Genomic DNA, 288,358 nt, shown 5'->3' with positions numbered 1-288,358 from the left:
CTGCTTTAAAACAAAAATCAATGTTTTCCAGAAGTGCTTCAGTTGACAAGAGGAGAATGATGTCTCTCCAAAGTGGATTCAGCCTTTCAGCAGATGGTGTTCAGTTAAAACAGAGCAGAAAGGACAACACATGTAACGGTCTTTACATTATTGCTATTCGTCTTACGGAACATTGGTCCCATCTAAAAGGGAAGAGTCAGGTTTTACACTAAAGGCTTAATACCTCACATTAAACTAGGATAAATTACACTGCCTGCCAAGCAGCCACAGACAAAAAGAGTTTGATCAATGGCTATCACCACACAAACCCAAAAGGGCATGTTGGCAAACTGCTGCCCTTGTTTGGGAAGGAGAGCAGTGGGGATGGCAGCTTCTCCAAACTCACTCCTATCAGAAGCTAAGTATAAAACACACCGAGGCTATGGGAAATGATCCTGATGCTTTTGGGCTTCAGATCAACCAAGTGAGAATGAATTATGGAGGAGCTGCTGGACCATGACTTCAGTTAAACAGGGCCAGGTGAATGCTCCCAGGCTGTTGTGGTGACTCCTCACCTGCAAAAACCTCTGCCAGAGAGTAAAGAGAAGACTGGTCTGCTTCCACAGACACGTCATAGAATCATGGCATGGTTTGGGTTGGAAGGGATCTTAAAGCTCATCCAGTTCCAACCCCTGCTACGGGCAGGGACACCTTCCCCTAGAGCAGCTTGCTCCAAGCCCTGTCCAATCTGGCTTTGAACACTGCCAGAGATGTGGCACAAGGAGGGAATCCCTGTTGCTGTATAGATACCCTCATAGCCTACCCTAGCACTCAAGACAGCAAGTACACCTTACTTCATTATGCTATTTAGAAACGAAATGACAATGTTCATGCAGCCTAAACCAGTGCAACACTTGTCATTTGTGGCATTTCAACACAATGGACTTATTGCCAGGCACTGAGCTGTATGGTAGCGAGCTGGAGCCCAGCATCCCTGACACCAGTGTGCAGCACCATAGGTGGGAGAAATCCATGCAAAACAGCCCATTCCTCTATGCCAGAGCTGCTGTGGGTGAGAGGGAAGAATTTGCTAGGATGGTCCAGGGGAGTGAAGGGTAATTCAAAAGCAGAAAGATTAAACAGCTTGTTTGTGACTTGACAACTCAGTAGAGCAATCAGACCAGCATCAACCCATTATTCTATTCTGCAGCAACATCTGCTTGTGACAAGAAGATGTATGTTGCAAGCTATGATGAGCAGTGTTTGCATCATCCTTGCCAAATTAAAAATATAAGACAGAGAGCAAAGAAAGCTGTCCCTGATGAGAATAAATCCCTTAAATATGGCTATTTCAAGGCCTGCATTCTCCCATCGCCACCCAGCGTTCTGGAATAGATGTCATGGTGCACCAAAGAAGGGTTTGCTTGAGACCAACAGTCACCAGCATGTCTTGTATGTGACCACAATGCTGAGGAATGGGAGGTACTGCAGGCAAAAGAGTTCACATAGTTTTGCAGGGAAGGCTAACAAATAAGAGCTGGGCACATCCTTGTCATGAAGCAGGCAGGACCTTAAATTGCATTTGTCCTCAGTGTATATATATGCTTTTTAGGTCCAAAGAAAACAACCAATATATATGCTTGTCAGCAGTTTTAAGGCTAGAAGACTTGAGAATAACTAAACCAGATTATACAGGCTAGATACTACTAATTGGTGTAAATGTCCAAATTCAGATCTTTCTTCACCTGAATAACTTGCCTAACAGTTAGTAAGGAGTCAAAAGCATTGTAAGGTTTGCTCCTCCCAAACGTTGCTTTAACAGTGGTTGAAAAACACCCATTTAAGCTGTTGCTGGCAAACATATTTTCTCCAGATGCTCTGCTTATTTTCTGAATAGGCTCTTAAAAACAAACAGAAAGGGCTATATTTTAAGGATGAATAAATAAGCCATTATTACTCTCATACAGTGTTCTTATATCCCACTGATGAGGGTAAAAGCCCAGTAATTTCCATGGAGGAGGAAGAAAACTAATAATACACTTTTCAGCACTTACCATGAACATCATTTTTATTGTAGTGATGGAGAAAAGCAGATTTCAGAGCACATAATGGAAGGCAATTTCAAAATCTGTTGAAAAAAGGCTGATGTACACAGATATTTGTAAGCACTTCCTCAGTAGCATCAAGTCACTCCACTCAAAAGAGCAGATCCCCCTTCCCTAGCAGATCCAGTTCCCTAGATCGTCTTCACTGTATGTCACATAGTTGCTCTAAGGCCAGTAAGCTTTCTACTGGGGGTAGAGTTGTAAGTGTAGAGTGTCTTATCTGTCCTAAGTTCACAAGTACATTCAAGTAATGACTGTTGGAATCATCTCCGCATGAAACCACATGAAGATATTCCCATTTGCTTTCAGATTTAACCAGGGATATTCTAAGACTGGCCCTGTTGCCACTGAGGAAGAAAATACACGGACTAACACTGCAGTTCAGATGCTACAAAGCTGAGCACTGAGAGCAGGAGTAATGTATCTGCAGGAAGAGCTGGAGGTCAGGAGCAACAAAAACTAGTTCTAACCCACCCGTTCCTCCCACGATTGCATCTTTCATGGAAGGTCCTGTGGAATGAGGAAGAAAACAACAGAGAAAAACAGGTGCCAAGAAAACAAAGACATATGGGCAATTTCTTACTTTTCAAGCATTCTACCACACATCAGACCTAAAAAGCATTCCTCACCCCCACTGCAGCTCTTCCTAGCAATGCAGTCACAAGTCTTACCTTCCTAAAGATGAACTGTGCAGCACAGATGCAGCTTGAACCCACAGCACCCTCCCAAACAGGGGTCTCGGTGCAACAGGCTGGTTGTCCTGTCCCTCCTTTGGAGCAGACTGAAGGTAGCCAAGTTCTGTGTAAACTCCTACAGTAAACACAACTGCTCATTGCAGGCTTGGTAGATTATAGATTGGTGAAATGGCAGAGACAGCAACAGAAGCAATAGTTATGGAAAAATGTCAGGGGAAACAAATCTTAAAGGCTAGAGAAAAAGTGGGTATTTTTGGGTGGTTTTTAATCTGAAATTTATCTATGAACATGCACAACTCAAAAATGAAGCCACTCTTGAACCAATTTCACATTTTCTCACCCAGGAATTTCTCTTACAGCTATATCAGTGATAGCTGCAAATGTTCACAGAATGAAAATCACGCAGCTTTAATCAAATTCCTATGCATGGGTACTCACCAAGGGACAATCCAAAGCAGGTGGAAAGTACAGAGTCTGCCTTTGATGGATCTCTTCAAATAAGGACAGCAGATATACATCCCTCACTGCAATAGGGATTGCTCCCTGCAGACAGAAACAGGGCTCACTGTGGACAACAAGATCCAATTGCTGCCAGCTCTAGGGTTTTGCAGCTACTGGCAGGACAAGGATGGCTCCCTTGTAGACAGGAAATGGGGCTGGGACACTGCAGAAAAGACCTGGGGCTGCTGGCTTTATGTGGAGAGGAGGGGAATTCACTCAGCAACACTGAGCCTCCCTCTCCAGTTATCATTCCCTCATTCCCCCTGTCTCACCAGGCCAGGGATATGTCCCTGGGACAGTGGAGTAACTTATGGCTCCTCCTGGTATCCACCATATCCAGGGACAGACAAAAGCACAGGAGCAGTGTCAGACCACATGGTGAAGCCCTCCCCAGGCATGCCCAGCTACTGGCATTTGGGAACCAGATCGTCCTGAGTTTATGACCGTGGCCATGGAGGTATGTGGACAGAGGAGGCAAAAGGGATTAGAGATGGAATGAGATAAAACTGAGATAGATTGAGCAATAAAAGAAAAGAAGGGAAAAGGAAAACTTTGAAGAGGAAAACAGATGAAAGAGCAAAATCAAGAGTGCCCAAACTGAAGGGAGAGGGGAAGAAATATGAGGATGAGTGAAAACACAGACTCTGGAAAAGCCTAGAGCATCACAAAAGGAGACAGTAGGTCAGAGAGAGAGCAGACATGGGAAAGTCATGGTTTTATTCAAGTTTTACTGAAACTTTGGTTTTCTACAATGACCTTGACTGCTGGTTTGGTCACAGCAGCAAAACAAAAACAAAACAGGAAATTCCACAGTTGTCTGATTCAAAAATATACAGAAGAAAAGGGAAATGACAAAAACTGGAATAATTTTGGCAGAAATTCAAGTGGAAAAACTGAGGCCAGTTGACATTTTCATTTTTAGAAACAATGATTTTCCTTTAAAATTCTCTTTGGGAGGTTTTTCTTCTTGGTCCTTTATGTTAATTGTTGGCAGAACAGCTTGCATTTACATGCTTGATCAAACGCTAGGGCTTTCTATCACTTAAACCAGTTGTTAATACTGTAATAGTAGTTGTGTTTCAGTATTTGGTAACTTAAGACTTCAAAATCTCAGTGAACTCCATCCACACTGAATGCATGACAGCATCTGTCAGCCTGAATTAATTTAGAACCAGGCAACACCGACTTCAAGTTTATGCACAGGGCACGGTGCACACTCAGGCAAACAGCACAGAACGTGCTTTCAGCTATATTTGGATGTACAGGCACATAAAACACAATAACATTACAATATTTTTCTTCCCCTTCATCTAAATCAAAGACAAAAGTCAACAAGATCATGCCTGAGGTTTTGCAAAAAGAAAATCCAGGGAAGTAAATGTTCTGAGGGTCTCAACATCAATCATACTTTGTCTTTAATGAATGTATATCAGAAAATACGTGTCCTTATGCATGCATGTAGACACTCTTTGTGCATATAACACCTAGTCCAAAGCTATTCAAAGAAGGAAACAGCATCATTATAAATACCAAACGTTTCAAATCTGAACTAGAATGTTATATCTCACAACTGCTAGGATCATCTTGTATATATGCAGCTATCTCAGCAATTGAATGGTGGGATCATGCTGACTGTAATGTACTAGCAAATGCACTGAAAAGCATCAAAGGAAAAGTAATTACCTCTTACTAATGAGGCCTCCTCCCATCACCAGCTGCTGATGTTTCCTTGAGGATGGGGCAGGTGGAAGCACAATTTGATTGCATAACATTCCAGGCTGCATTTTTTTGTGCACTAAGAGCACCTACTGACTTCAAACAGGAACAACAGGACCTAAACCAGCATAAAACACAGAGCACGGAGGAATCAATGCCTGGGCAAAACGGTGTTGCTGATTTAAACATAACAAATAATATTACTGCATACTACTTGATGACTGGCAAGAGAGAAAATAAGACTGAGAAAGCATCTTGTATTCTTCCTTATGTGTCATCTCCTCAGCTCTTTAAGCACAATAACCCTGAAGAGAAAGAACTATGGATGTGCTCATGTGCACACATCTGTCTTAACACTGCCACCATAGGGTTGGCTTTACATGAGTCAAAAATGTTAGGTGTGAGTTTAACAAGAGATACATTTCATGAGTACTGTTTTAAGCTTGCATGATGATCAGCCTGGCACACTGTGACCCCAGCACTAGGGAATTGTGCCTTTTGTATTCTTGCCAATGATATGCAACAGAAAAACTGATTCTCTGTACATAAAATAGAGAAGAAGTAAAAAGACCTAAAATACAGCAAAATAACACAATCCTGTCTACAACTAAAAGATGAGATGCAGTCAAAGCAGCAAAAAAGTAGAAATCTAAACCTTTCTACTTGAGCAAGCAATCATGCCTGTACTTTTCACCTGCCAGCTCCAGCTGTGCACAGCAATTAAACACACTGTACTCACAGGCTGGCCCTATTGTCTTGTGAGATTTTTGTTTAGGCTGTGGGAGATGGCTGCATTTAAAAGTAATAATAAAAGAGGACTTTGTGTTATCAGAACTCATGCCAAGCAACTATAAAGAATTTTGATGGCTCTTTCATTTCACATGGGGCTTTAATCTGCAACAACTACCTTCTTCCAGCATGTGTGCGTTCCCTCTTTGTGACTGACAGTGAATGGAAAAGCCAGGATAACTGATACTGGCTACAAGCCACTTTGATATGACCTTTTCACTTCACTATTTAAAGCCCTGGCCACTCCTGAGGTTTAAGCCTCCGTTCCTCACTTGGACTGAATGTTTATGGATCTCTGAGGTCTCTTTCCAATGGATCTGGGATTTTTTTCTACAATGGATTGACTCATTTATTTCTCCTGCCTTGATTCCCTAGGCAATATCATCACATCTGTAGCTGACTCCAGCACACACATTAATGAGAGCAACAAAAACAGTGAGAGCTACAGTTTCTGCTTGTGCATTTCTTTCACTTCACAACCTGTGAATCAGTTATAGTGAAACACATCTGGAACAGAATTCACACACTCCAAATAACACAGGATTCCTTGCAAGAATATTCTTATAGGAAGCCCCTATTTGTGTCCATCTCGAGGTTATTTATATTTTACTGAGACAACTCAGAGCCCACTAAAACAAAGCAAATATTCAAGAATCGCTTGTACCTTACTGCTGGGCACCAGTTTCAGTTTATGACTGATTTGTGACTTTTATCCCTCTTATCCAAATGCTCTGAGATACCCTTGGCTTCTGAGAGAGCTGGAAACCACAGGATTACTTCGAAGATGGCAGTGATTCTTCCAAATCCAGACTGAAAACAAAGCTCTTGGATCCAACCCCAAAAAGTTCACATAGCAGTAGTTTGTACCAATTTCTGCAAAGACAAATTCCACGTAAGCAATATCACAGCAAAACTAAAGTTGATGGGTTTATATCTTCCTAACAGACCTCCCTAAAGTATTCACACCCTTCCAACCAGTGCTACCACTGAAAATCACTGCTGGGGAAAAAACCCTGTGTAAATTAAGTATTAGAAAAGAACTTAATCAATATGAGTCTATGACCAAACCAAAACCTTCCCTTGGAGCTGTGATGGATCATTCTAGAGCAGTACTTTCTGCCTGGATATGTTCAGCTATATGATCTGGTTTGCAAGGAAATGGATCTTTTCCAAATGGCTGCACTGAATATAATTTTCCATGGGGCTTTACCAGACTGCAATTACTGACATTGCTGCTGCAAGAAAAGAAGGGGAAAGTGTTAGTTTGTAAGATGTGCTAAGCCATTACCACAGTTGCCTTTTTGCAAAGGCACAGATCTTCAGTCAACAGCAAGATAGCTGAAGTTTTGCTAACAACTAAAGTTCAACAACAAGGTAGATTAAAGATTAAAATATAAAGCAGAATATTTCTTCCTATATAAAAGCTCTGTAACCTCAGTAGATACCTATTTCTACTAGAAGATCCCAGCAACGAGCAGAGGGTAATGGGGTATGTAGAAAGCCAGAGGGATCAGATTAGGATAAGATTATTTAGTTCTCCAGTTTTAGAAGCAACTGGTGCTTCAGCTGAAACAGTCTCCAGCAGAATAATGGTGAAAGCTGAACTTCATTAATGGCAGTAGTCACACTACAATGGGGGTGAAAAGGGACTGTTCACAGCTACCCCAGCGTTGCTACTTGATTGTCTCAATCTTGACTCTTGATGAAATAGTTGCTCTATAACAGACCAGCAGTTCTTTAGTGAGGCACTCAGCTTCCCTGAAGAGCTGAAATAGTACAAACCTTTAAGAGGTTTCTGAAAGCTCAGATGTGGCTCTCAGTGGAATTTGTACTTCGGAATCACTGAGGGACCTTAACAAACTTCCCTAGGAACGACAGGGGAATTTTTTCCTCTCTTACTGGCTCGGTGTGATTTTTAGTAGGAAAAGTGTTCTAATCACAGGTCAGGATTGCAGATTCAAACTGCTCAGTGTGACATCACCCAACTTTACAGCAGCTGTTCCAACCTGAAACCTTTGTAGTCATTCAAATCTGTTTGAACTACAGTCCACTGGAGGTGACAGCTTTGCACAAAGGCTTTATTATAACGTAGTAATACAATTAAGCCTTAAAGCCCAGATCCTTTAAAGTGTTTCAGATGGACAGGCTGTCTGTCTGTACAAACATCTGTCACAGGAGCCTCCAACCCTGCATGTTCTTAGTGACTTGATAAAGCTCACAGGAGCCTAATTTTGAATTGTAGCAAAGAGACACTGAGGATGTTTTACATGCAACAAAGCATTAATGGGCAAATTTCTGAGCTGATTCAAACCTGAATCTTGGAATTTCTCTAAATTCCTGTCTTCTGATGGTTTGCTGTTGTTACCATGCGACAAGCAGAGCAAGTATCCAAAAGTCCCCCCTCAACAAAACACCAGGAAGTCTTCATTACCTTTAATCAGCTATTCTTGCCCTCACCTTTCTGTTGACTTACACAGTTGTGTCTATGACACTGGCTGGCTTACTGATTCAGCTGCAACATAAGCCCTCCTTAAGAGAAGTACTTTCCAGGGGACTCCGTCTAAGGGGTGGTCCAAGTTACTGTACAGCTGCACATTAATCAGTATCACTGCAAGTGAAGGAAAGAGAATGCATAATCAGAGAAGAGAATCAGTCTGAGATCAGTGTCCGTTGACCATAAAAATCACACCCCCAAATTAATGATAGTGCTAAATGGGCTATTCTGTAGGTAGTTCTCTGGCTGTGAAAGGCCTCATCTTATCATAGAAACATAGAATGGTTTGGTTTGGAAAGAACTTGAAAGATCATAAAGTTTCAACCCCCTGCCAAGGGCAGGGACACCTTTCCCAAGACCAGGTTGCTCCAAGCCCTGTCCAACCTGGCCTTGAACACTGCCAGGGATGGGGCATTTACCATTTCCTTGGGCAAGCAAGATTGTTCTCAGCCACCAAGTTTATTCTAGTGTTAGAAGAGTTAGAAGGCTAAAAATGCTTCATGAATTATTAATACTGCCCATTTCTGTCCAGATGCATTACTGTTTACAGATATTGTCGCTATAAAAGGACAAGATGTATTCCTTAATGCACCATTTCCTATCACTTACTCCGTCAATGATCCACATGAAAGGAGCAAGATAGATTCAATTAACACATACCTCGGGGGTGTCTGCTGAAACAGAACACTTACAGAGTAACCCATTTAATCTAATGTGGCTTTAGAGGCTGAATAATTGAACCTACATTTATTTGTGTTTGTGTTATTATAATTACAGGCCTAGAAAACCAGAGATTTTATGTCAGCAGACTAATAATTAAATACTTGGTCAGATTCCTTTATTGCTTCAAATCAGCTTCTCTCTAACTCCCTCCAAGAGTCAACAAATCTATCAGTTCTAATTCACTCATTTTCAATCAATCCCCTGAAGTTCCCCCTCATTTCCTTCATAAAAGCTCACGTTCACTTTCCTGTCCCATTCTCTGATACCCCCCATCCTTCTCTCTCCCATTTCTACACTATAATTCTATGACAAATGCCAGGTACATGGTTTGGGATAACATAAAAGCAATTAAATCACCAAATTCCAGGAACTGCAGCTTTAATGTGAACTCTTAATATGGTTAGCCTAATAATAACAAAAACCCCTCCCAAAACCTGGTAATATTTACAAAGACTTATTGTCTCTGGTCACACTACGATTCATCAAAGCATTGCAATTAATCGTCTTGATGGATATGAATATGGCAAATGTGCATCTGTCAGACACACCCACGTACAGGGAAAGGAAATGTCTGCAGTGTTTTCTTCACTTCTATAAGCAATCTTTCCTTACAAGTGTTTAACTTCTTTGCCTTATAATGTCAGATACCACAGTAGTGTAGCAGCAAGCGAATTCACACTGTATATCAGAGCTTTCAGTCTTTCTCGGCATCAATAAGGTTTATTGCTGACATATACAGGAAACCTAAAATGTCACAACCTAAAAGAGCTGTGAAAGATTTAAATTAACTAAACATGGTCTGTACAGTGAATAAAGTTACCTCCCAATTCTAGACATAACACTGGAAGATTTCAGGTTTGCATTTATCACAGACAAATGTCATTCTTTTCTGCCAAGGATTGATTTTGATGCTCAGAAGCAAAAAGTGCTGCTGACTAAATGCAGGGAGTATCCCTGCATGGCACCTTCAATGAATTTGAGAGCTCCTCCATGATCTAAATAGCAGTTTTCTTGTCAATCTTGCTAAAAGGAGTAGGACTAGAGAGCGATACTTGAATTGCAAACATATTATGTGCTTTCTCCTCATGATTCTAAAGACCAGGGAAAGAAAACAATGAACTACTGAGCTGAAATTGAGAGGAAGTTCTAAGAGCCTCACACACTTCAGCTAAACGTCGGCTAAGGAGTGAGAAAGTCGCTGGTATAAAGCACTTGAATCCATCTGCTCTTTTCTCTCAGCAGGGGTTGTTTTATGTGGCACAGAGAAGAGACTTGGATGTGGGAAAACATTGTATTCTAAATAGTAAGTACTTCTGAAACCTGCAGTGTCTTTCTGTGCCTAAATGCATCTCAAAATGTGACCACTGAATGGCAGTTTTAATTGGGTCTTCAACAAAATAAAACAGGAGAAAGAAAGGAAGATAGATAGATAGGTAGGTAGATAGATAGATAGATAGATATACTTAAGTGATATGAAATCCAGTTATACACAGATATTTAAAGGTTTAAGCTCAGAACACCACCACAGGCATGTCCCACAATGCTCTTTGCCCAAGGGGATCAGCCTGACTATGTGGGAGACTTGGTGTGGGACGGTGACCACAGCATCTCCAACAACTGCTCTGCAGGCTTCTCAGGTGCCAGGGCACCCATACAGGAGCCTGAACTGGAATGCAGGCAAGAGAACTGGTGCTCTTCCATGAATTAAAGTGGTGCTTGTTCAGTCCCCAGTCTGCACTGGCTTCATAGAGAAACAAGGGTGCTCAGCACCTGAGCAAGGAACTCTATAAGGCCTCAATCTGTGAATGATCATTAAAACAAATATCCTTACGTGTGCAATCTCTGCAACACCAGCAGAACTTGCTGTGTGTTTATGTTCCTTTAACTGCTGTTTGACTAAAAGATACGAGGAGTGGGAAATCCTGACAAATTTATATCCAGTTCTGGTCACAATAAAACGTGCTGGTGTTGGAAACAACACTCTGCCTCTGAGCACGTTCTCAAGAGCAATGCTCTGTATGTAATGATTACAGATATGCAACACTGGGTGTGCCTGTTCATACAACATTTTGATTTGTCCTTGACTGTCTGGGAAACAACACTCTAGTATTCAATGCCCTTAGTCATTTCAGAGTGATGTATCTGTTACCACGAGAAAAATGAAGCCAAAAACTACGACTAGCAAAGACCTGGAGTGAACCAACAATTCATGTTATGAAATATGTTTATGAACTACATGTGCTCCAGCTCTCCATGTGAAAGTAAACTTCTCATGAGGCTTGCAGGCCAACTCTTAAAATCACAGAAAAGGTACATAAACCATCAGGCAGTTAATGCAGTCTTATATATGTATAAAGGGCACCTCACACCATCAGCATATTTTTCCCTCCACTGAACTTTATTCTCTTCTATCCTTTTGCTTGCTCTTTGAAAGGAGCTAAAGCAGAAGGATTTAGAGTTGACATGCCACAAATTCACTTGTTCTTTCACCATAGACTTGTCTATAAGTGCAGAGCTAGCAACAGACTGCATCTATTTTGACAAAAATAATCATAGACTCATAGAACCAACTAGGTTGGAAAAGACCTTTAAGATCATCCAGTCCAACGCTTAATGTTGCTTTTCCTACGTTTATAATAACCCAATTGCAAGAGAAGGCTCAAAACCCAGTAACTCCAGCCTACAAAATGGACACTGGAAATTCTGTAATTATGTCCTTACCATGAATGTACTTTCCTTATGCCATCACCATTCCTGTGGGAATCAGTAATCTTCATTGCAACACCCCATTTTCAGGTCCAAAACCCCCTCTACACTCATTCCCCTCACAGCATGAAAAGCAGGGTAACAGCTTCCAGAATTGCCCTTATTGGCAGCAGAAGGATTTGTGAGGGGCCCAGGAGTTAAGATTTAGATGAACTGTGTTGGTTGGTGACATCTGAAAATACTTGTTTCTTAGCCTGGCTGAGATGCAAGCAATTGTGTCAGAACCATGCTGCTCTGAGTCAAGCAAAAGAGCAAAGTAAATATATAGTAGGATAATATGAACAAGCAGCAACATTTAAAGCTGGGTGGCATAAGCACTACAGCACTATCACAGTAGTTATTACCCATTTACATTCTCAATGCTGTTCAAGGCTCTAACTTTATAGCAGATAATCTACCAGAGAAGGAAGATCCAAGCAGCTGATGACACCAAGTACATCTATTCCACAAGAAATACACGGAATGACACAATTGCCTCAAAACCCACTTCACTTGCTAGGTCACAACATTATTTTGATGTTCAAGCAGCAGACAACCCCCTAACCTACTTTTAAAGTATCTAATGGAGCGTGTGTTCCAGTTCTACAGGGAGCAGAAGAGAATGGAAATCAGAGATCTGCTTTACCTAAGAGAATGCACGAGGTCAAAGGTAACACACAGCAAGAGGTAAAAATAAGGCCACGCATCTTGCATGCTCCAAGGGCATTTATATAGCCATAGCTCCAGCCATGTGTACATCTGCAGCTCACACTGAGCAACAGAATGCTTCTTGTGTTTCTTACTACTGTAGAAAAGGTGCTGCTCAAATACTTTTTGAACCCAGGAGATCCTCAGGACTCTGATTCCATTTCCCAGTCCTATCCCAATGCCAGCACTAAGAGCAGTGAGCACAACATCCTCACACCCATCGCTCAGCAAAACCAAACCTTCTCACAGGATTTGGAGCCTTGAGGGCTAAGGGGAAGATGTTGAAGATGTTATTGAGCTCTGCTTCGCTCTGTGTTAACCAACAGGCCCCAACCTCCCAGCCATTTTCACTGAAGGCTGAATTCAGCAGCATGTAATCATTATTTAAGGTTTAACACCACCCTAGGTCTCATGTAAGCATATTTCAACTTGGTCAGTACTTTCCACCACAAATCTGACAGGATTTTGCCTCATGCTAAAAAAGAAATCCTTTTCCCAAATACCCTGTTCTTGCCTTGAAAACTTGACAATGTGTGCAATAAAGGGAAATGGGGTAGGCACACCCATACCACTTGACAAGAAATGCGCACACACAAAGTTTGTCTGGATCTTGTGGAATTGTTTCCCACTGCATGGAGTGGTACCACTATTGTATCCCACTCCCCTGAGCAGAGGGTTCTCATCTCTCATAGGTGAGAAAATAAGATGGGACAGTTCTGGTCATAAAAAGGACATGGAATTGTTAGAACAAGTCCAGAGGAGACCACGAAGATGATCAGGGGCTGTATGAAGACAGGCTGAGAAAGTTGGGGCTGTTCAGCCTGGAGAAGAGAAGGCTGCGTGGAGACCTCATAGCAGCCTTCCAGTATCTGAAGGGGACTACAGAGACGCTGGGGAGGGACTGTTCATTAGGGACTGTAGTGATAGGACAGGGGTAACAGGTTCAAACCTAAACAGCAGAGGTTTAGATTGAATATAAGGAAGAAATTCTTTACTGTGAGGGTGGTGAGGCACTGGAATAGGTTGCCCAGGGAGGTTGTGAATGCCCCAACCCTGGCAGTGTTCAAGGCCAGGCTGGACAGTGCCTTGGGTGATATGGTTTAGTGTGAGGTGTCCCTGGCCATGGTAGGGGGCTTGGAACTGGATGATCTTAAGGTCCTTTCCAACCCTTACTATTCTATGATTCTATGATAATTACTCACAAGTTTCAGTCATCATGGTTCAGGTGCCTCACCTTCAGTAACACCACTCAAATAGCCTCCATTGTGGTCTATTGTCCAGATAAAGAAATTGAGAGACAAGATAAGTTAATCAAACAACACAATGTGAAGAAGTACTCTCATAAGTCATCAACTACAAATTGTACTATCCTCCACATCATCAGGATTAAGTTAATGTAGTTTTGATCCTTCCCCTGCTACAAGTATCATGTTTGTGTTGCAGAGGGATCTGAATTAAAATGTCTGCCACTTATCCAAGGTATGAAACCAAATCCTTTCTTAATTATATTACTTGAAATCTTTAAAGCAAACCCATCTTTTCTAGAGAAAATAAACATCACTAGGACACCAAGCCTTCCTCTTCACTAGCACAGGTAAGTTTATGCAGTGAGCTGAGACTGATCTGCAGAGTCTTGCATAATTCCCTCATCATTCAGGACAGTCCATAAAGAGAGAGGATGAGACACTTCCCAAGAAAAACATTCTTATTGCTCTTTGGGAAGGATGTGAAATATCGCATGTTTATCCAAATAAATGAAGCCTCCAAGCCTTTAGAAAGAGATTCCTTGCTAGTGAAGTATTAATAATGCTGAAACAGAGGATCAAATAGCTGCCCAAATAACCATATCAATGCATTCGTTTACTTAACTAACACTGCACAAAAGTCTGAATCAACACACCATGAGGCAAGAACAGGACATAAATTTCTTCTGTGTGGGTAATATAAAACACTGCCTCAGTTCTAATCAGGTTATCATGTGAAAAGGAAAAGCTTTACAAGCAAGTTACACATCAGTTTAATCTGGACTCCTCTTTCAGGGTTAGATTAGGATTTCATTCCAGAAGCAAAGGCAAGATCCTGACAATCCCAGAAGACCAAAAACTGAGCACTAACAGTTTCAAGTTGGAAACATGATTTCTTCATGTATTTGGATGGAAAAGGTGGATCACAATGTGATCATCAGAAACCGTCAGATGATTTTAGGCCAAGAATAATAATTAGTTCCAAGGGAATTCTTTTCCTTATTCCAGAGGGAAAATGCATCAAATGACAATAACAGGGTAGAGCTTGGACTTCTCTGCCTGCCATCAGATAGATCACAGCTGTAACTACAAGGAAAGTCACCTTGAAGTGTAATGCAACTCCCAGACCATCAAGGTCCAGAAGAAATCCATTTACAGCTAAGAACTATATAAATATCACACGCAAGAGAATGCCAGGACAGTAATGTGAGAAGGTGAGAAAGGAAAATGGCCTATTGAGAGAAGGGAAGTGAGGAAATACAGCTTAGGGATTCTTTGGTTAGAACAAAAAGAAGTCAGGAATGCAGCCTGATGTGGAGCACTGTACTTTGAGATGTTCCTCAGAGGGCCAGGGAGGAGACTGAGCATTCCCTGGAATAAAAGAGGGAAGAAAATTATTGCTTTTGGCACTTCATGATTTCAAATGGAAACCAGCTCTAATATAGAAGGTATAGTAAATTTAGTCTTAAACAAGGGACTTGGCAGACAAAATTATAAGTGGTGGTATAAATGAGAACAAAAGCTTTTCTCAAATAACTAGACATTTAGCTGGATAATCCCATAGGATTCCTGCAATCCCAGATAACATCTTGCCTGGCCCATATCAGAGTATCCTTCAAGCTTTATTTGTACCCTCCAAACCTTATTTATAACCTTCTTAAAAGTGCTAAACAGCCACTGCAGCTGCGACAGGTTTCTGGGACCTTCATCCGTGCTCTGTTCTGAAAGAACCTCACCTGGCACTCATGAGAAAGGGGAGAACAAGAACAGGGAAAAGGGGGAAAATATAGGATATTCTGAGAGAACACTGCATTAGCTCCTACAGTACCTCAAGACTGATTACTGGTGACTTTTGCCTACTGCCAGAAGTGGATGCAAACCTAGATGTCAGCTGAGAACTGGATGTGTACAGCAATCCCCCAAACTATAGTATGCAAAAAAGCATCCTCCAAAGTCAAGGTAGAGCAGTGTTAGCAATTACCATATGGGGGAGCACCTCTTTTAATAGAGCTCATCTCCTAAGCCACTTCTAAACCTGTGTGCAGGCATTTGAGGTTCTTCAGTGCTCCTGAGCCAACATCTCTGGTTCATGCAGTGGTAAAGTGACATAAGGTAGACAAGCAGCTTCATTTAGCATGCTAGAAGAAACCAAAGCAAAGTGACTGGCTGATTTTGTACCAACTACCAGCAAGTGTTTCTCTATCTGCAAGCCACAGAAACACATGTACTCATATGGTAAATATATAATAACAGACAACTGATAAGACCTCTTCCATGCTAGGAAGGGTAGCAAAATTCTTTATGAGATCTTATAAAAATGCAGATAGCATTTATTAATAAAATTAATCTCTGACTACACAGACTTTACTCATACTCTCACATATCCACAAGCACCAGCTTTCCTTTATCAGAATGTTTTATGGCTCTAGTTCAGTTCCCCATCTTCTTGGCACCTTATCTTTAGGTCAGTTCCTCCTCTCCATTTGAATGAAATCACACATCTGGTATTCCATAGCCATTAACATACCTTCCCTTTTAACCCTTGTTCTCCTGTTTTCCTTGGAGCCACCACAAATACTTTTTTCTTCCCCATGCACACATTTTTAATTAAAAAAAGATAACATTTACATATTAAGTTCCAGAAGCAGTTCTAGTATTAGAGCTATAAGAAATTGTAGCTACAAACAATAAGAAATGGATAGATACCAAATCCACCAAATACATTCTTAAAGCAGTATTGGCAATGTGATCACAAAAAGCACCAAACTGCTTCCCGTTGAACAAAAATCTTATCTACTAAACTCATGTGGCCTTTGGAACAATTCTGGACACGTAACATTGTGCATAGAAAAGAAGCATCAATAGTGCCTACCAAGGCTGACCCCAGGTTTATAAAGTCTTCTAATGAGCACCAATTGGACAAAACAAGAGATCCTCAGTTTCTTACTGGGGGAAAAAAAGTCAGGTTTGCTCAAAGAAGGCACTTCTGCACATAAATTATTTGAGCAAAGCCATATATATACACAGTGTGTTGTATCTGCATAACAGTGTTTAATGCATTTGCTCAGTCCAGAACTTTGTTTTGGTGGAAAGAACTGGAAACTAATTCTCTGTGAGGAATAAATCCATAACAACACTTCAATCATCAGCAGATCCAGGACACACAAGGTGTACACAACAGCCCAACACTTTGTCCCAGTAAGGATACCTGACATGCAGATTTGACACAACAGGCATGTTTATTGATTATAGTCTCTCATATGACAGTCTCTCTGCTATTTATGTACAATTAGCATCATGTTTCATTCTGAGCTGTAACTACTTTGGATTGAATTTACTTGGATCTGACTACATGCAAATACACTTGTTACGGTCACATCCCTTGGTATGAGAGGTTTTTCTCTTTTCAAAGTGATGGGATGCATTTTCAATGTGAGTATAAAAATGCTGCAATAATTGTGCTTTTAATCCACTGCTTTCAAAATATACACATTATTAATCTCCAACTCAAAACCACTTCAGGCAAGGACACAGACAATGAGCTCAGATTCAGGCTGTCCAGCTTTTCAGTCACAAAATGAGATGAAGTTAATACTTCACAGTGTTAATTTGCACCTGCCTTATGGCCAGCTCAGGAGAACTCTGCCAAAAGCATGAGTAATCTCAACAGAAGATGACATGGGTGGGTCAGCCAGCTCTGTTAAAATGCAGGCACCAGATTCCCTGACTATGAAAGCATTTGCTCAAGAGGATGTTGTGTTACTCTGAGAATGCCTGAGAGCTGCAGAACACTAACCCTATGCTGAAAAGAGAGGGGCAGTGAAGCTCCATAGGTAACCACTTGGATTTCTTCACAATTCCAAGGACAACATTTTGTGGTGTCCTCTAACAATAAATAATACAAAACCTTAATCCTGTGTGACTGCAGCCAGTTTTAGGTTCATCAAAAGGTGGCATGCAATACAAACATCCAACTCCATAGATGTATGGGTATCAAATACTACAATTAACAGAAAGGCTTCAGCTGGCACTGACAGTTAAAGGAGACAGAAGCCTAAAGGAAATCCAGGCTTTGCTACTTCCCAGACCCATCATAGTGCCATGCAGAGCTAACCAAGCTACTGTCTCTTCCTTTGTGTTGGGTTTATCTATGCAGAGCATGTCCAATCTTGCTCTATCTCCTTCACTGCCCTGCTGTCACCACAGTGCTGAGTTTGAGGGCATTTAGAACATTATGGGAGACACTGTGACATAATAGGCTCAGCAGACAATCGTATTGTAATATAATACTACGTTAGTATGCTAGCAGTATAGTGTACCAATATTATTAGAGGAAGCACAAAGATTATGAAACAACTTTCAATTTCAGGGTCTTTCATATTGCTGTGATAAAATCCTTAAAGCACTAAGGAGACGTAGGTAGGGAAGAAGATAAACCTGAAACGTGATCACACAGGAAGACATCTGCATTGGTTTACAAGGCTCCTGGCTCCAAGTACACATATACTAAATGTTTAAAAACAATTGGAGTGAAGTACTCATTTTTGACTCAAATGAAATCACAGTTATCAGCTCCTGATACAGTAATATGTAAGAAAATACAAAGTGTGGGTTATCCTCAGGTGGAGATCCAGTTTAAAAGGCTGGAAGTCTTCCATCCAAATACATACAGTTTTTTACCTTCAGACAATCTGTTACCCTATGCAAGACTTCTGACTATGAAGATAACTGACTATGGAGATAAATTCAACACAGTCTTTACAGTTTTCAGCTGAGACTGATGGTGAATCCCTTCCACGTCTCCCAAGTAGGTCACAGAGCACTCCTAATCAGCACCAGTGTGTTATATTTTTTCACCTGTGGCCATTTATAGGCCTGGAATGGGTTTTAAGTAAAACCCATAGCCAAAACAGTGTTGTAAAGTGAACTGCAGTAGCAATGTTACTACTAGAGATAACCTTATGCCATCCCAAGGAAAGCTAAACAAACAAACCCCTGCGAGTCATTACCGCTCTGCCAGGCTCACACTAAACAACCTCATGTACACAGATAGTATCCAAGTTACTCCGAGAGCAGCCTGTGCTAATATTGGCAACTGAAGCCCCATTGAAACAGTCATGACACAGGTCACAAATCGTGTCTGGCAGCATACAGAGCCTGCTCAGAACCAGGGAAGTCACACTCACTAGTACGCTGCTTGTTTCTTGTGTTGTCTTGAAGGTATCTGGCACTGTTTAAGCTTTAACAAACAGACTTTACTTTCAAACATTCTCAGAGCTTGTCCAAGGTTCTAAAGAGCACCAAAAGATCATTCTCCCATCTACCTTTATTAATGGGAGCTGTGCACTCAGCTAAGCAGCGTGTTTCAGTATCACCTCTAAGTGCTCTATGCTGCAAGTCTGACATACCTTTCTATGTAAGCTTGTACTACGGTAGATTTGTGGTGATGCTGCCAAGGGCAGCCCAGAACTGAGAAGCAGGTTTTCAAATCCAACAATAATTGGCATGTAAGGCTCACAAAAGAGAAGGATGGAGAAGGAGATTCTTCTCATTGTGTTTTAGCCATCTGGTTGCTGGACATAGTTATCTTTCCACATGATGTAAGTCTAGGAGAGAATGGGCTTCCCCACACAGCAAGGAAGCTTCTGGAAGGTGTTAAATGGCATCATTTGTGCCTGGAATTTTTTGCCCTGTGGGTTTCTCAGATAGCACACTTCCCTGCATGTACTGAGGCTTCACAATGAAGTGTTAAATGTTCTCTGTACTTCAGCCTTCATGGAAAAGTGTATGATTAGATATTTACCTAAGTAAATGGGGACAGAAACTGAGTTCAGAATACTTTAATCTGTTTCACTGATATGGGAACTCATGACAAGCAATCAGAATGCATTCAAATGGTCAGAAACAAGACTAGGAAGTAAGTTTCAGCTCTTTTTCCACTTGATCAGCTGGTAGTCACCCACAGACTTTACCACTGTGGTATTCTATGGAGCAGTTCAAGAGGAAGAGGAATCACAGATAGCACAGATCATGAATATATAAGTCTGGAGTTGGATTGATGTCTAAAAGTTCTCTTGCTCCCTTTACCACAAAGCTGGGTAGCCATTTAAATTAGCCTGAACTGGTCTGTCTAAAGCTGTGTGTCTGTGTAAACAGCAGATTAGAAGCATTGTATAAAGGCATTGAAGTAATGCTTGAAATGGGGCAGTTATTGCATAAGGTTGTCATTAGTGAGTCAAGTAATTCTTTCCTAGACTCAGTGGTAACACACTGCTTCTCACAAAGTGGGGTGTAAAACAGTAGCAAGTGCTAAATGCTACTTTTCAATAGCTTGCAAGACATTTGTGGAGTATATTCCCAAAGCTTGTCTATATGGTTTAATTTAATGTCTGCTATCAGCCTACTCTGCTCAGTACTGTAAATCACATCTGGTGTTGTATTTTGAATTGTCTCTGCTGCATCAGAGTTTAGTCATCAGTGATGTACTTTACCCAGACTTAAACCATAGTGGTTGCCCTGTACCTTAAAATCACCTTGAGCTGACAAAGTGCCCTGTCTGGCACTTTGGATTGCTCCAACTCTATTATTTTTTACTAAGAGAGTTTCTACAAAGATGAAGGTATTTAAAACCACCATAAAATATGTCAATATTATTGGGTGTATGTAAGCACAGCAGCCACACCACTTTCAGGTTCATGAAACAATAGATTACTGCTGGTTTAGGGCTCCTAGGGCTCCCAAGATCAGCAAGTTCCTGATCCCTTCCATGTCTTATCACTGCCTCTGTAAATTACCAGAGATTCATCACTTGGAGAACAGATTGGGGTGGGTGGGTTAAGCCTGAGTATTTGCTAAAGAACCATATGGATCATTACAAGGTGTGCAAAGAGGAAAAGCTACATTTATCAGGAATTAAATTAACATACCTCGCAGGAAGGTCTTTGGTATTGACTATGGCAAAGGCTCCATTTTGTGAATGCTTTGAAAGTGTTTCTGAAGAAGCCAAATGATAGAATAAGAAAAAGGACAGATAAATGTAACCCTTTACTACTAAGCCATCTAAATAAAGAGCTCAGTCTACACCATCAGGTCATTCTCCACTGGAAATTACCTTCCAGGCTGATTTTCAGCAGGCACAGATGCATAGATGGTATAGCAGTATAGATATAGTAGGAGATGTCTGGCATCTGTGCACCCCACACAGCAGTTACACCTCTGAGCTACATGACATTTTCAACTAGAGGAAGAGAGGCAGGGAACCAGAAGAAAGCCCAAAGCTTGCTTCTATCAGACCCCTTCAAGATGCTGATTGAAAGTCATTTTCTGTGTCTGACCCTTAGTTCCTCACACCCTCAAAATGGGAGTAAGGACATTGTATTCATCAAAGCACACACATTTCCTGACAGAAAAATATGCTTGTCATAGGGTAAGACCTGTTAGAATGAGAGTTCAGCCTTAAGGCACTACTGAAATATAGGCAACAGTCAGTTTACAGCAAGGAGAGCCCCATCCTTTCCAAATAGCCAGCCCCTAAACCTGCTGTATGATCCACAGCTCCAGCTCCAACTGTAACATGCATTTCACAGGGTTTTCTTTCTATACTTCCTTGTCATTTTGGAGGTTCCCACTGGTTAATGCAACTCCCTTTGGAGCACATTGGTTCAGAACACATTGGGGAATTATTACTTCAGGCTGGTCAAACAATTCAGTGATTTGTTTACAGAAAATCTGTGCTAAATAGCTGGCCTGTTGTCATGACCCTTCACCCACATCTTTCCATAGTGCTTACCAGGATGTCATGCAGGAATAAATTCAGCAGCATTGAACGGGTGCCTCCTAAGAGCAGTTAGTGTAAGGGGAAAGAGGAATTCCATATCATGTATAGTAAGTGAAGCTGTTTGACAAACAGCCCTTGCTTGTGGATGAATGAGTGGTTTATGCTAGCATTCACCACTGATTACCACTCCATGGGCTTATGAAACACAAATAGCTACAAGCAAACATCCTTGCATAACTGCCTATGTATGCTCCAATACAATACATCATAAAGGAATAAAGACTGAAGCCAGTTCTTAACAAAGCCCATTCCTGCTTCTGTAGATCACTTTTCTCATTGTGCTATCATTTGTCTGCAGAATTATTGTGCTTAAAATCATGACAGTTTTCAGCGAACAAATCCTGGTAAACCACAAATGTTTGCAGATTCTGACACTATAAGGAGCAGATTTAGATCGGGGTGATTAAAGCAAATTTCCTTTACTAAAAGGATCTGATAGATAACCCCAAACTCTCCTCCTCTCCTCAAATAAATACAGCCTCTTGCAACCACAGTCTTTCCTACACTGAATCTCTTCAGCAGGTATCACATTTCCGAAGGAGCGGAGCGGTTCTTGCAGGAGAAGGGATCTGCAGCCCAGCTAAAGGGCTGTAAATTTCCATTGCCCAGCCTGCTCCTCATTGTGTGCCACAGGCTGGCCTGACCTTTCCACAGTGCAGCCCCTGTCTTTGTGCCGTGTTCATGTGCATTCCAGCAGCCCTCGGTGCTCCCAGCGCACGGTTACAAGCGGAGGACAAGGAGGAGGAAAGCCAACGAGACAAAAAGTGAAAGAATTCCAACAGGAGATGAAATCTGGGAGGGGTTTTGCTGCACAGCTCCTGATGCAAATAAATGAGACCCTGATCCAGCTTCCCGTGAAATTTGTGCTGCAGTTACTATAAAACAAGGAGAATCGAGCTCTTTGCCAGTTATTTTGTCTTAATCACAGCACATGCTGAGCACATGCATCTTTGGAGCCAAATCTCTTCCCTTAACTGGCACACGTGGATCTATGATTGAGTTTGCAAATTAGGGCCCCAAATAGAGAGCCATGTGCTGAAGGGAGCAGAAATGTCTTAGATCCACAAATCTGTTTCTTAATAACCCCCTATGTTTTAAGACAACTTCAGAAGGAAGGATACACACACTTGTCCCTAAGGACACACACACTTGTCCCTAAGGATACACACACTTGTCCCTTTCCTACCACCAAACCTTTGCTTTTAATATGTGGAAAATCCAGCTCCTAGTCCCTGTCCTGTCAGACCCCCAGGGAGGGCAGGCAGTATCTGCCTGGCTGTGTTATCAGCCCCCCCCCATAAGCAGAGGGGAGCAGAAGAGAGGCAGAGCCATGGGAACAGCAGGGCTGCATGCACTGTTCAGACCATGCAGTGTGCTTTGCTCTGAAGTCCAGACTAGGAGATTTGGATGCCTGCTTTCAACAATGCTCACTCTTTTATCACCCTTTACCTTTCCTTCTCTTCCCTTCTAACATAAGCCTTCATCAAAGGGCTGGACCATGTGCTAAGCTCCTTCTAGCTCCCTGATCAAGGTTATAAGTTGTAGGAGCAGCAAGCAGCCTGTCTCTGAGTTTGCTGGGCTTTAAAATACAGCCATCTGCTCCCTGTTGTCCTGGAACATACCAGGCATGTGAAGGACCTGGCTGTAAAAGCAGTACCAGAAGCCATATGAGGTCAAAGGAGGAGCTTGGAATCCCTTTTTTGGACTGCTGGTAAGAGCAGGGCTGCACAGTCACTACAGAAGGTGGTCAGACACAAAAAGCAAGTTTCATGCAGTGTGCTGGGGAAGCTTCCCTCCCAATGTGCACAGTCACAGAGAAGACATGAGACTGAGAAGGGTTTGATGCAAGATTCGGGGAGGTTGTCCCTGGCTTGTTAGACCCTAGAGACTCAGCTATTGTAATGCTTAGGTTTAATGACAGTAGAAATATAACACATTTTATTGCCTTACCACATCCAGTGCTCTGCCTCCGCTGTGCTTTCAGATACAAAACACAATCCCAAGAGATTAACTCCATTTGATTTCAGTACAGCAGTGAATATTTTACTCACAGGGAACAGCACAAGACTTCTTGGAATCCAAGGTTCTAATGTCCCTTCTCTGGTCAGCAGAACTTCCTTAGGATGAACAGCATCTACTGAAACCCAGATAGAGTTATGTCCATGGTGGAATCATTGCTTCCAGAACAACTTTCCTACTTATTAGTGATCCACAGCAATTAATGGACTCTCCCAAAACAAAGCATTCCCATAAAGCCCAGAACTACTCTCTGCCTTTGAGTGCTCTCACCAATGCAAAACCAGGAGCACCTCCATCTGTTTGATTCCCTTTCTGAAATCTGTTACAGTATTTGGTAGTTGAGCATTATGCTGCACCACTATGTGAGTTTGGAGCATAGCTCCCTTTTCTCTGTTTTACCAATCCTCAGAGGCCATATAGCCTCAGGAGGTCTGCACTCACAGCTGATGCTGTTCTAAGGGCATATTTTTCCACTGACACTGATTTCTATGATTAATTCTGAGATTAATTCTTAGATTCTATGATTAATTCTTACACCAGTATTATCCAATGACCTCTCCTCCGAAAGAGCATTTAACTTGTCTTTTAACATTGTCACTAAATGATAGAAGGTATTAAGATTCACTGTAACTGGCTCTTCATAGCCTTCTGCAGTATCCTAGCTGGCCCTCATCATGCTAGTCACCTTCATAGAACCACAGAACGGTTTGGGTTGGAAAGGGCCTTAAGATCATCCAGTTCTAACCCCCTGCCATAGGCAGGGACACCTCACACTAAACCATGGCACCCAAGGCTCTGTCCAACCTGGCCTTGAACACTGCCAGGAATGGAGCATTTACCACTTCTTTGGGCGGCCTGTGCCAGTGCCTCACCACCCTCACAGTAAAGTACTTCTCCCTTATACCTAACTTGTACTTCCCCTGTTTAAATTTGAGCCCATCACCCCTTGTCCTATCACTACAGTCCCTGATGAAAAGTCCCTCTCTAGCATCCTTGAGCATCATGATCCCCAGCATCATTGGATGTCCCCCCCCAATACAAAATAAGCTGTGTGCTGACGTATCTGGGTCAGGAATTGGTGGTTGTTGCTTCTTTTCTTGTCTCAACAAAAAGAAAGCCTTCTATGTGTCAGGAATCCTTCTGCAGATGTTTTTACAGCAGTAGCAGACCTGGGGACCCTGCTGCTGGGATTAATGAGAACCTGCCAGTTCCTGTATCAAAGGCAGCCTGTCTACAGACAGGTACCACTTTTATATCCCTTTGCTAAAAAAGGAAGACCCATCACTGAAACAATAAAGTAAAAAATGCCATCAGAAAACAAGGACTTGAGGGTAGGGTTAAATGTGAACATAAAAGCAATACAAAAGCAATACATTTACTAACACATAGTCTTGAAATGGATGGACTTGCTAGAACCATCCTACCTATAGTTATTTAGTTTTCAGACAGTGCAACTCAGTGGTGCCTGGACTGGAAGGAGCCCAGGCCCTACGCAAAGATTTTAGCAGCTGGCCCTGTCAGCAGGCTACATAGCAGCTTATTTCATCCCTTGTGAGCCACTTTGTACCTCTGAAATTATATGTGGGGGTTCTGTTTGGGTTCTGTTGGATAGTTACTCTTTCTGAGAATACAAAACTTAGCAAAGCTTCCAAGATATGCCCACCCAGAAGGAAGGATCAGAAGAAGGTACCTAGCAGAAGATAAACTCTGTCTCTTCATTCCTGGAACTCCTGCAAGATGGTCTAAGGATATGTCCTGCTTTAATTCCTGGCTTATTTAATACTACCAAAACCACTATCAAGCCACCTAAGTTGGGGGCACATGCAGTAAGAGCCCATACAGTAAGGAATTAAAGCATTTCACTCAGAAGGAAAGTTGGTCCATGCTGTATTAAATATATGTACTTACCAATATATGTACACGTAGAGTATGTAAGCTGTGGGGGACTTTTGCCAGTTATATCATAGAATCATAGAATAGAATCATAGGTTAGGGTTGGAAAGGACCTTAAGATCATCCAGTTCCAACCCCCTGCCATGAGCAGAGACACCTCACACTAAACCATGGCACCCAAGGCTCTGTCCAACCAAGCCTTGAACACTGCCAGGGATGGAGCATTCACAACCTCCCTGGGCAACCCATTCCAGTACCTCAGCACCCTCACAATAAAGAATTTCTTCCTTAGATCCAATCTAAACTTCCTCTGTTTAAGTTTGAACCCGTTACCCCTTGTCCTATCACTACAGTCCCTAATGAAGAGTCCCTCTCCAGCATCCCTGTAGGCCCCCTTCAGATACTGGAAGGCTGCTATGAGGTCTCCACGCAGCCTTCTCTTCCATGACAGCAAGACTGAAATGTACAGAAAATACTTTTGTAATTTAGGAAGAAGAAACAGAATAACTAGTGAAAAAGCAGTCTCCATCTGACATGAATTCACTGGAAACTAGGTAAAGAATGGTTCCTGTTAAATTAAGGGTCTTGCAACGAATAGGTGCATGTGTACTGTGCAGGTATGCGTAAATCCACAGAATTAGACTGAGCTGCACGTCCTTTGAAACTCAGGCCAGCAACACCCTTGTGTTAATATGTTGAAAACCACTACTTGCAAATAATTGTGATTTTCTTGTATCTACAAGAGAAGGTCTGTATAAACCTGCACATTTTGGATCATCTACAACTGTTTTCTCCCACTTTGCTGCATTAAGCCAAGAACTCCTGAACTAAAACGTTAATAGTTAAAGCATCTTGATTTTTCCTCTGCTCCAGTATAACTGCAGAGATTGCAGACAAAGCATGTTTAGTATGTTAAAGAAGGTGAAAGTTTGCTTCAAAAAGTGGGTTTGAACTTGCCCAGCTAAAAAGCACGTTCTCTTCCAGCAATACAAAGTAGGTTAGATGAAGATTTCTGCCCCAAACTGCTGTCTGTAATACTTCCCAGTGTAGTGAATCTAACCCAAATTTATAGCCTTTTATGTATTATAAAAAGGAGAAGAGTATTAAGAAAAGCCATTAAAGAGGGGATAAGGAGGAAGGTAGGGATTAGGAGTTTCTTGATAGAAGTGAGATGTGTCAGAGTCCTACTGGAAATACAGTGTCAGCCCTGATACTGCTTGGAGTTGGGGACATGGAGCTGCAGCATTCTTGCCTCTCTCAGGCTCTTAGATACAATTTGGTATCTTCTCTCCTAACATATCTAATATCCTTACTAGCAAATTCCAGTGGACTTTGAAGGGAAAATAGACAAAGAAAAATTAAGAAGAGTTGTACACAGAAATGAGAATGTTAGAACGCAACTGATTTGAAACATGTTACAGGGGCAATTATACACTTGAATGAGTCATTGCTCTGATTATAGTAGCTATAATGTCACAACAATTACCTGTTTTGTTTTCCCCCCATGAAAATTCACGTTAACTGTGCACTTGCTGTAGTTCATTTTCCCAGGCAGAGCAATCTGTCACAAACAAGGAGAGATGACTCTTTTGGGCATCTACCTGCAAGAAGGCAAAAATGGAAAAGCTGAATATTGTAATACCTTTCTCCATCATGGCATTCAATCTGCATTTTCCATGCTTAGATAAAATCCTGCCCTGCTGAAATCAATACTATTTTTCCTTAAATTGCTATTTATGCTTTAAAGTGCAATCTAACATCAGCTAATTTTCTGTGTAATTTTTGTATCTCTGTTTGTAGTAGGTAATGTGCTTCTGTTAATACATAGATATGCATTTAGGTAATCCCATATTAACTAGAACTTAAAGGATTTGAATCTTCTACCCCTCCAACTTTTCAAATTAGTGCAGTTAGAGCAACTATAATTTGTACCCAGACCAGCTGTGAAATATAATATTAGCTGGTTACACAGTATTTTTTAATCAACAAAGCTAAAAGCTCTTTGCAAGTGAGGTAAATACATATCTTATGGACAGGGTAAACTGAAGCAATGTGAAGGGAAGTGAAGCAGACCCAGAGCTTCCACATTTCCAGGCTACACTCCATCTGAATGTGAGTCTTTGCTCATGTAAGCAAGTGAATATCTGGACCCCTGAACATGATACTGAAGCATATAATTATCTGATCTGTAGAGTTTGGGGGTTTACTTACCACTAATACATTCTTGGATTGACTCCCTTTGTACAGAACCATAACCAGAGGGACACTGGGGCATCTGTGGATCCCCTGTTTATGCCCTTGAGAAATAAACAAGTAAAAACCAACTATGAAAGGAACAAAGCTCATTGCAGAGTGATATTTATAACCAAAATGCACACAAGAAGTATTACTCAGAGTGATAACCCTGATGATACTGAAACAAGTAAGAATTGAATGTGGCATCTGAGCTTTATAAAAATCACAGGAAACACAATAGCCTATTATTAGGCTGTAGGATACAAAGAGGTTTCAGCTAAAAGGCCTTATGTAACACTGCACTGTGCTATAGCGAAGGTCTCCCCATCCTGACAGGCTTAGCACTGACATAAACATCAGAGAAAATCCATAAGGGAGAATGTGGGGGTTTTAAATACTCTATTACAAATAAAAGTGAGAATGGAATATATTGTAATTATGAATTAGTATAGAAAGGTCTGACTTCCTCTAACATGTCTAGGCAAACCATGTTCATATGCACAGCACAGTCCGCTCCACACCAGCAACTTTGGCCATTGAATTCTGTTAGAATACAACTGATCCACCTGTAAGAAACGTTTCCAGTCTCTATAAGAATTGGGATAAAGAAGCTGCAGGGCATGGTTGGGAAGGCAGCAGTGGGATAAGGATGCGTGTACTAATTCAAGCTTTCCATTATCATGTTTACTGCTATTTAGCACTTAATACAGAGAAGACATAACAATAAAATATGGGCTATTTATGATGAGTTTCCTTCTGTTATCACACAGTACCTACACTTTAAAGTCACAAGTCAGGCTCTGAACTGCAATGCAGATCCTATCCAGACCAGTAGATGGCACAAACCATTTATTTCACTATATTCATCACAATATTTATTGTAATGTCACAGAATCAGAGAATCACCTATTCTCTTCACATAGTGTTGGCATACATCCCTCTAACCTAAAAGCAGTCAATCCTAAAACACTGTCATTTTTAAATGAATTAATAGTGAGTTCTAAAACACACGTTAAAATAATATGTAGCATTGAAAAAATCTATTATATACATGCCAACAGCAAATAATCCTATGATAAAGTTAGGAAATACATATATTCAACATTTTGTTTTAAGCTTCTTGTATACTTGTGGCAACTGGTTACAAATACCAGGTAGAAGTTGTTCAACACTGTAAAATTGAATCCAATGTGAAAAAGGCCCACAGTGTTAGATGCAAGCTATAAACATGCTGGTGAAACTTAACTTTGCCAGGTACATCTATGACAGTGAAATGCCAGGAAACACAATTACAGCAGCTGTGGAAATATCTTGTGCCTTAGAAAGTAACAGAAGGTAGAAGTACCACAAGTCAGGTTAGACTCACAAGGGAGAAAGTAACACTTTATTTTAGAGCAAGATTTAAAAGAAAGAGAAAACAATAAAACCTTTAAGGCAAGTTTGACAAGGAAGAACCCAAGAGCTCTAAATATTTGCCTAAAGCAAAAAAACCAAATAGCTTACAACCAATCTTTCAATAGCACCTATGGAACACACATCCTTTCAGTGCCGAGTCAAAGAGACATACCCAGCATACAAGAGAATCAATAGGTTTTAAATGCCAAAAATGCCTAAATATTTGCAACTGAATCAGTTCATCTACAGGCATACTTCAGAGCATACTTGTGTAAATCATTTATGACAGAGACAGTTGTGGGTTATCAGGTTCTACAGAGCATCTTTCCAAACAACCAGAAACATAGGCACTAAATACAGATAAACTGGGTTCATTATTTCAAGAATACACACTCCTGAAACCTGGCAGTTGTTTGCTTTGCTATTACAAAGCTGTCGGAAAACCTTAGTTCTTGGAGAGAAAAGAGAACAGAGGAAGTGAATGACACTGAAATACAGCACTCGGGAAATCTCTCTTGTGCTCTTGCAAAGCCTGATGGTGCTCTTGTACAATTCTGACAGAGTTCTTGGAATACTACTGAAAGAAAGAACTGAGCTATCCAACTCCATTTCTTCAGTTCCAAAGATAACCTATAGCTACATAATTATAGGATTTAAATAGGCTTAATTTTAGATTTTCAAAGAAATATTATGACATCATGTCACTTTATAGGGCAAACCACTTCTTTTTATAGCTGTTACTCACCGCAGAAGCACATATTAAAAGTTGAGCAATCACAGGGTAAATTATGCTCGTATCTGCTGGTCAAATTACAGCTTACTAACATGAGAAAAATGGTAAATAACGCAAGGATAAACAGTTTCATTATTTTAATAGCAAGTAATTTACAGATAATTATGAAAAATAAAGCAGCAGCCAGGTCTAATGGGCTGGGATACAGAAGCAGGAATGTTTTCCTGCACTAAGTCATGAACTCCTGAACTAAAATGTTCAAAGTAAGAGCATCTTGGTTATTCCTCTAATCCAGAACAACTGCAGGCAAAGCCTCAGGTAGTGCTTGACTCTCCCAGCCCTCAGGTGACCTGCTGATCATGCAGATCAGTTCAAGAGGTTGATCTGAAAGGAAAACTGATTTGGTTTCTACTGTCATGTGCTGGCTAGATCCACTGCATGGGGAGAACAGGGAATATGCAGCCAGCAGTGGAAGTGCTTTTCCACCCAAACCCTAGTTATAGCAGATTAGGTGTAAAGTCCAACTAAGGGCTCTGATTAAAAAGTGGGGCAATTTAGTCTGGGACATTTCACAAGAGAATATTTTGAAGGAAATACTTACAATTTTACAGAGAAAACTACAAATAGCAAGTATTTGTTCACTGCTGCAAAGAAACAGATCAGCATAACTGAAGGACTTAATGAAATTTAGTTCCATGTTTCAAAAGCTATAGTATGACAACACCATTTTGTAGGGTTAATATCTTAGGTTTATCACAGGAACGGATAGCTGGGCTGTTTGCTTTAATTCCTGAACAGCATAGGCAGCCACAAAGTATTTCCAGGTTGAAGTGGAGAGCAGTAATATGGTCAACAGTCATAAGAGACGATTTCCCACTTGTCACTCCCAACCATCATGCTCTAAATTCACTGATCTCAGCTTACCTGGCAGTACATATTTGACCCTCATGACCACAACTACTCCTGTTGCATTAGCCTGAACACATGACGGGGTGTTTCTGCCTGCTGCAGGAAGACATGCTATGTTCAGCATAGCAAAATGTTGGTAATAATACATTTGGTCTGGGAGAGTGAACTTGAATAAAGCCCTGCTTAGCATCATGAGTCTGTTCTGGTTTGACTCAGTTCTAGGTGCACTAAAACCAGCTTTATTGTTCTGTGAAGCCATGGTTCATTCAAATCACCCTCTCAAAGCAGGCTGCAGGCAAGTACATGTTGCTCAACAGTGCCTTTTGGAAGTCATACACCTTCAAACTGACTGATCTGATCTCATGCCAAGTAATGGTCCTCAGTGAAGATGTGTCAGAGGATTTGGTTTACCTGTTGGTATAGCATTTGAGAGCCAGCATCTCTTGCTCAGCTGATTTCTGAAAATACAGAAGAAAAGAACAGGACACTGTATTTCTCTGCAACTTGAGCTTGATGCTCCATTGTCAAAGACTAGACTACACGTGGTGGTAGCAAATAGCACAGATACATTGTTTGTACACAAAGCTTTTTACGTCCCTGTCTTCTGCACATCTCCACCTTCTCATTGCACATCATAAAACTCAACCAAGGTGGCACAGACTCATTGAAATGTAACTGCTCCTCCTCTGAAGAGCTGCTTTGCTGAGGAAGGCAATTTGAAGGCAGCCTTCACAATTCTAATCATCCCACAAAGGGCTGAGGGAATCAGAGGTATCAGGAAGTTAATGGGCAGCTGAGGCAGAAGCATCTATTCCAGGACATAGGAATTCATCCTGTGTCTCCACCTAACTCATGCAGTTTCTCTAACACATTCTGCTGAGGTGAGCTGCACTGGTGTGTACCTGCTACTGGAGTTGTTTATAGTAACTTACCTCACTTTGATTTAAACGGATTAGTGAATGATCATAGAAAAAGCTTAGTTGGCAGCTCTGAAAAAAGTAGTACCAGGGATTAGCAGTGTCTTTAAGTGACATGTAACAGTCCTGATAGGGCTGCATGGTGGAAACAGACCACAGTCACTGTACTTGCCCTCTAGATAAATTTGTTTCCTGCTGAGTGAACTGTCAGTGTTCTACTCTACAGAAGCAGAAGTTACCTGGTGTTGAGGATCTGCTTCTCACAAGGTATCCCGTCAGTGGTGATCTCCTGACATTGACAGAAAGCAGAGTATAAAAAAGGACAAACTGGGTATCTTTAGGAGCCAACCCAAAGGAAAGCAGTAGCATGGGACATTTCTCCAGCAACTGCACTAAGAGAGTATCTTTGTATCTCATAAAGGATGACTATATAAACACAGAAATGAACTGATGCTGGACAACCTTGTCACACTACTGAGAGGAAATCCTGGCCCGAAAGCAGCTGGTGGAAAACCATCTTTGAGCTCTGGTAGCACAAATGTGAACTCAGGTGTGACAGTAGATCTCATTCTATTAGGATCAGATTACTTTTTGGCTAATCCCATCTCCCCACAACTTCGGAGACAAGAAGATTCAGTGGATTTCTCCTTAAATTACACACATAGGATATAGTAATGCCTTTGCTAAGCCTACCCTGTGATGATAAGCTCACATGTACAGGACAGGATTGGAATTTCATGGGACATGAATTTTACCCTTACACGGTTGACAAGAGTACTGAACTGTAAAATGTAAGCAAACTTAACATTAGTGTACAAGCACTCAACTTTTACTTCAAAGAGCAATTTGTAATTTCACATTGGTAGTAATCTGAGGGTAGACTTGTAGTAGGTGAACCTCTGTAAACCAGAAATTCTGGTGGTTTTTAACCACAGAGGCAAATGGGAAAAGATTTGTTCAAAGTTCAAATCCCATCATCTCTAAAGAAGAGGGAAAGGGATGGATCAGAAACAGACCAAGAAGTTTAACTCAGCAGGAGACAGGAGGATCTACAAGTGAAATTGCGCTTTAACAATGAGTATTGCTAAAATGGAAAGCACAACGTACTGGTTGACAAAAAGAATAATGATGGTTACAGTTAAAAGTGTTTCAGAAACAAGATAGAGCTGAACAGTAAAATACCCTTGTTACTGGGTATTTCCTTATATACCTGGCTGACCATTCCCCTCCAGGCTATAGAAACCCATACAGGAACATTTGGTGGAAAGTTTTCTTCCAGTACAAGTAATATAATACTGTACTTTCAAAACATCACTAAAAATGTCTGTATTAACAAAGGGAGCATGAAGTGCATTACAAAGATAAGGTAGTGAAATAGGCAGCACTGTGACAGAAACAGGAGGCATTTTGAGTTTGCAGACTGGTCAGCAGCAAGTTTCAAGGACTTTCCAAGGTGCTACATTTTATTTTCTGAAGGGACAAAAGACACAGCATTTATACTTGTTCAGCCTGGAGAAGAGAAGGCTGCGTGAAGACCTCAGAGCAGCCTTCCAGTATCTGAAGGGGGGCTATAGGGATGCTGGGGAGGGACTCTTCATTAGGGACTGTAGTGATAGGACAAGGGGTAACGGGTTCAAACTTAAACAGGGGAAGTTTCGATTGGATATAAGGAAGAAATTCTTTACTGTGAGGGTGGTGAGGCACTGGAATGGGTTGCCTGGGGAAGTTGTGAATGCTCCATCCCTGGCAGTGTTCAAGGCCAGGCTGGATGAAGCCTTGGGTGACATGGTTTAGTGTGAGGTGTCCCTGCCCATGGCAGGGGGGTTGGAACTAGATGATCTTAAGGTCCTTTCCAACCAAAACCATTCTATGATTCTATGATAGTTGCTGAAATTAGGTTCTTTGGGTCAGAGACTACTATTCAAAGGGTTTTTCTGTAGTCAAGGAGGGGAAACAAATGCCATACTTCAGTATTTTAGCAGCTCTTGCCACAGAGACAATTTATTGTCTCAGAACAATGAGCATAAATACAAAATGAAATTAACTCTATTGATAAATGCTGGATACAATCTCCAGGGAGGAAAAAAACCCCAACCCAAACCCAGAACAAAAACTACTCCTTTGGGCCTTGTCAGCCTCTCTGAACTATGCTGATTTTAGTAATAGGACAAAAGGTAATGGGCTCAAACTTAGGGGAAATTCAGGTTAGATGTAAGGAGTTCTTTACTGTGTGTTGAGGCACTGGAACAGGTTGCCCAAAGTGGTAAATGATCCATCCCTGATGGTGTTCAAGGCCAGGCTGGACAGAGCCTTGTGTGACATGGTCCAGTGTGAGACATCCCTGCCCATGGCAGGGGGATTGGAACTGGATGATCTTAAGGTCCTTTCCAACCCTAACTGTTCTATGATTCTATTACTCTATGAATGCCTTCCAAGGCTGCCACCTCACCTGTTGTGACAGTGATCTTCTAGCCAACATGTTTGACTTCACAGTTTCAGGTCAAAGGTAGTTCCTCTGCAAACATGGGGAACCCAGCATCCACAGACTTCTCAACTCTCACTTTGTGTGAATGTTGTGAGACTTCTTCCCTACATTATTTTCAGACTGGGTAATTTTTGGGGGGATAGCATCATCTTTGGCTGTGTGGGGGTGCACTGTGCCTTGAACTACTAAAACTGATGGTACCTTCTTAGTGAAAACTTGTAATTTAAGTAGTATAGCTCAGAGGTAGAAACACTTTTTTCCTCCCCTCTTGTGGGTAGCTAATGCAGAGGTACAATTAACCTCAATTAATAGGAAGGGTAAACCTTACACAAAGAATATGCTGTTCAGGTGTTCTTAATGAGAGCAGCACTTGGCACTGTTTAATCTGTCTGTAACAGGGAGCTCTACTGAGGTGAAAATTAAAGTGGCTAAAGCTTAATCCAAGAGGAAAGTAGGGTTTTTTTTCCCCCATGTAAAATGCAACTCTTCTAATAGAAGTTACCTAGAAAAGTGAAAAGTCTATTTGAACTCTGAGTGCATCAACAGGCCCGAATTGCCCTGAACAGCCTCATCTGAGACCTCCATCCACACACACTGTGCTCTGACCCATTTAAACTCAGGTGGAAGACCTTAGTCCTTTTCTGAGCTGTGTAGGTAGGTCTGTGCATGGTCTTGTCCCTGCTCGCCCCAGCTGGAGTGGACTTCCCTAACTCCTGACCTCCAGCTTGTCTCATCACACGTTTGTGTCCTTTCTGATGCAGTCATCACATTTCTGATGATCACTGGGCTGCACCCAGACTCTGTCAGTGTCACCAATCTCATCCAGCTACCGGGAAGCTGATGTTCTGCAAATGTTACCTTAGAATGATCAGGATCTTTTCCACTGCTCTCACTCTGCCTTCCTCCTATTAAAATAAGAAATATGTGAAGTACCAACTTTCACTCTACCTACATTTCCCTAAAGAGAATCATTTCACTAAGATAAAAAAAGAGGGAGAAATGACCAAATCTGTACAGAACTGTCCCCCTTACAGTTTCTACTGTATTAAGATTTACATTTTCAAGTAATGAAATTTCCCTCACATGAATCCCTTGAGATACATTTTATATTCCAGACACAAGAACTATTTCCTATTGGCTTTCTCAATGCTGGCACAGTTCTAGTAACCTCTTGTGGACTACACAAAAAACCAGCATTCTCTGCATTGCATTTGTATCAATTCTCTAGCACATACACCAGCAATATTTACCTATACAATTTAATCTTTATGCCACCAATCCAGGCTGCTAAACATTTCCATCTACTAATGAGTTTTTAAATAATGGTGTTGCCCAAAGAGTATGTTGGACAATGCATTGAGAAAATAAAAACACTTCCCTAAAGTCAAAGAATTTTAGCTTTGACTTCTGAATTTTGTTTTTTTTTTTTAACTCTAAACCTCCCTGTGTATCCGAAATGACTTTATTTGTATTTGTATGTAAGTTGGTTTTTCAGCTGTAGCCTTTTGAGGGGAGTTATAGTACATTACATTTCAAAGATAAAACTAGCACAGTATGAAGGAGGAAGGGCAAACATCACTACCTGCTCAGATGGCTGTTGACCTGGGAATGTCCTCATGTGATCTAAACAGGCAGGTACAGCAGAAGATCTGAGTAAGAGTTTGGGTAGAGTAAGAGTTTGGGTAAAGTAAGAGCTTGAGTGAAGTAAAAAGCTTCAAAACCAAGAGAATACATTTAATTGTCTTATTCCCCCTTAGTTTTTTGTATTCCAGACTTAAGGATTTATACAGTTTAAGCCATTATAAACCTGCACTGCTGAAAGACAATTCTGTCACCCCCTTCTTCCCACTTAATCATAGCTACATGCCCATCTCTACTGGAAGAAATGCTTTCTATAGCCTCAGTGATCCATATCCAGGGTAAAACTAATCACTTTTGTCAGGTTAGATTTCAATGCTGGCTGAGAGCGTATGTGAAACTATGGCCTCATTAATCAGTGAATTTTCTCTAATTACCAGAAGTCACAAGGGATGACCCTGCTACTGTAACATTTCCCAGCTTCCATTCCCAAACCTGATGGGTTGTGTTCTCCCCTTTCATCGAGCTTGTGACCCAAATACCAGCACACATGAACAAATTCCTGTCACCCTTGAGACCCAGTTTGTACCTGCAATGGTCCCTGGCTCACAAATTACTGATATAATGCATAGCATTAAGTTCTTAAAAGAAATCTCTCACCTGATTCTGCAGACTTTGCCTCACATGCACCTTGTTCCGTCCAGTGTCAGGAGGTAGAGGAAGATGTAGTGTCAGGCTGGGATGATTCAAACAAATCCTTCCTCCAGGCCCAGCTTGTAAAGCTGTTCCCTGATCCCCACCACAGGCAATGCAGCGTCAGCCAAGGAGATGTCTTTGTTTGCCACTTTGAAAAGCTGTTCCATTCAGGATTTCAGAAATTGGAATCCTTTCATTCCAGCTAAACTAGACAGCTTGGCTTGTGTTTCTGTGACAAACTATTAATCGCTCCCATAGAGGACAAGCATACATGTTGGAGAGAAGAAAAGCTTTGCTTCTGGACTACTTCTGAAATAACACACGGCTTTTACAAGCTCTTATCACCACCCCAGCAGAGCAGGACTAACAATAGCACATTTTCTTCTAGAACAATTTATTGTATCCCCCTTTTTTTGTGCTTTCCAAAAAGCAACTAAACTATTCTAAAAGGTTATAGATTATAACACTTATTTAAAGTAGATGAAATGTTTTAGTCTTCCTATTATCTATTTTCATGAGAAAATCTCCACTCTTTCCCCTGAGTTCCCCTTTTGTGAGCAGTCTAGACTACCATAATAGATTTGACTATTATTTTTATGACATAACTCTGAAAACCAGACTCTCATAGAATTTGGTTGTTGGAAAACTTCTGCTCTGAATAAGATAGGACAATGTGTGGCTTTAAAAAAAAACATCATGAATTCCTCTATTGTTGGTTTGCTTTCAGAGTTGATTTCTCAGTCTAGAAAAGCTAAAACCATTAAATGTATTTCAGGTTGTGCCAAATACAGCAGTATTCATAGGAACATTTCCTTTTCCTAAGCTTCCTCCTGTGCATAAGGAAGTAGTGGAACTCCTCATACAAGTAAAAATAGAATTTGGCCATAATTCACTATGCATAGAATCATAGAATGGTTTGGGTTGGAAAGGGACTTAAGATCATCCAGTTCCAACCCCTCTGCCATGGCAGGGATGCCTCACATTAGACCATGTCACTCAAAGCTCTGTCCAACCTGACCTTGAGCACTTCCAGGGATGGGGCAGCCTGTTCCAGTGTCTCACCACCCTCACAGTAAAGAACTTCTTCCTTATATCTAACCTGAACTTCCCCCGTTTCAGTTTGAACCCATTACCCCTTGTCCTATCACTCCAGTGAAGAGTCCCTCCCCAGCATCCTTGTAGGCCCCTTTCCAATACTGGAAGGTGCTCTGAGGTCTCCACACAGCTTTTCCTATTCAGGCTGAACAGTCTATTCCAAATGATAGTAAGGTGATCATCCCAAACCAAGAAGAAATACAATCCATAGTCACCAGTTCACCAAGCTCTATGTTCTGCTGGTCAGAAACTGCTAAAAATTCTGAAGCAAAAGTACTTTTTTCATTCTTTCTCACTATTTACTCCTACAAGCAGGACACATTCCCTACTGCTCTGAGCAATGAGGTGTAATAAGTATTTGGAAAGAAATTTGTTAATGTCATGGCCATGGTACTACTACAGTATTTACTGAAGGGCTCCTCACTGTGCCTCTGAACTAGCCAGGACAGACAGGCTTACACGACACACTACAGTTCTGTATTAAAAATCAGGTTGCTTTAGATGTGGTTTCTGCTGAGTACCTTTATATTAAACTATTTTGGGTGTTGTTTTGACCTCGTCCATAATTCAACCTTCTGGACTACTTCTTGGTACCTTATTAGGATAAAAAACTTGTTAGTGGTAAGTGTTAAATGGAACGGAGACTGCTGCTAATGAATTATTGACCACACTTGAGTAATCTATTGAGGATCGCATGCAGGATAACCTTCTCCCCTTAAGGTTTATTAATCTATTACAAATATTAACATTACATGCTAATTATTTTCATGTGGGGAAACATTAAACTGGGATGTACATCTCTGCTGGAAGAGGAAGTAGCATGTCTATTTAACCATGGGTTTTATGGAGTATTTTACCAAACTCATAGAACCTCTTTACCAAAAAAAATCACTAAAAACCCATTATTCTGCAATAACCACAACCTTGTTCAGCTGAAACATTGCACTTAAAACAATTGTCCAACTCCCTGCAACCTTAAAACCAGCAATTTTAAACAAAGCAAAACACTTAGCAGATGAAAAGTGCAATTTTATTTCATGTACAGTGCCCTAGAAATCCTTCTCCAGTTTTGTAGGTTGTATGCTGACATGCAACTTGGAACTGAGATTCAGAACCGAAAGTCCTTTTCCACCTACAATCTAGGACATATTAGATAGATTTGGGTTTACGGCTAATTGCTATTAGGTGACACTTAGCTGAATCACTGTATTTCCTTCTTATAGCTCCAGTTGCAAAGGCCAGTATTTTATTTTTTAAGGCAGGACTAAGAGGTTTGGCTTTATCAAAACTATAAAAAGGCTTCTCAGAAATGACCTGTACGACAGATGGGTCAGAAAAAGCTGCCTTCATATAAAATCCTGGAAGGGGAAAAGGCATCAAACTAGAGACCCTGTGAATACACTGATGATCCAACCAAGTTTGCAATGAGGTTAAAACAGTTAAAGGCACACCAGGTTTGCATCTGTACAACACTGTCACACTGCGATAATCCAGGCTTTCATTGTGTCCCAGACAGTTCACTGGAACACTTACAGCAGAACACATGCTTCTCATTACCAATTTTCTCTGCACAGGCAGTTTTTAAGACCTGCATTTCCCAAATTAGTGAAATCTAATTCCAGGGTAAGAAAACACATCCAGGCATCTTTCCTGCAGTCCCATAAGGAAAGAGGGAATTATAAACAGCCTGTCCATCAAGGTGTATGCATTGGCCATCTATAGCTGCTAGCACCTTCTTGCACATGTCACATTTTGGGAAGTAACTGGAGTTATTTTGGCAATGGCTGCTTACAGGGAGAAATTAAACTCTCCCTGTTAACTTCTGACATTGAAGGTGTCACTGACATCCCCCTTGGAAGTGTAGTGACCTCTGTCACAAAAGGGATGTGTGGCGGTTTCTGTTACAGTACTATTAACCAGTCGTAGCATGAAGTTCACACAGTGTCTCCTTCTCTTTAATTCATTCTTTGGAGGACTTGAACTCTTCTTGTCCACAAACCACCCTAAACCAATAGCAAGCTTCTGCTTTTCAAAGGTTCTGAAAGGTTCTATCTTTTCCTTCTTGTAGATCTGTACCTGGTCCTGAGCTATCATCACTGATGATGGAGGAGTCTCATCTATCACATAACTGTGCACTAACAGCCTCTAACCTACTGCTTATTTAGAGCAGGGAATTCCCAAGAGTTTCAGCCCCACAACACTTCCATTTGCTTTGGGATAGGATGATTTTGCTCTATGTTCTTTTTAGTGTGGGCTGACAAGTTCCTCATTCTATCCTGCCTACAAAATAAATTGCTTCTTGGTACCCTGGACACAGAGGAACACAGCTTGCAGGGATATTCCCTTAAACTAAAGCTGTCCAGAGGATACTCACAAGGGAAAAAGGATTCTAAGGATAGAAATTCTGCTTCTTTTTTAGCCCTAATTCTCTCTTCAGAGTAGAAAATGCCAGCCACAAAGGAGTGTGACCAAAGACCGAGTTTAGTCACAGGTATGACAGAAAAAAGGCATTTAAAATACGTAGCATTTAAAAAATATAGCTTGCCAAAGGCTGAACATTAATTTATGGTGAACCAAAAAAGACAGAGGAGTGAAAAGACAGTAAAGCTTACAACAGAAATAACATCTCTAAATCAAGGAGTTGACTGTGAAAACTTGGAAGAACACAAAAATCAAGAGCTTTAATGAACTGGACCAAATTGCTTACACATTAATCATTTACAGCAGATAGAATCCGGAAGCTACAAGCTTGTCCTTAAAAAAACTTGGGGAGGACATTAGAGCTTTTACGTCAGCACAGAATGCTATTTGCCTAAAACCAAAGGCTGCAGTTTCCTACAAACTGCTTCATAATATCACCTCTCCAAGAAAAGCCTAAATAGTAATTGAGTGTCTACTCCTTTCCTTTTCCAACATAAAACCCTTTTAGTTTATTGATTTCCAAGATGAGCAAGTGAAAGAAATTTGTTTTGGAATTAGTTCTCTGTTCATCACTTGGGGAATACATTTTTATTGCACAGGCTGTTCAACATAGAACTAGGAAAGTGTCCTGACATAAGGATAGCCAAGTTGTATGTATGACAGCATGAAAGGTAAAACCAATGCATTTAAAACATGTGGAACTGCCTAGGGGCAGTTTAGAATTTAGGCTTGGCTGTAATACTGTCACTGCACTGAGATAAATCAAAGATACACACCAGTCTCACTTGGAGGTAGAACCTGTATTTTATCCTGGTATCAGTCATATTAATACCCTTGCATTCATATTCTGTAATCCACAAGCCCAGTTACAGAAGGATGCAAGAGACTGACTCTTGTTCCAAAAGGGGTGTTACTGTTATCTCTGGATATAAAGTGGTGGGGTTTTTTCAGATATTCCTCTCTGTTGGCAGTTTAAATCAGATTAATGACTGAAAGACACATATGGTGAACCTGAAACAGAGATAACTGGAAAGATTAGCCTAAGGAGATAAAAAGTCAGCATTATTAACATTTAAAACAAAAATAAAGCCTTTAAAGTTTCCAAGCAAAGTTGTTATATACCCACTGAAATAAAAAAGGACATAGAGCTTCACCCATCTTGTAAATACCAAGAATTTACTGAAGACACAGCAATGATCTTCGTTCTATCTATTCTTAAGTTGCAATCTGAATTTATTTTACTTGTTTGAGAGAAAAGATTGTCTCAAAAGTTAAATCTATGACATAAGAGCAGGTAATACCCAAATCAATATGTTAACACAAATATTAGTGGCTCCATTTAGAAAGTGGACTTCAAGAACAGGCAATTGCCAGAGGCAACTGTAAAATCTAACATTGTGAAAAGTTTATTGGGTAGGATCAAGTCTATGTTGATACACTGAGAGCACCAAATACTATGGACTATTTTGTCTCAGATTTCCAAACCACCTTTACAACTCTATTCTTATTTTACAATACAAACCCTGCTTCCCCACCTTTTTGTAATCCTTAAGGCACTTTCAAAGTTGCAATACGTTAGAGAAAAAAAAAAAGCGGAAGAAATGGTATCAAAAGCAGATAAGCCACCCACCCTTCCACTTCTAGAACTAGTGGATGTTTTGAAGCTTACCAGATCTGGTTTAACAGAAGGGTGACACCTTTGGGTTCACCTCCTTACAAGATCTTATTACCATGGTGTTATATTAGTCACTGTGTTAGCAGAACAGCTCTGTTCTAGGGCTTACACCTCAGACTTCATACCAGTTTCCTAAAATGGGTCACAGCTGCAGATACTGGAAGCATTCATCCAGCTTATGTTAAAATTTGGGTAAGGTCTATTTAGTTTAATAGTTCTTTAAGAACTTAATTTAGTTAAGGAATTATTTCTTAAGTTACTATTACTACATATAAACATTTCTTTCACATTACATACAGTATCTCACTGTTTTCACTTGGGTATTTACAAACTGGGTTCCATTTGAAAGTAATTTACTGCAAAGCTTGCAGTAAAAATTTTGTAAACTCACATATCTGAAGGATGTGGCTGGGGGAAGGAGGAAAGTTTCTTATCTTTCCCTTTGCCTTCTGACCACATTTGGGCATCAGCACTATCCACATGAATATGGCAAGCAAGATTTGGCTAGCAAAACGAATCCATTATCAGTGAAACAACCACAAAGATTACATTTTAAAGAGTGCAGAGGGAGAATTTCTCCCTTGTAATATACAGTCATTTTTCCCAGTGTTTTCTTTGGTTCCGTCTTAGAATCTATTTTGAATGGATTAGTACATATGGTAGAGAGTTATTTTACAATTTTAAGTTAGTCTGTAAGTGGTCTCAAAATTACTTAAAGATGGCCACTACCGTGCTGCTGCTGTGATGCCCACAGATACTCTATTGTCCTTTCCTTTGTCCTGTCACTGAGCAAAGGCCTATTTAATTTCATCTCCATTTTCTCCCTCAGCTATTACTATTTTCCAAGTTTTCCCTCGTACTGAACTTCTCATTTTTTCCCAAGGACACATCAGTTTATATTTTCCCTCTCCACTCAGTTACATTCAATTTCCTGTTTCCAGGATTTTTAGATTCTGTTCTATTATTTCTTTCTACTCAGTGTTTGTAACATCTAACTTAAGATCATCTGCAAACGCCTTTAATATACTTATTACAGCCTCTCTGATCTGGGACATTCATCAAAACAGATGAATTGCTTTCTTCTCTGCAAGAAGAAATTAAAGTAAATACAAAATAAGTTCAAGCCAAACTTAAACAGTACCAGCAGAGTTGAACAGAAGTCATACATTAGAAGCTCTCTCAAAAGAAAAAACCCCATAAAACAATTAAGAACAGCAGCAGATGCTCAACGAGAAGAGGGACGCTTAGGCAGGATTTGTTCTGCCATTTCTAGGATGTCATGAAGTAAGAGTGTAAGGACAGAACAAGTTCTCTACATTCCTTTCATTAGCCAAACATATCTCCTGGTCCTATCATGTCAATAATCCTAGAACTAAGCTGGACAGCTGCATGGGAAAGTGGGAACTGCAAGGCTTCTTTCCCTGCTTCCAGGAGAAAGCTTTTGCAATGGACACTGCATGGTAACATAAAAACTCTGCAGTCATTACGCACACCCCCACAAATGAATAGTCTGGGGAAAGGACCTTTACTGAAGAATGAGGTAGAAGCTGAAGTCCTTTACAATGAGACTCGGGACATTAACAGATTGTTTCAGATTGTGTTGCCCAGGCATCCTTGGAAATTTACAGCTGGCAATTTCCTCTGAATGCCTCATTCCTTTCACTTCAGCTGCACTCAACATCTGCCTTCTCTTTTCCTTTGCCTTATTTTCCTTAGCTGTACTTTTCTCCCTTCCTTAGTCTGTTTACTAGTCCTAGTTTATGCAGCAAAGAAATTATGACACTAACTTGATGCTCTTATTCATGACTCCTATTTTCTGAACATCAGCTTTCCTATGTGCACACCACCTAGTGCTAGTACACAGTCCAAGGAAATAAGATTCTGTTTCTGAAAAGCCTCAGAAGACTAAATTAGCTGTAGCTAAAGATGGTCTTCTGCTAAACTGCCAAAGTAAATCTACAGAAGAGTATTCAAACAAATAAACGGCTTTCAGTGGTAAAAATATTCTTTGCATAAAAGATAAAAGGAAGGAAATGTGAGTGCTACACAGCTCTCTAGTTTCATAGTGCTAGTAAGCACTATGCCCAGCCACATAATCTTTATTTTGTGACAGGCTCAGACAACAGTGGCCCATCCCATCACCCATGAACAGCATGTGCAGGGATTAGACAAGCATTCAAAATATATCAGCTACCACAAATTGTAGGGCCCTTGTGAAGAACAAGCAGACTACAAAAGCTTATTTACTTAATTCTGCCCATATGCTTCCCACATTCCCCCTTGGGTTTGTGGCTTTCATGGAAAGCAAAGATTTCCTCAGAAAAGGTAGCAAATAGCTTCTTGAAGTCTCTAAAGTGGTTGTATGATATTGCACAGGATTATTTCCACACACCTCAATTTCCCGTTTGCAAAGGAAAACTAAAGCTAAATATTCTTATTAATTCTCAACTTCAGTATATGTTACGCATTTTCTCCTCTGCCTTGGGAGCAGCATCAGCAATAGAGGCTGATACTCATATATAATATTCATACACACCTGCAAAAACTCATCTCAGAGCACCCAAATTTCAGAAACACTAAAGTAACAAAGGTTTGAATCAATGTAAAAGATCAGTGTATTAGAGCTGTCAGCACTTCTCCAGTATGACTCCATGATACAATATGTAGTAGCAGGGAAGTAGTAGGGTACAAGACAGCTGATCATTTCAGCATCTATTTCCTAGGCCACAAAACATTCCTTATTTAGACTAAAATCAGTGACGTATGTCAAATGAAGAAAACTGTGATTTGATCACATCAGGAGTTAAACCATTGAAAGAGACCAGAAGTAAACAATAATTTAACTTACAAAATTATTAGTGAAGAATGTCATACATCCAAGTTTCTTCAAACTACTCAAGTTGTAAGGTACCTTAGGACATCTCTTGGCCAGCTTCTTACTCAGGGTAGGATCCACACTAAATTCACACCAAGATGTTCAGGGCTTTGTTGGGTCTAATTATCTTCACAGTGATAAATAGCCTCCTCATCTCCAGTAGGAGAGAGTCCTTCAATTTACACCTTTAACTCTTGTTGTCCTTACCATGCTCTCCATAATGCTCACTATAGGTACTGGGGCTGCTGGTAGGTCTCCCTTCACTCTTCTCCAGGCTGAAGCAGCCCAGCTCCCTCAGTCTCTCCTCCACCTTGGTGGCCAGCCTCATACAGAGTTTTCAATACCTTTCCTGTATTGAAGGACCCAAAACCAGGCACAGTGCTCCAGATGCAGCTACTGAGTGCCAAATAGAGAGGAATACTCACTTCACTTGATCTACTGGTTATGCTCCTTTTGATACAGCCTAGTATGCAGTTAGCTTTTATCACTACCAGGGCACACTGCTGACCTGAAACCCAAGCAAAATTTTCCTACTGATTTCAGCAAGGCCTAAATACCAGACTGAACATCTAATAAAGGAGCCAACAGACAGGGAGCTGCGGTAACAAAACAGCAAGCATAAGCTTACAACAACTACCGATAGCATGTGTGTCATTAAAGTTGAGCTCCAGATATACTCACCCCACTAAACTAGCTGCTTTTTGCATGACAGCCTTCAGCTTCTGAACCAGTCTTTACCTAATTCCTTACAGAGAAGAGATCAGAAACATTCTGCCTTCTCAGACTACAGCATGTTCAGCCACAGCTTGCATAAAGATAGGAGGGCCATTTCTAAAAGAGGTTAAAATGTTATATGAGATAAGCAGAGTCAGTGATACTGCTTCCCACTATAGGAGAGCTAGGAACCATCTCCCTCCTCAAGCACAGGATTTAGCTAGCACACTTGAAAAATAAGCCCTGTTGTGTTGGTTACTATTGCAGTTTATTACAAACACATTTCACTCTGGGGCATTATCCACACCTGATGACCATATGAAAAGCTGCATCTATTCTTTTGCCTCACAGAAGTAGTTAACATTCAGTTTAATAAACCAATGTCAAGGATTTTAACTCCTTTCTCATGCACAAAACAAAAAAAACCCACAACCCCCCCCCAAAAGCAAAAGAAGAGAACAAACAGAAGTGAACACTCAGCTCAAGATGAAGGAGTTAAAAAAGAATCTGACTTTTTGGTCTCTTACATTGGTTTGTTTTGAACACCAGGGCTAGCTAGAACATCAAAACACACAGACACACTGTTTATTCTAAGTGCTAGAGTTACAGCACTGTTTTTAACCCATCAGCAGCTTGCTGTTTCTATCCAATCTATTTGAACCACTTACAAATGCAACCCCACCAACCACAATGCTACCTTCAATTATATTACACTGCAAAACCTCCAGATTTGTTAATTCTTACAAAAGAGCGAGATAAACAAGGCACAAAAAGCACTTTGTTCCCATCGTGACAGAAATGTTACAGGATGCAGTTACTTTTATGCATGATAAAAAAGTGAGTGTTCATATTCCAGTTCTTCAAATCCTTAAATGCTGCAAAACTTATCCCAAGAGATTTGATTTATGCAGCCCTCTGCTGCAACTGTTTTGAGACAATTGTGGCTCGTAAGGAGAAAAGTCTCAAAGTTACAGTTTCCATTTATGAAAAGCAGAATAACTCATAGCTTGTGAACTTACAGACTACAGAGGCATTACACAAACATGGGTCACAGCTTCTACAAACACCTTCTTGAACTGAGGCAAGCCCAGATGATACACAGCTCTCACTCACACCTCCTCCTGCCCTCACCTCTCCAGCTGACCTGTGACTATATCAGTGGCACTGCTCTGTCCCCAGCAATATATCACACAGGACCTAAATTTGGTATCAGATGGTCTTGCATCTCCTCAGCTTCTGCTGAAACATACGTGTGTGTTTGGATAGCAGTGTTGTTTCCCTGGCCATCCCAGAATCATATGTAACGAAGCCACATAATGCAAATCCACAAAATGAAGTTTGAGGAATTGGAATCCCCACAACAGTTCTGGAACTTGTAAGGCAGCAGAAAACCATAGTTATCAGAATAGTGTAAGTACATGTAATTATAGCTTATGTATCAAAGTATGTTCTGATTTGCATATTATGAGAAATCTTTTAGGGATCACTACAGAAGCCTAATGCTAAATTGTTACATTTCACAGAAGGAATGAATTAAAAAAAATATGGAAAAAAAATACAGGTTTTGACGATAATCCAGCAGTTTCACAGCTGAACCCACACGGTCTGTAAAGCAGAAAACTAAGAGAAAGACTGCAGAAACACACAACTAAGTTTCTTTTCTGTGATTTAGCAGCAACAGCACAGTCCCTGACTGCTGAAAACCTTCCTGCTAGGATACAAACCTCACACCAATGGTAATTTAGCAGTGACCTTCATTTACATCAGTTGAGATTTTCTGCATGATCGTGCTTCATGTCCTACAGTACAGGCATTAGTGAAGGCAACTACACTGAGCCTAAGTTTCCTATGTAAAAGGAGCCTGGTGTTTCCAGGCTAAACTTTGATTTATTGATTTAGTTCTGACAAGCTTTCTCTGTGATGACTCTCTACCAGTGAGGAAATGCCCGTTCAAATAAGAAACACATCACACCACTGCTCTATATCTAGTATTAATTCTGTAAACTGTCCTCCTTTTTTGGACTGTGATCTCAAAAGCAGCCTCAGCTAAAGAAACAAATGCACTGGGGAAAAATAACCTTCTGAGAGGGGATCCTTCTTCAGTTCAGTTCTGAACTACTACACATACTTTGCCACATCATACATTCACATAGTATTTTCAAGCTCATTTAACACAACAGAGCAAGCTCCCAGCACAGTAAATATACAGTTATTGATGGATTCTTGGTTAAAAGAGTTAACTCCCACTTAAATCTTAAACTTCTTCATAGAAGCTATTGATTTTTAAAGAAGCATGAAGCTTTATTTAAAAGTCAATTTTAAGGTATTTCCAGCAGGTAGTCAAATGTTATATACCTAGCTATCATCTATAATGCAATGAAAATTAAATGAAAATCATGTAAATTGTAGAGAATCAATTGCTAGGATAAGGTTAACAACATTCTCTGATAGAACTTCTAATATTGATGTAGAAGAACTTGAGGAAAAAGCTTTATGAAGCTGGTGCTGTAATTATCCTTCAGTTTATGAAAACAAATGCTGAAATGTCTTTGCTAACACATACACTTTATAGGATATTAAAAAAGTAAAAGAAAATAAGATTAAGACAACTTGAACAATAATCATACTAATGTTACTGGACACTTTATGTTAGCATTCATAGCTTATAGAAAGATCCCAAAGCCCTTTCCGAGATTACTTTTCTCTCTCTGAAATGGGGTCTCACAGGTGCTCCAGCCTGCCCATTACCATCCCAAGCATGTATGGCAGAGTATTTCTTTCTATAATCACTCCATTCAGTTCTGCTAGAGATTTTTAAGCCTCGAGAACTTATCCAAGCAGGTTTGACCAAAAGCTTCTTAGAGCAGTCAGATGAAAAACAAACAGTAATTGAGAGGCTTATATTTCACATGCCAGGCACTCAGACAACTACCAGGGCAAACCACTTAAAACCATAATGGATAAAGAAATTAAACATGTTGATATAGGAGCACCACTTAATTTTTTCCATTTTCCAATTAATTTTTGTAACTTCTATTTTAAATAACTCACTAATCAGGAATCAAAGGGTTTGTTTTTGTTAAGCCAGCCTGTTAATTTCTATGAGGAATGTTTTATTCTGCAGGTTGCTATAGTTCACAGTGTAACAAAGTGTGGCAAACAAGATCAATACAAACTTGAACTTCTCTATATGCCGCTGAATAGTCTGGAGTGGTCTATAGGACTACTAGAGGCAATTTAAACCTTTTCCAAGAGATCAATACTAGTAATTCCAGATCTTTGCTGTGCTTCCATTTCATGCCTCCCAAAAAAACCCCAAAACAACCACTAACTCACAACCCCAAACAACCTATCCCCAAATACCTGCCAGAGCAAAACCAAAGGATTTTCCCAGTTTCTCAAATACAACTCCGTGGTTAGTTTTTACAGCCCAGAACAGAGATTAGGACAATGCAAAAAGGCTTTGTGAGCAAAAGTCAGCATTCTGAAAGGATACACTACTTTGTGAAGACTCAAGCTAAACACATACACAAGAAAGCACTATAATTTTTTCCTTTTAAATTGTGCAAAAGGGTTTAAGAACAAGCTTCCATCTTACATACCTGGGCATAGCCCACCCTGCCATGAAGCAAAATTCCTTTGGATACCACCAAGAGGACATGGCATTCTACAGATCAAAAGTATCACTTCTGTAATGAGATTCACTGACCATGTACTGTTGTCCCAAAACCATAATCAAAGGGGAAGTTTTGCTTCAGACTAGGGAATGAAAACTGTTCCTAGAAGGATATTTAAGTACTTTATAATATCATCATTGAATGGCTTGGGTTGAAAGAGACCTTAAAGATCATCTAGTATCCTCCTCATAGAAATCAGCTTAAAGTTTTCTACAGCTGTAGTTTTTCTTTACTTAAATAAGAAGATATGGTTTTGAAGAAATGCAGACATAGGTACTGAGTACCTTCACTGCATAAGGGTTTTCCGTATGGAAGTTGGCATGAACATTCTTCTCCTTCAGGTAGCAACGAGACCTGCAACTATAGCCTGCTGAGTTTGTGGACCACTGGAAAGCCAGTCTCTGCCCTGAGATCACCCCTGTTCACATCTGGCAGATGACCATTCCTCCTCAAACATTTCAAGATTTCTCTTATTGTTGCCCAAAACAACAATAAAGAAATCTCTCAACACATAATTTTAAGTGTTAAGAAGAGAGTTCCTTTATCTCAGCACTGGGGACACAGGGGATTGCTCCTCCAGTCGTGTCCTCCGAGCTCACCAAGAGACTGCATAAATACAATGCAGTTTAAACATACATATTTATTCTTTTTCCTGAAAAGTTATACGTAGTAAGAGATTTCTGTGACCTCACTATCACAGAGTCCTTCATCCCTGTGCTGGCACATGAGTGACCTCTGGTTCTCTTTAAAGGTCTCCAAGACCCTTGGTGGTCATTCTCCTGCTGTCCGCTGGTTCACCTTTCTTTGTTCTCTGTCTTGATTCCTTGCCAGAGGTCACAAGCTGCTCAATCCTCAAGAATGAGCCCGTTTGAACTGGGTTTTCTATATATTTTGGTTGCCCTGGCTCATAGTTTTCACAATTCTCGGGATTTTCAGTTCCTGTTATCTTGGCTTGCTATTGTTTGTCTGCAGCTGCACTGAGTTACATATAAGCTAAACCCAAGCATATAGCTAATGGCTCATAACACTTCCATTCTGAAAATAAAAAGCCAACAACTAAACAAGCCCCAAGCAACTGCCTCCCCAAAAACCCATCAGAACAAGTCTGAGTTTTCTCAGTTTCTCAAAGACAACTGCCTGCTTAGCTTTTCCAGGTTTAGAACAGAGATTAGGGCAATGTAAAAAAGCCTTTGCGAGCAAACCTCAGCATTTCTGAAAGGACAGGCTTCTTTGTGAAGTCTAAACAAGAAAGCACTATTTTTTCCCCTTTTAAACTGCGCAGAAGGGCTTAAGCATAAGCTTCTCCCCTATACACCTTGGCATTGCATAGGTGAACCTCACTCTGCAAGGTTCCTTTGGATATCACCAAGAGGACATGGCATTCTAAAGATGAAAAATATCACTTCTATAACCAGTTTCACTGACAGTGTTCTGCTGTCCCAATATCAAAACTAAAGAGGAAGTTTTGCTTCAGATTAGGGGATGAAAACTGCAAAGCTTTTTCCTAGAATTTAAATACTTTATAACATCATCATAGAATGGTTTCAGTTGGAATGGACCTTAAAAATAATCCAGTATCCTCCTCATAAAAATTACTTTCATAAATAAGTTTTCTACAGTTATAATTTTTTAAAATGAGGGGATGAGATTTTGAAGAAATGCATACACAAGTACAGAGTACCTTCACTGCATAAGGGTTTTTCCATATGGAAGTTGGCAAGCACATTCTTCCACGCTTTCAGGTAGCAACAAGATGGGCAGCCATAGCCTGTTGAGTTTGTGTCACCACTGAAAAGCCAGTCTCTGTCCTGAGATCACCCTTGTTCACATTTGGCAGACGGGCATTCCTCCTCACACAGTTCATGGTTTCTCTCATAGGCAGGCAAGCCAACCTGAACCACACGTTGGCAGGCAGCTGTGAGAGCCTGAGGAACACAGCTGCTGCGGCAAGCTGGGTATCCCATGAATACAGGCAACACAGAGGATGGGGCACACACCACCCTTCCAACCCATGCAGGCCTTGGTGGAGGGAACAGGACTGCCTGAGTAAGGGGTAAGCCAGCACCTATCCCTCACTGATGCCCCTCCTGCTCACACAGCCCAATCTACAGCCAAGGATTTAACCACCCACTAGCCTCAGGACACCAAAGCAGTGCCCATCCATGGGCTCATCACCCACTTCACTGCTTGCCCCAGCTCTAGAGAACCAAGGAATCAGCTGGTTTGGAAAAGACCTTTAAAATGAAGTTCAATCTCTACCCCAGCACTGCCAAGGCCACCCCTAACCCATGGCAATGAGGCCTCATGTCCATGAGTGAAATTCATGGTGAATTGCATGGTGAAATTCAGGTGCCTGCAGCCCTGCCCTGGGCAGCCTGTTCCAATGCCTGAGCACCCTCTGGGGCAGGAATTGTTCCTCAGCTCCATCTAAACCTGCCCTGGTGCAGCTTGAGGCCGGTTCCTCTTGTCCCATCCCTTGTTCCTTGGGAGCAGAGCCCAGCCCCTCCTGGCTCCATCCTCCTGTCAGGCACATGTAGGAAGCTGTCAGGTCCCCCCTGAGCCTTCTCTTCTCCAGACTGAACCCCCCAGGTCCCTCAGCCCTTCCCCATCACACTTGTACTCCAGGCCCTCAATGTCTCTCTTGTAGCGAGGAGCCCAGAACTGAACACAGGTTTCAAGGCACCACCTCACCAGTGCCCAGTGCAGGGGAACAATCACTTCTGTAGTCCTTTTAATATAAAGATATTAAAGAATACTGACCCCAGTACTGAACCATGAGGAAGACCACTATCAACCACCTCAAAGTGACATCATTCACCATGGCATTTTGGGCTGTGCCACGCAGCCAGCCTGCAACCCAGCAAAGAATACCCCTCCTCAGGCGACGGGACCCGTGAGGTAACGCAGGGCCCGCCATCACCACACGGCCCTCTGCAGTCACAGCTCTCCCCCATACCCTTGCGCTCCCACAGACACCGCACCTCAGGGACACCCGGACCCCATCCCAGCTGAGGTAACGCCATTCTCGCCCTCACGACCTGCCCCACACCCCTCAGGAATGAGCCCCCAGCTCCCAACGGCCACCGCCGCCCCTCCCCCCGACACGCGCGCGCTCTGCCTCTCTCCCCTCAACAGCCCCAAAAGCCGCGCTCAGCCACGCGCGTCACGCCGAGCCGCCAGCCAATCAGAGCGCGGCGACACCTGCGCCCGCCGTTCGCCACCCGGAGGCGCGTCCGCCTCTTGAGTGACAGCTCATCTCAGCCAATCAGCGAGCAGAGCCACGCCCACCGCCCCCCCCTCTGCGCACAAAACGCTGCTGGAGAGGGGGCGGATCCCCTCGCTCTTCCCCCCCCCCCGCGGCCGCTCGCTCCCTCCGCCCCTCCGAGGACAGCAGGTGATTGACAGCCCCTCCAGCCAATGAGCGTGGAGGCCGCTTGCGCGGCGGCACGGCTCGGGACCAATGGGAGCGCCCGCTGGGCGGAGGCCCGAGGTTTCCAAACGCTCCGCGGCGCCATGGGCTGAAAACTAAACCGAGATGGAATCTCCCAGTCTGAACCGGTTTGAGCCGGTTCCGAGCCTGTGGCATTAGGAGGGGGAGACGCGCCGCGCTCAGTCCCTGCTACCACCGCCGCCTCCGCCGCTGTGCGTGTGACCTGCTCGTAGGGGGGGGAGCCGCCGGCGCAGCTGAGGGGGCAAAGTTTAGTGCGAGCCCGGGGGGGGGTGGGCATGGGGCTGAACTGAGCGCTCCGCCGGGCCTCGGGGACAGGCGGCAGCCGCAGCAGCACCGACAGACCCGGGCCCGGGCCTGGGCAGGCAGCGACGAGGGAGGCAGCGCCAGGGCCCCGCAGGCCGCTCCTGAGGCAGCCAGGGCCGCCGGGAAGGTAGAAGTTCCCTCCGCCCTACCAGCGGCCTCCGAAGGCCGACCCCCCTTCCCCTCCCCAGTTCCCCCCCGCTCTCCTCCCCCTTCCCCGAGCAAGAGGAGGGGAACGCGGCCCGTCTGTCGGGAGCGCGGGCGGCCGAGCGCCGGAGCTGAGCGGAAGGCGCTGAGAGGAGCGCCCGCCCGGGGGCCGCGGGCTTGTGCTGGGCGCTTAGTGCAGTGAGGCCGGGGCACGCTTCTTGCAGGGGTAGTGTGGGGAGGAGTGGCGCTCCTCGTCCATAGCCGGCAGGGAGGAGGGTGCGCTCGTCTTCCCCCCCACACCCCTTCGGTGGTTCTTTTTTTGGAGGGGGGGAAGGGTTATTTTTGGTTATTTTTAGTGGTTTTTTTTTTTATTTTCGAATTATTTTTTTTGGCGTGTGGTTAGAAACTTCCCTCACCCACCCCTACTTTTTGAAGGAAGAGGCTGTAAGAAACACCTAGGTAAGTCCGCGCTCAGGCTGCAGGGAATGGGAATGGGGGGGTTCACCGCGGCGAGGAACGTTGTGGGGGGCAATGGGGGGAGCGCTCGGGATGAAGTGCGGGGCAGCGGGAGGGTTACGGCCGCATGTGTGTGTGTATGAAGGACACGAAGTGAAAGGAGAGAACCCTCTGAGGGGGCCGGGGGGGGGTGCGTGTGTGTGTGCTTAAAATGGGGTTTGGGGTCTGAGCATCCTCGGCCTGGCCGAGCGGAGCGCTGATGCTGCGGGGAAGGCGGCAGCGGGGCCGCACGGCGGGGGTATCTGCCCGTCGTTAGGACGGGGATGGAGCGGGCTGGGGTGGGGGGGTTGGGCTCGGGTGCGGGCACGGAGCGGGGACATAATCTGTAAATTATTAGGAGTGGAAGTTTCCAGAAATATTTTTGTGTGTCTGTGCAGCAGTATTGAAACGTCCGCCTGGATCACGTGGGGGGCCCTGTATAGAGCGCAGGGCTGGAGCGGAGGGAGGGAGAGGAGGAGAGGGAAGGGAGGGAGGGAGGGGCCGCGCCGCCGCCGGCCCGCCGCGCTCCGCAGGGCCCCGGCCCGCCCGCTCCGTGCTCCGCCGCACCGGGGCCTGCTTCCCCGCATCCCCTCCGTGGGCCGGGCAGCGGCGCGGCCCTGCGGCCGGAGCAGGGGAAGGCCTCGGCGCTGGGGTGAGGAGGGGATTGCGGGCGCGGCCGTGCCCGAGAATGAATGCTCGGAGGTGTGGGGAGGATGTCGGTGGAGCGGTGTGATTGCATCTCGTACGTTCACGTGTGTGTGAAGTGGGGAGGGGAGGGATCGTCTCGTTGCGGGTGCGTTTGAAGTGTGATGCGGATGCGGTGTGCTCCCCTCCATGCGGTGCAGCTGGAGGAATTCGCAAGTGATGCAACTAATTCGTTGGAAGAGGGTCTTGGGGCGGTAATTCACTTGCGTTCAGTAGAGGAACTGCATGCTGAGGAATGGGGCTGAGTGACTCTCCCAGGCTATCTTTTTTTGGGGTTGTTTGCTTTTAATCGCTGTCCTCATTGAGCTTTAAGGTTGAAGGTGCTCCGAGTGTTCACTGTGAACTCAATGTTTCTCACTGCTTAAATGTATGCTGCTGTTTCCGTGCACGACATGCTTAAATGAGTACATCAAATATATCATAATCTAACTGTTGTGTTAAAGGTCCGGGGTCATTGGAAGTTGGGATAACTATGTAAACAGTACTGCAAATGCAGTTCTTTTGACCTTCGGTAGATGTCAGATTCTTGCTATGTTGTAGTTCAGATATTCAACTTTTCGTTTCTATTTCCCCAACAATATCGAAGAATTGATTAGTGATGGTTCTTAGAGCCGAGGTTTAAACCTGTTCTGGAGTTCAGGCATGATGGGGAACGAAGTATAGGAGGGTGGTCAATCAAAGATCAGCAGTTTCATGTGGGTGCAGTGTGATGAGTAGGAAATAGAGTTGATTGCAGTTGGTATTGACCACAAAGCCGCCATTTCTGTATTTCAGTTTGCCAGTAGGTAGGTCATTTTGAAGATAATGCTGGGAGTGGCAGAGGGCCCTATTCAAAACATTTCCTTTCTGCTTCCATGTGGTTAATAACTTCTCTGCGTCACGTGGCTCCTCGTTTGTGCTCTTAGGGCCTGAAAACCACCCAGAGAGGCTTAAATCAGGAATGAATGGCCCTACCTGAGGAACGTCCGCTTTAAGAGGCTTGTAGTTTGAAAAGCGCTTTCCCCGCTCCCGGCAGAGCCCAGATGTGAACAAAAAGGGGCGTGTCTGGTGGGAGAATTAACTGCGCTGAGCTTCAGAGCTTATTCATGGGTGCAGCTCCCTTCTCGTAGTGCTGCTTACTGCCCCTCTGCCAGATGAGATGTGGTTTCAAGTGGCCTCTTAAGTTAAAAGAATTAAATAGGTCTTCCCTGCTGCTTTGTTTTGGTTCTTGCTTCTATACTTAACACTGGATTCCGTAAACTTCAGGGGCTGTGGGGAAAGGACAGAAGTGGAGTGTTAGGTGTGATTTATTTATTCTACTTGATGTTTATTTCCTTCTGTCCTCCCAGGTAGATGGCTGACTGGATGTTGAGATGGAGCTCTCAAAATGATTACGTTAGTGTAGTAATACTGAGTGGTTTACTTCCAAATACAATTAAAACAATTGGGTTTTGAAGTTAATATCTTTCTTTATAGAAGTAGATGAAGTTCCTTGACACTGCTTGCTTGCAAATAAGCATTTATAACCAAAAGATTTTCCTTGTCCTTATGCTTCTGTAGGATTTTCACTTAATTACTAATTACTTGGGTTGAGGCACAGGTTTGTCTTGCTTTTAACTTTTGAACATGACTTAAACATGCAAGGCATAAAAAGAATTCTTATTTGCACATGAGGTTATTTAGTAAGAGCAAATCTGACTTCTAGCTTACTCTGAAGGGGTTGGCTGGGTGTATAAGGGTGTTTCTGGAAGTTTCATATGGTATCTCCCTGAATATGCACATACACCTGAAAAAGTTACAGTAGAGCTCTTGCAGTGTCCAGACGTCTGGATAATTCTCAAGTGAAGCTTTATGGAAGATTCTGAAGAGTGGGGTGAATGGCAGAGAGCTGCTGTAGAGAGGAGGGTAGGAATCTGTGTTAACGATTGCCAGTGACTGTGAGAAGGCAGCAATAAACTTGATCGCATGCTTCCAGCATGGGGTGGGGTGTGTGTGGCTTGGAAAGGGTAGAGTATAATTCAACCATCCACAATTCTGTGGCTTCTGGCTAATTTTCTGGCTTTTCACAATTGCCCTGTACCACTTTCCAGTGGGAAAGCATCCTAGATGCACACCCACAGTCACACACACACCCCACCTGACTTCCTTTGCATAATATCGAGGCCGTAGTATCTAGGACAAAGAGTTAATGCATGCGTGGCTGGGTTTATGGGGCCTGAAAGCTCCAGTAGAATTCCATTTCAGTTTCAAGTGGTCTAACGTGGTACGTGGAGTAACCTGCTGATTTCACAGTCCTCTTACTTCATTCTCTCAAAGTGCCTTCAAACAGTCAACTGCCTTAGTTTCAGTGCTGATTTTTTACTTGTATATAGTTTTTGTTTCCCCCCAAGTATTTGAAAAGCATCCTCTGGCCAATTTCTTCCTGTGTATGTAGGTCATATTCACTTACTTCCATAACCAATTGTTGAAAAGCTCTCCAGAATTCATCTTCTAAATGTGCATGTTGGGCTTGGAAACTAAACATCTGAGATTTCCATTATGGGTCTTGGTTGTAATGATACTAGGTGTTTATGCCAGCAAACTTGGTGGCTTATGTGCATTTAGGGGCTGGTAGGGGTTTGTAGTTGCTTTGAAATCAGTTTTAGCTTGCCCATAATGCAGCTGGTAGACTAACTAGTGTGTCTTATGTGCTATACCTGCTGAAGACCCTGAGAATTTGGCAGTCCTGGAGTAGTGCTTGGATCTGTCTTGATGATCTTAATGGGCTTTTCCAACATAGTTGATTCTGTGAATTTAGTTGGGGCAATGATGGGTGAACTCTTCAGAAAGACTTTGTCCTACTCCTCACTCAGCAATTGAAGGAGTGTTTTGTTTAGTGCTGTCCAGTACTGCTAGCAAAGCTCGCCTCATTCAAATGAGATGCTGAAGTTGAAGCACTTGTTTTGTAACTACATAGAATAATAATTTCTTACTGTTTTTTTGTTTATTTTGCAGTAATCTATGCCAGCAATTATGACAATGTTAGCAGACCATGCAGCTCGCCAGCTGCTGGATTTTAACCAGAAACTGGATATCAACCTCTTGGACAATGTGGTGAACTGCTTGTACCATGGAGAAGGCGCGCAGGTAATGTGGGCTTAGAGCCTATGTTTCTTGACTGTGGTTCACCTTACAGAAAATCAGTTGAGCAAAATGAATTCAATAAAAAACAGTAATATCAATGAATTTACTCTGCTAGTGACTGGAATCTCACTGGTAATTGACATGCCCCGATGTTAAAACATTGGAATGACACTTGGAACAATGTTAGTTTAGCCTGTGTTCATTTCGAGCATGCCTCATGCTGTTGAAAGGTGTTGCCAAGTAAAGTTTTGTAAGGGCACTAATGCTTGCAGCTTGCCTTATCTGACTTAGTCCTTGAGGAAGGTCTGAATTACCTGGAGTTTATTATTATGAGTGGGATTGTGAAGCCATAAATTGAATGTTGGTTTGCTGAAGGATTGTCTTTAAAAAAATGTTAATGACATTATTACTGTATTTGTACTTGGAATTATTGAACCAGAAAACCATGAAAATCAACCATGTCACATGCAATTTAAGAGAAGAGTTTGTTCTTTCTTGTGTCTTCTCCCACCCCCATTATTGTTTGTCTGATGGTTCTTGCACTCTTTCTTTGACCTTAAAACAGATTGTGAAGTCTAAGTTCGAGCTGGGAGAATGTGCATTTGTGGGCTTGCATATATTGTCTTGAAAGTGAATCTTGTATTGCTTTAATGTATTTCTTGAACTACTTCGGAAATAAGACATAAATGTTGAAAGCAAGCACTGCCACAAGGGTGTTGGCAGAGGTCCTGTTCTGGCAAAAGTTAATTGTTTGTGCTTAACAAATTGGGAGTTTCAGTGTCGGGCATCTCTTCCTAAGATATTCTTGCACAACAATAAGTGAATTAAAATGAGACAAAGTAGCTGATGCTTTTCTATTCCTTCCAGCTGTTAGAATAAACAGTAATATACTTGCTTGTACTTGTTTTGTGTGTGTGTTAAAAGAAAAGAAGCTTTTGTAAGACTTAATGTGAATTCCTATGGGTTTTTAAAAATACTTTGCTGTTTCTTGAAGTATTTGCATTTTGAGTGTCCTGAATTCAAACAGTTACTAGCTGTAAGTAGATGATTGCAAGGTCCTTTCCAACCCTAACTATGTCATGATTCTGTGACAGAAAACTGCCTGTAGCTTTTGCCTTCAGAGTATGAACTTTGAGTTCTGTGATATGCTTGTGTGCTGTGCTGCCTTACAGAGTAGGTGGTGCTTAAAGTATTGTCTGGTTTGAATGGAGTTTAAAAAGTTGGGAAGGTTTATGAGGAGATTAACACTAAGTGCAATGATCGAATTGCCATTGTTCTGGTGTTGTGAGAAGTTTCTTCACTTGAAACAGCTGGGCTTAGTCTCTGGTGTTCAGAAGACTAATGTAATAAGCAAAAATTCAAGAGGTGGCACTTAACTGGCAAAAGTGAATCAGGAGAGAAACCTCTTTTAAGTGCATGTGTTGCTTCAGTTAGAGTTTGGTTTCCTATTGTAGTACGTTTTCAAAGGTGGAGACATTTCAGTGAGTCTGAGCTCTTACCTCTTGTAAGGAGTTCAGAAGTCACTGCTTCTCTGTGGAGCCTGTCAATTCAAATCATGTCTTAAAGGGTGACAGGAATAAGAGAAGCTTAGGAAACATAAGTATGAAAATTGGGAGTTTCACAGTAGTTTGACTGGAATAGATGAGTGTGTGCTGGGGTAAGAAAGGTTTAGAATGCGGCCTGGATGGCCCATGCTGAACTTGCTTTCTGATTCACCTGTCTCTTCCTTCTGCTTAATTCTTATCTCTGCTTGCAAAAGCCTTTATCTGCTGATATCTGTTAGGCAAGAAAGCAGCTCTTTTCTGTCCTAACTTCTCATTGTTTTTTTTTTTTTTTCCCTGTTCTTTGGCCTTTTTTTTTGGTATAGGATTCTGGAAAGATTAAATATCCCCAACCCCACCCCAGTGCACCAAATTTGAGACAACTCATAGGTATTTACCTGGGCTCATCCCAGGTTCTTAATTCTACTGGTCTGTTAGATCTTCACATGTCCAGAAGGATTATTTGTTATTCGATACCCTTTTTTGGTAGCAACAAAACAGTGAAGCTTCGATTTTGATTCAGCATTACTGTTTGGTTTATACAGGTTTTAAGAAACTACAGAAATCGATGTCCAGAAAAGGGGTTAGTGGTTATGAGAGCAAACTCTTCAGTGCTTGGGAGAGGAATATTGAGCTGTATGTGTGTTGTTGGTGTTGAAACTTGATCCTGTGATATGTCAGCAGTATTGGAAGCACTAAGGAGGCCACTATAAAAACACACCCAGGCTGAACCTGGAAGTAATAGTTACTCTTTCCCCTTTATTTTATTGTAAAGCTCTGATGTCATAGTGTGAGAATATGGTTGCACTGCTTTTGGACTTAAAAGGAATGTTTGTGTGGTACTTCTCCATGTCAAATCTACAGGTGTTTCCTTTCTGGTCAGTGTCAGGCAGGGAACTTTAGGCCCAATTGCATAAAGTAGGGATGCCAGTGTTGTACAGGTATTTCAGACGTCCTTGAGCCTTACTGTTGTAGCTTTTAATTTTTATCTGGTAAATCCCATGCCCAATTTGTGTGTCTTTCATGATAAATACATAGATTTGGGGTCTTGATGGGGTTTCTTTCTTACTGAGGAACATTATTTTCTTACATCAGTTGGTGATTAGCCTGAGTATGTTCTTGTAGCAAACTAGAAATCTGCACAGCTGTAGTAATTTCTGTTAAAGTTAATCCTAAAGTGAAGCTTTAACTGCTTTGTAATGACATTGAATTGGCTCTCCAGTGAAAGAATGAGTTAAGTTTTGATGACTGTGATGTGAAATGTTCATCTTGTTGGTAAGACAGTGTCTGATGGTGGAGATGATGCAATTTGCAGCAAGATTTGTCAGCACACTGCATTTTTGAAAATAGCTGTCATTTGGCTCCTTAAAAAAATGCTTATGGGCACGCAGGCTTTTGAAAGGATAGCTAAAATGAATTCAGCTATTTCAGCGTGTAACTGCTTCAGATGAGGTTGTGCAAGTTACTGAAACTATAGTATCTAGCACAAGAATTGGTAAGGTCAGTCCCAAGGAAGAACAAACCCTTAGCCTGACCAGCTTTCTTCCTCCTCCCCCCAGCCAGTTTTTGTTACTGTTTTGTAAGCTGTTAGGTACACCAAGGGATTCCTCAAAAGTAGGGATTGAAGATCTCTAATGCTCTGCTCCCTGGCTCTTCAAAAGAAAATCAACAACTTCACAGCATGATACAGTACTCCTTAAAGCTGGCACTTCCTATGAATGCCTGCAATAGAACTAGAAAGATTGGGTGCCCTTGAGTACAATTATACCTGGATGACTTTCTTGAAAGGTAGAAAACCTCATTCTCTGTTTTCCCTGTAATGTGTGTTGTTCTCGCATGTTCACTGCTGCTCTTGATGAACTGTACAGTATGGGAAGAGTGGAAGTAAGTAAAACACTGTTGCATCAATGCATTTTTGGAGTTCGGTTGTTAACACTTCAGCTGTCACACAGAAGGAGGCTTAAGGGACTTGTTGCGCCTGATTGAGTTCTGTAACTCTTGGATAAGTGGTTTAAAGATGTGTTATATATTAATGTCATCACTGAGAGTATGTAATTTCTTAAGTAATGTAATGCTAATGCTTTTTTTTTTATTAAACTTGATTTTAGCAAAGAATGGCACAGGAAGTCTTGACTCATTTAAAAGAACATCCTGATGCGTGGACAAGAGTTGATACTATTTTGGAGTTCTCTCAGAACATGAATACCAAAGTAAGCAAATCAACTTTTATTTATTTGGATTTCCTCTTTCTTCCACTCATAAACTTTGAGGAAGGTATCTCATTTTTAGCCATAGACTCTCTTGATTCAAGCCACATTTTTCTTATTGTCTTGTTTCCAAAGCTGGCTTTAAACAAGAACTGTAAATGTACAAAAGGAGGACAAACCTCCTTTTATATTGGCAAGAGTTTTTCTCCCTTTTTTTATAAAAAAGGAAGAGCTAAATTGGAAATAAAGGCTTTTTTTCAAGGCACATACAAGCATAATGCCAGTTCCAAAGATTGGTGTGTGTCTGTATACATCTGAGTAATGAAAAGTCTCCTAGAGCCACATTTTGTCCTTGGATAAGTGCTTGTCTGCTCTTGATCGTCATGAGAGCCATATGCACGTAACCGAGGAGAGAATTTGTCCCTAGGCATATACAAGACAAAATAGACACCTTTTTAGGCCAAGATTTTGAGCAATCAATGAAAGTTAAACACCCCAAACTCTTTGTAGTAGGAGATTAGTCTTTACTAATGTGCAGAACACATTTACTTTGTACTGCTGGTTTAAATCCATCTATTGTGGTAGAGACTAAAAGGGGCAGCGTTCAGGTGTGTTTTTCTACAACTTTGAATGCTATACCAAAGACTTTGGAAGTTTGAAGCAAAAAGTTGATGGGAATGTGTTTTCACTGTCTTTTATTATCTCAGATAACTGACATGCATGTTTTTCTGCTTGATACACACTGTGTTCGAACAGAAAATAATCGTGTTTGGCTGGTTTCTGAAATCAGGGCTGTACATGAAGCAGTTCCATTCTCTGAAGTTCAGGGGAAAAGAGTTTAAAGAACTTCCTCAAAGTGCTAACCTTTAAGTAACAGTGTTTGCCTGTTTGCTTGCCTGGTAAACTTTGCTTTTTATACTGACAGACATTACTAATGTTTAAGTTGATTTATCAACAGTATTTTTAAAAACTCAAAATTTGTCTTGTGAAAAATGAGATGATTAAAGGAACAGAAAGAAAGCAACAGGTAAAGAATTCTTCAATTTACATAAATTGCAAATGATTTGGTGCTAAATTTATGCACTATGACATTTGGCTTTTATGCAATCATATTTTTTCTTTAATTAAAGCTGTTAACACTACCTGATATTAATCATAATGTTCCATTATGTTGATTGCTTGTAATAGGAAGAAAAGGGGTGTCTTCCTGTGCAACTGACACAGCTAGGCTTTGACGGCAGGCCTCCACAAGGTCTACCCTTTTGATTCCCTTTAACTGAATTCTGTTCATCAATTGTTTTTGTTTCTTGGGAGGTGGGAGGGAAAGGGATTCGGTGCATAGAATAAGTAATAAGGGTACCACAGACATTTCTACCGTAGGGATCATTTCATGCCTTTTTTTCAGTCTTTGTTGTTACCTGTCCCTCATCTACATAACTGGGTAGTGAATTTTTATTAGTTAGAACTAAGCAAACCAAGAACAAATGAACTGTGAAAGGTTGGTTTTATGAGCAGTTGATTGTGTTTGTTTTGTCTTCTATTGGAGGAGTTGATTTTATATACTTCCAACAGTTCAAACAGCAAAACTTCTAACTGGTGTCAGTGACTTCTTTCTGGACTTAGTGTATCACTTAGTGATTATCAGGGATATAAGGAAAAACCAGAATCATCAAATCAAGGGGAGCTAAAAAACCAAGATGAAAACCCCAGAAGGCCCATTGCGGAGTGTTCAGGCAGGCTGAAGAAGCCTTCAAGCATGGTATGGCAAGGATGTGTAGGTGAAGACTGCATACAGTGATTTAATTTCTGCTGCAGTTTAATTTCATATGCAAATGTTAGGAAAAATGAATAGTAGTGAGGAAGAGAGGAACAAGGCAGTAGCAGAGAGCAGAATTGAAGTCACATCTGTACAACGGAATGAAATCTAGACAGCATGAACCTCTTCATAGTTTTAGGTGTGTGAATCTGAGTTAGGTATTTGGGCAGGTAATGTGGAATAAGTGTGGCAAATTGCTAGAAGTGTCTGGCCTTTCCTTTGACTTGGAGGAAGTCCTAAGCAGGAAACAGAAAAAGACCAAAGGTGAGGTCTGTCCTTAGTTTAGGTCAGGATTTTCATTCAGGTGGTAGTTGGTATTCCAGTGCTTTTGTAAAGTGGAAGTACACTTGCCGTTCTGGTCCTAGAAGGCTAAATAAGTTGACTGGTAGAGAAAAGTCTGGAAGCAAAACATCTGTGGTTAGCTATTACCTGAAAGGGGAAGTGATGCAGGTGCCTGTAGAAGCTAGACATTTAACTGGTGTTTAGATCTGCTTCAGGACTGTCTGATACCAATGTGTATATTTTCAACATTGTTGGAAGCTTTTGTAAGGATGTCTTGTGAGCCTGGATCAGTTGCAGATGGTGTCTGTGAATCTGTATCAGTGTCTGAAATCACTTCCCGTGAAGCGAAGCATTTTACCGAAGAATGTCTCCATACATTTCTTTCTATGAACATCCCTTGATTTCATTTAGGTTTTTATGTTAAGTAATTAAGTAAATTCACAGGTTTAAAATCTGGTTGATAAACTGTTGCTGCTGACTGTGCAGAAGAAAAATACCATTACTTGTCTGTTAATGCATACCTTTTTCTGGTACCCAAGAGTTTCGGAAGATGACAGAACGCAAATGCAGGGTATATACGTGAAGCTTGTAGAAACCTGGTCGGATGGAAAAGCAAAGGGATGTAGGTTATGTTAAGATGAGAACAGCAAAAGTGGGTTTTAATACAATGTAGTTTGGGACAGTTGACATTGTTTTTTAATGAAACTGAAGTGTTTATGATCCCTTTGGTTGAAATGCTCATGATCCTACTTTGTATAACAACTAACCGTTTTAAAGAGGAACTCTTATTCTCAGCCAAACTTTGAACTGTGAAAACTTGAGTTTTACCTTTCAGGTATTGATGTGATGATGATTTTTTTTCTTTCTAATCCACTGCAGATAAAATAACAACAAACCTCCTCGTCCCCTTTTCTCTCCTGTCTATTCATGCTAATGGGGTTTTACATATTAAAGTTCTTCCATCATAGTACCACAAACTTCTTTCCCTGTTACTGTGAGTTGGCAGTAGGGACAAATGGGCAGAGGGACTGTGTGTGGCCTTACCGATTACTTTGCAACCTAATGTTTTCGGGTAAGAACATAGGAAGGAATTCCTGAAAGGTAAAAGGATTTCCAAGAGTTTATTCACATTTCTATTATTCTTTGACTGAGCACAAAAGTTCATCTTTAAACAGTAGAAATAGCTGCCATATTGGGGTGGGTATTGAAATTAAATAAACCTTGTGGGTTGTCTTGCTGTTCCTAAAGTAACAGTCCAGGGAAGTTTGGGAAGTCCTTCTTTAGGAAGTGCCAGTGTCAGGACATATGATGCTAAGACAAGACCTTTTTTTTTCAGCTCTTAGAAGAACGATAGGAAGCTTGAGACCATCCAAGCTGCTAAATATTTTAGGAGCCTGGTTGTGTTAATACTTGAACATACGAGCAGTCATTTATGATAGAAATTCGTATCTGGCTGCTACTTCTCCAGATAGCCAAAATTGTCTGCCAGAATGAGGGCTTTTCATTAGTGTTATTCCCCCCCCCTCCCCTCCTGGTGTGAGCATGATCAAACAGCAGGACTTAGAGTAGTGAAGAATAAAGCAAGAAAAGAAAAATGCATGAAACCTCAGTAAATGGGTGAATAGCCTTATATATATTTAATAAATTTGTTAGATAAATAATCTCGAAGTCTTAGATGTTAAGTGTGAATGTCTGATTGAATGAGAGTCCTGAAAGTTAGTTAGTCCTACAGTAATGTACTCACATTTTGTTCTTCTCCAATTTCAGTATTATGGACTGCAAATCTTGGAAAATGTGATAAAAACAAGATGGAAGATTCTACCAAGGAACCAGTGTGAAGGTAGGGAGGGATTTTTGTCTTGTCTTTGTGTATTAACTGAGATTTAGACTGTCGGCCTCCAGTGAAGTCATTTTTAGCTTCAAATCCAATTAGGATAGTAACTTTTTGTCATGTAGTAAGACCATCTGTGCTTTTCTGGATGATGCAACCATAGCTTTCCTTTTTGTGACTGTGGTCCAGGTGGGGTGGTGAGCACCTGAAACTCTGAAGGTAAAAGGTGTGACTGACTGTTTTGCAACATCATTGCTTGGGTGTTGTACTGACTTACCTGAAGAGTTGTAACCATAGGCAGCTTCTGGCTTTGAGGTGGAGATTTTGGCTCTCTGTAGTTGGCACAGGAGTGTACACAGCCCCACCAGTATCCTGTCATGTTTCTGGTAGGCTACATGGTCCATCTGGTAGCATGTGTAGATTTATGCAACTTGGAGATTGTAAACTGTTGTGATTCTTTTAAGACAGAAACATAAGTAAATGCAGTCTTACCTACTAATGGCAATTCTTCTAGGCAGTGAAATACTACAAAGTCTGCTTTAATTCATGTAAGTGTGTGTGCAGCCACATTACTGTAATTGGCAGCACAGTGTAGGGAAAATCCCCAGTCTTTTCATTGCAGAGTCTGGAAGTCTTAACATAAATCCTGTACTTTCTAATGTATTTCTGTTTCTTCCCCTCTCCCAGCTTGCAATGTCTGCAGAGATTTAGATGTTACCTATAGTAAATGTAGGTACCTCGATGGTACAGCATTAGTGCTTGTTCATGTAGCTTTCTGTCACTTAGAATTCAAAATATTAAGTACAACTACTTGCAATTTTTGACATTGAATGTTGTTTCATACTTGACTTTAAAGGCTGGTCTTGGAACTCATTAAAGTTAATGCAGTTTGAGTTACGCTGTGAGTTTGCATTAAAAGTGTTTAGATATGTTTTCCATTGTTACTCAGTGCTGTGGTTCTGAAACTGTATTGATTAGAATGTAAGTGTTCATGGAAAAAAGTGTGTTGAGGGAGACTTCCACATTTCTGTGGTCATTGTCACCTTCCCTCCCCCATCCCTTCCAACTATACCGTGACAGATTAAGTAGAGCTCTTTCTGAAAGTGAAAGTAAGGTTTCACATTCATTTTGCTCTTGCAAACACACTTGTAGGTTTCTAGGAAGCGGGTTCAACTGAGGCTCAGGCACAGCTATGTCCTTCCAAGAAATCAAGGGAGTGCCCTGAAGTTCAGTTTTCTGTGTGCCTTTAGGGTGTCTCACCTTGTATCTTGTTATCTGAGTGCTCAGTTTCAGTATTTGGAAGTTGCTCTCCTAATGTTTTTGGCTGTGGCAGCAGAGCAGGAAGAAAGTAAAGAGTCCGTAGTTATTCAGGTTACTACTGCCCACTGGTGAAGGGAGATGTAGAACAGGAGATGCATCAAGTTAGGCTTACTTGATAGTTTGGGACTGAACCAAATACAGTGCCAAATACAGGATGTAACTCAAGTAATTCTAAGTCTTAAAAAAACACACTCTAAATATGTGGAATAGATGGGAAACCATGGTGGTAGGGTGAAGTGGTTGGCTGTGTTTTGGATCATGCTACCTCATTTAGTCTCAAGATGAATTGTGGAATTGATATATTTGAGTTGGTGCTTTAGATTTGTTACTTTGCTGTTTGCAGGCATGAGAGCACTGTTTGGTTCCTGTCACTTGAGAAGACACAGTATCTGCAGCTCAGTACATTTGGCAATGCAAGATAAAGTTATTGTCAGTAGCTATGCAGTCAGTTTTAAGTATTCTTATGATTTTTTTCCCTGACTTTTCTACTTTTTCTGAAGATTTTGGGGAGGGGGAGTCCTTTATCCTAATGAGTAAGAAGGAAGTTCTTGACTGTGAGGGTGGTGAGGCACTGGAACAGGCTGTCCAAAGAAGGGGTTAAAGCTCCATCCCTTGTGGTATTCAGGGCCAGGTTGGACAGAGCCTTGGGTGATATGGTTTAGTGTGAGGTGTCCCTGCCCATACCAGGGGGTTGGAAGTGGGTAATCTTAAGTTCCTTTCCAACCCATACCATTCTGTGATTATATAATGTGTGTCTTTGGTTCAACCTTATTTTTCCCTTTCACAGAGATAAACTGATACTTGTGAAATGACTTTGTATTTTAGGGGAACTGGGTTAGTTGGCTTTTATTTGTCTGGTTTCTCGTGTACATCAGTAGAAGAGGAACTAAACATATTTAGCTACCTTGGTATCTTGACCTCAGTGGTTTAGGAGGGAGAATCAATGTTTCCTCTCTAATCCAGTTTCATTTGGTCTGTAGTGGTAGTTGGTGTTCTATTTTTTTGGTTGATGGTGCTGGCTGGTACAAAAGAACTGCTCCAGAACTCAATCAGGTGCTTTGATTACCTGGGAGATAAGAAAACTGGCTAAATTGAGGGGGTTTTTCATCCTGGCTCCAGTTGTTCCTTTAGTTGACAGGATTTTCCAGTTTCAAGTAACTAGTAAAATATGGGTGCAGGAAACAAACTCAGTTAACAAAGCAGTGCTTAGTGACAGTTCCTGCAGGTTATAAATCAGTTAATTTTATCTTATATCTTACTTTATAAGACTTAACATGTTTCATTTGATTTGTGTAGTAAATACAGCTGACAGGTCTTATGTTTGATTAAGATGAAGCTAAATCCATTTATGAGGCAATACTGTTCTCCCTTTGTGGCAATAGCAGCGCTTAAGAGTTGACTTGAAGAGAAGCCTGAATTGAGCTGTCACTGAATGGAAAAGTTGTATTTCTCCCAGAATTTTCAGGGAGGTTGTTTCCAAAACTGTTGTTAATTATAGAGCCTGAACTGTAACCTTTTAATGTGTGTCTTTTCCTAGCTGTACCTCCAGTTGTACATCAGAATGACTTGTTGGGTCTTGAGGTTAGCCGGGGCTTTGTTACTGCTGCAGTCAGTAAACCTGGGAGGTTTTAGCTTCTAAATTCCAAATGCAAGTAGGAGAATGTGTTCTTTAGCCTTGAAATGCCATTCTTAGGTTTGCTCTTACTTTAAAATAGCTTTTAGTTGAACTCTTCTGGCCATGGTACCTTTTGACTTGTAGTCATGGTGTAAGCCCAGCTGATAACTCGGCACCTTGCTCACTTACCCTGGGTGGGATGAAGAGGAGAATGGAAAGAATGTAAATCCCATAGGTTGAGATGAGAACAGTCCAATAACTTAAGTATAATACAAAACACCTACTACTGATGATAATAATGATCAGGGAGATAACAAGGGGAGAGAATATAAAACTGAAAGGGAAAGGAAAAAACCCCAATAAACGTAAGCAATGCATAATACAATTGCACACCGCTGACTGATACCCAGCCCAACCTGAGCAGTGATTTGGGCTTTCTGGATAACTTCCCTCCCCCATCGGTATACTGGGCATGATGTGCTGTGGTATGGAATACCCCTTTGGCTAATTTGGGTCAGGTGTCTGTCTCTGCTTCCTCCCATATTCTCATGTTTTTCCTTTCTGGCAGAGCATGAGAGACAAAGTCCTTGATCAGGGTAAGCATTACTTAGCAATAACTAAACCATTGGTGTGTTATCAGCACTATCCTCAAAGTAAAGCCAAGACGGTACTGCACCAGCTACTAGGAAGCAGAAAAATGACTATTACAGCTGAACCCAGGACACTCGTAGAAAGTGTTTCGGTTCTTCAGGTGTCATTGATTTTGCATTGATTTTGAAGGCTGAGAATTGCAAGCACATTTGGAGAGCTTGTCTGTGTCCTCTCATAGTTCTAAAGTGGGAATTTGGCAAAACAATGGATTTACTTCTCAAAAATACTTAGTGATGAGTCTGCTTTTTCTTGTTTTTGGAGTTTGTATTTTGAACCAGTGGGTTATCTAGACAGGAGTGGTGTTTATGGACATAGAACTGATAAAATTAGGTTAAATCTGGTGCCTGGCCTGCATGTTCAGCTTTGAGACGTGTTTAGTCATAGACCATAGCAATTGTTCTTCATAACGCATTTAGTCCCCAAGAGAATGTTTTGGATTGCTTACACATATACAAATGGTTTAATGTGGTTTTCATTCAAACCTTACTGAGGCTGCTTTAGTGAAAGGTGGGTGGCATATCTCAGAACATCTCATTGTGAATTTGGCTTATTTCTAGAGTATTGTACTACCATTGTCAAGCAAGTTTGTAGTTTATAGAGGTGATAACTAAATTGCTTTAAACTCTGATATTCTTTGGAGGTGATTGTTTAATAATACTTACAAAGGATGTAATTTGATTAAAGTGCTATGGTCTTGGAAGGATTCTCTCTTACAGTGTGAAAACCTGGCTAAAAATAAGGACTTCTTGGTCTTCAGTTCAGTGATACATGTCATTAATCCTTCAATGGGTAATGAAATTCAGTTCCTGTGAACAGAGTGAGCCTGTCTGGAGTGTTTCGAGCTGGAATGGATAAGCATTTCTTCATTAGGAACCCTGAATTGCTTGTACAACTTCCTTCAAAGTGAAGTGTTCAGAGAGATGCAGTTTAGTGGCTCACAGGAAGGCTCTGGAGTTGAGTGTAAAGCGCTTGATGCAATTTAAGCTGTTGTGAAGAGTATGGAATGATGAGATATTTTAATGGAAATTTCTGGCTTGCTTTAGGAAGAGATGGATTTTGATTCTGTGCAATGAAAGGGGAATGAATTCCAGTATCTGAAGGGGGGCTATAGGCATGCTGGGGAGGGACTCTTCATTAGGGACTGTAGTGATAGGACAAGGGTTAATGGGCTTAAACTTAAACAGGGGAAGTTCAGATTGGATATAAAGAAGAAATTCTTTACTGTTAGGGTGCTGAGGCACTGGATTGGGTTGCCTAGGGAAGTTGTGAATGCTCCATCCCTGGCAGTGTTCAAGGCCAGGTTGGACAGAGCCTTAGGTGACATGGTTTAGTGTGAGGTGTCCCTGTCCATGGCAGGGGGTTGGAACTGGATGATCTTAAGGTCCTTTCTAACTCAAACTATTACGTGAACTGCATGGCACTTACGTGTGTAAGACAAGCTCTGTGCTCTTTATAAGGATTTTCATTATACATCCTATTCTATTGAAAAAGGAAACACATAATGGACTGGGGTTCACTAATGGGGACAGATGGTTTGTAGGACAACATGGGAAAGCGCTTTTTCTTAAGACTAAAAATAAGATGACATTTTGGGCCTACTTAAACAGTTCAGTATAAGTGTGCATGCATCCAACCCTCCCTGGAGGGGACAACTCAGCTTTAGGGGTTGACATCCTAATTTTGGTTGCAAACCGATGGTAATTGGCTGTTACATTATCTGCATGCTTTATGTATGTATGCCTCTTGTTCTTTGATGTAAGCAGAGAAGTTCTTAATTTTAGTGCATTAGAGTAAACTTGCATCTGCAGCCCCAGCTAGAGTAGCTTTCAACACTTGCTGGATGCTTGTGCTCTAACTGCATAAAGAAATGTGCTTGTTTGTCGTAAGTGCAGGAACTGCTTTTGTCTCCTTACTGATTGTGCATTCATGTTAACATGCTGCGTTTGGTCATGATAGGAGCTCAAGTTAAACAGTTGATGGGATGTACTTGCTTCTAAAAGCATGTTCAGAGATTAAACTCCAGGGTATTTCACACTGTTCAAGTTTAGACTGCAGAATTTACCAGTTTTGCATGATGGGATGTTCCTCAGTGTCCCAGTTCAGCTCTAGCTATTGCATAGCTTGGGTCACTTGTGTAGACACTTTCCCTTTGGAGAGTGTTTCAGTGTTGCTTATGTTTGCCTCTGTAGTCGAGCAACTTTCACAGAAGGACTACAATATCTAATGTTTATCCAGATAAGTGATGCTTGTCCAGGCCTTCCAACAGTGATAATGGCCACCATTTCTGATAATTGGAACATATTCTGATGTTGCAGCTAGGCTGATCTACTGCTAAACTGCTGTGGATAAGAGTGTTCCTCACCTGAGTGCTTTGTGATGTCTTGGAGCTAGTACTGGTGCATCTCTTGCCCTTGGAATTGGTTCAGGGAGCTGAGCTGGCAGGAGATCACTGTAAAACAGTTTTAAAGTGACTGACTTTTATGGTAACTGTTTTTCTGCTAGTTCAGACTGAACAAGTTCCTGAGCAGGTACTGGGACTGTCAGTGCTGTCTCAATGGAAAATGGGATCTGCTTCCCTTTGGTCACAGGTTGTCATGAGATCAGTGTAGTTGTAATGTTGGCAGGTCCTTGAAGGATGCTGCATGTCCCTGGTGGTGGTGTTGGGTTTTTCTTCTGTTCCATTAGAAGGTTTGCCTCTTCCCATTTGTCTCAGGGAAGGCTCTGAGCCTGGCAGTTGTGCTCTTGCATCTTCAAGACTTGCTCAGCTGCTCCTGGGGTTGAAGGAGGAGACCTGGGCAGTGGTTGTGTCGCTTGTGCATACCATGTGCTGCCTCCTTAAAATAACCTTTCCTTTCAGTTCTTAAAACACTGATTTTAGTAAATCCAATGGACTACAGCCCTTGAACAGCCTCTTGGATGTGTTCTGTGCAAAACTGATGTTTGTTCTACTGGGAATTCTTTCCTATGGCGTAAAATCACAGAATGAGTAGGGTTGGAAGGGGCTTCTGGAGATCATGTAGTTCACCCCCCACCAAAGCAGGGCCACCAGGAGGGAGCTGTTAAATATTAAAACCCCCATGATTCTTCAGTTGTTTCAGGTAGAAAATGCTATTTAAGGCAAAAAAGGTATTGAGAACTGGAGAGCTGCTGCTTTTCTGTGCTTAAGAATATGGCTTTTTTTCACTAAATGGAAGACCTTCAATGCCTGCAGTTTGCGTGTGTGGAAGGGAGCAAACTTCTTAGGTCGTCTTTTGACAATTGTTTTATTAGTAATTAAGTTCTATTATTATTATGTTCCCCGCCCCCCAATGGAGAAGCTTTGGAGCAGAGCAACTCGTTTTATCTGTAAGATTGCTGATAGCACAACATTGAAGTTGTAACCCAACTACATAGTACTACTGATGCAGCAGGATGGAAAATATGTAGCTTTGGAGTCTAATAAGAACAAGAGCCACTTTCTAATTCCATTTGGAAATGCAGAGTTGCAACAGTAGGCTTCCCTTAGTGGTTTGGCAGACGGTTACAATAGTTGAGTTTCTGGCACTGCAAACCTATTTCCATACTATTTTGGGGGCTTTCATGTTTCATTTGTGAATGACTGTAATGCTTCAGCAAGAGTGTGGGTTTTTTTAGCTTTAAAATAGTAGGCCAGGCCTGTGATGTCAGACTAATGCTAATGCTTGGTAAGAGCTCTTACCCAGTGACTGCCAGTGATATTTACTTTGTTAATGACCATTCTTCTGGAGCAGTGGGTATTGATCCCATTTGATAATGATGAATAGCTTTATTTATGAGAACTGCCTGTTGAGCAGCCCCTGTATCTAATAGCTCAAAGTCTGGACCTGTTTTTTCCAGGTTTCATGAGAATGCAGTTATCAAACTGTTAATTTTGTTGTTTAGGCTTGAAAGGAAAAAAAACCCCAAGACTAATTCTGGTAAAGACTTAGAAATGTCTTAAAATACAGAATAGTGGCTATGGGAAAACAAAAGCCTTCAACCTAAGGCATCCTCCTCAGTGAATTGACAACTTGCTCTAAGCCATCAACGTATGTTTCTGTCTGCATGAGTCAGGTGATTGTCTTTGTTGAAGAACTGATTGAAACCAGGTTTTGGGTTCCTGGATTTGAATAGCAAAACATTCACCTATTGTAACACTTCCCTGTGACAAGAAAACACTTGCCTTGTTAGAAGAGTTTAATCCCCACTGTGCTCAAGTTGATCATCCAGTCACAGCTTTAAGTAGAGCTATTAGTTATGTTCACTAATTCATCACTCCAGATCCTCTGTGCATGCCTCTTCTTGGAGTCAGATGGCTTTGTACAGCATGGCTTTAGATAGGGATATTGTGTTGAAAAGTCACTTGGAAAGCCATTGTTTGCTTGTCTTTAGTGAGTGGTGAGGAAGGAGCTGAGGATTAGATGGCAAAACAAAACTTGAAGTAGTGCAGCTTGCTACAGTGTTTTGATACGGGTTTTTTTTGGGGGGTGTTTTCTCCCTGTGGTGGAGCTGAAAACTCTAAAGTCCTTTAAAAACATTTGTGGCAGAAGCAGAACAGTTGATTTAAATACAGTGTGTGCCCCCAGTTAACACATTGTCACTTGAAGCAAAACCGAAATCAATAAACCAGAATGAGAGCTTTGTAATCCACAGCATCCACGTGTGCTGTAGAAGCACAATAGTTCAAATCCAAGTGCATTGTGCTGTATTGGTGAGTGAAGTTTCAGTTTCATTCTTGTAAGGTGATGCAAGGAGAACTTCCCTAAGCTCAGGCACAGTGTTTCACTTTGAAATGCTGTGTTTAAAATAGATCACATGGAGCATCTCTGGACATTCATATGCAGTCAAGGTGATGTTATCAAAGCTTCCTGTGCCGTTCTGGCTAACTTGGCGTTAAAACTGGAGTCACGCTTACAAAGCTCTGTTTAATCTTGGAGTTCCCTTTCTGTTTCTATCAATGGACTCCAGTTTGTATTTTGTCTTGCCCTTGTAAACCCTTGGCTGAGGCACTGAGAGTATCTGCAAGTTGGAGTTGTTAGGTATGGTCTGAAAACACATGATGGGTAGAAACATGTTTCTCTGAGGGAGCTCTACAGGAGCATTCGTAAGTACATATTGCAGCATACTGCAGGGTCTGGGCAGTGCTGAATTCCATCTTCAGCCTAATACAGTATTGTGCAGTCTGACCAATGCAACGTTCCTCGATTTCTTGCAGCCTTTAGGAAGCTGATATATTTATCTATTGCAAATTACTACAAGTACCCTCTTACCTGTAGTCTGTTTTCCTTTTGTTTCACTGAAATAGCTTCTCCTTAAAGCCATTTTGTCCATTTGAAATGATACTCTTGCAGAATAGACACAGGTGGATTTTTCCATCTAGCACTAAAGTCAAGAGGGATGCTCCCTAAGAAATGCATGTATGTTCTTTGCCAGTGTTTCTTTTTAAAACCATGTGAACAATCTGAGTTCACAAATACTCATGACTGTATTCATGATGTGTGGCAGAGCTGACAGTAAATTCCTAACTCTTCTGCAGGCATTAAAAAATACGTTGTTGGCCTAATTATCAAGACCTCATCCGACCCAACATGTGTAGAAGTAAGTGAGTTCTCTTCAGGGGAGGAAGAGGGAGGGGAATGTTATGCACAACCTGACTTGTCTCTTCTCTTCTCCAGAAAGAGAAAGTGTATATTGGGAAATTGAATATGATTCTTGTTCAGGTAAGGTTGAGCTCATAAAGTTCTAAATATTGTTACAGTCTTTGGTTTTGCATGTGGATCTAACATAAGGATGCTTCACTTTACAGATACTGAAACAGGAATGGCCAAAGCACTGGCCAACTTTTATAAGCGATATTGTGGGAGCAAGCAGGACTAGTGAAAGCCTTTGTCAGAACAATATGGTGATCCTTAAGCTATTGAGTGAAGAAGTGTTTGATTTCTCCAGTGGCCAGATTACTCAAGTGAAAGCGAAGCATTTGAAAGACAGGCAAGTATCTATATTTACATCTTAATAAGTAGGGCAGACTTTGTGCTTGCTGCTAAATAGTTGCTCTCACTTTCAAGTGCACACCTACAGCTGTCTGATTTGATTTAGGAGGCTGAGTGGGTTACTGATTCTTCTTTAAGCAGTACTGTCAGGTAATAACAAACTTCCTTTGTACACACGTTTCTACCTCATTGCAAGTAGTATCTGTTGACTGATGGTTCCTACCCTTCTAGGTTCAGCATTGCTTATATTTCCAAGCTAGAATTTGCAGGCCCAGGCTTTAAAGTCTTCAGGATCTGTTCTGTGAGCACAGATACAGTGATTAAAGCAGATACTGTGGAATGTGGGAATGCTTACTTGTTTTTATCTTTTGCAGCATGTGCAATGAATTCTCTCAGATATTTCAGCTGTGTCAGTTTGTAATGGTAAGTCTTGTTTCTTTAATGCTCTTGGTGAAGGTTCCCCCATCATGCCTGACAGTGGTATAAACATTAAGGTTCCTTTGCAGGAGAACTCCCAAAATGCTCCTTTAGTTCAAGCAACTTTGGAGACTTTGTTACGATTTCTGAACTGGATTCCTCTGGGATATATATTTGAGACCAAGTTAATCAGCACACTAATATACAAGGTACTCACGCTAGAACTGACAACCCTTGAATTCAAATAGCAGCTGGAAATAAGCTTAGCATGTAACACTTACAATGCCTTGTTCTTCTCTCATCAGTTCTTAAATGTCCCCATGTTTCGAAACGTCTCTTTGAAGTGCCTCACAGAGATTGCAGGTGTCAGTGTAAGCCAGTATGAAGAACAGTTTGTAACGCTTTTCACACTGACCATGATGCAGTTAAAACAGGTAATGCTTTTTGTAACCTGCCTCCTGGCTCTTTCGTTTGACAGAATCCATTTCTGTAGAACCTAGTTGGGTTTATGCGTTTATGTTCATCGCAGAGGTCTTGATAGGACAAATATTGTTCTTCAGTGGTATTTATGGCTTGGTGAGAAGGTGTTAAGTGTATTTTTCTGCTTCTAGATCACAACTATATTTCTGTTGCATTTATCTGATTAATTTAAGAGGCATTTTGAGCACTAAGGCTGTGTCTGGTGGGCAGAGTTGAGAGAGGTACAACAAAATGTGCACTGTGAGACTTGAAAGACCTGAACTGACCTGACTTCTACAAGTTTCTATTTCATGTTTGAAATGGATAGATGTGTTTGTCATACAAAGCCCTGCTTTATATAAGTTGATGATTACCCTCTGAGCAGTTCAGATTCAGGTACATGGGTTTGTCTCTTTCCTCATTGTATTTGCATCTTTGTGACAGTTGAAGAAGGTTTGGTGGTTCTGGGGCTGGTTCTTCTCTGTTTGCAATGTTACAACAGGCATGCTGCTTTTAATGCTCTCTTTCTCCCCCAGCTTAAGTGGAGCTAAAGGGTTTGTATTTATAGTTAGGTTTAACCTGGCCTAAATTAGGGTGTTTTGCATGTTTTCCAACATACAAGGTTTTAGGATGACTGTTGTGTGCGGATTTGATGCAAACTGTTGCATTTATTGCAAATATTTGACTCTTAATTTTGTAAAATGAAGGTGGAGAACAGTCAAAACCACACAAAACCTGGCAGCAGCAAAAGTGTTGAACTTTTCTCTCTGTTCTGTAGCTTAATAGTGTTAACAATAGTGTAGTTCACTATTTTATAACAGTGTTGAACCTGTTTCATGTGTATGATGATAGAATTTAAAAGCCAATGCATCTCTTAAGAGATGCCAGAGATCTTTACAAGTATACTGAAATACATATTCCAGTGTCCTTCAGAGCCTTCCCTGCTCATTTCTAAATGTTAAGGAGGAGGCATTTCATGTTATTCTAACATTATGATGATGTAATGTTTTGAAACTTAGTGTTACTGGGGCAGGTAACAAAGACATTTTTGGAACATCTTTGCCCAAAGCCAGTTGGAAATGTCTCTGGTAGAGTAAATAGTCTCCTTGTTTACAGCTGCTGTTCCAAGGGGTGGATAAAGGTTTAGTTCATTGGAACTTCTTGTGTCTGTTTGCATTTTCTGCTTGCTGTCCCTCTTGGGATGAAATGAAGGAGCTGTAAGACTTCAGTAAAGCTCTGTAAAGAGGGGCTCCCATGAAAAGCAGAAGAGCTCTCTTGTAAAAAAACCCCAACGTATTTGCTAAAATATAGCAGTTCTACATCTTTATTTAAAGGAAGATCCTTGCTTAATGCTCATTCTTTTTATTAGATGCTTCCTTTAAATACCAATATCCGACTTGCGTACTCGAATGGAAAAGATGATGAACAGAACTTCATCCAGAATCTCAGCTTGTTTCTCTGCACGTTCCTCAAAGAACATGGCCAACTTATAGAGAAAAGATTAAATCTGAGGGAGACATTAATGGAGGTACGTTGCTCAGTTTATCTGCTTGAAAGGTGTACAAGTGTGTCCTTGGACTCAAAGGGTGTGATACGAACACGATCTCTAGATTGCTGTACTTAAAGGCGGGGGGGAGAAATCCCACTTTCTTCTTAGTTAGTAAATCACATGAATACAAAAAGCCTTTCAGGTTTGCTCCCTAATGTGCTTCAGTGGCTTTCTATTTTCAGTGATCCTGTAAGTCTGAAGATGTACATCTGTCCCTCCTCCCTCTTCTTATTTGTTCCTCCTTGAAAGTGTTAATACTGCTTTAAAATAAATCCATATATTTTTCCCATGGGTTTTGGCATTCTTTGTTTGATGTTTAACTCTCCTGGAGAAGGTGTTGCTATGACTTCAATCAGTCTATGGAGCAGCTCAGTTACCTTTTTGTGTTACACACACACTGTGGTTCAGTGCTTCCGCCCTGGTGTAGCCTGTTGCCTCATTTCCTGAAGATTAACTGAAAGGCTTTGAATGTCATCCTCAAGGATGATGCTCTGTTTCGATGTAGTAAAAGCTGTGTGTAATGGCAGAGCTCTACCAAGCCACTCCGTGTGCTTTGTTTTGTAGTATTACTGGCCTTGGAGGAGGACCTGCTGGCCTCAATTATCAGCTGTTACAGCTGAGAACAAGATCTACAGTTGTCTTTCTTTGCTTGTTCCCTTCTTTTCTTGGAGACTGCTGCATACTTTGCCATTTTGACACTAAAATACACCTTCCCTGTCAAAACCACTGGGATCTGTGGAAATTCAGCTAGGAATAAAGGGTGGAAAGGCTTAAATTCTAGGTGACTATTAAACACTGAAGGTACTACATTATATGGCAGTGGGGCTGGATCTCAGAATCAGGGGGTTTCAGCTGTTCTGTTAATCTTTGGGAAATTAAGCTAATCCCTCTCCCACTGCTGAGCTCCAGGGGGATGAAATTGGCCCCACAACCCCTTGAAGCACCGTTTCCTGCGCCCAGAACCAAGTCACCAAGCCATGTGCAGGTATGGAGGTGATAGGGTGAGGAGCTGCCCTGAAACAGAGACAGAAGAACAATACCACAGTTCAGACCTGGAGACCAGGGTCCACTGGGAGGGGAAGTACATCCTGCAGTTAGATAGTTGTTCTGTAGCATGTCCATCTCAATTCTAGTCTGGTTTCCAGGTAGTGATCTCAATATGTTTATTCTAGAGGTCTTCTACAAAAAGAAGTGTATTAATATAACTTGGTTGCAAATATCAAACTGCAGCTCATGTAGAAGATGGACTAAACTTTACTGATTTAAAAAGGAACAACTGTCAACAGTTCCCAGATAATTCCTGAACTTGCAAAGAGTAAGCTTCAAAATAGCTGTGGATTGGGGGAGTGCAGCAAAAGTTTCTGCTTATGTGGAGGCTTTATTAGGAAGAGCTGTGTAAAAGGCTGAAGCTGTTTCGTGTCCTTTGTCACTGTGCGTAAGCTGGAGTGCAGTTGATAGGTATGGGCCTCTTTTGTCCAGCAGAGCTATGTTACATTCTGCTTTGAAACAGACATGTACAAAACTCAGTTCTGGATGTTTTTGTCTTGCATAGGATGATGAAATGCTTGACAGAGTTCTTAGGCTGGCCTAAAGTGGTGAATTTCACTTCTGTAAGTTCCAGTGTGACAGAACCTAATTACACAACTACGTTAAAGCTCCATGTCATTCTGATGCATTCATTCCTGCACTTCGGATGTAGCAGATCTGAAATTTATCCATGGATTCATTGGAGGTGTTTAGACAAGAGGAAGCTGCATAAGTTGTTTCCAGTGAAATTACCAAGAAAAAACGATGCGTCTGAGACTAACATGTGGTTGTTCTGAAGCCCTCGTTTGACACTATAGATAGAGATGCTGAATCAATGGGGTCTTTACCATCTCAAATGCTCTGAGTTGCTGTAGTACCTATGCAATGAAAGTGTCTTCAGATTTCATTGTTTTGGGCTGTTCACTGGTGGCTGTTGCTTTGATATCTTTCACCAGGGGACTGAAAAATAAGCTAGGCAAAGAGCTCTGTAGCTCTTAATGGTTGGTACCTCAGTGTGTCAGAATTGCATCAGTGGCCTTCCCTCCTCAGCCTGATGTGGCTGTTACCAGCGAAGAGGTTGAGTGTTCTGATAGATGACTTCTGTAGAAAGCAAAGCATCAGTATGGCTTTGGCTGAGTTCTTCAGGGTATAAGGATCCAGACCAAAGTAGCAGTCTTTGACAGTAGCAGTCATTGCAACTAGCTGTTGAAGGCTTTGAGGCTCTAAACCAAAATGCCTTGCAGAAGCTCCAGATGCTGCAGGTCTGATAGTTTACAGACAAGCTGGTTTGGCTTTGCCACTTCTAAAGACATCTTTAGGCTACTTTAGATTTAGAATTGATACACATCTGGAAAATAACAGTAATTGACAGGGTGCTTTGGGTTTGAATTGCTCTGCAGGTCAGAAGTGATCTGTAATGTCATAGAATCAACTAGGTTGGAAAAGACCTTTAAGTTCATCAGGTCCAGCCATTACCACAGGACTGCCAAGACCACAACTGAACCATATCACTGAAGGGCAGCATAGAGAACGAGAAGCATAACAATTGCTAACTTTCATGTTAATTTGGCACTTTATCAGTATTGGGATAACTGAACTTGAAGCAATGTGTTTCAGCTGCTGAAGTTACTAACCAGATGTTTCAACCACACTTTTCCAGGCCCTTCATTATATGTTGTTGGTATCAGAAGTTGAAGAAACTGAAATCTTCAAGATCTGTCTGGAGTATTGGAACCATTTAGCTGCTGAGCTCTACAGGGAAAGCCCCTTCTCAACATCCGCTTCTCCATTGCTTTCGGGAACTCAGCACTTTGATGTTCCTCCAAGGAGACAGCTTTATTTACCTGTATTGTCCAAGGTAATCCAGGCTTAAGGAACTGGAAAGAGTTAGGGTACTGTTCCTGCACTGGAGACTTTGCTTCATGTACAGAGTGAAGCAAGAAAACTTCTTGCTTTGAGTAACTGGTAATTGGTTCAACTCTCTTCACTTCATGTGCAAAAATAAATGAAGACGACACCAGTCAGTATTAATGTGGTGGTTTAGTAAGATAACTGTTACAAAAGATGTAATTTAAAAGAAAACCCCATATTAAACTGTTTATTTAAGCATATAAAGGTTGGAATGTTAGAGGGGAAAAAGTGTATGTGTGGAAAAAGTCTTCAAAAGGATTCCATATGTGCTGTTTTGAAGCTGTAGAAAGCATGTTTGATGGGTTGGTTTTCTTTGTCTACTCAGCTTGTTCATGAGCAGAGTGAAATTAGAAGGCTCTGTTCTTAACAGCTTTTCAGCTGTCTCTTGAGTCTTACTGGGAGCTCATCTCATGAGGTGCTGTGTATCAGGCTGCTGACCAGAGTGGTCTGACAATGTCTGTGGAGCTCTGGGTGTGTTTTCATGTCAGATTTGATTCCATTTTACCTTTCCTTTGCACCGCACAGGTCCGATTGCTAATGGTGAGCCGCATGGCTAAGCCTGAAGAAGTCCTAGTTGTGGAAAACGATCAGGGGGAAGTAGTACGAGAATTCATGAAGGATACAGATTCCATAAACTTGTATAAAAACATGAGAGAAACATTGGGTAAGTTTCCTGGCTGGTGTTCCTGGGCTCCAGGTCTGTGTAGATGCATGTTGCAGAATGCTAGCTTAGGGTCTGATTTACTGGGTGTGTAGAAAGTGTATCTGTGAGGAGCAGTACACAGACTTGAAAGAGGGGTTTGAAGTTCTGTTTCAAGCATGTAGTATTGTATAACTTGGTTAAGTAGTGATGTGCCTTGCTTTTACCCTTTAAATCGCCTTTTGGTAGTTCCTTATGAGGGTGTTTCAGGTCCAATGGAACTTCAAAAAGCTGTTAAAGCAGAAGGATTCTTCTGCAGTGGACTTGCTGGTTATTACTGTAGTTGCCTGGTGCAGACCAAGTGCACCTCAGCAAAAATGGTTTCTCCTTCAGTAGGTCTTGTGAATGCTTCAACTTCTTTTTAATGCTTTTTTAAACACAACACAAAATTCCAGCCTGAACTAAAGCTTCCAGGGTCTTTTCCAGAGTTAGTGCTGAGGTCTTGTAATGACCTTGCTTGACAGTGCAAAAGCTGCAGTTAATTATAGCTCCTGTAGGAATGAAAAATGGGAAGCTGTGAGCACACTGAAGAACACCAGAACCACTATTTTTATAGCATTTAATATAGCAAGCATGTTTTATATTTAGTGTGTGTATACTAGTGTGCTGCTATGTTTAGGAGTCTCATGTTCAGCTGTGACTGATCTTTGCATTCACAGCCCCTATGTATTGTAGTGATAAGTGAGGGAGTCATGTATTTAGGACATCAAGTCTTCAGTACTAAATATTCTTCTATCAAGTGCATGTGCTTTAAGGGAGAGCACTGGGTGTTAGGAAGAGGTTTCTGAACTAGGAGCTGAGGGGAGGCTGTGTGATGTAGAGTGTTTGTGGAAACTTACTTGAGATGTAGGTACAGCCAGCTTGAAGGAATTGGTCTCATACCTTTTCATATGGAACAGAAAGAATTGTTTTATAAACTGTTTAATTTACTGTATTAAAATCATTATGTCCTGAGCCTTAGTCCTATTTGCAGATATGGGATGATTTACATGGAAGTGCAGATTTAGTTGGTGTCTGGTTTCTGGTGTTAACTATTGCTTATAGTGTATTACCTTTAAGACTCATTTAAAAGCAAGAATATGGTAGAAGCTGTATCTGAATCTGAAGCTATATCTGAATCTGGCCTTAAACTGCTTTTGACTTGCTGGAATTTCAGTTATGATATTAGAGACACTAATCCTGCTAGTGGCTGATGCAAGTGTGTGCGTTGGGATACTTGAACCTTCCCATCTAGACTTGTTCAGGAGCACCACCTCCATTGCAGTGGTGGTTATTGCAACCAGGAGACTTACAGGCACTGAAATAAGGAGTGAAAGAAAATTGATTGACTTGCACATGGCCCCTGTAGGCAGCCAATCCTGTATTCCCTGTAGACCATCACTGTGTATGCCTTTGGTTAATAATTCAGCCTACCAGCCAAATGAGTTAAGTTGCTAAGTGAGACATGCATTGCTTTAGACTCTACACATCACTTGCATATGGTGCTTTGCTGTGATCTCTTGGAACAAAAGTAAGTTCTTAATAAAACTTTCTGTCTTTAAAATACAGTTTTAACCAATTTGTAACTGCTTTTTAGCTCATTGGGTCGTGAGTTCAGGCAAGAAGCATTGCCCTTGCCTAACAATCCGGTTGTCTTAAAACAAGCATAACTCTGCATATGGAGTTGTGATCCAGGTTGAAGCTTTAAAACGTGCGTGTTCGACCTTGCTGTCTTACAGTTTACCTTACACATCTGGATTATGCAGACACAGAACGAATTATGACTGAAAAGCTTCACAATCAAGTGAACGGAACAGAATGGTCGTGGAAGAATTTGAACACCCTCTGTTGGGCTATAGGCTCCATCAGTGGTGCAATGCATGAAGAAGATGAAAAGAGATTCCTTGTTACAGTAATTAAGGTATCGTGGTGCAAAATGAACAGCTTTGTCACACATGATGGTCTATACTTGAGAAGCTAAGGTTACACAAACACTGCTCTGTGATCTTGGCAAGATACCTTGTGTGGCCAGCGAGTTGAGGAGAGTTAACTAGTGGGAAATCTTACATCCTGATGAATTCATTGGCCATGAACGAGGAATTATTTTAAGTGGTCTTTTTGCAGTGAAAATTTTGGGGGATAAAATGGAGTTGATGGGGAAATGTTTTTCTTGGAGGATACAGAAATGATGAAACAAAGGAAAATAACCCACATTTTTGAACTAGCCTGCACCCTCGTACTTGGTTTCCTTATATTCATGATCAAACTAAGTTTTGGGTAAATATGTGCATGGAAAGGGTGCAGGAACAAAACAGTTTTATAAGAGGAATGGCCCTTACTTGAAGTCATCCAAATTCATACAGAAGACTTTAACTTCTGTTTGACGCGGAGTCCGTATTGATACCAACTGCGCTATTCTGTACTCTGAGGCTGTGGAAGTCCCCTTTGCAGAAATCCTTAGTTCTGTTTTAATATGGAGATTCCATAGCTGAATCCATTCTGAGGTGTTCCTGGTTTGGCTGAAACTTCACCCCACTCTTAATCCATTCTTTATTTGGACTTTGACCTTGATTGTGGCAACCCCTTTCCTTTAATATAACTTCTTGTGGGATTTTATGCTTGTAGTGCTTTGAATTGAACTGGACAAATCTGGGAGAGGAACCTAAGGATGTGCTTTGTTGTAGGATCTCCTGGGACTCTGTGAACAAAAGCGAGGAAAAGACAACAAAGCCATTATTGCATCCAACATAATGTACATAGTAGGTCAATACCCACGGTTTCTGAGAGCTCACTGGAAGTTCCTGAAGACAGTAGTCAACAAGCTGTTTGAGTTCATGCATGGTAAGTAGCTGGGTTTAATTAAAGAGTAATAGTAAATGCCTCTACATGGGCATGTATAGGGGGGAAATACAAAGTACAAAGCAGTAACTCCCTTGTTTTAATCCAGAAACCCACGATGGTGTCCAGGACATGGCTTGTGATACCTTCATCAAAATAGCCCAAAAATGCCGCCGGCATTTTGTTCAGGTTCAGGTGGGAGAGGTGATGCCATTTATTGATGAAATCTTGAACAATATTAACACAATCATCTGTGACCTTCAGCCACAGCAGGTATGTTTCATTCAGCTTTGTGGGTCGTTCTAAACACCAATCAGAGTTACTTCATATTGAAATGTAGTAATGATTTTCAAGGCTTGAATTGTATGCATTAGGTTTTTGTCAGTGCCACTGTTCTGGTATAAATAGCATTATGAGATTGCATCACTGAGATCTCAGTTGGAAAGCTTGAAAGGAGAATTGGAGTGTGTTTAGCTTGAATTTTGATTTCTGGAATGTTGTATCAAAGAAATGAAATGGTGTATCTCATGGTCCTACTTCAGGAAAGAACAAGAGAGCAATACCTATGACACCTATAGCTATTTTGGGCAACAGTCCCATAAGTGCCTGTGTCTGGGAAGGGCACATCTCATGGCGTGAGACTGTAGTGCACAATGTGGCATGCACATAGATGTCACAGTAGTGTACTTTGGGCAGAGTGGATCTGGCATCTGGAAGAAGGTACTTAAAGGAGTGATGTAATCCGGTCCACAGTATAAACATGTCTGGGAATACTTAAGTGGGATATGTCTGAGCTTCCTCACTTCAGGATATGATGGCAAAATGAAGTACTCTGGAATGTACATTGTGGCATTTGAAGGGACGGGGGTGGAGGTTTGGCTTATGCATGATGGAAGTAAGGAAAGAATGGAGAAGGATCTTAGAAAGTCAAGAAGGGGAAAAACGTATTTAGACAGTGAAACCCACTGTCAGCCTTCACTCTATCTTCAGGTAAAGTTTTCTTGCTCATTTTTAACCTTCCTGTTTGATTTCCTGTTGTTCCAATCAGGTGCATACATTCTATGAAGCAGTAGGATACATGATTGGGGCACAGACAGACCAGACTGTGCAGGAGCATCTGATAGAAAAGTACATGTTGCTGCCTAATCAAGTATGGGACAGCATAATCCAACAGGCAACAAAAGTAAGCTCATTAATTTGAAGTGTATTCTGTGTTCTCTTACCCTGGGTTTATTTTTCACATGGCATGACATGAAGTGTATGTGATGGATATAATAGTGATAGTAGTGATTGCCATGACAGTAAAGGTGTTATTTTGAGAGGGGAGACTTAAATGATCTCAGAGCAGCCTTCCAGTATCTGAAGAGGGCCCACAGGGATGCTGGGGAGGGACTTTTCATTAGGGACTGTAGTGACAGGACAAGGGGTAATGGATTCAAACTTAAGCAGCAGAGGTTTAGATTGGATCTAAGGAAGACATTCTTTACTGTGAGGGTGGTGAGGTACTGGAATGAGTTGCCCAGGGAGGTTGTGAATGCTCCATCCCTGGCAGTGTTCAAAGCCAGGTTGGATGAAGCCTTAGGTGCCATGGTTTAGTGTGAGGTGTCCCTGCCCATGGCAGGGGGGTAGGAACTGGATGATCTTAAGGTCCTTTCCAACCCAAACCATTCTATGACAAAACAAATACTGGTTTTAATCTGATTTAAAGGACAATTCTCTGGTACTGTTCAGTAGCTTTTTCCCAAGGCTCCTTATTATCTGGCTTAGGGGTGGGTTTTCTAAATAGCAGGGAAGTTAAAATGTTAAGAACAGAGTTCACTCTTCCTCCTTGCTCTTCCATTGTTCTCTGAAAGTACGTCTTTAGTTCTTTTAATTTCCATTTCTCTCAGTCTTTTCTCAGCATATTAAAAGACCAGCAGTCCTGTACTGCACAAGAGAACACTCCGTTGGGACTTAATCAGATCCCAAACCTTAAGAAAGCTTAAATTCCATTTCTTACTCTGGCCTCCCTCTTAAATCAGGAGCATATCCCCTTTCCTTTGGTCTGCTGCTGCCTCTTTCCACCTGCTTTATCCTGCCTTTTTGACTAGAGTAGTGCACGTACCACTGCAGCAGAAATACTTCTGCAGAAGAGCAGAATTAAGTGAACTGAAGCTTTGTTATGACTGAAGTAGTGGCAAGTGCCATTGAAATCAGCAGTTATATATAGTCTGTAAACTACAGTGATGTGGTCTTTAATGCAGTGTGTAAGGTAAATGCCTTAAACTTGGACTTTTATGTTGAAAGCTAAGGACAGTTTTACTCTCTAAACAACACGGACTTTGTGTTTCTACCAGAATGTTGATATTCTCAAGGATCCTGAAACAGTGAAGCAGCTCGGTAGCATCCTGAAAACCAACGTCAGAGCGTGTAAAGCAGTTGGCCACCCCTTTGTGATTCAGCTTGGGAGAATTTATTTAGATATGCTGAATGTGTACAAGTGCCTAAGTGAAAATATTTCTGCAGCTATTCAGGCTAATGGTAAGAAATCCCATATTTTTCCTGAAAGTGGGGGCTAGCTGGATGTGACAGAGGGCTCAGGATGTTCCAGTCGGGCTGATGTTGCTGTGTTCATTTAATGTTACTGTGTTTGCTGTGTTGTTTGGGCAAATGGACAGGGTTAGATTGGGGTTTTTGTTAAGCAGATCTTCTGTTGCAATAAAGAACTGATCTTAGAAAGGAGAAGCACCTGTAAATGAGAGCTCAGGAAAGATGCAAACCACCGGAGATGCTTAGAATTAATAGGCGCCTTGTGGAGAGAGTTGTAGCATGTGTTCTTTTAGCTTACTCTGATTTTGACTATTAAAAGACTATCTTTAAATAGAATCACATTCAAAAGATGCTGGCAGAGTTTTGGTACGATACTGTGCTATGAAGTAGCTTTATTACAGCAGTGTAACTGTAGTGAGGATGCCTGAAAGTCACAATAAACCAGGCTTGCAGAAGGAATCATCAGTTGCCCAGCCTGTTATTACTGGATAAATAAAGGCCTGTGCTATCTCTATGCAGTGTGCTTCTGTAGTAGTTCATTACAAGACTAAATTAATTGGTTGCTGAGTTGTTCAGTGGTCAGTTTTCTTGCCAGTGCAGACAGTGATAGTGGGAGATGTAGGTGTTCAGTAACACGTGGTAACTGAGCAGCTGGGTTACCGTGAGGTGGTTTCTCAGAACTCTGAATAAAGCTGGATGAGAAATCAGCACCTTCTGGTTCTGCAGTTCTGATGGTCAGGATTTGTCCCTGTTGGAAGCAGGGAAGATTAGGGAGCAGTTGCTAGGGCAGAAGTCCTGATGTGCTCCTTGTGATTGGTGCCTTGGAGTCTGTTTTTACAACTGGCTCTGCCTTGCCAGAGATGACTCTGATGCCAGCAAGTGATCCTACCCTTTTCCTGGCTGCAGGTTTTCCTGTGCATGTACTGTAATGGTTGCATGGCTATACAGTTAATTAAATTGGGGTTTGCTGATGAGACTACATTGATTTTGGGGTAAGAAACTGAACTATGGATAAGGATTCTTAAAGATAAGTGCAGACTTTACATACAAAGGCATGGAAAGATTCATTCTCAGATGAAATCAGGAACTTTATTGTTCTCCTCCCCATCACTTGATGAGAACCAGATGTAAGCTCAGTCCATGTGGTTCAGTGGGTATGTGTTGGTTTCCCTTACTTGAAAAGAAGGTTGCAGCTTTGGTTTTGAGCCCTGTAGCAGGGTACTGTCAGTAGTGGTTTTGTAATGCTAAATGGCAATGTGGACCCATGGAGTTGCAGTGGGGAGGTATTTTATTTGCTCAATACATATAAGAAGCCTTCAACAGTCATTAAGATACAAAAATGAAGCATTCTCTGTTTTGTAATATCATTCTAAGTTAATCTTTTTGTTACACCTTACCTGATAACTGAAGCTTCACAACTTTTTCAGGTGAAATGGTAACAAAGCAGCCCTTGATTAGAAGTATGAGGACTGTGAAAAGGGAAACTTTAAAACTCATTTCTGGCTGGGTGAGCAGGTCCAATGATCCTCAGATGGTAAGTAGGTTCATTCTATACCAAAAACTCCTAAGACAGAATTGGGAACAGCTCTGGGTTTTGCTCTGTGGTTGACTGAATCAGCAGGTCACAAGAAATTGCTTCAGGATGTCTGTAAGATACAAAGGAGAAAGTACAATCACACAGAAGTAAGCCTGGGCAGTTAGTTTTACCTTAGAGAATCAAGGAGGAGTAAGGAAACCCCATTGGAAGTCTGGGTGGATACAAAGGGGAGTTTATGGAAGTGTATTTCAACTTTGTTGGGAACAGTATCACTTGTAACTAAACAGTGACCTTTGCAATAAGCTATATATGCTGGTGACTGTTCAGTAGCAGCACTGTTATAACCATGGCTTCCTCTTTCAATCAGGTAGCTGAAAACTTTGTCCCTCCCTTGTTGGATGCAGTTCTCATTGACTACCAGAGAAATGTTCCAGCTGCTAGAGAACCTGAAGTACTCAGTACTATGGCCATCATTGTCAACAAGCTGGGTGGACACATTACTGCTGAAATACCTCAGATATTTGATGCTGTTTTTGAGTGCACATTAAATATGATCAACAAGGTAAGCATCTCCCTAGGAACTGAAGGGAAATGGGGTGTTAGGAAAGCATCAGTCTTGGCTTGTTGGTACATCTCTTGTCTGTGTTGCTACATCAGTAAGGGAAAGATACCCTCTTCTTGCAGTGCAGGGGGGCAGGCTGTGGTAAAGGTAGAGTTTTTAGAGAGCTTTCATCTTACTTAAGTGGCAGGGTCCTGCCTGGTTTCATTGAATATCATTTCCACGTGTGGAAATATTATATCCACGTGATCTTGTAGATCATCTCCCTGTTCTTTTGGCAGTCCCAGAGTGCATTTGTGGCACCTGAAGTGGTCTCTGACCGAACCATGATACTTGTTCTGATGTCTGTCCAGTGAGATGTTTTAATCTCTTTACCTTAAATTTCTCTATGTAAGGAGTGATCTTTCTGTTCTGGGAACTTGGAATGTTGTGCTTCTGGAAGCAGAAATGTACTTGAGTCCAATACCAGTGTAGGACTAACTGCTAAAATTCATAAATACTTAAAATGTATGGATACAAGCACTGATCAGTCATGTTGAGTATTTCCTCACTAATGCAGTTCTTATGCAATATGTATTTGCATAATACCTGAGTGCTGCTAGCTGAACTAGTGCTGCTTTGCAATAGGGTGTAACCATAACTTGTATCCCTGTAGCAACATAGGTGTTGGGACCATCTGAGGACAGAGTAGTACTGAAGGCTGTGCACTGACACAGTAGGGCTCAGTCTGTGGTGTGTAGCTCTGGATGGTCTTAAGCTTTGGTTGGGAAAACTGGGAGGAAAAGCTCACTGAGAAATGTTATCTTTGCTTTGTGTAAGGCTGTTTTACACCTAGATCTAAATGCTGTTCTGTGCCAGTTAATTGATGTGCTCTGCTTAACACAGGGGCTGATGATGGACCTTTAGGAAATGTAACTTCATCTCTCCCTCCTCCTTCTAGGACTTTGAAGAGTATCCTGAACATAGAACAAACTTCTTCCTGCTACTCCAGGCTGTAAATTCTCATTGCTTCCCAGCGTTCCTGGCCATTCCACCTGCACAGTTCAAACTCGTTCTGGATTCTATCATTTGGGCTTTCAAACACACAATGAGAAATGTTGCAGATACAGGTAAATGGAAGGGTTTAATCTGCAGTATTGATAGAATGGTGGTTTCATGCATCTTGTTCTGTAGTCAAACTGAGGATTCCAATCACATGAATCTGTACTGCCTTTGCAGTAGAATAACACTCCTGTCTCAGCCTCAAGCTGTCAGCCAGGTACACACTAATAGGCTGAAATGCTTGGATGCCCTTTCACTCTCATGTGTTAAGAACACACCTTTATGGTTTCAACTTTCTATTCCGTGTGAGGGTTGGCACTTCTCTTAAATGGCTGAAGTGATGCAACAGCTCTGACTGGTGTTCCAGCTCCTCTGTAGTGCTGCCTGTGGGGTTTGACTTAGTACCTCCCTAAGACAGTTAAGTAACCACTGGAAAGCTCAGCAAAGTGGATGATTGGGGTAGGGGTTGAACTCAGGAGCCTGGGAGTAAAGAAGGAGAAACATCTTAGGTTAAGAAGGTGGCTTAGTCTTCCTTTGGACAAGAGCAAGCTTTGAAACATGGGGTGAAATTTCATGGAGTAGCTGAGTGTATCCCTTCATTTAACAGGTTTGAGTAATTAAAAAGCCTTTCAGAGTGACACTTATCAAGGGAAACTATAGGGGAGGCTGTTTAAAAGTCCTAAATTCTAGAAACATTGTGCTTACTGTCTTGACTATTGGATAAAATACTTGCTGTGACACCACTTGGTTTTTCGCCAGCTGCCTTGTATCAGTGTTTGGAAGGGATGGGGATAAAACCAACCCTTTTCAGTTGCATTTCACCCAGTAATTGAAGCTTTCATGTAATTCTAAATGTTAAAACATCTCCCTTTATTAGAAAACGCTTCTTCTAGTGGAGGGTTTCTCTCACCTTCACTAGTACCACTGAAGTGATGCAATTGGGTCATTATGCTTCTGTCATCAAATAATGCAGAGAAAATCATTGTGCTGTGTGTGGCCCTCTGGGGGCTACTGGAGGAAGTGCCTGAAACAGTCCTTATATAGTGCTTGTCTATTCTAGGCCTGTCAGTTTCTTGGGATATTTGAATTGCTTTGGAAAGACAGAGATACACACAGATGTTTTAGTGTTATTCCCTTAGTAACTTGGGGGGTTTTAATGTGTACTTTGCAGGTCTTCAGATACTTTATACTCTACTACAGAACGTTGCACAAGAGGAGACAGCTGCCCAGAGTTTCTACCAGACATACTTCTGTGATATCCTGCAGCACATCTTCTCAGTTGTAACAGACACCTCACACACTGCTGGTAAGAATGCACACATGTGAGCTGGTTGATGAAAACAATCCTTTTTGTACACCAGAATGCTGTTACACATTTGTTGATGAGTAATAACAACGTATGTATAACTTTGATCTGTTCAGGTTTGACAATGCATGCATCAATCCTTGCATACATGTTCAACTTAGTAGAAGAGGGAAAGATAAGTACTCCATTAAACCCTGGGAATCCAGTGAACAACCAAATGTTTATTCAGGAGTATGTTGCTAACCTTCTCAAATCTGCGTTTCCACACCTGCAAGAGTAAGTCTGTCACCATTCTTTAGAACATTCAGGTGGGTTCTTACAGCTGGATGTACTAACTGGTGTGTTTCCTGTTAGTGCCCAGGTGAAGCTGTTTGTAACAGGGCTCTTCAGTTTAAACCAGGATATTCCTGCCTTCAAGGAACACCTAAGGGATTTCCTTGTCCAAATCAAGGTATGTTTGCTTCAAGAGTGAAATGGATGGTATGGGGCCTTGGGGCATGGTTTAGTGGGAGGTGTTCCTGGCCATGGCAGGGGGTTGGAACTGGATGATCTGAAGGTCCTTTCCAACCCAAACCATTCTATGATTGTTGGAAAGTACTTGGGCAATGTTTCTTACTCAGTGTTTCTTTATGAGATAAAAGTTATTTTGCAGCTGTTAAAAAATTCAGTGGGAACTCCTGTCAAATGGCTTGCATGACTCTGGATCATGGGATCTATCTCAGTGTGATTTAATATATAAACTGGGATTAAATGCTATCACTTGTGCTTTACACAGTGCACACAATTTGTATGTCGAAAATGGCTGCAAAACTTACTCTAATGGGAAATAAAGTTGATTTTAACCAGATCTTGTTTCAGTCCTGCTTGGGATTGGGATGTGCTGTGAAACTTCCTGAAGTGATGCTATGCCTTTATTAAAGATGGTAGAATTCAGGAAGTTTGTAGGAAAAGAGCTTGTTTGTTAGTTTTGAGACTGTAATCACCAGGTATTTAAGGCCAGGCTGGACAGAGCCTTGGGTGATGCGGTCTAGTGTGAGGTATCCCTGCCCATGGCGGGGGGGTTGGAACTGGGTGATCTTAAGGTCCTTTCCAACCCAAACCATTCCGTGATTCTATTTCAGCATTGTTAATGACACTGCTTTAATAGTGATGTGCTCCAAAGACTAGGTTACTATAGCACCCTGTTCTGTGGTGCACAGTGAACATCCTACAGTGTGTTCCACTCCTTTGTGTTAATTCTGACATTAGGAACAGAAAGCAAACCAAGACAACAGTCTAGCAGGGAACGCAAAGGGAGGATGTTTTCTGTGTCATTTTGGAAGCTCATTACTCTGCCTTAAAGCACTTGCCAATAAACTAATGATTCTATATGGATCCCACAGGAATTTGCAGGTGAAGACACATCAGACTTATTCTTGGAGGAACGAGAAACAGCCCTTCGGCAGGCTCAAGAGGAGAAGCATAAACTTCAGATGTCTGTACCTGGCATCCTTAATCCACATGAAATTCCCGAGGAGATGTGCGATTAAAAACAAACAAAATAAAACAAGTTTTGCAGTTTTCTTTCTGTACAGCTACTTTGTTGTGATAGAAGAAAACAGCACTTGGATATTTGTTGACCAAAATGATGCCAATTTGTAAATTAAAATGTCACCTAGTGGCCCTTTTTCTTATGTGTTTTTTGTATAAGAAATTTTCTGTGAAATATCCTTCCATTGTTTAAGCTTTTGTTTGGTCATCTTTCTTTAGATTTGCATGAAGTTGAAAATTAAGGCATTTTCAAAGTACTTACTTCATGCCCATTTTGTGGCTAAGGGGAAAAATAGGCAAAAAACATAACTTGTAAAAGACTCTATTGCAAAATCCTACCATTTTCCTGGAAGAGTATCGATTTTTAATTCGGGATCATTTTCTTTCTAGCCTGTCCTGCAGCCTAGGAGGAAAGGGAATGAGTAAAAATGGTTTGACTTCCTTGTTAAGCAGAGGATTCTAGCGCTGCCTTTGTTCGGAGCAGTTAGCAGCTTTTTGGACTGAGTGGTAAGGCTAGGCTACATGTATTTGCAAGTTGTATGGCAAGTTTGCAGCAAGATCATGTGCATATCATCATCCCATTGTAAAGCAACTTGGAAAGAGTATGGGAACACAGTACAGTTAGTTATTTTTACACAGTTCTTTTGTTTTTGTGTGTGTGCTGTCGCTTTGTCGACAACAGCTTTTTGTTTTCCTCAATGAGGAGTGTTGCTCATTTGTGAGCCTTCATTAACTCGAAGTGAAATGGTTAAAATATTTATCCTGTTAGAATAGGCTGCATCTTTTTAACAACTCATAAAATAAAAAAAAACAACCAAACCTCTGGCTTTTGAGATGACTTATACTAATTTACATTGTTTACCATGCTGTAGTGCTTAAAGAACACTACTTAAAAGCAAAATAAACTTGGTTTACATTTATTTTTCTTTCTTCGGCTTATTCTTTTCTTGGATGAAAATGCTGTGATCATACTTCAGCTTTGTATCCTGAGGGAAAAGTTCCTTGAGGGCTTAGCTAACTGTTGCTTCTGGCTTGCCTCATCTCAAGGATTGTACTTGAAGTTAACCTCAAGTTGGGTTCCATTTGGAAGTACAGTAGCTGTTCTTACCTCCACAAACACCCCATACTATAAATGCCAGGAATAAGGTACTCTTGCGCTCTCTCCACAAGGACTCTTTGCAATTGATTCCAAAGAGGTATTGCACTGTAACTTGACTAAACAATTGATACTTGTATGTGTTAATAACACATGTCGATGAGATCTACAGTTATTTTTCTATCTAAAAGTTTTGTAGTTAGACGATTTTCACAGATATATGAAGTATGGATACAAAAAGCAGTATGAACACTATGTGCAGTCTTCAGCTTCCCTGTCTTTGTTACGTGTTGTATCTGTTTACTAGCAGTTGTTGTTAAGCTCTCCCTAAGTTTATCTGTTTATTTGGCCTCCAACTCTAAGATTGTCACTACAATGCGAGGTAGAGCCATTCACACAGAGCTGTAAAACAAGGTTGGACAGCTGTGGAGGTGGTGTGTGTAAGCTTGGATACTGTAGTTAACTTTGTGATGTGTATTCTGTTTGAGGTAGAAGTGCATGAGTTAGCAATGTTAGCGTAGAGTTTAGCTGTGACCAGGATGTTCCTGGTCTCAAGCCCCTTTCTGTTACTGAACATCTCTCCAGTTGTTTTACTTGGCTGGCACTAAGAAAGCACAGCTGCCCCTGTGTGAGGATCAGTTGGCAATACTGATGTTGTGAGCTGGCAGTTGCTACTCCTTGGAGAGAAGGTTCCTCAAACCCTTTAACACTAGGACTTAGAGCCTACCAAAAGTGTTAATTTGATAGGTACAGAGCTCGTTCCTTTCTCTCCTTAAATCTTGTGATTTAAACTCGTTCTTGTCTTCCTGTCCTGTCCATGTATGGCTCTGTTCTGTGTGAGGACGAGAGCTTCTTTAATAGGCAGCTTGATGTATCTGAAACACTGTTGAAGGGTGCATCTGGGATGGACATTAAATGGCTTGTGAGCAGGCTGAGGTGCAGCATTATAGACCTGCAGAGTATGAAAAGCTGGGTGGAGAAGTAAGAAGGTCTTACTGAAATAGAAACAAAATATTACTGATAGTGTGCCATTGGAATAATCACATCCCATGAGTCACAGAAGTAATACTGAATTGGTTCTGACACACAGTGGCATTAACAGTGCATTTGGTTGTGAACAAAAATGCTCATATGCTTTTATGCTTGTTTACTTCTTTGGGTTAAGATTCAGGTTATTCTGAGGGCTCATGGTCTGGTTGGTTACCGAAGAGTTAAATCTCACCTAAAACAACAAATCCAGAATGTATTTTTTAAAGTTGATGCAGAGAAGAGTTGTTCCCTTATTTTGCTGACTTTTGGATTATCTAGTACCACTTGAATCTTAGTTCTTGCTTCCCTTTTAGAGCTAAAATCTTACCTGTGGTCTTGTTATCTTAAAAATTGGTGCCTTTCACTGAGCTCTGCAGATGCTGTAAGACTACAGCTTATGCAGAGCTCTGGATACTACTGAAGATATGTGACGTGTGTGTGTGCATACTTCTAGTGCAGTTACCCTGAATGTGGACAATACAATGTACATTAAGAAAGTTTTAGTTCTAATGCACACTTTGTAAATGAAAATACACAGATAAAAAGCATGAACCATCATATAAGCATCTACCTAACTTGTACTTACATGTGTAAACCAATGTTTGTGCTATTTCTATACAGATTTTCCACCCCCCTCCCTGTCAGTTCCATGTACTCCAGGTGCATTCATAACTTACAGATATTAAGGGTGTTTTCTGTGTTTACATGAATTGATTGCCTGTTAGCTGATGAAGACACCCCAAGTACTTGTTCCAGGCTACCATGATGTGTTTGCTACTGTAACCGAAGCAGATGATTTTCCAAAGCATTTTAGGATAGTTTGGTTTTTCCTTTTTTTTAAACTAGAACAGTTTGGTGTGTGTTAATCTGGTTTAAGTGAACTATTTTCCAATAAAGCTAATATTTATGCAAAAAAAGCTTTAGAAATGCTCATCTCTCAAGGAAGCTTTAAGAGTTCTGATAGTCTTTAGCACTGGCAATAAGACTTCAGCTGTGGGTTTCTTAATGGGATAAAAGATGAGGAAAGATGCTGGAAATAATGCATTAAAATGTAGAGGCATTGACTGAAGTGAGGAACTGGTATTTTGCTGGAAGGTATGTGGAGTTTTCCCCTTTTTCCCTCTTAGTAGCTTTGTCTCCAAACGTTATGGAGCAAAATGGAAATGTTAGAGATGGCTTTCTAGAAACCATATTGGTGCCAAATACTAGTAAAAGAATTGTACCTTTCCCCTTGGCTGCCCTTCTTGAATTGCACCTCTGAATTGCATTTCTTGAGACTGAATGTATCTTTAGGCTTCCAGATCTAGCAGATCTTTGCTTCATTGTCCAAAGTTGATTCCTTTGGGAAAGGGTTGTTCCAGTTGAGGTTCATTTTTCAGGTAAGATTTCACATAGAATGCACCTCAAAGCAGAGGAAGTCACTGATTTCCTGCACACACACACGTGTCTTGTGTGCTGCTATTGATCTTGGTGCACATTGCTCACTACCTGCAAGTGCTTGTTTGTGCTGTAAGTGGGTACAAGAAAACAGCCGAGAAAGGATGGGGTTGAGGAGGAATGTTTTGGGCCTGAAGAGTAGGGTTGGGAATGACAGAATTCAGATGAAAACAAGGCACTTATATTGTCACTTTTATTTACCCTTTGTAAGTTAGAAGTTAAACAGCACTTTTCCCTTGGCAGTGCAGTGGGTAGTCTTTTCCAAGTCCCCCATTAAAGTACATCAAGGGGCCTGGGTTTTATTGTGAACACCTTTTCAATCTTGGGTCTTTTTCCGAGTCTTGAAGTCTGCAGTGTGTCATGGAGTCTGTAACTTTAGACTCATGAAGAATTGGCCAATTTAGGTTGGAGGATGGGAGGAGGACTTAAAATGGTTTGCTGTGACTGCTTAAGTGTGTGTATGCTGCAGAGAGCTGCCTGCAGCCTGCTTATTGCCACTGCTGGTTATTTGACATGTATACTGGTAATCGGGTAGTCATGACCAGAATTCTCTTGTGGCATCTCTTCAGCATTAGATGTAGCTTGAGGGCGTTTGCATCAACCTTCAGAACTGGTTTTAGGAACTTCTCAGATCTTTGCAATTAGCTTGTGAATTGGCCATTAGCTCTCCTTAGAGCTTTTACCTATGAGCAGTTTGCTCTCAAGGTTAATGTGACACTTGCCATCAGGAAAAGGACATTGTAAACACAGGCTTTACCAGTAGGAAGTCCAAAAGAGGTCCAAGTGTGCAACAAAAAAAGCTGTCTGCCCTCTTTGGTAAGGTGGTTCAGTGGCTGGTGGAACTTGCTCATGCTCAGACATGTAGCTGTTGCCTTGCTTTCAAATCAGAGTGATAAGATGACCAGTCACCTGCCAATTATAGATAGAAGTAATCAAAATGAAAATTGAAACAAACTGAGGGATATTATCCCAAAATGAGGTTGAGAATGTGGCTATAATCCACAGGCTCTCATCTGAAAACAGGAATGGTTAGACCAGTAGCACTGAATCTCAAGGTAGTACAGCCAGCTCTGCACCAGTCCTTTACTTCAAGTACTATGGAAGTGCTCAAAGAAAAAACCTTCCAACTGAATTGCTACCCAAGATTACAGTTTAAGAAGCAGGCTGTGGGATGCAGTCTGAAATGGCTCCAAAACTGGAGCTTGTCCTGCTTACTGGGCCGTACAGTGTGATTCATAAATAAGGTTCATAAGAATGCAGATTACTCTCCTACCAAAAAGCTGAGTTAGCTGATTTAGGAACAGACTGTTCAATGTAGTTTGATGGTATATTGAGCATTATCTATTATTACATGACATTTCTGGCCTAATAAACAGGGCTATGAATTATATTGAGTGTATTCTCTAATGAGGTAAGTCACAGTAACTGTGTCTTCACAGGGTGCTGTGATACCAAAGTCTAGTTAGAAGTGACCCTGCTTAAAAAGGTTAAAATGCTGTTAGGGCAATGAAAGCGAAGTGCTGGGACTTGGAATGTGCACATTTAAACTGATTCTGTTGCACTTCAGCCAAGTTTTGTTGGTAACTTTACAAAGACTGCCTTCCTTTAGTTAAATGAAGGATTTCCTAGGCAATGGATTCCAACCATTTCCAGCATCATTCCAGACCAGCAGTCACAAACAGAACTGGACTGGCTGGAATTGACCTTTTTGACACTATTCTCTGTATAGCAGATACTAATTCCTTACTTTCCAGCTGCCTCAGCTCCCACCTCGTAGCATCTGCTGATATCACTGGTAGTTTGCCTTTCATTGTAAATCATGGCAGCAATCCATTTGGCTGTGGTTGTGACAGGAAGGGGAACTTACAGCAGAGCAACAGCAAGTTCAAACAGAAGGTAATTCAGTCATCCCATGTCAGACAAAGCTGTGGTTAAAGCAGTTGATGTGACTAATGTACAAAATGTTTCGGTTAAGTCTTTCACATTCCACAATTCTGAAGTCAAATGACAAAGTATTTATGTTCACATAGAAAATGAAGGCTTCAAAATACAACATATGAAGCAGGCTAGGAAAGGATGAATGAAGTATGTCAATGAACAGGGGCAGTGACAGGTCTTGCTACCTCAACCCCTAATCAACGTGAGGGTTATTCTGGTTTTGTCTTTGAGTAATGGTTAATTCCATCTTTACATTAAAGAAAACTAGGATAACAGCATCAGTTCAGTGCTGGGACACAGTGGGATACTGATTTTGCAAAGTATTCTCTGACTCCACTCCTAAATTTGGATTTAGGATTTTAGTTTTGCTCAGGTCTTGCATCTATCCCATCTATCTAACTGTGCTGGCAGTTTACCAGAGCAAATATTTCCAGATGAGGAGCATCCGTGCTCATGGAAGGAAAGGGCCTCCTAGGGATCAAACAACCTTGCGAGGATGGCATGAGGAGAGAATAAAGGTCAAGAGAAGAAAGCACGAGGCTGGTGCTCACTGCAACCAGGCCAGGTGTAGCTCCTCTATTCTGCTTGGAAGCCAACATCTAATTTAAACAAATTCAATTTCACCTCTATTAAGAAAAATAATAAATTCCTGTGTGCAGTAAAAATAATTTGGCAGCATTCCCGTGTGCACACAAGGAGTGACTCAAGGTCACCCATACTATTCTGTTGGATTCATTGAACTTGGCATGTGACACCATGCTTCAAAGGGTCCCTTCCTTGTGCTGACTGGGGTGTTTGTGTGGAGCTGCAATCACATCAAAGAGCTGATTTGTCAGAGAAAGTATCTTTTAAGGTGTTTTGGCAGTTAATTTTGGTTCTATTCTAAAGCAAACTGTAAGGTCTATAAAGAAGGAAAAGGGGAAAGTGCAAATTCAAATTATGCAGATTATAGAATTATGATTCTATCAAAAAATGTCTTCTTCCAGAGGCAGACAGCTCATATCATATAGCAAATGATTCCATGCTAGCAGGAATACCTGGGTAATATGATGTTAAAGCTTAAGGAAGCAAATAAGCATGACTTCTTGGAGATACAGGGTTTATGTTATCTTGGTATGACAAAGTTAAGGCGCTTTCTAATCTCCTTGTACAGCTCTGGCTTCCAACTTCAGTAACTTGGATTCTGATAATGGTCAGAAGTAAAGGAAATGCAGGCTGAAATGACTCAGAGAACAGCGAGTGGCATATTGCAAAGACAAGTCATGAGAGCTGTGAAAAACCTGACATACAGAAAGATCATTGATCCTGGACACACCAAAGACAGCACAATGCCAAATGAAATGTAACTACATACAGATAACACAGACACCTCTGATCCACCTTTGACAGATCTTGAGCCTTGAAAGAAATGCTGTAGAAAAGTGGTACCTTAATTAAGGCAGTGTTCAAGACCAGGTTGGATGAAGCCTTGGGTGATATGGTTTAGTGTGAGGTGTCCCTGCCCATGGCAGGGGGGTTGGAACTGGATGATCTTAAGGTCCTTTTCAACCCAAACTGTTCTATGATTCTATGAACAGAATGTGGTAACTGAAATACTCTGAATTGCTCTGTTATTTTTTCCATTACACAAGTTTTGGAGCTATCTGGAGGAGATCACACTACCCCAAAAGGCCTTACAGGATCAGATGCATCTGCATCATTTTAATAACCAAACCAGCACACCAGTGTAGGTTAATAACAAGCTAGTTAGTGGTGGTTAGACTTCTGTCTTTCCACAGGAAATGCATTGTTCAGGTAAGGCTCTGTCAGGAATTGAAACCTCTTTAGGCTGTAGAACAAGAAAGCTCAGTAAAATGTCTTGGGGAGATTTTGAGTTTATTTATATAAAATCATAGAATCACAGAATGGTTTGGGTTAGGTAGGACCTTAAGATCATCCAGTTCCAACCCCCTGCCATGGGCAGGGACACCTCACACTAAACCATATCACCCAAGGCTCTGTCCAACCTGGCCTTGAACACTGCTAGGGATGGAGCATTCACAACCTCTCTGGGCAACCCATTCCACTGCCTCAGCACCCTCACAGTAAAGAACTTCTGCCTTAGACCCAATCTAAACTTCCCCTGTTTCAGTTTGAACCCATTAGCCCTCATCCTATCACTACAGTCCCTAATGAATAGTCCCTCCCCAGCATCCCTATAGGCCCCCTTCAGATACTGGAAGGCTGCTATGAGGTCTCCATGCAGCTTCTCTTCTCCAGGCTGAACAGCCCCAACTTTCTCAGCCTGTCTTCATACAGGAGCTGCTCCAGTCCCTGATCATCCTCGTGGCCTCCTCTGGACTTGTTCCAACAGTTCCATGTCCTTTTTATGTTGAGGACACCAGAACTGCACACAATGCTCCAGGTGAGGTCTCACAGGAGCAGAGTAGACAAGCAGTCCCCTTGTGCCTCTTGTATTGATACCCTTTGTTATGCGCAGGAGTCCTATTGGAAACATCCTTGCATTAGCATATGATGTGAATTAAGGTGCTAGATAAGGAATTTGTGTTTCATGGGGACTCTCAGAGTGGTTCTGCATTAGTTTAATTCAGTAAATGGAAATTTCAGCAGGGACTATTCACAGAATCCCAGAATCCCAAGGGTTGGAAGGGACCTCAAAAGATCATCTAGTCCAACCCCCCTGCAAGAGCAGGGTAACCTAGAGTACATCACACAGGAACTTGTCCAGGCGGGCCTTGAATATCTCCAACGGAGGAGACTCCACAACCTCCCTGGGCAACCTGTTCCAGTGCTCTGTCACTCTTACAGTAAAGAAGTTCTTCCTGATGTTAACGTGGAACCTCCTATGCTCCAGTTTACACCCATTGCCCCTTGTCCTATCACTGGATATTTTGGAATACCTGTTCTTATGGCTAACCCTACCTTTGGAAAGTATTCCAAAGCCAAGCAGTGACGAGAGGCCTGGGTGAAAGATCCTTCCACTATGTTCCTGCCTTGCACAGTAGTTGTTGTAGCTGAGACTGGGCCTGTTGTTTACAGTAACTTGCCTCTTGTTTCTAAACAGCAGTGGGGTTCGGTGCCTTGGGGATCGTTAGGAGGAGAGCGTTCTGTGCACTACAACCACCACCACCAGCACTGGGATCAGCCTGTGTAAACGTGCCCATGGGATTAAGGAAACAAACTGCATTTCCACCATTTATACCTCTTCCTTTTAAATCAACCACTGAGCGGCTCAAAACGGGTTTGTTTTTCCTCTCCCTAGTTTGGCAGTTTTGATGTATTTTACTTTCTACCAAACTGTACAGCATCTGCATTGCGGCTATTAATAGATTTGTTTCCTTGAGCCTATAGACAAGGCGGTGAAGCGGAGATATTGAGGGTAACACACTAACTCACCGCTTGGTGGTACTACAGAAACAGAAACCACTCCACAGCGCTAGGGAAGTGCCAAGATCCATCATGTGATTCCTATTCCCAATCCCATGTACCTGGGAAAGGGAACAAGTTATCGTGCAAGTGGAACAGACGGCAGGAAGGTGAGGGGTTTGTATGGAAAACCGCCCTTCGCCTGCAAACTTATCTTGCACGGGTGTAAAATCTCGTTCAATGGGACCAAGGCGGAGTTAACCGGTTGTCATCCGCGTAAATTATGTAACCGAAAGTTAATTTTAAGTAAGACTCTGTCTTTTCATGACAATACGTTATTTCCAGCCCTTCACATGCTGTAGTTGCCATTATACATTTATTATGGAGAATAAATCACTCTCCAAGTGGGGCGGGGGGAAGAAAAGCGAAATCGAAAACTTATGAGGTAAAAATGATGCAATTTTTTGCATAAAACGCTACCGTAGTACTTTAAAAGTGTTATCGGGATGCCGGGATGGGAGCTGCCCTCAGCCGGCCTGGCCTCTCCTCAGCCGCGAAGGAGATGGCTCCGACTCCTCTGTCCTGCGCCGCCGGCCAAGCGCTCCCTTCGGGCAGCAGGTCCGAGGCTCCGCTCTCTTCCCCATCGGGAGAGGCCGCTCCTCCATCCCTGTCACGGCTGCGGGGGAGCGGCCTCGGAGAGGAGAATTCCCCCTCACGGGAGGCGGGCGGAGGGCAGGGAACCAGCGCCTCCCGCCCGCCCAGCCCGGGTGCGCGCCCAGCCTCAACGGCCGCCGCCCGCCGCCATTTTACCCTGCCGGCCCCGGCTGCCGGCCCGCCCCTTTCCTCCTCCTCCTCCTCCTCCTCCTCCCCGCTCGGAGCCCGCCGCTCGGCCCCGGGGTGGGATAGGCGGAGCGACAAGAGAAGGGAGGAGGAGGGACTCGGCCACCTTCGCCTGCCGCCTGGTCGGAAACTGCCGAGCCGAGCCCGAGCGCCCGGTCCCCCCTCCTCCTCCTTCCCCCTCAGCAAAATGGCGGCGCGTGGAGTCACTGGGAGCCAGTGAGTGACTCGGCTTCTCCTCCCCGCCGCTACCGCCGCCGCCACAGCCTCATTTGCATTGATCAGCCGCCCCATCCCCCCCTTCCCCCGGATCCCACACCGGTCCCTGCCTCTTCCCCCCCCCTTCCCTTCTCTTCCTATTCCTTCCCGCCCCCTCCTTCCCCTCCCCCCCCCCCCCCCCACCCCCCCGGCTGACCCCCGCCCCGGCCCCCATCAATCATCAATCAGCAGCACCGAGTGGATCAATCAATGGTCGGGAGGAGGCGGCGGCGGCGGCTGCTGCTGTTAATGAACAATGTGTGAGAGCTGCGCCGAGCTGCTGGAGGTGTTAAATGAGAGTAAGTGCGGCCGCCCTCCCCCGCTACCCTCCCCCCCAGCACTCCTCGCCCCGGGCCGGGACCCCACGTACCCTCCTCTACACGGGCTGGGTTATAACCCCGCTCCATCTCCTTCCTCATCCTTCCCTTCCCTGCTCGGGCCTCCTGGGCGCGGGGTTACCTCTCTCCCTCTCTGCGGGGTGGCCATAGAGGGAGAGCCTGCTCTGCGGCTTCCTCCTTCTCCTCCTCTCCACACCGGGGCCGGGCGACTTGCGGCCTGGGGCGGGTGCGCTGAGGGGCTGTCCCCGCCGGGCCTTTCCCGATCCCCCCCCTTCCTTCCTTCCTCCCTCCGCCACCTTTCCCTCTTTCCCGCCTGCCCCCCGGGTGTCTGCGTGTGGGGCCGGGCGGGGACGTGACCCTGCCGGCGGCATGAGGAGCCCGCTCCTCGCTCCCCATCCCCGGCAAGCCGCGGCGGGGCCTAGCTGGCTCCTCGCTCGGCTTGAGGAGGTGCCGGGAGCCGCTCCGGTGGCTGCGGAGCAGCTGGAGGCCGGGCCTGGGCTGGGTCCCTTTTAAGCAGCAGACAAGGCGGCTCTGAGTGATCCTGCCTCCCCCCTCCCCCTCGCCTGTCCGCCGGGTGGTGTGGACGGGGAGGGGGGAATGGGGGACGCGGTGGGGATGGTTTTCGGGTACCTCTTTCTCCGAAGAGGCTGCTTGGCTGTGAGGGAGCCGGCGCCTGAAGGAGCCTGGCTCGGCTTTGCGAGGGCCGGGCTGCCGGAGGGGGGGAGGTGGAGGGAGAAGGAGCTCCCGGGTGCTTCGCTTCGGGGGTGGTCTCTTGCTTCCTTCCGAAGTTTGCTCTTTACGAGCATTAGCAGACAGGCCGGGAAGGCCGGAGGGTTGGTAGGGCAGGTATTGCCCCCGGTGCGGCTGAAACCGGTCTTCATTTTGGGCACGGGATCCTCTTTACCCTTCTGCAGTAGGCCTCGTGTGGAACCTGCTCCCAGTTCCCCGCGGCAGGCAAGGGACCGTCCCGGCCTTTCCGAGGCTCGTCTCTGTGCCCTGCTTCATGAACAAAGACTAAAACCCCGCATTTGTGAAGATGCTACAGAAGGAATTTAACGAGCTGAAGTTGTGATTAGCGGGAAGTTTGGTTATCTCGAATCTGAGCCATTTTTCCTGGTTGCACACTGCGGTCTGCGTAGAGGCAAATAATCTTCCAGTAAAGTGGAGCACAGAATACTTCCTAGAACAGGATTTGGGGAGAGTTTTCTTTTCCTTAACTCTTATGAGGCCTAGTTACATGTGGTCGTTGCTTGTTCCTAAAATACATCAGTGGATACTATGGTAGTCCAATGTTGGTCTCTTTCTTGTTAGGGAAATACGATACTCAGTGATGGCCGGTGTGTTATATGAAAAGCAAAAATGTATGTGTAGAACTAACTTTCAGGAGAGCCAAGAGGCTGGAGGAACTCAAACTAAAAGGTTAAAGAGATCTGTTGGGTTCAAAATGTTTGCCAAGTTTGAGTAAGCTTGTCATTCCAGCATCTTGTTTTGAACAATCCTTGTGATGTTTACTTAATTTGCATCTTGTTTCTTATCTTTCTCAACTGGAGGGGTGGGGAATGTGTTGGTATTAGAGGCTGAATGCTTATTTAAACAGTAGGTTCAAAATGAGACTAAACTGTCAGTGATGCATTGATGACAACTGCTGTTTGAAGAGAGAACTTTGGTTTCGATGGATGGGTAAATAAGCATTGCCCAGATGTGATCAAGAATATTGGTATGATCAAATAGGGAAAAAAAGTTGTAATGTTAAATATGGTATTTCAGAAAATCTCTGTAATTCCAGTATGGGCTTATTTTTAGAACCATTTTAAAATAGTTGGGATTTAGGCTGCTAGATATTCCCCTACAGATAAAGTAATATCTTAAATCACTTTAACTGTTTCCTTTTTAAATCTGTAACTAGGGTATGGATAACTTAATGGTTCTGTATAATTTAAGGTATAAACCTGCTACTTATGTTTGGGAAATCTGGCTTTGAAGTCAAATTTATTAGGGAAATTATGCACCACTATTGCTATATACTTATCTGATCAGCTACTGTCAGGTTTGGCTTTCCATGCAGAGAAGCAGGCACATAAATAAACATAACTACTTGGCGTGTGTGTTTGGAGATGAAGGTATATATGATGGTGCACTGTGTGCCACCTACCTCCTCACTGCATGAGAACGAGTTGCAAGGGAGATACGCTTCCTTTTCTGACTTGAAGTTGTGTTCTTTGCATTTCTGAAGCAGTCATTAAGAGTAATGCACAAAAATAATGTCAAGCTTTGGGTTTTGAAATGCTGCAGCAAAAATGAAAACTGGTAGTAAAGAATGAGGTCATGCCCAGAATGTGTGAGCCAGAGACTGCCAGCAGCTTCCTTTGCTGCCCGCCGAGCATTTGGGATCGCCTCTTCACTGGGACTACTGAGACAGCATTTTGAAAGAGGTCCAGGAAACATAATCTAGATTGTTTTAGAGATTTCTTCCTAAACCAAACATTTTTAGATATAACACATACTGCCCTTTGTCTTCATTTACCCTAATGTTTACCAAATAGTTATTTGGTACCAGTTGTAGGACAGGTCATGTGCAAAGTGAATCGACTAACAGCTCTTGATGGATTGTTTTGAAAAGGACACATGGGAAGCTCCAGTTTTCTTCAGCAGAAGATACTGATTTATGGATGACAGAAAGATGGGATTTAACAATTCTGCAAGCAGCCAGGCATATTTTTATTATAAGCATATTAGTCCCACTATAAACTGGTACAGTATTAATCCACACCTCAGAACAGCATGCAGAGCTGGAGCTTTTGTCTAGCAGTGACCTTTGGGTAGGCCCAGGGTTAGGTCTTGCTAAAGCTCAGTACAAGACTCCAGGTCCTTAGGCCTTGTTTTGTAACAGGTAGTCAGAGTCAGCGGATCTGCTTCTGTAGCACTCCCAAGAGCCATCTGAGATCTGTGGGATTGGAAACGTGTAGCTTGAAGGACTTAGGTTTTGGTCATGTGTATGCACATATATATATTTAACACAAAACTTCATTGCTGTGCTTAAGCATGAGAAGGGGGCAATGTTTTATGAACAAAAGCAGCAGTGTTGGTTTTGTTGGTTTTTTTTATTGTTTAGTTTGGGTTCCCTCCCCTTTTTTCCTCTTGCAGCATATTTATTTTCAGCATTTAATCTAAGTATGAAACCCAGTGAACTCCCTGATCTTGAGGTTATTTCCTGAGTAGTAGTAGTAGTTTCAAGTTATGGTTTGATCCAGGAACTCAGTAAAACACAAGTTCCTCAATGAAATGCCCAGGCTACAAAGTAGTTTCTTGCATTTCAAGACAATCTCTTGTCCACTCAGAGTAAACAATCTTAATTTCTCATTGAGTGCTGGAAGTATGTTGGCATCACTTACATCTTCCTAGGCAGGGCTTTACTAGGAATAAAGCCTGTAAAACCTGTGGTCTCAAGTGATCTTCCACAACATAAACCTTTTTAGTAGCCTTAAACAGAAAGAAAAAAGAAAAGAAGACACAATAGTTTACTATTTAAGATAAGGGCACTTGATTCACAAAAGACTGTAGAACAGATTCTCATGTCATGAATTATAGGGGCTTGCTTAAATGTACACAGTTTTTGCAGGCAAAAATGTGTGGAGAACATAATGTGCTTTCATGTTAATTTACAGCATTCCATATCCCAGAATGAACCCTGCTATCGACACACTGCACATTCCTTGGTTTCTCTGGATGCCAGCTCTTGTCTGTCTAGGAGGGATTATATTGAGTTTCATTTGTTCTTTAGTAGTATTTACATTACTGTGCTGTCCAGGGGCCCTGATCAGGATACTTCTGTTTTGGTAGGCACTGCACAGGCACCCAGATAGTCTTAACCCTAAAGTAAGCCAGAAAATACAGAAGTATAACCTCAAACAGGGATTTTGCTGCCTCAAGTCTTTCACACCACAGTTTTGCAGATTGCTCTGTCACACCCAAAGCCAGGGTAGTAGTTTGGACTACCTGTAGAACATTTACACAGGCTTTGCTTGAAAGTGTAGAGTATGTGATGCTCCATGATAAGTGTTTGAGTGCAAGATCATTGTCCTGTACCTGGGAGTGCTGCCTCTTAGTTTGAAGTGGAAATCTCATCCTCAGGATGGGCCCAAGTCAGCTGGACTTGTAGTCCTGGCTGTGATGTGTCCCAGTGAGCCCTACTGGGCTTGGTTACCTACAAGCCTTCCCTTTGGGATTGCAGCTGGTGCTGATGTATGTTGACATAGAACTCCATAGACGATTTTGGTTTAGGTTTGTTTTGTTCTTGGTGTTTAGTTTGGTTTTTATAAAAGTAAGGGAAAAAAAAGTGCACCATGGAAAAATGAGGTTTCATTATACAGTGGCTATTGTGGGTTTAGGTAGCTTTGGTAGGCCAGGGTTATTCCTGGCTCTTGGTTTCTGGGAACTAAGGTTTTCTTCCCAGCATTCTGCTTTGCTTTCTTCACTGATCGCCTTTTTAGCCCATTTTTTTCCTAGCAGCTCTGAAACTTTATGAAATCAGCTCACATTGATGAATAGAGTCTCCCAGGTATCATTCTATTACACAAGCTTGCAGGCCATTTTTCTTGTTTTCTGTTAAGCTTTTAGTAAAATATACAGTAAAACCCAAACCAAAACTGACACAGTTTAGTCAAGCACAGGAGATGGATGTACACTAATATTTGTTGGTTTGTGTCTGTTACCACCGTCAGCTGGCCTGCAGACCCACTCTCAGTATGATCAGGTCCATAAAACACTTGAGATTCAAGAGTGTTTTACTGTTTATATAGCTTCAGGATAGCCCTGTATTTGGATGCTGGAGATGCTGGACTCTTGTCATGTAGTTCTGGCATTTAGGAAGTATGAAAAGTAGATGTGGAGGTTGAGTGAGGCAGTGCTTACCTTGAGGTAGGTTAGAAATTGAAGTATTCCTGAACATTGCAGCATTTGTTTTGCTCTTTGGGGCTTGGAGAAGATGAATATTTTATGCTGTGAATATTCATGTATAATTTTAGATACTGAGTATATGTTATAGTAAGATTATTACAAATACTGCATAATTAATATCACTTGGTCTCCAACAGCTGCTGTCACTTGTTCAGTGGTTGCCTGTAAGCTTCAGTATTGATTTTTTGGCTATCCCTAGTGTTTTGTGCAGATCTAGGGTTTCACTTGACTGATGATTCCTCTTGTGCAAAACCATAAAGCAGTTGTCTGTTTCATGGCTTTTTCTTTTTTCTCTTTTTTAAGAGATTCATGTTTTCACTTGCATCATATTTCCATGTCCAGAATCTCTGCAGAGACTATTATACAACTTTATTACACTAGCCTAAATCTTTACTGTCTCCTGTGGAAGAAAAGAAGCTCAGATACTTATAAAGATTCAGTAATTGTTTCATGCTTACTTTTGTCTTTGCCTCTTTCTAAGGGGATGATCAGCCAGACTTAAAGGAAAATTAAAATAACTTTACCTTTATAGTAATAGCCAAATTACAGCTATCATGGACTGTGGTGAAGGGCTACTCCAAATGAATCCCAGTAACCAGAGGAAAAATATGGAACTTATATCCTTTCTAATTGTGAACTTTCTAAAGCAAAAGGGAAGATGACACTAAGATGAAGTTCCTTTAACTTGTGTGTAATTGCAAAGCAGTGAAGGAAAAAGTCTGTGACTTTAATAGCTAAAAGGCTTCTATTTTTAGAAAGATATTTCAGCTTTTGTTCTGTGCAACGATTTTGGTTCATGTTATTTGATGTGATCAGAAATGATTTTGTCCTGAAACTTTTCCTGTTCAGGCTGCTTGAGACCGGGTCTTTCTCAGTGCTCAAGCCACTTGATCACTGATGCTGAAGATGAGGTTACATAAACCCCATTCTGCTGAGTTTCCCTGTGAGTTATGCACTGTTGACATGTATTTTCTGAGGTCTTTCTCTTTGTGTTTAGGGAAATCTTCAGTTGGATAAGTACTTGTTACATTGTCTTTAAGGCTTAAGAAAGCCATAGAAACAAATATCCTTACATTCCTTACCAAAGTGTACCTGCCCATGGCAGGGGGGTTGGAACTAGATGATCTTAAGGTCCTTTCCAACTCAAACCATTGTGATTCTATGTAATATTAAGGGAATTATTTATAGTAAAGCTTCTAAGGTTTTATGCTGCAGATGCTCTCAGCTTTCCTCATAATGGGCCTGCGCAAGCTCTCTGGCTATATTCCTACTTAGTTATATGAGTAATTTCGAGGAAAAGAAAGAAAGAAAGAAAAGATCCTTTGCTTTATTAATTATTGTTTTTGAAGGTATTTGACTAGTGTAGAACTTAAAGTCATCTTGCTTCCTGTGTGGGAAAACTTCTGTTAGATACATTCTTTACCATGCCATTTGGCACTGCATGGCTTTTACTCTAAGGGTCGTTTTCAAGTTACAGAGCTCCCGAGCAATTCCTGAGACATGCGCTGGCTGATGTGGTTTAGTCTATCCTGGATGTTGTCAGTGTCAATTCTTGGGGGAAAGTCACTGTTAAAATTGGCCTTAGATGCTAAAGTGATGTGGGGGAATTGGCAGTAATTGGGCTGGGAATTCTGAGCTGTGGTTGGAGGGGCAGTACCTTGGAGAGCAGACGCTGGGCCTGTTCCCCTCTGCCTGCCTGGGAGGCGATGCTTTGGCTTCTGGAGGACCAGCAGTTGTGTATTCCGTGGAGGGACTTATGTGGCTTCAGGGGATTATAAGATTCACCCTTTCTTTTCATTTGTAGAATTCATTTTTCCTTATTTTTCTCCCGTGTTAAACAGAAAAACCTATTTCTTCATTGTTAATACTGACTTTTTACTTTGTGGCTATTAATTCCTTGCTGCTTCGATTTCTCTGTGTCACTGCAGTTTGTGTCTGCCTTCCTGTGTTCTAGTAACACTGAGTCAGAAAAGCAGATCTTGCTTCCTGGACTCATGTTCTGTGGACAAGTGATGAGCAGTCTGCAATTTGGTGTTTTAGAGATTGGAAGGAGAATGCAGTGTTTACTTCTTGGTTCCTTTAATTTCTTGTATTCCTTCTTTCAGTATTTAGTTTCATCTAAATATCTGACAATCATACTCTATCCTGTACCCCATCTTTCTTGCAACTCTTCTGTTAGCTTTCAAAGATGTTATTTTTCTGTGCTCATAATCTTTTCCATTTCTCAGCTTCTGTTCTGCTTACCCATATGCTCTTTCTGCATTTCCCTCTCTCTTTCATCCTGCTTAATTCTTAGGTGTTGATGTATGTATAATCCTGCATCTTCATCTTACTGTTTTCTTTAACAGGCTTCCATAATAGATTTTTTCTTTTCCATTCCAGTATTCTCTGTAGGACTGTTCTGGTCTGATTCAGAAAACATGAGATGTTGCCTGTGGATGATGGCAGTGCTACACTGGGGCATCCTGGTGCTTCCAACAAGTCCTGTAAAGGCTCCCACCGTACAGAAGAGAGTTTCTTACGGAGAAAAAGGCTGTCTGTATAGAGTGGGGTTTATGATGTACTTTTAATTTCTAAAATCCCTTTTTTAAATGTAGCTCATCTGTTAGTTTTTCTAGCTCAGGTGGCCAGTAAGGCAGGAGTTTTGCAAGCTAAGCTCTGCATTTGTAGTCATCAGGATGCTGGGACAACATGAAAAATAATCCTGCCGTCTTCAGGAGCAAATGGTTGTGATGATTACTCAATGCTACAGTTAAGCATAGTTGTGGCCTTTTAATTTCTGTTGTTTAAGCACATGTTGGGGTAATTCCTATTTTTCATTTTCTGTAGCAAATCAGCAGTTTCTTGAATCTAATGTGTGAAAAGGTGAGAAGCCATTCTTAACTTCTTTTCTTGTATGGGAATCGATTTGTAGTCTGAATGCTAACCCTGGCTGTGCAACTGCAAGGATCTCTGTGGTTTTCCCAACACTTGGTAAAAATACTCAGCTTATTTGTATTTTTCCAAAGTTTTACCATTGGAATTTTCCAGATCTGGCATGTATGGTAAAGGTGGACTTCTTGAGGAAATCTGGTGCAAGTGCTTTACAGCTGTATGCGTATGTATAGAACTCCTCAGGGAGGTTTAGTGCTGGAGCAACTGGTTGAAGAAGTTGAAACTTGTCAGAAAATCTCTTGTGGAAAAAGCACCTGTGGATGTTGACCTTTATTTAGTGAATATGTAGAAGGTCTGTAAATGAGACTTCAAAACTACACAACAATTGAGGCACAGTTTCCAGACCAGCATCCATCATCAATCATTGGTTCCCATCTAGGAAGTGAGTGGCAAAGCTTTTTGTTGCTGTTTTCACACTAGATTGAAGAAGACTCAGATTTATTGCACCATTTGATTCATTGACTTCTACTTGAGAACTTTTAATCTGTGTAATTGTATACAGAAACTAGGAAAAGTTGAGGATGAAAACTAAAGGAAGGCAAGGCATTGTGGTCATTTAATATGTTAGTCAAAAGACTTACTGTATACATTGTTCTTCAGGACTGTATAGATCCCTGAATAGCTGTGAATGTGCTACTTCCATACCTGCTGTGCTATTGAGCAGGCAGGGATATTTCTTGTAGCTCCTTTTTGGCAGGTTCATGAAGAATAACTGGAGCTTTCTGCAAGCCTTGTCAAAAATTGTCTGGTGTGGTTTTTTATGTCCAGCTACAGAAGTGCATCAATTCTAATTTCTGACTTGTGTAAAACCAGTGCCCTCAAAACACAAAGTGTTTCTCTCCACTTAACAAGAGTTGACGTCCCATTTTTAAACTGCAGGTGGATTTTTCTGAAGAAGGTAGTTTTCCATTAGCCTCCTACATGTTCCTCTGTAAGAAACCATAGGTACAAGACATGTACAAATGGTGTGGTATTAATGTGTGTGTTAAATGCTGTGTTGTGCAACATTCATTGTCTCCATTGCACTTCTTAACTCATTCTGGGGGATTTGGTAACTTTTAATGAGAACTTAATTTCATTATCAAGAAGGGGTCAGTTGCTGTGTATTAGTCACCGATACGTAACTATTAAATTCTTCATCATTTAAGTTGCAATACAACCCCCTTTGTTTTTACCACTAGGGAGTTTTGGTGAAGTGTATGTGAACTGAAACCCCCATGTTTTTCAGAATCCCCTTGTGCTGGGGGTCTGCTTGTTGCAAGTCTTGTGATCAGTTTTCATTCTGAACTCTGGACATCGACAAAACCAATACTGCTTTCACTTGTGTACTCCTTCTGTTTGGAGAACCTGTGAACAGTGCTGGAAATGGACAGTGGCATCTTTGTAAGGGAGGACAACTCCAGAAAAGCTGTAAAAGCACTAGAATACCACAATATACTGGGGAATTTGGGAAATGGGCTATCTGTGAAGGGCTTACATATAGCACAGCTTATTCCACCTTTTTCAGTCACCTAGTATTTTGACAGGAGGTGTATGGTGGAATTACGTCCTTGGCTTATGTCATCAGTTGATACAAGAGTCTGAACAGCTTTTATTTTCCTTCTTGAAACCAGTGTAGGATAACACTGTGGAGTGTGAGCTCAAGAGCCTATGAAAGTAAGTTGTTTTCCTTGGTTTGAGGATGGTCAGTGCAGTAGATTGTTTGCTGCATTGGCCAGTTGCTGACTTCTTTCACAGTTAAGAATATGCTATTGGTAGTTAACTTATGGTTGAAGTAGTTGTATTTTCTTTCTTTTCTGACCTGCTTTTTTTTTTCTTAATCTTTAAAATTAAACTTTTCCCACAAAGTATTTCAAGTGTTAACTCTCAATATTTGATCTGCATATGTAATATTTAAAGTCATACAGTCTGATCAAGTTGATCAGATCTGAGATCAGTTTTAACCACAATCTTGGAAACTTGCTAAGTCTTAACAGTGCTAGTCTCAATCTTTCCAAAGTGAGTTGGCTTTGTGCATTGTGTTTAGCCATAGTAACAGCTCCTTACCCATGTGTCCTTGCTGATAAGAGACTAACAAAACAAGAATTACATCTGTAAATACGTTTTTTGGGGGGGGATGGGGGATGCTTGTTATGAAACTTCACTGCATCTTGGAGATACTTGTGTATATAGGCCATAGGCTTTGCTTTCAGCAAGCTCTTTTTTGTTTTAGTATCCAAGCTTTCAGGAAGAGAGAAGTCAATCTATAATTATGCTTTAGCCAATAACTAACTACACTGTTTCAGTGGATCAGTAAATACAGATTGTCTAGCAAAAGTTGAATGCAATACTGAAGCCTCCGTTTGAAAACTGAGCGACAATGCAGCTTTCCTGCTTGCCTATCCTTAATGTTCTTCCTGTTTTATTCTCCCTTTTCAATGACAGTTGCTTGTGTCTCTGATGGAAATAAATAGTACTTGAGCATTCAGATGCTCAGCAGGCTCCTCTTGGAGCTGCCTGAAGCTCCATTTAGTATAATGACCCACTGCCCATTTATCTGCCTTATCTCCTTGCTTGAGCAGGCTTACATATATACTTTGTAAGAAATAAATGAATCATATATGCCTGTCACAGATTTTTGTCCTTAAAACCTGGAGCACAGTCATTAGGTACTGTTGTACATCTACTGGTAATCTGTTGCTTCTTACTGGCTGTGGTGTCTCAGTCCTGGGCCTTTTTCTTTCTGGTAGTGGGGGGAAAGCTGCTGTTGTTTTCTGTAACTGATTCACAGTGTGCCAAGTGGTGCAGCTGAACTCATTTGCAAGGTTCCCTTTTGAAAATAGAATTCTTCCTGGAGTACCTAGTTTAATTTTTGTGTTCCTTGCTACTTTTAATTAAGAGAAAGCCTCTTTTTAGCTTTTGGAACCTCGTTCATGCAGTTAAATCTTTGCTCTGCTTTTGAAATAGTTTGGTAAACTTTGAGGTTTATGTTCTCACCTTAAAGTAGTTTTTTAAAAGTTCAGAGCTGGAGTATTTAGAGAACAAGGATTCAAACCCAGAGTTACTCAAGTAGTGATGTTGTTGGTTTTGAAGTTAATATGTTATTTAAAGGAAAGAATGTAAAACAGGCTGAGGAAGTTGGGGCTGTTCAGCAGGGAGAAGAGAAACTGTGTGGAGACCTCAGAGCAGCTTCAGTATCTGAAGGAGGCCTACAAGGATGCTGGAGAGGGACTCTTCATCACAGACCACAGCGATAGGTCAAGGGGTGCTGGGTTGAAACTGAAACGGGAAGTTCAGGTTAGGCATGAGGAAGAAGTTCTCTACTATGCGGGTGGTGAGGCAGTGGCACAGGTTGCCCAGAGACATGGTAAATGCTTCATCCCTGGCGGTGTTCAAGGCCAGGTTGGACAGAGCCTTGGGTGCCGTGGTTTAGTGTGAGGTGTCCCTGCCCATGGCAGGAGGTTGGAACTGGGTGATCTTGAAGTCCTTTTCAACCCAAACCATTCTGTGGTTCTATTTTAAACAGAAGTCAAGCAATCCTCTATCAGAGCAGGAGTTTTGGCATTGACGGTCTCAGCCCTAGCTTTGAAATGTACCTTGGATGGGTTAGTGATAACGCTTGGAAATTTAGGTTTTATGCAGTGCTTGTCCAATCCTGACTTGATTCCTTAAGAAACTTGTGGTGGCCGTTGTCAAAATATTATGATGGGCAGCCTGACTCTCCACATGGAGTGCAAGTTTTGGAGCTGTCAAGCAGACGTCACTGTATGGAAATACTACTTAAATTGAGCCGATTTATTGTCTTTTTATTGAAAGAGGAACTATAACAAGTTTAATATAAAGGTGAAAACGCAGCCTTCCCAGAATTGTAATGTCTTATCTCGGAGTCAAAGACAATTTACAATACCGAGTTAAAACAGGACTCTGAAATAAAACTAGTACTTTTTTGGGGTTTTAACTCCAATGAGTGGCACAAATGCTTTGAAATTGCTTTATAGGATTTTTCCTTAGTAATATATAACTTGCGTTTCCCTGGTGAGGGAAAGCTGCAGGAGCTTTGTTGCTGAAAATCCCAAGATAACAGAAGCATTAGGAGGTACAGTACAAAGATACCACAGATCTTGTCAAAGACACCTTCCATCTGACATGGTTACCAGTGACCCAGAGCTGATAGACCCCACCAGAGCCAGGCTTGCTGTACCTGTAGGCTGCTCTTCCCCTTGCTCAGGCTTCCATGGAAATGCAGCAGCCTAAACACTGTGCTGGTTTTGAGCAGCCTCTGTGCATTCCTGCTGTGCAGTGCTGGGGGCAATGAGCTCTTTCAGAAGCTGAGGGATGGAAAGGACAACACTGAGACTTCTGGTGAGTTGTCTTGGACCAGCAAAGCCAGAACGATATGCAGTTTAGTCCATCTTATTCCAACCATATACTCCACAGGCTCATCTTACCCCATTTCCTCTAATGTTTGATCAAAAAAGCCATATCCATGTTACACAGTATTTAGCTGATGAAGCTCATTCTGCTCCTGAAATATTTGATGAGTGGTCTTATGCCACTCAGTATCTGTGCCCCTCTGTGCTGGATGTGATACTGCTTGTTCTTCCACCGCTGGCATAACCCAGCCTGAGTGGTGTATTTAACATTCCCATCTAGTCCAGACCAAATTTCTGCTGCTGAGTAGTAGTGCATAGACATGGAGTGTTTGCAGGCTTTGAACTGTGGATAACTGTGTGAACAGTGTTGAGTTTACACAGCAGAGTAACTTTGCTTTGCTTTGTCTGAAAGCTGCAGTGCTGCTTCTGGACCCAGGCTGGTTAATGAAGCAGCACAGTTGTGTTTTGTGTTTGAGATGGTGTATCTAAGAGTTTAGTTCGATTATAACTCATCTGGATAGTTCTGGGTAGAACCAGCTCTACTGTTCTGCATAAATTATCAGCTGGTAACAGATTTGACTGCATTTAAATAATGTGAACTGTTCTCCTTGGAAGCAGTTGCTGTGGCATGTTCTATTTGGGAAGGTGAAAGGCATAAGATCTTAATATTATTAAAGACAACTCCTGACTGAGATAGATATCTATGGCCATTCCAAAGGTGGCATTTTAATGCTAAGCAATCAGTGACCTAATGCTGGAAACTTTAGGATGGCTTCACTTTTGGAAGGTGACAATTCTTATATTTCATACAGCTCTTCAGAGTCAGCTTCTGCTGTTCTGCTTCAGATTGCATTAACATATTATGGCAAATAGGTGTTTGCTTGGGAAATGAGAGAGATAGAATGGAAAGGGAAATGTGGAGATTCAAATAGAAAACTTGGTGGTGTTTGCAGGGAAACAGGGAGGTAGTTGAAGGTAGCACTTACCTAAGATCAGCAGATTTGCCCTGTTCAGGTGAAGTTGTACCTTCAAAGTGCTGTCTAGCTGATGAGCATACCAAAACTTGTGCTACTCCTACCTGTGTAACTATGCTATGCATTGGAAAACTGAATTAAAACTCTTCAGGCTGTTATGATCTGGTGGTGGCTATGAGGAATTAGGCAGGTGCTGAATAACCAGCAGGTGACTAGTTTGGGGGATAGTTAGAGGACTAGTTGGAACTCCTTTTTCTGTACGCTTCTGAATAGCTCCTGTATTGCCATTCGTAAGAACATAGTAGTGTTTGGATGTGCAAATCTGTCAGATTTGTTGAAATTGCTTTGATATTCAGAAGTTCAAGTGTCTGATAGAGGCCAGTAATATGTTCACAGTTTGTTTTTCTAAGGAAATGAGACTTTAAGAGGGTTTCTAATTCCTGTCTGTAAGTTTTTATGTTGTCTTTCTAACATTTGTTTTGTAATCTCTGTATACTTTGTTGTAATCAAAAGCTTGCAGGAAAGCAATGAATTTACCAAGTTGGAATATTTATAGGTACAAAACATCTAGAGTTTCATTTAGACTTCACATGAATTCAGGTGTGTTGTGGGCTGGAAGCAGGTATAGTTATCCATAGTGCTGTGCTGTACTGGTATGGTGAGGGTGGGCATTGACAACTCAGTATTGTAAAGACAGCATGAAGGTGCCCCAGAAGCATCTTACAATAGGATTATTGAATTTTAATACTATATTATTTTGGGTTACAGACTTGATTTTCCTTCATTAACCTGACATTAGAACAATGTGTCTAACACTGAAGAATTAACTTGCTTTTTTATTTGACAGTACATTCTGCCACAGCGTTTCAGCACTCTTTGATTATGTGGGTCCAGTCAGTATTCTGGGGTGCTTTTGTTTTATGGAGATTGAAGAGTGAAGACTGTGTTTTTCCTCACTAAAAAGTTATAGGGAAGCTTGGACAGTTAACTGTCACCATTGAACTTCAAGTTGACACTGTCCTTTTAGATCCTTGTCAAAGAAGGTTTTGTAAAGGCTTGGAAGAGCTCTGGAGAATCAATCTGAGGCAGTCATGAATTCTGTATAATAAAACAGTAATTCTAATAAATGGAAGTAGAAGGGAATGGGAGATGCTAAACTGTGGCTGTCATCCCACTTATTGATCATAAGCAAAAAAAACCCTCCCTACAAATAGCAGAAAACATCTCAATGCATAAAAAATATTAACTTACTGGTTCTCTATATGAACAGTGGTACATATACAGAAGATGGTGTATATATTTCTTTCAAGATCAGTATTATTGTCCCTAATACTGTTTCTTTCAGCATATGGCTCTTGTCTCGAGTATTTAGTCAGGGTCAGGAAACAATTCCTGAGCAGAATGGCCATTTTGACAGTGATCTAGTCTTTCCCATGAGAAGCTGATACCAGATGAGGTTTGGGGGGAGGAGGGGGAGGAGAGGAAGCATACTCTGTACCTTGTTACGCTTTGGAATATACAGCAATTAGTTAAATCTATTAAAGTTATCTATTGTTGAGTTTTTAGCTATATTATGTTTCTGAAAGGAGAGAAAATATGCTTTGGAAAATGATTTTTTACTTGTAATTTTGTACTTAGTGTGATAAGTGACCTTTGGATATAAGATATTCCCCACAAGTCTAGCATGATAGTTGTCCTTGAGGTCTAATTACAGTCTGTTCCTGTAGCTCTGAAGTTCTTGCTAAAAATGCACTTATGACCTGAGCTTCATTTGTTCACAGTTGAAATGATATTACCCCTTCTGTGCAGTTGATTTGTATTTTGTGTCTTTCTTGGGTTAGTAGCTGAGTTAATAGTTGGGGGTTTTTCTTAGCTTGGGAGATCGTGTTGGTTCTAGTACTATAATAAACTTCTAGTAAATCACCCTTTTGTGGAACATAAGGTAAATTGCCCAACTTTTCATTTAAAGCAAGCCAAGTAAAATGGGAGAGTAAGGAAATTACTCTCTTTATCCCAAAATGTTTAAATCTTCACTTGGACCATTGTGTGTTTTGGCTTCTTGTCAGCTGCTTGAATAAACAATTGCATTTTGAGTCTGTCTTTTTTAAATAGCATCTGAAAACTTACACACCAGAAGATGTTACCAATCAAGTAATAAAGAATTATAACTTGGGGTTTTAAGCAGCTCAGCTCTTTCTATATGGTGTGACTGTGTCCAGACAGATCTCTAAACCATCTTCTTGTAAAGATTTACAGGGATGCTGGAGAGGGATTGTTCATTAGGGACTGTAGTGATAGGACAAGGGGTGATAGGTTGAAACTTAAACAGCAGAGGTTTAGATTGGATATAAGGAAGAAATTCTTTACTGTTAGGGTGGTGAGGCACTGGAATGGGCTGCCCAGGGAAGTTGTGAATGCTCCATCCCTGGCGGTGTTCAAGGCCAGGTTGGATGAAGCCTTGGGTGACATGGTTTAGTGTGAGATGTCCCTGCCCATGGCAGGGGGGTTGGAACTGGATGATCTTAAGGTCCTTTCCAACCCTAACTATTCTGTGATTTTATTTGGTGAGATAAGACATTGCTAATATGCAGAAAGGCCGCATTTCCTATCTTGTGTATTTGTAGAATATATTTAACTGGAATTTATATACATACTGTCTGTCTTCCTGATGGTCTGTGTCTTGGATGTGTCTGTTTAAGGCCTTCAACATTTCTTTTTTCCCATACTCTGATAGTAACCATATCTTTACTTTCTTTGCATATAGATGAGCAGCATTAGGGTGAAGTTACTCCGAATAGGGTGGAGCAGTTTTACATCTGTAGTGACTATAAAGGTGTCTGTAGTGACTTCTCTCAGCTTCACACTTTCCTTCCCAGCCCTTACATAGCTCCCACCCTGAGTATTCAGTGGCTTACAAAGCCAACTAAAATGGGAATGGCTGTTGGTTAGATTCCTACGTTGGGTTTGCTCAGTTCCCAGTCTGGCTCGTGGGGTTCCTGCAGGAGCAGTAATGGTTATTGAAATACATGGCTACAGATGTTGTTAGTAGTGTCAGCTTAAAGTGGGTTATGTTGATTTTGAAACTGGATCTAGCGCAGGATGAAGGTGTTTGTGTGCATGGAAAGTAAGGGGAAAAGAAGGATTGGAGAAGGTCTAAGGGGCTTTAACAGAGAAGACAAATTTGTTAGAACAGATTTAAGGAAGAAAAGGGTTGAGCCCAGAGAGCTCAGGTATGAGTTATGGAAGGCATCACTAGTTATGAGTGCCTGGAGAAAGAAGCAGCTGCTGGAGACAGGGTGAAGGAGCTGAGCCTGGTTTTGGAGTACCCCTGCTGAGAGAGAGCTCATGGAATGTCTGGCTGAAAGCTCTGTAGCACTTACTGTCAATTCTTACTGATTAGAGCACTTGGGTGATGCTTGGATGTGCTTCAGATGCTCTCAGAGCACCTACGTGTGCCTTAGCACACCGTGGGAATAGCTGCCTTAGGTATGAAACTGGGGATAGTCAGATCCATTGCTAGAAGGAGTCTTGTCACAGGAAAAGTTACTGGAAGTTTGGCATGGTGGTTATTGTCAGGTTAGAAACACTGGAAGGGTGAGAGTTTGGGGAGCAACAGGTTAATAAGGAGGATCTAAGGCATGCAGGGTGCTCAAATATGAGGAAGAATAAAAGCACCTGCTTTATTTATGTGTGAATGAGTCTGTTTTAACTACTGACCCATTCAAGTTAGAAGAAAACTACTTTGAAGGGAGAGAGACATCATCAATATCAATTGGAAGTGAAATCCTATGCAGCAAGGGAGTCCTTACAAAACTGACTGATATCAACAAATTCACAGGAGTGATGTGTTTGTTTCTATCACTTTTCTCTCTGTACTTAATTAAATAATAGGCTTCATAACCAATTGTTGGTGTACTTCAAAGAGCTGTGTCCCTAAAGAGAGATGCTGTAAATCAAGAGTATCCACAAAGTTGGTATTCTGAATAAGACAAGTATGCAAAAGCCTAAGATTTAAATTCTGGTTGGGAGGACATAAATTAGCTGAGCTGAAAAATACCCTTTCTGCTAAGGAGCAAAAGAGAGCTTCAACTGAGGTTCAATAGGAGAGTCATTGCCAGATGTATCAGTACCCATCTTAGAGTGGCACAGACTTCTGCAGCCTCTGTCATCGCTCCTGTTTTGTGCTCCCTGAGTATATCAGGAATAACAACAGTATTATTTCTTACAGAAGACGAGAGGGAAATCATGTATGTAGTCACTGTATTAATTCAAATGATTAGTGAATAAGACCAGTTGAAGCTGCTCTACATGTGAGATGTGGAGTGTATAAACAGGAACATAACAGGTTTCTCCAATGAGTGCATATACCTCCTGATTTTTCTGACCTGAGGCATTAACTTCAGTATTTCCATAACTTCTCCCTTCTGTACACTTTATGTGGAATTGCAGCTTTTGAAGTACCAGTTTACTTTGAATTCTTCAGATTTTCTTATCCTCATAGAGGGAAATTTGGGATCACTTCAAGCTATTGCAGTGAAAAGGGTGCTCTGGATGTTGAGTTACTGTCCTACTTGTTGTGTGTGTGTTTTGAGTAGGGTGATGTGGGGATGAAAGAAATTTCATGAAGATCCTGCAAGTTAGAATTAGGTTTGCTACTAAATGACTGTCAGTGGTGGTTGTGAAGAGTTTGAAACAATGCTCACAACATGCACAAAATGAAGGTTTTCTGAACCTTTTATGCTGGACAATTCTGTTTTTAGATACTATCTAGAGCTGAGGATCTGTCTCTTTGTGGTGAGCTTGACCTGAATTGTTTGACAGTTGTTGGTTTCTTCAGGGCTGTGCTTTGGCCTTAAGAGAGTCAAGTGCCATGGTAATTGGTGTCATTTAAATTAAAAAGTATTATCAAGTGATACCTACCGTCTAGTCTGCTTGTCACTTGTGGACTGTGCCAGTGTTAGGTGGGGAACTTCAGAGCCTTCCAGGAGTGAGACAGCAAAGCAATGTTTAAAGTTCAGTGATATCTTACTGAGAGACTGCTTTTTGTGTGTGTTTGTATTTGTATGTGTGCATATATATGAAAATCTGTATGTATGTGCATATGTAATGTCCTTATTTCAAAGAAGTCATAAGTATTTGTTTTCTGGGATTATCCTCTGAAGTGATATTCCTCTGAGCTTCGCTTTGTGATCTGGGCCAGTAGAATTCCCATTAGCTTTAGCTTCTGGAAACCTGCATTGCTAGATGCTGGAGAGGGACTCTTCTTCAGGGCCTGTAGCAATAGCACAAGGGGTGATGGGTTCAAACTAGAACAGGGGAAGTTCAGGTTACATGTAAGGAAGAAATTCTTTACTGTGAGGATGCTGAGGCACTGGAACAGGCTGCCCAGAGAAGTAGTAAATGCTCCATCCCTGGCAGTGTTCAAAGCCAGGTTGCACAGAGCCTTGAGCGACATGGTCTAGTGTGAGGTGTCCCTGCCCATGGCAAGCGGTTGGAACTGGATGATCTTAAGGTCCTTTCCAGCCCAAACCATTCTGATTGTATGATAACATAGTGCTTTACAAGGCTGGGGCTGGAAAAGAGGTTAAGTTTTGGATTCTGACAAGCTTGCTTCTGTTGGAGAACCTTTGCCACAAAACTTGCTTGGGAAGTGGATTTGTGAGCATGTAATACTTGAAATTTCATGTGAAATACAGAAGTGATTCCTTATTTTTGTTATAAATGAAATGGTCAAAAGGAATGCTGACATTCTCCATTTGAGTAGCAATTAAATAATTGGAGAAGCGTATGGAAATTTAGAACAGAGAGGAAATGAGAATTGTGCATTGAGAGGAATGTGGCCAATAGACAAAATCCAGTGCCCTAATATATAACCAGCTGATGTGTAAGTGGAGATGTGGACTGTTACATATAGTTGTGTTATTACAGTGCATAAGCATTTTTTAGATGGAAGTGGGACATTTGATAACACCTCATTGAAATAGTTGGGTTTTGAATTCAGTACATGACTGTTCTAGTTTCTGGCTGTAATAAATGTGGTAAGCATTTATCACATTGCCAATTAGTTATGGTTAAATGTCAGTATAAATGTGTGCCTATGTAAAAGTAACAAGCCTCAGTATAGCTGGTCTGATATAACTCATGGTCATCTCAAAATGCAGATTTCTAATAAGAACAGCAATTGCATGAGGTTTTCCTGAGACTAATACATTCATGGTTTTGTTTTCTTTAGTATCAGACATTGAAGGTGCTGATGGGTTGCAGCTCAGAAAGGAACATGCCCTCAAGATATTTGCTTACATCAATTCCTGGACGCAAAGGTAATTTTGGATGGAGATTGAGTGTTAATAATGCTGGATCTCAAGAGTAGTTTTCCAGTCTTAAAAAGTAGAGTGAATTAGAACGGGCAGGTTACTAACGTTGTAGGTAAGTGATATTTAGAGAGTAAAGGGCATTTTACTACTTACAAAATTAAACATTTTAGTGCATTTTGGGCAAGGTGTATTTTGAATCTGATTGGCATTCTGATGCTGTAATAGTTGTGTAGCAGTAAATACAGCTATACTGCAAAGATAAATGTGTTGCTGCTTTAACGTGAAATTCCCTGAGCAGCTTCTGTGGAAGCAGTGTAGGGTAAGTAGAATTTAACAGAAGAGCACTCTGAATGGGGCCATCATGTTATATTTTGCTCTGTCTGGATGCTCTGAGTCAGGATGATGAATGATTGCAGCCCATAGCTACTAAACTGATAACGAAAACCCTTTGCACATGGTTCTTTTAAATCAACTTTGTTATTCTTTCTAATCTATTTACTGTTGTTGTTGTTGGTTTGCTTTTAAAGGAGCTATATCAGCTCTTCTGCTTACCTCACAGCCACGTATTTTTTTCCAGCACAAGGAATTGTATGAATATTACTTTTTATAAAGGATCTACAGTAAGGATGTTTGGAATTCAGTGTTCAGCAGTGGTCACAAGACCAAACTGGATTGTAAGAAATACTGCGAAAAGCATAGAGAATAAGTTGGGAAGTATTATTCTGGTATTTAGAAGACACCCAAAAATAAAAAGGTCACATTTTGGGTACCTGCAGAAGGAGAATCCTCTTTTTTTCATCCTGCTCATAGAAGGCACTTGGAGCAAATTCATCATCTTGTGCAATATGCTTTTAGACACAGAGAAGGAATTTTACATCAAAATAAAGAGCAGCAACATGGTCATTTTCCAGGTCATCATCTGCCAAGAGTTTTGTTGTGTTCGAGAGCTATAGCATGACAAATGCAACCTGAGGAAAAACTGAAGACTGGATAACATTTAACTCTTTGTCTTCTGATTTCTTTTTACCTTTGATATGTATGGTCTCATACTATTGAAGAGTATGGAAACCAGTCCTTAACATAGTCAAAGCAAAGAGGCCACAAAGAGTTTTGCTTTACATTTCAACGTCATGTTCTGTTTCTACTCGGCCAAATTCTTCTCTGCATTTGAGAGTTGTGCTTGTTGGTTTGTGTTTGGAGCCCTCCTTAAGAACTACTTTTTATTACCTGTCCTTCAGATTGCTGCTTTCCTTCAGAGGAGCAGTTGGTAACTCAGTCTGAAGAATACCTTTTGATTTGTAGCACACTCACAAATCACAGTAGATAGAATTGTAGCACACACATCCATAGATCATCAGTTTTTGGTGGAGTTCTTATTCCTGTGAACACGTTCAGATATGTGAAAACCTAAAGGTTGTGCACAAACCTCTATCTTGGAAAAAAAACTAAGTGCCTTTGTCCAAAAGGGAATTTTCCACTATTGGTTGGCATTCAGATACAGATACATAAGAAGCAGTCACCAGACTGTTTTCATTATTATTGAGAATAATTTGTTGCAATCAAGTGGGGGTAGTAAGTTTGCAGGCTTAAATGACGGACCTGTTGTACATAGCTTTCCTCAAAGGTAAATGCTTGAGCATACACTTGGTTTTGCTGCAGTTCCTGTTGTCATTTGTTACTATGAAAATACATTTACAAGTAAATTGCAAGGATATTTTTAACATGGGTGAAAGCAGAATCCACTTACATACCATTAAAAGGTTTTTTATTTCCTTCCTGCATAGGTGGAACAAAACATTTTAGATGCTTCCTTCACTGTTATCTGTGTTGGAATTAGGGAATATCTTTGTGTCTAACCCACTGAAAAGAGATTCCTGTATTCAGAGCATACCTGCTTTAAGAGCTGTAGCTCAAGGTTATGTTTGTATTCTATTGAGAGAGGCAGCACCCTCTACCTGCCATAGTTCTGAGCCCTTTGTCTTTTTCTTACAAATTATAATGTATTAAGCTCAGTTTCTAAATTAAATGCTGTGCTTTGCAGAACAACTTTTTTAATCACTTCTTGGTGGCTTCTTGCCCTATGTCTTACCTGCTGTTTCTGTCAGAAATGATAGGTGTAATTTTTTATATTACTTTAGTATCTGAGAACTCTCATCATGACCTGGAGTCCCTTGTTCTCCATCTCACAGGAGAAAGATCTCTACTGGAAGGAGACCAGTTTATGTAGCAGTTACATCATTAAGGAAAGTTTGGGTGACAAAGAGCTGAGCCCATCTCAGAGTTTCTATTGCAAGCATGTGGCCTTTCATGTTAGTCTTCATTGAAGCACCCTTGCTTATTGACTGCTTTCTTCTCTACATTCTTCAGGATTTAGAGCCTTTGAGGGGAATACCTTCCACCTTTTGCTCATAATAAGGCAGATGCTTGTTTGTATGCAAGAAACAAACGTTCCTGGACAGTAGGTTGCGGGGCGTCTACCTTGGGGGGTTTATGTACCCAAGATCAATTTGACATATATTTGCCCACAACTAAAGCTATATCACAGAGTTCCCTAACTTGATGATTATTATATTGATAAATACAGGTTTTTCCCCTTGTTCTTTTCATTTGAAGTGTGTCAGTAAATACTCAGGAGAATAATCTCCAAGTCTACAAAGTGAAGAAAGTCACAAAGATACTTCATACTGCTTTTTCCCACATGAGTAAAGGGTGCCAATGTGCATGATGCTTCTATCCAAATGCAGATAAATGAGCTGAAATACTCAAAATAACTTTGCAGCCCTGTTGACTTAAAAATCACCATAATGTGTTCTTACAGGGTGACCAGCAGGTGAGGTGTTTATTGCAGTGAGTATCACTAGAGATAACCAGACAAGAAACAATTCAGACACATAGGGAGGAACATTGCTGCTGTAGTAGTAGAGCGACCTTGCTCCTTAGATTTATTTTGTATGTTTTACTCCCAGTGGCAGCTGCTAAACTATAACAGGAACTTTATAGTTTTGGTAAGCATTTGGAAGTAATGAAACGTTCACAGGGTTTGAGCAAGGCTTTGTGACTCCCACTTGCTGCTGAGTAGAGCCTGTTTCATTTGAATTGCCTTACTTTTATAGGTCTGTCAAACATTTTGTTGTTAAAAGCATTTTAATGTGAAGAGTTCTTTTGGCCGGTTACTTGTTCTGCTGTTTAGCTGCTTCAGGAGTCTTTATTTCTGTTTTTTTTCTGTTCTCTTGCAGACAATGTCTGTGCTGTTTCAAGGAGTATAAACATTTGGAGATCTTTAACCAAGTAGTCTGTGCGCTTATTAACTTAGTGATTGCCCAAGTTCAAGCTCTGCGGGACCAGCTCTGTAAACATTGCACTATTAATCTCGATTCAACATGGCAAGATCAGAGTAATCACGCTGATGAGCCCCTGAATGTAGAAAGAGAGTCTCATGAAGAAGAAAATGGAGAACGGCAGAAATCTATAGAGAAAAAATTAGATGCTGCAAGAACTTGTATCCTGACAGAGGAGGAGTCTGCAAAGAGCACTGATGCTTTTAGCTTATGGAGCACTGATGAGAAGGAAAAGTTGTTGCTGTGTGTGGCAAAAATCTTTCAGATTCAGTTTCCTCTGTACACTGCTTATAAGCATAATACTCATCCCACAATAGAGGTATATCTTCTCTTTATCTGTATATTGGGTTGTTTTGTTCTCTTTACTGAGTAGACTGTGTGTGTTTGGTGATAGCTGCTTTTACACAGGAGGGGCAAATTCAGCTCTCCTGTTGACTGCAGTAGAACTTTTCAGAGTAACTTGTTAAATGACACATACTCTTACGCTTTCTTTAAAATATGCTTAATTGTTATAGGTAATATATTGATAAGTGTTGGATGGAACTGTACACTGAATTATTGTACTGTTTAAATAACAGGAAGGCAAAAAGGGGACTGTAGCGAAGCCTTTCTTCCAGAAGGTAACCCATTAATAGTTTACTAATTTCTTTTCATTACAGTTTGTGGTGCTAGAGAAGCAAAGCTTCATAAACTAAACTTCGTGCAAGACCAAACTTACTTGTTGGAAATGCTGTTTAATTGACTGGAATAACTGAGCTCTACACAAGTAGCTTTGTTCTCTGGTGCTCATTTTCCTCTGTGGTATTTGTTATGGCTACCACTCACATTTTCCATCTTTTCTTCTGAAAAGAAGAAAAACACCAAACAAAGAAAAAGCTCAAAAATCCTTCTATGTTTAATTCAGTTTCTGAAATGAAATACGATGGTGTTAGCATTTCCTAATTGAAACAGTGCAGTTCTTTGAAAGGTTGGACTTTGATCCAACTTGTGGTAGTCTAATAACAAATAAACAGTTCTTGCACAGTATTTGTATGCAAAGAAGATGTGTATATAGCCATTAAAAAAAGCTTCTATCCAACGAACTTTTGAGCAAGTCAGAGTGGAGAGTTAAGCTATGGTTAACTCAGTTTTTATTTTGCAAGTCTGGGGAGTTCTGTTGGAGCTATGCGTGGTTAAGTTTGCTTTTTAAGCTTAAGTCCAAAACCAGAAGTCACCAAGTCGTATATAGTTTTTGGTTATGTATGCTAGGCTTGTCACAAGATATAATCAGTTCTTGAATCCTGCCATACCTGACAATAAATCTAGTTAAAACCCGTAACACGGGGGGGCTTTGGGTGGCCTGGGTTTTGGTTTCTGGTTTTATCCTAGAATATAGTCTCATATAATGGTTTGGGTTGAAGGGACCTTAAAGCTCATTCAGTTCCAACCCCTGCCATGGGCAGAGACACCTTCCACTGGAGCAGCTGCTCCAAGCCCCTGTGTCCAACCTGGCCTTGAACACTGCCAGGGATGGGGCAGCCACAGCTTCTCTGGGCACCCTTTGCCAGCGCCTCAGCACCCTCACAATAAAGAACTTCCTTATCCCAAAATACATGTTAACAGAGATTGTCTTACAAATATACATGTATAGAAGGCAAAGTCCGGATTCGTGGATTTCATGTTTCCCATTGTTCATTCTGGCCTGCCTTTTAAACTTCCACCAGACATAAATAAATCGGTAGTTCAGCCTCTGCAAATAGGAACTGGGGAGGGTAGATCCATCTTGTCAGTTAAGTAGTCATTGATTTATGTCTTTTAAGTGCTTTATCTTTTGTGCTCCCATGGGACGCCTACTGAAACGAGCTTCATAGGAATATGCAATGAACAATTCTGGAGCAGCTTTTCTATGTATAGGCACATTTGCTTCTTTTAAATGACAATTTCGTATATTTTCTTTTTTTTCCCTTCTCTTTCAATTTCACATCCAAATGATAAAAGAAGATCTCAGAGTGCCTGGTGGGATTTCTCTTTTTCACTTGATGTGCAGCCATAAAGTGATTTGGACACAGATGTGCTGCAGATTGCTGTACTCTGACTGGCTATCACTCTAGACATACTAGTCTGTCTAATTTGAATTATTGAATACATTCATTAGCTATCCTAAAAACATCATTTAAAGGAAGCTGAGATGGAAAAATACTTTGCTGAGGTAACAGAGAAGAGGGAAAAGTTCTTTTACCTTTCTGCTAGACTTTTTGTGTTGCCGGGTATGGATTGCAGAGGTATCTGCCAGATTTGTGGTGTATCTCTTCCCTTTTTTGTTTGGGGGGGCATTTTTTATTTGTATTTAAAAGATCTGAATGTCCATCATTTTTCTCACAAACTGAGATTTTCTGAATCTAGGACACACCAGGATTCTGTTATTCTAAAGCAGTAACATCAGCTGTTTTAATGTCAAAACTTTCTGCTACCATGAGTAACTCATTTACTGAGGTTTAGAATTCAATTTTGTCTTTCAGTCTAGAGCACATCTTAGTTAAATTGAAGCAGTTATTAGTCCCAGTAATGGGAGCACTTTTTGGTTTAGTTCAGGCTGGAACTCAGTCCTCAAGGGATCATAAAAGAAAAATCCGTGGTTTAAGTGTCTCTATACTTGTAAGCTCAACAGATTCCTGAACAGACCAAAACTGGCAAGAATTCATTAGGAGAAGCTGGTGTAGCTCTTCCCCCTCTAAGCATTTCTTTTGCCCTGGAAAAAGGGACATTTTCTGATGCAAAACAAACTCCGATCCCCAGTCTCTGAGTCTTCAGAAATTCCAGATTATTGGGATGAATTTGTGCAATTCCGTTGAGTCATGACATCCAGTAAGGTTTTACTTTGCCTAGAAATGACCAGTTAGGCTTTCACAGGGTATTACTACCTCCTGGTAAGGATTAGCAGTCAATATTGCTGTTAGCCTTTGCTCTGTAGACACCTCCAAGTTCTTTGTCGTTAAGGACAGCAGACAAGGCTTGAAGTCTAATCCTCTTCTCAGGTGCTTGTCAAAGCCATTTTACACTTGACCATCTAGTGGAGAAGAAAAACACTGGTGTGGAAGTAAGAGGTTTTCCCTAGTTTATGAGTTCATGAAGTTGGATGAAAATGAACAACAAACCAATGTTTGGTAGTCAAAGGGTGTCTGACTGTATATGATCCTATACATTCTTTCCTTAATGTAGATGAGAGTTATTTCTGTCCCTTAGAACACTTCTAAAGTCAGAGTGTGAAGACCATGGAAGCCTGATTGGTAGCTGGAAGGATTGTGGACTCAATAACAGAAGCTGCCTTGAACAAGTAGCCTTGCAGAGGGCAGAAGTTAAGCAGAAACATGCTGTATATGAGGACAGTGAAACTAGATGTGGAAGTAACTTGAACGTACTGACTAGTGTATAGTCTTGACCTGTGGAGCATGAACATGAGTCTATATAGACTTAAAGTTTGTCTCAGTGTTGCTTAAACTGATGAGAAGCCTAATGAAGAATGTCTTTCTGCTAAGTTTGGATTTCTGAATCATCACAATTAGTTGCAGCCAGCAACAGTTCACCTCACTTCAGGACATAAATACTGAAACAATCTGTAAAGATAACATCTTGAAACACACCATTTGCTTCTGTTGAAATCTACCACTAGTTTTGGTGCTGGGAGAGGCCTTTGTGTCTATTTTTCATCCCAAATAATTAACTAAAAATACTCTTATAGCAAGATTGTTGTTGTACCTCAGCTAGTACATTTTATCATGGAATCATGGCATGGTTTGGGTTGGAAGGGGACCTTAAAGCTCACCCAGTTCCACACTCCTGCCACAGGTAGGGGCACCTTCCACTAGAGCAGTTTACTCCAAGCCCTGTTCAACCTGGCCTTGAACACTGCCAGGGATGGGGCAGCCACAGCTTCTCTGGGCACCCTGTGCCTCAGCACCTTCACAGGGAAGAGCTTCTTCCTTATATCTAACCTGAATTTCTCCTCTGTCAGCTCAAAGCTATTCCCCCTTGTCCTGTTTCTTTATGCTGTTGTAAAAAGCCCCTCTCCACATTTATAGGCCCCCTTTACGTGTTGGAAGGCTACTTCCAGGTGTCCTGATGCAATGGTGTTTTTTAATGCCATATTAGATTCCTTTGAGGGATTTGCATAATTTCTTATAAACTTGATCTTAAGGAACTCTCAGTCTCTTTTCTGTTTCACAGCTGCAAGACCAAAACTCACGATTCCAAACTCAGTCTCTGAATTACCACACTTCTGGTGTGCTTCCCAGGACTCATGTAACAGCCCTTTGTGAGGTTTTGATTTCTGGATGCTAAGAGCTATAGTTCACTTGACAACAAATCTCTATTTTATTTAAGCAAACTAATAAAATTTCTCACATTATTCCTGCCTAAGTTTTCATGAGCAGAGTTCTCAACACCTTTTCTTGCTACTTGAAAACATACCACCTACTGGCTTCAAAGCTGGTTTAAAAATAACAGAGTATCACGAGTTCAGGCATGACTTAGAGTTCAGCAGAAGATAAAAAAGAGAAGAAATGCTTAGCTAGAATATGAGCACATTGAATAATTCAAACTTGTATCACACTTAATCCATCCAAAATTGCTTGCCTCCAGCATCCCCTGGTACAGTTTTAAGCAGCTTACTCCTACATAGCTATTTGAAATATAGTCAAGAAACTTCATTTGAAAAATGAACTTTACATTAAACTTACATTTGATGTGTGAATATGAAACCTGGGTGTTTGGCATGGAGGGCTGGGAAGGAGAAGAATGTGTGGTGTAACTTCCTGCAAGTAGCCATGGCAATGTTGTGGTTTTACAGTCACACTTAATGGTACCTTCAGTGCCCTTCTGCCCTCAGTCCATGTGCAAGATACACACAAATATGTGTTAAAAGCACAGTAAAGAAAATTCCTGCTTTATACTGCCCAGCGAGTGGATGTTATAAGCACTAAAAAAAGCTATTTTTCCAAACCCTTTCAGTTTAGTACTTCTAGAAAATAGATTTCTTGTTCCAGCAAATAGCTAGCAGATTGATAGGGTGATACAATTCCTTCCCCCTCTTCAGTTAGCTTAATTCTGTATGAGGTATGACATTTATTTCTTATGATGTGTTTTGTTATAAGTGAAAGAATATAGTAGTGAAAGTAAAGAGTTTTAATATTCTAATGGGAATTAATAGTTTGACAGTTACCCCCTTAATACATTAAAAGTGGGGCTGTAGAACATCCTACACTTAATCTAAATGCAGCTGTTTGGATAGATGTCTCATCTTTGGCAAGAATTGCATTAAAAGTACCTAGGTTGGGTCTGTTCTGTAATTCTCAGGCCGGTGTGCAGCCAGACTATCCCCTTGCAGTATTCCTGTTGAAGAAATTGGTGATCTGAAGCAGAGGGGTGGGATTGAGGAATAATTGTTCATCCAGCCACTGAAATCTACTGCTGAGACACTATTTTAAGTGTATATTTGTGTGCTTATAAATATGTCTTATCAAAGGTAAAATGGTGAACTGGAAAAGTATGTTTAGCAGTGTGAAAATGGAGCAAAGCTTCAGCCTCTGTCTTCCTCTAAATTAGGATTTGGTTTTCCTGATAGTTCACTATAACATTTGTTAAAGGTCAGTTGTTTTTATTCTAGAAACACGGGTTTATTGCTTCAGTTAATTTTATTCTTTTTCTTTTTAAACAGGATATTTCTGCTCAAGAAAGCAATATATTAGGGGCGTTCTGTGATATGAACGTAAGTTGTCTATTTCTAAGTAGGTTCACATTCCCTAGACACTTCTGTAGCCACATTCACTCCTCCTCATGGATTTGTGTTATACTAATGTAGCTTTTGAACTTCCTCTGTGTCTGATCTGGTATTAATTGTTGAAATTCTTCCTTCTTTTTTTTCCCTGTTTCTAGGATGTAGAAGTACCATTGCACTTGCTTCGTTATGTTTGTCTGTTTTGTGGCAAAAATGGCCTTTCCCTCATGAAGGATTGTTTTGAATATGGAACCCCGGAGACACTGCCATTTCTTATAGCACATGCATTTATTACAGTGGTATCTAATGTAAGTATTGTCTTTAAATTGGTTAACCTTAAACAACAACAAGTAAAATGACTGATGTCTGCCAGAATTCTGTAGGACCAGGGAGGAAGAAAACCACTGGATTTTCCTTGTTAAGAGAGTGAAGTTTGCTGGACCACCGAGCACTTTGTCAGCTAAACCCTGTATATCTCCTATACTTAGATAGGAAGATTATAACAGCCCCAGAAAATACTTACAATAATGTTGTTAGAGGTTATTTCTGTCCCTGAAATTATGTCTTGGAAATGTTTTAAGCTTTCTCAGGCTATATTAACTTCTTACCTGTTTTCTGTGTGGCACAAAGGAAGAGCCTATGGATTTCTTCTGTTTTCTGTGATTTTATATTGTTATGCATGTTTGCAGCACAGAGGTAACTATCTTTTATTTTCACTTGGCTTTAGAATACATGTCCTTCATCACTTCTGCACTTTGAAATACTGGTGATCTTGGACTAGCAGAACTGTGAATTGATTTTGTTGGAGATTTGAAGGAGATTGGTGCTACAGATAAAAACCAGTCTCTGAAGGACATATGAAGACTTAGTGTAGTGTGAGAATGGGAAGTCGTGACCTGTCTTGTAGGTGTTGCATATGGCCAAAAAGGAGAACAACAATTTGTTACACCTTGTAGGAAGTGAGTTGAGGAAAATTTTGATGTTGATTACAATTTTAAGTACTTAAAATCAGATTCTTCCTTCCACACATCTTCCCTCCTCCCTTGTTCTAAATAAGCATTGTAATATGTTTGCATGGAGGGAACCAGTGACTGAACTAAAGCTACTGCTGGTGTTGTGTATCACTCACTCCTGATCCTTGTAGCATAATGGTACTTATCTTGTAGGTCAGAGAACAAATGAGTAAGGCCATGGGATGCTCCTTCCTGTAAGCTTGCACAGGAGCACTGTTGCAGGACCTCTGCATGTTAAAAAGCAGAGCTGTGTACCTTCTGGCTCTTTCTGTATGATGTGATGAGCTTTCAAGTGATGATCTGATAAGCTCTTCATCTCTAGCTGTTGTCACTGCAACACAGAGTCTTCATCAAACCATCTGCTGAAAATGTATAGTCTTGTAGGTTATTCTGGTTTAGGCTTTAGTCATGGAATCAAATGTTTTTGCATGCTGGATTTTTGGTTTACTTGTTTTGTGAGGATGGACAGAACTGTTCTGAACAATGAGTGGCAGCTCCCTGTCACACCAGCAGTTGTTTTCAACAAGCATTCTGACTGCAAATCCCATTTCTCAGCTATCCCATAGGTATCCCAAATCTTAGATATCCCATACTGTACATGGTTATAAACCTCATCTGCTTTTTTTCTTTGTCTCTTTTTCAAGTCTTTATTTTTCTCTACATAGATTACTTTCTTTATTCACAGTGATGTGTTCTAACCCAGAATACTTCTCAGCAAAGTTTCTCCTTCCATATAATTACTTAGCAACTTTGCATTTATCTTTTGTTCTAGTAGGTAATACATTTAGCTGTCTCTTGCAGCTATTTGAGATGAATGCAGTGCTTAATCCTGCCAGATAAAATTAAATTCAACCCAAGCCATAGCCAGTAGAAATCCTGTTTCTTCAGCCTCTTCCAGCATTAGATCTTTTACCCTTCAACTAGAATCTTTCTTTTGAGCTCTGCCTGGCTTTGCTGGCAAATCCATGTGAGTGAGAGGAAAACTGGTTTAAAAAGATTCCCATCTTTAGGTTTTTCCTGTCAGTTCACTACAGAATAAGGAAATGTTTTATGTGTAATGTGCTTTATTCAGCCATTTCCTACATTTTGATGTCACTCAGTAAACTTGCTAGCACTGCTTCTGGCATTCAGATGCAACAGGTTCATTAATTCCAAATGAGGCAGCTAATTTTTTTTTACTAAATACGTTTTACCTTACTGATATTAAAAAAGACAGAGTTTGCTCTCTCTCTATAATGGTGCATAAGCTTCTGATGTTGATGTAATATTTCTCTTTCCCCGTTTCTTTTCATATCATCTCATTCATACAACTTAGGTGAATATAAATAATGAATAAATGTTTTTTATTGCCTGTGAAGTGATACACGAGACTCCATTAAAACAAAGCCCTGTGTTTTTTTGTAGAGAAATATATTGGTGATCACAGTAAGAGCTCTGCAAACCTATCTTGGGTTTATCCCAATGCGTTTGACTTGATGAGGTTTCTAGATAGTGTGAGATTTAGGGATGACCCTGTCAGGAACAGCTCAGTGAACAGCTCTGCAGTGTCAACTCTTAACTAGTTCACAGTGTGTTGAGGCAGAACCATAGTGTATAGTAACTCTTAAGTACATTTTCACAGTTATACTAACTCTTGGGAATGGCAGTTAAGTAGCCATTATTGTAATGAATCCTAGAAATATCCGTGCTGGAATGTCAAGACTGTGAAATGAATGATTTGTTTAACCACTATCTTCAATGTTCCAAAAATGTTTTCAGAAAGGTTTTAGTGTGGCTGAACCTATCAATTTCTCATTCAAAAGTTAAGCTTACTAATAAGCTCCAGGAAATAGAACAGGTGAACAAGCTGGAAATAGTTAATTGTAAGTCAAAGAAATCATTTTCTATTAACCAGTAACATTCAACTTCAGTGGTGTGGAAAGCATCTGCTCTGTTTCTTCCACAAAGGAAGGTGAATATCTCATTAAGTGCACTCTACAGGTGTGTGTAAGAGAAGACCATTACCACAAAGCAGTGAAGCCTGTGGGGAGCTCAGCCACTTGTATGTGATTGCTGGTGTCTTCTTTGTATAGAGGACATTACAATTATTGAAAAGGTGTTTCCTTGAACTTTCATTTGAGTAAATGTCTTTGTCAGACAAACTTAACGTTTGTAGTAATAAAGCCAAAAAATATAATACAATGCAATTTACTTCACACAAGGAGCATGTGAAGTTGGCACACGCTTGTTTTTCTCCAGCTCAAGGCTCTGCAAGATGCTTTCTTAGCAGCCTGTATGGTGGCAGGACTGCCTGTTCCTTGTTAGGGTATCTTTGCTGTATTTTTTAGTTACATACTTGGATCCTTCTTTCTTCCCCTATTTCTTATTCTGCAATATTTACTCAGGCTAATTACCTCTTGTTGTTGGTCTTCTTAAAAGCAGATGCAGAGAAATCAGTGACCTACAGCTTGTTCTGTAGAGAATTTAAACCTCACTGGAAACCTGTCATTACTTCATTCCATCCCATTTCGGTTTTGTGGGTGCTGTGGAGGAATAACCGCCCTCTCAGCGGAGATGAATGAATTGAAATAATGCTGATGGTTTCCAGAATGTTGGTTTCATTTTACTGTATGAGGCTTCAAAACATAAGTCAGAAGTAAAACCTGTTGAGAGATGCACTCCCTTGTAGAAATTAAATACCTATGATAAAGAGCAAACCATACAAAACCCCAACAGCTCTGAAGATTGAGACCAGAACAGATGCAGGAAATACTTTGTCTTAAGAGCAGGGAGAGGCAAAAAGAAAGCATGTGAAAGGTGTGGATTTTTAATGTAATACTAATTATGTTATTTTAATGTGTTTTTATATGCTATTTTATGTCATTTTATTTAAATAGTTCAGTGTATTTATATTTAGGTTCATGGTGAAAATTACATTTTCATGTCTAACGTGTGAAATTATCCATTAATTCAATTCAGAGGATGAAGGTTGTATTATTAAATACAAGGGTACAGGTGAACAAAATGCCTTTAGAAGTTTGAATTAATACAAAATGAAAAATTACTATGAACCATGAAAGCTATACAAAAAAGATTATAAACCCATTTCCTCCTTTTATTTCACAGAGAAATGTATTTGCTTTTGTGCTTCATACTGTGTAGGAAAAAGAGCACATCGTGTCAAAAATCAAATTGTGTAAATACAATGGTATCTTTGTCATCCTTGCAGTTCATTGTCAAAATGTTACTTAATTCCTCTTTCTAGAAGCATCTTCGAGTTGCACCTTCTCTCTTTGGGGTGTTAGCACTTTTTTTCTTCTCGACACTGCCAATTGGATCAGAAGCTTACTCCAAATGCGTTCTGTTTTGCAATGTGAAGATTTGGCTGGTTTCTTTTCAAAGTATTGAAATTGAGTGAGAATTCAGTCCTTGGCCAGGATTTATTGCATCAGTTGCAGAGATTAAGCCATCCTTTTAAGAATAAACACAGAGATGTAAATTACCGTGACCGCTTTGAGTGACTGAGGGCGTTAGGTAGTCACCCGACTTGTGTGCACATGATTAAACTTACGTGGGTAGTAGTAACAGCTGCTAATGTTTCATCCACACTAGATCCCTTACCTGGCAAGTAGTTGTCTTTCTGTAACAGGTTTAACAGGCTCAGCATTCCTTTTTGAAATGCAGATGGAACTTGTAACTGCCTAAGTAGTTTGGTTGGTTGTCTTTTCCTCACAGCAGTGCTAAATAGCTGGTTCAGGGGGTTTTTTTGTCTGCATACATTTTCTGCTTCCATACAGTTCTGCAAAGGTGGTTAAAGGCAGACTGGTAAATATGAGAATGCAAATGTGGTAGTGAAAATAGTGTGCTTAACCACTGGTTATAAAACATTATTTTATAGGATATAGAAGGACTAAGAAGCAAAACAACACGAGTCAAATAATTTTACTTGATTTAGGAGAGATGTGCAAGGAACAGAAAGAGTGGAATCATTTTCTTGTAGGCTTTAAAAGCAAAAGGAAAAAGAAACCCCATGAGGCTGAGTAGCAGCTTTTTCTCCTGAAGAAACTACAGAAGATATGAAAATGAGACATCTGGGCAGTATGATTCTATTTCTACAAAGTTTCTGTTTTCCAATTGACTAGAAGGAAAGACATAACTCCTGTTGATAAGTCACCAAAGCATTTCTCAGACAGCAGTTTTGAAAGTTAAGAAGTGGAAAGAATTGAGATTGATTGAGAAACAACAACAAAGCCTTTTTTAAAGTGGGGTTGCACATGCAAATGTACCATTCTCATTAAATGTCATTAATGAATTTTTAATCTATTTATGTTTTTGCATTATAGATCAGAATATGGCTACACATCCCTGCTGTCATGCAGCACATTATACCCTTTAGGACTTACGTTATCAGGTAAATTTTTCTTTTTAAGAATTTTTCTTGTGGAACTGTTTGACAGCACCTATGAATAATTTTAGCTGATACACTTTTAATTGTTCAAGTTGTTGCTCCGACTGTACCGTGTCAACAAGGAGAGCGAAGGTAATGTGTAGATGTAGTTTGGGCAGCTCCTTACATCTATCTGATTTCAGTATCAATCAGATCAATCTTGTTAATGGCATTTTCAGTGTGACATCCAGCCCCATCCTGACATGTTGGGTCAGGTTCAATTGTATATGGTTTCACTTACTGCAGTATCTTCATAAAACTTTGCATTACATTCACAATGGGACAATGTAAGTAGAAGGGCAATATGTAGTCACTGAGATTTCATATACTGAGTTTTAACACTTCTTCACATTTTGATGTTCTGTATTTCCAGCTGGCAGGAACTGAAGTGTGATTAAAAGTCTATTCGCACTTTTATGTATCTAAATATATCCAGTCCCAAAGATCTTTATATCAAGCTGCCTATCATGAAAAATACTTTAAAATGAAAGTATTTGTAAAGATATTTCATTATATGAGCTATGTATTTTTATTGAATTTCTCAGGACAGTAGAAGAAATCCAGTGATTTCTGCTGATGAAATGATCTTGTGTATGTGTATCTGCCTGGAGGTGGAGGGATGTGGTCACACCTAATTCCCCTTCTGGTGGCCCCATGTTAAACATCTGGTGCACACAACCTAAAAGGCCACTGCTCTTGCATGGGCTCACAGCTCCTCCAAAGCTGTGGATTTCCTGTAACTGTAATGTTAGAAATGTGCTTTTATATTGGTTGTAGCTGACTTCCGTAATAGCAGTAAATGTGTCTTTATTGTCTTAACTATACCCTTATAAAATCAGACTTTAAACAAAAGTAATTACACTGGCAACAAAGAAGTGCATGGAACAAAGAGGCTCAAGAACTGTGTCTCATATTATAAAATGCTATGGTTTTAATTGTAAAGAATCTTGATTGTAAAAATTTAAGTACTGGTTTGGCTGTCAGTCTGTCTTGCTATATATGGTCTCTACTAAATGTTACCAGCAGAGAGTATTCTTTCATTAAAACATATCACTCTTGAGTTACAGGCCAGCCAAGTGCACTCTTTTAATGCTGATGTGTTATCTTTGAAATCTTATAAAGGTAATTATTAATCATGGAGCAGCCCAGGAAAGACAGGCAGAGGATCTTCAGGTTCTTGTCTCTGTACATATTCTGTTAATGATTGTTCCTGTACCTGGGAATTTGGGTCATGAGCCTTACCTGTCTCTTGCAGTGTATGGAAATTAAAGAGCATTGAAGGATCAACAATTAGAGATAGGCTGATAAGAAGAGGCTTGAGTGAGACAGAACAACACAACCTGCAGTCTTTGCTGTTAATCCTCACTTGCTTGTCAAACTCTAATTCTTGTCAAACTCTAATTCTTAAAGCATTTTCTATTGTATAACTGTAGATGTGATTACAGTCACTGGAATGAATAGATATTTTTTCCTGTGTTCTCTTCGTCTCTTCCTCTTTACCCATAGAATATTTGCATCTGATTTGAAATGCAATTTGTCAGCAGCTTGATGCCTGTTCTTAGCATTTACAATACATTCATGTCAGTCTGAACAGTAATATTGCTACAGGGTACATCTATGGAAAATGCTAGCAGTTCAGAGAAGGAAGGGAATGTTCTCCCAGTTTCCATTTTTTCCAACTGGATCCTGATGGGAGATCTGGGTTTTCTCAGCATCATGAAATCCAAAGCTTTTTTATGAAGATGCACATAGAGAATGAGACATGAAGCTTGCAGGCCATATAACAAAAATCATCTCTAGTGCTGTACCTATATATGGGACAGAAGATAACACAGATGCCTTTGGTGAAAGATGACTTCCTTGATGTATGCAGCTCACCCCATGTGGTTGTCAAGCTTACAGATCTTGTCTTAGCAGCTTGGGTCTCTAGGTCTCCATCTGCTTTTTACTTTAGTAAAAAGAAAAAGGCAAACATGATCCTGGGCACACAGCACAGCACCTTTGAGACAAATCCTGCCATTGCTTCTGCTGCTTGGGGAAGGTTTAATTCTAGAATGAGCTCTCGGTGCACTGTTAGTCCAAATTGCTGCTCGTGTAGATGCCTTGCGAGAACTGATCAGCATAAGCAGAGAAAGAGAGCACCTGACTGACATCTTAGCAGCATCTTTTGTCAGATGAGGTCATCCTTTATGTTCCTGTTCTGTGGTTATTTTTACTAGGAGCGGATAAAATGAAGAGCAGAGTGTGTATTTGGGTAGAGGAGCCCACTGCTGGAATTTGCAAAGATTATGGACACAATCCTGCCATTATTGCAGCTGCTAAGAAAAGTAGCAATAAGAAAAGACCAATACATGATATTTTCTGCTGGGGGAATGGAGCATTAGCATTCAGATCTTGCCTCTGAAGGGCCTATGTTTTTAAGCAGTTTAGGAAAGGAATAAAGGACCTGAATTAAAAATTGCCCCTTTTAATAAAGAAACAAAGTGGGTTTGACCCTTCTCAAGCTTTTATTGATCCTCAAATCTTAGAATTCTGCATTTCAAATTGCAACATTCTCATAGAAAAAAAGAATAGACTGATTGACAAGGTGACTCAAGAAAATAAGTCCTAACTTCCTGCAGTTATAAATGAGGGCAAGTTGTTGATGGTGCCTCTCAGTAAAGAGACATCGGTTCCATCTGACTTCTACCTCAGGATCTGAGATGAGCGATGCTCTGCATGGTTCCACGTACTGAATGCCTCAAGAGAGCAGTAGCTATAAACAGCAGTGTTTTGAGGGCAGTTTTTCTGCAGTGGCAGGACTGTTGATTGAAAGTGTCATGGGTAGTTCTGTCCTTTAGAAAGAAGAAGACTAGCAATGAAGCCCAGTTTTATGAGAAGAGATAAAATTGTATGTCTGATATTGTAAGTGCCTCTATAAACCATCGATAGTGCTGGATAGGATGAAGGAAAAGACCTAAAATTCTTCTTTCTTTGACAGCACAGATGGTATCACCTACTTAATGTTCCTGTGGTAAAATCCCATAGCCGTGTAGCATCAGCACTGACCAGTATCATAGTTCTGACCCTTTCTTCTCCCATCCCTTTTTCCTTTCTCCTGCTTCCAAATGAAGCTTGAGAGATTTTTCAGGAAGGATTCATGTCTCTGCCCCAGTTAGTGCTACTCCAGCACATGGAGAGGAAATTGCAGTGGCACTCACTCCTATGTTAGCCATGTAGTCTCAGCATAGGGCACGACCATAGCACTGGTATATGCAGAGGAAGTGGAAACTCCAGACTGTTAATCCATGATACTTCCTGTGGGATACAGAGATAGAGAACACGGCTTGAAGAATTCAAATTACTCTTCTGCTTAAAAATACTTTTCTTAAGAATTTGGGATTTATGGGAGTGCCCAAGACCACTCCTTGCTACTAAATATTGTGAAAAACACTTGTAATAAGCCTTGAAGTTTTCAATGGCAAGAAATACTGAACTCCTTCAAAAACCCGAACATTTATGCTGTAGATACAGTTAGGAGACAATGGCCAAGAGCTTAAGTGAATTCTTCCTATCACTGAGGAGCTCTGACTCATTCTGCTAGATATCCCTTTCTGCAGCTGTGCTCCAGAGGAGTCATATTAAGGGGAAAATGATTATTTCACACTCGAGTAGCTGAAGTCTTGGAGCATAAGGTGTGATTGTGAGCATTACATTAATGTGGAACTGCATGTTTAAAAGTGAACTCTCTCCCCAAATACAGCAACTTAAATAGCTTCAGTAGACTAAAACTGAGTTTTAAAGAAGATACTATGTATGTGTTGGTTAAATGTGGATAATATATACTCACTGATTATTCCAAGTGTGCCAAGCTGGCAGGACATGTTCTGTACAGATATAGGCTATCCTTTAAATATATTATAAAAAGAGGTATGTCTCTTTCCAAGAGTCTCATTTAGGCAAAAATTGTTCATTCATTCTTTAAAAACTTTGATGCTCATCAGAATCAAAAAGATAAAAATTTAGGTATAAAAAAATAATGCAGGACAGAATGGAAGCTATTATTAAGCCATTATATGAGTCAGTCACATTCACATTTATATACTATATACAGTTCTGATCGTTCCATGTCACAGAGGTAGTAACAGAACTACGTAGGTTGATAGTATGTTAACACAATACATTGATAGGAGGAGGGACATAGTCTAGGACTCTCTTCTTTTTGACAGGGAGATGGCTGTTACAGGAGTGAAGGCAATAAATATGGAATGATAATTCACAGGTTTTCAAAACCAAGACATGGAGAACATGCAAGACAACTGCCAGGTTGCAGACTTAAGAAACATGAAGGGAGATTGTTTTTCGTGCAGGCGTAATGGTGAAACTTAGGTTAATGAGAGCATAAAATATAGAGATAAATGAATTTACAGTACTAGGTAGGTGCATCCATTATTTTATATATGGGATAAGTCTTTCATCTGCTTTTAGACTGGCTAATAATAGCATTCTACTGGTAAAAGCATAAAGTAGACCCAGTGTACTGATACAGATGGGTTTAGGACACTGTATCCTTCCACAGTAAAAATGAGACTTGGCCTACTCTGACAGTTTCTATAGTTTTAATCCTGGTAGTAAAGATATGATCACATGTGATTTATGACCAGTGTAGTAATGCAAATAGATTTTCTTATGTAGATGCAGTTGCACTTGTAAAGACAAGTATAAAATCTTCTACATTGATACAGGGCCTGGGTAGAATAACCCGTTTCAGTTAAAAAAACCCTAGCATGCAGATGAATGAATTAAAAGTGCTTGACAAAGCAGGTTACGCTGTTGAAGTACTTCTGTAGCTGTGAAAATGCATCTACATGGTAGTTTCAGTTATTATAAAGTGGGTTTTCTTAAACACTGTCTCTTAATGATACTATAATACAACAGACATGACACAAGTCTGATTCAGGCTTGGAATAAATGTAAATGGGCTGAAAGAACCTTAAAAATGTGGTTGTAATATGAATTTGTGAAAGAAAGTAGGTTTAAACTGAGACGGTTGCGTTGAATAAGAAAGCTTTTGTTACATACACGAGGTCAGTATAGTTGCTTCACCAAACTTTGTAGTGGGAGGAAGATTTCAGATGAAGGTCCTGTTGCAGAAATCTAGTGAAACCACAAAAGCACCCTTGTTTCTGTATGTGTAGATATGTCCATTCCCACCGGGCTGTTGTGTACAATCGCTCTTTATCTGCTCTATGTAGGATGAGGAAACCCGTATCATTTATTTGAACAGCTTTGAGATCTTTAGCAGTCCTTCACAAAACACTGTTCCCTTCTTGTTGCTGCTTCTGCTTAGAAATCAGAGCACAGAAGCATGGCATTTTCTTGCCATCATCTTGTTTCTTGTGCTCCACCTGAGAAGTCAGATTTCACAGTTCATGATGCTGAAGGATCTCATTGCCTTGGCCTTCAGTGATCTTCTTGTGTTCTACTGTTACTTATCTGTTATTTCTATCGTAAATCTACAGTCTCTATTATTATTTGCACTGAAGTCTCTTTTCTGTTTGACAATGTTAAGTATCATTCAAGTGTGTTTATTTTATGGCCTCTGCATAAGAGCTGTGAAAAGGCCTCAATCTAAATAAGTATCAGGGCCTGTATTTTTGCTTTTTAAGAAAAATTTACTGATGTTTATATGATGTAAATGCAAAGGAATGGTGCATAAATCTAGTTAAGTGTACTTTAATATCTCTTGTGTTTCTTAAAAGATTCATGCATCTATTTGGCTGGTCTCCAAGGATAGATCCAGGCTTAGGCTGTCAAACAAACGGACTTTTAACACTTCTGTGTAGTTAAAGCTAGTTTGGATGTAGTTGAAACTTCAAAATGCTCAAGTACAGCAAGAAAAAACGATGCCAACCTTGTGTGCATGTCCCTTTCACTGGGCAATCTTTAATTCAAAGTCCTTAAGTCAAAATAAGCCCATGAAAGATTGTTTCTAAGCACTCTTCTCTTGTGCATTCGCTAAGAAGAAATCCTCAGCTGCATCAGTGTTTTGTATAGATGCTCTTGGTATGTCCTGATCTTGTAGTTGCTTAGGTAAGACCAAAGTTGGGCTAACTTCTGAAAGTTAGTGTTTATAAATTGTTATTATCATTAATAATTTTATTAATAATTGTTTTAAATGGATTGGGTTTTCTGCCTTCTGTTTGAAGAGCCTACTTGTATTGCGACTCATTGCGCAGGTTTAGATGACTTTTTATGATGAACCTGTTGTATGCATTGTATCAGAGTGTGATTGCACAATGTTAATGTTTTTCTGTTCTGGGTCTGAGACCACAGACAGGGATATATTGAACTTGAGAGTATCCTCACTGTCAGAGCATGCTGTTTGTGATCCACTATTTCCAGAAATTCACTTTTAAAGTGTATTAATATCACAGACTGGTTTGGGTTGGAAGGGACCTTAAAGCTCTCCCAGTTCCAGCCCCTGCCACGGGCAGGGACACCTTCCACTAGAGCAGCTTGCTCCAAGGCCCATCCAGCCTGGCCTGTTTAAGCAGATTGTGACACTTCAGTTTTAAATAAAACAAATAAACATGATGCAGCTACCCAGAGAAGGCACCTTCCCATGAAACAGATGCGAAGGTTAGGGTTCCAGCTTCCATTTCTGAAGAACTGCATGGGTTTCTGTCATTTTGTGGAATGAAAGAAAGCTGAAGATTTAAAAATAAGTAATTTATTTACTTTCTAAAATATTATGTGTAATTCTGGTTTTCCTCTTTGTTTTTGTTGCCAACTTTTGATTGTGGTTTATTAAGGCTTAGTTCCCTTACAGCTATTGGAAATATCTATTTGCTCTAATCGAGAAAGTGTTCCAGGAATGTTCTTGTTTGAATCATACTCTTTTTTCCCTTCCATTTTGTAATTTATTCCAGGTATTTATGTAAACTGTCAGACCAGGAGTTGCGACAGAGTGCAGCCCGGAACATGGCAGATTTAATGTGGAGCACAGTTAAAGAGCCATTGGATACAGCCTTGTGTTTTGATAAAGAAAGTCTCGATCTTGCGTTCAAGTACTTTATGTCTCCGACTCTGACAATGAGATTGGCTGGGCTGAGTCAAATAACAGTAAGGATGTTTTAAAAACCTAAATCATACTTAGGAGAAAAATGTTTCCTTTTGTGTTTTATGAGTTACAGACTTGTTTTGGGGCTCTTGTAATATGTGAAAATGCAGAATCCTCTTGTATCTGCAGTCTTAGGAAATTATAGCCATGGTTGCGAATATAAGATTCGCTGAGAGAGCTCCAAGTGATGGTTATGTTCAGCAGCATATGGAATGGAACTGTTGCACATTTCCTGAGCAAATTACCATGCTAAAAAACCCTCTTAGAACCGTGTTTTGTGACAGCTATGTTGAAATCAAGTCCCTTGACATCGTTATATTTGTTGTTTACACAGGCTTTCAATCTGTTTTCATCTTTACCTTTGCAGTGTCTTGCCTCTACTATAATTAGCTGCTTCTTTATATTGTACATACCTCTTTCTCCTGTTTGTTTAGTATAGTCTGTTTCTCAAGAGAGAGCATTTTTGCATTAATTAGCAGAAGACTGGAGAGGTAAATATATATAGCATCAAATAGAAATAGATAAAAACCAAAACCCCACTTCTCCTTTTCCTATAGAAATTCTCCACATTGCACCACCAGTCCAGCTCTGTTATGCATCCTCCAAAAGACTGAAAATAAGAATCCACCAATTTGGGTTTTTTTTCAGGCATGTAGTTCATTTAGGCCTGGGAAATTGTGTCATTTTATGTAGTTCTGTGTTTTGACCTGTCATGATTGATAAATCTGACTGTAAAAGCGAGATTTTAATAACAGGACATGTATTACCAGAAGCAAAATTTTGCACCCTCACAGTACAGAACTTCTTCCTTATACCTGACCTGAACTTCCCCTGTTTCAGTTTGAACCCATCACTCCCTGTCCTATCACTACAGTCCCTGATGAAGAGTTCCTCTCCAGCATCCCTGTAGCTCCCTTCAGACACTGAAAGCTGCTCTGAGGTCTGCATGCAGCTTCTCTTCTCCAGGCTGAACAGCCCCAGCTTTCTCAGCCTGAAGCTTTATTTTTTGTTGTTACCTTGTTTCACTTTGATTTTATCTCCCAATCATCTGTTGAAGTGGTTCAGCTCCAAAACACATTCTTCTGTCTCTCCTGGTCCCTCACAAATAGGATTCTCTGTTTTCCTGTCCTTCCAGTTACAGATAAACTGAAGTATGTGGAAATGAGTACTCAACTGATGTGGCCGTCCTTCCTGTTTCAGTTTTTCAACCCCTTTTTATCTGGTTTTATGCATTAATGAAAATGCAACCTTGTTGGGTGTTTTCTGAGCAAATTCAGTGGAAAACTTGAACAGTGCACATTTCATGGTATCACAGGCTGGTTTGGGTTGGAAAGGAGCTTAAAGCTCATCTGGTCCCAACGCCCTGCCACAGACAGGGACACCTCACACTAGAGCAGCTGCTTCAAGCCCCTGTGTCCAACCTGGCCTTGAGCACTGCCAGGGATGGGGCAGCCACAGCTTCTCTGGGCACCCTGTGCCAGCACCTCAGCAGGGAAGAGCTTCTGCCTTATATCTAATCTAAATCTACCTTCTCTTCCTGCATTGGTTTCCTATGTATAAGGTTTAATTACCTTTGATGCCTGAGTCTTCAGACAAGGTTAGCTGGGAAGATGCCTTTTAATTCTCACCTTCCTTTGCTGAAAACTTCATATCTGTGTTGACTTCATAATTAACACATTTGTGTTACATTAATCAAGTACAGGCATCTTTAGCTCCTTTAATGTTTTATATATATAAAAACATTGTAAAAGTATTTTATTGGCTTTGGCATTTCACAGTAAAGAAACATGAAGTGAAGGAAATTGTTAGGAGCTGAGTGACAATAATGTGGTGCAACACCATCCCAAATGTATTTTGTTTTGCAAGGTTGTGCCAGAATTCTACAACTTTAGTTGAAATTACTGTGAAAACTGTTTCAGAATTCCAATATCAAAAAGAACACCTTTTGCAAAATTGCTTTGGATAAGGATTTCAGATGGGATATTTGGATCAAAGTGTGCCCATGGATTTAAAACTGAGGATAGATGCAGTTCAATACTCTTGCACTCTTAGACCCCTTTCAAAGCAGTCTTGGTTGGGGCACAAGTCTTCAGAAAAGCCAGTGAACTCTCACTTCTTCATTTGACCCAATTTTAACAGCTTATAATGATTTCTTCATGAAGTTCTGTTCACATGTTTTTCCACTCCTAAATAGGCTTCATTTGAAGTATCTATTAATAACTTATCTATTAATAATTGTATAACCAGGCTCTCATCTCTCACTAATTTCTTCAAAACCACTTTTTCCCCTGAAATCTGTTGAGATCAGACATGAATAAATCTCTGTGTAAAGGCTGCAGGACATTAGCTGTCACCCAGATTGGAGAATGCATGTACCAGGCTTGTTTCAAGAAAATAAAGTGTAAATATTTTGATAAAGATAAGCAACAAGTTGAATTGGAATGTCAAAAATTCCCATCACTTTGTCTTTAGTATATTTGCAAGCAAGATGAGAAGTAAGTTTTATTGCTTAGTTTTAAATGGTTAAAAACCTATTATGTACAGGTAAAGAACTGGGCGCAAAGCCACCTCTGTATCTGGAAAGTTGATGCTGAGGAAAAGGGTGGTAAAGAGATGGAAACCTTTAACAGGCTTTCTGTTTTGCTGAGATATCTTGAATTTATCAGTCCATACACCTTTGAAAGCTTCATTTCATATAAAAATACATGATTTTCACTCTCCACTTTTGCGGACTTTCACACTGATAATGTGACAAAAGAAATCTTTGCTGTTGTAGTAAACGTTTATAGTAATGGGGAGATTCATCCTAAGACATCAGTTTCCAGACTGTGCATTTCATTCCTCATGAAAACCTGGGTGCAAAGGGACTGCCTCACACCTTGCTTTGATTTCTGGAGTGGGTGGAGTTTTGTAACATCATTTAATTACTTTAGTGAAAGAAAGGTCAATTAAAAAGGAAAAGTGATGCCTCTTGCTGCTGGAATGCCTGTTCAAAGTTTTGTCAAAGCAACGTATTTAAAAGCATTGAAAGTACTGGAAGGAATTGTTTACAGTCACTGATAACTGTTTATAAATGTAAGAAAGCTACCTCACAAGATGTCTAGACAAAATGTTAACTTTCTTCTTCCTTTTTCTAACTGTAGAACCAACTTCATACCTTCAATGATGTGTGTAATAATGAGTCATTAGTTTCAGACACAGAAACGTAAGTAGGCACATTACTATGAATACTTTCAGTGTGCTATATGATTGCGGTTCTCCTGTATTGTTGTTGTGGATTATACACAGTGGGGAGTGGTGCTAATCTGAGGCATTTATTAGAAATATTCTAAGCAGGGCTTTAATAAATGGTTTTAAGTGGTAATGTTGTTAATATTTCTAAATGTCTCTGGTTTTTGTACGGGCATAAAGCATAAAAGTCAAGGTAGCCTTTAGAAAAAAGCAGATGCTGAAGTAATAAGTACCTGTAACAGGCCATTATCTCCATTGTGATGTATAAATAAGAGCCAGCTAATTCATATCCAAGTACTATTTTTGCCATATTCTTATTTTTCTTTATTACTTAGTTAACAAAACTCGTGCCAGCACTGGCTCTCAGCCTTGTTATTAGTTTTCCACTGAGTCTGTGAGCCTGTTCTAGCTATTGGTTTTCTTCAAAGTCCTTATTTGTGTATTTCAGGTGTGTTTAACAGTTCTAAGAGGGACTCCCATAATCTTTGTGAAGATTCATGTGTGGGATTGTATTCCAATGAGGAAGTGTACTAATTTTTATAGTAACTGTAATCTTACTGTTAGAACCCTACAAATTAGGCCAAAGTGTATCTTTCAGTAGCTGAAATAACTGTTCTTTGGAAATCATAGGCAAAGTAGGTAAAATCTAGGATATTACTTGTGAAATACTCTTTATGTTTATCTTGGGGGTTGTATCCATGTGTGGATCTGTCTCACTACAGACACACTCCACTGTCCTTTGCTCATCAATGAGAAGTCTGTTGCAGCAGCAGTTGGCTTGCTTTTTTATCTGGGTATTTTTATTATAGCTGGATTTATTTGCACACCTGCTCATTGAAATCTGGCAGCAGTCAGGACCACAACCCTGCAGATTTCATGGCAATAACTTGAATACTTGAAGTGAAATTTAGAGGACTAGGTCAACAAGACAACTTTGTCTTGTCCTTTGTTGCTAAATCAATAGGTGAACGTGAATCTGTGCTATCTATTTATTGCAAAGCAAGTTTTGATACATAGTGCCAGGAAAAAATAAGGTGTTATTATTAACTATGCCATAAGTATCTTACTATGATCTGATGAGACCAGAATGTCATGTCATTAAGCTCATATACATGTCAAAACATTTTCATTACTGTAATGAATGTAATCATACGTGTATTACTTTAATATATACATAAGATTATTATTTATTATCTTATTTATATTATCTTATGTATTTTGTGGCCTAGGAGAGGTGTTGGGTTTTTTCCAAAGCTTCTAGTTCTGTAGCAGTGGAAGTACATACTACAGGAGTATAACACCTTGGGTATATGAGGTGGTTTTTATTGGCTGGGGTATTTTCAATGTTGTACTGACAGTTTATGGTGTATCCTTACACTGGGACTGCCAAACCTCAGTTTTACCCATTTTTTCTCTTCCTTCCTTCTCGTTGAGTATCTGAAACTGAGGTGTTTCTTGGTTAGTTCATCTTCTGAAACATACTGTGAATGGAATAATTTGTAACGAGTAGTAACTAATTAAAGAACATTAACAAGAAGTTATTCCACCAGTTAAACCTATTAAAAAGCTGTTTGATTTTCTGTCTCAAATGTGAAAAAGGAAACTTATCAAGAAGGGGAAGAGGAGGCTGCTGAAATTTCCCTGCAGAAGAGCAGATGTACTGTGCAGGAGCATCAGTTATTTTAAAGCTGAAGGAAATTGTCAAATTCTCATTTGGGCTATTACTTTCTTGGCAAGGGCATCTGTAAACAGGCTGTCATTTGAAAGGAATGCAGCATGAACAGAAGACCTTCTTTTCCACTTTTGTAGCACGTGGCTTTTTTAAATGTGAATTCCAGTCATTCTGGTGTTCTACCTGAAAAGCTGGGTACAAATCAGTATTGAGTATTGCTGCTCACCTTCAGATGTCTTTTGGAATCACTGATTTCTTCCAGCCAAATCATGAGGAATGGCTGGTGCAGAAGGATGGGGAAAACATCTCACTTCTACAGTTTGTTCAGTACAGAGCTTCCCTCTCATTAAAGACTCTGTTCATGAGGAATTTTTGGATGAGAAGGCATTTACGGAGTTGGCAGTGGTTGAATGAGCAGCAAAAGGGAAGCTTTTCATTCCTGTTTTCTTTCCTTAGAGGAGAAAGGAAGTCTAAGATTTATTATGTACCTTTGTAGCCTCTGCAGATTTATCAAAGGAAGATGTTATGCACTATGCCTGGTCATCCCCATTATGTGTTTTGACTTTTCCAGATGCATTTGGAACTGTCAACCTTTGGGATTTCTCCTTCTGTATCTTGATAAGGTGGGTTTGCGGGAGGTATCTTCTCTTTTTAAGAAAGAGCTATCAGTTCTAGTTCTTCCCTTTTGTTTGGGAGAATCATCAGGATTTTGCAGCAAGGATTTTGCAAGAGGAGCCTCCAGCCTTTATCTGTATGGTTGCAAATTTTTTTCCAGGGTAAGATAAGCTAAAGCATCTTTTTTTGGCTAGGAAGTCGCTGGATTTCACAATTTGCACTTGAAAACAGCAGAAAGCCAAGGGAGAGAAATCTGTTTTCTCTCCGTAGGTATTTGTATGTCTTTTTAGCTTTAGTTTACTTGACTGTCTTCTCTAGGGTGTGTGGTGACTGAGGACATGTATTGTCAGGACATGTGCAGTGTCTCAGTGACTCAACTTCATAATACCCCTCAGAGAGATACTTTTAATTTAGCTGTTCCTGGCTCTTAAGATAGAATCAAATTCTTTGCAATCTAAGGTAGTGAAGAATATGAAATCTATTGAAGCTAAAAATAACAGGACTGAATAGAAGAGTCTTCAAGTCTTTGATTAGTGATTCCTCAAACGAGTTTGCTGATGTTGGTTAGTGAAAACCGATCATGTCTTTCAGGGACAGAAAGATGTTTTTCTGCTGTTTGGACCACAAGAGGAAAAACTTGTTTTTTCCTTAAAGAGGACACCACCAGCTGGTGGAAATAACACATGTAAAGAGATATTTGTTTTGCTCCTCAAGTGGAAGGCAGCCAAGAACTTGAGTTTCAGGTTTCAGGTTGGTGCTGCCATGACCTCCTGCCTCACTTACAAAACTCCATTACCCTCCCTTAAAAATCTCCTTACAGAGCCATTTCAGGTGTGCAGAATCCCTGTGAACAGAAAGGTCTGGATTATTTCTTCTCCTTTATTTTCCCTCTCTTATTGATTGGGATATTAATCTGCAAGTTTTGTATTGCTTTTTCTGTTCTCTTAGCTTATGCTAACTCTTGCTTTCTCAATTATTTGTCTAAGCTCACCAACTGAATTAATGGCAACGTCGTTTAAATGCCTCTTCCCGTCTCCTATTCCCCATTCCAAGGATCTTCTCAGCTTTTCTTTGAAAACAAATAGTGAAGTTTTTCACCCAGCTCACTGATGTTTCTGGCTAATGGCAGAAACCTTTCTAGTGGCACACACAGTGGTTTAATAAATACTCTGGATGATGTCAGAGTGGTGGTTTCGGAGCCTGCAAAGCATCACATAAAATGGATGCTCACAAAAACGTGTGCTTGAATGTGTGTTTGGAGGGTGTCTGCTTTATCCTCTTCACATTTCTGAGCCTAAATAGTTGAGATCAGTATTCTACATCTGTTGTTGTGTTGTAGATGCTATTTCAGTGATTTTGTCTTCATCCCTTGCAAGCTGCTCGTTCTATTGCTACATCTTTCCTGTTGAGGTTTTACATGATATTTTTCAGTGACGTTACTGACTTGCTGTTGTATTTCATCCAGCTTTGTAGCTGTGTGGTGAATTGTGTTGGGAATTGTCTGGCTGGATAAATAAGGTTTTCTCTCTGGGGAGGCTTATTTTGATGTGGGATTTGTTCCTGAATCTGGGTTATCATGTGGCTACCAAGTATTGCACCACAGCCTCAGATTAAAGTGTTTCTAGGACTTTAACCCAGTGCTCCTACAGAGAAGCATGATCTGACCTATGAGGAGAATGCATAAACTGTACTTCCCTTCCGGATAGTTTTATTTACAATAACAAACCAAACTCAAGCTGTGGTACTCGCCTTTTGTAAGTACAGTGCACAAACATCAGGTTATATCACAGCTGCATAGCTGCCGTTCTCTTCCCTGCAGACTCGTGGAGTGCCTGGGGAAACTAATGTCAGAAGTGCTTGAATTTCATTTCTTGGAAGTATACCAGTTATTTTTGACAGATATGAACTGTCAGTGAACTTAGATTAAAAGTGTAAGGAGAAATTAAGTCTAGAGATCATCTAGCCCAATATGTTGTAGAGATTTCCAGTGTGAGAAAGATTTAGAGCCAACTAAACCAGAGTAGATACTGCTTTTGCTTTTTCATTCTCTTCTCCTCCTCCCTCACCCACAACACAGACCCAGAGAGAGTATCAGGTTCTTTAAATGACTTGTCCCTTGCTATCCCAATTACCAAAGCCATGAAAAATAGCTAATACGTGTTATTACCAAGGTGAATGTTATTACTACTAAGGTCCCTATGACGTAGATACCTAATTTGTAAAGCCATTCTTTCTACAGCTGCATTCATGTTAGAGGGAAAAGCATATCTATGCTTTGATCATAATGCATGTTTTTCACTCTGTTTCCTTCTTGAAATGGAAGTGTTCAGGAAGTAAGTCAGACATCCTTCATTTGTACTGAAATCTGCTTTCCTTGGTGAATCCTTGAATCTGCTGTCATAATTTCTTTGTATATCAGAAAGCAAAACACTTGGTGCTGGTAGTAATGTTGTCCTTTCAAAAGGCAGTATATATAGTGATGGGTGTGCCTTCAGCAGAACCTTCTGGGAGGAACAGTTCTCTCTGGGAAACACAAAGGCAGCATTCTGCCTTTCACCACAAGGACCCTCTTGTTTTTGGTCATCCTCAACAAATCCATATCAAATGAATGTTTACCTTCAGAAATCTGAGATGTCATTTTATCACAGTTGAGCTCACCAGTAGGATAAAGAGGTTTTTACTGCTGAGAATACATCCATTAAAAAAAGGCAGTCCTGCAAAAGAATAATCCATTATTTCTCAGAAGAAAAATGTTGCAGATTAGAGATAGAGAACTGCCATACTGGTTCAATACAATGTGAAGGAACATGCTCTCTAAGGGAGGTTTTGTTCTTTCCTTTAGAGTAGCTAAAATGCAACATATGACTCTGTATACAATGTCTAATGGACATTGTGATGCTAGCAGAAGTACTTGGTTTAAGGAGACGCACTGAGGAGCATGTCCTTTCATATTAACATCACCTAGTGAATCTAGCTGTGTTTAGCTGGGATTCAGTCTGAAAGCTACAGGTTTAAAAACTGAGATCCAAGAAGAAATTAAATGGTCCTGGAACAAAATGACCTCCACTGACTTATGGTTCTGGTATTAAGGCTTTTACCTCTCACAGAGGACCGTATGCAATGATTTTCTTCACATTTCATAACCAGGAGTACATCCATTCAGGCCTCCTGCATCTAATGTATGTATGATCACTCATGTCACCAGATCCATCTACCTTCTATACATTCAAAATACAAGCTATGAGGCTTTCTGCTTTTATTTCAGTCATGTAGCAGGAGCACTTGTGCCCACAGCAAGGAGAAGCACTGCACAGCAGTGGAGAAGGAGCTGAACAAACTGTTAAGTTCAAGGAACTCATTTTACAGGATGCATTCAGTTTTCAGTGTGAGTTGGGCACCTGTGATTTAAGGTGAATTTGTAATACCAGGTCTGCCAGCTCCCTGACAAAATGAACAGTAACAGTGCTATAGCCTCTTGAGCACCATCTCCATGGGCAATGCTACTGTGGGCATTGGGTTTGACAGCGTGGAGGCAGGTGGATAAGGGCATATTTTAGAGCCATACTTGTAGCATGTATTCAAAGGAGTAAGAAGTTCCTTTAGCTGTAATATCTGCAGAGCCGCAGCTTGAGTGTGGAAAGGCCTTACTTCAGTTTTTGTTAGACAGAAATGGAAGCCCTAAAGGAGTCTGTAATGTCCATGCTCCAAAGTTTGATCTGGGGTGGACATCTCTGGGGTGTTGTGGTGGTTGGATGTTGGTTTGGTTTTGAAACGAGGCTGTAGGAACTAAGTAGACTTGGATTTCATAGAACAGATCTGGCTTATCTTTGTCATCCCTCTTTGAGCAGATACCCTAAGAAACTGACTTTGCAGTATAAGAACTAATTTACTAGTAAGCCATAAGTGATACTATTGGTAAATTATTGTACTTTGCAAGCCAGTTATTACTTAAATATTAGGAGACATTATCTTTTTTGAACAATATAAGAATATTTGATTCCTGATATCCTGTAATTAGACTAGAGGATGACAAGATAGGAATGGTGTTAAGAGGTTCTTTGCTCCTTGAGTTCATCCATATGGATCAGGCAGTTCAAGACAACTGAAGAACTGGCAGCAAACCCCAGGAAAGTGAATCCAGTTTGGAAAACCTAAAAAGCATCTCTTTTTTCCTAATGATTCTTGTTCTCTTATTGCAAATGATCCAAGATTGGCAATCCTGGAATTTTAACAGTGACCATAAATGTGACACAGAATCACAGAATGGTTTGGGTTGGAAGAGACCTTAAAAGACCATCTAGTTCCAATAGCAGCAGTAAAAATACTTCTTCCTGTAGTCCTCCAAGACACTTGCTCCCTCCCATCCTCTCCTCCTTGGGAAACAGAGTGCTTTTATTCCAGGACCATTTAAACTGCAGGCTGTGCTTTAAATACTGTGATGTCCTCTAACTGCTTCTGGTGCCAAAATCTGGATAAACAAACCTTTGCTTGAAAGGAAGGAATAAAAAGGAGCTTATGCACTAGTTTCCAGACAGGGCAGTCCTTTCTGGAAGATCAGCTTTTGTTGTGGAAAATTTGGATTCCTTGTCCTGTTCTGTTGGAATGTTTGCTTATGGATTGGCAGTGGGTAAAGTTCCCTCTTCTTGTGGATGAAACAAAATGAGTTTTGAAGTATCTTTATGCTACATGTGTGTAAGTATGACCATGTAAAACATAGGGGTTTAAAGCTACATGAGCTGCTCTTTATGCAGGAGAATCTAAAAGTATTTCAGTGGGTTTCTTTAAAAACTGATTTCCAGCACTCTCACCTTTAGCTGCATTTGTGAACTCAATAGTTCTGGAATTCCATCATAAACTTGGGTTAAACAGCAGTGTTTATCAAAATCTTACCTATGAGGACTTTGGAAGTGGTCTGTTGAACTCTATTAATGGATAGAGTTGTTGGTTACAGGTTTGCTAATGATCCAGATGGGTGAGTGGGAAATGTTGATGTTTGGCATTAGTCTTCCAGCTAAATTAAAAAATAGAGGAATAATTTTCTTCTTACCTGAATGAATTACCATTGACTCTGCTTTGTATTCAACCAAGTTTTCCTATGCTTACTACAATTACAGGTATGAATTTAAAAGGCATGCTGTGCTGGGCCGGATCCGGCACAGTGTGTATATTGTAGGCAGATAATTTCACATGTTCCCACTATTTTTCCTCTCTAGGTCAATTGCAAAAGAGCTTGCAGACTGGCTTATCAGCAACAATGTAGTTGAGCACATTTTTGGACCAAATTTACACATTGAGGTTTGTGTAAAATTGCTATTTTTAGTATAAACCTGGAGGAGTAACTAATTGTTCTAGTAAACCTTTCCTCAATATGTTCTCACTTTGCAGATCATCAAACAGTGCCAAGTGATCCTGAATTTTCTTGCAGCAGAAGGGAGACTTAGTACTCAACATATAGACTGTATTTGGGCTGCGGCACAGGTAGCTATAAAACTGTCATGATTGCAGGAGTGATAAAAACTCCAAATAGAAAACGTCAAGTTGGTTTTGGCTTAGATTTTTAAAGTTCAGTTCCTTTCTTCTTCTTGTCCAAGTGTTTTGCTGACCAGAACTGTAAGTTAGGTAACTGCCACAGTTACTGGGATTTTACTAGATGCAAAAATCCACCTAGGCTACTTTTATACAGGAGGAAAAAAAGGCAGTTGTATAGCAAGGACATAGTATTTGCACTAAGAATGGGAATAAAGATTGTAGGGTAGATGTAATATTTTTACTGTTGTGCTAAATCGCCTTGCTCCTATGTATTGTAACTGCCATTTCTGATACTCCTGGTGGGTACAATCAGGTGACAGTTGTGGCAGTGAAGTTTACAGCTGTGCTACAGTGCTGGTGTTAAAGTGTATAGAAGGTACTGAGGTTTTATTTTTAGCTTGGTAAACCTGGAAACTCTTTTTTCCTTCAGGAAGATGTATTTGTTTGTTACTTCTCAGGGATGGGTATGCTTTTTATTTGAGGTTGTGAAATGTTTTATTTAGGGGCTTTGAAGGCAGGAGACATTTTGATTTCCTGTTGTGGAAACTGTTGTTCTGTGGTTTCAGTCTGCTTTTATTATTGAAAAAAGCCACTCAACAAACAAACAAATCCCAGAAAAAATCCCCCAAGGTTTCAGTGTCAATTTCCCTGAAAAATACACTCAAGATGAAGGTCAGAGAAATGAAATTGATCTTTTGAACAGGTACAGAGAGAACACTTTTATACAGGTTAGCATTTGAAGGGGTTTTTTATGTGCTCAGTATTTCTCTGTGATTTGTCTCAGTCAAATACTACTGTACACACATGCTGAACCCTCTGTATTCCATTGTCATTATAACATGCAGCTGCTCCCTGTAACAGCATTCCCTCTTAAAAGGCTCCAACAATTCTCTTTATCAAAGTAATTAATAATTATTTATTACACTTATACTTTTAAAGCAGTATTTTACCTTCCTTAATGTTTTCACACTTACAGTAACTCACACTAGTATTAGACATCTGGGTTTTTTCTTTCACCCTATAATTGAATATAGTTATCCAAATGAGCTACTTCTTTTACAGTTCACAAGTTCATTTTGACATACTGTTATATTCAATATATATATTAGATATCAGAATGAAGTATGTTCTAATCACTTCCTCTAAAAGGTTTAAACCTCTGAGGTTGTTTAAAATGCACCTTTGGACTAAAAGAATAGAAGACCTTAAAAAATACATTTTCCATGATTTAAACTAACTTCTGGGCAAAAATTTATCTTCTCTGAATTGAAGCAGGTATCTCAAGGTGTTTAGATGGATCCTTGTATAGAATCCACATAATTTCAGTCCACTTTGAATCCTGCGAAAGGCAGCCTGTACCCCATTAACTGCTGACACATATTTTATATGCTAGGAAGGCAAAATAAATAATGACAAAACCCACCCTTTTGAGGTACATTCGTGATAACCAACATTAAAGATGTTTTTTCTGTAAGATCCTCTAACTGTCATTTGGGTTTTGAATACCAGCATCCTTACAGGCATCATGAAACCCTTTGAATGACTATGAAGAACAGCATTTAACCTAAGAGGAAACATCTAGGAGCACTGTCACTTTAATGTGTAAATAGAGTGTACTCTGAGCTAAACACATTGTCATGTTTCTTGACATCCATTACTGGAAAAACAAAAGAATTACAAATAATCCTCACACAGTTCACACAGTCTGTTCTCTCAGTCTCACATTAGCCTGTAATGTCTTCAAGTTGTATTTACCACCTCATTGCAAGCATTATTTCCTTCAAGCTTTAGCATATACACTATATTGTAGAAGTTCTATTGAAGTTAAAAGCCAGTTGTTCATTTCACTGTATCTCTTAGAACTGGAACAAAGGAAGACACTGTCACATTTGGTTTCACTGAACTTTATATGTTTTACAACATAAAAACTAAGTTTATTCAGAATTATAAGGCTGATGTAGTTCGGGATTATTGGACAAATGCGTCCTGAGAATTTGTGCAAATATGTTGTTTAATAATTAATTTTATCAATCTTTGAATTATTTTTGTGTTCATTTTGCTGTTCCTGTTACCTTCTCTGTTTGTGCTTTGTAGCTAAAGCATTGCAGTCGTTACATACATGACTTGTTTCCTTCCTTGATCAAAAACTTGGACCCTGTCCCACTTAGACATCTTCTTAACCTTGTCTCAACTCTTCATCCAAGTGCTCACACGGAACAGGTAAAGACAAGACAAACAAAATCACTGGAACAATCACTGTTAGTATATTAGACAAGCATGGATTTGTCTTTGTGCTTCTAAGGGAGTGCATGCAAAAGTAATACTCACTAATGCATAAGGGGGAAACTGTATGAGTAAAATCATGTTTCTTCAAGTAGGCCTTTTCTGGCTTCTGGATGATAATGTTTCTGAGAGATTTTTGAAGACTGCATAAGCACTGATAGAAGATTTTAACTATGTCTCAAGTCAGAAAGTGTTTCACACTTGATTTTGTGCATTCATTTATTCTGATGAGTTTTATGTTGGTGAACTGTAGTATTGCCATATAGAAAAATAAGTAGATTTTTGCAAACGGAACCTACTGCTTCTTAATGGCACTGTTACCTGTTTCTGTTTCTAGACCTTGTATTTGGCCTCAATGCTTATAAAAGCACTGTGGAATAATGCACTAGCAGCTAAGGCTCAGCTGTCAAAACAAAGCTCTTTTGCATCTTTACTGAGTACCAATCTACCCATGGGAAACAAAAAAGGTACGTGGTTTTCCAATAGATCCAGTAGTTAAATGTTTAATTTTCCTAGTCTCCTGGTTGCCTTTGGACCAAAAGGATGTTTAGAACTTTTTACTTGAAGTATTTTTAAGCATGTCATGCTGACATTTTTCAAGCAGAAGTTGAGGATAAAGACAAAAGCATTAAAGCTTTGGGAGCCCATTTGGAAAGCTTTCTATTTCCAATCAATTCTGTTTGTATATCTAAAGTAGCATGTATTTTTGTATTACTTTTTTTCTTTTTGAATTCAGAGGATGGTCCATAACTCACATTTAACTTTTCTTCTTCTGCTGAACATGTGTAACTTGCATAGCTCCATAAAATCTTACAAAGGTTTCTCTAATTTTTACCTAGTTTTTTATATTCCATGCTATTTCTGGGGTTTTTTGGCTTTTGTTTTTCCTTGGCTGTGTATTTCCCCACAGTCAGTGCTAAAGATGCTGCTGAGCCATTTTACTGTAGTTTCCCTTTCTTTTCCTACTGCTGATTTTTATGAATCGTGGACAACTATATGCTGACAAAAAAGATTTTTAGTCACTTATTTTTCCATCCTGCTTTTTTCCTTCAGAAGAAGAGGAGCTCAGAAGAGCAGCCCCCTCACCTTGTAAGTATAGTTCTAGAAGCACACCACAATCTGATGCATTTGATACTACAGTGGTTTTCTACAGCTGTGGAATCTTAGAGGAAGAACTGGTAGAAGTTTGAAGTTACACTTTTATGGGAGGTCAAATGAAACTTACATTTAATGTAGAATGTAGGATATACATATATCTGTGCTGTGTACTGGCAAGAAGAGACATCAGAATACAAATCTTGTCGTAAATTGCTCAGTGTTCTAAAGGGAGATAGTGTATAGGTACACAGACTATTGGGGTTATCTCCCTTGTTTGACTGTTTGCAGGAAGAATGCTGTTGAGTTCAGCATTTGAGGCAGACTTGCAGACTTTATGTAATGCTGTTACATTCCAATTAATACATAACACAAAGTAACTGGAAAGTGTGGTTTTGAACTAGGGTCACCAGCAGCCAGCCCTCAAAGTAGTGACAACAGTGACACCCATCAAAGTGGAGGCAGTGATATTGAAATGGAGGAACAGCTTATTAACAGAACAAAACACGTACAGCAGCGACTTTCAGATACAGAGGTAAGAGCTTAAATCTTAGTCTGTGAATGTTGTTTCTGAGTTGCTTATTAAGCTATGGAAACAACTTATTACATTAGAATTTTGCTCAGAGCATTTTGTCATTGGTAACCAAATTGAGAAAGAATGAATGCAGACTTAAGATTTGACACATTTCCTTATAATGAAGAATGGTGTTTGGATGATGATGTTGTTGATTATGTGTTTTCATTGTTGTTTTATTTTGTCATCAATCTTACAATAACAATTTCAGGAATCCATGCAAGGAAGCTCTGATGAGACAGCTAACAGTGGTGAGGATGGCAGCAGTGGTCCTGGTAGTAGCAGTGGCCACAGTGATGGCTCCAGTAATGAGGCCAACTCCAGTCACGCAAGCCAGTCTGCTGGAAGCCCTGGCAGTGAGGTGCAGTCTGAAGACATTGCAGATATTGAAGCTCTCAAAGAGGAGGAGGATGAAGAAGAAGAAGATAGGAGTCATAATCCTCAGAAAAGCAATAGGAGCACAGATCTACGAAGCAGAAAACTGGAATCACAAACAGGCATTTGCCTGGGAGATTCACAAGGGGCATCGGAGAGGAGTGGTGCAAATAATGGGGCAGGAAAGGACCACGTTTTTAACACTGACTCTGTGACACCAGTGGATAATCGAATTAGAATGCTAGATGCTTGTTCTCATGCTGAGGATGCAGAGCATGACATGACAGGGGAAATGAGCACTGCTCACATTTCACAAGGGTCTCAAGATTCTTGTATAACTCACACAGGGGACTTCCTTGGGGAAACTATTGGAAATGAATTATTTAACTGTCGACAGTTCATTGGGCCACAGCATCACCACCACCACCATCACCACCACCATCACCATGACGGGTAGGTATTTCTTCTGACTCCTCTATTACAGAAATAAAAGTGGTAGCAAAATACTCCATATGGGCTGAAATTTATATGCACATTTTGGGGTAGTTCAGGATAATATTGTCTGACTACTGATAGTTATAGCAGATAATCATACAGTGATCTGTTTTGTTAGCATCTGATTAAAGTCTTTTATAAAGGTTTCCAGTTGAATAAATAAGACAACATTTAAGAAGATGTTAAAATTGTTTTGGAAAATGCTGTATTAAATCAACATTAAAGAAGTCAAAACAATCATCATGATAGTGAGACCTTCAATTCATCTGTAATTGCTTTCCAAATTCACATGCAGGTCTGATGTTCAGACAGACAGTTCATCCTGATTTTAGTTTTAGGGAGATGTCTTCTCACTTGTAGTCTGCTAAAATCAGTTTTCTCTTTGATTTTGTCCATTCTAATATTCTTCTTTTCAAGGCACATGGTTGATGATATGCTAAGTGCAGATGATGTCAGCTGTAGTAGTTCCCAGGTCAGTGCCAAATCAGAGAAAAATATGGCTGATTTTGATGGGGAAGAGTCTGGCTGTGAAGAAGAGCTTGTACAGATCAATTCACATGCTGAGCTAACATCTCATCTTCAGCAGCACCTTCCCAATCTTGCCTCTATCTATCATGAGCATCTTAGTCAAGGTAAGAAAAGAGAAAAACACGGTTCTTCTAACTCAGTTCTATATAGTTTTGAATTAGTTTCCAGTAATTAAAATAACCAGATTATTTTAACCAATGTATTTTCCCAAAAGAAACCACGGTGACTTGGGGCCTATAAGGATGCTGGGGAGGGACTCTTCATTAGGGACTGTAGTGATAGGACAAGAGGTAATGGGTTCAAACCGAAACAGGGGAAGTTTAGATTGGATATAAGGAGGAAGTTCTTTACTGTAAGTGTGGTGAGGCACTGGAATGGGTTGCCCAGGGAGGTTGTGAATGCTCCATCCCTGGTGGTGTTCAAGGCCAGGTTGGATGAAGCCTTGGGTGATATGGTTTAGTGTGAGGTGTCCCTGCCCATGGCAGGGGGGTTGGAACTGGATGATCTTATGGTGCTGTCCAACCCAAACTATTCTGTGATTCTGTGACTACTGAGATTTTGCTGTTTCTCCAAGAGATCCATTTTTGTATGACCTTACGTGTAGCTGTGTTTGCCTTTTTTATTCCCCTTCCCACTCCCAGATTTCTACTAGAACTTTTAGTACAAGCTAAAACAAATCAAGACACTAAAGAGCAAATGTTTCTGTTTCAGAAGTTACTGAAACAAACAGAAAAGGTGGTACTGAAATGCAAGGGTGTTTTTTCCTCTCTGAAACCTTATATGATTTTTCTTCTTGTGGGATCTTCCTGTGATTCTGTACACTTGTCAGCTTAAATGAATTAACCATAATGGGCTGTAAAGAGGATAATTTTGGAATAATGAGTTAAAATATAACTTGGTATCTTCGGGAGCTTGTTGTAAAGGGAGTTTTATGCTATTTCATCTTACACTGCTGAATCTTCGAGTTGACTTCAGGGTGCAATTTTAGATGCTTCTAAAACGCTCATCAAAATTGTATCATCTTTCCATATGCTATCGTATCAGCTTTATTTTCTGTTTTATCCTCCTTTTAAATATAATGGAGGGTATGGTTTCTGCAGGTTTGGTCTGGTCTGACAGAACCAAGTTTGCTGTCTGCCACAGACAGTAAAATCAGTATTATTTATATCTTGGTGAAACATAGTTGAGTAAGAAGTTTCTTTTTCTTCAGGCTTAACATTCCTTGTGTGGAACTGAATTACAATTCCAGCCTGACACTGAAAATTTGGAAGGATTATTTTTCTCCACTCCAGAGTTGAATAAATCACTAAAACTGCAGTTAAAACATGCTGTAAATCAGCATCTTTTGTCACTGTTTTCCATAGATATTACACATCTTACTGAAGATCCAAATTACAGTGCAGATTATCTTTGACACCCCTGGTTTTGCACGTGCAAATAGCTACAATGTCCTGCATGCAGTCCACATTTTCTACTTGACTTTGCTGTTATATGAAAACAGTGTTAAACAGTAGATAAATGAGTGGTGCCAGCTGTGGCCACGGAAGAAGGAAGATGTCTATCAGTGTTTATGAAAACATGATGGGTTTCTATATAAAAAAATGGTGTTTGTTTTCCCTGGTTTTTAGTTAGTTACAGGAGATCTTGGAGGCCATTTATTGCAGTGTGCTGCTTTCTTGCTTTCCAGCAGTGGTAGTTATAAAGGTATCTCCCTTTGGACCACAGAACTACAGAAAGACTTAAGAAATACTTTAATTACACTATGAATTGAATCTAATTAAATTAAAAAGCAATTGTATCTACATCTGCAGTTCCTAAATACTGGTTTTATTGAACCTTGCCATGAGCCAAAACCAGTGTCAATATTGGCTTGGCTGCCCTGTTGATTTCTTGTGTGGTCATAATCATTTTGTCCTCTTTAAGAACCCATGTGTGAAAAAAGGCTGCAATTACAATGTTGTTTTAGGCACTTTAAAATAGCCAAGTTTACAGATAAAGCATCTTGTTGCTCATGCACTTAGGGAATAATGTTCAAACTAGATGGCTCCTTTTATTTATTCAGTAATGGTCTTTATCTTTTGTTCAGGACCAGCAGTTCATAAGCATCAATATAACAGCAATGCAGTGACGGACATTAATTTGGATAATGTGTGTAAGAAAGGGAATACCCTTTTGTGGGATCTGGTCCAGGATGAAGATGCAGTAAGTTGAATACCAGAAAAGAATATTTTTAAAGAGAAAACTGATATATACTCTTCAGTAACCTTTCTTTCTGCTTGATGTAGATTCATCTCTCTGAAGGGTTAATAAATGAAGCAGAGAAGCTGCTCTGTTCTTTAGTGTGCTGGTTCACTGACAGACAGATTCGAATGAGATTTATTGAAGGCTGCTTAGAAAATTTAGCAAACAACAGGTAACTCCAATCATAAATTACCTGGTTTTACATGTATCTATTTTGTGACATGAATATAGTGATTATTTCATTTTACAGGAAGACAAGTTAAACCAGACACAGCAAAAGTATAAACATAGTTTTCAAGGTGTCATAGATGTATCTGAGCTGCAGTATTTCTGTTCCATCAGTGTCCTGAATTTCTCATCTTATTGCATGTGTCTGTTCTCCCTTCTGCCAGAGGTTACTTCCTACCCTTTGGTAAAATCTGAACCACATCTTAGCCAATTGAGTACAAAGTCAAGTACCTTATCATAAGCATTTGGAGCTGAATATTTACATTTAACATGCAAGTGGCTGAGGAACAGGCAGGTTCTTTTCCACCAAGTCTCTTGAGGGGTCTGTTCTGAAGTAGCACCTGAAGGTAGAAGTAGTACCTTAAGCTCAGATAACTTGTTTTAATACCCACCAAAGCTGGGAGATGCATGGTTAGAAGACTGGCAGAGGTGGAATTAATTTTGTTGATACAGCTAATCAACTGCTGGACATCACCTGCAGTATTACATTGTTACATACTGGCTAAGAACTGTATTTGTGAGGTGACTTATGAGTATACTGAGTTATTAATAAAAGAAATGTGAAGATACTTATCATATAATCATAGATGTTCTGTTATGTGCAGTTTAAGCACTTCTTAAGTTTTCATAGATAACAGTCTTGCAATACACACCTACAGGTGCCTATAATGAGTTTGAAGCAGATTTAGTTCTGCTGTGTCATTCAGTTGTAGAAAAATGTTACTGAAATGTCAAGATAAGTTTTATGAAACTCAAAAATAAGATTTTATCATCTGAATGTAAATAACTTTTAACAAAAAATGTATACTGTTTTATTCTGATACTCGTCTCACAGCTGGTGTCCCAGGTGTTACTTGTAAGGAATTAGAAGTACATGTAGTTCAGATTGAGAAAACGAACTGGCTGACATGATGGTGAATTTCGTATGATGTAGACAGTGCTTTCAGCTGCTCACTGAACCTGAGCTGCTCAAAGGAATCTGAAAATTAACTATTTGAATCTTGTAGCAATCACATATTGTCATCATTTCTCTCTGTCTCCTTCAGATCAGTAGTAGTTTCACTTCGTCTTCTTCCAAAGCTCTTTGGTACATTTCAACAGTTTGGGAGCAGCTATGATACACATTGGATAACGATGTAAGTAGCCTCCTTGTCCCCAGCAGACTGAACCACCAGAAGTGATGACATTTAGATGACTGCTGCAAGGCTTGTTCCTTTAGTGTGGTCCAAATTAATAATGACCTAAGGTTATCATCTCTCTGTTGTCTGGCCTAGATGTATAGGCTAATCACTCAGGCCTAGATTCCTTCATAATACACGTTACATCCCCCCACTCCCAAAGGACTTGCAGGGCAGTAGTAGACATCCACTAATAATATGTTGTAAAAAGTTGTAATAACTTGCTATTACACCAGTCTGTTCTGATTGTATATCAGATGCTTCTCAGTAATAAAAAATATGATTTATAAGAAAACCTTTGAAATGTGAAGCGATCTAGAAGAAACTGTATAACTGGCTGCTCTGACTACAGAGAAGGGACTGCTGGAACATCTGGGAAAGATTACAATGAGAATCAGCAATTTAACTTGGCCTTTTGGATATGACACTTAAATATATGCCCAGTTCTGAGTTTTGGCTTAGACTTTTTCTGAATTAGGGCCTTTAGGAACAGTTTTCATGATCCCAAAAGGGAATGTTCTGTCAGCCCTGAAAATAACATCATAGAGCCTTATGGATGACAAGAAGAGAGTGCTGTTCTGGAAAATACTCCTGAATTCATGGTAGCTGGAAAATGGAATGTTTACTTTGGGTTTCTGTGTCTGCAATTTTCCTATAATAACTGTCTAATTTCTGTTCCTGTTCTGTCTTTTTAAACAAACCATAAATCTTTCTGCCCTTTCAATTGACACAGGTGGGCAGAAAAGGAGCTTAATATGATGAAGCTTTTCTTTGATAATTTGGTACACTACATTCAGGCAGTCAGGGAAGGACGACATAAACACGCGTTGTAAGTACACAGCTGAGTGCTGGATCTTTTATGTCTTTAAATGACTCTTTTTTGCCTTTCTTCTTGTGCTTCTGATGTGTTCTTAGATGTAAATACTTCCTATAGAGACATTATATACCTAGGGAGGCAAAGGTCTTTAAAAACACTTAACATCTTAAGTAGCTTCCTTTTCCTTTCCAATCTGTATGATTAAAATTAGGTGTATATGGGTTCAAACTTAAAGAGGGGAAGTTCAGGTTAGGATAAGGAAGAAGTCCTTTACTGTGAGGGTAGTGAGGCACTGGAATGGGTTGCCTAGGGAAGCTATGAATGCTCCATCCCTGGCAGTGTTCAAGGCCAGGTTGGACAGAGCTCTGGGTGCCATGTTTTAGTGTGAGGTGTCCCTGCCCATGGCAGGGGATTGGAACCGGATGATCTTAAGGTCCTTTCCAACCCTAACTATTCTATGATTCTGTATGCAGTAACAATAAAAATCCTGACTTCCCATTCCCAGATAAATAAACTATTCATGTTTTGACAGGTGTCAAAGTCAATATATAAATATAGGCATCCACAGTTGAAAAATTTTGCTATTTTATGGGTAATTTTTTCACTTTATTATACTCCTTTACATTGGACACTGCTGTAGTGAGAAGTGACTTCAAAAGCTGTTTGAAAGTTGGGATAAATTGCTTAAAATTCAGGCAAAATGATACATTTTCTACTCCTTTGACCATTAAGCTTCTACCTTAAAAATAAAGTTAATATTTTAATGTAAGGTCTGAAAATACTTTAATAAAGAACATGCATCAACTGGGATCAGATATTCCGAATAGAAATATCAGCATTTTACAAGTCAGGGAAAAGATTAAGGTCAAGTCCTGCAAGGTGCTAATGACAAAATGATGCACTTGATACCAAAAAAACCTCACTTCCACCCCCTCAAAAACCATCATAACTACCTTATCTGGTAGTGACTAGTGTGTCACTCCACATGTTTGGTATGGTTCTGTAATGGGTATAATTGGAGCCTAGACTGTATTCTGAACTCTAAGTTCAAAAAGAAACCTTTTAAGAAGTTACTTATGTTTTAAGAGGCACATGTGTGAGTGGGGAAAACAGTTGTGACAATAAACAATGACAGAAACTTCTGTTTCTATATAAATTTACATTTTAGATACAGCCACAGTGCAGAGGTTCAGGTTCGTCTTCAATTCCTGACATGCGTGTTTTCAACTCTAGGATCCCCAGATCATTTCAGTAAGTATTTGAGGTTACCTTATCAGAGAAGCACCTCATACTAAACGCATCTAGTTGCAATAATCAGTGTTAGCTTAAACAAATCTGTTTTAATCACACAGTTTAAATAATCTCTGATACTGTTTCAAAAGAAGGAAGATTTTCTGATGGAAAGCACAGAACCAACAACAGAGTTTTAATTCTGCTGCAGTTCTATGAGAATAGATTTTTATGTTCTCCATGTTTCAGTTTTTCTAAATATTAAGGTTGTAGCAATTACTGAAATGAAGATAATAGAATCTGTATTTGTATGGTTTGGTTAATGTCTGTAGTGTTCTCAGGAATCTCTGCTGGAGTGCACTCAAGCTGTGATACCAAAATGGAATAAATCTTGGTATTTTAATACTGTCAGAAATTGGTTTCCACTGCAAAAGTAGTGTTCTGTGTGATAACTGATCTGCACAGATGCTGAAATCTTTTAGCTCTAACAGTTAAAAATAGAAGTGTAGCTGATGGAATTCAAAGTTGAGCATAATTTCTGTGGTTTTAGTAACCCATGGCGGCTTTCCCTTCCGTAAATTCTTTTGGCTGCTCTCTTCTTACTCCCTTCTAAACTGCTAACTTTCAGTGTTGTGTCAGCATTAGCTCTGTACAGACTTCCAGTTGATTCTATGTTGAGGTCAGTTATTAGGATGATTGAAGGGAAGAGTCATTTGGGTAGTCTCATTACCAGTAGTCAGAGTTGGCATACAACACATGGCTTGTCCCTCTGGTCATTAGAGCAGAGTACAGAATATCTGTAGCCAAGAGGCAGAAAACGTACACCACCATACTTGCTGCTGTTGATAGGACAGATAGCCACAATTCTTCTTAAAGAAATTTGTTTAGCTATTATCCTATGCCAGCTAAGAAAATAAACCTGCTGTTCTCTTGACAACAGAAACAATTAGAGCAGTACAGAGATACTGTTTTCAGCCACAGTCTAAATACCCAGCCCAAAGCTAGACTTCAGGTTGTGTCTAACACAGAGAAACAACCTGCTGCTGTTTGGTATCATATCCCAGGTCAGCTCATGCTACTCATTGTTTTAATAACAACTGAAAGCACTAATGACCAAAACCTGTAGCTGATTGTCAGATCTAAGAGGAAGAAGTATGATTCCTACTGGGTAGGTGGTGCATTTTTCTCTTGGTGTTTCCAAAAACTTATTGTCCTGACAAGTCACAGCTACAGGATGGGCAGAGAAGAGATTCAGAGCAGCCCTGCAGAGAAGGACTTGGGGGTGTTGGTCACTGAGAAACTTAATAATATGAGCTAGCTTCAGTGTGCGCTCACAGCCCAGAAAGCAACCGTATCCTGGGCTGCATCAAGAGGAGCATGACCAGCAGGTCAAAGGAGGTGATCCTGCCCCTCTGCTCTGCTCCCATGAGACCTCACTTGGAGCATTGTGTGCAGTTCTGGTGTCCTCAACATAAAAAGGACATTGAGCTGTTGGAACAAGTCCAGAGGAGGCCACGAGGATGATCAGGGGACTGGAGCACCTCCTGTATGAAGACAGGCTGAGAACATTGAGGCTGTTCAGCCTGGAGAAGAGAAGGCTGCATGGAGACCTCATAGCAGCCTTCCAGTATCTGAAGGGGGCCTACAGGGATGCTGGGGAGGGACTCTTCATTAGGGACTGTAGTGATAGGACAAGGGGTAACGGGTTAAAAGTTAAACAGGGGAAGTTTAGATGGGATATAAGGAAGAAATTCTTTACTGTGAGGTTGGTGAGGCACTGGAATGGGTTGCCCAAGGATGTTGTGAATGCTCCATCCCTGGCAGTGTTCAAGGCCAGGTTGAACAGAGCCTTGGGTGCCATGGTTTAGTGTGAGGTTTCCCTGCCCATGGCAGGGGGATTGGAACAGAATGATCTTAAGGTCCTTTCAAACCCAAACCATTCTATGATTCGAAGAACTATGCTGATTTTTCTGCATGTTTTCTTAGGGTTTGTAGAATATCACTGTATACTTGATGTTATAAAGGAGTAGTTAAAAATTCTTCCCTAATTGTAGGGTTGAGTTTAGAGCAAGTGGACATACTGTGGCACTGCTTAGTAGAAGATTCTGAATGTTACGACGATGCACTACACTGGTTCTTAAATCAAGTACGAAGTAAAGATCAACATGCTATGGGTATGGAGACTTACAAGCATCTTTTTTTGGAAAAGGTATGTAGGAGAGGTAATTGCAAGCTTATCATTAGGGTTAAAGTGTTTCCATATCAGTGATAGGGGACATATTTACAATTGTTTCTATGTAAAATACATCTTCAGTAGTCTGGGAGGGCTCCACTTGTTATAATCTTGTGATAATCTCTCTCTGCTTGGAAAAAAGGCCACCTAAAACTATACTTTAATGCTATATATGGTATAGCCTACTTGAGTAAAAAAATTACTGTCCTTTTGGGGAGGGGGGACATAGAAATCTCATCAGTACATCCTCTGAAAACATGAACATGAATCAGGGGAGGTTTTTGCAAGGGGTCTCATCCACTTCAACAGATGCCATGGCAAAATGGATAGATTGGGCAGTAATTAATGTGGTCTGGTTCTTTTTCAAGGTTACATGGTTTTTTGTCTATTTTTGTAAGCATACAGGTGTTTTGAATAGGCATGTCATGTATGCTACAAACTGTCCTACTGTTGATAAGGAGGTAATGTTACAACATGGAGTTTTGTTCCTTCTGCAATTTCAATTGCCCTGCTATGTAGTAACAGTGACACTTTTCTGTGCTACTGAGATAATGACCCTGTAATAGGTATGTGTTTCATCATAGAATTTTCTTTTTTGTACTAAAGTGCATTCATTTTATTTAGATGCCACAACTAAAACCTGAAACTATCAGTATGACTGGCCTAAACCTCTTCCAGCATTTGTGTAACTTGGCTCGATTAGCAACTAGTGCATACGATGGTGGCTCAAACTCCGAGGTAAGCCTTGATTCTGTGCTCATTTTTACCCTCTTTCTGAGGAAAGGGGAAAGGTAAATTACTTCTCTGCAATGGTGTATCTGTTGAGAACTTAATGACTTGAATATTGCTTACTGCCTTGAGGTAGTAATGGCACAGCCTGTAGTGATATTGGGGTGTGTACAGATCACTGCCTTGAGGAAAGCCCTGGGAACTCAGAAGTAGGACAGTGAAATGGAAATGAAAGAGGGCAATGATCCTGACCTTCCATCATGACTTGGAGTTTGTGTGGCTTTTGTCTCTAGAGGTAGCATTAGGAAACCACAAAGAAAGTGATGCCTCTTGCCTGCATATCTGTGCAGTTGATCTTATCCTAACATAACTGATCTGTATTCACTACTGTGTTTAAAGCATGGGTTTGTAGCATTCACTTTTCTAAATAACTAGATTCAGATGACATTGCATTAGGCGTATTTAATTCTGACTACAAATCTGTTGTAAAATATGTCTCAGTTTACGTATTATGTATTTTAGAGGCTTTTCGTCTTTAGTGTTTTATACAGAGAAACTGTCTCAGAAATGAAATTATGCATAGGATATTTTTCTGTGAAGAGAGTTGATTTTAACCACAATAAACAGCTGTGGTTTTAAACTTTGTTTAAAAGTATTTGTGTTTCTCAAAAATGAAAATTCACTTTTGAATTTAACCCATTCTCATGCTTCAAAGTATAAAAATGTTTCAGTGAAACAGGATTGTATAGTACTTGTGTGCAGTGCTGAGAGCCCCAGCAGAGGAAAAACTGAGATCTATTTAGTGATTGCATCACGAAGCAAAGAAAATGTCTCAGGTCAGAAAAACATCACTCCCAGTAAAATAATGTTTTTGTTTCTGTGTTCATTTTCCTTTTGTCAAAACAGTTGTGTGGCATGGACCAGTTCTGGGGTATTGCTTTAAGAGCACAGTCTGGTGATGTCAGTCGAGCAGCTATCCAGTATATCAACTCTTACTACATCAATGGTATGAGTTTTCACTTCCAGTTTTGTTTCCTGTTTAAAGTGTTGTAAAGACTATATAGTGTTATCTTTTTATTCTCAGTATTAGAATGCATAGTCCCAAAGTTGTGCATATGTAATTTACTTTAACTGCTATTACAGGTAAAACTGGTCTGGAAAAAGAACAGGAATTTATTAGCAAGTGTATGGAGAGTCTGATGATAGCTTCTAGTAACCTGGAGCAAGACTCTCATTCGAGTCTGACCATTATTGAAAGAGGACTCTTAATGCTGAAGACACACCTGGAAGCTTTTAGGAGAAGGTAAATAGCTCTACTGATATATTTGGATGAGAACTTTAGTTCCATTCCTCTTATCATTATGACGAATGAGTAATGAATTGTTTATTTAAGTAATAATTTCTTTGCTTTTCTTTGTGTAAAGACAGTAGTGGATAATTCTAGAAGGTAATATATCAGGTTTAAAGAGTTACCAGTGTTGGCCTTTGTCCTTGTATAAATATGTATGGATGTGGCTCATGTTTCCCTTCCCTCACCAAAGAAGCTTCTTAAAAGTTATTTTAGTTTTATTTGAAAAATAGTGAGAGTATCAGTAATTTCCTTTTAGTTGGAAAGAAACCCCACTGAATAAAGGTGCAGGTTTTTTTCTTTGTCTCATTTATCAAACATTTGTGTGAAATAGGCTTTGACAAAAATACTCTTTCAATGTTTTTACCTGCTTCTTAAGGTTTGCGTATCACCTGAGACAGTGGCAGATTGAAGGCACTGGGATCAGCAGCCACTTGAAAGCCCTGAGTGACAAACAGTCACTGCCACTGAGAATTGTATGTCAGCCAGCTGGGCTTCCTGACAAGGTAAGTCAAAAACCCTTTTCCAGGCACATCCCACATGGTTAAATTCAGGAAGTCTGTTGTGTGCTCTGAAAAATAAGATACCTGTTTTATTTCAGATGACTATAGAAATGTATCCAAGTGATCAGGTGGCTGATCTACGGGCAGAAGTCACCCATTGGTATGAAAACTTGCAGAAGGAGCAGATAAATCAACAAGCACAGCTTCAGGAGTTCGGCCAAAGCAGCCGCAAAGGGGAATTCCCTGGTAAGCTGTGGGACTCAGATCTGCAATTTTTTGCCCTTACAAGGGTTCATCCATTTAGAACTTTGGAGATTATAGTCTTTTTCTTCCCCAGATGGCCTAAATAAGCAGGCATTATGGTTTATTTTCTTCTAGCTGTACTTACAATAAGCATCACCCTCACTTTTAATTAATAGTTTCTCAAGTGCTTTCATTTATTTGAAATAACAAAGAAAATGTAGATCTGCCAAAAGTCCATAGATCTATCCAAGAGACTTTTCCCCATATTATTTTTTTTCTCATTGTTGTTTTAATTAATTGTATTGTTTTCTGTAATTTGGAGATACTGTTACATAGAACCTTATTGTTTCCTGAAACTCAGACATTTCTGGCTCTGCCATTGATTCAGAGTTTGGTGTTATAATTCATATTTATTATACCCCACATGCATGTATTCCAGTCAGGTGGAAGATTTTCCTTACTCTTACAACTGCTTTTTAATTTATGATCACCCTGTAGCAGAAATGATCATTTGTCTTGTTTTGATACTCTTAAATTTGTAATGTCACCTTGCTCCTGAGATGGTCATTGCTTACTTAGAGTGTGATGAGTATGCATCCTGCTGTTGTTCCCTTCTTAATGTGTTTTTGAGCAAAGTGTTTATCCTTTAGGAGAAGGACATTTGCTACATCCTACTTACCAGTTATTGCTGTTCAGAATCTTATTGTTTTCTGAATTATCTTCTCTTCAAGGTTTTGTCATTCTTTCTTTCCCATTACAAGAAAGAGTTAGCATGTTACCCGAACAAATTCTGTCATCAGATTGGAAACGACCTTAAGATCATATAGTTCCTGCCCCCCCCGGTATCTTTTCCTCACATCACTGACCATTAGTGTATGTGTACACATGAATCTGACTTTTCAAAGTTTAAAAACATGCAAAATGTTTTAGTGAGATCCACTGTCATTAAACCAGACTGAATTTTAGACATCTTAATTACTTTGTGAAATCCTTTTCCAGCCACTTCTCAGAAGCTGTTGTAGTGAAGAAACTCTCTTGTTTTCCACCAAGTATAGCCACATAGCAGGAATGTTGATGTTTGTGGTAGCTGGGATTTCAGAAACATGTGATTCGGACAGTTCAGAGTTACAGTCCTACAACACCTGTAGTTCAGTCATGTTACATATGCACAAAATCTGTTGTGTGTGCTGGTATTCATAACTTTATACACTTTTCGTGGGTGATGTTTTATTTTTTTCTGTGTTTATTACACTAATGGTTAACATACTGTAACTAGGGACAATTGGAGAACTGAAACATTTATATCCATTGATTCATAAACCCAGTGTCCTTTGCTAGGTTTAAAACCTATTCTAATGACTCAAAGTGTTTTATCTCGTAATTGATACCTGTGCTGGCTGATAAATGCATAAAACCCAATAAGAGGCTAAATCTCTCATTAATCAAACTGGAGGAGTGTCTCTGCATTGTTCTCTGCATGCCACCCTGTGTTTGGAATAGTCTACTTTTCAACTGCTTTTGAAGAAATAGGATCGAAACTGAGACTTGTGGTTAAAATCTGCAGTTTTACTCATCCACACCCTGTTTTGGGCACTCTTTTGTATAGATTCTTTTTAGAAAAGCACCTTTTAATAACATTTTGTTGCCCACGAAAATCTCTCTGAATTATGACTCAGTGTATTGACTGTTTACACTTAACTTGGGTCATTCCGCATCATTGGAGACGTGTACTGTAAGGTACATAGTGCACACTTGTGTCTCAGTGACCTTTGCTATGTCCATTGTAATATACCTGTATTACTTTAATCTACAACAGAAAAACAATTCCTGTTTAAGAACCTGAAATGGTGATAAATACTAAAGGCTTATGACAGTAGAGCACCATTTTTTCTCATCCTTACAGAGCTAAATCTCATTGTCCTCCATTGATTTGTAGTTCTTTTCTCAGGTGGGTTTTCAGTTTCACAGAAGTTTTGTACCAACTTTTGACTTGGAATTCTAGGCTTGTACTTCTAACTTCTTATTTGTTTCATCTCTTGCTAATTGGACCTGGTACTTTCTTAGGCTGCTCCTTCAGCCCTTTGCTTAGCCTCCCTTTTATCATCATGTAGTTGACTGTTTCCTTTCCAGCAGCTTTGCACAAAGGGTCATTATTTTCCTGCTCTTGGGATTCCTGAACTAATGACATGTCTGAAGTGGCACCAGTCACATCTGACACTTGTTGTCTTAAAAACTAAGACTTGCTGTCTTAGTTTGAGAAGTCAAAGACACTGAAAGTTAATGTTAAACAGATTGTTACAGAGGTGAAATAACTATTATTTTGGAAAATGAAGCTGCAGGTTCTGAGATGGGCTAAAAGAACCTTAAAACATTTATTAGTTCCAGATACATTTTTGAGGCTTTTATCATCATGTTTCTGTTAAGGGACTATCCAAGAACCCCAGCCAAAACTTTGGGAATGTGTCTGTAAGCAGGAGACTCAGTCACACTTATTAAATGTTCCTTTTAATTCTTATTCACCACAATGAACTTACTCTTTTTTCCACTTACCACATAATTCTTTTGAGGTTCCAATACCTTTTGTAACATCTTTTGCTCATTTAATATCTGCATTGTTCAGTGAAACGTGACATTGCATTTGCTTCTCCCTCAGGTTGTTTGTTGTGTTCTCCCTTCTGAAACCCATTACCAGTTTGCTGAGGTGCAGAGGATGGTAGATTGCTGTGTTATTTTTGTGGATGATGTTTTTGCCTGCTTTTATCTCTTGGAAATTATTTTGTCTGACCGCATTGATAAGTTTCAAAGCAGCCAGCTGGGGAGGATGGGAACAGTGATAAATACATGAAGTTATTCCCAGCTCCATGGAAAACCTTCGTGGTTTTATTGCTAACTGACAGATGCCTTTGGAGGGCTGCTGTCTATCCAGTTTTTCCCAGGAATATCCTGGAAGTTTTGTTTGCGCAGTATTTGAGGATGATATATACATATATATGTATGTATACATATATATACCCACATATATATAAATATATACAAAACCATGTATATGTATTTGCCCGATACCTCCATTTATCTGTCAGTCCCATCAAAGTTTCTGTATGTACATCTCACTGGATTGCTCTAATTTGGAAATGACAGCACTTGTGCGTAAATCTCAGCTGGTTTGGGAAAGCACTGCAGTGTGTGTGTCTTTATGATAGTGAAAGAATGAAGTATACATAGGGTATACTATGAAAGAATGAAGTATACATAGGGTAATAGACTGGTTTGAAGCATTTTCAGGTTACAGAACTCTCAGAACTTCCCAAGGTTTCTGCAAGAGGTTAGAACATTAGGTTTCTCTGAAGCAGCCTCACTGAAATCCCAGTGTTGAACTGTAGTGGGACAGCATATATATACTTTTCACTGGTGTGGAGGAGCAGGGCCTAATGTTGGAAGAGTGTACTTGTAAGAATGGCCGAAAAGCACAGCAAATTTCAGCCCAGGACAAATATCTTTGTGCACCACAAATGGTGGTTAGAGCTATATGAGTATTCTGAGTTACAAAGTCATTGTGCATTCTAATTCTTCGTTGCTGCTTGATCCTCTGCACCAAATGAAATCTAATTCTCCATCTTTCAGTTGTTCAGAATTCTTGTTCAGTGTTGAGAATTCTTGGTTCTCAGCTTCTCTTTTCTGAAGTAGATGACATCTTCACTTCAGACTTATGTTTAAGTAGCTTTAATCGTTGCCTCTTTGCCTTTGCTGCCTTTATCACAGGTGTGTGATACAAAGGGATTTTGTTAATGATCACAGTCATTTTCCATTATCCTTCTCTGGCATAGCATAAATTACTACAAAATATGGCAGACGTTTTAATTTGTGTTGTGAACACTTTTTGCTAGCAGATTGGGTGGACTATTATGGGAAAGGTTATTTCTGAATACGTGCAAGTAAATCTAATTTAATGTAATGTAATTTCTTGAGGAAATCGCATTAAGTTTTTACCATGATTCCAGAACTTTACTGAAGTATGTTTTTGTCCTAGGTGGCCTCATGGGACCTGTGAGAATGATTTCATCTGGGCATGAACTGACAACTGATTATGATGAAAAAACACTGCATGAATTGGGTTTTAAGGATATGCAGGTATTAGCAGCATGCAGATAGCAGTCACTGAGCAAGACTGGTTGATAGGCTGCTTTTGTCTTGTGCAGCCTATAGATATAGTGATGGTGGAAGATAAGCTTATCTTTGAGAGCATCCTATAGTTTTCTGATACCAGTTATTCCATGCTATCCAATATGTGCCTCCTGGAAGCTCAGACTAATGCTGTTGGTCCCTTGCTGCTGTCAGTGTTTACTTAGGAACTTTAAAAGCCTAATTCTGGTTATGTCAGCAGATGTGAAAACTCAAGGAATAATAGAAAAACACCAGGATTTTCATTCGCCAAGGAAAACAAGGGACCAGTGAAAACAGGATCGAATGTGCACGTTTTGTGTTAATTACTGAATGCATGCTACTTCCATAGAAGCAGTGACTGCCTTTCTCCTTTCACAGGAGCATTTTTTAGTGCTCATCTGTAGTTTTTTACCTCAATTCAGAGCTCCTGTTAGAGTGGTCTTCTCATAAGTTTGTTGAAATCAGCAGTATGGAAAAGCCTCATTAGACTTGTATACATGTCAGTGACACCACAACTGTTAAGGGAGGTGGGACTGTAAGAAAACCTGCTGGCAGACCATTGAACATGTTCTTTCTATCTAAAGGAAAACTAAACTCATGCTGTACACCCTCAGTATCTGCTAACATCCTTTTAGAAGGATTATTAGCGACCATGACACTTAGATATGCCATTGTTGGCTTTTAGCAAGTGTGGCAGTTAGTCTGTCTTGACTGTTGAAATTACCTATTGGATGATCTGTTGAACTAGGTCTTCAATTGCTTCTAGGTTCATTTTGATAAATGAATTAGGTTAATTCAGAAGCAAAACTATTCTTAAAGTACTTTTTTTTCTTACTAACTTAATTTGTATAGAATTGAGCTAAAGTGCAACCACATGAATTCTTAGGTCTGCAGAACTTGGAGGAGCAGTAGCGTTCAGTTTGAATGCCTGGGTGTGATCAACATATGGAGGAGATAACTAAGAGCAGCACAAACAGTTCATCTGAGAATGGCTTTCCACAACGTGGTTATGCCAGTTACTAAAGTCTGCTTTTCCAGCTACGCTGCTTCTTATGTTGCTGTGCCTCAGTAGTGTTCTGGTTCTTAAAGCTGATTTCTCTGGTTTTAACCCTGGATCAGTTTTTGTGCCATTTCATTAATGTACTGAGAAGTCAGACAAGTACTAGAGTCTCCTCAGCCCTAATGGCAAAATAATGGATGGAAGGGCAAGAAAGCAGGACCTTTCACTGTAGCAGCAGCAAAAGCAACCAGGAATGCCTTAAGTGAAAGCAAAACCAAGCTTTAATTATGGCAGTTGCTTAGAATGCTGCTCAGTAAAGATTTGACCACAAAGAGACTAATGTAGTCTTTAAGTTCTTAATTATGATCCTGTTGAAAGCATTCCAAGGCTTATCATATGCATTTTTTAGATTGTCTCTCTCCTTGTTGTTTCCTTTTCTTTCTAGATGGTGTTTGTATCTCTGGGTGCACCAAGGAGAGAACGTAAAGGTGAAGGTGTTCAGCTTCCAGCATCCTGCCTACCTCCTCCTCAGAAGGACAACATTCCAATGCTTTTACTCCTGCAAGAACCTCATCTTACCACCCTTTTTGATTTGTTAGAGATGCTTGCATCTTTCAAGCCTCCTTCTGGAGAAGTGGCTATGGAAGATAGTGAGGTAAATTAGTTTTATTGAAATAATTACATTTAATACTTATTGCAGCTGGTTTCCCTATCTAGCCTAGTTCTTGTGTACTCTATCCATTCACTACATGTGTTTATTGCCTGTAGATTCACATTTCACATATGATATAACCATCACTATGATTTTTCTGATTTTCTTAACATTGTTCTGATAAATTTTAAATGTTCTAAGCAGTAGAAGCTATAAAAAATTAATTCTTAGGAAAGAATCTTGATTATTTAAGTAGATGTGGTGACTAATAATGGGAATTGGCTTGAAGAAAGGTTTGCAAAGGTCTTATTGCAAAAACTCATAACTTATGTGCCATCATTAGCTTGTGGAAGATTAAATAATGGTTTCTTTGAACTGGTAGTTTATATTTAAGTTTTATTTACATTCCTATATTTCAAAATGCAAACATATCACTTAGTTTCTTGCAGGTTCAGTGAGACTTCAGTTCTTCTTCATGTTCTATTGAAAGATTTGTATTAGATAGGAAACAGCTTCTTCATTAAGAGTAAATACATTTTGTGACTTTGAAATCTGACTTTCACACTGAAGCTCACAATAAGAATGGTTGTTCTGTGGTTTGTCAGAGTGCAAGGTGTGAGGAACTCCATCTCCATGCAGAAAACTTATCCAGAAGAGTCTGGGAGCTGTTAATGCTTCTGCCAACGTGCCCTAATATGTTGCAGGCATTCCAGAATATCTCAGATGAGCAGGTGAACAAAGAATGCTTGTTTTACATGTTTATGTGATGTGGACATTTTAGTGTCTTAGTGGTTTAGTTGAATTTTCCCCATGTAGGAATGTGAAATAGTATGTATGCTAAGCATGCTGAGACCTACGTAAACCTAATAGACAAACCTAATTATTCGTATGAAAGTAAAGAGCTCCCAAAGTTTGTTTTCATGATGTTTTCATGATGTCTTTTAAAAACCTATTGAATAAATGAATAGTCGGTTCTAATTGTCACAGTATTTTGGCTGGAATTGAAACAGCAGTTTTCTTCAACTGCGACCTTGCTTTAACATTATGACTCTTGTGATAGCAATCCTTTTGTGCTGTCCTCTGTAAGTTCAAAGTGTGGGTACTTACCTACTTGAATTCTTGCCCTATACATGAAAATTTTGCCTCTTTTGAAGTTGTTGCAATTATATATTAATAGTTTTTAGCTATTGTGGATCTTTATGGACCCATGTCTCAAAATATTGGTGGAAATTACAGTTTAGAGCATAACATTTGGCTTCCTCTTCTTTAAAATTGTGTGTAGCTTAAAGTAATGTTGGAAGCGTACTCACGTTTCATTGTGGAATGCACATTATTCAAACCATTAATCATGTATAGATTATTGTCTTCATTTCAAACAATAAATGAAATGAAAAACCAAATTATTTGTCCATGTCACTTTAAAAACCCTCTCTTTGCATTTTTTAGATAGCTCAGCATTGCATAAGATTGTCTTAATTGTTTTCTGTCTTTTGTAAGGGTAATGATGGCTTTAGCTGGAAGGATCTTCTGCGGATAAAAAGTGCCCATAAACTTTTGTATGCCCTGGAAATTATTGAAGCTTTGGGAAAACCCAACAGGAGAATAAGACGCGAATCTACGGTAACAGAGTTTCTTGCACTGAATGTGTGTTTTTCTCTCTTAAGCAAAGTATATATTGATGAGTTGATTTTTAGTGTTTTAATTCCTTAACTATTTCTACAACAAATTTTACTTATTTATCCTTAGGGAAGTTACAGTGATCTTTATCCAGACTCTGATGACTCGAGTGAAGATCAGATAGAAAACAGTAAAAACACATGGAGCTGCAAGGTTTGATTTCCCTACAATATTCTGTGATACCTAATAGGATTTTTCAAATGAGATGTAAATGGAAACCCATTTAGAACAGTATCTGAAAGTTTTTCATCTCAAATAGGTATAACATTTTAAACTTTTCTGTGTTACCAGGCCTGTAAATTTGTCATAGTTGTGTAAAACTATTTATTTTGTTTTTTGTAATATACCAGGGGGTTGGAGCTGGGTGATCTTAAGGTCCTTTCCAACCCTAACTATTCCATGATTCATGTATTTATAAAGCTCAGGCTGGTATCTAACTGAACTTTGTGATGTTTCTGTACTTGCCTTTTCTCACATTGGTTCTATACTATATTCACAGTTTGTTGCTGCTGGAGGACTCCAACAGTTGCTAGAAATTTTCAATTCTGGAATCTTAGAGCCTAAAGAACAAGAGTCATGGACTGTGGTAGGTGTTCATTCCACAATAACAGAGCTGTCATTTGTAAAGGCCTTTGTTTCTTTCTGCCTTTGTTACAGTTATTTTTCCTGTAGTAAGTGAAATAAATGAATTCTGTAATTGCAGCCACCAGACCCTATGCAATGGGATCTTTTTCTTGAATATTTTCTAATCCCAGAAGAAATTTATCTTCTTAAAAAAAAATCTTCATGCTTCTGCTTTTTTCTTTTTAAAACCACCCTTTGTTATTTCTCTACTTTGTATTTAATTTTTGTCCATTCTTAAAAAAATCCTAGGTTGTAGAACGTAAAATTGCAGATCATGGGAACATCTTACAGCAAAAACTGGGCTCCATCTTTAGCAGTGATTGCAGCTGCATTGATAATTCTGTTGCATCTCCCACTTTAGCAAAGTCAGAATATGCAACACAAGAAGTGGGTGCTTTATTTTTGCCTTTTTTCTGCTTGTTTCAGGGAAGGTTGTTATTTGGAAACTTTTATCATAGTCTGTTTTAAAAGCAGTACTCTCTTAGTTATCTTTCTTTTTGTATAGGCCAAAGTAATACCATTTCCCCTTGTTGGCATTGGGACAAAAGTGGTAGCATTGTGGCTGGGGTGTCAATAAAGGCACTTTTCAATAATGAATGTTATTAGTCATTCTTATATAATGCCTTTTTCATCATTATTCTTTTAATTAGTTTGAGCTAAATTCATACCATAATGAAAACTTTTTAATATTAGAGTTAATTTTTCTCTTTTATTTTCAATTCTGTTGCATTTAATTACAAAACCTTCTCTCTCTCAAGCTCTGAGTCAGGTATGTAAAAAGGTGTCAACGAATAAGCGTACCCACGTATATATAAAACTGGTGACAGGTACTGAAATACTAAAAGAGAAGGCAGGTGTAGTCTTTATCAAAAATTTGATAGTTTCTAACTGGTTTTGATGTATTTGTTCCTAATTAATTATTTCATTGCTATAACAAATGCTGTGATGTGGTGCTCTGTTGTATTATCCCTGGCAGTGTTCGAAGTCAGGCTGCATGGAGCTTGGAGCAGTCTGGTCTAGTGGAAGGTGTCCCTGTCTGTGGCAAGGGGTTGGAACTGGATGAGCTTAAAGCCCCTTTTCAACCCAAACCATTCTGTGATTCTCTGATTATTATTAATTTTACTATCATAATACACCTTCTGGTGGAGCTGAGGAGGTGCTTGTTTGGTCGTAGCCTCACAGCTGAGCACTATGAAAATTGATCTCAAGAGCTATTAAATGAATGAGTGGTTTTCATCTAACAAGAGATGTTACAATACGAAATGGTAGTTTTGTCTCTACACAGTTCAGTAATATTCAGCTTGAAAGCACTTCTGTGTACCATACTTTAAACCTTGTGCTATGGTTGACTACAGTGCAGGAAAGGCTCTTAGCTATTGAGCTTATCTCCTCTGTGTTGTATCATGCACTGAATGGCACAATGTCTTGAATGCACCTGTTAATAGAGAGGGTCATGAAAATGTTTTCATTATACTAACTCCTTTTGGGGTCTATTCTGATGAGGTTTTGCCACTTATTTCTAGCTATTTATACCTCAATTAAGCTTTTAATTTCAAATCTGTAGTAGGCACAGGATTATTTGTAAAATAAATCCCTGAACAAATAGCATTTCATTTTCTTCTTATCCACAGTGGCAGCTAGACTGTCTTGCTTGCTTGCTGAAGCTGATATGCCAGTTCGCAGTTGATCCTTCAGATCTGGATTTGGCTTACCATGATGTCTTTGCCTGGTCTGGTGTAGCGGAGAGTCATAGGAAGAGAACATGGCCAGGCAAATCAAGGAAGACTGCAAGTGACCATGCAAAGGGCCTTCACATACCTCGTTTAACAGAGGTAAGAGATAAACAGTGTGTCCAGTTTGTGAACTTCAGAAAAATGACTGCTTTAGTGTGTGAAGCCTTTATTTTGATGGTAAAATAATGTAATGGAAAAATAACTTCTATTAATCTATATCCTACATGTTATTCTCTTCTAAAAAGTGTTTTAATTGCTTTGAACATGGCAGTTTTAAAAGCTGCAACCAAAAGGGGTTTTGGTGATTGGTGAGCACATGAATTGGTAATTCAGAATTGCAGTGCTTTATCCCTATTTCTTAGAGTTTGTTTTCTAAATTAATTACTCCTTTTCTTCTATGGTAACCTGTTCTATGGGCTGTCCCCATCCTCACTACATCTATTTTAGATTCCTTTAGTAAACCCTAAAACAACTTAATCTACTAAGGGTATGAGTGAGTGTATGGTAAAATTACCTAAACTGTAAACTTTCCTACCACATCCCTGCATGCTAATTTCCTAATGTAGACCAGGCAAGTGGCATCAGAAATATGTTCACTGTAAATCCATTGCTCCTTGGGCACAGGACTGGCTGTGCTTGCCAGAAAGGGTAGATCTGAACCGTGAGCTGGAGCCAAGTGTTATGTTCATCATTGTTATACATGGAAAGATCTTAACTATTCTCTAAATATTAGGATCTGGTTTTGACAAAACAAATCCCTAAATTACCAAAGCTACAATGATACAGGGAAATTATTAAATGCATTAAGTATTTTAATATTGGCTGTAAGTGCTGCTACTGGTTTTCAGTTTTTGTCAATTGGATATTTTTGAGTGCGATAAATTTGTTATGAAATGCTTTAAAAGACCTTTTTTGAATTGAAAATGCTGTGTAGCCTGAGAGGTTCTCTAAAGATGAAGAGTGTAAGTGTATGTATAGTGAATAAGATGTGTTGATCACAGAGACAGGTGAAATTTGTACATCCAACCTCATCCTCAACCCTGTCTCCTCAAGCTTAAGATTTTTAGAAGGGAAAAACCTCTGCTTTTTTAAAAAATACTGTGTTTTTACTAAAAAGAATGAAGAAATCATTGGTTTTTCTATTCAGTTCAATTGTCTTTCTTAGAGAACTAGAATTACATTTAACATCTAGACTTAGTCAGTGAAACACAGCATTTTAGATCTGCTTTAATAAAAAGCAATCCCTGTCGTAACTATGGAGATGCTGTGATTTGTCTTCCACTCTTCCTCCCTCTAGACAGGTGGGTTTGGTTTAGATTCACACAGTGTGTATAATTTAAACAGATCAAAAAGCTTGTTGTTATATTAACTGTTGTTTTTTTTTCCTTTTTTTTTTCTTTTGACTTCAATTTTTAAAGGTGTTTCTTGTACTTGTCCAGGGAACCAGTTTGATTCAGCGACTTATGTCAGTTGCTTACACATATGACAACTTGGCACCTAGGTACAATATCTTCTTATTTTTGTAATCAAGCTAATCAAGTGTGCACCTTTTCATCCCTGATTTAAATACAGTAAATAGCTCTTTCAGTTGTAGTCCCCATTAACACCCATATCAGAAATGGAAGTCTATAGGCATTAGACTTGCTTTTCTTAGTCGCCTCGTCTGGTAGTTATCCTACCCTTACAGGGGTGAGAGTGGTGAGAACTCTCCCTGGTCAGTGAATAAGACACAGAGCAACAGCCTATACATGGTATGCTCTCATAAATTCTCATGCAGAGCTGTTCCTTTGTTCTCTCTGTAGCAATTAGCATTCTCAATTTCAAAGTAATGTAAAGGAGAAATGAAAATAAAGGAACTTCTAAGTTGCTTCTTTGTCTGCTGGTTTCGACTTATTTTCCCATCCTAATCACATTAGCTAATTACTGCTGAAATTACCCTGATTGCTTTAGTGAGTGTGCGTGTACTGAAGGCACAATTTTACCTTCAGAAATGGGCTATTAGAGATTTTTGTCCTTTTGTCCTGAGAAAAGCAATTCTGTGTAAAGCTGCATTGTGACAGTCAGCCTGGTGGTGGGGAGGTCAGGGGTTTTGATGTTGTAGAATTACATGATTCCAAGTTACAGATAGTTTCTTTTACCATGTTTTTAAGACTATTAAGGGCACTCAGAGCATTTCGAGTCAAGCCTGCAAACATGCCTAATGTTAATCTCTAGCTGAGTTGCAGGAGTTTCGTAAACTTAAGTTTGTTTAAAGTTTACAAATGGCTTGTTCAACGTGCAGTTCTTTATGAAGAATACTAGCTTTCTTCTGTATGGGTCAGTTCTTGGGTCTGTTTTACATCTTGTCTTTTCTGGTTTAAAATAATGGAGTTGTGGGTGTTTTTTCTTGGCTTTCTTCTAGTTAGTAAAGCTTTAAGGGGGTGATTGAAGGTTTTCATAGGTCTGTTATTGTTGCTTATGTTGAATATTGCAAGAAATGAATCCTTTTTAAGATGAATGTTTTTGTTTTCTTAGCAAGTACTTCAGAGTAAATGTGTTGTTACTTGTGTGTACTTGTATTTCTAAGTGGTACTGTTATGTTCTGTGACAAAGTTCAAATGGCTCTGTCCTCTTCCTGTTCAGGGTGCTGAAGGCTCAGTCTGATCACAGATCAAGACATGAAGGTTAGTGGTGCAAAACAGCTATGTTAAGAACTAAGAGTAGTGAAAACATATTGAAGACAACAAGTTGTGTGTTTGATGTATTCCACTATTAGAATGCTATCAAGTTATGTTCCTTGGTAGTGTGGGGGCTGCTGCATGCTAGGTGGGAATACACAGAGAGGTCCCAGAAGACCTGTCTGTGTTTCCTTCTCTAGCAATTGTTTTATATGAGTTGCAGTTTTATATTGTAGTAGCCTTCATCTCCAGAAGAGCTGGTTTTGGCAGGAAAACCAGCTCTCGACTTACCTTTCAAAGAGCAATGTATAAAACTCCATAATGGAGTCACCAATAGTCACCTTCATTCTGGTTTACAAAAATTATTCTGGGCCTAGAATTCCTTGGAGCTCCCTCATCTCTGCCTTTTGTGGAGGTTTGTTAGGAAAGGTCTAGATGACCTCTGTCAGATTAAGTCTGTATCAAAGTATGCGTCAAAATCATTGGTGTGTTTAAATGCAGGTATGTCCTGATAGGCTTTTTTATTTTTCCACTTTGCTGTGCCCTGTGGATGCTAATGTCTATGAACTCAAATTCTCAGTAAATGCTATGTATCACCTACTGAAGTCTTACTTTTAGCTCTTAAGAAAGGAGGAGATATACTAGTTAGTTGAGGGAAATGTTCATGTTAAGACATGATGCAACCCATTACCAAAGTACCAACTCACTGCATAAGAAGGAGAGATGCAGGAATGTTTTGTGCCTCAGATTGGTAATATTTAATCTAACTGCTATCAGTAGTGCAATGGTCAATATTTAGTGAGCATATAGGTAAAATTCTAACTTTAGATCAGATCTGATGTTCCAGTAAGGATTGAATCTTGTACATTTTTATGACTGAATCAAGAGTCATATGTGCTATAACTATACAACTCTTCAGCCTAAAAAGCCTGTTCTGTTAGTGAGAGTGTGATTTACTTTCTTTCAGTCACTCATTATTCAATGTGGCTTCTAGTGAGCTGGGCTCACTGCTGTTCCCTGGTGAAATCCAGTCTGGCAGACAGTGATCATTTGCAAGACTGGCTGAAGAAACTTACTCTTCTTATTCCAGAGGTACGTTAAGGGAGAGATTATTGCATTACTAATTAGTACATAATATGGAACAAGCTTACCTTCAGTTTCAGGTTGCCATTAAATTCAAAACATGCTGTTTCCTGCTAAAAGTAGGCAGGACCTGACTCAATGACTTGCAAACCTGTATAAGAAGTAATCTTTTGGAGTTGAAATACCATGTAAGAAGGCACATTTGTGGTTGATTGCAAACCAGTTTATAAACTCTTGTCTTTGTTCTTGGCTTCTGTATAAGGGTGATTTTTTCATGGTAATTTGTTGAAATTCCTGGGTGATGCCATCTAATGTGCATTAGTCTAAATATACTTCCCCCATTATATATTCTTTTTTCACTTTTCCTTTTTATCACAAAAGGAGATGAATGAGGGTTAATATAAAAATGTTTATTACTTAAATCTTTGCCTGGCTTGATGTGATTCTTTCTGATATAAGAAAAACTTGAACTGCATGAAGATACGCACAGCATAAAATGTTTGTCTTTACTCTAGTGATTGCTTGAAGGTGCAATATGGACGTGATGTGGTAGTTACTATCTGTTACTTTACTACTCAAGCACAGAAAAAGCTTACATGCTGACTATTTAAAAACCCTAGAAAACAAAGAGTGCAAACTGCCAGAGCTGGATTAGAGATAGCCTGTGGGCACTTCTCTTTGAAAAAGAATAAAAGAAAGAAGAAAATAATTCTTCTAGGGAAATTAAACCAAGTATCTATGTAGTTAGGAATGAGTAAGTATTCTGCTCCGGCATCACATAGATTGCCCCAGTTTGCCCAGATGTGATACTTTGTATTTTAGTAACTACTTAGTTTTCTATTTAGTAACTGGCTGTTATCTTTACTCATACATCACTCAGGAGATGAGTGGCACAGGCAAGTCAGCTTTTTTGTTAAGAACAGTATCTTTTGTACGTTCATGCAAGTAATTTAAATGTATGCTATTTGTAATAGCCTTTTCAGAAAGACACAATCTACCCTGCATAACATGCTAGATTTTGAGAGGAAGTTATTACGTACATATGAAAGAAACATCAAAAAGAATAAAATCTTCTGATTAATGTATTTAATAATTTAATTCTTTGGTTTTCCATGCAGACTGCTGTTCGCCACGAGTCTTGCAATGGCTTGTACAAGTTGTCTCTCTCTGGGCTGGATGGAGGAGACTCAATTAATCGATCCTTTCTGCTACTGGCTGCATCGACGTTATTAAAGTTTCTCCCTGATGCTCAAGCTCTGAAACCAATCCGGGTGAGGATTTCAGAAATGACAAGACTTTATCACAGATCTATTTAAACTTCCTTTTGTTAATACAGAAAGAAAAAATAATAGCATTAGCACATCAGACAAATTATCTGGCTACGTCTAACATAGTGTTTGTGATGCACTGAGATATTAAGTCTTTTGTTCTTTTGTCTGATGTGCTTCAGACCAAAAGCAATTTCTTTTCACAGATAGAGGATTATGAAGAAGAAACAGTGCTGCGACCAGGTTGTAAGGAATATTTTTGGCTGCTGTGCAAACTGATTGATAACATACACGTCAAAGATGCAAGTCAGGTAGGGTTTGCTTTGTATTCATCTGAATGTTTGCGTTTTTAAATGTGAGTATTCAAAGCACTTTTAGTGCAGCATGAGACATTTTTACTGAAGATCTGGTGAACTGCTGTGAACAGCTCTTGGATCTTTCCTACCTCCCAGTTTTCCCTACCCTCTGATATGTACTTAGTAGCTCTTGGCTAAAGGACCCTTCTGTTACTGGACCTGCAGAGTCAAGAAGGGGGAAGGGTGTACTACACAAAGAGGGTAAACTTAAGTGAAGGTGACAGACATTGGGAACATCTGTGAGATTCACTGTTCATAACTTCAGTATGGTCTAAGGGGGAGGTAATCAAGTATTAGACTAAAGCTGAGAGAGGAACAAATGTCAATTAACAGCCACTTAACACAGGTTAGAAAACTTACTCAAAACTCTTGAAACATCTCAAGAGGGTTAAATTACTTTTGGGGCAAACTGTGCAACTGCTTGTGCTGGCTCCTGGCCCTGCATAGATCTTTCTAGCTCATTCTCAGAGTTGTGGCAGGAGTGTGGGAAGGGGAAGAAGACAAAGCCTTATCTTGGTTTCTCTGGAATGGAAGAGTCTTGTTCTCTCCTGACTCTGAACGTTCTCAGCAGAGGCAAAAGTTTTGCTCCTTTGTTCCCCCTGCCCCTCTTCCTCTGCTCAGTTTCCTTCCATTTCCTTCCATCCAACCCTAACTAGTCTGTGATTCTATGATTCCTGTTTTATTGAATCTCTTAGCTATAGGCTACAGTTAGGCATGCTTCTTCTGTATGTTGCTCAAGGAAGAAATGCTAATGGGACTTGTAAAACTTCTGGTGACAAACTGCGTGTTCTTGTGAGAAATAGCAATGAAACTTTTCCTTTAAATTAGTAGTATTCCATTTTTTGGGTGTATGGTATCATATTTGTGGGATCTGGAATTGAAAGAATAACTATTACTTAATTTGAACTATCACATTGATTTTAAAGAACAGTTTCATCTCTGTATAAAAATACATTAAATACTGTTGCAAGCAATAACAAAATTCCATCCGAAAGCATAGCCATAGTTTTACACTGGGCTTATAAATTCTAATTCACGGAGTTCATCATTATTTTCCATTTATATTCCATTTTCTTTATTTTTAATCAGACAACACTGCTTGATTTAGATGCCCTAGCAAGACACCTTGCTGACTGCATTCGGAGGTAAGGTTTGCTAACTCATTTCTCTTGTCAATTGCGTCATATTTAATGGGGTAGAGCTTTAACATTTCTTTTATATGTATATGTACATATAGCAGAGAAATCTTGGATCATCAGGATGGCAACATAGAAGATGATGGACTTACAGGACTACTTCGTCTTGCAACAAGTGTTATTAAGCACAAACCACCATTTAAATTTTCTCGTGAAGGCCAGGTAAGAAAACACCACAAGAGATCTAAATCGTGTTGTTTCTTGCTATTGTACTTCCTTTGTTTCACCTATTTTTCCACCATTTCGATTGCAGGCATCAGTATATCATGTTTCTGGCCTTAGGATGATCGATAAAAATACACAGACAATCCTGGAACAGTTTGGGTTGGAAAGGACCTAAAGATCACTCAGTTCCAACCCCCTGCCAGGGCAGGGACACCTCACACTAAACCATGTCACCCAAGGCTCTGTCCAACCTGGCCTTGAGCACTGCCAGGGATGGAGCATTCACAACTTCCCTGGGGAGCCCATTCCAGTGCCTCACCACCTTTACAATAAAGAACTTCTTCCTTATATCTAACTATATTAAAAAGTAGTACATACAGTCCCTTTCCTTTACAACCATATTAAATTTCAAGGTAGGGTTCTTGCATCCTTGAAATGTTACTTATTTCCATTCATAGCCTTTAAACTATTTCAGTATTGATCAGCATAAACTGATTTAAGTCATTAACAACAGCTGCTTTTTGACCATATCCTGGGTCAGTTGTGATCTAAAAGTAGCATTTAAGCTCTACATCTCCACAGTGGTATGCACCTCTTAAAAGAATATTACATTTCACCTTTGCTTGCAGGATGGGACAGTGGCCAAACAGGGGAAATTGCTGAAAAATTCTTACTTTGTATTTCAAGGACACATTGTTTATTAAATAAAAACCTTGTGGTGATGTTTTCACGTGGCATAAAACTTGATTTAAACTGATGTTTTTTCCTATAGGCTGCTCGGAGCTTATAATTCAACCTTTAGTTGAGGTTTCCCCAGGAAAACAATCCTCTGTATCTAATTAGGCTGTATCTATCCTGTCTGTTTACTCTGTTACCATAAAATGGCCCTGAAGGTAATTGTACTCACCAAAAGTTTCAACAGTGTCCACATTGTGCAGGACCTAATGGAAAATTGCCCTGCTAACAGCATTTAAACAGACTAATACTATGTAATTCTCCTGGAATAAGTGTCTTTTAAGTATGGAGAGCTTGCAGATTAAATTAGAGCAAGAGTTCAATTCACAGAGTGCAGCGTGGAGGATGATGTAGAAATTCAAGTAGTAGAGGTACCCAAAGATCAGGTTTATGTAGCTTAGATATGTGGAAAGTATAAGAAGAAAGCAAAAGGGAAGCTTAAGTAGAGAGGAATGATACTATACAAAACCCTAAAATATGGTGCATGTATGTAGTATATCACAGGGAGGCGATGAATTTGATTGGAAAACCTGGATGAGTGTGAACAGAGCAGTATCCACACAAAGTGCTCACAAGGAATTGGGCTTTGCTGAGAGAAAAGAACTTAGTAGATGTTCTGAGACCAAGTCATGATCTAGTATTATTTTTTCTAATTCTATATACAATTAAGAACACTTATTAATTGCACATTATAAACTGCATTAGTGAAGAGCTTTGTATTGTGTTCAGTGTAATAGGGTTGTGAAACCAAACGCTCTGAGCAAAAGCTGGGGCAAAAACCAGCCAGGACAATACATTGTCAAATACTGAAGATAGATTAGGCTTGCCTAGAGGATTCTGATGCTCTGCTGGGCCTTTTCTTCCCTACTAATTCTTTCTCTGAGCAAAACCATCTCTGGTGTTCTTTGTCTCCACTGCTCCAACATGTCAGAATCCAATGAATACAAATACAAGATTGAGAATGGTAGTCAGCCAAACATAGTTCCAGGTCTTTGAAGTTACTTCTTTTCTGGACACCTTAACGTGGTTGGTGTGTTAACAGACCTGTTTGGAGACAGCTGCAGCACAGCACTAGGCTGCAGCTGAGAGCACAGTCTAAAACTTGGCTTAGTAGTTGTAGCTGGTCAGCTGACGAGCTGTAATCATCTAAACCTGACACGTATAGCTAGGAATGAAAAGGAAGCAGGCTGCTGCCCTGCAAGCATTCTTGGCACAGACTGGCTACCAAAGAACCAGGTATATAAAGTTGTTGATTTTACATGTTTTCTTTCTACAAAATGTGGAGAAATCTGAAAGATCTTTAACTATATTGGCAGGGGAAAACCTTTCTTTATTATTCATTCATAACCATAAGACCCTGCTTGTAAGATTTTCTATGATTTGATATTAAAACTGTAGGAATTTCCCTGCACACTGGAACAAGGCTTTTCATGGTGATTTTGCTGTGTACTCTGCAGAAGGTCATTTGTGGAAATAGTTAGAATTTAGATTTTATAGCAGAGCCTGCCTTTTAACATCTAAAGGTTTCATAAGTAAATATTCCTGAGCAGTGAAATACAGGAAGAACAGTTATTGCAGTGTAGAAACTGTAGAATGAAGTGTAATAGCTGGACTGGCACCCTGTGCTCAACAAATGAGGAGGAATTTTGTCCCTAAAAAAATCAAGATGACCTCTTTGGGAGGGAAAAGAGTAATGAAAGTTCTGCAGAGGTAGAGGATTTGTTGTCTGATTATATGGACAACTAAAGTGATACACTATTAATATGATTTAATGATTGAATAGAGTTTGGTAAGATTGCAGATATTTTACAGGAAGCAGCAGAGTGCAAGTGATGGATCATGTCACCAGCCCTAGACATAAAGTGTGCACATGAATTGCTGGTTGCTTATGGGTATTTGGTGAAATACTGCTTCATAAATCCTGCTCAGTTTTTTCTTTCATGGTCTGACATTATACCACTGAAATGAGTAATTACTGATGTTCACTTTGTAGCTGAAAGTTGGCTTTATCACCATTCTGCACTTCTTTGAAGGTGCTGTAGTTGTGCAAAAAGGTGATGAAGTTTAGGCAGATCAATCTCTTTTTAGTGTATTATTATTAGAGTATTTAATTAATTAATAATTAATATTCATCTGGTATAGTAAAGATAAATAAGTGTGTAATAAGGTGTTTGTCATCCAAAGGCAGCCTGACTTGGAACAACTATCCCGTCTTTTGTAGCTCAGTTAATATTCCAAACATGAAACATTACAAAGATACACTTCTAGTACACATGGTACATAATTTAATATGTATTTTAAGGTTGATTAGCAATTCATAAAACTCAGATCGAGTTATTAAGGTTATGTGCTGTCTTTCACTAGGAGAAACTGGCCCTAACGTTACCAAAAATGTGTGTAGTCTGTGAAATCAATCATGAATCAAGCATTATTCGTCATTCTTTTCCACTGGACATGTTTCTCTTTAGGCTCTAGTATGGTTACGGTGCACTTTATGTAGTATAAAGTAAGTTGTTGAATTCCCTCATTCAGAACCTGTATACAAGTCGGAAAGTTCTGTAAATCATGGAGGTCTAGAAGGTCTATAGACGTTTCTATAAGCTTGTTAATACATTACTTCTTTAGGAATGTGTTCAACCTGCTAAATGTGCCAATTGAACTGTTTTACAGGAGTTTCTGAGAGACATCTTCAATCTTCTCTTCTTGCTGCCGAGCTTGAAAGATAGACAACAGCCAAAATGCAAGTCACATTCTTCAAGGGCTGCTGCTTATGACTTGCTGGTAGAAATGGTAAAGGGGTCCGTGGAAAACTACAGGCTGCTCCACAACTGGGTTATGGCACAACACATGCAGTGTAAGAACCTTTATTCATATACAGATTTTGAGTATTTTGTGGAAAACTAGTCCATTTTCCCACAGTGAACATTCTCTGTTCATTTTGGGTTTGTTTGGTTTGAATTTTTGGATTTATAAAGTTCAGTAAAGAAAGTATTAGTGTACTTGTCATATGGACTGTCATTACACTGAGTAGTCCCAACTTTCCAAAAGTAGTCATGATGAAGTAAGACACTGTTGCCACTAACACTGCTCTTAACATTCCACTTTGTAGCTATACTGCTCACCCACCATCACGTACAGCAGTGTCACAAAGCAGATGTCGGCATCTTTTGCTCACCTAGCAAATGAGTGGTTTTAACCCCATGTATGATTTTCAGATCATCTGTTCTTAACTATGGGCTGTTTATAGTATGTGGTCCTGTTAAATGATACCAACACACAGATAACATAGTGAGAGTGGATTTTCCATGTTTCATTATGCTTGGGCTGGATTTAAATTTCTGTTTTCCCCCTCTAACATGAAGAAACATGGTACAAAACCGAAGTCTATAAACCACACTGAGGTGTAGTGGCTCTTAACAGCAGTGTCGTGTTCCCAGAGTCTCTAATATCTCTGCAGTTGAGCTCTGTCTGTACCCACATGTCTGCATACAGTGCTAATACAATTTTGTTCAGCCTCTTGGCTTTCACGCTTCCTGTGTTTTGGAAACACAATCCCTATGCATAATATGTAAATTACCAGAATTTGAAGTTACTTAATATTTCATCTTTGATTTGCAAATTCTCAGTGTGCATTTTTAGCTTGATAGATTTCCTTTCACATGCCTGGTTTCAATTCCTGTCACCTGAGGATCTGTAATTTATTATAATCTATGGAATTGATTTAGCACCTCACAATTCAGGAAGCAAAAGAGAAATCTGATCGTATTAGTGTTTTGTGTTCTGCACTCCAAAGTCTCCTGTGCTCAGGGAAAACATGAAGGTTGGATATTGCTGTTTGCTGTGAGTACACCTTCTGCTGCTGAGGTTGTATCTCCCCAGGTGCAATCATTCATTTTCCACAGTTAATATCTTTCTCACTCCCAATCCCAGTGATTCCTACGTGCTGGAGTTTTCTGTCACATCTACCACAGTTGTTACTTCCTTCCCAATACGCTTCTCTAGATTTTTATGTTCCTTCCTGAGTTCTTCAGAGCCATCTGGTCTGTGCTCCTGCTTCATATTCAGTGGAGCTCAGTTTCATGAATGCTAATTTTATTACAACTGGCAGAGTGCCATTGTCTCTTCCTGATGTGCAACTTGACATAGGACTTTTGATACCTCATTTGTTTAAAGTCTTGTTATTCCACTGATGTGATCCAAAGATGCTTAAAACTGGATTTTTCCACTTATCTCTGTAATCTTATTAGCCTTTAAAAATCTCAATTGTAGCTGTCTCCCTGTTCTTAGGAGAAATATAAAGGAAAATATCATCACTTTCCATCCTGTCTTTGCTTTTAACATTTTAGTTTTGTGGTTCACTGTAGACATTTTTGCGCCTGCCACTTGTACAGTTGTCCTCTATTCTCACCAGTTGCTGTCTCTGCCATTCTACCATGTTTTCCTCCTTACTGATTGAAGCCCGGATGCTCTTATGAGAAGGCCTTAATTTAATGCAGCAAAACGAAGTAGAAGTTTCAAAAGGAAAACATTTTATTAAAGGATCTCTAGTCTATTTTCCTTGGGACAAAACCAGACAATTAAATAGGATTCCAATTAACAGTACTGTTACTGAGACTATTCTGGCAGTCATTAAAATGTACTGTGTACTGTTGTTCAGACTTACAGTAGCATGAATAACATAAAGTAGTTGTAGTAAAGTTTCAATTTCAGCAGCATTTTGCTTCTTCATTTCCACTAATGGAGCTTCCTTCATTAATGGGTTGAAGAAGAGAATGACTTGGGTGCTTTCTTCTACTTCACAGATAGGTGGTGTTCCATGCAGACCTTAGGGTGTTTTCAGCAGGTGATAACTGTAGGAAATGAACTGCTAAGTGTCTGAATCAGTGGGCTTCTTTCCTCCTTTTCTCAACAGGGCTAACGATTAATGCAGACTCTGATCTTCTTAAAGAGGGGATTTAGGTAACCTCTGTTGTTGCTCATAAAATTGCAGTTTTGGAGTTTCACTTCTTCAAAGACCAAGACTAATAAAAGCATTCAGTTCAAAGGAGGGAAACAAGACCAGCCGCTTTGCTTCCTGGAAGTTTAAGATAGTGTCTGATGTTATGTTTGAAGCAGAAGCATGATGAGAAGGTGGAGCAGGGAGACACACACAGTCATTCCTGGAGGAAGAGATTAAGATTTATTTTGCTTAAAATAGAATGTGAATATTATAAGTTTGGGTGCAGGTTTCCCTACCCGAGAAAAGGCTGATTTCTGTTGCGACAGTGAGGAATAAAGAAGATAGGCTCAAAGTTACCTTTCTGCTTAAGATCCATATGGAAGAAGGGAAAGTTCTTATTATGAAAATGAATACAAGTCACTTAAAAATCCCAGGGTGGAGAAAACAAGATCTTCCTGATCCATTCCTTGTCAAATCTCTGAAAGCTCTTTGTCAGACTGAAGCAGGAGGAAGATGCTCCCGACTGTTCTCATGAAGTATAACATAGTAATCTGGGTTTTTTGTAATTACAACTTGATGAACCATAAGCACAACGATAGATGCTGAGTCCTTACATCAGAAAGGGTGAATTGAGATGTTGCAATTTAAGGATTTCAGTTAAAGAAGGGAATTCTGTGGTGTTCCACCGTGCTTATTACTTTGTTAGGAGGTTAAATGTGGAGGAGAGCTTTGTTTCAACTGGCTGATCAGCCCAGTGTAAGCAGGTAACATGAGGTCACCCTGCTGAGATTTGTTGAAATAAAAGTAAAACTTTTCCCTTCCCTACTTGAAGCTGCAGGGCTAATAGTTGTTTTGATGCCAGTGCCAAAATGAAGATTACAACAATTACTTGTTGTGCAACAGAACATCTTGTGGCTCTGGTCTCTGAAGATGTGTGGATCTGTTCAGAAGATGCCAAATAGTTTCCTGAATTTATAGCTGGTAGTATGAATTGAGAATAATCCTTGATGAGCCTTTAATCTGTGACAAAATAATTAAGGATTTAAAATCCAAATCTTGAATCCATGTGGCTTTCATGGATTGTAAAATGAATCCAGGCTACCTTTTTTTTTCCTTTTTCTCTGTATATCTGAGCATAGACTTCAATAGAAGTGCTGAATTACTTATAGGGACACTGCCTTTTTGGAGAATGGTATCTTTGGGTAGGAATAGCAAAGCTAGATGTAAGGTTTTTGTGCCAAACTTCTTGCATACCAAGGAAAACAGGCTGCAGAATTTCTTTGGGTACTGGATTAGTTCCTCTCTAATTCAGTGCTTGCCTCATCAGGTTGCCTCTGCTGCTCAAAGGAATAATTGCCCATTCCATTCTCTGGCGTGGGATGCTAGAAGGAGAAGCTTGTCAGTGTCTAGAAGCACTACTAATCACTTACAAATGGTTTGTCTAGTCTGGTTACCATCTTCTTGACTGGCAGATGAGAACTTTCCCATTCTTCCAATTTCTTGGCAGCCATATCAGAACAAGGCTTATTAAGAAGACTCTGTCTAGTGCCATCCTGTAAGAAACAGATTGCTACATCTGGTCTGAAATGCAGAGGAATATAAAGCTTACAGGGAAAGAAAATGTATTTCCAACCTGATTCTCTCTTTTTCTCGTAGATTGCACATTTCTTTGGTATGTATGGCTTTCAAGTGCAGTAAAAAACATTCCTTCTCTTCCTGTAAAAACTCTTCCCAAGTTTATTCAAGCTTGTATATAGCCAACCACTTTATTCCACTGCACTTTGGTGTCTTACCTCTTGATAAGCCTCTGTCTATCTTTTATACTGGTCAAAAAGATCTTTTGCTAATCTGGCATCCTTTATAGTAGATGTCATTCTGAAACCAGCCTCTCTGAAAAGAGAGGTCTCACTTGGTGTGTGGTTGTCTCTGATACTAAATTTGTACTCTGTTACATGAAGGGAAGGCTCTCAAGCTTGTCTCTGTGGGTGCAGAGGCTTGCTTTGCTCTATTGCAGTGTGACAGAGGGGTGTGTGAAAATGGATAGTAGAAACTGTGAGTAATTTTTGTGCTGGAGAAGTGACTGGTATATGTTTGGGAGCTCCTAAGTGTAGTGTGTAATGAAATAGAAGTATGTTCTCAGTGGTTTAGGCAGTGCAGGTGTTAAGGAAGCTATGCTTGGCTTGTATAGAATCACAGAATGATTTGGGTTGTTAAAGGACCTTAAGATCATCTAGTTCCAGCCACCTTGCCATGGGCAGGGGTACCTCACACTAGACCATGTTGCCCAAGGCTCTGTTTAACCTGGCCTTGAAAAACAAATTATAAGAACAAATTTCATATGTTTATTATATTTAGAGTTTATGGATGCTCTTGGTAATGAAAATGTTATGTTGTGGTTTTACGAAGCTTCAGTTTAAAGGAAGAGGTTGGAAGACCATTACTATGTGTAAAACTACCACCAAAACAAGTGTAAGAGATGATACTTGCCGTGAGCAGTGCTTTGAAGAGCACAGCACATCACTTGCAGCCCATAGTGTGGCACCTGGAAAGGCTCACTGCTGTATCAGATGATTTTTCCTGATGCACCTGTACTGCATTAGTTACAGTCTAGCTCATGTCTGTAAATGTAGACTGCAGAAACAGGGTGCATCTTATTAATGTAAACATAAAGTTTTACTTGTATTTATGCCTTTTTAAATTGGGCTTTTAATTGATTTCTTTCTGCATGTGTGATTTATGTTTTTTACAGCTTCCCATGCACCTTACAAGTGGGATTATTGGCCACACGACGACGTTCGTGCTGAATGCAGATTTGTGGGTCTAACCAATCTTGGAGCAACGTGTTACTTGGCATCCACCATTCAGCAACTGTACATGATACCAGAGGCCAGACAAGCAATATTTACTGCAAAGGTATGCTTCTGATAGAAGTTTAAATTTAGAATGGTTGCAAATGCTGATAAAGTATCAATTTTAAGAAGATATTAAGAAGATAAAGAAGATTTCTGCAGGATTTAGTTTGCTTGTTGTTCACTTGGAGTATTCTGCTGATGTCTAAAGGGTTGTCTTTTTTAATGTACTTGTAATGCAGTAGGATATTAAGGTGGCATTGTGATAAAACATGTTCTCAAATTCATATTTCTTTTGCTGTCAACTATATAAATTCAGGTTTGGGTTTATGTGAATTATCTGTTGTTTCTTAACTCCTAATTTGTCATTTTGTTAGGGTAAATGTCATTCTCATTCAATGTTTATGAAAGCCCACAGCATAGAATCATAGAATAGTTAGGGTTGGAAAGAACCTTAAGATCATCCAGTTCCAAACCCCTGCCATGGGCAGGGACACCTCACACTAAACCATGTCACCCAAGGCTTCACTCAACCTGGCCTTGGACACTGCCAGGGATGGAGCATTCACAACCTCCCTGGGCAACCCATTCCAGTACCTCACCACCCTAACAGTAAAGAATTTCTTCCTTATATCCAGTCTAAACTTCCCCTATATAAGCTTGAATCCATCACCCCTTGTCCTATCACTACAGTCCCTGATGAAGACTGTCTCCAGTCTCCAGCATCCTTTTAGGCTCCCTTCAGATATTGGACGGCATGTATCTCATGCTACCAGAAGTACACCAAGTCCTGTAAATTACCATACATTCATGAAATACAATATTACTACTAGGTATTTATTGTAAAAGAGAAAGCTTCATTTTGGTCCCTGTCATCAACAGGGCATGTATAATGTGTGAAACACCCTCATTGCAGTGACCTCATCATTTTTGTTATCATTGTGTTAGTGGTAGTATTCCCTGAACTTCATTTAGACTTAGCCATTTACACAGAAACAAATTCCATACAGCTGCTGCTGTATGTGAAACGCATTGTATAGTGGGTGGATCAAAACTCCCACATAAGCAAATTGATAAAAATTACTCCAGAATTACTGCAGTCTTTGTAATACCTTCACAAAAGCTCCCAGCTGCAGTAAATTTTTAGCAAATAGAGCCATTTTTTGACTTAGGTTTAATGTTGACATGCCAAGAAATTGAGTAGGTGGTGCTTCATATACAAGTGTAAAGTGCACTTTGTGTTCTTGTACACAAGTGTTTTCCATAATTGTCCATAATAAAGTGGTTGGAGTTTTCCTTCAAAAGATGGTTATTTCATCTGTTTAAGGGATGTTTGGGGAAAGTTACAAGCCAAAAGATAAAGTCTTCTTGTATGGATTTCTTTTAGTATTCAGAAGATATGAAACACAAGACCACTCTCCTAGAACTCCAGAAAATGTTTACATACTTAATGGTAGGTGCAAATAGAGGATATTTTATAAAGTATCCTATTTTTTGGGGGGATTGGATGGGGAGATATGGGCAAGAAAAATGTTACTATTCTTTATGTCAGCATCTTAAGTCCTTTATGTCTACGTTCTGTAGATGAGCGTCTTAACTGAGATACTTTTTACTTACTTGAAAACTGTTACTTAGCAAATCAGTTAAGCAAATGTAATGGTTTCCATGAAGAGACAATGTAATCCTCATCTAAAATATGTTTTGGTATTGGGCACCAACTACCAGGCTAGCAAGAACCAGCTCTCAGACATTACTGACTGAATAATGTGTTCTTAAAAAATGTTTGTGAAGTTAATGGGAGCATGAGGATCAGGTGCCACAGTCTGAACATCCTTCATTTAAACCTTTCACCCCCAGCACATTAATGCTCAAGTGAGAACAGGTTGGTACCATAGTTATAGGACGTTAGTTACAAGTCTTAAAATCAAGCTGCTTTTTAGTTAAATGTTGTGGCTGGGCTGTGCCCTGCGTGGACACCCTTTGCACACTTACATTGCTAAATCTCAGGGTGGCCCAGGAGCATCCTGGCCAGCCATCTGCTCGGATGCAGTAACAGGGTGGATTCAGACAGCAGACCAGGTTGAAACTGGGTAATTGACTGTGCTTTCCTAATGAAGTATTTGATTGTTACAGGAGCCCTCCAGGTAAGAATCTGGGACAGTTCTACTATTACACTGCTGCCTCTAGTCCAGTCTCCCAACTGACTTTGTGAATAGTCAATAGAAACTGTTCCAGCAGAAATGACTGCATCAGTCTTCTGTATGGATTTAAGATAGTTTAGAGATACTTTGTATGTACTAAGGTGAGTAAGCAGTCGGGAATTACACAGATGCTTGGGAGGTCACAGAGGGCTCCCAGCTGGATTATAGGAATTTAGCAAAATGGTGCTTCAAGGAGCCTCCCCAGATCTAACTGAAGATAACCACAAGAAGGACCATAGCAGTAGAGTTCCATCACCACCAGACACAGCCTGGCTGTCCTGTTAGGATGCTTTGATTCCATATGTGAACACCATGCCAAGATTCCAGTAAATTATTTGTTCTTTTTAACAAAGACCCTGCCATGAGGGGCTGTCCAGCACTGTTGCCATTCACCTTGTATCGCACAGACCTTGATGTAAAGGGTTCTAAGCCTGATTCTTTGTAATCATGAAACAACTTGTTTGTCCCAGTTTCCCTGGTGATAAAATAAACTATATTATTTTATTCATTGCGTTTTTCTTGCTTCAGTATTTTAAAGGCTGTTCTAATGAAATAGAGCATTAAAAAGCCACTAAAAACGTTGAGATTCCAGAACCAAACAAAATTGAGGCAGGTCAGAGGTGTTCACTGTTGTTAAAATAGTGAGACATTCCTGAAATAATGAAAAACCTGAGGAGAGCTGAGTGGTTTTGTTCTTGGCACTGGCTTTTGTGGAAGACATTCATGACCACTTTGAAGGCAAAATAGAGGAAAGGAATTTAGATGGGTAGTGCCTGCCATAAATCATAATGAAAATGAATCCATGTATTTATATAAGCATAAAATAAAACAGGAGCATAAAATCTTGGGATGATTTACCATTATTAAAATGTTGGAGAAGGACTTTTTCCAAACAAGCTAATAGCTACAGGAAGCACTGTCTTGACACATGTCCTTAAAAGAAACCATTCTGTGTGTTGTTATTTACAAGGACAAAGTTCCTTCTGCTTTAAGTTCTGCATTCCCAGTGTGCAAGGCAGTGGAACGGGGGATGTATTCTAAAGAACTGCTTTATATGGCACATTCTTTTCTCTGACTAAACACATGCATGAGAACTAGGTGACAAGTTTATACCATAGAGAAGTCTGAATGAGAATGAAGCACTTGTCAAGATTTAAATCAGTAATGTCGGGCAATACAGAAACACAGGCTGATGTCCTTTGTATTGTTTAGTTTCTAAACAGCCATGCAGAAAATGGATGTGTGACATTTTCAGCCAAGTTATTTTCTTTTATTGAGCCATTCTATTAAATATTATTTGATACTTTGCAAATGAATTTCATAATAATGATCTATTAAAAATGGCTTTACATTTCATCAGAAGCATTTAAGCACTTAACTGTAACACCCATACAGAGATGTATGTAAAAGTATGTCCCTTTTTAAATAGGCATTTATCTGATACATATGTTTGGTGTATCTGTGTAATATAAAATATAAGGATTGGTGTTGATTTGCTTTGCTTGGTATTTTTTCCCTTCAAGGAAAGCGAGTGTAAGGCATACAATCCAAGGCCTTTCTGTAAAACCTACACCATGGATAAGCAGCCGCTGAACACCGGAGAGCAGAAGGATATGACAGAGTTCTTCACTGACCTAATAACGAAAATAGAAGAAATGTCTCCAGAACTGGTGAGTTATTAAGAGGGAGCAAAAGGGAGCTTGAAAACGTACAGATTTGCTCAAATTTCCTTGACAGAATGTATTAATTCATTCACAGAAAAATACAGTGAAAAGTTTGTTTGGAGGTGTTATCACAAACAATGTTGTTTCTTTGGTAAGTATTCGTCCCTCATGCTTATCTGTTAAAGATTAGTGGGTTTTTAACTTCTCAAAACAGTTACTTCATTGCTTTCCTCTTTCATTGCTGTGATTCAGGACTGTGAGCACGTAAGTCAGACTGCTGAGGAGTTCTATACAGTAAGATGCCAGGTGGCAGATATGAAGAATATTTATGTAAGTACTGCCAGGTTGTGTACCATAGATCACAATTATAACCAGGGGCAGTCGAGTATAAAAGACTGTTGAATGTGTTGGTGCTTTCTGTATCTAATTTTGGTGTATTACTAGGTTTATATTGCTGGGTGATTTGGTTGAATTGTTTCATCTCTTCAATGCAACATGCTATCAGCTGGTGCCATTTGGAATTGAGTAAAGACTGTGTTACAGTCAGTAATTACTACTTGCTTCTGTGCTTTAAAAATACCATGGCCATTTTTATAGAAGAGAATTGTAAATGTCAAAAGGTTTTACAGATACATGCACTATTGGTTAGTAAGTTAATTTAAAACTTACACCAGCATAATTTTAGGTTTTAAACAAGTATTAATCCCCACACTTGGAATTTGAATTTTAAGTACTTAAATTCTTTGGGACAGCTTGGAATATTGAGTGCCATTTTTCTGAACTGGCTCCTAAATTTTGTGTTTGGGTTAGGAAGTGGTTTTCCTGTCAAACTGTGCTCGTAGTTCAGGTGCGTGTACTTCTTGCAACCTTTTGGATGCCTTTGACCCCCTTTACTTTCATAACTTAATGGCAGGGTTAAATTTACTGTAAGATTGAAAGAGAGGGGTTTGTAAAGCGGGCCATGCAAACACAAGATATAAATACCTAGGAAAAATGTAAGCTCCTTCTTGTTTATTCTATCAGGAATCTCTTGATGAAGTAACTATTAAAGATACCTTGGAAGGTGACAACATGTATACGTGTTCGCATTGTGGGAAGAAAGTGCGGGCTGAAAAAAGGTATGATTAAGAAGAAATAAACTTTCCTAATGTGTCTTTTTACTAATTACTGAAATTACTATTGGAACGAGAGTAATCCTTGTAGATGAACAGGACTGTGGCTTCATTCGATTTGCCACTGTGTATGCCTGTGAGGATGTGATCCCTGTGCAAGTGAGCACATAAGTAAGAAATCAAATTGCCAAAACAAAGACTATAAGGTAACTTAACGAAAGGTCACCTAGAGAATAAAATGGTTGTGTCCTTTTTCAAGGTAGATAAAAGTAAATTTGTAGAGATTAGTGCCTTTTGAAATCTGTTGCTTCTCCTGTTATTAACTTTTCAGAGGTTATTCAGGACCTGTGTTCCTCATTATGCTATATAATTGCTTAGGGTTTCATGCATAACCCCAAAGTTCTTAATTGAAATTCATAGTTTTAGAAATCATAGAATCCCAGAATGGTTTGGTTGGAAAGGACCTCAAGCTCATCCAGCTCCAACCCCTGCCACGGGCAGGGACACCTTCCACTGGAGCAGCTTGGTCCCAGCCCTGTCCAACCTGGCCTTGAACACTGCCAGGGATGGGGCAGCCACAGCTTCTCTGGGTACTCTGTGCCAGAACTTCTAATTAATATCTTACATAAATATCCCCTGTTTAAACCCATCAGCCCTTGTCCAAACATTACAGTCCCTGATATGAAGCATCCCCTCTCCAGCATCCTTGTAGGCCCCTTTCAGATACTGGAATCTGCTCTGAGGTCTCCATGCAACGAAAATGTTTTGGTATTTTAAAGAGTCTGCTAATAGCTGAATATAAAAGGTGTATTGGCTTTATATTGCAGCTAACAAATTTCTGGTTTAGAAATGACAAACCTAATCATTTTTGTAGCTGTTCAAACAACATGGGTGAAAGAGAAACCTACTTTAAAATCAGTATTGTGACGTTGATGAGATTTAATACACAATATGTTCTGCATTGAAACTCATCAGTTACAGGAGAGTAACTCCATATAATGAGGGGATTTGCATTGTTAAATACATTCATGACTCATTTTATGGTGTCAGTTTGCAAAACTGTCATTCAAGCCATGAGTAAGTTCGATGTTTCTTCCAAGACATGATGATAGGCTAGATAGAATTGTTCAGGAGGCTGAGCTTGACCTTCTTGCTGCCCTGCTCCAGGGCATTCTGATAACTGAATTTCATATTCATCTGTCTTAGCAATTCCAATTTTATGTTTGAAATAAATGTGTTTAAAATCTTTGTGAAAATACAGTTCAACCTGCTAAGCTTTTGTAAATCATGATTATTTCTAATCCTTCAGGGCGTGTTTTAAGAAACTACCTCGAATCTTAAGCTTCAACACAATGAGATACACATTTAATATGGTAACCATGATGAAGGAGAAAGTCAATACGCATTTTTCATTCCCGTTACGTCTGGATATGACACCTTACACTGAAGATTTCCTCATGGGAAAAAGTGACAGAAAAGAAGGTATGCTTCATAAAACGAATTCAGCAAGCTTTGCCTCTTTCAGCTCTACCACTTCGTGTATGTATAACATAAGCAAACAATTCATTTTAAACAAGTAAAATCAAAGATCGTTTTAATCAACTTACTACACATTCTATTCAATATGAGAAAACTGGCCAGTTATTTCTGCTTTCATTCACCATTCAATTTGAATTATTCTTACATTGTTTTTAAAATATGAGAGAAATTACACAGAATTACCTACAGGTTGTTGTTGGCTTATTTTGATTTTCAGAGTAATGCTTGACTTCAGCTCATGGCTGACTACCTGCCATCATAAATAGGATGTGCTAGCTAGGAGTAACTTATTTATTAGTCCTCTTCAGTAGTGATGCTCTGCAGTGATTGTTTCACAAGGACTGGGGTCTGTGCTCCTTGTTCTGGGTATGGAGTTTCTGTCTGTTATCATTGTGCTGTGCTGAAAAGAAGTGCAGCTATAGGAAGTGTGTATGTATAGGAAATAACAGTAAATACTGCTTTCTGCTATTGCAGGGTTTAAGGAAGATGGTGGATATCTGAAAGAAACTGAAAGTTATGAATACGATCTGATAGGCGTAACGGTTCACACAGGAACAGCAGATGGTGGGCATTACTACAGTTTTATCAGAGATATAGTCAATCCTCATGCTTACAAAAACAACAAATGGTGAGTTATGCCAAACAGCATCTTGTGATTTCTCATTTTAAAATAACTACTATTATTTGGCTTTGTCAGACGCAGTTGTTTAGGAGATATGTGCCATAGGTTCTTCTCAAAAGCACAAGAGGTTGGGATTTGATAGGTGTAAGTATGTTAATTTATCAGCATGTGGATTTATGTGCTGTAGCTGTAATAGTTGTGGAGTGCCTCGGATGCAGGAGTAGCAGGAGAACGCCACAGCCTCATATTACAGCCAATGCTTGTTTCTTGACTATAAATATATTCCAGTCAAAAATGAACAGTCTGATTTAATGGACTGTCCTTCAGAAAATCTGCTACATTTATGGTTGTGGAATTCAGTCCTTTTTATTTTGTCCATTTTCAGTGACACAATAGCTTGAATTTTTCTTCACTTTGCCTCACAGGATGCAGTGAGCTTAGAAATGCTGCTGCAGTGGCTGGGTTATCTAAATCTGTTCTTACTGTGCTTTTTATATATGGAATTGTTTTCACATTTGATTTTCGAGTTGATCTAGCTGGTGATCTTCTATTGCCAGCTCCTAGATGCAATTTAGTGACATACTGAAATGTTAGACAGCATTTGTTTTTCTGTCTCTTCAAAGGTTAAAAAAAGATTGAGGATCTTCTTACACATCAGTGATAGATGAATAAATAACTTTGTAACTGGGACATCCCACTTCTGATTGGGAAAATTCTACATACATTGGGCATATCATGGTTGTGAAGAGGAAGAAAAAGTTGGGAGAAGTAACCTTGGAAAGGGATGAGATATAAGTGTGGAAAGGAGGAGGGTCTTGCTAGGTGACATAAAGCAGGGAACACTGCCTGTCATTTCTGAATGCTGTATCTTGGATTCTTAGCTGAGGCCCTGGCATAGGAGACAAGATTTCCTCTATTCCCATTCCCCAGAATAGCTAGCTGGAGCATTTTGTAACAGTTCAACTTGTGACCCAGTCCCTTCTGCAGAGAAAATCTGTCACTGTACCATCTTCTCTGCCTCCTTCCGCTTTGAGTTCTACTGTTCTATGGAATGATTCTCTATTTAATTTTGATTTCCATGTCACTCATATTGAGAAAGATAAGGCAAATCTTCTTGACTGCATTAAAACCCTGCCTGTAGAGAGTCAGGCTGGAAAAAATGAGGGAAGTAGTGTGTCTCTTGTTAGGAAAAACCAAGAACTATTAAATACTGACTTCCTGCTCTTACTGAAAGGAAGTCCTTTTGGGGATCAACTAGTTTAGTTTGCTGTGATTCAAACAAGACAGTAGAAGTTAATAGGAATACTTAAATCTGAAGAATTGTTTTAAGTGCTTGTTATGCTTTATTTGCCCTTAGAGACAAACAGCAGTTGTTTCAAAAGCTTTCTGTTTCACAGGTATCTTTTCAATGATGCTGAAGTGAAGCCATTTGATTCTGCCCAGCTTGCTTCAGAATGTTTTGGTGGAGAAATGACTGTAAGTTGTGACTTCTGTTTTTGTCATGTTCAACCATCACCATAACTGTTGTCAGTACTTGCATGGAGAATTCCATAGGGCTTACGTTTGGTCTGCCATCTGTTGTGAATGTATATGAAACAAAAGTGTTAGCTGGGTTTTATTAAACCTTTGACACCTTTGTTGAGCATGTGGACTTTTATCCTGTGTTCATTTAGGAGATGGTTGCTCTTCCACCATTGATCTCTTCAAAGGGTCTCCCTCTCCTTTAGGGGCTGAAAGTTTTGACCAAGTGAAACTGTTTGCAACTGCTGATGCAGCTGTCTAGTTTTTCTACACTTGCTGTAGTAATAAAGTGTAGAGCAACCAGTGTAGTTAGGACAGTAAAGGAGAAGGGTTTTAATTTCTCCTGTAACAACTCTCACATCATTTAATTTGTGAATATGAATACAGGTGTTTTTATGTGGTTTTGAAAGACAGGTATCAGAACTACACTGTAGGCCTTGTTAATGAATCTAAAGGAATTAGGGGAACTAGTCTCTCTTCAAAGTAGAGGTATGTCTTCACTATATCTGATTTTATCACCATATTATACATACTGACAAGTGAGTATGTAACTAATTTAGGAATCCTTTGCTTGGATGGCTGCTTTGCTCAGACCACTGACTGAAGGAGTAATTACTTCAAGCTTATGCCTCAAAACAGGGCTTTTTGATCTTTGTCTATGCCTTATGTCAGTGATTTCCAGATTCTGGTCTGTGAATCCCTTGTGGCCTGATCCTTTTTCATTGGTGGCAGACCTGAACTAAGAACTTGTCAGATCTGTGAACAGTTTATGCTGTGGTTCAGCGACAAAGTTTGAGCTCTCATATTAGTAAGTGGTTGTCAGGCTAACAGATCTAAAGGATTTCCAGGCTTAGATAGCTTTGCTTTTATTATAAGGAGATAAAGTTTCTTAAGTTGATGTTTGCTTCCTTTTGGCAGGGCAAGGTTTTGTAATACACTGTCAGCTTTATCTTTTGGGTCAGCCCACTGTCCTGTGACATCAGTCTGAATATTTTTATATGATGTTAATACAGATAAGAGTTGAATGACACTCAAATGTTCTCAGGTTATGCTTGAATTGATTGTTTTATAGTTCTGTATCATCGTATAAAACACACAATGAATAATGCAGGATCTCACTAGAACAGTCCTGTGCGTAAGAAAACTCCTCTTGTCTGATAAAGACAATAAAACAATATTTTATGTGTCAAATAGATAAAAGACCTTCAGGTGCCTTAAAGGAAGAGGTGTCAATGAGATGGGTGAGGCAGGAAATTGCATGAGATACAGATCACAATATTGCATAGCAACTGTGAAAAACCCAAAAAGGAGAAAGAAAGAAAGAAAGAAAATGACTTTGAACAAGAAATAAATTGTCAGCAGCCTCTCTGCAAGTGTCCTGATAAAATTCACTTGCACATTTGTCACAAACTGTCAATAACCAAACCATTAACAAACTTGTAATTAATGGTTTTACTTTCTTTTTGACAGACAAAAACTTACGATTCTGTTACTGATAAATTTATGGACTTCTCCTTTGAAAAGGTATTTCTCTTCCAAACACTTGTTCCATGATTATATTTCTACTTTCATGATTTATCTCTCAAAGCAAAAATGATACAGATGTTTTTCTCTTAAAGACACACAGTGCTTACATGCTGTTTTATAAGCGGATGGAACCAGAGGAGGAAAATGGCAAAGACTACAAATTTGATGTTTCATCAGAATTGCTGGAGGTACAAGTTGATTTGTTTTAATATCAATTTTAAAATGCCATAGGAAATACTAAACAGGAATCTCCATAACCACAGGAAAGCAAATACAGTTTAAATCAATAAGATGACTATTCTTTCATCGAGTTGCCTGCCTTAGCACAATGGTCTTTGATAGGAAGTAAATTCAGATTTCCATTGAATGTAAATTTTAGACATTTTCTCATTCTGACCTGTATTTTCTAATTTAATTCTGCATCATTCTGCTTCATATTTACAAAAATCAGTAGAACAGTGGTTGGTTGGTTGTTGTGAGCACTTACCAGCATTTTGTGAACAGTGGCAGTACTACAGGAAGGAGTAGTACCTGCTAACCAGCATCCTTTTCATCCTTTAGTTCCTCAGCAATATCTTGCTTTGAGGTGGGACAAGATAAGAGAATAGCTCCAACTCTTTGTTTGCACTTTTGCTAGGGGGTTTTCAAATTCCAAGTGAAAGCATCAATCAGAAACGGATCCCTCCTTCCCCATAGGCATAGAGTAGCCCAGGTTTTAGGAAAAGGGATAGTGGAAACAAACCCCAGTAACAGCTAAACCTCCCTGTTCTCCACAGTGATGGGGCTGTTTCTAGGACACTTGGCTGTTTATATAAAGATACTATTTAAGCCATGTGTGGCCTGAGAAATTGGAAAAGGTAGAGCACAGGAGCAGAGTGTTTCACTAGGGATCCCCCTGTGCTAGATACATCCCCAATATGGGATTTGTATGACATTCTTCTCCTTTTCTATCTCCTGAAAAGCCCGTTTCCCTGCTCCCTCTAGGGTATTGCTTTATCACTAACTATGTGTTAGGCTCTTAACTTAAAGAAACTCATCCCTAGCCAGCAAAGCAGATTGTGCTTTTCATCCTTCTCTTAAAAATAATAACAGATTTTATCAAGGTTAAGGTTTTAAATTATTTTTATGTAAAAAACACTACAGATGTGGTCAAAACCATCATTTTGTAGAGAGGAAAGGGGAAACCTGGCATGAAATCTTGTTCTGGTTAATGATGGAGAGGCAAATATTCCTATTTGAGAGTTTATCAGAAGTTCACAGAGCTCACCAGGCTTTAGGTCAGAACTTCAGCCATACCTGGCTGCTGGAAGGCCTGACTGATTGCAGTTAGTGAAGCTGTGTTTAGAGAGGTTTGGGGGGTTTTAAGTCACTGCACTGTCACAGACAGCACAATAAGGTCTAAAACTGTGGTTCTTTTTTGACGTGTTGGATCAGTTCTCAAAAACCTCAGCCTAAAAATGTAATAAAGTTGTAAAACTGAGATCACAGAAACGGAAGATTCTGAGCTCTGTTTCGCAGCCATACAACAGGCAAAACTAATACTCACTATGATATAAATAGCACAACTTTGAGCTAATCCTTTAAAATGAAGAAAATGCTTTCACACATAATTTTCCATAAGAAAAAATGCTGCTTTCTTAGCCATGGCAAGCGTTTAAATATTCTTAAAATCATGCTTATGTAGTGAAATAAACTGCTTTCTTGTATCTGATGTTAGCATTTTTTCTTCAGTGGATATGGCATGATAACATGCAGTTTCTACAAGACAAGAACATATTTGAACATACATATTTTGGGTAAGTTTTCCCTTAAAAATGTAATATTAATGCATCTTTTCTCGCTGATTTTCATAATGTCTTTTAATTAACAAATACAATTACTGACTCTAGGTTTATGTGGCAGTTGTGTAGTAGCATCCCAAGCACGCTACCAGACCCAAAAGCGGTTTCCCTGATGACAGCAAAAGTAAGTACTTTGAAAATATATCATAAAAATAAAATTAAAATCATGCTTATTCTGTATTTTTACCTTTTTTTACATTTTAATTCAGACATTTCTATAATTAATGGTGCAATATTATTATTTTTTTTCTTTTCAGTTAAGCACTTCCTTTGTGCTAGAGACATTTATTCATTCAAAGGAAAAGGTATTCCATTTACTTGTAAATTCTCATTAAGTAGCTGCATGAATACAGTGGGAAGGATGTCTGTACTGTTTCATTTTAAAAGCCTGATTTTGAGGTGTAATAGGTACCACAGGTGATACAAAGTTAATGTATAAATAGTGTTATTTAAACACATTTAAAAGAAGCACTGCACAATGGTGAAAGTGTGGGTTCTGGTTTTAACACATAATAAAAGGTGTATTTATGTATATTCAAATATATGTAAATACTCCCATGAACAACAGAAAAGTTCTGTTCCATCTGAACCATCTTTAGTCTTAGTCATATGTTACTTATTTCTTGTCTGTGGTGACATGCTACTAATTCTAAATGGTCTGGGGTTAGTAAGAATTACATTTGGGTAGAATTACATGAGCAGCCACTACACGTGGCTTGCAACTTGCATTGATTCCAAATGTATGTACTGTTATTTTTGTGTAGCTACAACTCATTACCAGTTCATAAAGCATTTATTATTTCTGTGCTCAAGATTTGTTGTTCTGACTGTTTAGAAACGTTTAAGGATTAAGGAGCAATTTATTATTCTAAGTTATAGTTTTTTCTGTATTTCTTTTTGCAGCCTACAATGCTTCAGTGGATTGAACTGTTAACAAAACAGTTTAATAACAGTCAGGCAGCTTGTGAAGTAAGTGACTTAGGAACTCAGCAAAGTACAAACCAACTTTCTATATATTGTTTAACTTTCCTGGAGGTTCGTATCCCTGGAATATTTTGGAACTACTGTATTTGGCATATTTGTGCACTGTGAGATGAAATTCATCCTCTCTGATTACTGCAGATTCTGGGGAATGACTTGACTTTTGCTTTCAGAAACCTGTGGTGAGACCACAGCCCCAAATCATTTTAACACTGAATTAAAACAGACAGAGTGTCACCACCTTGTTATTTGATTATTACATATTGATTTATGTCATTAAGGGGTGTTCAAATGAAATCACACAAGAGAAATGGAAAGACAGACTAATGTTTAAGGAGTAGCAGGGCCTGAAGTTGGATCGAGGGCAGTGAGATAAAAGGCTGTGATGCAATGAAGAAGCTTAGGGGAGTAGGAGCCGGCTGAAGTCTTGTTTTCAAATTAGTAAAAACAAATTAGTATGGCACCTTGCTTGTGAAGCTGTGGACCTTGAACCCAATGTGTAGAAAGACTTAAAAGCCCTAGAAGGAGGAGTTAAAAATGGAGGAATGTTTTTATATAAAGCTTTTAAAGATTCAAGGGAATCTTTAGGGAGTGGGAGTCTGGGACAAAGTGGAGAGGACTGAGAAACACCAAGGAAGTCACTGTGGTGTTAGCCAAAACAATACTGGGATACTGTGATGGACTTTCTGTGATAGTTTAAATGCACAGGGATCCCAATACATCCTGTATCCCGCACTAGACCTTATTCAGCAGAAAAGAATTAAATGGATTATTCTTTTATAAATTAATTCTAGATTGCTTAATTATTATGTAACATTCCATATATGGGTGATACAGTTTTGTTTGTGTGATGTAGTCTTAAGGTGCTTAGAACAAGTGAAGACATTTAATATAGTAAATAATACTCATTTCCAATTACAATAAAAGGGAGAACCACTTGGATTCTTGATATTAAACTGGTTTTCCTTGTGACTCAAACAAAATCCTGGGAAACTCAGCTGTATTAATTGCTGAGTCTTAACTCTAAATCATTCTGTTACTTTTATACCTTTCCTGTCTCTGGAGGTAGTAAGGCTTTTCCATGTGTTAAAATGCATAGAGATTAATTCAGGAACTCCATTCTTGTTTAAGCCTATCCCTATTCTACACGATTCATTGTAAGCATTGTTTTTTATTCTGTTGACATCACTTTTCAGGATGAGCATGTTCTTCCAGATAATTGAACAATGACATGCAGAACACAGAAGAAACTGGATATAAGTTAATGTTGATGTTTACTGCTGTTGATCTTTATTCCTTTCTTCTCACACACAGAAGACATTTAGATTTCCCTTGGATTAAAACTCGCTTATTCCTTAATAATAGTTACATCAATTTCTCTTCAGACTTTAATATCATGCAAAAAGAAGATTGGACTAGAACAAGTTTGGAACAAAACTAACAAAGTATGTATCTTCTGCAGTGGTTTTTGGATCGTATGGCTGATGATGATTGGTGGCCAATGCAGATTCTAATAAAGTGTCCCAATCAGATTGTGAGACAGGTAAGAAAGAATGTTCCTTTCTAAGTCAGGTGACTGCTTGACCCATGAACAGAAACGGACAATTATTATGACACATACAATGATTCTGAGAGTTTTTGTTCATTCCTGTAATTGTCTTATTCTTTTCCATTCTTGCATATAACTTAGAGAATACATTTGGCCATGGGAGCATTATTGTTGTTGGAAACATAATCGACATTAATATAGTGCTGTAGTCACACAATGACACAATAGACGCAAATTAAGTTTTCTACAACTGCCTCATGATCTCTGAATTTGAACACATTACATAAAAAGGTCTTATTTTCTGAATTAGTTCAACAATAATGTGTCAAGATATACATCAAACAAAAAAGAATAGATTATGTACATTCAGTACTACTCAGAGCTTCAGTTCTTAACTTCTGCATTGGGTTTTTGTGGGTTGATTTGATTTTATATTATGCTACAAAGTTTGGTAATACCCTTTTCTGGAAGTAGTTCAAACTGGAAAATAAACCCAAACCTATATTAGGAACATTTGATATTCACAAATACAAGTACTATTAATACTTTCACTTACACTTTCTTTGCAAGTTGGTTAGGTAAAAAAGTTAGCATTTACTTTCTCATCTGAATACCTCAACTGGGTTTCTGATTATTGAGGTAACACTTAGATACAGAAGCCTACATAGTTCCTGTGTGCAACATTTCGTTAAAGGGATATATTCCTTTAATGGGAAAACTCTGTGGCAGATTTCAGGCAAAGCTGATGAATGTTTTATAATTTCTAAGTTACGGGAAGGAATTTCCTTAAAATTTATCCATAAATTCTTATAGCCAGAGGCAAAATAAGAAATATCTTGCAAAAAATGTCTAAGCATTCCAGAAAATAGAGATTTGAAGAAACAATAATGTTTATGAGCAGCAGTCTTGAGTCATGTTTCAGTAGTGAGCAGCGCATGCCAATATTAAAAGCACTTTTTAGGGCTTCTCTGTCAGATGTGTTGATAAATACCAGGTTTGTTAAAATACGACCTGTCAGTGCAGTAAGAAGTGGAATTTCGGTGTCTCAATCCCAACTTCAGCTTTGAATTCCACAGAGCTGGAAGTAGTGCTCAACAACAGAATAGTCTTTGCTTAGGAAATCAGTGTTGACATCTATGTAAAAGAATGAACATGTGGAGTTCATTTGCTTGTCCATTTGCAGATGTTCCAGCGCTTGTGTATTCACGTGATACAGAGACTGAGGCCAGTGCATGCACATCTCTATCTTCAGCCAGGAATGGAAGACTGGTAAAAGCAAAGCACCTCAGCACTTCTACTTACTACATGCATTACCATAACTGCTTGTGTTCAATGAATTATTCAGAATGGGCTCATAAAAATCATTGTGGTTTAGTTTTCTCTATTATTCTATCCAAAGTGCTCTGGTTTATTTAAAAAACACTACTATGGTTGCAAAAGCCAGTGTCTAAAAAGACATTGTTTGAAAATCCCTTAGCCTAGGTTTTCAGTATGGTCTTTTCATTGCCAGTAACGTGGTGCAAGTGTAAATCTCACTGCTTAAACATGAGAATCTGATCGTAGATTGGATCCAGAGGATATAGGTGTAAATTTTGAGTTGTAAGTCTGGTATTGGTGATTGGAGCTGAGAGGCTTGTCCTGTATCTTGTAACTAAATCACAGGCTTTGTCAAAAAGTAGGAAAAAACAGTTGGATCCCATTTTTTCTGCTGATTGTCTAGAAAGGTGTCACTTTGTCTCCAGTTGTGAAATCCTTGTCCTTTTTGATACATCATGAGAAGAAGAAGAAAGTGTTTTTTCTCTCATTTCTTGGGTTGAGCTTGTGAATCCTGATAGTAACTTTTTTTTTCCAGAGCAAAAATGGCAGAGTTTGTAATAACCACACTGCCAGGACAAAATTCAGCACCTGAAGATGCAGTTTTCATGGCACATGTTTTTCTCGGGAAACCTTACTTTAAAAGCCTCTGTCAGTTGTTTTAAGATCTGACTTCCAGTAGATGAGTAAGATCCCCTTCATCAAGGGGATGATTTGAAGTAGGAGATCCCCTAATAATGTTTTTCTAAGAATTCTTTTCCTGACTGGAATCTTGATTCAGGATACTGATTTTATTGCCCTTTCAACATTTTGAGATGCTACTTTCTGTTAAGCCACATTGTTATGTAGGATATACTTGGTGTAAGCCAGAGGGTGAAAGAGCTGTGTATGATAGCAGGACAGAGTAGAAAACTGCAAGTTTGTCTGAATATTTTAGTGTGTTCCTGATTCTAGATGATTTTATGCTCCATGTATTGTGTGACATAACCTAAACTGGGTTTTGTTTTCAGTTCGGATGACATGGATGGTCCTGTGGAGGACATAGGCAGTCGCTCTTGTGTGACACGCTTTGTGAAGACTCTCTTGTCAATCATGGAGCATGGTGTGAAGCCTCACAGTAAACATCTCACAGAATACTTCGCCTTTCTTTATGAATTTGCCAAAATGGGAGAAGAGGAAGTGAGTATAACCTGGTAGTTTGGAGAATGAGTTGTGTATAAGCATATATATATATATAGAAGTAATTTAATATCTGCTTGTTTCAGAGCCAGTTCTTGCTTTCACTGCAAGCCATATCTACAATGGTCCATTTCTACATGGGAACTAAAGGACCTGAGAATGTAAGTTTGGGTATCTTGTGTAACAAGAACCACTTTCCTATTTTACCTATGTCATCATTCCTGCTGTGTCTCTTGAACCATCTTTCAGCTGTTAAATTTAAATTGCTTCACTCATGTTATCTTCTTCAATGTTTAAGTGGATATAATATTCAAGAAAGATGCTGAATTAGCTATTTCTATTTACTATAGAAATAGATATTAAGTAGAAGCAATTAAAGTTGCCCTTACCATGCTATTAATGGTAATAGCAATTGATTGCTTACTCCTATTTTACAGCTTGAGCTTTTAAATGCATTTGCTCTTTATTAAATAGACCAGCATATCAGGCTGTGTAGTGCCTTCAACCAACCCACCTCTTGTATTTGTAAATACAGTTTAGCTTGTGCAAACTGAATATTTCAATGTGAAAATCAAGTGATGAGGTATTCACCTGGTTTGATTCATGCAAGCTTATTAGGTTGTTGTGGATAAATAACAAAGCCCACAACAGGCTCTTTGAAATGAAGGCACAAAATGTCCACAATGAAGTTATCTTGTTTCTCCCTTCAGCCACAGGTTGAAGTACTTTCTGAGGAAGAAGGGGAGGAAGAGGAGGAAGAGGAAGATATACTTTCTTTGGCAGAAGAAAAATACAGACCTGCTGCGCTGGAGAAGATGATTGCCCTGATTGCTCTTCTGGTCGAACAGTCTCGCTCAGAAAGGCAAGAGCTTCCGAAAACCCAAAGTAAATTCTAATCTGAGCTAGGCCAGAAAGAAATGACAGATTTTGTGGGTTTGTTGGTGTGGGGTTTTTTCTTTTGTGCTTTTTTAACAGTATAAATGAGATTGTTTATGGGCCCATTATATTTTTAACCATTTGAAAGATAAATATTTAGTTAATGTTGACCAAATAACAGTCAGGTCAAATCCTTGAGCACATTTAGTTGCCCACATTTGTATTTCTTTTATTTATTAGCTTTAAGTAGACTGTATTTATCACATTTGTTCAGTTTTATATCAGTACCTTTATTTTCTTTTATATACTGTGATATAAAGAATATAAGCTACCACTCAGGCCTGTATTTCTCCTTTACCTTAATTACTGAAGTGATAAAGGTTTTCTTTTGTATTTTAGACATTTGACTCTGTCACAAAACGACATGGCAGCATTAACAGGAGGAAAGGTAATTCCTTTAAATATGACTGTATAAGCCTCATAGAAAAGCACAGATGCATGTGTACGTACATAACAGTAGACAGTGTGCTAGTATCTCCTTGTTTGTTGCAGGGTTTCCCTTTTTTGTTTCAACATATCCGTGATGGTATCAACATCAGGCAAACATGCAATCTCATTTTCAGTTTGTGTCGGTACAATAATCGACTCGCAGAACATGTAAGTATCAGACACTGTAACTGCTTAATAAGTGTAAGGGGGTAATTTGTATTCTTTAGCTGAATAAGCACAAGTCTAAGTGAGTTTTCTTTGTTCTGTTTTTCAGATTGTGTCCATGCTTTTCACATCTATAGCGAAGTTGACTCCTGAGGTATGTAAACATCCTACATGTATATTAAATCATCTGTGTTCATATTTTTCTGTTTTAACTTACTTAAATAATCCTTCCCTAACCAAAAATCTTGCATAGAAGATGCTCCATGGAAGTCTTTGTGACATTAAATGAAGTCTATAACTGTATTGTGTATTTTCTAAACCTGGTATGCAATTTAAGATGAAGGTTTTATTTGAGGACAATGTATTTCTAGCTTCTCCACCTACATGAATTAAAAGAATTGGTAACAATAATCTTAGAATCATAGAATAGTTAGGGTTGGAAAGGACCTTATAACCATCCAGTTCCAACCCCCCTGCCATGGGCAGGGACACCTCACACTAAACCATGGCACCCAAGGCTCTGTCCAACCTGGCCTTTAACACTGCCAGGGATGGAGCATTCACATCCTCCCTGGGCAACCCATTCCAGCACCTCACCACCCTAACAGTGAAGAATTTCTTCCTTAGATCCAATCTAAACCTCTGCTGTTTAAGTTTTAACCCATTACTCCTTGTCCTGTCACTACAATCCCTAATGAACAGTCCCTCCTCAGCATCCCTGTAGCCCCCTTCAGATACTGGAAGGCTGCTATGAGGTCTCCATGCAGCCTTCTCTTCTCCAGGCTGAACAGCCCCAACTTTCTCAGCCTGTCTCCATACAGAAGGTGCTCCAGTCCCCTGATCATCCTCGTGGCCTCCTCTGGATTTGTTCCAACAGTTCCATGTCCTTTTTATGTTGAGGACACCAGAACTGCACACAATGCTCCAAGTGAGGTCTCACGAGAGCAGAGTAGAGGGGCAGGATCACCTCCTTTGACCTGCTGGTCACGCTCCTTTTGATGCAGCCCAGGATACGGTTGCTTTCTGGGCTGTGAGTGCACACTGAAGCTGGCTCATGTTCAATTTCTCATCAGCCAGCACCCCCAAGTCCTTCTCTGCAGGGCTGCTCTGAATCTCTTCTCTGCCCAACCTGTAGCTGTGCCTGGGATTGCTCCTACATAATTATCGTCAACTAGTTCAATTTTTGGGGCACTTCTTTGCAGTTCTGTGCATGCAGACTTATTTCTCAGACAGAATAAATTCCTGCCCTGGTAATAACAGAAATGCTGAGAGTTCCAGATGGAGAAGTCTATGCTCACACAAGGAAGTTCTTATATAGTGCTGTCAGGAAAGGGAAAATAATCAGGAAAAATTGAGGACATGTCAAGCAGAGGAGTTACGATTGGAAAAGAGGCACATCCGAAATCGCTCTCATGACAGCTTTGCTTTGTGTGATGGAATGGGCACTATCAGATGACAGTGTACTCCCCTCCTCATGCTCACCTATGCTGTGTTTTTATGCTTTCTTTGCTTTACACACACACACATGCACCAGAGACGTTTTTGGTGAGGTGCAACATGTGTAACAGCAGTAGTAAGCACTTTCTTGAAGCATTGTTGAAAGCTGGGTGAGTCTTAGCAAACTTAAACAACAAAATTCATAGTAGAGCCAACATGTTAGTGTAGGATTGTTAGTTGTTTCAGAGGAAAACAGTGTAACCCTCAGAATGTGCTGCTTTAGGATAAACTGTTCAGGATCCATGTTACGTATTATGCACATACCTAAGAATAATGCCTTCTCTGAGGCAGGGAAATCTTTTATATGTATAAACCAGGGTAAATTGGTGAATCCTCCAGCACTATACAGTCTGATCCTCCTTCTTTGTCCATGATAACATGACAAAGTGTGAACTGTTGTTTCCTTGTGCCTATATACTTCTACACTGGTCCTAGGTAGTGTGATTGTGTTGCCTGGCACTAGCTATAACCAGTAGCTTAATTCTGTTGTACCCACATGTGGATATCAACATATATGGATTATTTACAGATTAAATAATAGGGGATTAAAACTACTATAAATGTTCATGTCTGAAGTTTGTAGAAATCTGTTTTTATACCAACAGTTGGGCTGTTTTACAAAGACTATACAAAAATTAATGAGTGAAATAGATCAAATGGACATTTTTCTTCCTTACACATTCCAGGCAGCCAATCCTTTCTTCAAATTGCTGACCATGCTCATGGAATTTGCCGGTGGACCACCGGGAATGCCACCCTTCGCTTCTTACATTCTGCAGAGGATATGGGAGGTACAACATGTAAAAGCAGACAGAAGCCAAATTGGTTTTCTCTTGTTTCTTTTATGTCTATGAAAAAGTTTTACCTTTCCTTGTCATTATTGCTGCATCAGTTCCTGATTTTATTTTCTTTTTCAGTGTTTTATGACCATTTCTCTTCCAAATAAAGAGCAACAGCTAATAGACATTTAGAAGTTCTGGTGTAACTTTTATTTTAACAGTATTTGGGTTAATGGGTATTGCAGTTTAACTCTAAATTGCAGTTTAATGAGAAATTATTGGGTTCATAATAAGGGTCTAAAATGCTTCTAGGCAAATTCCACTGATTTTTCTCAGTTGTTCTTTTGCAAGGACTGTAAAGCATTCTGGGGGGGGTGTCCATTATATGCTGTTTCCTTGAGTGTTGGTTTGACATTTTTTGTTCTCTGTAAAATGCTCCTTAGCATTTTTCACCCCTCAAGTAGTGCTAAATTGAATGTAGTGGGTAATTGCTATGGTGCAGGACCATTCCTCCTCCCATTTCAAAAGCTAGTAAGAGACTTTTAACCAAGTTAGCAGCGAGAGGAATTCCTTGCTCTGAGCAATAGGTTAGGAATTAAGCTATCACTTCAGGTAGCTACTCTAAGTTCCAGTACAAATTTACTGTCTCCATCACTGCCTGAGCACAGTGAGCCCAGCCTGAAGACTGCTGAGCACAAGCTGCTGAACACTCACTACCTTTAATACTGTCCATAAAGTGAGGCTGGGGCTTGTAACAGGTTATTACTGTGCAGTACTCAGCCCTCTGGTAAGACACAAACCTGTCTTACCCACTCAAGCACTTCAGGATAAAATATCCAAGAGTATGTTATTCCTGGTTAGGAGCAGTTAGGGATAGGAACCACTAGGTAATCTGGGAAAGCACATACCAAAGTGTTTGCTAGATATCTGATTATAATATATATTAACTGTAACTGCTGTACCTCAGGTAAAGAGAGTTCAAACAGCAGATCTCAAGGTCAAGAATTACATCTAGCTGCTTTCTGTATACAGAGAAGTGGTGGATTATGAATGTCTCTTGTTTTCCAAGAGAGTTTTAGTAATTAAACTTCCTATGACACTACGCAAGCTGTGGCATACAGTGAGTACCCCTGCTCTATGCTTCTGTTAGCCACAAAGTTTAGGTACGTACTTTGTTAAGTAATCCTTTTTTATTTCCCTCTTTATTCTTACTACACAAACTGAACCTACAGAGCAAGCGCATCAGTGACAGGTTTCTGCTGGGAAGTCAGACTTTCAGTCTCTGGTGTTGCCAGCATCTTTATCCTTCCCTCGGCGACACAGGTCTAGAGACACCCAATTGTGCAGGCAGGGACTAGGGGCTCAGTAGTTCATGCAGAGACAGGTTTGGGATGTAGAACCTACTTTTGCAGCCACTCCAGCCTCTGGTATGCATTAAAAAGCACTTGAGCTGTGAAGACAGTGAACAATGACAATCTCTTTTTTGGAGAGACCCTCCAGCTATTGCAAAGGAAACTTGACAGATCCATTTGTCTTTATTAAGAAAAAAAAAGGAAAAGATTGTTCTTAATGTGTCTATTTTTAAACTGTCATTAATATTTTATAAGCAGAGGTTTGGTCATTTCAGCTGCTCGTACTCTTCAGGTGGATTGGAGTAGTTGGGAACAGCTTCAGCAACCCAGTCACTGCCTGTGGTTCTGTAGGTAGATAGAGTTCCTTTTTGCTTGTCTGAGCACCTGGGTCTCAAGGTAAAAAGAAAACAGCTTTTTAACACTAACATGTGAATGAACTACATTTAGTGGCCTGATGTCAGCACATTTTCAACTATATAGAGCCAGAAAGGCAAGGAAGCTCCATTTGGCTTTGTTATTTGTAAAGCTTTGGTAATTGCACAACAGCACTCCATTGTGTTTGTGACACTGGGCTTGTCATTACCTGTGGAAAGCACCAAATGAATTTATTTCTTGAAATTGTCTTTTCATAAAAATCACAATGGTTCCCCTCAGCATGAAGCTATATGCACACATTTGCATACAGTTTGTGTTCTTTTGATAGAACTCACATGAAAATACTGATTCGACGTTAAGGTCTTGTGTTAGCTCTTTAAAATACAAAAAGCTTTATTTCTTTCCAAAGATTGTTCAGTTTTCCAAGTGCTAAACATTGCCCTAACAAACAGGGATTGGGTTGGAAGGGACCTTAAAGCTCATCCAGCCACGGGCAGGGACCCCTTCCACTGGAGCAGCTTCCTCCAAGCCCCTGTGTCCAACCTGGCTTTGAACACTGCCAGGGATGGGGCAGCCACAGCTTCTCTGGGCACCCTGTGCCAGCACCTCAGCACCCTCACAGGGAAGAACATCTGCCTAATGTCAGTTAAAGCTGTTCCCCCTTGTCCTGTCACTGCAGGCCCTTGTAAAAAGCCCCTCTCCAAATTTCTTTAGGTATTGGAAGACTTGTTATAGCATCTCCCCTGAACCTTCTCTTAGGATGCAGAAAGGATTCACATGCAGAACAGATTTGGCGAGTAACTTTCTGGGCTGACCTTTCCAAAGCTCTGAACTTCGATTCAGAAAAGGTTCAGAAGCCCAAACCAGGGAAATATAATAAGGATTTTCTTTGCCTGCCAGAGCCACCTCGTTCTTGTCAGTGCCTTGAGAGCCCTAAATGCTTTGGAAATGTATTTTGGACATCATAGCAGTTATTGTTAGGGTTGCTGGGGGTATTTTATATATATGCAATCAGTACCTAGGATCAAGGTTAATGTATTCTTTTTGATTTTTCCACTCCTCTTTCAGGTCATTGAATACAACCCTTCTCAGTGCCTGGATTGGCTGGCTGTGCAAACACCTCGAAACAAACTAGCTCACAGCTGGGTGCTGCAGAACATGGAAAACTGGGTGGAACGTTTCCTTCTGGCACACAACTACCCTAGAGTCAGAACTTGTAAGTGAATTTAAATTGAAGAAAATGATTCTTGTGCTGTAGCACATTAACTGTGCATGGGGCATTCCTGTCACAAATGAAGTCCATGCTCTTGTACTTGTCTTTTCTTCAGTTTGCAGCTGCTTTAGAATTGCTGTATTTTAACTATTAGTACAACTGTGTTGCCTCATTGAGACATGATGAAGACTAGGTTTTGATTTCATAACTGGAATGATACATCAGTAGGTTCTTTATCTGATGTGGTTAACCTACAAGATCAGGAAAACCCAAAGGAGAAAAAGAACCAAGAGGTTCTCCGTAGTGCCCGTCACAGAGTTGTGCTACAGACAGGAGTAGTTCATAGAATCATAGAATAGTTAGGGTTAGAAAGGACCTTAAGATCATCCAGTTCCAATCCCCTGCCATGGGCAGGGAAACCTCACACTAAACCATGGCACCCAAGACTGCATCCGACCTGGCCTTGAACACTGCCAGGGATGGAGCATTCACAGCTTCCTTGGGCAACTTGTTAGGTACCTCACCTCTCTTACAGTAAAGAACTCCTTCCTTAGATCTAACTCATGTTCATCTGTCACCTCTCACAGAGTAATTGTCTGTTGAGGCCTTTGAGCTGTGGGTCAAGGAGAAGCAGCCTGTGCTCCCCAGCTGCAGGGTGTCCTGGCTCTAGTTTGTTCTGCCAGGAGTTACACTGTGAGACTGACAGATCCCATTCTCAGCCTTTCCTGATTCCACAGTAACACGCCACAGGAAACTTTGATATGTTTTCTATGATTGAGGGAAACTGGAGGTACAGCTTTACAACAGACTGATCATAAACATCTCTGAGGAGGTAATGAGGTCTTGATCAAGCAGTAGGCACTTTAGTCATTGAAAACTGGGTTTGCATTTCTGTGTTGGATACACTGTTTTAGAACAGTTAGAGCCAAGCAGCAGGCGGGAGCATGGGGGAAGAGGCCCTAAAGCAAATCTCAGCACCACTTTCAGCAGGCTTTGTGCTAGTCTTACCCACTGTGGTTATTTTTATTTCGGCTCTAGTGTGAATGTAGTAATACCAGATTCTGTAAAATGCTTTGAAATCTGTGAATGAAACATAGGATGTAATTTGTGTTTAAATGGCTGTTAAGCATGTGTGTCACTTTCAAAGGTGTAACAAATTTGTTTTCATTTGAAGCTGCAGCCTATCTCTTGGTGTCGCTTATTCCAAGCAATTCCTTCCGTCAGATGTTCCGATCGACCCGCTCTTTGCACATCCCTACCCGCGACCTTCCCCTCAGCCCAGATACTACAGTAGTTCTTCATCAAGTCTACAATGTGCTCCTTGGCCTTCTTTCCAGAGCTAAGCTATATGTTGATGCTGCTGTTCATGGAACCACAAAACTTGTGCCCTACTTCAGTTTCATGACATATTGTTTGATCTCCAAAACTGAGAAACTCATGTTTTCTACTTACTTCATGGACTTATGGAACCTTTTCCAGCCTAAACTTTCTGAGCCGGCTATAGCCACCAACCACAACAAACAGGCTTTGCTGTCTTTTTGGTACAACGTCTGTGTCGACTGTCCGGAGAACGTCCGCCTTATTGTACAGAACCCCGTGGTGACAAAGAACATTGCCTTCAATTACATCCTCGCAGACCATGATGATCAGGATGTGGTGCTCTTCAACAGGGGGATGCTGCCTGCCTACTACGGCATCCTGCGCCTCTGCTGTGAGCAGTCCCCTGCGTTCACGAGGCAGCTGGCTTCACACCAGAATATCCAGTGGGCCTTCAAGAACCTCACGCCACACGCCAGTCAGTACCCAGGGGTAAGTAGATGGATACCAGAATGTACCTTTAACGTGGTCTCAGGAGAGGAGTGTGTTGCATTCTAACACGCTAAGCTGGAGGAATTCGCAGTGAGTTTCTTCCTGGCTTTAGGCTTGTGGAATAGCACTAGTCCTGAGCTGCTGGCATGCAAATGGAGGATGGCCTGGGGTTCACCTTGGGAACACTCCTGTATAATGTTTGCAGAACATTGGTACACCAGGAGTTGCACTGTCTCTGCAGCATTATGACACTTGCAGTAGAGAGGAGATGCCAGTTAAAATAGTCCATGTGTAATGGTGAAGAAACAGGCTTACAAAGTTTCTAAGAGCCAAAGTATGTGGATTTGAGTGATTACTGAACAGATGTTGCCTTGGGGTCCTTTATGGGTGTGCAAGGACAGAAACACTTCAAAGTTTTCTTTCACTGTGGAGAGGAGGAGGAACAGGTTGCTCATAGAAGCTGTGGCTACCCCATCCCTGCCAGTGCTCAAGGCCAGGTTGGACACAGGGGCTTGGAGCAGCTGCTCCAGTGGAAGGGGTCCCTGCCCTTTGGCAAGGGGTTGGAACTGGATGAGCTTTAAGGTTCATTCCAGCCCAAACCAGCCTGGGTTTCTGTGATGAGCTTTGGTCTCATTCAGCTCTCAGAGCGAAGTTATACTCTGACAGTCCTGTGAATAGTCCTGCTGCTTTCATTGTTTGCATCTCCCCTCGGATTGTCTAGAAGGGGCCTTTAGGTACTCCACTGGTGTTTAGTGTTTCACATGCGTATGGGGCTTCAGCAAGTTTTAGCATAAGCAACCTTCTGAATTCTGTTACTTAGAATATGGTACTGTCATCATCAGAGAATGGTGAAGATGATCCCTTGCATTCTTTCAGGAGATCTGGGAAGTTTGGTCACATGGATCAGGATTTCAGATACAATTTTTTAATATAGGTATATGGACAATGGGCTCTGCTGTTAAGAAGCCTCAAAACATCCATTTCAGGTTCAAAAGGGTTATCTCCAATATCTGTGTCCTAATCCACACAGCAAGCAAACTACAGTTGAGATAGGTGAAAAATATCCATGTCACAATTTTAGCTTGTAAGAACCATTTAGTTTTAGTTAAGTTTAAAATGTTGTCTCCTGATTTCAGAACTTTGTAGCAATGCTTAAGAGTGTGTTCCCATCTAAATTTGCTTCTACATGCTTAGTTCTGCATGCTCCTCAGCAGAAGCAATGCACAGTACGTAGTGTGAGATAGATATATAACCATAGAATAGTCAGGGTTGGAAAGGACCTTAAGATCATCCAGTTCCAACCCCCCTGCCATGGGCAGGGACACCTCACACTAAACCGTGTCACCCAAGGCTTCAGCCAGCCTGGCCTTGAACACTGCCAGGAATGGAGCATTCACAACCTCCCTGGGCAACCCATTCCAGTGCCTCAGCACCCTAACAGTAAAGAATTTCTTCCTTATATCCAGTCTAAACTCTAACCTACTGTTCTGTGTGTTTCAGGCAGTAGAAGAGCTGTTTAACCTCATGCAGCTGTTTGTAGCTCAGAGACCAGACATGAGAGAGGAGGAGATAGAAGACATCAAGCAATTTAAGAAAACAACCATAAGCTGTTACCTGCGCTGCTTGGACGGACGGTCCTGTTGGACGACTTTAATAAGGTACGGTCGAGGTGAACTTGTACTGAAGTTATCAGTTCTGTTTCAATAAGAACTGTATTTTACCCAATAAAACCCATAAAAACTAGTGTTGGTATTTTGGAAAATAGATCTATTCTTTTGGGAAAAGTTTGGGGAACATATTACTCAGAAGTAAGCAAACAGAACGTTACAATTATAGGTTTGGGGTTTTGTTCCCAAAACCATTGTTTGTGAATATAATTTATTTGAGAATATTTCATCAGCTGAAGATTGAGAAACTAAGCAAATATTTTACCACAAAAGATGTAAACCAAGATGTATGTTGTTGGAGTCAAAAAGAAACACAATAACTAAATTGCATCAGTAGGGCCTTTGGGAAGAGCCTAAAACCAAATCAGTCAGTGTCCTACTTCAGCATTTAAGCTGAAATTCCATTCTCAGCCTACCATGACTAGTCTAGGTGGGTAAAGCAGTAATTTGAGCTGCTGTCATTGACATTGTTATTTGGGGGCAGAAATGGTTTTTAGGAGTTGTGCCTGTGGGACAGAGTCTCATTGTATTGTATCTTCGAGCAGTTTTTCATTTCTAGCCTTAGTTGTACATCTGAAACTGGTGTTTGGGTATTTTCACTATGACTGTAAATTGATCAAAACTGGGGGTTTAAGTGCAACTGTCGAGGTATTGAAATGATTATGAAAAGCAAAATGGGCCTGTGTTACCTGAAGGGATTATAGTCCCAGCCAGGATTTCCCAAATTCTCTGGAGGAATTGAGAGGAACTATTCAGGAGCATAATCCTTTATTTTCTGTTGTGCTGTAAGCATCAGATCTTCTGTCAGAAACATTTTTATACATTTGAAAGTCCAAATATATGCTTAAATATATACTTAACTGAAGCCATTTAAGCAGATCATTTCACAAGCATAAACTTCCATCTTTTGAAGTATTTTTAGCATTTTTGCAGACTTCATTTGGGAAATCATAGAATGGTTTGGGTTAGAAAGGTCATTAAGATCATTCCAACCCCCTGCCATGGGCAGGGACACCTCACACTAAACCATGTCACCCATGGCTCTGTCCAGCCTGGCCTTGAACACTGCCAGGGATGGAGCATTCACAGCTTCCCTGGGCAACCCATTCCAGTGCCTCAGCACCCTCACAGTAAAGAATTTCTTCCTTATATCCAATCTAAACTTCCCCTGTTTAACTTTTAACCTGTTACCCCTTGTCCTGTCGCTACAGTCCCTAATGAAGAGTCTCTCCCCAGCATCCTTACAATATTTCTGTAAAGGTTGTTCATAAATTACTTTGGCTAATAGGAAGTTGACATCAGAGGCATTTTAAAATGAGTTCTGAATTATGACAAGATAATTTGTAATTTTCAGTGTTCTCAATATTTGGATTTTTTTCCTAGTGCCTTCAGAATATTATTAGAATCTGATGAAGACAGACTTCTTGTTGTGTTCAATAGAGGATTGATCCTGATGACTGAGGTAAATTGTTACTTAATCATAATAAACATCCCACTTTAACATCAAGTCATTCCTTCTTTCCCAACAACTTGTTTGCTTAAATTCATAGAATCAGTTGTTTTAGCATGGTATCGTATGGAATGCAAGTTAAGCCTGTGGAAGAAGGTGCAACTACTAAGAGGTGTCATGAATAGGAAGTAATCAGTCTTGGCCTTCTTCATGTAGATACTTCTCCTGTTGTCCTCAGTAAGATTTCTTTAGTAGTAAAAAGATCAGGACAGTGCTTGCCTGGTTCTCAAGACACAGGGAAAGCCAACAGCAGATGATGTTGAGAGGAGGGAGTTAATGCTGGTTTGGTGTCATTCTCTGTTACAGATCAGCTGAGCACAGACACACAATTATTACTAGTTGGGAAGTGTTAAGGCAACAGGTTAAAATACAGAAATAAAGGATCCTCAAATGCAGTTGTAGTTAATATTTCTGGGCACTTCTGAGGCAGTTTTCCCTACCCTTCCTACCTGTTGTGCTGTATTTGCAAGGAAGAGTGGTCTTAGAACAGAGAAGCTGGAATTCTTTCTGATGAGACTAAACCTAAAATGTGTTTCTGGAGCACATACAGTGTATTTCAGTTGTATATGGGTATTTGAGTTAGTTCAAAACAGAGGGGAAAGAAAATATTCTTGGTTTCTATTCAGAACTTCCATTATGAAGTTGATGGATGAGAACACGTTTATTAAATATACTGGCAATGCAAAATGGGGAAGGACACAGCTTCTTTTGAGTACAAGAATAAAAACTAAGATTGTCTGGATGTGTTGGAGAAGGTGTATAAATGAGGTGCAGCTCGTTCCTGTCATATGTAGAATGGTGTGGTCAGGGAGACATGATAAACTGGAGGAAGTCCATGATGCAAGACCAGTGGGTACTTGTGGCCATTGGAATGGATTGCATCAGAAGATGCCAGCCAGCACAACTGGAAGTTGTCAGGAGGACGTGATGCAAACACCTGTCAAGGCTTATAGGATATTTAGTCTGCTTTAAGGCACGTGGTGTTGCCTTAGAGCTTGAAATAGCCAGGACTCCTGTTTTCACTTGTTCACCAGCAGTGAACACTGGATCAAGGTTTTGGACCATCCAGAGAAGTTGTCCACTCAGCAGGGTTGGCCACGTGTCCTTTAGTGTCACTGTAATATGAAAATGACATGCCAAGATTTTGTGTTACAGGGAGTGAGGTTACTGTTCTTTTATCTTTATAATACCAGCAGATTAAATATCTTCTCTCACATCTTGTGCTGGAATTTCTGCAGTTCGGAAACAAGCTGCTTTTCCTTCCCAGTATTTCTGTAAATCACAGATGCCCGGAAGATACTTTAGTTATAAAGCAGAAATAATCTGTCTGATGTACAATCATATAGTGTGGGTCCTTAAGCATCACTTAGAAAAATGGCTAGCATCTATATTAATCTCAGTTTGTCCCCCCAAATTCACATGCCTATGCCTGTCTTTACACATCCCTAATATCACTTTGTATGTTGCCACAGAAAGATTGGGATTACAGGTATATAAAAAGACTCTCTCAAATAATGCTTTGCTTATTGGGTCTTAGATAAATGTGTGAAGACCTTGTCATTCTTTTCAGCCACTAATATAAAGCTTTTACCTTGAAAACAAACTGAGGGTGGTGTTAAATGTCTTTCACATCACACGGATGTGCTCACCAAAACACCCATTTCCTGAGCTGAGATGGGTGGTAGCTACTTGTAGGGGTTTCCTCTTGTACAGATTAAACCACTAAATGTATGGTTGATGTTACCATACATTTTACAAATGCAGTTTCCCTCTGGCCTGCACATGATAAAGATCTGATATGACTCTGTATGGGTCAGATGAGAAGAAGAAAAAGGGAAGTTTCAATTTAACCCCTCATACAAGGTTGCCCAGTGTTCATTACCAGAACCACACATCCGGGTCCAACAGCTGTATTTGGTTGTTCCAAAAGACACCTGATTATTCATTTGTTCTCTTTCTTTTCTCCTCCCTTTCTGTCCCTTTTCCCTGTTTCCCCACTCTTTTTCTTTATTGGTAAATATCCTAATTCTGTACTCACCATTATTCTCTTTTAAAACATCATTATCTTTGAGTAATTTGTGATTGCATCTGGCACTGTATATTCTGGTGCATCTTGTTTGAGTGTTAATGTCAGAGTGGTCTCTGTAGGATAGAAGGAGAAATGATAACAAGTAAAACAAGTCTGTTAATGTGTTTGGCTTTTCTTGCTTTGCAGTCCTTCAACACCTTGCACATGATGTACCACGAGGCCACAGCTTGCCATGTGACTGGAGACCTGGTAGAACTTCTGTCTATTTTCCTTTCAGTTCTTAAGTCCACACGTCCATACCTGCAAAGAAAAGGTTTGATTATAACTCTTCACATGAGCCAAACCCCCAGTATTTTATCTTGCTTATTGCCTGTGTTTCATAACTTCCTGTACAGTGGGGGATATGATTGTTAGAAGTTATTAAATTGGTACTTACTTATTTGTTAGCAGAATATGAAACTAGATTAAGCAAACTTAAGAGCAGCAGACAAGTGAGATACAACAGATTTCTATATGGATTAAAATCATGCTGGGAAAACAAAGAGATTCTTCAGCAGTAAAATTCCCTGTTTTATTTAATGAGAAATGAACTCAAGGAATTGCTCTGGGATTTGTCCCTGCAGATGTGAAACAAGCTCTCATTCAATGGCAGGAGCGAATTGAATTTGCCCATAAGCTCTTAACTCTGCTGAATTCCTACAGTCCTCCAGAGCTTCGGAATGCTTGTATCGGTAAGTTGGAACAGCATAACTGCAGCCAGGGAGGACATGCTCTGTGCAGTTACCCACTTTGAGGTCGAAATCACATTTTTTGCAACTGCAAATGCTTCCTAGATATTCTGTAGATTGGGGTTGGTTTTGTCAATATGTGCCTATTGCCATTGTCCTAAATAATCCTGGTTTTGTCAGGTTAGAATTAGTATTCCCACTCCCCTGGGCGTGTAGACATGCACAAAAATCATAGCCAAAAACATAGAATGGTTGGGTTAGAAAGGACCTTAAGGTCTTCTAGTTCCAACCCCCAACATGTCAGCCTTAGTTTTGAGAGACCAGTTTTCCCCCTCATAAGGGGCATGTTAAGGGATAATAACTCCTGAATTCAGGTGTGAGTTTAGAGTCAAATCCCAAATCTGACATTAAAATACTAATGCTCCGCTCGGAAGGGTGCATGGTGACTGAGTTGGTCTGAATAACAGCTTTTATGTGCTTTATGATCTGTTACTGGGAGGTATAAGAACAACAGTAAAGCTCGAATAGCTTGTAGAATGGAATGGGTTTGTCTTTCTAAGTTGTAGATATAAACATTAGATGTGTCTCTCTTGCATTACAAGGTTTAATTCACAAAGATCTAGTTTTGTTCTACTGTGGGCTTTTTTGATACGATGTCATAGATATAATCTGCATTTTTAAGCTTGCTGACAAAGGCCTAAAACTGTGTCCAAATCACTTTTTGTGTTTGGTTTTTGTGCATTTTCCCCTTGCTTTGAGTGCCTTTCTCATTGCCCTCCTGACCGCTGCCAGCTGACAGTTTAGAGGCATCAAACCCAATATGTTTGAGAAGAAAAGAGGGTAATTTTACTGAGCTTCTACTTCCTACAAGCTGGCAACCCTCTCACCAGTGGTTGCTCTGCCACTGAGCAGGTCTTCCCCCCATGGCAGAGGGGAAGGGAATCTTGACTTAGGGGTATTCATGCCATGGTTACTCACACTAGAGCCTACCTCCATGGTGCACACTAAGTGCAGCAAGAGTGATACAAAAGCGAGTTTGCAAATGCATGAGCCTGAAGTTAAACTGTTTGCTGTTAAAGAAATAACAATATGTAATAGCAAAAACAACTTTTTGTTTGTAGATGTCCTCAAGGAGCTTGTACTTTTAAGTCCTCATGATTTCCTACATACTCTGGTTCCATTTCTACAGCACAATCATTGTACATACCACCACAGTAATATCCCAAGTAGGTATTTCAGTGATTGTATTTTGAAGTTCTCTTACGCTATTATTACTCTATCGTGTTCCTTGCTGATGCCAAATATTGACCTGTTGAATATATCCCTGTTTTATCCTAACTTATACTACAGTGTCTCTTGGACCTTATTTTCCATGTCGTGAAAATTTGAAATTAATAGGGGGAAAAAGCAATATTCGTCCTCCACGTCCTGAACTTAACATGTGCCTCTTGCCCACCATGGTGGAAGCCAGCAAGGTAAGTAAAGCTCTAGGCTTATCAGTAGCCATTTCTCTATTGTTTTCCCGTATCTTCTAGGAGTATAACAAGAATCCAATAGCATGATGCATTTATATTTTCTTTGTAAGCAAAGCGTAATTCTTCTTCAAGATGTGTTGTCCTCATATACTCCATTCTAGATGTGCACTCCAGAAGCACCATTTCCCTGCCCTTGGTGACACATAGCTTCATATTCCAGACAGGATAAGGGGTTGGACCTTGTATTCAGGAAAACTCTCCCAGTCTGCTTGTGGCATTTATAAAGACAATTGAGGAGCTGCCCAGGGACTGTCCAGATGGGTTTCAAGCTGTGTTAAGGTTTATTACCAGGCACCTGAGTAGATCCTTCAGGTTTTGGTAAAGTCCATTCAGCAGGACTGAAGTGGGATCTGCTCTTTGTTTGGGTGAAATACCAGCACCTGAAGTAGGGTACAGGGCTTTCAGTCTGTCCTGTCACATCTGTGGGCTTCCTGATGGGATGCCAGCTCTAATGGGGCTACTTTGTAGTTGCTCACAACATCCCATTACTACAGGTGCAGCAATGGTGGGATTCAGCTCACATAACTTTGCCTATCTAAAAGGTCGGTGTCTGGCTCTTTAATGGTGCTAAACAGTTACCTGTGGAAGGAGACAAATAGTCCCTCTCCTTCCTGACCTAGGCCCCCAAGTCTGATGGGGTGATTCTTCCTCCAGAGGAGTCTGTCTCTCCACTGACTGCAGGGAATACTGAAATGACTAGATTTTAGATAGCTAAAGTCAGGTAAGGTGAATCCCACCCTAAAAGGAATATGTATGGACAATCATTTGAAGAAGGAGAACTGGTTACTTGCTGTACAGTAACTGTGGTTCTTCAAGATGCTTTGTCCACACAGATTCTGTGGTCCTCCTCCTCCTGTGCTGACTCCAAGTCCTGTCATAGGGGATTCTTATGGGTGAAGGAATTGAGTGGTGGTTGAAGCCGCCATACCCCTTATGCCCTCAGGTACAGTGGTCGCAAGGACACACTGGGTGCAGGCACAGCCCCAGTGGACACTGCTATTCAGAAAGAATCCAATCTCCTGCACATGGGGCCTATGTGCACGTAGATGGGAATCTGTGTGGGCAACACATTTCGAAGAAGCACGGTTACTGTAGGGTAAGTAACCCTTCTTTTTTAAAGCTTTCAGAACGATGCTGTGTATATTTGTGCACCATCAAGTCTACTGTGTAACCAAAGCTTTTAAAACATGCATAGAGCCAGAAACTGTCTGTAGTGGTATTTTTCTGTTGTGTAGCCAGAGGTCGTGGATGCAATGCTAAATAATGTCAATATTGGAACTTAAAAACTCAGGAATGGTTTGGGTTGGAAGAGACCTTAAAGCTCATCCAGTTCCAACCCCCTGCCATGGGCAGGGACACCTTCCATAGACCAGGTTGCTCCAAGCCCCTGTGTCCAACCTGGCCTTGAACACTGCCAGGGATGGGGCAGCCACAGCTTCCTCGGTAATGAATTCAGATACATCAGGAACCAGGAGATTTTTAAGCCCCTCAAACCACATCCATGATTACAGCTTCCTGTGGTTGTGCATGCTTATTCTTCATTCATTTTGTATGAGGCTGCATTCATTTGCTTTGAGTTTTTGAGATTTCCTTTTGGCTGTCTGCTCTACAGAATCTGATGCCATTTTAAGTGTATACATCCAAGCTACATGACAATTATTGGCAAACGAAACCCATGGCATATATTTATCATTTGGTTTGAGGCATTCCTGAAAAAGCTGCTTTGAAAGCTTGTGAAGCTTGGCCTTAAGAAAATCCTGACTTCCACAGATCATAGCTGACAAGCGATGATTTAAAAAGCAGTCATGTGTATGTATCTAAGTATCTGTATGGGATATAAAATCACTGCGTCCTTGTCATCTCCAAGGTGTGGGATTCACACAGCTTGGCACCTTCTCAGTCTGTCGATGCAGAATCCTACACTGAAAGTTATCACTGGTGGGGGAATCGCTTTGCCATCCCTCCTCCAGTCTCCCTGTTGTGCTTGCCAAAGCAAAGGGTTACACCTGGAAACACCCATTGGGGTTTCCTCTAGTACACGATCAAACAAGTGCAGTGACATTAAGCTGGCTGCTTAGGAAACCTGGTTGCTGTCCAGTTGCTTATGTAGTTTAAATGAAGCTCTCTTAAATCTTCAGGGCAAAGATGATGTTTACGATCGTATGCTGCTAGACTACTTCTTTTCTTATCATCAGTTCATCCACCTACTCTGTCGAGTTGCAATCAACTGTGAAAAGTTTACTGAAACTTTAGTTAAAATGAGTAAGTATGAAGGTGAAACAGCCGAAGGATTTTGTTCTGTGATGTAACTGTGAGCACTTCTCCACTACATTTTATGTTCAGGATCTGTATTGTTCTGGACATGATTTTGTATCCACCGATAGTGTGGTTTAGTGTGTATGATGTACTTACAGTCTTACCTGCATGACTGTCCAGAGAGGAGCTGAGGCAACTAGTGAGAATTCAGCCTCCTTCCACATGTAGAGGTTAATACAGGGCTCACTGAAGCTGCATTGGTTTTTAGCTGGCAGTTTAAGTGGCTTTGGAGCAGATCCTGAATCCTCAACAGTGACATGCAATTAATGGCACTTATTGGCAGCCCGTCCAGGGATGTACATGATCATCCAGACGATGCTGGTTCTGTTCATACCAAGTTGGGTTGATTTTACCCCATAGTTTTTTGAACCATCACAGCATTCACTTACAGTTATAACCATTCAGTCTTGTAGTTTGTACCCAATACTTGTTTCAGCTCTGCCAGTAGAGACTGCCAGTATTTGGGTTTCCTCCTGTCACAATGTAAACCTGGTTTTGGGGTGTGAACAAGGCATTTGTGGCTTTATCTGATGACTCCAGCCATTCAGCTGGCTCTGCAAGCACCACATCCTGCCTTGAGTTGGCCTATTACATCCATGTGCTACTCCAGAGGCATAGTATGGGGGGTTTAAACTCCTTCCACCGCAGACCCAGGATGAGCCGAGTTACCCAGCATGGTAAGTGCAGAGGCACAGACCCCAGTGCCACACAGACAGTTACTACAGGGACACAGACACTGGGAAACATCTCACTTCAGTTGTCTAAAAAGTAGCTGAATAGCCAGACCTTCCTCTGATCTCTGTGGAGAGATGGAGATTGCTTCCAAGAGAAACTCAGTCTTCTGATGCTTAAATAGCTCAAGCAGAATGAACCACCTCCTGCAAATACCTGCTGCTTTTGTTTACTCTGCCTGTAGAAGCTGTTGGCTATGATTAAATACCACTTCTAGGCAAAATTAATCTTGCCCAAAGAGCAGTGATAGTAGCAACGTTCTTTTGATCCCCTGAACCATCCGTCTGCTCATTGTGTGTCAGGCTCTTCTGGTTGTCACTCTAGCGTTATTAATACTTCCTATAGGTTGTGTTAAAGATAACAGCGGTGATAGGGCTAGTAAAGAAGATTGCCCTTTTACATGCTGTTTTAAACAAAAAAGCTATCAGAATCATAGAATGGTTTGGGTTAGAAAGGACCTTAAGATCATCCAGTTCCAACCCCCTACCATTTAAAACCTTTACGTTCTGTAGTGACCAGGTGAAACTGTCAGGCAGTAATAACCTGATGACAAACCCAGAACTAAAGCCAGCTCTTCAGCTTTTTACACTTCATAGGATAATGAAGGGATACCTCGACTTACTAAATGCCCTATAAAAACTTCACATACACACACTGGGTCTTTCTGCTTGTAAAAACTGCTTAGAATGTGGCCTTATGAACTGATAACAGTGCCTTGGTACTGCTGCTACCAAGAGGTGAGTATCTCCAAGTGAATTCTCACAGGCTATCTTATTTTCTCCTAAAATTGCAGGTGTGCTAGTTGCATATGAAGGTTTGCCACTTCACCTTGCGCTATTCCCCAAGCTTTGGACTGAGCTTTGTCAGACTCAGGTAAGAGTCAGTGAGTTTGAGAGCTAATGGAATGGAAACAGGCAAAGTACAATGAATGGGAAACAGAACAACCTGTAACTAGTGGGTATTGTTTAATTATTCCAACTAGCAGTATTTGGAATAGGAAATACCTCTGCTGATGCTTTCTGTCACGGAATAAAACCTGGGCCCTACAGAAACTGAGGGAGCACCTTCCCACAGTGTAACATTGGTTATGTGTGGTCTGTGCACAAAAGCTGCTGCATCCTGCCTCGGTGAGCTCCCAGCTTTTTATGTAGCTTAAACACCAATCTGATGAAATAAAGACTGGGAGCTCTCCAAGTCTGGACATCACTGTGTGCCCAGTGCATGCTGGCTCTCAGATGAGACGCTGGCCCTTCACATACATCCTGACTGTGATAAACTGGCATTCCCACAGAACAAATGTCATAAAGGACAATGTGAAATAGTAACTGACAGCAATTAACTTGTACCATGTACCGGTACCTGATTGACCTGAAATACAGTTATCAGTAAGAACAGTCCAATACCACAGTGCTGGGATGACTTTGCCACCTCCTCTCTGTCTCTTCACCAGTCCCCGATGTCCAAGAACTGTGTGAAGCTCCTCTGTGAAGACCCGGTTTTTGCAGAGTATATAAAATGCATTCTGATGGATGAAAGGACCTTTCTTAACAACAACATTGTGTACACCTTCCTGACCCACTTCCTTCTCAAGGTACGTGGCTATTAACAATCATTCCTATTTCAAGGAATGCATTCCAGTGTTTGTTGCGGTTTAAACAATGTGCATTCTTTTCACAGGTCCAGGGGCAGGTGTTTTCTGAAGCAAACTGTGCCAACTTAATCAACACTCTAATTACAAACCTAATTAATCAGTATCAAAGCCTAGAATCTGACTTCAGCAACCAGAGAGTTGAAATTTCCAAAGCAAGCTCTACTTTAAATGGGGTGAGTCTTTCCTAAGCCCTTCAAGTGTTGGCATGGATTAGGAGACAGCGTGTTTGCCCTTGGAAACTCCTCAGTGCCATGTGCCAAGCTCTGATCAAAGAGGCTGTTGTTACCCTCACCTGTCTGGTGGGAAATGTGACCCCTGCCAATAAGATAGTTAATGGTAGAAACATCCTAACCCAGCAGCAGGTTTCATCCTGCATTAAGCAGCACACTATTGTCTATCAGGGCAGATCTACCTTAAAGTCAGCACATTAGTAACGAGTGGGAAATTTCAGTAGTGTTAAGTATATTTAGAACCTGATGTTTTGGATGTTCAGAACATGAAGCTTCTGCTCATTGCACAGGTCCCTGGGTGTAGGATTAATTGAACATGGGTTTGAAATAAGGCTGGTGAAATTGGTTTGCTTCTGTTTTCTAGGACCTCCGAGCACTTGCCTTGCTGCTTTCAGTGCACACTCCCAAACAGCTCAACTCAGCCCTGATTCCAACCTTACAAGAGCTTTTAAGCAAATGTAGAACTTGTCAGCAACAGAGGAACTCACTACAAGAGCAAGAAGCCAAAGAAAGGAAAACTAAAGGTTTGCTTTCTCTTGTAAATGTCACTCAGACTAAGGTTTTACAACGTTTCACAAGATGAATGTGCACGCTGTTTTCTTACCACAGTAGATTGGGCCATTTATTGGCTTCAATCCCCAGTGCTACACAAGAAGTATTATTTTATTATGGAACTAAAATACTAGGGAAAACCATGCCTAAAAATGTAATACATTTGGGTGTATATATGGCATGAAAAACATAGAGTCGTAGAATGGTTTGGGTTGGAAAGGACCTTAAGATCATCCAGTTCCAACCCCCTGCCATGGGCAGGGACACCTCACACTAAACCATGGCACCCAAGGCTTCATCCAACCTGGCCTTGAACACTGCCAGGGATGGAGCATTCACAACCTCCCTGGGCAACCCATTCCAGTGCCTCACCACCCTTACAGTAAAGAATTTCTTCCTTATATCCAATCTAAACTTCCCCTGTTTAAGTTTGAACCCATTACCCCTTGTCCTATCACTACAGTCCCTAATGAAGAGTCGTCCCCAGCATCCCTGTAGGCCCCTTCAGATACTGGAAGCTGCTATGAGGTCTCCATGCAGCCTTCTCTTCTCCAGGTTGAACAGCCCCAACTTTCTCAGCCTGTCTCCATACAGGAGATGCTCCAGCCCCTGATCATCCTCATGGCCTCCTCTGGACTTGTTCCAACAGCTCCATGTCCTTTCCCTAAGCAGCTTTCCCTGTTCCTTGCAGATGATGAAGGAGCCACTCCTGTGAAGCGGCGGCGGGTGAGCAGCGACGAGGAGCACACTGTAGACAGCTGTATCAGTGACATTAAAACTGAACCCCGGGAGGCCTTGACCCCGACGAGCACTTCGGATAACGAGACACGGGACTCTTCCATCATCGACCCGGGCACTGAGCAAGACCCTCCTTCCCCCGAGAACAGTTCTGTCAAGGAGTACAGAATGGAAGTTCCATCTTCGTTTTCCGAAGACATCCTGTTAGCGACGCGGCCGCAGCACGTGGACGAGCAGGCAGGAAACGGTCAGTTTGAGGAATGCAAAGAGTTTAAAGACCTGCAGACTTCCAAGGATCCCATTGGAGCCGAGGAGGACTCGGAGTTCCCCTCCACGTCCATTTCAGCGGTTTTATCCGACCTCGCAGAGCTGAGAGGCTGTGATGGTCAAGCCTTACCATCCCAGGACCCCGAAACTGGTTTATCAATCAGCTGTGGCCATTCCAGAGGACTCTTCAGTCACATGCCGCAGCATGACATTTTAGACATCCTGTGTAGGACCATTGAGTCTACGATTCACGTGGTCACAAGGATATCTGGAAAAGGAAACCAAGCTGCTTCTTGACATTAGATGGAGCATGTCTGCTTTTAAGTCTTTCTTTTATTTTTCTCTCCTTCCTTCCTTCCCCTCCACCCCCAAAAAACGCTGTTTGTATAAGTTTTGCTTATTTCTGGTTTTGTGCTTCAGTTTGTCCAGTGCTCTCTGCTTGAATGGCAAGATAGATTTATTACGCTTCCTTCTTGGTCAGGCAGAACTCAAGTTTTGGGTTGGTTTTTCTTCTGTTTCCATTTGATTTTTCTGTTTTCTTTTGCATCTACCGTACACTTTCTTAAAGGGCAATCAGATAATGGGTATGTTTTATGTAATTAAGAGTTCACTGTAGTGGCTTTCATTTAATATTGGCTGTCTGGGAGAACAGGGCCTCCTGGCTCTGGATGATGTAATTTAAACTTATGGCATTTTTACTGTGTATAATATGGTGTCCTCTGTGCCAGTTTTGTACCTTATAATAGAGGCAGATTGCCTCAGATCGCTGTGGTTCTTATTATCAAAAATTAAGTTTACTTGTATACTAAACAACCACAAGAAATTTGATTCTGTAAAGAATCCTCTTTAGCTGTGGCCTGGCAGTATATATATGGTGCTTTATTTAACAGAATACCTGTGGAGGAAATAAAGCACACTTGATGTAAAATTAATTGTTTTATTTTTATTGACATGATCAATTGCTATTCTGTGCACTTCATTAAACTGATTGTGATGACTTTTCATTTGTGGATAATATGTGGCTTCAGTCTTTGGATTTCCCAGCAAAGACAACGTGCTCACTGAAACGGCTGCAGAGAGGAGCGATGATGATCAGTTGTATATAACCGATGTAAAGCTTCTGGTTTACTTTGCATGGATGTTCAGTCTCACAGTCGAGAGGGCCTGGTGGTTGTTGACTTTCTCCCCCTTGTTGGAACACGAAGAGGTGCAGAAGCCAATGGAACTTCTCATTTCCCTAACTCTGACCTGTGTTAGCCGTGTTTTATTCCTGCACCATCCATAGATTTGCTTCCTTGTCCCCTCCACCTGCTGCCCAGGGGCCTGCTCCCTCTGGCTGTTGCTTTCTTGATGGCTTCTGCACCCTTCGAATGCTGGAATGACTTTATCATCTCTCCCTGTCCCACTTCCTCCTGTGATTTCCGAGCAATATCCATTATTTCCTATGTGACTTTTCAGACTGTCAATGATACTGGTTTTAATATCTGATTAAACTCCATTTTCAGCTTCATTTTCCAGTTGCTTAGCTCATTTGTTTCTCTATTGTCTTCATGATGCATCTATCTGGGCCTTTTTTCTTCCAAATTCCTTCATTCTACCATTTAATGTAGTTGAGCATCATTTGCTTCTCCACGATTCTATTATGTGATGCTTTTGTGGCTCCTCTTACTCTCCATGAATCTACTCTCGGTATTTTTAACCTTCTACAAGCAATAATTTGTCTTTAAAGTTTACACTCTATAATTCCCCTCCATCAGCACTTTCACTCCTGCAGTTAGACACTGTATTGATGCTGGTGAGTGCTTAAGTTGGTCTTACTATTCAGACATGAAGTAATTATGGTTTCACTCCCTTTAGGAGTAATTTTATTACTGTTTCTGATCAGCTTCTCCATAGATTGTGACTTCAGAGAAATAACTCAAAGCATCTCCCCAGCAAGTAGCAGAGTTCATCTGTCGGCTTCTACCAAGCCTGCTATTTGTGGTTGGATTAAGATGTGCGTAGGAAGAGACCTTCAGGATGCACCTCCAAGAGCTGGAGCACCATTCTGACCCTTGGGTGAGTAATCTCAATTACTCCTGTTAAAAACGTGCATCTGATCCTTGGGATGTTGTTGGATAGTGCCCTTTGTTAGCTTTATCTTCACATAGGGGATGCCATCACACCCTAATTCTGGTATTAAAGCAAGGAATTCTGTCTTTTGTGATGTTTCTTTCTCATTATTTCAACCCCCCTGTGTGAAGTGTGCCAAGTACAAACAGTATTTATGTGTTGCATCCTTCTTGCTCTCCTGTGCTCCCAGGTGAGCATCAGCACTTTGATGTTCATCTGATCACTGACCTGGGCCTGTGTTTGCTCCTGCAGACCCATATATGCCATTCGCCAATGCTGTCAGTAGTTATATTGTATTGTCAATTATGTTCTCACAAACACGGGTGTCTGGAGGCATTTGGAATGCCAGCAGAAGTCCATTTATAATGATTTTCCATTACCAAGGACTCTTGAAAGTTACAGTTCCATGTGATGTCTAAGGGTTGTGGGGTGTTGGGATGTGGTGGCTCCTTAAGCCAAGCACCTTTACACAGTTAAGACACATCTAAGATACATTAGGCCAGCAGCTCCTTCAGAAAGCTGGAGCAAATGTTACAAGCAGGAATGGAGCACGTTGTGAGCTGGAATTACTTATCCTGTAGGTCTCAACTGACTGAATTTAATAACACCTGTTCTATGTGTTGCTTACACACCAGTGCCAGGCTTACAGCAGTGTAACTGTCCTTCCTGCACCTCCATCACATCACCTTCCCATTGTCCCCCTGCAGTATTCCTGCAGCTTTTACTGGGAATTTTCCCCACTACACATCTCCTCTTCCCTACCCCTGTCTGCCCCTGCTGCTTTATCTTCCTCTGGGTCCCTGTGTTCTATGCTCTGGAAGTGACCCATTTCTTCCACAGTATTTTCCTTCTTTAAATCATTTTCTGATCTGTATTCCCTTTGCATGCCAGAATGCTTTTTTATCCCCATCTTTAACCGACATCCTCATCCCTTAAAGCTCTCATTCTGCTCCATGGCTCATCTCACCTCTCACCTGATTGTGCATTTCCTCCCGGAATTCCCACCTCCCTTTTAACCCCTTCACAATTCAGCTTTTAGAATACTTTCTCCTCTCCCTGTGCAGTCCCCAGCATCCAGGCCCTGCTCCTGCACTCAAGACAGTTGAGACCATCCTCTGTACTGGTTCCTGGCTATAGTCATACAAACCATGTCCTTCCCATTTAATTTGTTTTCCTTTTGGAAACCTTACCTTATAAAAGCACTACATCACAAGCAAAGCTATCTGTCTCTTCCTGTTTCTGCTCTGTTGCTTATCATGTACTGTTTGCTCTCCCTGGAACGTGCTCTGTGCTCATTCGTCTCTTTAAAACAGGAATTCCAGTAAATTTGAACCCATTCCCACAATCTCCCTACATCTGTCTCCACTCCTGTCATTTTTCCCCTTTGTTATACTGGGGAGAATTTCAGGGCATGGAGAGCTTCATGGGGACTTGTTTAGACAACAAGCTACATTCATGATACTGCAATTCCATCATGGATGATCCTATTGTATTATTATCGTCAGCCTGTTAGTAATCAATGTGTGATTTCTAACTGCTCCCTCCAGCTCAGGGGCTGGGAATAACAAAGGAGTTTAAACATCTATTGGGTTTCCTGATTAGAGAGTCTACAAGGAGTTCTAGCACTTCAGAATGAATTTTGCCTCTGTAAGCTGGTGACTGCCCCTGTTTGCTACAGCTGATGGTGCTGGGAACCCTCCTGCTGTCAGTTAAATGAACTCCTCTTGGATTTTCTCCATTCCAAAGTAACTGTGTGCAGAACTTGTACTTCCAGGTGGGCGACACAACACTGGTGTCAGCTGCACGTGGGGTGTTGGGGAAGGACAAAGACATCTGTGATCCTGGTTCCTCTGCCTGCAACGACAGCCATTGGGGGCTGTTTGTGGCTGGGATGCTGGCTGCCCCTTTCTTACACCAGGCTGCCTTACCAGTGGGGTAGGTACCTCATGGTTGTAACCTAAGAAAGGTTGTACGTGTTATCACAGCTACAGCTGTGCAGGCACAAGAACACTAAAGCTGTGTCCTCTTGGTTCACTGCCCTCTCCTTGGCCCTCCCAACAGGCACTGCCGTTGTTCCCTGGGGCGACACTGGACACACAAGTAAGTCACTTCTGTAACACCAGGAGGCAGCAGTTGGTGCAGCTGAATGCTCCTGCTTGTGGGGACACAAGAAAACTGAGGCTTAGTAAAACACACAGGGGATGGGCAGTGTGACCCGATGGAGGAAGGGCTTTCTTAGGCAAGAGGGAGAACTGGCGAGGAATACATCCCAGAGACGTACAAGGACTGTACGATAGCTGCAATTAGATTGAAGAGCCCCACTCTCAGATACTGAATTGTCACAAAAGAGGTCATTACACAAAAAGCTGTTCAGCCTCATCTGTCTTAAACCTAGATTGTTCTATTTAAAGGTTCCTCCCATCAACCAAGACTAAATCATTTCTGTATTCCAGCTCTTAGGCTCTTTGTCCTCAAATGCTTATTACAAAAGGCTACTACATTCTGAGCATGCAGGAAGATGCTAGAACAGGACACTTCTCAAGAGGTTGTTCTCCACCCTCTATCTGGACACCTGAAACACCAGAAACACAGCACTTAGAACCAGTTTGTCCATCTGCTTTGTCACTATGGGGTGTTCCTTTGTGTTATTACAACAAACCTCACTGAAGTGCAAAGGGATAACTGCAAACCTTCCAGGGAAAACCTTGCCTGGGGGGAAGAGCAGCACATTTCTATTAGCTCCTGGGTGATGGGAGTTATGAGTGGTAAGGCTGCCATAGGTTGGAGGGTAAACATGAAGTATGTAGGACTTAACTTCTACACAGACTCATTTAGTTTGGCAGTATCAGTTAATGGAGAAAACAAACTGCACGTAAAATAACCTTTTATTGAGTCAACCACATTTTCCAAAGCCATTTTGCCCTTTTTTTGGTCAATTTGTTTCAAATTGCATACTTAATTCATACACTTTTATAAAACATTTAAGTTCTCCTTGCTAACCTCAACGTAAGAGTAACAATTCTTTACCTTCAGCAGCCCAGCTTTGCTCCTGTCACGTTTCTCCAACAAACACTTACTTGAATCTGAGCTACAGCACTGCAGAGGCCCATAAATGACTGGAGGGGAAGGGGCACAGGATTGCAAAGAGAAAGCATTATTACTGTTGGTTTCTTCCAAAGGGAATTTCACGCTGAGGTCAAGTACGTGCATGCAGACTTAGCAGTGGTAACTGTTGTACCACCCAGAATACGGATTGGTAATGATCTTTCCCTAAAATTGGCTACAGAGTTAGAAACAAATTCAGTTTGCAGTTAAAGCCATTTTAAGAAGTATTTAGAGATGCTGTAAGTGAAATCCCTCCCATTTCTTACAAGATTTAATGTAGCAACAGTTTTATAATCTCTTTTAGTTCACCTCTGATGGGAACCCCGTGTCCTTGAGGGATTTAGGTTTTCCACTGGATACACTGAATATTAAAGAGCAGCAAATGCTTCCTACTGATTCATGTCACTTACCTACCTATGATGGTGCTTCACTGCAGCTGAATCATTACTACTTTAGATCTAGTTGCAAGCAAGCAGAAGAGAGATCAGTTTCCCCCAGTAAAGCTGTTTATAGCCAGAATCTGCGTTACGTGCCTCCTTATTCACTAAAAATCCATAAATAATGCTTAAATTATGTACAGTATCAGACAGGGTCTTTATTCCTCCCACAAATAAATTACTTCTTTTAAAAAAACCCAAATGGTAACAAAGTATAAAAAGTAATGCCCTAACAAAACAAGGGAGCTGTCATCATTCCATGGTGTCCTTGGACTGCTGGAGTAAAACATGGATTCCTTCAAAATACTGCTGCTTCCAACATTGCCTTGTGCTGTCTTCACTGGAGACGGGAACTCCTTTGCACTCTACCTGCAGTTCTGTTTGAGCAGCCATATCCTTGAAACTCAAGGCAACCACTGCATAATGTTCTGGGGGAAGAAAACAAAAGACATTTCAGTAAAGTGGGGTTTAAAGGATCATGTCTGTTGTTGCTAATTTCCTGTCTGCTTCTGCCTGTGGGCAAAGCTTCTTTTCACAGCCCACAGCAGCTATGGTCGTGGTTGCTCCTTCTCCCTGCCAAGTGGAGCTGCTATCAGAGGTCCTCAGACTCACCATCGGGCCAGCTTCTACACCTCCACTTCAGGACAATTCTTTGGCTTGGCACCTGGAAGAAGAGCAGAAGGGTCTCCTTGTTAGCATCGGACACAATTCACTTTACAACTAGTCGGTGCTAATTCTCCCCTGAAAAGCGAGAGGAACGGTGGTTTATGTAATAGGTAACACAGAGATTGGGGTTTGGGTTTGAAATAAACTGTTTTCATCAAGGTCTCTGCTTCCTGCCTTCCACTGTTCTGTTTTCTGGACTGATCACTTATTAAACATCTAACACTGGTTTTCTTGCAGGCCTTGAAATGGGCATTGGGGATGGTTTCACCTCTGGAATCTATAAGCATGGCAGAGCCTGACCATGACTTTCTGCTAAGCAACTGGGCCTGCCTGAATGTCCAGCACTGCATGAGAACCATTTACAGCCTGCCACCAGCTCATGTGCAAAGGGAGGCACTGCTTCAGTGTAAGCATTCAGTCAGCTGAAGGCTGGCCTAAACCAGCTCAATGTTTGCACTAAGCCATTGAGTTTACATTGATCTTGGCTGTTTCACCCAAATAGTTCCTCATCCAATTGCAAAGACTGATGACTGTAACTGACTTCCCTCATGGGCTGTCACTACTGAAGCCAAGCTCAGGTGTAACAGTTCTGCAGTGTCTGTGGTCCAGACCCTTTGTGGTGTCAGCAACAGATTTTACTAGGCCAGACCAAGAATCCAGTTCTCCAAGTCCAGCTGTCAGCGATGCTCAGTGCCTGCCATCCGGATGGATGTAAGGTACCAAGTCTAAGCTCAGCAACTGTGAAAATGGATTTCAGAGGTTTCACAAATGGAGCTAAACTCCAATTGTCAAAAGCCCCAGATGGAACAGAGATCCTTTATCCAGTTACAAGAATAACTGATACGGGAGTTGGGAGATAAACCTTAAACTGCTTCCTCACCCCCCTCATGAAGAGGATGGTGCTGAGTTTTCTACCCCAGAGCAGGTCAGCACCTGCTCTTTTGATGGGGAAGAAAAGCCACACACCACAATAGCAATTGTTGTGGCTTTGAAGAAGAGGAACTTAACATTCATTACAGAAACTGAGCTCTCAGGAGCCTTCTTATGCTCCCATTTTTACTTCAGAGAAGAAGGCACCACTGCCACCCCCCCCCCCCTCCATTTAAAGTGCAGAGCAGGAACTTTTTACCAGTTCTGTGTATTCACCACTGACAGAGCCATCAAACATCTGCAGTTTGCCTCCTTTCTCAGCTTCAATCACAGCAGGGCACTTGGAAAACTTCTGTACCAGCTGCAAAACCAGAACACAGCACAAGTCACCTCACTGCAACTCTGTACTGATCCATAATGCACGTGGTGTGAGACAAGGGAGGTCAGTTGAAGGAATTAACTAATATAGGTAAGAGTCACCAAGCACTAAGTGGGTGGTTCATTTTATGCAGCACTACACTGAGCTCCGTGGTGGGCCCAGTGAGGTGACAATGATGTACTGGTGAATATAAGGACTAATACAGGCTGTAGGCACCTGCAAGGGGCATGGACAAAGCCCACAGAGCCATACACATAGACATGACTGGCTGTTGCTAGGTTTGGGAATGAGTGAGACCTAGCAGCAGCTCCAGGAAGGTGCAGGAGAGCTGCTGGGAGCCAGTGCTGTTTCCCACTGGAGGCACTGGGATTGTGATTTGAAGTTCACCAATACCAACCCAGGCTCTTTTGAATCATAGAATGGTTTAGGTTAGAAAGGACCTTAAGATCATCCAGTTCCAACTCCCCTGCCATGGGCAGGGACACCTCACACTCTTTTGTTTCATACCCTGTAAGCAACAGCATCATCTCATCCAACAGTTAATCTGATTAACCTGCAAGCTGTGGATCACAGCAGCACCATTACTGAGCCCTTGAGGCTCATTTATTGCTTCCACAACTATTCAGCTGTAACAGCATCCACATGACCTTCCATTGCCCACTGAAAGCATCACTTACTTCCTTAGTTGTGAAGATGCTGTAAAGTTCATCTGCTGGAGAGTTGAAGATCTCTCTCATAAGTATCTTCACTGTTGGGATTTTTACACCAACTATATCCTGTGGTGAAACTGAATCCTGCAAAGTAAAAACCACTCACGTCAATGCATGCAGGGTCAAGCACAAGTCTGGCATGACAGGAAAGGTGGTGGTACCTGTGCATTCTTAAACATACTGTGTTGTGAATAGATGTCAATCATACAATGTATTTCCATAGTTACTTGACAGTATTATTCATTAGGATTCACTAAATTAAGCGTGTGATCTGCTCTAAAGCCACCTGAAGCTAACTTTGGCCTGGGGGAAGGGATCTGTGCAGGTGGATTCCAGCTTCACCCTACTGGAGCCACAACCATCACAGAACAAAGCCCTGAGGGGTACGTATATGCTATGATTCCTTCCATCCCTGGCAAGCCCATGCCCAGGAGCTGTGCTGGGTCCTTTCTGTATTGCAGGCCCTGATCACAGCAGTGAGAAGGGAGTTCCACCCCAAAGCCTTTCACTTTAGCAGGTGGCCACAGGAATACACAGTTGTGACCATAGCAAAAGCTGGAGGGGCTACATTGATGGTAAACTTAAGCTTTAACACACAAAGCCAACGTACTTGCATGGTGTGCCCACTTAGTTTTCGCTCAGTGGCCAGCTCCTGACCACCAGTAGCTTTTGTTGGCAGAATCATTCCCAAGGTAAACTCTGGAATAAAGAAAAGCACTTTTCAGCATGAAATTGAGCTGTAAAAATCACCCTGGCATTCAGATACCTAACAAAGACTGCTAGAATGGGAGCACAGAATGGGACATACAAATCCAGTCCAGCCTCCTCACCTCACCTCTATGTTTTATACTAGTACCAGAGCCTAACAGTGATCTCTAAAAACACAGGTTTTCCAAAGTTATCCCAAATTACTACCATCTGCCCATTCAGTCCTGCACCATCTCCACAATGCTCTGACCAGTCTGGCAGAGAACCAACAAGCTGAGGGTCAGGCTCTGCTTTGCCAGTCAGGCTGCAGGGCTGACAGTGATGGCTGTGGGCAGTGTGTAACACAATCCAGGCTGGGTCACTGCAGAAGCTTCTGGCCACGTCTGACAGCAGCAATGGTTTTGACTGGTAGGATTAACTTCTGTCAGCTGGTGGCAATTAAAACCAATACAAACCCAAGGACCTGTCAATGTATCACCAAGGATGCATAAAACCATCCTTAACACAAAGGTTTGGTTTACCTGTTTTAAGTGCTTTCAGATAATCTCTCAAGGCCTCTCTGACTTTTGTGGCTCCTTCAGTTCTCATAAGCTCCTTCAGGACATCACCTTCCCCTTTCTTTTTGCTAACATTTATCTAGAAACAGAAAAATTCCAAGATCTAAGAGGCGTTTGAACATGAGCCTGCTGGGTTCTGGCAGCAGAAGAAAGCATTCTGGCTCTGTTTGCTACGTTCAGAGAACAGCTTCAACTTCATTATCTTCTCAGTTTATCCTGCCTTTGCTAAAACCACATTCTCTTGGGCTTAGACTTAAATAAATGCTGTATCTCACCTCCACAATAGCTTAGTCAAGTTCATCAAGTATAAGCAGAGTTGCCTACTACACAGCCAAGGCTGAGGAACCTGTGGAAGCCACAGTACTGACTGCTGCTACACAACCAACAAGGAGGGTCCGTGAGTTCTTAGGGCTTGGGTGTTTTAACACTACAACGAGCAAAGTTCTTCTCAAGCTTGTGGTTAACACATTGTCACAAACAATAATTAGCAGGGTCAGTTGTGCACATTCCTAGCAGGTAAATTTGAGGCCATAAGTCATTAGCCTAAGAAACAAAAGCATGAAATAAACTCTCCAAGTGCAATTACCCCACTTAATCACAGGATAAAGCAAAACATGATGCCTCTATGTCGATTAATGATTTAAGAACTCTGAACCTATACAGCCGTATCAGTATTTCACACCTACCTCTGTATCATCTACCTCATTTTCTTCTGACAGGTTAGGAATTTCAACAGATCCCTTATGTTTCTCACCAGACTCTTTCACTGTACCTGTATTAACATAACGAATTCTTAAATGCATTATTAACAACTATTTCCCCCATAGCAAGACTTTTAGGCTTGGAAATGAGCTGTACATAAGGGTTACTTGAAGCAAGCTGCCTGGAATGCGGTTTAAAGGAACTGAACAGCAACGGAAAGCCTCAAAGGTAAACTCAGCAGTAAAGTTTCACAGTAAACTCTTCCCAGGACTGTATGTTCCTGGGTGGATGCAGCCAGATCATTACATGCACAGAGGTTCTGCCACTGCTCTCACCTTGTTCTGATACGCTATGCTTACAACTTGTTGTGTGTCTGCCAACACAGAATGTGTATCTAGAAGGGGGTGGGGGAAAAGTCACTTCCTCTCCCCTAAACATGTCTGCCCTTTATTTAGATGCTCCCAGAATGCTCTTATCTGTGTCCTGAATATTCAAAAAGCTTCCAACATACAGGCATGTTACTGTACAACATGTCTATGTGTAACAGGTATGTAATGGAGGCTTTTTACAACACTCACTCTTCTGCTCACAGCTTTACTATGATCACTGCACACACCAGAAAGCCTCTGCAAGCACAGAAGTTACTCTCTGCTCCTGCATCCTCCTGGGCAAAGGCCCACCATAACTGACTGGTCATGGATATGGGATGTGACCCCACACTGCACTTTCTAACCTCATGCCTGGCAGTGAAAAGGCTGAATTTAAGGATTGATGCTGTTTTTTAATCTTATACTCAAGACTCTTCCCCTGGCGTTGCAAAAGCATTTCGTTATTTAAATCAATCCACTATTCAGATCATGTCAAGAACTCTTTAGAAAGCAGCAGCAGAACATGCAGTTCTACCCCAAATCCACTTATCTGCATACTGTTTTACCAGCTTAGTTGTGACAACAACAAGCTTTAGCAGTCTATCTGCAGAACTCTAAACATACCAACAACCCAGGGTCAAGCATGACTGCAGAAGGGGAATTACCAAGGAGGTGTAATATTTCTTTGGATTCTCTCAGCCTCAAAGGAGTTACTTAGACCCAGCTACTGCTTAACATCACTCTCCTTCCACTGTTTTTAATTACTAGCCTGAAACGACCCACACAGGGGTAACCTATGCATGACTATAACCCAACATGCAAGTACATGAACAAATGCTCAGATGCTTCTTGGCAAGACAAAGAGCACGTGATGGTTACTAACACCAAGAGGAGCACGGAGCAAAGATCCCTTCCTAGCTGGGACCCAATGAAGCACAGGGCACTGTGCAAAGTCTGCTAACCCAGACACAGGCAACCACATCCATGCAGGGAGAAGCTAAGCTAAAAGACCTCTCTTGGGCATCTCCAAGTCTTCCAAGCAAACCTGTTGGGTCAAGTATGAAGCCATGTGAACTAGTTCAATTATACTAGTAAAAGACTTCTAGGATACAGAAAATCATGCACATCCATCTCTGTTTGCTCTTTACTGCTTTCTCCCAGCTCCAGGATTAGTATAGAGAAAACCACACAACACTACCTTTGCAGATAGCAAAGCAAATCTTCTTCCCAGCTACTCTCCCCAGGAAGGAAGTGCAAGTATGCAGGATTTTAGGCACAGAACACAAACCTGACTTACACCTGCTCAGCTCATTTTACTCACAATTTTCCCAATTCTTACAATAAAGAATCCCAAATGACACAGGCCACAGAACAACTTTAAATTCATCAAACCAGTAACTAGATGGGGTTCTTCCCTTTCAAAAGGCTGCTTGTCCAAGGGGTTAATGCAGATGGTACCGTGCTGGACAGCAAAGCTGTGTCAGCTAACAGCAGCTAGGCAGAACACGAGTACAGCTCTGCATTTTTAGCATCACTGCAGTGTAGACAGAACTATTACCTATTTATTAAGGAAATAATCACATTGTTGGCTGGAAGCCCACAGGACTCCAATAACAGCCCAAAGAATACATCATTCCTTTGTGTCCTGCCAATTCAGTACTTCAGAAAATGAACAGTGAAAGCGAATGTCTCAGCAACACCTACCTACGAACCCACTGCTGAAATACCCAGGTTTTAAAGGACACACACGTTTGCACCAGGCTTCCACCACAGTGGAGAATAAGCCATAAAAACCCTCACAACACAAACTGCAGAAGAGCCATTTTGCTCAACTTTAGTGCCATTAATTACCCTTAGTTCCTCACTTTCTTGCTGCTCTGCCATCTGAATTGCTACAGGAAATGTTTTTCCAGCATTAGCCTTTCCAAACTGCCTGCAGATTTCATCTTGTCCTTATGTGCCCACATCTTAATCATAGCTTGAACTCCCAGCTATGCCACAGGACTTGTAGCAGGATCTAATTACAGCAATTAGTGTTTTTAGCGGTTCAGTTTGAACTCTCATGTCTAATTCAGAGCTCCCAGAAAACACTATCAGATTAAGAGAGAAAACCATCGGCCCCTGCTCTTATAGGATTTCACTGTGTAGCAGCAAACTCCTTTAAACTGAGCTCTCAAAGACCTTATCCACTCACCACAACACTAAGCAAAGCACCTGATCAAAACAGAGTTCTCTATAGTTACACTCTGAAAAGCAGAAAGACCAAGCAGAAGATAAAGAATGCAGAAAGGATCTGTATAGAAATACAAACCAAATACTGCTTCTGCCTATTTCTAAGCTCTGCTCAGGGAAATAAACCCAACAAACTAAGCAGTGTTTAACACTTAAACCACCCAACATCAAAAAGCTGGCTTCACTTATTTAAACTGCACTGGTACAAACTGCAGGGCAGAGGAGAATGTTTGCCTTCCTCTCTGCTAATGGTTAGCTCACAACTGTGTGTTCCTAGGTTGTAACACACTTGTAACATTTAAAACAGAACTCTCAATGGGAACTTCCTTAAGTCCCCTGTTACTGTGGGAGCAGAGCTCAATTGCAAGTCTGTTCCAACAGGAGCACTGGCCTCAGCATCCCAAGGAACATTAAAGTTCCAGTCAGGAAACAGTAGGAACTGCATTGGAGAGGGCACCACGAAACAGGGAACTGCAAAACACAAGCACCCACTGCAACAGCATCACCTCGAACACCGATCCAGAGACTACTGAACTCTTCTGGGGCACTGGTATTGCTGGATGGCCCCTGGTATTCCCACCTCCTACTGTAACTGAGGCCTGAGGAGTGCAGTATTTTGGGGAGGAACAGCTGTCATTTGACACGACAATATCCAGGCACAATTTACTGTGCAGGCAGGCTCTTTTTATCAGCTCTTCCTGCCTTTTCCTGCAATACAAGCGATGGTCCGCAGCCTGCCATCAAGTTTTAGGCATCTAATACACGAATATAACCCTTGATCCTACTAAAAGATACAGTATCAGGTCAGTCTGCAGACAGATGCCATGGGACCAGCACAGCAGAGGACGAACCTCCAACAGTCAGTGTTGCAAGGGGATGCAGCACAGCCCCTTTATCCCAAATAATCAAGATGTGCAGCTTCCTTATTCCCACTGAATGTTTCTTCCTCATGCAATTCATCATCCTCAATGCAAAGGACACGGGATTTCTGGGAACACACGCACACTTCCTCGGTTCTCCTGCCTCCCGCTGCCAGCACAGCTGCAATAGGCACACAGCAGGCACTAGGACAGCTCAGGCCGGCTCTTATGAGCAATACGGATCTCACCACAACAGATTTACTTCCTGCAAAGCAAAACGATGGGGCTTGGAGCGACCTGCTCTAGTGGAAGGTGTCCCTACCGGTGACAGGGGCTGGAACAGGACGAGCTTTAGGGCCCCTTCCAACCTCTTCCATGTCCCTATGAGTACTATTAAAACAACCCTACAATACACGTGCAGCACAAAACAAGCTGAGTGAAGGTCAGAGAAAGAGAAGCTGGGGTTTTGACAGTACTTAAACACAAGCATAAAGTTCAGGCCCATGCAGCTCCTTGATCCCGATTCAGCTTCCTACAACATTCCCACTTTCCCATCCCCAAGCAGAGCTCCCTTCCCGAGCACACCAGCACCAGACCAGGACCCACTCCAGCCCAACCCCACCAAGGCACAGGGGTGCAGGCACCCCAACCCCTGCCCTCCATCCCGGCAATGGCGGTGCCCCCCTCACCCTCCCGGTACCTCTCCAGCTGAGGCGCAGGTTCCACTCGTAGAAGAAGATGAGCTTCCCCTTGCGGCTGTTGCAGGACGCTTCCCCCTCCACGTGCTTCAGCTCGCTGATCTCGCAGCGTCCGGCCTCGCCCTCCACCACCAGCCCCACCAGCACCTCCTTCAGCTTGCCCTTGGACCAGCTGGTCGCGTCCCGCTCCGTCCTGGCCCGGGCAGCGCCGCCGTTAACGGGGAGCCCAATGGCGGTGTCCCCGTTCCCCCCACCCCGCTCCCCTCAGGCCGCCCCTCACCAGTGCCAGTTGTTGACGTTGGTGCCGTCCGCCCGCTCCTCCACGATCCACCGCGGGTCCCCCTGGCCCCACTTGGCCATGGCGCTGCCACAGCCGCGCCCGCAACGAACGTGCCAGAACCTTCCCCGCCCCCGCTCTCCTCACAGGAGGAAGAGGAAGGAGAGGCCGCGCCGCCCTTCCCTCACACACACACGGGTACAGCCGGACCGGACAGCACCGCCCTTCCCTACACACACACACGGGTACAGCCGGACCGGGCCGCACCGCCCTTCCCTCACACACACACGGGTACAGCCGGACCGGACCGCACCGCCCTTCCCTACACACACACACGGGTACAGCCGGACCGGACCGCACCGCCCTTCCCTCACACACACACGGGTACAGCCGGACCGGACCGCACCGCCCTTCCCTACACACACACACGGGTACAGCCGGACCGGGCCGCACTTCCCCTGCACACACACACACGGGTACAGCCGCACCGCACACACACACGGGTACAGCCGGACTGCACCGCCCTTCCTCTGCACACACACGGGTACAGCCGGACCGGACCGCCCTCCCCTGCACACACACACGGGTACAGCCGGACCGCCCTTCCCTGCACACACACACGGGTACAGCCGGACCGCCCTTCCCTCACACACACACGGGTACAGCCGGCCCTCAGTAAGGAGGAGGCAGGGCCGCGGGGGGGGGAAGGAAGGGACGCAGGCACAGGGAACGGCCCCGCTCCCTCACAGCGCCGGCGGCCGGGCCCGGAACAGGCGGCCCCGGGGGAGGTGGGCGGGACGGGACGGGGAGGAGCGGCCCGGTCATGGATCAACGGGTTGGGAAAGCTCTGAGATCAGCCCAAGGCCACCGCTAACCCATAGCACTGAGGCCTCGTCTCCACGGTGTGTGAGCACTTGCAGGGATGGTGCCTGCAGCCCTGCCCTGGGCAGCCTGTTCCAATGCCTGAGCGCCCTGTGGGGCAGGAATTGTTCCTCAGCTCCATCTGAACCTGCCCTGGTGCAGCTTGAGGCCAGTTCCTCTTGTCCCATCCCTTGTTCCTTGGGGTAAACTGACCCTGAGGTGCAGTCAGTGCAGAGGAGCGGCAGAACCCGCCCCGAGCTGTGCTTCACCTCAGGTAAGGAGACGGCCGCACACGGGGAAGCAGTTTTATTGTCTCGCCATTGAAATCAATGCTCTGTGAGGCATCACAACCACCCTACAACCCTAGGGCTTACGTTATTGCTTGTCCACCTCCTGCCCCACAAGAGGAGCAGAAGGAATCAACACCTGGATAGCATCCCCTTATCCCTATTGCTCATCTCACTCTGTGCCAGCCCAAGCAGTGGCACTGTGCTCTTCCCAGCCGCTTGCTGCCTCAAGCACTGGCGCTGGTGCAGAGCCCATCCACAGTGTCAGACTCGTCGTCTTCAGACTCTGCCTCCAAAATAATGGCCACTTCGGAGAACTTCACTCCTTTCAGGTCTTTCTCAGGCGGAGGTGTTGTGGGGTGCGGGGTGAAGGAAGGAGCTGGGTCCTGGTGGCTGTGTGTCAGAAAGCAGTCCTGCAAGAGAGCACGGCACGGGTAGGGCAGAAAGCGGTGAGGGCAGGAACGTGAGGTGTTACAAAGTGTAACTTATATATAAGTATTTTATATTTTATACTATTTTATGGAGAAGAGAAGGCTGCATAGAGAGCTCAGAGCGGCTTCCAGAGTCTGAAGGGGGCTACAAGATGCTGGGGAGGGACTCTTCATTAGGGACTGTAGTGACAGGACAAGGGGTGATGGGTTCAAACTGAAACAGGGGAAGGTCAGGTTAGATATAAGGCAGAAGCTCTTCCCTGTGAGGGTGCTGAGGCGCTGGCACAGGGTGCCCAGAGAAGCTGTGGCTGCCCCATCCCTGGCAGTGTTCAAGGCCAGGTTGGACACGGGCTTGGAGCAGCTGCTCCAGTGGAAGGTGTCCCTGCCCATAGCAGGGGTTGGAGCTGGAGGAGCTTTAAGGTCCCTTCCACCCTGAACCATTCTGTGATTCTATATTCTGTCTCCGAAGCTTGCAATTAAAGCATTCATTTTAAGGCTGGAGGTTTTAGGAGCAGCCCATGAGTACCCTTTACTGTACACATTCCATAAAAGATAGAGGAAAATCATCATTTCTGGATCACAAAGCTATTGTCCTCCTTCTAAGCAGGACAAACAGCCCCTCCTCAATAGCTGATCATTACTTCACATAAGATTTTATGACTATTTCTGTTTCCATCACTGAGTTACTTGTTTTTTGATAATGCTGTCAGTTATTTGATGGAGAATGATAAAATCTCACCCCACTCTTTGCAATTGGAAAGCTGGTTACCTGTGTGGCTGTGAAATCTGCAGTGTGCTGGGCATCCACATTTCTGGGCTCAGCAGCTTTATCAGATGCTCCATCATCTTCGTGTTCGCTGTTGAAATCTAACAGCAGCGTCTCAAGATAACTGCATTTTTCATCAGCCTGAATCAGATCTTTGTCAGAGTCTTCTCCTTTGGTGTTTCCCATGTTGCTAAACGCTACCATTTCCTTTTCCCTGAAGGAGTGAAGAGAATTCCCAACACTTTGAGCTGGCAAACAGTTAAGTGAGAAGAATCTCAGCCTCTCTAAAACTGAGAGTAACATGTACGCTCGTCTCAAAATGAATGGGATTTAACACTGAGAGGAACACTAAGTGGCTTCTTATATCCTGAAGGGGGTTTTCTATGCATAAGGCTAAAGAGTAAATAGGGGTTTGTGCTTGTGATCAGGGGCTGCAGCACCTCCTGTATGAAGACAGGCTGAGAAAGTTGGGGCTGTTCAGCCTGGAGAAGAGAAGCTGTGTGGAGACCTCATAGCAGCCTTCCAGTATCTGAAGGGGGCCTATAGGGATGCTGGGGAGGGACTCTTCATTAGGGACTGTAGTGATAGGACAAGCGGTAAAGGGTTCAAACTTAAACAGGGGAGGTTTAGATTGGATCTAAGGAAGAAATTATTTACTGTGAGGGTGGTGAGGCACTGGAATGGGTTGCCCAAGGAGGTTGTGAATGTTCTATCCCTGGCAGTGTTCAAGTCCAGGTTGGACAGAGCCTTGGATGACATGGTTTAGTGTGAGGTGTCCCTGCCTATGGCAGGGGGTTGGAACTGGATGATCTTAAGGTCCTTTCCAGCCCTAACGATTCTATGATATAAGATTAAAGGGCATTAGCACCCTTCATTCATTGAGTTTTTACTTGTAACTGTTAGGGTTCTTAAGAATTGACCTGTACATCATGGAAAGATACAAGGAAAATGCTCTGTCCCCAGAATAAACAAAAGCCAAACCTTTTGATACCCTATTTTTCATCAGTTTGGGATATCACCACTTGACTTACACATTATTGACGTGCTCAAGTTTCTCTAAGCTTTTCACACTTCCATTTTTGTCAGTTGCCCACGGATTATCAATACCCTCTGGAATTTCATCATGCTGCTTAACCAAATACTGCTGCTCCTGCTTCCTGCAAGTGAGAAGTACATTCAGATAGAATGGTTAGTTCATTTTGGAGATTGGCTTTACAGTTGTTTTAAAAGCAGAGCTCAAAGTACTTGTGTCAGGAGTTTAATACACAATGTTTCAGGATGAGTTTGGAGTATTTCCTATTTTCCCATAATGGCAGCAGGGTAAATACCCGCTGCCCTCTTGGAAATGAGGGTTCGTTTTCCTATACAGTGCAGTCTGCTGCCATTGAAGTTTGCAGCAAAACCTGCTCTGATTTCGGCATTTGTAGGGTTAGAAGAAAGGTTTGTGGTATATTGCAGTTCCTTGTGCCCCCCTTCACAGCTGAAATGTCTGCTGTCCACATTTCTGGGTTTAAATCTATTTGTTTCTGCTGTTGCATGACAAACACAAGGAGAAGCCGACGTTCAGTTACACACAGTGTCTCTAATACCTACAGTACACCAGGCATTTTGGTTTGCAGCAAATGTTGGGCAACACTCCAGGCAAATATCGGTAATTCATCAGCTGAGTATTTTTCAGCTTGACATTTAAAGTGAACTTATTAAGTGTAAATCTTAAGTTTTACTGTTAAAGTACTTGTACCTTTTCCTTTTTATGGTAAAAGCTACATATACCAGGAAGCCGATGATGCTGCAGGCCAGCAGAACACTGAGCACTATCGTTGCAATGAGCTCAGGACTTGCTGAGTCAGCAGGAGCTTCTTCAATGCTGGTAGTAACAGGCCTTGAAAAGATTTTCTCCAGTTCTGTCTCAATGTTACTCTTCTGCTCCTGAAGTTTTCTGAAGATAGAAGAGTAAAACTGCTCGTTACTTATCAGACCTTCGCTTTGGCTTGAAGACTATTGAAGAAAACAACAGAAATAGTACTTCTTGGTCCACCCAGACCTATTCCAAGGATTCCGACATGTCTTTAATTCAGGAAAAACTTGGTTTTCTAGCAACACACCCTGCTGCTTATGAGCTAAAGGGGTGCAACACTGGGAAAAATGGAACTTGAGAGGTCAGTATCCTTTAAAGCCACATCAAGACAGTTGAATGTACTCTTATAAATACCAATAGCACTTTCTTCAGAGGAAGAGCAGCCCTGCGGTAGCTTTCCAGTGCCTAAATGGGCCTGCAAGAAGTCTGAAGAAGGGCTTTTTACAAGGGCATATAGGGACAGGACAAGGGGAATGGCTTTAACCTGACAGAGGGGAGACTGAGGTTATCCATTAGGGAGAAGCTGTTCCCTGGAAGGGTGCTGAGGCGCTGGCACAGGGTGCCCAGAGAAGCTGTGGCTGCCCCATCCCTGGCAGTGCTCAGGGCCAGGTTGGACACAGGGGCTTGGAGCAGCTGCTCCAGTGGAAGGTGTCCCTGCCCGTGGCAGGAGTTGGAGCTGGATGAGCTTTAAGGTCCTTTCTGGCCCAGACCATTCTATAATTCTATGAAATAAACAACATCATTCATGTTTTTGACAAACTCTGAGGAATACTTTTCAATAAATAATGAAAGCTTTCTGAATTCTAACCCCCCCCCCACCCTTTAAACTTTGAGATAAACCTCAGATAAACTGTCATTTGATCTAAATCTGCCCAGTCCAAGCCATTAATAATTGTCATGGAAACAAAACCAAACAGCATAGCTCTGACACCCCGAACACAGACTGTGCCATACTGACCTTTTTACATCTTCTGCAGGTACCTCCTTGTTTGCCTCATCAGAGGCAATAATTTTTACAGAGGTCACATCAGTGCTGCTTCTTGCTTTTCTTTCAGCCTCATTGGAATAAACATCAATGATGTAGACGTTCCATGCAAGTTTATCTTCCAGGACCCTGCCAGCATATGAAGAAATCATGTTAAATTAACTGGGTAATGACAAATTGTTTTACTCTGGAAATTAAATGATATAAACTTGGCATATATTTAGTATTTTAATCTAAGTATGTGAAAATGCAGGATTATCATCAGCAAAAGAGTTAAGCTGTTTGCCCAGTATCATTGAGTGAGTAGCAGGGGGGAAAAGAAATCTAGTCCTTGTGTCTGATAAGCAAAGATACTTTTCATTAGTAGTGCTACATAAGTTGTGCATATAGCCTGATCATTCTAAGGTGCCATTAGCATAACTGAATAATTAATTAGAGAAATGCAGAGTTAAAACCTCTTATTACCTAGATTTCATAACCAATATTGTATAGTAGATCATATATTTAGTCATGCTATTCAAAGTGGCATATGTCTCATTTCATGCTTGGCATTATAAATACAGGCTTTTATAAGTTTGTAATACCAATAGAGTATCATAAACAGTAAAGGTGGGGAGGAGGGAAATTTAGTCTCATAAGAGACATTCAGGGCCAGGCTGGATGTGTTCTGAGCAGCCTGTTCTCGTTGAAGATGTCCCTGCTGATTGCAGGGGTTGGACTACATGACCTCTGAAAGTCCAAGCCCAAACTATTCCATGAAGTTCCTTTCCAACCCTCACCATTCTATGATTCTCATTGTTTTTTCCCTTTTCATAGGGATATTTTCACACAGGATCAGACCTGTGGCCCAGCTGATGCATTTAGTTTTTACCAACCAGAAACTGGCACCATAATAATTTCGACATCACAAACCCGTTTCCAGCCTTCAAAGTGATTTCACCTCAAAAGCACAAGACTCAATTTCTCCAATGTAAATCCATGTTTATGTGTAATCAAACAAAAGACCTTGTGTCTGCATTAACATACCCCAAAGGCCAAAGTATGTTTGTAATTGTGGCCATCCACATACCACTAGCTAATCCCTTAGCACAGTATGTCTGAGACCTCCTTGAGGAGCTCTGCTGCTGCACCACAGAGGGGGTTTGATGTGTAGTGAAGGTGGTTTTGGTTTGTGTCTTCTGTCTGTTTCCATGTTTGCATCTTGGCCTACTGTCAATGAAAGCTGTATCCTCGGCTGTTAAAAGTCACAGAAACATTGAGGTGGGAAGAAACCTCTTGAAACTGTCTGGTCCAGTGACCACTCTGGCACTCATCAGCCTAAACCAAAGCCTTACCAGGTAAAAACTGGTGGATTCCTATGAACTGCCTCAAATTATCCTGAACTGCAACAAGTTGAAGGCCTCATTTCTTCATGGGCACTGGCTGTATCACCTCCCCTCACTACAGGCTGTCAGACCCCTGTATCTCAAAGGGACTCAAACCTTGTCATTAGATATTGTATCACAATAAGCTTCACAGTTTCAGAAATACCTTTTTACTTCAATAATGTTTCTTTCAACAATATTGATCATCTCACTAAGTACCACCACCACAATGCTGTTACTGGAACTGGAATCCACAGTTACCTAAGAAAGAAAGAAAGCACCTGTAAGGTTTTCTCAAGCATTTGTACCTTGCTTAGATTGACTTTCAAAGAAAACCCCAACAAATAAACCCCCGAGGTCCCCTCTGATGTAAAATAATCATCCTCTAAAAGCCAGCCTTTGTGGCAGCATATTTTTATGTCAGTGGACAGAGTAACCACGTAATCTGGCCTGAAAGTACACAGTGATATTGGTGTATCACATACTCTCACTGTGTGATGTTAGGTGTCATTACCAAACCATTTCATGTATACAGAGTATGGACATAGAAGCAAATCAGGACCGTAAATAATCTTTCTTACATTGACTGTTGTCCGGGCTGTGAGTCTGCTTATGCCTTGGTCTGAAACTTGGACTTCCAGATAAAATGTTCCAGCCTTTCCTGCGACAGACACGGTGAAAACCTGCCCTGTGTTTTCATCAATGTCAAATTCATTGCTTTGACTGTTCACTAGGCTGTACAGCAGACGGCTGTTGTCTCCTGAATCCGGATCTGTAGCCTGCGTTTAGAAAAGGTGATTTGTGAAACTCAGCTTGTGGCTTTCGGGCTGACATTGCTCTTCAGTCATTAAACTGCAGTTGCTGTTTGTAAGACCAGGTATTCTAGGATGGTGCTGTCATGTTTTTCTCTTTGCACTAAACACAAAGTGGGGCACAGACTATCAGAATCAGAGCAAGGGTATAAAAGAGGAAAGACATTTACCATAGTAAGGTCTGGAGGATTCTACAGCCACAAGCATAAAAGGAGGAGGCTAGAAGTGAGTGGTAACACCAGACTTGGAAACTGCTCCATTTTGTAACTCATTTCCCTTTTGGGTCTGATAGGTAACAAAGTGCTTAACAGTGCCAAAGAAAGAACAATAGGCTGTGCAGTATGTAATCCATAGCGGCAGCATGGGTCAGAACAGAGCATCTAGCTCTTCTGACAGACCCACTGGTAGGACGAGTACAGACCAGTCACCTGAACACCCCATCTTTCACCAGCATTATGTTAATGGGCTGAATCTGTCTCAAGCTTTCAAGAGCAGGTGTAAGAGCTCCTTTAAACCAGTTTAACTATGGAAGAAATCCAAATCTTACAAAAGCTTCTGTCCTCATGAAGAGCAGAGGAGGATGTAATTACCTGCACTGTAATAACAGGGTACTTGTACGGCACAGAGTTGGGTATCCGAGCAGAGTAGGCATCACTCAAAAACACTGGCTCTTCATTTACATCCTGCACTGAGACTCTCAGCATTGCCACGTTTTCAGCAAACAGGCCTGTGACAGAAACACAAGTTAACTGCAGCAACAGGCAGCATCAAAGTGCAGCTTTCAAAGGCTGGGTGAGGCTGTGGCTTTGCAGCTGTATCTGTGCTGCATGTGAGGAGGAGAAAGAAGAAAGGGAATCCAGAATGAATGTGCCCAGAGGAGCTGTAAACTCACTCCTCCTGAGGCCTCAGTGAGAGCCTATATTGGGTTGCAAGTACAGAAGATGTGTTCTTTGCCCCTGATTTAAGTTGGAATGTCCTCCAAAGCATAAACTTACTTGCATACTGGACTTGTGTGGCAGACAGGAGATTTGCATTTGCTTCAACTAACAGCACATACTCAGAAACTTCCTCATAGTTCAAATTAACTGCAGTTCTCAGCTGACCGCTTTTTGGATCCAATCTAAAATGACCTGAAAGGTAAAGCATGCACCTTCATTGTTATAGCTACTATTTCACTTGTATCCCTCCTACCTCTTAGTTGCCTTTCAGATAGTCCCATGGGTCCTTTGCTCTCAAGAATGTGCAGTGCAACACTTCCCATGGCTGAGCAGAAGAGGCATCACAGCATTCAGGCCTTAAACATGTCAAGGAGCAATATACTTGAGAGACAGAACTGCAGCTTCTCATTGCACAACTCCTTTTTCACAGATTTCCAAGTTTTTTCTCTCAGTTTCCATATATATATTTCTCCTTTCCTCTGCACCATATGGAGATGCAGCACAGCTGCAAGAGCTGGAGGAGGCAGATGCCCTAACATAGGTAGCAGTGCAAGGAAATGATAGACTAAAAGTGATTGGCAGGGAGGAAGCTGCTTGGTAAAAGCAACTTCTATTTTAGCTCCCTTAGCCTGCAAATTACCCTAACTTAAGACTACAGGAACCCATTTTCCAGCAAGTTACTACCCCTTTTTTAGCCAAAGAAGATGAACAAAGTCCATGATGGAAAAAGAAAGCTCAGGAAAGAAATTTTGTGTATTTTCTTTTGAAAATAAGACACAAATTTCTATCCTTGCTTTCCATCTCCTCATTTACATACAGAAACATCTGCCACACAAAAGACAGGTTGTTCTGTTATCTGTTTTACCCCATAGGGGAAATAGTACTCACCTTTTTCATTGCCAGATGCAATAGTGTAGTGAATCTGTTTTCCTGAAGTTTCAATCCCAGTAAAATCATAAACTAAATAATCCACTCCTGTGTTTTCCAAAATGGAAACGCTGATACAGGAAATAAATGAGAAACCATAATGTTAAACTCCCCAGCAGTTGTTGCACTGGCAGGCTTTGCAATTTAACTCTTTGATAGCAAGTTCTCTGTGGGAAGCCCTGCTCCCTCCCCTCTAGCTGTTTGCTAGAGTTCCATGACTTTCAGAGTACAAGCATTACTTTCCTAGCCAGACATTGTCTATCCTTGAGTGAAAGCTAAGGAAAAATGTTTCATTAGTGTGCAAGAGGAAAGGGACAAAGAGCTTGGCTTATACAAGCTGCACAATAAAGAAAAGGTGATGCCTCAAATCACATTCACAGAACCAGTGACATAGCAGAATTTCTTGGATGTGTTGTTTAAAGAAACCCTGATGTCCTTTTTTCTGCATGTAAGAATGCAAAAATGGGCTTCAACTGTGCTATGTTTTCAGCTACCTGGAGAATATGTACTTGCTATAGAATCTTAGAATAGTTAGGATTGGTAAGGATCTTAAGATCATCCAGTTCCAACCCCATGCCATGGGCAGGGACACCTCACACTAAACCATGTCACCCAAGGCTCTGTCCAACCTGGCCTTGAACACTGCCAGGGATGGAGCATTCACAACCTCCCTGGGCAACCCATTCCAGTGCCTCACCACCCTTACAGTAAAGTATTTCTTCCTTATATCCAATCTAAACTTCCCCTGTTTAAGTTTTAACCCATTACCCCTTGTCCTATCACTACAGCCCCTAATGAATAATCCCTCCCCAGCATCCCTGTAGCCCCCCTTCAGATACTGGAAGGCTGCTCTGAGGTCTCCACGCAGCCTTCTCTTCTCCAGGCTGAACAGCCCCAACTTTCTCAGCCTGTCTCCATACAGGAGGTGCTGCAGTCCCTGATCATCCTTGTGGCCTCCTCTGGACTTGTTCCAACAGTTCCATGTCCTTTTTATGTTGAGGACATCAGAACTGCACACAATGCTCCAGGTGAGGTTTCATGAGAGCAGAGTACTAACTTAATATGAAAGCCTCACCTGATTTCACTCCTGTTAAACTGAGGAACAAATGGGCTGTTGTCAATCACGTCAAGAGTAATCACAGCAGTGGCATTTAAAGAGGGAGAGCCTTTGTCCCTTGCCATCACTGTTAAATGCATCTCCCCAGACTGAGGCAGGCTTCCACTTGTAATTATCTTCCCTTCACTCATATCTTCTATCAGGAAGAACGGGATGAAGTTTTGATCAGGGAGGATGTAGTACTCAACAAGGCCATTTAACCCCTGCAGTGAAAAGAACACAGCTTCAGGAAACTTGCTTGCAGGACCACATTGTTTCAGTGCCCCAAGTTCCATAGGCTGAATGGAGTCTCAATATTTCCATACTTAAAGAACAGAATATCAGAGGCATTGTAAGTAACCAGAGCTACTGTGGGCTTAAGCTGTAACACAAGAGCAGCAGCAATGGAAAGGACCAGTGGGCAGAACCCTTCTAACTCCCCTCAAATTAGTTTTGGTGTTCTAAGAGCCAAAAAATAGCCATAGAAAAGCTAAAGAGAACTCCATGCACTGGGAGCACACTTTGAAGGGTAGGACACACATTGAAACAAGACTTGACAATGTCTGAATGACCCCATTGAGTTTGTTTCGAGAATGAAAAGCTGGGATTAGCTTTGGTAGATGGGTGATGATGGAAAAACACAGCAAAGAAAAATTTCAGGAGCAGTTGGCCATTTACATAGTAAAAATGTAGAGTAAAAAGATCTCTAAAGGACGTAAGTTAAGGGCACGTGTAGAGTGGGACAGCCAGAGCAGTGAAAGAGTAATCTAAAGGTGTCAATGAGAACAAGCCAAAGTCCCTTGGATCCTTTTGACACCTCGAGGAGAAGCGCAGCCTGTCCACTACTATGAGGGTAAGCCCCGTTCTTGCCTGCCACAGGAGAGCTGGACATGTTTTACTCTGTGCACATCACTTCACTTTCCTGAAATAAGGCATTTTGACAAACCCTTAGGGTTTGCTCTATTGCACTTTGCTCTTATTTCTGGAAAGCATTGGATTCTCTCCTTCCATGGCTCTGTAGCAGCAGGAGCAAACCCTGCCAGGAATGCCTGTTAGTACCAGGGAATCTGCATAGTTAGAATTATTTCAGGAAGAGGGAGGAAGAGACATTGTCCAGTGATTTCAGTGCTGGACTCTGCCCCGGAATCCTCCAAGTGCAGCACAGGACCAGATAGACTGTCTGAAGGATGATTTTCCTTAGGATCTCAGTGCAGATCTCACCAAGTCCACCAGTCTTTATAAGCAATTTCACTTCTAATATTAAATCATAGAATCCCAGCTTGGTTTGGGTTGAAGGGACCCTAAAGCTCATCCAGCTCCAACCCCTGCCACAGGCAGGGACCCCTTCCACTGGAGCAGCTGCTCCAAGCCCCTGTTTCCAACCTGGCCTTGAGCACTGCCAGGGATGGGGCAGCCACAGCTTCTCTGGGCACCCTGTGCCAGCGCCTCAGCACCCTCACAGGGAACAGCTTCTCCCTAATGGATAACCTCAGTCTCCCCTCTGTCAGGTTAAAGCCATTCCCCTTGTCCTGTCCCTACAGACCCTTGTAAAAAGCCCTTCTCCAGATTTCTCACATCATAGAGAAGGATGACATAAAGGGGCCGTTGGATTATCTGCAGCAATGTACCACAGCTGCCTCTCTTACAACCAAAATTATGCATGAAGAACTAGGAAGGTGCCTGCTACACCTATTTTGTTGTCACTGTTTGATGTTTCATCTTTTAAATGACATAATTAGTGCTGAGGTTGTCATGGTGATCTGGTTGACTACTGCATATCTCTGCCAGTGCCTGGGTACTATTTGATGGGTACAGTACAGATCTAGCAAACAAAATTACTTTAAACAATGGGAACAAAGAGAATGAGCTGCGGTGCCAACTTCAGAGGTGTTTGGTAAGCAGACATCTCCATGTTCAAGCCAGCTGTATGATGTTCATAGCTATATACAGATATAGAATCTGTTTTAAAAGGTCTTCTACTTCAGAAGTTCAAATAACTTCACAGACACTAAATTGCTTCAGTCCCTGTATACTCCTGACAGACTGGTACAACTCCACATAGGAAAGGCAAAAATCAAGGCAGATATAGCTGAAGAAACATGCCCAAAGACAGTGAGTACAGCAGCATCAAGGCAGAAACATCAACAGTCCTAACTTCCAATTCCCAGTGCTGTTAGTCCAACAGAGTTCACTTTCTGCTACATTGGGTATTTCATGCCTAGAGAACGGAGGGTAACACGGTCAGGCTGCAGCCTCAAGCAGTGTCAAGCAGGCGTAGTTACCTGATCTTTGTCGGTAGCACTCACGGTTATGACATGAGCACCGACAGGATTAATCATGTTTATAGAAGCAGAATAGGAATCCTGAGTGAACACTGGAGCATTATCATTCACATCCATCACCAGGACACTGACATGAGTAGTTGCCTAGAAAACAAAATGGTTTCATGCGGTTTAGAATGTCTCAGTGAATTTTTTCTGTTATTTTCATATGTAACAAAGTATAAATCAGGCTTTGGAAATGCCATAGTAAAACACTGCATTAGGTTTAATTTTGTGAACTCAACATCAGACAGCACTGCAGGACTTTAATGCAGGAGAGGAAGGAACTCAGTGTTGCAGTAGATTCTGCTTCTTGAAAGGTGTCTGAGTAAGACCAGGATGCCAACATGTCCTACTGCTGCTGCTAGATGCAGGTAAGGGAACCACACGTGTTCTAATTCTGTCAAATGAGTGTTCAGTATCTCTCCAAATAAATACACCACAATTAGAGCAATTTGCTGAAAATTACTTTTTCTCCCATGAAAAATCATCACAGCGCACACAGTACTGACAGCAGCAGGCAAGAAATCAAGTTCCCCAGCACAGGTTTGTCTGCAAACAATCCAGGGTCAAATTCTACCATGATTTTCAAGTATTTCAACTAATTATGGTGTATAATACCACTCAGCATGGACAAAGGACACAGAAGTCTGACCCATGATTAGGCGACTAATTTATTCTGCACAATAAATGTCTTTGATAGCTCCCCTTCTACTAGCGCCAAATCCACTCTGAATACAAGAGTCACTGTTCATTACAATAATGGTCTTTTACCTGAAAGAACGGGGCAGATTTATTGTTGACTGCATTCACTGTAAGGTTGTATTTATTCCTGGTTTCATAGTCTGGAGAGTTCTTTATCTTAATGTTGCCATTTATTTCATCTATTTCAAATACATTGTCTGCACCACCTAAGATACATTTAAAGAAGCGTTATCAATGAATACATCTTAGAAGCACATGTATATATCTTAGAAACACATTATTAACTACACTCTTAAATAATATGTTTACCTGTGTCTTGGGCTCATTAAAACCACTTTTTAAATATCATATAGATAATATAGAAGAAACCCAGATAATACTTTGAGTGGATGAATGCCTGAAATGTGAGCCCACAGAAGGGGTTAACAAGACAGTGCTGCTGCCAAGACCCTCTAGGAGATGTCACTGAATGTATTCTAACACAGGTGGACAGAGTGGCACACACATCTCTAAGGGAAACCAGTTTGACTGTCAAAAGACCTGGCAGTGACTCTTGCTGGTTTTGGCCACCCATGTCCAAAGCCACCGCAAAGTCTGTATGCATACTGGAAATAAGACTCTAAAAGCATATAAACTGTACACGTATCGCTCTTGATGGTCCATACAACAAAACCAGCTATTTCAACTCCTGCAGCCTTTGGTCCACAGGATTCTAGATCTCCATCTCTGTCAGATATAGGGGCAGTGGCCAAAGGGGTGCTCCTCCCAACTGTAATGCCATCAGCTGCCACAGTTAACTGTGACAGGAAGCACAACTTACAGCTGTTGGTCACCACTGTTCACAAGCTGGCACATCAATGTAAAATGAAACTGCAGGCCCTTTGTATTAATAGCCTGGGCAGAGATCTGAGGCACAGAGTAGGTGACCTGCTGTCTGTTGTGGCACTTGTGCTGCAGAGGTAAAGGTGTCAAGCACAAGGGTGAAGAACACAGCTCTCCAGCAGCCCTTGATAGTGACTCAAGTCCCTGACATGCTTGTGATACCATTTACATCTGCTCCTAGTAGCTGTGAAGTGCTCACAGTCCATAGCATGAGGAGCATGAGCAGCATTTATTACCTGGTGCAGGCACACCGGGTTCAACAAGGCCCTAGAACCTTAAACCTTGTTCAAGAAAGCCATGAGCATCTTTCTTATCAAAATGACTCCTGCTGATTGCAGCTATGGCAGCCACACAGCTGAAGACTTTTTTAAAAGCTGATTTTTAACAGAATTAAGAGTCTGATTTAAAGCACAAGTTGTAGTTTCTGCAAAAGAAATTCCTATTCAATCAGCTTGAAAGCTGTGTGAGCATAAATTAGTAAAATACCAAACCAGGTTAAAAAGAATCTTATGTAGAAAGGGGTGAGGAGCTAACACACATAAATGCTATTTATACTTGTAACAGTATAGACCACAAAGTGACAGTTGTTCCAATGCCGTGAGAGAATTCCTTGTTACCTGTAAGGTTATATACAACAAAGGCATTGTCTCCTGTGTCTCTGTCTGTTGCTGTGATCTTTCCAACTATGAATCCCACAGGCACATTCTCATTTACACTGAATTCAGTCACTGGATCAAACACAGGTGGCCAGTCGTTAACATCAATGATCTTTATGACAACTGTGCAGAAACCTCTCTTCTTCTCAGGGATTCCATCATCTTCAGCATATATCACAACCTGTAAGTTGCACAGTTGTGAGAAGTCATACAAACAGGTACTTGCATAAGGATTAAAACATCTTGATGAACTTTAAACTTTGGAGTATGCTTTGAAATGTCAAATTCTGAATCCACCTCAAAATTATTACTGAAAGCTTATGGAGTACTTTGTCAATAGATGAAGGCTTTCTATATAGGGCAAATTCACTAATCATACAAAATAACCAGCAGCTGCAGCAACAATATATATTATATATATATATAACTGAGATATCTATATAACTGATACATATATAACTGATATATATATATATCTGCAAGACATCAGTCCAGTATGTATTCAAGCAAACAAGCAGCTCTGAACACATTAGCTGTCATTGCAAATTTAGTTAATTCATGTGCTGAAGTGTTCAATAGTTTGTAGGACACATGAACAATGATCCTTGCTTGAATTTCCTTATAGTTTTGAGGCTGTGTCTTGCTTTAATAATGCATCACATCTCGAGATGCTCATACCCTAAAACAGTGCATAAAATGTTCAGGCAATATCAAGCTAAACAAAAAACTGGGACCTGTTATCAAAGGGAAAGATAAAGATTTCGGAAGAGTTAAGACTTCAAGCAAACCTGATACTCTGTAGGTTCCTCTTCATAATCAAATGAGGTGGTGGAATAAAGAATTCCAGTTGCTTCATCTATCCTGAACTTTAGTCTGTCTCCACTAAGAATGCCATATGTCAGGAAACCGTTTCTACCTGTATCATTATCCTGAGCTTCCAGCTGGATGATCTGAGTAGCAGGCAAATTCTGTAGATAGAGAATAGATTGAGGCTGTCAGAGAATGGTTAGCTGTGGTTTCTTAAGTGATGTAAAAGGGAGGAAGTAACAAATAGTGCCTAAACTTACAAGAGTATAGACATTTTAAAATCAAAAGTATACAACTTGTAAAGCACAGTAAGAGAATATCTTGTTCTCTCTAATTTCCAGAAAAGAGCTATTTGCCTTCACCATGTCTCTACCTACAGCAGGAACCTTCAGAAAGAACATTCAGGCTGATTTCAAACAGACCAGATGTTAACCTTGAGCATCTGATCTGTTGAGGAATTACTCATGTTTAAGAGCTTCTATTTCCATGAAGCTCAATGGATGTTCTCAACTTCAAACTCATTTTTCTTTCTGAACACTGTTTGGCTAATAATGAATAAATAACACATTTCTTCCTCTTTCAAAACGTTGTTTGAATCAAGATGGACTGTGAATATCAGTGCTTCACTTGCACGGCTATTTGAGACCTGCTCTGAAGTTATTTGATCCAAGAGGGCATCCAGCAATTCCTACTCTCTAAATATTTCACATGGAAATCAATTTTTAAGGTCAGGAAATGTGATTCCAACTCTTCTCCACTAAACTAACTGGGAACATTAAAAATAGGTGCAATAATAAAACCTATATTCAGCTCAGTGTTAGGAATGGACTGGGTTTTAAATCAGTTGTGGCTGTTAGAGAGAATGTGTAGGAATCAGCTGGGAAACTCAGTGTGCTTGTTTTTAAGATGTAACTAGCAGATTAAAGTGTGAAAAGTGCTGTTTGAAAATTGAAGAGTGAAACGCTGAGCTAGATGCTTTTGCATAATGAAACCCTGGGGCTTCTTTTGCAGGCTTATCATAACAGAGCAGCCCCAGACTGAAATCTGGCTTGCTTTCCGCCACTGATGTCTTCGTGTCAGGAAGAATCACAACAGATTGTACAGGAGGAAGAGGAGAAATGTTGCTAAATGAGAGTATTTTGCCTGTTACTTCTCTGTAGGAAGCTCCCTTCCAAAAGCCTGAGTGAGAGTCTATGAGGTGCCTGGCACATCCACTGGATTTTGAATGCACACAGATATTCTGTGTACAGATATGCAAAAGCAGGTGGCTGCTTTTCCTTCATGGAGCCCCTTAATAGTAAAGGATCCACTTTTCCTTCAATATATCCATGCTTCCAGACCGTTCTCCTTGTGCATTGGGATTGTCAGCTTGAAATAAACCTAAAAAGACCATATGGCAGAACAGAATGGGAAGCCTGCCCAGCTCCAGAACGTTTACTCACACACTCACCAAAAGAGTTTTAGAATGGTTATTATTAAGTTAATGATTTATTTTTGTGATTCAGTTTTGATGGCATTTTCTTACCTCTTCCAATCTTGCTTCTAGGAGAGAGGATGGGAAAACCGGAGGGAAATCATTTTCATCAATAACTGTCACATTCACAGAAACCTCATTAAATATGCTAGCGGTAGAAGAATCTGTTGCTCGCACATTGAAAATGGCTGGGAAATCTTCCAGTTCCAACTTCTTCCTTGTTCTTACAATGCCAGTGGATGAATCGATAATGAAATAACCTGTTTAAAAAACAAACACACAGAGAAATTATTCTGCTTATGATTTTAATAGTAAATCTGATTATGTGAATCCTTCAATGGAAAGGATACATTATGTGTCTGAATATTGTGTGTTACAGGATTCTTCAAAGAACAAAGCAAGATTTTTGGGAATGTCAGATATGTGCAGGTCTGTAATTAACAAAAACAAGTAATTTAGAAGGTCAGATAGAAACCAAAAGGGAGAAGTTCTCTCCACCACTCTATCCAGAAGGTCTCCACCTTCCTCTGAAACAAAGATTATTTGTCCCTGTTTCAGTCAGAAACCGTTTTATCTCCCTTAAGTCTTCTTCTCACTGAAGAATCCTATGAATAACTTCAAGGAGACCACAGCTTCATACAAAACGCTTCACAAAAAAGAAATGCTAAGAGATGCTAAGTTTGATGAGACAATAAAATCAGCTCTATGTTTAGTAAAGAAAGGCACACAACAAAGCACTGGTCTACTCCATCCCATGTAAATTTACTCCATACATTCACATTCATTAAGGAAACGCTGAGTTAGTATAGAATCGTAGAATAGTTAGGGTTGGAAAGGACCTTAAGATAGATGCTGCTGGTTGGAAAACTGAATTGGGTATGCTTTCTCCAGTCACTGTAGTGTTATGCCTGGTGAGGCAGCGCCTGCTCTTCCTGTAGCAGGCACAAAAGAGTATACAGCTGGTGCAGCCAGCTCTGTATCATGTATCTGTATCTACCCGAATCTGACAGAAATTCAATCATGTGCCCACACCCGATCCATATCACGTGTGTACATCTGGATGATACACATCAAATATTAATGGCTGTGGAGCTGAGATAAGAGAGAGCAAAGAGAGAGAAGAAACAAGTCAAAAGCTAATGCCCTGCAGCACCAGCTGTTTAACACATCTTCCTTGTTACTTCACATAAAGAGCTCACCCTTTTCATCCCCAGACACAATACTGTATGTCACAGGGTCCTTATACAACACATCAATGTGTACAACAAATGTATCTGGCAGTGTCTTCTCACTCAGAGGGGCAGGCTGATAGACTTCTTCAGAGAACACCGGGAATGACACATCAATGGGAGCTATGGTTACTGACACCTGCAGAGAAAAGGAGATGACCACAGGGATTCTGTTTTCGGATGTAGCAGGCTTGTCTACTGAGGTATGCAACAGCACAAGTCCAAAACTCTGTCAATAAGAAGCTGATGATTGCTATGTGCTGAGTTTGAGACATGAGTGCCTTGTAGGCAGTGAAGGTCAGTGAAAATGCCTTGTCAGTTTAGGTTCACCTGTATGTTTTCCTTAATACAGAGGAGGATTCCAGTTTGGCACATACACCACATTCAAATTACTTTTCTAACTAAACAGCTCCTGGAGAGAGGTACTGACCTGTATTTGCAACAAATTCTTCCACTGGAGAATGCATGACCAGAGCAGGAGCTTCTAAGTGTTTTAAATTAAAACTGGCTTTATAGATGAATAAAGGGGACAGGCAGTACACAAATAATGCCTACTGCTTCACAAAAATACAGATAATTCATTTATAAATGATTCCAGACAGCTGCTCCCCAAAGCTCTGAAGAATGATGCTCAGAAGTCTACATTTTAAGGTTCTATCGAATATCATTTTCTGTATGTCCTTAGCCATACACTTTTCTAGTCCTGGTTTTTAATTCTGCTAAGCTGTGATATTTATTGGCAGAAGATCACCAGCAAGTCATAAGCACTATATTAAATAATATTTCTTTTATCATATTTACATTCCTCAGTCTTCAATTTAGATATTTTTCCCTTCTAGTATAGGCAAATAAACAGGAACACCTTATTTGCTGTCTCCTGTTTATTATCTCACATACTTCCCTTACATCCCCTGTGACTGTCCCACTCTTTGACCTTGCACAGAAGTCTCCACTCCTCATTTTCCTCCCTCACAGAGTCTAGAACTGACTTTCTTTTCTGAAATGGAATGACCATTATATAGTGCCATAACTTTGTAATCATCCTGTATCCTGTTCCCAACACAGAAGTGGGACTCTGACATTCTGATTCCCATTTTGCATAGTTTTGCCTCACTAATACCCATTTCCTGGTGTAGTTGCACTCAGTTTAGAATAAAACAACCTGGGGAATGAACTGCACAAGTAAACATTTCAGTACCTTTACAGAAGTTGAAAGAGGTGGCAGACCTGAATCTGTAGCAGTGACTGTCAAGGAGTAATACACAGGAGAACTCAGTTTGGATAAGTCTCTTGTTAACCTGAGTTCTCCTGTGGTACTGGAAAGACTGAAGAGGCCTTCAGAGTTTCCACCTGAAAACAGAAAAACAAGTGTTGGAGATGTTTAACAGAGCCAGCAGAGACAAGAGACTGACTTACACGTGCAGGACTTCAGAGACATGGGTTGGAATCATAATCTGTACATGTGATTTGGAGCAAGATATCTGGCCTCTCTTTATTCTCTGTCAGCATCTCAGAATCACTGGGGCTCAAAAACCCTTGTGAGGCTTCTAATCCAACCTCTTGCCACAAAGCAGAGTCATGAATGAATCCAGAATAGAAAGCTCAAGGCCTTGATCCATCAGGAGCTGAAGACCTCCAAGGACAGCCTCTCTGGGCTACCTGTTCCAGTACTTAGTTATCCTCACAGAGGACTTGTTTTCCCCTTATTTTCAGTCAGAACCTGCCATTTCAATTTACTGTCATTACTTCTCATTCTTGTGTCATGCAGCTCAGTTTAGCATCATACAAGTACCCCACTCATAAACAGCATGAGGTTCTTTTCTAACATACCTGAAATACTGTAGAAAATGCCTTCGTCATAATCCTTGTTTTCATCTCTTGCATTGATATCTACTACCAGTGTGCCAGCTGTAGAATTGTCTAGAAGGATCTGGTGGTATGAGGGCTTGTCAAATACGGGTCCTTCTTCATTAACATCTTCCACGGTAACTAATGAAAGAAGGTCCATGTCTGAGTGTAATCAGGAATTGCACCTAAATGGTTACAAGCTATTTCTTCAGCAAATATAAACCAGCACAGCTCCTCTGGGTTGAGTTGGAGCTCTACCAGTTTAAACCAGATGGAAATCTTGGTTTCTGTACTTCAAAACACTTGCCTTTGTGGATTAAACTATTACTGTTGAAGCAATAGTTTCCCTACAATAGGGAAACTTCTAGCTGGCATGTTGGTATTATTTATGGCAGATAGTAGTGACATCTTATTGTTGTCACTGCTATCTGTCATAAATACATCTTATTGTTTTCACTGGGCTCCCTTCTGTGTCCATATTTATCTGGTATTTCTAGTCTTTGTCTCAGATTGCAAACCCTGTGAGACAGGATTGCTTACTGTTATATTTGTACATGACCTGGCACAATAAGGGTCCACAATTAGAGAAGCGGCTGTACAGTAATGTAAATAACACAGCGCAGGAAGTAATAAATAAGTTGATACTTCCAGTCATACTGATCAAAAGTAGGGCTGGCCAAAAACTGGGATACCAACTTCACAGAAATCTTTTATGTTGTGTTGGAAAAGATATAGACAGACAGATGGATGGATAGATGGATGGATGGATGGATACATAGATATGTAGATAGGCAGGTAGATAGTAGATAGGTAGGTAGACAGGTTGGTAGATAATAGGTAGATAGGTAGATGATAGGTAGATAGATATATAGGTAGCTAGATGGGTAGATAGGTAGATAATAGGCAGAGAGATGATAGGCAGATAGATGATAGGTAGGTAGATAGGTAGGTAGAAAGATAGGTAGATGATAGGTAGATAGATGGGTAGATAGGTGGATGATAGGTAGATAGATGGCAGGTAGGTAGATAGGTAGGTAGATAGGTAGATGATAGGTAGATAGATGATAGGGAGGTAGATAAGCAGATAGATAGATTTAAGGAAAAAACACAAATAATCAAGTACTGTTATTTTAACAACACTAAAAATCATGGTCAACATTTTTTTAGCAGACTTTCTGTAAACAATCAGAAAAATACTGAATTATGGTTTTGGAAACATTTTCAATCAAAATGTCAATAGGTGCTGCAAAAATGCCATAGAAAACATTGTGAATACACTGAAAGTAATGTCAGTTTGTCAAAAAAGAAGATTTTTCACACAAGCCAAACATTTTCTGAGGAAAACTTCATCTGGCTCTAGTGAAAAGGTCACATCATCATTTCTGATGATTTACTTGAGCAGACTGTGTTACTGCTGAAGGCTATCCTTATGCCTCATAATTACACATGGTGAAATATTCCCCGAGGGAAGCAAAGGTAAATCTTATGTGGTAAACTGAGGCTACCTGTAATGTTTGCTGTGTCCTGGAGGCTGGGCTCTCCAGGATTGAAAGCTCTCAGAAGAAATGCATACTCGGAACGACTTTCATAGTCCAGAGGCTGAAGAGTTGTAATATTTCCAGAAAGTTCTCCAACAAGAAATGAAGAGGTCTCTCCAATTATAGCATAATGAATAATGGCATTGTATCCTATATCTGCATCTGTGGCTGCTGCACTCAGAATCTGAATGAGAAAAACAACAACGAAACAAACACCAAAGCCATCAGGTTCAGAGGAGAACAAAGAAGTGGCAACACACACACAAACCTGGTATTTAACTATAGTGTTTACTGATGGTATTACTCATATGGCCATTAATTGTACTGCTAGAATACTGACATATCATATAGCAGGGCAGGTAACAAATGTTACAGATTCCTAGGTGGTACTTCTTGATTGCTGTAAATCATTAGTTCACATCTGCAAGGCAGATATGGAGCCAGAAATGGATACACTGGGAGAAGAGAAGGAAGAACACAGGGGATGGTGGATACATGCACAGCACCTATAGTATCTTTAAAACACATTGCTCTGAAAAGCTAGATGGATGCAGTGTGGCATCACTGCTGGCGACCAGAGGGAAAAGGTGCTTTAGGAAGAGTCAATGAGATAGACACTCCACTGTTATATAAACTGAACGTGCTGTGTGATTGTACAGGCTCCACAAAGTAAAAGAAATATGTTCACCATTGGATTACTGCCACTTCCAAATGTACATATAGAAAACAACCACAGAACAGCCTGCTTATTCTTCAGTACCACATACCACATGTGGAGGCTCGTTCTCTTTCACGGTCACAGAGTATGATCTCTGAGGGAACACTGGTGGGTTGTCATTCTCATCTTCCACAGTGATGCTTAGAACTAAGCTTGCGGATTGGGGTGGTTTGCCAGAATCAGTGGCCTGTGTAGAAACAATTTGTCATTAAATGCAGCACTGTATTGATAAAATAACCTATTTTACCAGTTCAATTTTGGGCCAAAAAATGTGAAGCTTTGTCTCAGAAGACTTTCTGCTGGACCAGTTGTCACCCCATGACATAGCTCTAGCTCCAGGTGAAGTGTTGTGTATCCTCCTGCGGCTGCTATCCTCACTATATCCCATGCTCTGTCTCATTTAGTGAACAACTAATCAAAGTGCAAGCCTGGATCCAGATCAAATGTGTCATGTGATGAGATGTAGCACTAATCAACATGAAACTATAGCAAACAGGTACATACCTGTGATGGGGCATTTAAAAGAATAAGAAAATCCCTTACATTTTGAGGGTTTAAAGTGCCTACAAAGCAAGCTGTGAAGAGTAGATGGCAGATTCAGGGTCAGTTTTACATGGCATGAACATCTACCATAGGAAAGTTCTGATCTATAGATACACATACACTATTTTTAATTAGTCTTAAAAAAAGTGTCCACTTTTATTAATTCTAAAACTTTCAGAAGACACTGTTCCATTTTTAGTGTGATTCCTTTGCTATCCTGATCACATTCCACAAGCTACTTGACCTGTTAAATTGCTTGTTAGCAGTAAAAGGCTCCTTAAAATACATTTGTACATGATAGCTGGTGCTGGAACACTTCTTTATATGCACAATAATTTATCTGGGTAATAGTAGTAAGAATCAAGTAAATCAGAATAAATAGATACCTACATGAATGTTGGATGAAACTTTATGCTTCTACTTTTTAATTTGGAAATCTGTATTCCAAGTGTTTTAAAATATAAAAGTCTATATAATTTGAAAAATGACAAAAAATTGAGGGAAAGGGACAAACAATATGGAATGGCGAAGCAGTAAAAGCAATACAGCAGTATGGCAACTGCACGGTCTAAAATGGACTCAGGAACACTTTGCAGATTTCACAGTAAGCTATTAAGTGACCGTGACCTTTAAGATCTGATGTTCAGGGGTCATTTATTGACTAAGGGCAATTTACACAGCAGAAAACAAAGCTCTGGGTGTAAAACATAATAAATAGTCGAAATTCACTAATGGATTCTAAAGGAAATCACTGAGATTAAGTGGTTTTCTTGTGATGATGCAGTATTTTCTCCTTTTTATGTTGAGAAAGCATCAAATTTGTCTACTTACTATTATTTTCAGCTCATAGCTGTCCACCATCTCTCTATCTAAGGGTTTTTCTGTCATCAGCCTCCCAGTAGAGCTGTCAATATGGAATGTTCCAGCAAAATCATCTTGCAGAGAGTAGCTTATAAGTGCATTAACTCCTATATCCAGGTCAGTAGCAGAAAACACACCCAAGTCTAGATTTGCTGCGTTCTCAGGAACTGATAGTTTAGTTTGAATCAGTGTTGAGAAAACTGGAGGATTGTCATTGGCATCATTAACTCTCACAGTCACCTGTGTGTTTTATAAAAAAGAAAGAAAGACACATTTGAAATGTAGAAACAGTATTGAAAGGGGAATCTTGATTAATTTTCCCCTATAAAAGCCAATAGTGGAAGAACACCCAAACAACACACCCAAAAACCAAAGGGATACATAAAAACTGCAGCATTTTTAAACATTTTTACAACTTCAGCATCTTAGCATTTTTATTATTCTCAGCTGCTACAAGTGAGATAACATACACTCTAACACGTTATCTCACATGTTGTCTCTATGTTAGATAACATCTTGAGACATGAGCAAGATTAACAACCTGGCGGTTTTGGGCTCATCTACCTCATGCATTTGACAGAGCTATGCACAGAATCAGTTTTAGTGTTGAGCAGTTTCTCTGGTTATGTGGTGTGCACAGAGGCACTTTCAGGAAATGATGCAATTTGTGCAGTTTAAAGTATTGCAAGTTGGTAACATCTCCTTGGAGAAAAAAGCGAAATTGAACAAAAGGCTCTTAAAATCATCATGCTTGAATGACAGATGATACTTATCTGGATATTACTTGATTTTAAATATATATATGCTTAATATTTTATATTCCTTTTTAAAATGCAATATACCGTACCAAAGCAACAGCTGTATTGGGTGGCATCACAGAATCAACAGCTTCTACAATGATGCTGTATAGGTCCCTTTCTTCTCGGTCTAACATGGCCAGAGTCTCAATGTCTCCTTGGTCACTAACAGAGAACCTGTCGCTGTGAGATTTCAAGGAGTACACCACTTGTACAGCGATGCTGCCGGTCAGAGCCTTCACTGAGCCAACAGCAGTCCCTGCAGGCTCATTCTCTTGAATGCTGAACTCGTAGCTGGAGCTTTCAAAGGTCAGTCCGAAGCTGGTGTCATTGACGAGCAAGTAGACAGTGACAGAGGCTAATGAGAGAAAACAAGTGAAAATGGTGAAGTCGCTGCTAAAATCATCATGAGCTGTGCTCTGTTTCCCTAAATTTTGAGGAACTGAGAAAATGACAGAAAGAGGAAAGAGAAGAAAAATAAATAAAATCAATAGCAATAAGGATTGATAGGTAATATATAACACATGAAGTCTTTTATACCCTTCAGGGTCACTGATCTCAGCAGTGTTGCTTCAATATGATAGGAGAGCAAGGATCACAAATTTGAAGTCAATGGGATAAAGCAAGTGTTTGCTACTTGTTAATAATCTTATGCTAAGCTCCTTTGTAACAACAGAGAAGGGATATATGTCAAACCATCCGAGTGCAAATTCTGTCATGGGCACTCTCCCTATATTAAGAAATTCAGTTGTTTCTCCTGCTCATGATATCTCAAAGCTAATCCCTAAAAACAGATGAAGTTACCAAAAATTCCACGTAACTGACTATTTTTTTGCAAGAGCAGGATCGTGTCTGAGGGTTATTTGCCAGTTCTAATTTGTTTGAATGCTTCTAAATCAAAGAAAATGAAGGGAAAATTAAAGAGAAACACACGTTATTTATGTTATTTTAATCCATCTTTTTAGAGTGGCTGCTACTATGAAGTCCTGGGCTTTGTACCATGAGCACCACAGCAAGAAATACAGAAAAATTATTTCTAACCAGGATTATTAAACCAAACTTTCTGTTAATGGGATCAACCAGGAAGGAAATCAAAGGGTAAAAAGCAAGTATTCCTCATTGCTGAGATGTAACATGGATTCCAGCCCTAATTCACTTTGACTTGGCGCGATGGGATGAATTTAACATGTGAGTGTTTGCAAAGGTTATGTTTCTGTAGGGAAAATAAGAAAAGAAGGTGAAAAGACATCATTTACCATTTGATGTAAGCTGAGGAACTCCATGGTCAGTAGCAATCGCTATCAGTGTAACAACCCTGTCAGCTGTGATATGGTCCAAGTTACGGCTGATGGTGATTTCTCCGGTGTGGTTATTTATATGGAAATCATCAGAATGGTTCAGGAGGCTGAATAAAGAGAAATCAATGTACCAATTGTGCTAATGACCTTGGAAGTACCATCCACTTACTGTTACTTCTGTAACAAGCACTCAACAGATGGTATTTGCCTACTTATAAAGAATGGCTAAGCAACAGATTTTAATTGCTGTGTTAGTAGCTTAAATATATCAGCCTTTTGATTTCCAAGTAAGTCTTCCCTCATCAAAACCAGCAGCATTCATGCCTTCAGTTCCCATTACACCCCAAACCTTTGATCTTCCCACGAAAAGAAGGCAGATACTGCACTTGGATTCATCTACTTCCAACTCAGAAGGAAGGTAATTGCAGAAGAAGCTCCAATGTATGTTTCAGTATTGCAGAAATTCAATCAAATCTTGGCTTTCAGTCCTTGTTGCTGAGTTTATCATTTGATTGCATGCTCCTCCCTATGGCGTAACCATGATTTGATAATCTCTAAACCATGAGTAATGACTGTCCTTTGTCCCAGGTTTAAAAATAACTGCCAATTATAGCAATTGGAAAGCATCTGTGAACAGGTCTTATCTTATGACCATAAAAAGAGTTTGTGAGAAATAAAACCATCCTTCTGCTTCTTTCAGAGGAGATACTTATTAACCTCAGAGATTTACCTGTATGAAATAAGGGAATTATTCCCAATGTCAGGGTCAGTAGCAGACACGAAGAGTACAGACACTCCTTCTTTTGCTGTTGCTACAGGTACACTGGCTGAGTATTGAGCTCTGGTAAACCGAGGAGGGTTGTCATTCACATCTAATACTTGAATGCTGACGTAGGTGAAATTCTGGCATGCAAGAGGAGGAAACCATGGTTCAGGAAATGCACAGACAATTCAATCTGTGAATAGAAGGAGCTGAAAAAAAAGAGTAATGTGTTCCCCTCTCTTACCTGCCTTTGAGGTACTCCATTATCAGATGCCACCAACAGCAGCTCATACTTGTCTTTTGTCTCTCGATCTACATAGCCAGTGACTAAAATGGTTCCATCCTAGAGAGGCAATAGGGTTCAGTGTACAGATCATTTTGATAACTCTTGTACCCTGAGTTCCCAAAAAAGATGAGGGATTGAAATCATCTCCTTTGGACAAATATAGTACAGATTTCAAGCAAAATCTGATCACTATACCTTAGGTTTTAAACATCAGCTTATACTTCCAAACTAGAGAGCACATGCTGGCTTTATTGCGTACTAGAATGGTTACTGTCTGCTCCTTTAACATGATGTATCTTCTTACTGTGTCAAGCAACTTTAAAGAATGGTTTGGGTTGGAAGGGACCTTAAAGCTCATCCAGTCCCAACCCCTGCCACAGGCAGGGACACCTTCCACTGGAGCAGCTGCTCCAAGCCCCTGTGTCCAACCTGGCCTTGAACACTGCCAGGGATGGGGCAGCCACAGCTTCTCTGGGCACCCTGTGCCAGCGCCTCAGCACCCTCACAGGGAACAGCTTCTGCCTAATGGATAATCTTGGTCTCCCCTCTGTCAGTCTAAAGCCATTCCCCCTTGTCCTGTCACTACAGGTCCTTGTAAAAGGTCCCTCTCCAGATTCCTTGTAGGCCCCTTTAGGTACTGAAAGGCCACAATAAGGTCTCCACAAAATCTCCTCTTCCCCAGGCTGAACAAGCCCAGCTCATGAAAAGCAGGATCTAAATCCTGTTTCCAGCATCTCCAAACCCCTACCTGTTGGATGCTATATGGATTATCCCCATCCTCAGCTGACAACTGATAAGTAATTCGTGCATTCTCTCCCTCATCCAGATCAGTAGCAATCACTTGTCCAACGGGAGTACCCAACATGTAATCTCCTTCCAGAATCTCAAAGCTGTATGGCTGCATCTGAAACTCTGGGTTATTATCATTCACATCCAGAACAGTGATGTGGAACAAGGCACTTGAACTAAGTCCATTCATTGCAGCATCAACTGCCCATACCTGCCAAAGCAAGAAACAACAATGGAATTTTAGTTGACTGTATTGCCATTTTAACCATCTCATGAAGATACAAGCAAGGGTTCAAGGGAATGAAACCAAAGCTGCAGTGCTTGTCCATAGATTTACTTGTAAAGTGAAGCCAGGTGTAGTCTCCCTGTCCAGTTCTGCGTCACCCAATGAAAGTGTCCCAGGGATATCCACAGTAAACAAAGTACTGTTATGAATAAAGTGTCCCTGGGAAAAGCCAGCCTAAAAAGAAAACACAATTCAGTTAAGATTAAAATGATTAATATATAAGTTAAAAATTATTAAGATTTGGCATTTTATAGGACTTTTCATTCAAGAAATACAAGTGCTGTGCAAGGCTTAATAAATGAAGTGTTCCACCCTGAGCTATAGGAATACTGGGCTTCTTTGGCAAACAGAAATTGGGGTGGGTGGAAGCCCCTGTGTGCTTCCCTCCTTGGGTCCTACACATTCCATCTCTAAACCTCTCTAAGCCCAATCTCCATGATGCAAGCAGCAATCACACGTAGTTCAGTGGAGTCTGAACTGGGAGAAGCATTTATGCTTTGTGGAAACTGACGTAAGCAAGAACATTAAAGCAAATCAGAAAACACTTCCTCCAAACCAGTTCCTCGGTGGCTAAATATGAAAATCATTTATAAAACAAGGAGAGAAGGAAGCAAGTTTTTTATAAAGCAGAATGAAATTGTGCAATTTCCTATTAAAGAAGAAGAAACTATCAGTTTTACAAACCACCTTACTCCTGACTAAGCTGATGCTAAGGGCAGGTTGACTGCGTTACAGAAGTGCACTGACAAATACTCTCTGATAAAAGCAATATTAAACCAGAACTGATTATTTTGACATAATAGGCAATAACACATAATAGGCAATCCCACTTTCTATCTGGTGTAACATATGTGCATTCATCTCATATACATGTATACAGAACCTAACAACTGTTTCTGTCCTCGATTACACATGTACAGGGAGAGAAGCCCTCCCTAGGTTTTCTGATACAGCCTGTTTTGTACGAGGTTTTAGCTTCATTGGTTGAGGAAGTTTTACTCCTGGCTCCATAGAGAGTTTTTGTGATCCAAAAGGTATTTATTGCCAACCACTTAAGAAATCTCCCTCTGCCCATCTACATTTTTGCAGATTAATAGAGAAAACCACTTCAGTTTGATTTATCAGGATGAGATCAATTTGGTACCTACCTCGTCCTTGTCAGTTACACTGAATGTGTAGATAGGACTACCCCTTTCCAGGTTTTCTAACACCGATACATCATAAGCTGCCTGATTAAACTCTGGTGGGTTATCGTTGACATCTAGTACGTGCACAACAACAAGAGTTGTAGCACTGAGACTTGGCTGCCCTCCATCTGATGCCTCCACTTCCACTTCAAATTGCTTTATGGTTTCATAGTCCAGCTGCTGGCTCAGGCTGAGCTGGCCTGTGCTTGAGTTGACAACAAACATTGGTGACGAGGTTGGAGGTTGTTGGTTAACAATGCTGTACTTCACCAGAGCATTGGCCCCAGCATCTAAATCAGTAGCAGATACTGTTAGCAACACCTTTCCAAGCACTTCATCTTCAGGGACACTCGCTTCATATCTACTTGATAAGAAGACTGGAGGGTTGTCATTCACATCATCAACAACGACTGTCAAACTGAGATCTGTATACAGCGGGGGTTGGCCTTGGTCACTGGCAATCACTGTTAAGTTATAGAAGCCTTGTTTTTCTCTGTCCAGTTCCTTTTCCAGCACAATTAATCCTGAAGTATCAATATCCATTTTTCCTTCTCCACCTTTCAGGGTGTAAACCACGAATCCATTAAAGCCCTCATCCACATCCGTAGCTGACACACTGGTAATATTGGTTCCAGGTGGTGCGTTCTCCAGAATGGAAATGGTAGTGCTGGTTATATCAAACACAGGACTGTTATCATTGACATCTGTAACTCTGACAAACACTGTAGCATAGTCACTAGTGTTTCCATCTGACAGGGAAATATTTAGTATGTAATTACTCTGGGATTCATAGTCCAGCTTGGTTTTTGTCCAGATGATTCCATTGGCATCAATGTCAAATGCAGTAGATTCCGTTAGTACTTGAAAGGTAACTGGTATATGGGGATTAACGGACTCATACTGCACCTGTGTAAGATAAAGAATATTATCCATAAATTAATTAAACCCAATAAGCCACTGTCTAAAAGAGAATAATGATTTTAATTATGTCCAAAATAATTTTACTGATTTTATTCATTAAAATAAATAAAAATCAAACCATAATACGCATAAAAATACAGTGCTTTCCATCATCACTGGAGCATCACTAAGGAGGAAATGTGAATACATATAATATGTTGTAAAAGCAATAGACTGAACTTTAAACTTTGGTTCTGCCTTTATATGAAAAAAGTTAAAAAATGATTAACACAGGAAATCAATAAAAAACACTAAAACACATGAAATTCTCACTGCTTTGGTATCAGACCTCCCATCTACCTTCAGAACTGCGTCCAAGAAGGAGCTATCCCAGTGCATTCTGGTGGCCTGCTTGTCTGAGCATTTTCTGGTCAAAATGAGGAGCAAGGTCTAGAGCCACCTTTGAAAATACCCTTTTGACAGTTCTCTGATGGGAAGTCTCCATTTCTTAGCTCTATCATGTCATGTTTTACAGTTATTATCAACAGATGAGTGAATATTGCCTATTCTAGCCTTTGGCTACAGGCTTCAGAGAATGTCCAAAGTCAACAAGGGCTAAGTTAAAAGTTTACTTTCTAAGCCAGTCATGGGATTTACTTGGTTTGTGGGGAAGAGAAGGTCGTGTTGGGGCTTTCTTTGTTGTTTTTCATTTGGTTTCAGCTTTGTTTTTTGTTTGTTTGGTTGGGGTTTATGTTAAATGATAGCACGTGCTGTTTAAAGGTTTGCAATGGAAAGAATAGGCTTTGTTATTAAAGAGCCTTTGTGATCAACATGCTTCATCAGAGGGATGTACACAGTATGTAATGTATATGGAGACTGATATGCAATGCAGGAAAGAAAACACGACATCTAATTATCCATAACCCAGAGGGATATAGACATTTAGAGCACATATACGACAGGATTTTCTTATTGCTGTTGTGTCCTGTGCAACTGATAGAATAAAGTTGTTCTTACTCTTGCTACTTCGACAGGACTGGCTAGCTCTTCTTCCACAGACACGTTGTAAGCCTTCTGAATAAACTGTGGTCTGGAATCTCCAACTGCAAAGATTTCTACTGGCACTGATGAACTTCTTGGAACCAGCCCACCTGCAAGCAGAAGATAATGTCCCAGCAGATGCACAAATACCTTCTGCCTTAAAAAAACATACACTTTGCCACTGGTACTGATTCTGGGCTTTTTTTAGTCCCTACTGCTACTATTATGGTACCACTGAGAGGTCCCAGCCAAGATCAGTTTCGTCTATTGAGTGTTACTATATAAGAACCTGAATACCTACAACATTAGCAGAGAATTTGTTATTATACATATGATTTATATATATATATATTATTCTGTTACTTATTTATTATCTTCAACAAACAAAAGCAGATAAAAATGCATGGTATTTTCAAACTTAAGCCTGGCAACCTCTTTTGACAGCATCCCTTCGGTATAAAGCCAATCCAAACCAAAACCAAACCCCATTGAAAAATCAAAACAAAACACCAGGAATAGCTATGTTGACCTGTACTAAACCCCTGTCTTACCATCAATAGCTGTTATCCACAAGACAAAGTTCTTAAGTTGGTTGACTCCTAATGGGATTACTGTTTTTAAACTGATTTGTCCTGTGGATGTATCCAATTCAAAGTATCCATCTTCATTGCCACCAGCTAAGATAAAGCTTATCTCTCCGTTTACACCCTCATCCGGATCAGCAGCAGCAACCTGGTGGAAAAAATAGTTTTGCTTTAGTGTAGAGATTACATCAGGAGCCATTAAATCAATAGATCTACATCAGTAGGCATGAGTTTTGACAGTGACTCCCTGTGTATCTCACCTCCATAAGTGATTTTCATCTGGTTAACTGGTTGATTTACTATCATGCCATGTACAACACACCTAAAAGTATCCACAACACTTCAGCATTCACCAGCCTTTCAAAAGTTTTTACAGTTACTATTTCAATTTCTAGACATTAAAAACATTCAGTTTTCATTAAACACTTTACAACAAGAAGAATCTTCTGTTCTGTTTGTAGAATTCAGGATGATGCACAGTATCTAAGATCAAGAATAAAATCCTTTATCATTTGTTCCAGACCTGGGGTATGATTAGAACATCCAGGACACTGATTATGGAATATTTACAGATAAAAGCTTTTAATTGCAAGGTGGATCATTTCTGAACTCTGAGGAGTTAGTTCAGAAAAGATTTGCTCATTCAATAGGGCCAATACACAAGTTAAGGCAAGGACTCATTAACACATTCAACCCATAAAAAGGCCACTTTCACTTAGTACCTGAAGAATGGACATTCCTGCAGTCATGTTGTTGAAAATATCTTGTTTGTATGGAGTGCCACTAAAGGTTGGGCTGTTGTCATTTTCATCTAGCAACAGTATGTTGATTGCAGAGTGTCCCTCACCGTAAGGTGACAAATGATCTCGAGCAGTGACCTTTAAAAATGATGTAGTAAAGTTATTGCTTTGTTCCAATGCAAGCTCCGTAAGTAGTAAGAAGGATGAACCTTTGGAAGCTGAGTAAACTGGATCACTAGTGGTAATGCCCCCCAAACAGCCCCAGTGTGAAAGTCTGGATTTGATTCTTCAGAGAAGCTGCTGATCCATATCAGAGTCAACTTCTTGCCAGGACAGATCAGATAGCACATGTTTGCCTCAGGTTGCTTTGGAAAGGAGTAGGCTTATTCCTAATACCTGCAGGTGAATGGATGATATTCTCTCCCTATCCAACAGTGTGGAGTTCTTCACAGTTAGGATGCCATCTTGACTTAACTGGAAGGGACTATCAGCTGGAGTGAGAATGAACGTTCCTTGGAAGCCTCCCTGCAAAGAGTAATGATATTTATTATTAAATAGGACAATCATGGAGCTAATCCCTTAGGTGCTTTCTTTTTATTTTCCAGAAAATTAAATGGAGAGCGTTTAATTTTCTGGTTTAATTGAGGTTACAGTTCCCAAAAAAGGGAGAGGAGAAACAACATGGAAGAAACAGATCATACAGGCTGAGGGTGCCTGTTTTGCACTCTTGCACTTTCATGTCTGGGACCTTACTAAAACCAGAGGAGTTTCAGAGACAGCCAATTTATTCTCTAGTACTCTACTGGAGAAGAGAAGGCTGCGTGGAGACCTCAGAGCAGCCTTCCAGTATCTGAAGGGGGCCTACAGGGATGCTGAGGAGGGACTATTCATTAGGGACTGCAGTGATAGGACAAGGGGTAACGGGTTCAAACTTAAACAGCAGAGGTTTAGACTGGATATGAGGAAGAACTTCTTTACTGTAAGGCTGCTGAGGCACTGGAATGGGTTGCCCAAAAAAGTTGTGAATGCTCCATCCCTGGCAGTGTTCAAGGCCAGGTTGGACAGAGCCTTGGGTGATATGGTTTAGTGTGAGGTGTCCCTGCCCATGGCAGGGGGGTTGGAACTGGATGATCTTAAGGTCCTTTCCAACCCTAACTATCCTATAACTCTATAAGAAAACCCCTTAAAGAAGTAAAATTAAGGTTATTTTGTTTAAGCCTAAGGTACTTAGGGGGAAAAATAATCTATAGCACTATTCACTATGCCTGTAGGATGCAAATGCATTTTGTATTGTATTTCAGAAGTGCAGTATTTGTAGTAATCATAACAACATTGTAATTTTACCTCATCTTTGTCAGTAGCTGTTACTTGAAGAACTTCCATCCCATTTGGGAAATTTTCTGGAATTGAGATGTTGTAACTCGGTTGTGACAACACTGGATAATTGTCATTCACATCATCAATAGTGACCAGAACTACTGCATCTGCTGTTTTGAAAGTATTGTCTTGCTGCCTTGCCTAGAAAACAAGGAGTTTGTAGCTGTAATTCCATGCCCTGATAACAGTCAGCCATTCCAGCCTAACACAAGGACATGACATGACTGCATATATCCAGTGAATGAAGTTTTTCTTTATTTGCATTTTAAATGGCAGGATAGGGTCTTGATATCAACTGCCCTTTAGCATTACTATGAGAAGTACTATTAACTGCAACCATGATTTACATATTATTTTATTAAATCAATATTCAGTATTAACACACTGAACTCTAAAACCATCACTACCTGAATGCCCACAAGGAGATAAGAATGTTCTTCTCTGTCAAGTGCAATCTTTACTTGCAACACTCCTGTGTCTGCATCGATTATAAAGTGGTTGCTATAGGCTGGGGGTTCCACTGCAAAGCAACAAATTGCAAGAGGTTAATGAGAATGAACCAGAACAGGAGGTAAGATCTGTCCTTTTTAGGACTGGTATCTTCTCAGCCACAGCAAAAATGAACAGACATTCTGGATAAAAGGCTTGTTTTCAACACTGTGTCCTCAAAACAGTTCTTAAATAAATTCACTCACACTTCAAGGGTCTCAAATTAAGCATCTCAGGAGCTTTTAGCAGTGCTGTCAACAGGAGAAAAAACTCCTGATGGGATCCTTTAGATGGTTCTGAATGGAAATCCTTTGATGAAATGGAAGCCTAAACTGACTTACACTTTTATTGAGGGATTGTTTATTAGAGAGAGTTTAAGAACATCTAAACATTTTTAAAGCAGTTGGACCCTCTATACTGACTGAAATTAAGTCAGTTTAGCTCACGGAGAAGCAATGTATTTAAGAGGTATAGCAGTCAAGACATCTGACTGTACACTGCACTTCCTTATCATTCTCTTCAAATAACTGTGTGAATGCCTACAAGAAAATAAAGGCTCTTACCTAGTTTGATGCTGTAAAGTACTTTTTCATTTATACCTGTGTCTCCATCTTTAGCCAGTATCTTTTCTGGACGAATAGCTAGAAGGCCCACCTAGAAAACATATATGAACTTGATTAACTTGAAAAAAATTACACATAACCATAAAATCCATAATTAATTAAGTCACAATTTTGATTATAGAGACAGGAAACATGTATTTAATCACTGGGATCCAGAAAAAATTATATCTCTGTCAGACATGCTTTACAGAGGAAAATGATGACCATAATAACCTGATGGATACACTGTGTTTGAGAAAACACCAGACTATGAGGCAGTAGTCACTGATGGAATTCATGCTAGTAACATGGAATATTTCCCTTCCCACCCTAATGCAAACAGCAATTTATTTGGAAGATAAAAATGTTTTAGAAGGTCTAAAAAGATTCCTTTCAGACAATTAAAGATGAGCTTCTAACAAAAGGGACACCAAATGAATAACATGAAAATCATGTGGTTTATATTATGCTAACATTAAGATAATGATAAATAAATAAGGATAATAGAAAAGATAATGATAAATAAATAAGGATAATAGAAAAGATAATTATATTTAGTGCATTACTCTAGTAATATTGTACTGTGATTACCATTTTTGTCAATGTATACAGAAGCTTGAGTTAAACAAATACATTCCACTGAGAAATTTCCACCCTATTTAGGAAATAATTACAACATCATATAAACCACAGTTAACTTCTCAGATTCTTATTTTGCCTATGTGATTGTAATGAAATATGTAGGAAATACACTACTTAAAACCAAACCCAGGCAGCCAGCTCCAGGACTGATGGGCAGTCAGCTGCCCTTCCAAGTTTACAGTAAAAGCCTTGTTACAACACTTGCTTAGTTTTGTTGGGCTTTTTCCCCTCTCTTTTCCTACAAAATAACCTGGTTTTGTACCAGAAAGTTTTATGTTTCATATAATACGTGGCCTATAAACCTGGTTCTTGGAATTATACAGCTGATAACCTTACAGTTCCCCAGTTGCCACAAAACAAAGCAGCTCTCCACTTTATGCTGTTCAGTGATGAGAATGCCTCAAAACAAAAGCACTTTAGAGAGCAATAATCTATTTACATTTGCAGCATTCAATGAAAAGCTTTTACCTGGTTTTCACTGATGTTTCCATTGTACACTGAGTGACTGAAATAGGGGTTCAATGTATCGTAATCTTGTACCTCAATTACTAATGATGCAGTATCTCTGTTGTCTCCCATTAATTCCTGCATCCCAAGAGAAGGAAGAAAATAAGAAGTATTGTAATGAAAGAGCCATTTCTCAGCAGAATATAATAATATTACATGTATTATATATATAACATATAATATGTGCTTTATAGTGTCTAAGCATTTTTAACCTGAGACCCTGGTAGATTTTTCCAATTCTAGAAATCCAGTTCTAGGAATAACACTATCAAAAGGTAATTGTTCTTAGTTATTAATTTTGTATCAGGTAGGTGTTTCACAGTAGCACATAGAATGTAGGAACAGTGTATTTGCTGCAGCTGTGCTATGTGCTAGGTATTGCTATAGATATGACAAAATTACTTCTTTCTAATTCTAGAAAGAACTGAAGGCAAATATAGACTCAAATCTCAAAAAAGACACTCAGAAAGACTGCAGGTGGTAAGGTGTGCAAAAATAGGATAGAGCTGCCAGAATTAACAGATAAATATATGTTAGAATGGTGAAGAATAAACACATACAAGAAGCATACTCAAAGAAATACAGAAAGAAACTTGGGCTGGTATTTGAATGGGAGACTGAAACAATGGCTCAAATATTAAGGATGTGTTACGTTGTCTGCAGTATAAACCAAGATACAGACACAGCTTTTAGCTTGGAACTCCTCAGGTTGTAAATCTATAGAAACTGGGATGTTATAACAAGGGAAACATCATTGTAGAACTATCGTGGTACTTCTTCATTTAACTGATATCATACCTTTGCTTGGACTGTTAGATTGAAAAGGTTGACTTTGTTGTAATCCAGTGGTTTATTCAGCATGACATTTCCATCTCCTTCCCTTATATAAAAGTAATCGGAGTTTGGACCCTATTAAATAAATAAATCACATAATTTACATGATTAACAATGAATTACATTTAATTTTCTCTTACTACTTTTATTATTGGACTATTCTTCATGAAGGATCAGGAATCTCTGAACGACCCCTACTGAAAATGAAAATGCTGATCCTCTTCAAACTGTTCTATTGTCTCTCTCATCAATGCCATTAGACTTTCTATCTAATTTATGTCATCCTATGGCTGATAACTAAAAGCGAATCAGATGAATGGCATCCAGCTTCCTTTCACCACTATAAAAAGAGCAGAGAAAGCAGGATCAGATGTGAAGGTCTCCACTGCAGATATCTAGTGTTGGCTGAAATAATCTTCAGGTGTCTTACATATACTCCTCATCAGAACTGGAGATCAACAGCAAATCAAATACAGACTTTAAGAAGAGGGGGATCTGTTTCACTTCTGTTTCCAAGTAGGACCAGTGAGCTCCTCAGCTGTACCTGAACAGTGCCACAAAGCATTTCACACATGCTAAGAAACAAGACTCAGGGCTCACTGCATGCTAGGCTGATTCTGTGGTATAAGTTCTAATTTTAAATGGCCTTTCCAATGCTAGCTCTTTGCAGATTTGTAATCTGTGGCATGTGCCTGCAAGACAGCTCACTTGGATCACATTCCATTCTGTATCTTGTATGAAATGTAGATCGGTGTTCACAGTCTCTGACAAACAGAAGGCACTCACCCAAAGACTGTAAGTGATGGTGCTGAATACAGGTGAAAAATCTTTATCCACGGCTTCCACTTTTATAATGGTGACATTTATTGCAGTTACCTAGAGGAAATAGACCATCAAATACTCAGTCACAAGGCCCTCTTGGCTGTGCCACCTCCTTTGCATGTGCAATTTACTTCCCATTTCCGTTTTAGGCTAGATGAGTGAATGTTTCTTATTCACCCCATGCCATTCTTTTCCACGCTCACAGCAACATGTACACAAGTCCCACAAAAGTGCATGTCATGATCTAATAATATCAGTGAGATCACGTTAGAACCACATATGTTTTGGTCCCAAAAAGTAACTTGAATATATCACAAGAAAAAACATTAACATTTGCCATAACCCACCTCTGATACTGAAGCATTGTAGTGAGACTGGAGGAATTTTGGCGAATTGTCATTAACATCTTCCAAGATCAAGATTCTGTTGTTCTCTACCTCATTATTCTTCATAATGGAAGCAAAAGATACATTAGAAATGACAGCAGTGAGGCAGCAGCATACTGCTAACATTCAGTTTCATCATCTAAAATGAGATCTTCAAAGAGATACCCCTTCAGTTCTCAAAACTGCAGGGAGAAAGTCAGACTACCATGTGTAACAATGGAGCAAAAGTTTGTGAAAGTATTTTTAAATGAACTTTTTAAGATTTACCTTAGGTTTTGTGTGAACAAAACCACTCAAATGAGCGCATTCAAACAAATACAACTTCTGAAAGGTACTCTTAACTCCCTGCATCATATCTTTAAATGAAATAGTAACTCAGAAAGCAATAATTCACATTAAATTTAGACAAAAACATAGTTTATACAACATGTCTTTACTTACCGTTCCAATCCGTTGGCAAACGATGGTGTAAAAGAGATACACATTCTAAAAAT

The 288,358-nt window shown here is 40.6% G+C and overlaps 3 protein-coding genes and 1 long non-coding RNA gene across 5 annotated transcripts; 2 read left to right on the top strand and 2 right to left on the bottom strand.

Moving 5' to 3' along the window:
• The first annotated feature begins 52,394 nt into the window (after positions 1-52,394).
• XPO1 (exportin 1) lies at positions 52,395-92,604 on the top strand. 2 transcript variants are annotated; one of them, XM_034060301.1, is made up of 26 exons: positions 52,395-52,495; positions 53,155-53,210; positions 56,925-57,056; positions 60,703-60,804; positions 64,667-64,739; positions 73,850-73,911; positions 73,989-74,033; positions 74,120-74,301; positions 74,678-74,726; positions 74,810-74,929; positions 75,026-75,154; positions 76,549-76,707; positions 79,415-79,612; positions 80,191-80,329; positions 82,084-82,265; positions 83,029-83,185; positions 83,292-83,455; positions 84,231-84,365; positions 85,519-85,702; positions 87,139-87,245; positions 87,616-87,810; positions 88,748-88,916; positions 90,020-90,154; positions 90,271-90,430; positions 90,509-90,605; positions 91,537-92,604. In XM_034060301.1, the coding sequence occupies exons 3-26, from the start codon at positions 56,931-56,933 to the stop codon at positions 91,681-91,683; spliced, it is 3,216 nt and encodes a 1,071-aa protein (XP_033916192.1). In that variant the 5' UTR covers positions 52,395-52,495; positions 53,155-53,210; positions 56,925-56,930; the 3' UTR covers positions 91,684-92,604. The 2 variants fall into 2 exon arrangements, with proteins under 2 accessions (XP_033916192.1, XP_033916193.1); XM_034060302.1 differs by lacking the exon at positions 52,395-52,495 and adding an exon at positions 52,619-52,734.
• Positions 92,605-95,425: 2,821 nt separating this feature from the next.
• On the bottom strand, positions 95,426-102,229 carry LOC117435907 (uncharacterized). The gene is made up of 2 exons (XR_004549438.1): positions 102,016-102,229; positions 95,426-96,155 (listed from the first exon to the last, which is right to left on the bottom strand). It is a non-coding gene; the product is annotated as an uncharacterized lncRNA (long non-coding RNA).
• Positions 101,825-236,456, top strand: USP34 (ubiquitin specific peptidase 34). Its single transcript, XM_034060303.1, has 80 exons — positions 101,825-101,944; positions 121,432-121,519; positions 124,750-125,170; positions 130,544-130,594; positions 130,762-130,911; positions 135,939-136,006; positions 142,954-143,146; positions 146,288-146,349; positions 153,876-153,957; positions 154,048-154,140; positions 156,286-156,411; positions 156,812-156,941; positions 157,531-157,563; positions 157,974-158,104; positions 158,355-158,971; positions 159,431-159,645; positions 161,628-161,743; positions 161,827-161,954; positions 163,057-163,146; positions 163,922-164,017; positions 165,174-165,256; positions 167,290-167,444; positions 168,093-168,206; positions 169,104-169,203; positions 169,341-169,500; positions 169,925-170,051; positions 170,147-170,294; positions 174,319-174,419; positions 175,898-176,107; positions 176,710-176,835; positions 177,602-177,724; positions 177,851-177,934; positions 178,281-178,367; positions 180,037-180,237; positions 181,557-181,639; positions 182,761-182,801; positions 183,763-183,887; positions 184,997-185,149; positions 185,353-185,457; positions 186,592-186,647; positions 186,740-186,860; positions 190,269-190,452; positions 195,287-195,450; positions 196,774-196,839; positions 199,111-199,257; positions 199,346-199,402; positions 199,504-199,581; positions 200,275-200,369; positions 201,673-201,845; positions 202,377-202,530; positions 203,922-204,000; positions 205,516-205,569; positions 205,665-205,760; positions 207,304-207,368; positions 207,462-207,537; positions 207,671-207,718; positions 208,317-208,382; positions 209,857-209,937; positions 211,127-211,212; positions 212,268-212,436; positions 212,523-212,597; positions 213,147-213,298; positions 213,712-213,760; positions 213,865-213,969; positions 214,076-214,120; positions 216,150-216,254; positions 219,038-219,185; positions 220,357-220,991; positions 222,492-222,649; positions 224,042-224,120; positions 226,384-226,510; positions 226,821-226,928; positions 228,047-228,151; positions 228,276-228,400; positions 230,599-230,722; positions 232,302-232,381; positions 232,959-233,099; positions 233,186-233,332; positions 233,754-233,913; positions 234,633-236,456. Exons 1-80 carry the CDS (start codon positions 101,902-101,904, stop codon positions 235,241-235,243), a joined length of 10,653 nt encoding a protein of 3,550 aa, XP_033916194.1. The 5' UTR covers positions 101,825-101,901; the 3' UTR covers positions 235,244-236,456.
• Positions 236,457-239,925: 3,469 nt separating this feature from the next.
• Positions 239,926-249,853, bottom strand: LOC101878894 (activator of HSP90 ATPase homolog 2). The gene is made up of 9 exons (XM_005143790.3): positions 249,631-249,853; positions 249,353-249,543; positions 245,177-245,262; positions 244,455-244,569; positions 243,836-243,924; positions 243,193-243,309; positions 242,396-242,497; positions 241,213-241,264; positions 239,926-241,028 (listed from the first exon to the last, which is right to left on the bottom strand). Exons 1-9 carry the CDS (start codon positions 249,708-249,710, stop codon positions 240,853-240,855), a joined length of 1,008 nt encoding a protein of 335 aa, XP_005143847.2. The 5' UTR covers positions 249,711-249,853; the 3' UTR covers positions 239,926-240,852.
• Positions 249,854-288,358: the final 38,505 nt, after the last annotated feature.

The sequence above is a fragment of the Melopsittacus undulatus genome, chromosome 3 (assembly GCF_012275295.1).
Source record: "Melopsittacus undulatus isolate bMelUnd1 chromosome 3, bMelUnd1.mat.Z, whole genome shotgun sequence".
NCBI classification, from domain to species: domain Eukaryota; kingdom Metazoa; phylum Chordata; class Aves; order Psittaciformes; family Psittaculidae; genus Melopsittacus; species Melopsittacus undulatus.
The sequence above is the reverse complement of the archived record's forward strand: the minus strand, read 5'-3'. Positions and strand labels throughout refer to the sequence as shown.

What these genes read in the sequence shown, in the direction of transcription:
- USP34 (XM_034060303.1), top strand. Translation starts at nt 101,902, where the DNA reads ATGTGTGAGAGCTGCGCCGAGCTGCTGGAGGTGTTAAATGAGA. An exon ending in TTATTACAGTGGTATCTAAT is followed by an intron (nt 130,912 to 135,938) that starts GTAAGTATTGTC and finishes TTTGCATTATAG; the next exon opens with ATCAGAATATGGCTACACAT. An exon ending in TCCATACCTGCAAAGAAAAG is followed by an intron (nt 226,511 to 226,820) that starts GTTTGATTATAA and finishes TTGTCCCTGCAG; the next exon opens with ATGTGAAACAAGCTCTCATT.
- LOC101878894 (XM_005143790.3), bottom strand. Translation starts at nt 249,710, where the DNA reads ATGGCCAAGTGGGGCCAGGGGGACCCGCGGTGGATCGTGGAGGAGCGG. An exon ending in CCTGCGCCTCAGCTGGAGAG is followed by an intron (nt 245,263 to 249,352) that starts GTACCGGGAGGG and finishes ATGTTAATACAG; the next exon opens with GTACAGTGAAAGAGTCTGGT. An exon ending in TAAGTGGGCACACCATGCAA is followed by an intron (nt 243,310 to 243,835) that starts GTACGTTGGCTT and finishes TTTACTTTGCAG; the next exon opens with GATTCAGTTTCACCACAGGA.
- XPO1 (XM_034060301.1), top strand. Translation starts at nt 56,931, where the DNA reads ATGCCAGCAATTATGACAATGTTAGCAGACCATGCAGCTCGCCAGCTG. An exon ending in TGAATATGATTCTTGTTCAG is followed by an intron (nt 74,034 to 74,119) that starts GTAAGGTTGAGC and finishes TTCACTTTACAG; the next exon opens with ATACTGAAACAGGAATGGCC. An exon ending in ATTTCCTTGTCCAAATCAAG is followed by an intron (nt 90,606 to 91,536) that starts GTATGTTTGCTT and finishes TGGATCCCACAG; the next exon opens with GAATTTGCAGGTGAAGACAC.